At 47.3% G+C, this 263312-nt stretch overlaps 2 protein-coding genes across 5 annotated transcripts; one reads left to right on the top strand and one right to left on the bottom strand.

Moving 5' to 3' along the window:
- Nucleotides 1-23217: 23217 nt before the first annotated feature.
- Nucleotides 23218-242663, bottom strand: KIAA0586 (KIAA0586 ortholog). 4 transcript variants are annotated; one of them, XM_073638757.1, is made up of 32 exons: nucleotides 242140-242663; nucleotides 240047-240096; nucleotides 237985-238066; nucleotides 237771-237840; nucleotides 236114-236279; nucleotides 234667-234900; nucleotides 225138-225267; nucleotides 224580-224747; nucleotides 215992-216112; nucleotides 214470-214599; nucleotides 211314-211352; nucleotides 210662-210879; nucleotides 208756-208828; nucleotides 207200-207457; nucleotides 203297-203474; nucleotides 198050-198241; nucleotides 195529-195713; nucleotides 195154-195270; nucleotides 189460-189537; nucleotides 188844-189025; nucleotides 188315-188433; nucleotides 187427-187566; nucleotides 187051-187192; nucleotides 185243-185459; nucleotides 178879-179108; nucleotides 176777-176853; nucleotides 175153-175278; nucleotides 174730-174913; nucleotides 174013-174152; nucleotides 169458-169545; nucleotides 145741-145800; nucleotides 23219-23846 (listed from the first exon to the last, which is right to left on the bottom strand). In XM_073638757.1, exons 1-32 carry the CDS (start codon nucleotides 242507-242509, stop codon nucleotides 23728-23730), a joined length of 4683 nt encoding a protein of 1560 aa, XP_073494858.1. In that variant the 5' UTR covers nucleotides 242510-242663; the 3' UTR covers nucleotides 23219-23727. The 4 variants fall into 4 exon arrangements, with proteins under 4 accessions (XP_073494859.1, XP_073494858.1, XP_073494861.1 ...); XM_073638758.1 differs by lacking the exon at nucleotides 211314-211352 and having other exon boundaries at nucleotides 23218-23846; XM_073638760.1 differs by lacking the exon at nucleotides 145741-145800.
- Nucleotides 242664-249669: 7006 nt separating this feature from the next.
- On the top strand, nucleotides 249670-255850 carry TIMM9 (translocase of inner mitochondrial membrane 9). Its single transcript, XM_073637517.1, has 4 exons — nucleotides 249670-249804; nucleotides 251154-251220; nucleotides 251981-252076; nucleotides 255358-255850. The coding sequence occupies exons 2-4, from the start codon at nucleotides 251182-251184 to the stop codon at nucleotides 255490-255492; spliced, it is 270 nt and encodes an 89-aa protein (XP_073493618.1). The 5' UTR covers nucleotides 249670-249804; nucleotides 251154-251181; the 3' UTR covers nucleotides 255493-255850.
- The last annotated feature ends 7462 nt before the right edge of the window (nucleotides 255851-263312 follow it).

Consider the following 263312-nt stretch of genomic DNA (forward strand, 5'->3'; position numbering starts at 1 on the left):
CACATAGTCCCCCATACAGTATAATGGTCCCCACATAGTCCTCCATACAGTATAATGGGCCCCTCATAGTCCTCCATACAGTATAATGGGCCCCTCATAGTCCTCCATACAGTGTAATGGCCTCACATAGTCCTCCACACAGTATAATGGGCCTCACATAGTCCTCCATACAGTATAATGGGCCTCACATAGTCCTCCATACAGTATAATGGGCCTCACATAGTCCTCCATACAGTATAATGGGCCCCACATAGTCCTCCATACAGTATAATAGCCCCATATATACTCCTCCATACAGTATAATGGCCCAACAGAGTCCCTGGCTTTGCGGGCCAAATATAATCACTCTGAGAGCCAGATTTGGCCCACTGGCCGGAGTTTGACATGTGTGGTCTAATGTGTATAGGGTCTCCAAACCTTCCCCCGAACAGAGGATCCAGAGCATGTCTGGTTTAGGATTGTTGATCATTTCGTTCTTTAAGAGCTAGGCAGCAGCCAGAGGTGATAAATGGAAAACAAGTAAGTGAGAAGATGCACTGAACTGTTTGGCCATGGCAAGGGTGCACTGAGTGACTCTGTTTGGTTTGCACAGTCATTCTGTGCTGACAAACTCTCTTTCAACCCTTAGAAAGGCTTCACATTGGCAGCATGGTATATAACACGGTGACCCATTCAGAGCCATTCTCTCAATCCTATTATGATTCTTTAGATAAATAACTTCTTCTGTGACACAACTCATTATCGCCCCGCTGGCCTTATGCTGGAGAATAATCATCTGTCACCCAATCCAATTACATCCTACAGATCAGATTGAATATGCATGATCTCGTCACTTCTCTGCTATTGTAGATTGAGGTCTGTTTTTAGCTCCCAATGACAGAAGGATCACGTGGAGGTAAATTACCCTCACACTCTCATGAAGGCATTCTCCGCTTCAGACCAAAACTAATTCAATTTGATGTAGCCTGAAAATTGGGAACTTCCTGAAAGGAGAGCCTTGGGCTCAGATTGCTGATGGTCCTGCAAATGGTTTTCACATTGGTATAAGCTCTGAGCCGATCCCCTCTCATTATGGGCAAGACAAGAGATTAGAGGAATAAAAGGCTACACAATTTATTGTAAGTTGTACATGTATATTCCACAAATCTCCTGACCCCGGTAGTGTTAGGGTTCACCGGCTACTACTATAGCTCTAAACATTACAGTGTACTAAATAGGTTCCAAGCATTGAGATTTCCGTGGTGTTTAATGCATATTTATATGTGCGTAATCTATATATTTATACATATATCTCAATCTTCACACCATAGTTTATATATTAAAAGTGAGGTCTCTATATTATATTTGTTCAAACAAAACTAATGTAATGGTGAAATAAGAGTATATACCATTAAGGCCAATCATGTGGCTGCTATTTGGCCCCTGAAAAGTGGGGGTCCAGCCTAGGCTGACGTTGTTGACATTAGAATGGTTGTATGAACTTGCTAACTTTGCAGTGAAAACCTCACATCTCTTTAGGAACCAAGAAGAGGAAAAGTTACTTGAGACACGGAAAAAGGGACACCAAGGCTTCCCGCCTCAGTAGTTAAAGGGGTGATATGCTCTGCTTTTTAATTTAAGGCCACGGCCCCATTATCATTATTTGGTCAGTATTCGGTCAGTATATTTTCTCAGGAGTGGGTGATAAATGCAGAATTGGTGACTTGTTTCTATTATACCTTTTCTCTGATTGTTCCTCACCTAGTTTTGGCTCCCACTCCTGAGAAAAAATACTGACCAAATACTGATAGGTGGGCCGTGACCTAACAGTGAAAAGCCATCCAGATTAAAGAAAAAAAAAATCCATACTTACCTTGGGAATCCACCCCCTGTTCCAGTCCTGCCACTCCAACAATCTCTGCTGGACCAGAAGTGATGACATCCCAACCACCAGTGATCTGATTGCTGAGGCCACTGATTGACTTCAGGGTCAGGTGACTGGTGGTCCAATGGAGACCACTGTATCAGCGGTGCTGGAGCAGGATGGTCAGATTCTGATGGGATGAATGGCTTCTTTTTTTTTTCCTCTTTTTTTTTCTGGAGACTTCCCACTGTTAAAAAGGTTTTCTCAACATCTTCTGCAGGAGCTCATCATTCCCCTACCGCATGACTTCCTGCTTTCCGAAGAGGTGCACTCCTGCTTGATTGATAGGTTGGACTAGGGGGCCCTGTTGCATTGTTGACCCGAACTGTGCATTTTCCAGTGCTGCCAGCAGAGGCAGCATTAGCGGTATGCATTGTCCTCTAGCAAGGTCTCATCTCACAGGGAATAAAAGGATCGGCTAACGGAAATTCAGCGTACCAGATCCTTCACACCCCATGACATCATCTGTTGAGGGAGAGTCAGGAGGCCCCATTCACAACAAACTATCAGTTAATATCGGCTGACATTAGACAAATGTGTATGGGGGCCTTAAGGCACCAAACAATTTGTGCCTACAGGCTCCTGATAGGTCCATGTCGTATCCGTGTATGTAGTAAAACAGATTTTCTTTAAAGAACTGTGGGCCCAATTCATCAATTGCGATTTATTGAAGTCACATTACTTTCTTTGTCTGGTATTCGCTAATATTAGTTATTCAAAATGGCGCACACAGTTCATGTATTTGGCTCAAAATCAAAAATGTTCTTTATATTTGTCTTTGACTAGTTTTTGCGACTTTAGTACCAAAAGTTGTAAATCCTTTAAAAAGGTTACAAAAAATGCATCAAATTGAACCTTATTCCAGGTAATAACTGGAATGAATTGCGCCAAAAAATTTATAAAGAATAAGACGCAAATAATAAAGCCACTAAAACTGAGCAAATTACTCCAGAAAAGTAGAGAAACAGTAATGTTGAATGGGGGCCTGGGTGTCCTTTAATATGGTGCCGTCATAGGATGCCACATTCACTAGTCCTGAAGCAGATTCTTACGTTCACTGTATTGGTGTAAATTAGGCTCTGTTCACACTTCATTGTTGCCTTCCATCAAAAATGTATGACGCGCCCCCCTGGGCCGTGGGGTACTCGGCAGCCGGGCCTCTGGTTGCTGGGAGATATCACGGTGGCTGGCCCGGTCCGTGACCCAGGGCGGTCAGTGAAAAAGGGGGATAGATATGGGGGATTTGGACAGTTCGTGACGCCACCTGTGGAATGCGGCTAAGGGGTGCCGCCGCTGCGGAGCAGTCCTCTGGAGCTGGTGTTGCGGCAGCAGGGATGGTGTGGCTCTCCACAGGTAGAGCTAGCTCCAGGGCAGCGTGGGGTGTAGTGGATGGTGGTGCAGGGGAGAGACAGCAGGGCGGTCCCAGAGGAAAGACGGACACTCACACGGGGGTAAGCTTCAGTACCTTTACTGGTGATGCTGCAGGCACGGTCCAGGGTACTCCAGGTGAAGGGCGCACTTTTGGACTCTCCCCAGTGAGCGGGTATAGGGCCTCCTGATCCGTTGCTTTCTTCTCTAAGCTTCTGACCTGCCTGGAGCTAGGCCTAGCTTGGTTACTGTCTCTATTTGCACCTGCTGACCTGGTGGTAGGGCCTTCTCTTTGGAGATCACTCTCCCTGGATGCTGGGACCTCCGTGACTCCTAGCTCTGGTACTGTAATCAGCGTTTGGTGAACCTGTGACCTGTAGTCCTCCAGGGGTTCCGGTGGTTCCTACTGAGTATAAAGGGTCTCTGTAGACGCGGACCTGGTGTCCGGTATATATATCGGGGTGAGCCTGGTATGCTCCTCTGCCCCCTCACTATGTCTTCCTTCTCCTCTCTGCCTTCGGTCCACTCAAGGCCCTCACTAGGCTTTCACATGTGCTGTAGGCCTTGGCTCGCCTAAGCACAGCAGCCAGCTCGCTGCCTCCTCACTGCTGAGCGTCAGCACGCTCTCTTCTCACTCTGAGCTGTGTTCCTCTCTGTCTCTGAACACTAAACTGTCTGCACTCACTTCAAACTAAACACCAAACTGAGCTGCCTGGCTCCACCCTCCCTATATATATCCCTAGCGGGCTCCCTCTGCTGGTCTGAGGTGGTAGGGTGGAGGTGTGTGAATGTTTGAGGGCCTCTTGTGGAGAAGTCCATCCATGCACCCTTCTGGGTTCTGCGGCACCAATGCACAGCAGGGCGCCACATGTACAATGAGCATTTGTCAACATATATATCTCAGATGGAAGACTCCTATGTATGCCACTGTGTAGGCATAGATTGTACATTTATTGGACCGCATAGGGAACAAATATATACACCATGCCCTATACTTATTTACCTACTCCATGCGGAGGCATATATATAAGTGATCGCATTTGTCAGGTGATTGTGGCCACGAGGATTCAACAAGTGTAAATGGTCCCTTATGTGAAAATCCTAATCTCACTGGTGCCACTAGTGGTCAAAGCATGTAAGATACCCTTCAGACGACAAATCTAGAATAATTCATAAACATGGTTAGAATACTTACTAACTTGATGGGTTTTCTTTCACTATCGCTTCAGAATAATGTGTTTTTTTTTTCCAATTTTGGTAACTATGCAAGATATATATATTTTGCACAGCACAGGATGTTAATTTGCCGTTGATGTTTTACAAACATGTGCCAAATAAAATAAACAATAATATTAATTCAAAGCATATGCCGGGAATTCCTATATTTGGTGCGAAAATGAAGCGTCAAGGCAAGAACAATAACGAGCAATGCAGTCTAATATATATTTCTGAGAGATTTCCCAGAAATTCTGAAAAGCTATAAGATCTCATGCATAGCACAAAAAAATCTGCTAACCTATAGCAACTTATACTGTAACCTCTTGTGTACTTCCAATAGAAAAAAAAAAGTGCATCTTATTGCGGTGGTGATAAAGCGGCACTCAAAGTGCCTATGTGCCCCTAAGGTATCATAGCAGGTCACATCAGCCCCCCCCCTTATGTGTCCATCACAAATGTTGTATCTATATCACATATATACTATTATATCAATATAGAACATATGTACGTATAACTTAGGCAATAATGTTTGGAGCTGTGTGTATGGCGGGGGTGATTTAGGCAATGTAGCTGATTGGTTATTTGGGCAACGTATGACAGTACGGTAATTGGTCACCATTATTTTTTAAAGGTAATTGTGCACTGTATGACAGCACAACCTATAGGGGTACAAACAGTTTTGGACAAGAAACAACCCATCATAATACTAAACTTTTTAGTGAACTAACTCATTTTGGGTGGTGAAAGTTACAGGTTTACCACCACTGCCTGAACCACACCATATTGTACAAGATCATAGGTTAAACAGTAACCTTTTTTTAATTTAATTATCCTCCAGGCATTAGTTATCTATTTTTTTTCTAATATACTTCATTACCTTATTCAGTATCCTTCTACCCAAACACAATACTGCAATGTTGTTTTAGTTCTTTAGGAGATCCTTTCACCTGCTGCTCAGAAAAGATTGACACACTGTATTCAAACAGTCTGTGTATGGGAATTCCCCTGTCTAATTATGGGGTGTGCAGCAGAGAGACTTAGACAGGGAAAGTGCCATACATAGACTGTTTGAATATGGTGTATGAATCTTTGTGGAGCAGCAGTTGAAAGCAGCTGCTAAAAAAACATGAACTTGGCATTGAAACAACACTGCAGTATGGTATTTGAGAGAGAAGGAGGCTAAATTTAAAGTAATGAAGTATATTACAAAAAATATGTAATTTTGCAATGCTGGAAAAGTAATGAAATAAAAAATAAAAGTTTATTTACTCTTTCAGCAGTATAGTATGGGACCCAGCTGATGGGGGGAAAAAGACGCCATGCCTTTGACTGGACAATGGAGGAGGCATAAGTTTTCCAGCTGCACGCTGCCCTCATTTTTATTATACTGCTACCTCTATTAAATCCACATTCTTCTATCACGGATGCAGATTCGTGTCCACGGCGGATTATTCTGTGGATTTCGACATTGCATAGGATGAAATCGGTGATGTGACAGCAGCAATTTTGCACTTAAAAAGCAAAAAAAAAAGATGCAACATTCATTTTTTTTCCTATATACCGTAGCTCTATTCTGCATATGTACTGTACATGAGATTTTCAAAAGAATCATGTCACATTCCTCCAAATCTCCACCATATTTAAATTCACCATAATTTAGGGGAAGTCTATCCCAAACAATGAATATAATAGAAATGGCAGGGTGGCCATGTTGCTTTCCTGTGAAAAAAATCTGAGCTTATTTTTGTAAAAACCTAATTACAGGAAACATTACCACAAATTACAGGACGTGTTTGTCACTAATTAAATAAGCAATTCCTTTCAAACTCCTCAATCCCTTTCCTCTCAGGTATCTCTTCTGCCATCAGATGTATTAAATTACGTAAAAAAAAAAACTATTCCCTTTTCCTAGAGGAACCGATCAGATACATATGGTACATACATTCCATTTGTCATGTGCCATATGTCATCAGATATCAGGAAAAGAGGAGTTGGACATGTCTAACTTTTAACATGCCTGATCTTTTTGTTCGGAAGGTAGATAAGGCTCTAAAGTGTGTGGCCCCCCTTAGAGCTAAATTCATAATTAGGACTTTAAGGAGAACATCTTCTCTTGGGTGACCCTACCTTAAGGCCCTCATACATAGATGGGTATAGGCCAAATTATAATTCATGGACACCTCTCTCTACCGACTCCCTTATACACCGGAGCGTTCCACTCTGCCGAGAGTTCCTCTATGAGAGATAGACTCCACTTATCCCCTGCGAGAACAAAAGGATCAGCCGCTGAAATTCAACATGCCTGATCCTTTTCTCCACTGACATAATTTGTCAAGGAAGAGTCGGGCGGCCCACATACACATTAGACTGTTGAACGGTTGATCCAGGGGTGGACATATCATTGGTGCAGCCGCACAGGGGCCAAAGAGCTAAGGGGGCCCCTTTCTACCTCCAAAGAAATTTTGCATTTTTAGGAGCTCTTGGGCTGCAAAGGGCCCGTATATTGTTCTTCCACAGGGGCCCTTTTCTGTCTGTGTCCGCCAGTGGGTTGATCATGCTATTATTGTTGAGTTTGTGTATAATAATATAATAAATGTTAATAGACACAGTAAGCCTATGTGGTACGGGAACGAGCACACGTGAGTAGATAAAATCAATGTTCATTCCAAAATTGTGAAAAATATATTTAATTTGTGGATATTCCATAAAAAGATTAGGCAAGAGGTCTATAAGACAGGAGTTATTATGCAGAACCTTTGATCTCTCTGCTTCTTAGTCACACAGTAGGCCTATGTGTATAGATACGTAGTGTCGTTGGGCCTCATTCAGATGGGTGTATTGTGCCTGTACCACACATTGATGTACCATGCAGAAAATCCCAACCCCTGTGCTTTTACTAGGTTGAACTTGCATGGTTGGATCTATAGTGTCAAAACTTCCTTTCAATAGAACCACAGAGGATTCCAATTGTTCCATCCGGAAAATGGACGGGTGAAAGCAAGTAAAATATATCCATCTGAATGAGAATTGTCTGTTCTGAGATAAAATTGGGGCAAAGGAAAGTAATGCTGTAAAATAACAAAATAAGCATGATTTGCCTATTGAAGTCCCTACTGCTCCGGTGTGACTTCTCCGCCGCTCCCCGACAGTGCTAATTTACAGGGCTGCAGTTGTGCGTTCCCATCTACGATATGTTGTAGATGGGACGTCACCTCCACATCTTTATAAAAATGACTGCCGGAGAGAGGTGGTCCTAGGATAGCAGAGGAAGTAACTGGCGAGTAATACATATTTTGATATTTACAACATTGGCTACCTTCACCCCAATTTTTCATGAGAATGGGCCGCTCCTTTATGTTTTATGTGCACCTTACATATAGTGGTTGGTTGAATGATTGCTTACCCAAAGTCTATGAGGGGAATAAGCTGCGGTGGACTGAGTACTACCAAGCCTCTAACCTCAGACTCATAAGAAGTGAGCCAGACTGTCTTAAATGTCAGATGTTTGGCTTAAAGTTGGATTCGAATGGAGTAAGTGACATCACCAGCTTTGCTCACCTGGTAAATTTGCTTAAGGGGGACTTGTCACGTGGCACCTGCTGTCCAATCTGTGGACACCATGGTATAGAGACGAAGAAGCTAAGAAGAATGATGTGTAGGATTGATGGAAAAGATTCATCAGATATTCATTGAAATCCCTGGTGCTTGTGGTATACAAGTCCAGTGGGCGGTCCTAGTCTTATCAGTCCAGTGGGCGGTCCTACTAGTGATTGACAGCTATTTCTGCATATAGTTATACTGGGAAGACTGTCAATCACAGAATAGCACCGCCCACTGGCGCATATACTACAAACACCATGGATTTCTATTAAAAAAATATAATTTTTACTGAAACTTTTCCCACAAAAATGTATATTAATCTGATCAGCTCCTCCTGCCCTATAATATGCGGCCTGCAGATCAGATACCATTCTCAACTTGACATGTTCTCTTTAGTTTGACGTCTAGTGACAGGTGTGAACAATGTCCTGGACTGCTGCTTCCTCCATACTAGCATTAGAGATCAGCTGTCCATGATTGTGATGGCAGGTTTGGAAATGCCAAAGAGTAGTTCCCCTAGAGTATGCAAAATTACAAGTCCCAGCATGCAGGAGGGATGGTAGTTTCACACTGCCTGAGTATGGAGGAGACTGAAATTCATGTCTACTTAAAACCGATCCTTGCGGTCATTTTTGAATGATCTGAAACTGTCTGCCCATGTCACACACATGCCACTTAAAAGAAAATTTGTGAAGTGAATGGGGTGCTGGTGCGGCAGAGTGGACACTTGTGGTATTCATTACTACTGTGAATTAGCCTTTCACCTTCCAGACCAGAGATTAACTGCTTTCTTATGAGTCTGTGAACCTCTATCCTGCAAGTAATTTGTGGCATTCCTTCAATGGCCGCAGGATTGGACTGAGCTCTACTCTGTTAGCTAGGACCATGCCCAGGGGAACCGGCCGGTAGCTCAGGGCATGAATAAACAAGTAGACGGGTGCTCGGGAATTCCTTACACAAACCTTATTTTCTTGATATATTTTGGTGTTTTGATGCAGGAAATTGGTGTAATCAGGACAGTGAAGCCAGAAGAAGGACGCTGGAGGTGGAAGGTTAACCTATGAGGCATGGCCCCTGAAACTGCGATCTGCACAGTATTTTACTACATGAAGATGTTCATTGTTAAACATATTTCCAGGGAGATATATATATATATAGATAGAGAAAGAGAGAGATCTTCAATCAAATATCGTTCCTATTTGGAGTCCATCTGCTTGATTTATCTTTAATTTATCTTTAATTCTACACATTTTTTTTTAACTCCTTTCATCAAAAAAAAATCAGCTCTCTTGGGTGAAAAGAAAAATATCATATAAATGCGACCTGCCAAAATCAGCAAGATTCGTTTAGGGGTTGGACACCACTTACTTACTGGGTAGAGACGTCTTTCTCCTCCCATTAAGGAAAGTGCTAATTTGCATTATTTTGGTTACAATTTTTTCTTTTTTTCAGCTCTAGTAACTTGATCATATAGAGGCATAAAGCCACTGCAGGTTACCTTACCACAACAGAAGAGCTGTGCATGCACATGATGGAAAACAAGTGTTGTCATATCATATAGAGGAAGCTGACGAATTATCGTTTTTGCGTTTCCATTTTTCCCCTTCTTCCCAGAGCCAGAACTTTTCTTTTATTTTTCCATCGCTAGTCATATGCAGTCTATTTTTTTTTTTTCCGTAGAACGAGTTGTAGTTTTAAATGGCACCAATCATTTTACAATATAATGTTCCGAAAAATGGAAAAAAAAATATCGTGGGATAAAATGGTGAAAAAAATGCAATTCCGTCATTGTGTTAAGTTTTAGTTTTAGAACCTTCATTGTGCAGTATAATTGACCTGGAAACCTTTTTCTATAAGTCAGGGCAGCAATGGCAAACTTAGTTTGTTTTTTTTACTTTAGGCGTTTTTTTAGCTTTCCTATGGTGACTTCAACTTGTGATTTCAGTATTGCTGAATACAGGACAAATCGCTGCCTCCTCTGAAGCTTTACAGGAGTACCAACATTTAAGGATGGCAGCCCCTGGCCAGGTCAACCCATCCGCACTCTGTGATAATATGGCGTGGGGGTAGAGGCTTTCTATGGACGAAGGCCTCGCAGGATCGTGTGGGTTAAATGCTGCTGTCAGAGAGAGGTTAACAGCAGTGATCAGAGTTGGCTCCTTTGCCCGCTCCACACTCCCTCCTGACCAACTCTATGGTGTATATATTGTCATGGAGTGTGAAAAGGGTAAGCAGATACTAATTAACACACATAGGTGCACCAATAGTTTTTAAAAAGGTTTATCAACACTAAGCTGCTTGGGCACCAAGATCTTGTTGTGCAAAATAATGAATATTGTGTGTTCCTGCAGCCACCACTAGAGGGAGCCTATGAACTTGCAATGTACTCCTGAGCTCCCTCTAGTGGTGGCTGCAGGTAGACAATTTTTGATCAGTGGACTCTATGCTGTGCAGAGGATTTGGAGCTCCGTATCTGAAAAAGAATATATAAGCACAGAATGTTGGACGTTCATAGATTAAAAAATAAGCGAAGCATTCACGGTTATCATTTACTTACTTTGTGCATGATCTCCCATGCAGTTCTATGTTTGACAGACATTTCCGATTCACTATTTACTTTTCACATCTAAAGCAGGAACAAACCATCGGCCGTTTACATTATAAGCAATGCGAAGCGTACAAGATGTAGATGAAAGCGGCCGCGTCTGCCTGGCAGCATCTGTCAGATCCGCTTATTTGTAGAAGACACTGTCGTTTACGGTAAGCAGCGCAGCAGACACGTTAGCGAGGGAGGCAAAATTGGGGCTAAGTGTCTGCCATTTGGCGCATTTTACAAAGGAAGCAAATGTATTTGATGGAGAGCAGAAGAACTTAAAAAATGTGATACAGGGGTGAACAAAACAGTGGAGGTCAGTGCAGCCCAAACAGCTCTGCCTGCAAATTGTTTAGTCTAATCTAGTAATGTGTTTGTAGAGAAAGGAATGTGCCCAGGAATAACAAGGAAAGGCTTCATGTCCTGCATCGGCTGATGACCGCTACTGGCTGCAAAATGGAAACCACGTGAAGACTTCATCTAGTGGCCAACAGATCACTCACAGTTTATAGGCCCTGATTCATTACACCGTGCACCAGTCTTATTGATGGAAGTGATGGATTAAGATCCGCCAAATTCATTGAGACGTGCGCCTCTTTAATAAAATTGTTGCATCTTTCAACAGCCGTGTGCCACCACCAGAAATGGACGCCAGCCACCATTTCTGTTTTATGTTTACGTTTCTGTTGTAATTAATTTGTTGGACACGCTTGGTCCAGCCCTACCCACTGTTCAAAAAGTTGACCAAGACTGGTATAAAAACACCAAAAGTTCCAACAATTTTGCATAAATTTGAGTTGCACAAAAATTATTAAGACTTTTCAAACTGTTTTACACCAGAATTCTGTCAAAACTACTTGATGAGTCCGGGTCTTTGGTGTTTATTATCATAGATACCATTCCAAATGGACACATTTATAATCCTACTCCTCATAGGTAGAGTCAGACTACGCAGCATTGTTTTGTAGTCTGTTGCCATGGAGATACCCAAGTCTGCATATCAATTTTATACATAAAGCAGTGACAGATTATCAATCAGCACTACTTGCAAAGTTGCTTCATTTTTTTCTTTAACTTTGATGCCATGGATACAAAAGTGGATATGCTTTCAAAATGCAGCCCCTATTTGATTGCTCCTGAACTACTTTCTGGCAGCCCTGGGAAGCCGCTGTTTTATCCTGGTGAAGACACTACCAGCCAGTTATTTCTCTTGTAGTGATCACTGGTGAGGATACACAGCAGCCATTTGGGCAAACGTTCATCCATTTTCAAGAACATCTCAATTCCCTCCAATAGGACTTACTGAAAGGGTTATTATGTACCAGTGGGTGATACTTCAATGTCAGTATTATGTGGATATTACCGTTTTATTTGGTAATATTTATATCCTGTATATCATATTGGCTCGAACATGGGACTGCTACTCAATGCTCAAACAGCTACTCAAAGCTCGAACTCAACACAGAGAAAACGAAGATATTGACTACAGCCTGGTACGACTGGGACATATTTGAGATGGACGGCGATGAACTAGAAGTTGTAAAGGACTTCAGCCTACTCGGATCAATAATAACTCCAGATGCGGCAAAACCACCGGAAGTCAATAGGAGAATAACTGTGGGTAAATCAACAATGAAGTCACTGGACAAGTCTTCAAATCGAGGAACATTTCACTGGCGACGAAGACACGGCTCGTACATAGTCTGTTTTGTTTTTTTGTGGTAACATACGGATGCGAAACAAGACAGAAGAAGAATCAAAGCCTTTAAATGTGGTGTTGGAGAAGGATGTTATCAATACCATGGATGGCAAGAACAAATCAATTTTGGAACAAACCAGACATGTCACTGGAGGCAAAGATCACCAAGCTACGACTTGCCTCTTTTGGACACATCATGCGGAGAGAGCAATCACTGGAGAAGGACATCATGGTGGGAAGAATAGAAGGAACATGGCGAAGAGGAAAGTCAGAAACCAGATGGCTTGACACAATCAAGATAATGGTGGAGAAGACCCTGATGGACCTATCTAGGCTTGCACAAGATCGATCTTCCTAAAGAACGTTCTTCCATCAAGTTGCCATGGCTTGAGCTGAAGGCAACTAAACAATATCCTGTAACGCTATATGAAGCAATGATGTGCGCTGTGTATGGCAGCACTTTCTATACTATGTCTTTCAGTATGTCTTAGGCATTGTATGGTGGTATTTATTTTTATTTTGGTATGGAATCGTAGAATTATGTCAACATAGTATAAGAGTATTACTTGGCTTTGTATCTAGGTAGTCTTTATATACCTGTTGGCCAATCATTCAGACAGCAGCCATCTCTCCCGTCTCCCCCATACAGGAGCGCTCGTTCAGCTGGTCGCTTGCTCCTGTGTTCTCTATGAGAAAGCCGCTGGCAGACTCCGTTGCCGGTGGCTTATCTCTAGGAGAACAAAGTGTCCGGCAGTCCAAAATCAGCCATGCTTGATCAACATCTCCCCCGATGATCAGTTGTACAGGGTCATGTCCATATCAGTGGGTGCAGCCATCATTAGTCTAAAGTGTATGGGGGGGCCTAAAACTAAAATTAGATAAGTCTTGTAGTCTCTCCCAGGCAGGCTCCATCAACATAGTTGTATAACTTGTCCTGTAGATACTGTTTGCCCTAAACCATAATTTACATTAATTTGAAGGTTGCAGCCATACATTTCCATTGCACGTATTTGCATTTTTCAGTGTATAGGATGGATGCAGGTGCAGCTTCTGGCTTTTCTTTCATTATCCTTTCTGACATTCTTACAGCTCATAGTTTAATATATTGACCACAGAAGTTTCTGCGATTCTCCACGTATACAAAGGCATCAAACAGGTAGATACAACGTAGCATCAAATCCAGACGCTGTGACTTTGATGATACCATTGCAGGATCAGTGAGGCGCGGAGAGCAATTCCTCATTGTCAGACTGTGATGGAATACAGCACAGTGCGCTACCAGTAAATTGTCACACACTTTTGATTTTGGCTTTTTCTAGAACGTATCAAAATAGTTGACAATTTGACGGGAATTAATTTCCAATGCATCAAGTCTTGTGGCAGATTTAGAATTAAATCCAAGGTGTCCATACCCTGTACTGTAAAAGAAACAGAACCGTGTATGAGCATGAAATAACACAAAATATAGCAACAATATAAAAGTGTTAAATATTTATTTATTTATTTTACTCACTTATATAACACCATAAATTCAACAGCGCTTTACAGACATTATGGGCACTGTCCCCATTGGGGCTCACAATGTAGATTCCCTATCAGTATGTCTTTGGAGTATGGGAAGAAACCGGAGAACCCGGAGGAAACCCACGCAAACACGGGGAGAACATACAAACTCCTTGCAGATGTTGTCCTTGGTGGGATTTACTTTTATTTTATTTTAATAAGAATCTGTCAGTCAACCACGTTCAGCATGAATCAGAACCTGGCAGCACGATTGCAGCCAGGAATATTTCTCTCTGAAACACTATATAAATAGATTATTATTTAATTAAATAAGTAAAGAACAGTGCTGATTAATTCCATAATATATCTATGATTCCGATGTATGATTTATATAGCCATGGAGGTAAATGACAATATTCTGGCTGCCTGCGCATACCAGTAGGGGGAGCTTTGGAGCCTGCTGAAGACAAATTTATTATTCAACTCAATGGAAGCTGTAGAAATGAGTGAGCTCCTAGGTAGACAGATTATATCCAGGGCTTTCTAAAAGGAAGAAGGGGATTTTGAGATCTGTAACAGACTGTGACCAAGCAAAATTATAAAATTAATCGGCAAAGAATTTTGGACCTACTTAGATGATAGAAAAAAATCTAAATCTTAGGTATGCTTTAAATATTATCAAAGTAGCCGATCTTTAATGACTTGGGTGAGTTCACATGTCCAATAATCATCTGTTTAAGAAAGATCCAGTAAACTGGATCATCAAACTAATGAAAACTGATGGACTTTGAGGCTACATTCACACATCTGTGTGTCTGGTCCTGGGGCTGTAAGTTTTTTCAGGAAATAGACCCATAGAGTTTCATTAATCCATACACGCATCCATTTTAAAACCAGATCTGTGTCTCCGTTCCGTGAGACTCAGACCATGTCCTATTCTCATCAGTTTTGTAGGTCAGGCTTGGCCATTAAAGTCTATGGGGATCCATATAACACAGAAGACAGACTTTGTATTTTAGAGGTCCATCCATTTTGAACTGATACATTGCTAAGGGTCAATGGATAAAAAAAGTTCAGAAAGTCTCCCTGCTTCTGTGAAGAAAAAATGGAAGCAACTTGAATAGAACAAGGATGATACCTGAGAAAAATATAAGTGTGTTTCTCTCGAATGGTAACACTCAAACAGATGTGTGAATGTAACATATTTTCACATTTGACTAAAGTGATTTAACAAACAGATCCAGCAGCAATCAATTTTTTTTATAGTCTGTCTAAAAGGTTGTGTAGACAATTTTTTTTATCTGGGCAAAAAATAAAATACTGATTGCTGCTGGATCTTTTGTTAAATAATTGAAGTCAATGTAAAAGGATCAGTTTTGAAGTGCATCAGGGGCTGGAGTCTGATCCTGCAAGGAGCCAGCTATATGGATTGAGGCTGAACGGATTTAAGCAGTTTGCAGTGTACTGTAAAACATGCAAGCTGCAGAAGAAAAACATTTAAAAAATGGAATAGAGACCAATTGTAAAAATGTTTTAATTATATAACACATAGATAAGTTGTTTTTTTTTACAGTTTTCTATGTAGTGTATTTTTTGCAGATGCTCAGTACAATGCAGGAGATACTTTAGACCAGGGGTCCCCAACCTGTAGCTCGAGAGCCACATGGATGATTACTGGACATGTGAACTCAGCCTTAGGAAATTTACTCGGTTAAAAGGGTAGTCCGATCTACAAAAGTAATCACCTATCTGATGGTAAGATTTGTTAAACTTTATTCAAAGTCTATGGCGCTGCTGATAACCATGCAGAGCGGTGCACTTGACGATCTTCTTATGTTCACTCACATTGCGTTTTGTTACTTCTATCCAATTCCTCAAAAAACACGATTCAGACTGAACCTCCGACGGAGCCATGGTGTACAATAAAACGTAGCGGGTGCTTTTCTTTTGCCCATCTTAAAAGAAGGACACTGATGGAAAAAAAGCTTAAATGGTGTTCATTGAACCCAGATTGTGTATTCTTTGGCTCGGTTAGGAGGGGGCTCAATTTTTGGGGGGAATTTAGACAAACACCCAACAGAAGGGACAATATGCAATGTGAATGGCCTCTTAAAATTTTTACAACTGCTCTATACAACTCCTCATGGCTTTGTCTTGGGGGGAAAAAGAGGTGATACAAGTCCATCGTAAATAAGATCGATTAAATGTCCCAGTGGTGGGATCCACACCGATCTAACCTATTCAGTAGTTAGGCAATAATTTATGTAAAGTTTAAAATTGAGTTCCTCTTCCAATTACCACTATTCCACTGATTCTAGGTTTTTTTTCTTCTGTGCCCCTCTGTTTCATCATTATTCCCCCCGGAAGTAATGGAGCAAATTTTTCCCTTTACCCAACTGGGCGTATACCACAGAACTTCTCTATGGGCGCGTCCATGTTTTGATTGGCCAGCATCAGAGGTGAAAAGTCAAAGTTCTGTGGAATACGCCTGGTTGGTTGAAGGGAAACTTTGCACCATTATTAGCAGGGGGAATAACTTTGGAACGGAGGGACACAGAAGAAAAACTGTTCTAGAATCAGTGAAGCAGCAGCAATTGGAAGAGGTGCTCAACTTACATAGAAAAAAAATCAGTGAATGACCCTCTATAATAATATCCCTTCACCTACTGACTGTGCAGTTGTAATAAGTGATTATGCCTACCCACCATGAACACATAATATAAAGTCCCTTTTATACAGAATCGAGAACCCATGAGCTTTCAGTACTTGTGCTCCCCCCTATCCTAGGGGGATCCTTCACTAGGTGCACTAGGCATCATTTATGGTGCATGGATGGTCAGTCCCATGCTGAAGATTCATCTCCTTCTTGAGATCCTATGAGAGGGATCTCTTAGGTCCTGCAGATCATAACTTATGGGTCTGTACAGAGTGATATACTATGGTCAGGACAAATTAGGATGACTTTTATAACACTTAGTTTTCTTTCTGAATGTTTTTCAGGATAGATTCGATATTGTCAATTCCATTCCGGTAGTAAGCGTTTCATGATCCAGGGAAAGCCACTGAGATCTCTGCATCACGGGACACCCAGATGGGCAATGAGAGGTTGCACATGACTTTGACAAATACTACATTGTGTTTTATGCCTGGAGTAACACTCCTATCACTGTGCCATTACCAGACGTAGCAGCAATTATTGCCGTCATTGTGGCTGGCACAAAATAGTTTTGATCTCAGCGTCTCCATCTCCTAGACAAAATTACATCTAACACTATCTTTGATTTCTGATCTACTCAATACATATACAAATGCTCAGAACATTTATGGATTGCTCTGGCCAAATGTCAGCATGGTTTACTTTCATAATGCAAAATAGCATCCCCCGCCATCTATCCTATTACACTTAAATGACTTGCAGGTTGTGCGCTGAACACAGAACCTCCGGCAACTTCTCCGATTTTCACTTTTTCTTACCATAAGCAAAAAAGAGGCCTTGAAATCAGAGCCGCGTTTGACCACCATTAATCACGAAAAATGAGCGACAAGAAAAAATATGTCCCCTCATCCAAAATATCAGCTCGGGGTTTACTTTGGCTTTATTCAGTTCAGTGTCTGCAGATGACAAATTCCTATATGAACTTTTGCGTATTACCAAAAGTGGATCCCTCGAAATTTGCGCCAAAGAAAACGTAAAACTAGAGTCAATAAATCCTCCTCCTTCCACGGTGCAGGACGGGAAGTTCTGTGCAAACCTCAAGACTTGAAAGACCTGTTCTGTAGATTTCTGAAAACCTTGTTAATTTTTTATTATCTTGATTCCGGACATATTAGGATGAAAATTTGTACGACTGGGTTACATATTTGTTTTTCTAATATTTTGGCAGTTTTTGGTTCTTGCTGATTAAAGATCTTATTCAGGAGGCGGCATCCATTGCAGTTACAGATGCTTGACTGATGAGAATTTGCTCTGGGACTTTGCATCGTTACAGTCAATGGCCCCATCAGCACATATGCCCGAATCCCGTTCTCCAGGGGCTACAAATGTAAGCCCCTACGGAGCCACTGACTTGGGGATAAAATGCAGTGTGAACACGACCTAAGAAAAATGGAGTCGTTCTCACTGGGTGTCAAACAGAGCAGCTAAACAACAAGTAAGCACATGCACTTCTGTATAACGCTGGGGTCCCACGTAGTGTCAGAGTGCCTATGGAGGACATCTGAAGTGCAGCTCCTAAAGAGCCACTTTCTAAAAGAGTCTGGGACTCCGTTCTCAATATCTGGATCTACTTAACCCCAAGGTGGGATGTTTTTAGTTACCAGTGAAATACATTGGCACCTTCAGCCACACTTCTGCACCACAGATCTATACTGTTACTGTCATTGTATTTGGGGTTAAAATCATTTTTGCAATTGGGTTTCATTAAAATCTTTGCACAGACTCTGTTTTCTTGCACATTGAACTTGTCTGTGGTTATAAAATCCGCTTAGAAGAACCAAAAAAAAGACTGATAAGATATACAAAGTCTCCGGTCAAACTGTCAGAATGAGCTCACTGATGGATTCTCAGTTAAAATATACCGTAATCAACTCAAAATCATATATGAGCATATGGGAGGAGAGAAAGGGGGAGGAGAGAAAGGGGCAGGAGTCTGATCCTTCAAGGAAGCCAGCTATACCGATTGAGACTGAACAGAGTTAAGCAGTTTGCAGTGTACTGGAAAACATGCAAGCTGCAGAAAACAAACATTTAAAAAATGTAATGGGGACCAATTGCAAAAAGTGTCCATGTAATGTATTTTTTGCAGTTGTCCAGTGCAATGCAGGTGATACTTTAGACTCTGATATACTTTGTGATTTCTAGAATAGGTGAAACTTATTTAACCATTTCCCTTAAAAGTAATCCATGACATATCTGAAGTCTGTGACTAAGAATCACTGTTGCGTTGGAAACATGTTCATTATCTTTTTTTCTGTATCCTGCAAGCTGAAATTTTTTTGTGGTGCATCAATTGCACAGGAACTGTCAGCAGCGGATCTTGATGATTTTCCCAAGTGTATTCAGTGCGGCAGAACATTTCTCAGATGACCATTAATAAGTTCAGTGAGAGCAGCCAAGGCTGTAAGTGCAGGATTTCTGCACTCGGAGCTCATACTCCATACTGAATAAATCGAGATGTTTTGAAAATTTTGTTTCTATCATTTTCAGATCGTTAAAAGGAACCTGTCACAATTTTTTTCCCATATAAAGTACGACCACCACCATTAGGGTCTTTTTTGCAGCATACTGGAATGATGTTAAAAAAAAGTCCCCAAGCCAGTCTGCAGATCCCAAAATATACTGTAGCTTTTTATACTCTCAGACGGTGCACTCCAGTCCGATGGGCATCTCCGGTCAGGCACTTCCTCTATTCAAACGATCGCTGCCCTCCTTCCCTGCTTCTTGTGGATGACATATCCTACATCATCAACACAGTATCCTCCATCGAGCAGGACGGAGAGAAGTGCACCTGTGCAAGAGAGCAATGGAGGACCCCATGTGGATGACGTAGAACGATAAAGACCAGAGATGCCCATCGCCCAGTCTGTAAATATAACAGAAGCTCATTTTTGGGATCTACAGACTGGATTGGGGATTTTTTTTTTTTTTTTACAGCATTCCAGTATGCTGTAAAAAAAAAAAAAAGTCCTAATGGTGGTGGCCGTCCTTTATATAGGAAAAAGCTGGTGACAGGTTCCCTTTAACATGTCTATCCATCCTTTGAGTGATATCATTAGATTACTTTTCCTGCTTGGTGTTGTAACTTCAATATTGGAGTGTGTATTACTCCTGTACTAATATTTAGTTACAGCTTGTATTACAAACCATACTCCTCTACAGCTGCAATCGTAATTCTGCAGGCTGCTGCCAATCTAAATCTTTCAACATATGCTACTTGTTCACAGTCTGTACAGAGTCATCACTGTGAAAATCTGCATTGTAGGTAGACAATTGAGAAGGTGTGGTCTTATGAACGCTTGTGTAGCAATTCTTGCCCTAAAGCTGGCAACTGATTCTAGTGGCCACCAGAATAGTGAAGGAGATACTGTAGCCTAGGGCTACACTATGACACATGTTACATGGAGTAAAGGATCTTTTTATAGTACTGGGACACTGCATCTAAAAGCGGTCAATGGAGGCGCACACAACCCTTATAGACTTCAGTATAAGTAATGAGCAACTGCTACTTGCATGCAACATATCAGCAATTTGACTGCATTTTTTTTGCTGGCGTGCAGCATATGGTGCAATGTAGCCCTAGCCTAAGCCTTGAATTATATGCCAACATTAACCCCAAAGGTGGTTTGCACGTTAATGACCGGGCCAATTTTTACAATTCTGACCGCTGTCACTTTGAGGTAATAACTTTGGAACGCTTCAACGGATCCCGCTGATTCTGAGATTGTTTTTTCGTGACATATTGTACTTCATGATAGTGGTAAAATTTCTTTGATATCACTTGCGTTTATTTGTGAAAAAAATCGAAAATTTGGTGAAAATTTGGCAATTTTCAAAATTTTAATTTTCATGTCCTTAAATCAGAGAGATATGTCACACAAAATAGTTAATAACATTTCCCACATGTCTACTTTACATCAACACAATTTTGGAACCAAAAATTATTTTTAGTTAAGAAGTTAAAAGGGTTAAGAGTTGACCAGCGATTTCTCATTTTTCAAACAAAATTTACAAAACCATTTTTTTAGGGACCATATCACATGCGAAGTGACTTTGAGGAGCCTTTATGACAAAAAATACCCCAAATTACACCATTACGCACTCAAAACCACATTCAAGAAGTTTATTAACCCTTCAGGTTCTTCACAGGAATTTTTGAAATATGGAAGAAATAAAAGAACATTTAACTTTTTTTCAAAAAAATGTTACTTTAGACCCAATTTTTTTTTTTAATTTTTGCAACGGTAACAGGAAAAAAATGGACCCCAAAATTTGTGCAATTTCTCCTGAGCTCACTGATACCCCATATGTGGGGGAAAACCACTGTTTGGGTGCACAAACAGGGTTCGGAAGGCAAGGAGCGCCATTTGACATTTTGAATGTAAAATGCTTGAATAATTAGCGGACGCCATGTCGCGTTTAGAGAGCCCCTGATGTGCCTCAACAGTAGAAACAAGTGACACCATTTTGGAAACTAGACCCCTCAGGGAACTTCTCTAGATGTGTGGTGAGCACCCTGAACCCCAAGGTGCTTCACAAAATGTAGAGCCGTGAAAATAAAAAAAAAATCAAACTTTTTCCACAAAAATGATTTTTAAGCCCCAAATTTTTTATTTTCACAAGGGTAAGAGGAGAAAATGGACCCCAAAAACTGTTGTGCAATTTCTCCTGAGTAAGTCGATACCCCATATGTGGGGGAAAACCACTGTTTGGGCGCACGGCAGGGTTCAGAAGGCAAGGAGCACTGTGAGACTTTTTGAATGCAAAATTGGCTGGAATAGAGAACGGACGTCATGTCGCGTTTGGAGAGCCCCTGATGTGCCTAACAGTGGAAACCCCCCACAAGTGGCCTCACTTTGGAAACTACACCCCTCAAGGATTTTATCAAGGGGTATAGTGAACATTTTGAACCCAGAGGTATGACAATTTGATAACATTAGATCATCATATTGAATAAGTTGTCATTAGTCTTGAGCGCAAGTGTTCACTACTTGAGTTTGCATCGGGTACTCGGGTATGCACCATGTATCGAGTGACATGCTTGAGTCCCCCGCCCCACCTCACATGTTTCATGCTTGTTAGACACCCAAAAAAACATGCGGGAAGCTCGTGCATGGCAGGCAATCCCCGCGTTTTTTGGCAGCATAACAGCCGCAAAACATATGGGGAGGAGACTCGAGCATGCCATTCGAGCACCCGCGAGACTCGGTGCATACCCGAGTACCCGATGCAAACTCAAGTAGCGAGCACTTGCGCTAAACACTAGTCGCCATATCGTCGTCATTTTTAAAAAAATCCCAACCCTAACCCTAACCCTAGAGTTTTCTTTTTTACGCCGTTCCTTGTGCGGTATAAGTGATTAGACAAATTTATTTTTCAGGTCGGTGCGATTACAGCAATACCAGATTCATATTGGGTTTTTAGGTTTGGCAGCTGTCACACACTAAAAGACGCTTTTTTTTGCAAAGACTAGTTTTTGCAATCATTTTTCCATATTTTGGCTGACAGAGTCATGTGAGGGCTTTTTTTTTGCAAGACGAGTTGACGTTTTTATTGGTACCATTTTCGGGCAAATGACATTTTTTGATCGCTTTCTATTCCAATTTTTGGGAGGCAGAATAAACAAAAACCAACAATTCAGGAATTTTTTTTTTTTTTTTATTCTGTTCCGCGTGTGGTAAAATTGATAAGGCAGCTTTATTCTTTGGGTCAGTACTTTTACAGCGGTACCACATTCATATCTTTTTAAGGTTTTGGCACTTTTACACAATAAAAGTATTTTATAAAAAAATATATATATTTTTGCATCTCTATTCTGAGAGCTATAACTTTTTCACTTTACGGCTGATGGAGCTATATGGCAACTTTTTTTTTTGCGGGACAAGATGACGTTTTCAGCGGTACCATTTTTATTTACATTCGTCTTTTTGATTGCAATTTTTTTTGGCAGTATGAAGATAAAGCATAGTTTTTTACTTAGTTTTTTTTTTTTTACCGTGTTCACTAAAGGGGTTAACTAGTGGGACAGTTTTATAGATCATGTTGTTCTGGACGCGGCGATACCAAATATGTGTAATTTTATAGTTTTTTTTTCATATTTATTTATGGGTACAGTATATTTTTATTTTTTTTGGATTATTTATTTTTTATTTTTTAAAATTTTCTGACATTTTTTTTTTTTTTTTTTTACTTTTACACTTTGTCCCACTATAGGACTTTCACTTTTTGCAGGTTCATCGCTTGCATCTATGCTATGCAGGCTGTCAGCCCTGCACAGGCACAAATTACTTTGATCGTGCATTGCGCATAATCAAAGTAACTTTTTCTGATGCCTGGTGACCCAGATTTTGTCATGACGACATCGGGTCACCACGGCAACGACCGGGACCCAACAGACACAGCGCGGGAAACCCGGAAACAAGGTTTCGGGGGTTAATGTGCCAGGAGCGGTGCGGGACCGCTCCTTGCACATAGCACCGGGTGTCAGTTGTGAGAATCACCTGACGGCGATCGCCCCGCACAGCTTGTGTGCGGGCACGATCACATTGTGCGTAATAGTACGCACCTGGTCCATAAGGCCCAGGGCGCAGGGATGTACTATTACTGACAATGTCAGAAAGGGTTTAAAGGTGTCTGCAGGCATATGATATTGATCCTTAGAATAGGTTATCATTATTGGATCGGTGGTGGTCCGACACCAAGCACCCCCGCTGATCAACTCCGCCATGGCCAGATGTAAACACGGAATGGAGCAATAAAGTACATTCTGCACATTATGACCATTAAAAAAGTTATCTGCATAGATTTGGGGGCTAAAACTGCTTCAAACTATATTATTATTACAAAAACACAAAGAAACAAAAAACACCAAATAAAAATTGTAAAGTTTTAATATATAAATCACAACCAATTTTACAAAATCAAAATATAAAACCTCTAGGTATGTACACCTCATCCATCACTCTGCAATCACGCGACAATTTAAATTTCACCCACACAATCCCGATGATCTGTAGGTGCAGTCAGGTGATGGCGGCCGCGATGTCACTGTCCCTACGATGGTTCAGTCCCTGCACATCTACTCGTCTGGCATCGGGTCTCGGCCTGGTCGCGGTTCATTTTTTTTTTTAGAAAGTATCCGCTCCTGAAGAATCAGACTCCATAAAGTTTGTTTTAACATCTTCGTCATCTTCGATCATAGATGGGAGGGTCACAGACCTTTTTTTCGGAGACTCGGATGCTTCTCCTGCATGGGAAGAAACACCATATAGTAGGTTAACGGGAAGCTGCAAATACCCAATTTTTTAGGATTCACACCTCGGAACATAATATAAAAAATACAATTAATAATAAGTATATATTATACACATTGGATAAAACTCGTCTGAACCCGTAGATTTCGGCAATGTCGGCTGACCATCTGATGTGTATGGGCAGCTTAAGGGACCGGCACACTTCACTGTTTTCAGAACTCCTATGGAGAAAGCTGCACGTGTCTGGCCCCAGTGAGAACAAGAACATGGAGTCCCCTGTTCCCCATCCTATGTCCCAGTGGTGGGACCAATAACTATCAGACATTACAGCCTAGCCAGTGGCATTACCAGTATTTTCAGCTTATGTGGCAATATAGTTTCTGCTCCTATATCACTTTAAAACCAGACAAAATTGCTATGTAGAAGTCTCGGAAGCTGAGTGATGCCCCCTGCAGGATATGCAATGGCAGCCATATTGGTTTCCACCCAACATTCACAATGCAAATAAATTAATTTACAAATTATTTTGTGAAAAAAAAAATAGTTAAAATGAGAACCTAATCTTACGACGAACCCTGATGTTTGCCGTCCTGGGGTGGAGGAGGCGATCCATTGAGTGGTGTCCTTGGTAGTTTGTTACACTAATGTTACACAAGGGATAGACCAGCAATAAAGATAAAGCTCGAGGTGTGTCAATAATCCCACCAGCTATGAGGTCCGATCAGGAAACCCAAGCAAATGATTGTCAGAAAGTTTGGAGAACAGGTTACTGGAAGGTGAGAGCGGATAAGATAAGGAATAATAGGAAGGAGGCTTTGTGTTATTAAACCACACATGTGGAGATCTGCTAATCTGCGGGATTAAAATGCATCAACAGGAAGATTGTCCGCCCTACAATGGAGTAGTCATACTACATCTCATTGCCTGGATTGACAGAAAAAAGTCCTTAGGCCTCTTCTTAGATGTAATCTCGGAAAATCGACTCAAATTAAAGGGGCAAGGTGTTCACTAAAGGATTTAAGGGTCACTTACATTGCGAGATTATTGTGAACCAGATGTCAATTTTATTCGTACATTTCCAGGAGGAATAACAGAGGACAGGCACAATGTGGTGTTCCAAGAAAAATGCTCCAATATTGTCGTTTTATAAGGAAAATTATCTGCCAAAGCAGACGCCAGGAAAGCGGACAGGTCCTTCTTGGGCTAGTGTGATCCGATCATTGGATGGATATTGTGCATGCTGCGATTTTTTTTTTTTTCCTCCGACCACTCGATACAAGGAAAAAAAATCAGACCTGTGCACGGCCTCATTGAATAACATGTACGAGGATGTGCTGATAGATCGCACTCAAACCGAAACTACGGTCGTCATCAATAGCCCTTAAAGTGAACCCGTCATAAACTTTTACCCTCCTAAAACCATTAATATGATTGGGGGTCATCTTTTAAAGGGCTACACAAAATGCTGCTCCATCAGTGAGAAATCATGTTTTAAAGTTGTGTCTGGAAGTGCATTGGGGCGTAATGATGCACTTACAGCTTCTCGGACTCGCACTGTATCTCCTCCTACCAGGACCCTCCTCTGGCTGATTGACAGGTCGTCTGCTCTGGTACACGGCCACTGACCTGTCAATCAGCCAGGGGCGATGCTGCTAGTTAAAATACAACGTGAGGCTGAGAAGCTGTAAGTGCACCGTCATGCCCCAACGCACTTTCAGACAACTTCAAAACGCAAATTTCTCAGGGAGCAGCTCTTTGGGGTCAAAATGTGATTGATTGGCTTATCTTTTAAAGGGCTAGACAGTCCTATAAATGGTTTGTGAGGGTTAAAGTTTGTATGAAGCCGCCGGTAGTGTTTCTCGGTTGCAGAATACAGTATGAGGTACATATGCCCACTGCGCATCATGCCCTCTCCACACGGACCCTGTACTCATTGGCTTTAGAGGTGAAAATGACACTTTGCAGAGCATTGCATCCTTATGTGTCTGGCATGGATCATGAACAATGGCTCCAGTGCCAGACTCCTGTCTGCTGCTGCTTCTCACCCACTGCATTTTAGAAAAAATGTAAGAGGAGGAGGAGGCAGCAGCGCCGCGGGCTCCAGCCGTGTACGGATTCCCTCGCTTCTGCCAAGTAACATGAGAGGATTCTGAGCTGCGGCCGATTTCCTGCATTGTGTTTATAATTACAGCTGGTGCGCAGCGCAGAGAGTCTAATAAAAGGGGGGAAAAAAATCTGCGTTTTCTGGCCGCTTTGAAAGCTTTGTTTTCTTGCGAAAGGAAAAGTGTTTCTCCAAGTGAAGGATCCAGCGCAGCGTTAACCACATGGAAATCTTCCGCTCCATGTAAGGAAGAAGCGAGACGCGCTGGCGAACGTTACTAGATGGCAGACGATGTCCTAACCATCCGTCGTATATAGGATTACACACCCCGGCCGCCCTCCTCCTGATCCGCTCTATCACATGTATTGTGCAGGTCACAGGCGTAAATGGCTCCATCACTGAGCCGACAAGTGCGGGTTGGCTATGAAGAAATCAGCCATGTTCTTCCAGTTCTGTACAATTCCATGTAATGGCGTGAATGAAGTTATATGAACTTTCTTACATACTTTTTGTTTTAATTCTTCACCTTTTTGTTTTACAAATTCACGGTTTGTCATCAGTGGATCGAAACATTCTGGTTTACAAATAAAGACTAAAAACCTTGGGTCAATTTATACTAAGCAACTTGGAAAGGAAAGGAGATCTTTAAAATCTCGTCCGCTTAGCTGGTAAGTATTATGCTGAGGATTGGCCGCAGTAAATCCGCACGGAAAACTGCATCAAATCCGCAGCGTGCACACATAGCCTTAGAGGAGGCCGAATCCCTGCTCCTCTCCAGGCCCTGCACCAGGCAGAGAGTCATTGTGCGTCCACAAGGGACCGATTCACTGTGAAAATTCCTGACGAAAATCTGAACTAAAATTGTGCGGATTTAATGGCAGAAATGTTGCAAATTTAGATTAGATTTCACCCTTTGCATTGGATTAAATCCATAGGATGTCCACTGCATAAATTGATGTGCCATGGGCTGCGGTGGTGATGTCACGACTACAACAAATGACTGCTGCAGCCAATCACTTGGCTTAGCACTGATGTGGATGTAGCTGTCAAGAGACCATTGAGCCCAGTGAGTGGCTGCAGTGGTCACATGCTCTATAGTCATGACATCACCACTGCAGCCACTCACTGGGCTCAATGGTCTTATGCTAACTACATCAGCATCATTGCTAAACCCAGTGATTTGGCTGCAGCGGTGATGGCATCACCGCTGCAGCCTGTCTACAAAGGCCTGGAGCAGTGGCAGAGCGGGGTTGCCGGAGATGAAGGGTGAGCAATGCTGATTTTATTATTTTTACCAAGATCAAGCCTATTAAGATAAAAAAAAATTACACCCCATAATAAATCAGTAGAGGGCAAAGAGTGTTTTAAAGGGGTTGTCCATTTTAGATGAGGTCCCCCTTGGATGAATTGATCCACTATTAGAACCCTTAGAAACATCTGTCACAACTTTTCAATTCTCTTCATCAGGGATTGTCCAAATTAAATTACCAGTTAAGTAAAAAGATGGACATACTGCCCACGCTCCCCCTGAAGAACACGTGTATTGCTGTACTATATAATGTGAATTGTGATATGCGTTAATAGTGATCGTGTTGTGTTCTGCCCGACAGTAGGGAGAGTTGGGGTTAATAGCTGGGACTAGCCCAGAGTGGAAGGGGCTAAGGTGGAGGGACAGAGACGGTTTTCCTGTCAGGACGTTAGATAGGGCCCAGCATGCAGCAAAAGCAGACCTATGGCCTTACTATTGAATAGAGCCATGTAACATGGGTGTCCCCAACGTTCGTGGAGACCGAGGAGGTGGATAGCATGATCCTGAGTAGAGAGAGAGTGTGACTGAAGGACACAGTGATGCACTGGAGACGGGTTCTGGGACAGGATGCCTAGCAGTGCGTCCCCAAGTTTATAAGGGCTCTTTCACACGTCAGTATTTCCGGTACGTGTTGTGACAGTTTCCACACGTACCGGAGACATATACACACGTAGAGTGTGTTTCCACAGACCGTGTGAGCTACACGTAGATGTGTCCGTTTTTAGCTGGCAGCATGGATCAAACAGACCCATTCAAGTCAATGGGTCAGTGTAAACACGTACTGCACACAAATGCCATCCGTGTGACATGTACCGGCGCTTGGGAATCAGCGGTACAGTTAGCGCTGTTCCCAAGCGCTGGGTGCTGAATGCTGCCCTCATCATAGTTCCCTGCCGGTGCTGTGATCGGCACCAGCAAGGAATAATGATGAGTAGTAGTCTGCTCCCCGTGTCTCCACCTGTGAGGGTGCGTGCCCACGATGCGTTTTTCAAGCGTTTTTGCTGTGGAATTTGCGCAGCGTAAACGCTTGTAAAACGCTTGTAAATCCGTCCCCCATGGTCCCCAATGACGATCCGCACTGTCAATGCCCATGCTGTGGATTTTTCGAAAGCGTTTTTGATGTGCGGAAAAATCCACAGCATGTCCATTATTTGTGCGTTTACACATGCGGAATTGCCTTCTCAATGCATTAAAAAACGCAAGGCAATTCCGCATGTCAAAAACGCATGAAAAACACGTGTCAAATTCCGCACGCGTTTTTCCGGGCAAGGACATGCAGAAATTAAGCGGAAATTTTCCGCTTCATTTCTGCATTGTGGGCACATAGCCTAAAAATAAGAATAAAATAAAAAAATCCTTATACTCACCTGTCCTAAGTGTCCCCCACTGTAATCCTTTCGACCACTCAGCAGAGGAGCTGGGGAGAATGACTCCTGCAGAGAGCAGGCTCCAGCCCTCAGCTGCGCTCAGTGAGTGACAGGACACCGCTTGCTGAGCACAGTTCCGGGGGCCCGCTCGCTGCAGGAGTCATTCTCCCTGGCTCTTCTGCTAAGTGGATTACAGCGGGGGACACTTATGAAAGGTGAGTATATGGATTTTATTATTTAACTCTTATTTTTACAGGTGGAGACACGGGGAGTAGACACTACGACACTCATCATTATCCCCTGCTGGTGCTGATCACAGCGCCGGCAGGGGACTATGATGAGGGCAGCGTTCAGCAACCGCCGCTTGGGAACAGTGCTAACTGTACCGCTGATTCCCAAGCGCCAGTACATGTGATCCTGATGCGGCACATGAGTGGCATACAGGTGCACACGGACATTTCCAGTGCGGGTTTTTCCGTTACTGGAGATGTCGGGGACTTCCAAGGCGTCAGAAACAGAGAAGCTAAGTACCGGCCAAACTGGCAAACTAGTTCCCTTAATAGGGAAGACTATGTGGGTTGAAGTACGGGACTCTCACTTACTGGACTGTAGTATTGTTCTGGGTAGTGGTGAAGACATAGGACTGAGTGAGGCAAAACAGAGTCATTCTGAGAAGGAGAGGAAGAATGTATGCGAAGATGCTCTATGCATTAAAGGAAACGTTCGTGAAGTATTGCACCCGCTATCTACTGTACAGTTCCCACCCAGTTGTCGTTTAGTAAAAGACTGATTATTGTTGACTGGTGGTCTCCCTCATTGAACTTGACAACAATTGGTCCTGGCCAACAAAAGTCACCGGCATCATGCAGCCTGCAGGGGCATAACGCCCCCATAGCACAAGTCCACACACCCAGCCAGGACCCCCACCTTCATGTAACGTGCCGGGGCGTAAGAGACTAGTACCTCGCCCACTGCTACTGCCCCGCGCCACGTTAGTTATACCTCACCAAGACACAAGCCCCAATCTACAGTAATATGGCAGAAGCATAGCTTGGCATGGTCTTAAATACAGGACCACCTGTCTCACGATTACTGAATGGGCACCCACAATCCCACCCAGCACCAGGGGCACACATGCCATGCCGGATCCCCCCACTGAGCCTCACCTGTGGTACATATATCGATGATTGTAATACAGGAAGGATAAGCCGCTCGTTTCTCCATACACCACAAGCCTTTCCGTTTTTGATTTTTGACATGACTTTTAATTGGAATATTTTCCACAAAACAGAGAAGCAATCCATCCTCTGCCGCCAAGCAGAGATAGGAGCTGGCATCCATAACCACATGCTATAATGCCGCCAGATGTCTTTATATATAATTCAGCAGCCTCATCCTGTATAATACACCTGTAGACCGGAAGGTGCCAACCTGAAAGCTTCATAAAATCTTTTTGAGCAAATTGCTGACATTTCCAGCTTTGCCTCTGTGTAATTTCCTCATTTCTATCCGGTAAGCGCAGGTTATTCGCTCCCACTGGAGGCAGAAAGATTAATTTGCTGAAAATAGCGATTGGCGTCACATAAAACACTTAACTTCACAATAACTGTAATTTCTGCAAATCTTTCCGTAGTTGTGTTCTGGAAGTAAGAGATGAGATGTGTAATGGCCGGGCGGGCGGCTCACGGCAGGGGGAGCACAAATGGCAGCAGAGCGGTTATATAGCGCTGCGGGTGGCGGTAACATTCACTGAACTTCACCTTCTACAGAATGTTATTAAGAGTTTCTGAATGGTTAGAGAAAAGTTTACCAAGTTCTCATGGCCTACATATATATATATATATATATATATATATATATATATATATATATATATATATATATATATATATATATATATATATATATATATATACGTGTCCTGCTCCTCTCCCTCTCTAGCTGTGCACTAAACAGGCTACCCATTGATCTCAATGATAATGGTGTGTATAGGTGAGGGAGACATACTGTCAATGTATGAATATTAACACAGTGTCCTCCTTCACCCATAGGCTGCCCTGCTAAAGAAAACATATATGCATGTGGTATGTGTTTTTTTGGGGGGAACCTATAGCTACATTTAACATACATACCAAGAGCTGTCTAGGTGTATATGGTAAATGTACACTGCAAATGCTTTGCGAACACAGGCTAAAATTGTGTAATGCTTCACTTCTTCTGTGGTGATGTTGCAGGGGAATTTAATATTTTAAAGAGGACCTATCACTTGCGCAAAAAAAAGTGTGAAATAACTTGTAAAAATCCTTGAGTTCCCCGATTCTATCGCTCTTTTCCATTTTGCGCTGGGTGGCTCCATTGCAGAGATATTCACATTTGTTTCTTCTGGAGCGCAGTATGTGAAATCTTTGCTTGCAGCCCAACTGGCCGTTTCTTCAGAGTCTTCTCTGTGGGCGTGCGCTTTCATCCCTCCCTCCCAGATGCTGCCAATCACAGCTCAGTGGCTGATTTAACAGTTTATCAATCACAGAGGCTGCCAAGCTGTGATTGGCAGCATCTGGGAGGGAAGGCTGAAAGAGCACGCCCACAGAGAACACTCTGAAGAAACAACCAGTTGGTCTACAGGCAGAGATTTCACATACTGTGCTACAGAACAAACAAATGTGAATATCTCTGTAATGGAGCCAAGCAGCGAAAAACAGAAAAGAGTAGCAGCAGGGATTTTTATAAAGGTATTTAAGTCAATTATTTTGATCAAGTGATGGGTCCTGTTTTAGCAATACATTGGCTCTCTGCAGTTTACAGTGAGTCAATGTGAATCCGAGAAGTAGGATAGTCTGTAATTAGCTTATTGTCAGGAAATCAGTTTATAGGTAATCTGCCGAGTCCACTGACGCTATTAAACTGCCCCCATGACCTTTGGGCCATTTTTTCATTTGTTCCAGTAATTTATGACCATTCTGTTTTGGGACTTCACATATTAGAGTTAAATAAACTTGTATACAGCACCATGCTGTATGCTAATGAACCAGGACTGACACTGGTCCGGGTTCTGTAGCTGTAGTTACGTCCCCTATTGACATTACCTTGCCTCCTGGCACCACGGTTCCCCTATCACAGTTCTGCTTTGCCGTGGGCTATTAGGACACACGTGACATGGGAAAAGTGGTGCAAATGTGACGACCTGGGCAGTGTGGGGCCTGTCAATCACAGTGACTGCAGCTACGGATGCTAGACTGGTGTCCATGAGTTAAACGCCTTCCCTGTACTAGTCCTGGTTCTTTAGCATATGGAGAGGTGCTGAATATAAGTTTATTTTACTCAAATATGTGCAGTCCCAAAACACAAACATATTACCGAAATACATGAATAAACATCTAAGGGTCCTGACAGGTCCCCTTTAAAGGGGTAATCTGGCCCACTTGCTTAATCGGATGGTCAGCGGGGCCAGTAATGTCACATCTTCAAATATCCCCAAGCTCTTGGTCTTGGTCTGATACACCTGTCCTATTCATTATTAGAAAATGGCTATTGATGTGACGTGACCACCTGATGGGGAACCTAAAGGGGCCAAATAATTGCTTACAATTTTAAAGTTGCCCCTGATATGGCAACTATCACACAAACTATGGAAGTGAATGGATCCGTGACTAAAAATGTGTACATCTAATCCAGACCCAAAGCTAGTTTTGTTTGTAAAAAAAAAAAAAAAAAAAAGTTTTTTGTTTTTCTTTAAAGAAAAAAACAGATCAAAATGTAAACTTCATATCTTCAAAACTTTTTGTCACCTGCCTTAGGGCCATAATTTCTTCAGGGCATTATGAGGATTTGTGTAGAATGAGCTTCTACTGTATAAGATGATGTAAGTTAATATCCTGTACAGGGGCCGGTGTCATATGGACATTGGTGTGCCCTGCACAGTATTCTCTATGCTAAGGGTAAATTCACATGTGGCAGATTTATTACACACATTTCTGTGACTGTTATATTCATGTGATTTTCCAGCTGCAGATTTACCCTAAATAATTCTTGTTGCACCATGCGTTTCGCATGCAGCTTGTGGGTGCAGGCTGGAGAACCAAAAATAAAGGAAGTTCTTCAAGTAAATAAAACCTAAAAGTTGGGAAATAATTTATAGAAAATGCAGTTTTAGTTACAATTTTTATTTTGGATGGAGATTTCCTTCCAGTATGGGAAGGTAGAGGATGGCAGGATTGGTTGGTATCAGTAGAGGACTTTATTCCCCCCCTCGCCCAATATTGGCAGTCTGCGTACTGTAATTATTCAGTGGATTACAGATGTTGGTTCGGGGAGCTGGGGTCCTGATATGTCTGGGTAATCCAGCCTCTGTACTCTATGATCCCTCTGTGTGATGTGATTACCAAAGATCAATAATTGGCAGATCAGAGCCGGCAGCCTCCCCCCCCTCCTCTCTTTATTTGCTCGCACTACTTTATGAATGACTTGCCAGTTACAGATCTATACTGTGTACAGGGGAGATAAAGCCAACACCTTCCTGTGAAAATAATGGCTGATTCAATTAGATATGTAAACAGCCCCAGATCCTGTCTGCCCCCATGGCCCTGGCACCATCACTTGGTCTGGGCAAACAATTAAAGGTTCTCCTGTCATTTATCACTTTTCCCATATGCTCAAAATGAGGTGTAATCCGTAAAGCAAAGTTCTGCAACTTTCTTCTACCAAAGTGTTTAGGTCTTCAGCCTTAAGGCCCCGTCACACTTAGCGACGCTACAGCGATCCCGACAACGATACGACCTGGCAGGAATCGTTGCTGCGTCGCTGTGTGGTCGCTGGTGAGATGTCAAACAGGCAGATCTTCCCAAAGACACAGCAACGATGCGGCGACCCGTAGCGACCTGTATAACAATGCAACGCAAATGCACGCCTATGTGTCTCAGTTCTGAGTCGTTAACAAGGTCATTGGTAAGGTGTCAAACACACCGATGCATGCTACCCAGCGGGACCTCAACGATCAAAGAAAAGTCCAGGCCATTTCGACACGACCAGCGAGCTCACAGCAGGGGCCTGGTCGCTGCTAAGTGTCACACGTAGCGAGATCGCTGCTGAGGTCGCTGTTGCGTCACAAAACTTGTGACTCCGCACCGATCTCGCTTAGTGTGACGGGGGCTTTAGGCTTAAATATGGGTCACACCACTCAAATAGTCCTCCAGTTTTGAGAACCTCAATGCCCTTTAGTGCCTTCATTTTCAAAAATTGTGTTTCTTTTTGTTTCGTTAGAAAGACCATGCGCTCTTCAGCTCCATGCGTTCTTTATGGGGCTACAAAGTTCTGCGCTCAGCTTTTTCTGGCAGCACTATAGTGAATGAATGGAGACTTGGTCGGACGTCTGATCTTCTGCTCCATTTTTTCAACGGGGATACATTTCCTTGTTTTGCCAATCGGTGGTCGAACACTTATCGATCAGCACGTTATCACCCATCTTGTTTTTTTCACTGGATGACCCCTTTAAGCAATATTCCTTGCAGATGTAGGGTGAATGTGGATGAGTCGGGGTGATAACTTTCGAACATTGGATATACAGTGGGTACGGAAAGTATTCAGACCCCTTTGAATTTTTCACTCTTTGTTTCATTGCAGCCATTTGGTTAATTCTAAAAAGTACACTCTGCACCACATCTTGACTGAAAGAAAACAGAAATGTAGACATTTTTGCAAATTTATTAAAAAAGAAAAACTGAAATATGACAGTCATAAGTATTCAGACCCTTTGCTCAGACACTCATATTTAAGTCACATGCTGTCCATTTCCTTGTGATCCTCCTTGAGATGGTTCTACTCCTTCATTGGAGTCCAGCTGTGTTTAATTAAACTGATATGACTTGATTTGGAAAGGCACACACCTGTCTATATAAGACCTCACAGCTCACAGTGCATGTCAGACCAAATGAGAATCATGAGCTCAAAGGAACTGCCCAAGGAGCTCAGAGACAGAGTTGTGGTAAGGCACAGATCTGGCCATGGTTATAAAAGAATTTCTGCATTACTCAAGGTTCCTAAGAGCACAGTGGCCTCCATAATCCTTAAATGGAAGAAGTTTGGGACCACCAGAAGTCTTCCTAGACCTGGCCGTCCAACCAAACTGAGCAATCATGGGAGAAGAGCCTTCGTGAGAGAGGTAAAGAAGAACCCCAAGATCACTGTGGCTGTGCTCCAGAGATGCAGTAGGGAGATGGGAGAAAGTTCCACAAAGTCAACTATCACTGCAGCCCTTCCACCAGTCGGGCCTTTATGGCACAGTGGCCAGACGGAAGCCTCTCCTCAGTGCAAGGCATATGAAAGCCCGCATAGAGTTTGCTCAAAAACACGTGAAGGACTCCCAGACTATGAGAAATAAGATTCTCTGGTCGGATGAGATGAAGATACAACTTTTTGGTGATAATTCTAAGCAGTATGTGTGGAGAAAACCAGGCACTGCTCATCACCTGCCCAATACAATCCCAACAGTGAAACATGGTGGTGGCAGCATCATGCTATGGGGGTGGTTTTCAGCTGCAGGGACAGGACAACTGGTTGCAATTGAAGGAAACATGAATGCGCCAAGTACAGAGATGTCCTGGATGAAAACCTCTTCCAGAGTGCTCTGGACCTCAGACTGGGCCGGAGGTTCACCTTCCAACAAGACAATGACCCTAAGCACACAGCTAAAATAACAAAGGAGTGGCTTTAGAACAACTCTGTGACCATTCTTGACTGGCCCAGCCAGAGCCCTGACCTAAACCCAATTGAGCATCTCTGGAGAGACCTGAAAATGGCTGTCCACCAACGTTCACCATCCAACCTGACGGAACTGGAGAGGATTTGCAAGGAAGAATGGCAGAGGTTCCCCGAATTCAGATGTGAAAAACATGTTACATCATTCCCAAGAAGACTCATGGCTGTATTAGCTCAAAAGGGGGCTTCTACTCAATACTGAGCAAAGGGTCTGAATACTTATGACCATGTGATATTTCAGTTTTTCTTTTTTAATACATTTGCAAAAATTTCTACATTTCTGTTTTTTTTCAGTCAAGATGGGGTGCAGAGTGTACTTTAATGAGAAAGAAAATGAACTTTTTAGAATTTACCAAATGGCTGCAATGAAACAAAGAGTGAAATATTTAAAGGGGTCTGAATACTTTCTGTACCCACTGTATCTATGGCCAGCTTTAGACTTTTTATACCAGGCTTCCATCTAAAGAGATGACCATTTCCGCATCTTTACAAATCGATAGGATCATTAACGAGCGTAGGGTCACTTTGAGGACATCCATAACGGATTGCTGCAATAATTGCATTCTGGTGCTTGGTATAAGACGTGTGGAGGCTGCCGTGTTTATTAACCTCAGGCTTGTAAAAAATACTGCTAACCTCGCACATACAGCATGTGCTGGATATAACACCAGGACTTCCCCAATTACTTAGAAATTAAGTAAACAGGTCCAAGAAAGTACAAAGACCCTCAACACGGTGATGTGAAGAGACGTGCTAATTGGGGCTCCTAACACCAGTGAATTGGCAAACTGTATTCTGGAAGTGAAAGCATTGGGGCTAGTAATTTATATGAAAAGGGATAATTGTGCCATCACTGAACATTGAGGGCTCACCAACCCATAATGTTAGCCGGTCAGGATGATCAGAGTCCACATTGGTTTAAGTGGAAACTGGTGGAAAAAAAAAAAAAGCCAACCCAGTGCTGAGCGGGCTACTAATACAGTATATCCATGGGGATTTGGGTTATAAAACAAACAGCTCTACAGAGTTAATGTAAAAATCCTGCAGATGTAGGTGGAATGAGGACTCCATTATAAGCCATTGGGTCCATCTGGATTAATTGGTTGTCAAAAATGGAGCCCAAATTCCTGTTATGGCTGCTTTTAACAGAAACCTTTAAGGGGTTTTACCAATTTAGAGGTCATCCTCTACAAGTAGGATAAGGGATAACTTCGCTGGGACCTCCATTGATCACAAGAACCAGGGGTCTGAACTGCTGTGTGAATAAAGCGGGGGTCGATCACTGGCTCTCCATTCGTTCTTATTTGGAGTGCTGAGGATCAGCCGAGTGCTGAAAAAGGGCGGCAGTGATCGACCTCTGCTACATTTACACAGGGGTACTCAGGATCGATTTGGTCCCAGTCAAACCCTCAGAAATCAGGAAGTTATCCGCTATCCTATATGAATTTTTTTAATTTTTCATGTCACAATCTGTATTTAACAAAATTAGAAATCTTGCCATCTTCACACCGGCTACTGGAACTATTGTAGCCTCATCCATCCTGTTTCAGGAAACAACACATGTACATTGGCAGCAATAGATGGACTCTGCCCCTAGCTTTTGTATTGCTTTCTGATAAGTGTGTGCAAAGGTCATTGTGAAGGGAGAAGAGGTGAGCTGTGGCATCGCCTATTGTGATTGGTGGATCCTGTCTTATCACAGAGAGGTGTTCATTGTAATCCTGCCTCTGATGAAAAATCTTCTGTAAAGAGAGAAGTCTAAAATACAGTGTGAAAATTGTTTCTTTCTTTATTTTTTAAAGATTGTGATTAAAAAATATTTGGCAATTTCGAAAAAACAAGACTAATTTAAACGGTAGGTGATGTTCTGATGACAAGTTTCCTTTATATCAGTTCTGCAGTTACTTTCTTAAAGACCCATCATCGTTCTCTCTTTCTGGTTCCGAGCTTTAAAGAGAAGGGGAAATCAGACCATCTGAATGGCTGTTTTCTGAAGGTTGAACGCTCTGCCAATTCCTCGCAGCCAACACACAATGTATTTCTGAATTTAGAGGATTTTTAGGAAGGTGTTACAAAGATATAATTGTTCAATGAGGAGTGGGTTTCTTCCAGTAAGAACCATAGATCCATTTCTCAGGGAGCCTCCATGCTTGTCCAGCACCTTCGCATGAAGGGTCCCGGAGCCGTGCGGAGCTAATGCCGGCACATCACACTAGTAGTCTGTTCTGTCCTCATAAAACACAATTTGATGCTTTTTCGCAGTGATCTTTCCCACAAGCCGGAGCCCCCGGAATATGTCGTCACTGTTTCAACAGCTGCTTCTATGTTTCTGGAATAAAGAATATCCCAGTCCTGTGGGCTTTCTGGCTCGTCGGTGCCAAGTGTTTGAAGTCGGGGCGCTGAAAGCCAATTCATGCTGAACTCTCCCAAACGTAGCTGGTAATACGTTATGCAGACGGCATTATCTCGTACACACCGAGGGGGTGGACACAGAGTGTTGGGGGGGGCTTCAATAGGGCTTGTCAGCAGCAATGTCCTCAGACTACAACACAGATTACTGGTTTCAGCAGCTCGGTTTGTATTAGGTGAATGCATACAGCTTTACATTAATGTGGAAGATGAATAGAGCACAGATACTGTGCATACAGACGGGAACGACGTGTATCAAAATGACACGAGCGAGGATGGATTCGCCCCATGTTCGGACATTACATGCAGCAGGACCATGTGAAACAGTCCGCCCAACAAATGCCCAGTGGTATGCCGTTGTATGCGTGATCCGTAATAGATGTGCCCAGTGGTATGCCGCTGCATGTGTGATGCGTAATAGATGTGCCAAGTGGTATGTCGCTGCATGTGTGATGCGTAATAGATGTGCCCAGTGGTATGTCGCTGTATGCGTGATGCGTAATAGATGGGCCCAGTGGTATGCCGCTGTATGCGTGATCAGTGATAGACATGTGCCCAGTGGTATGCCGCTGTATGTGTGATAGACATGTGCCCAGTGGTATGCCGCTGTATGCGTAATGAGTGATGAGTGATATAAGTGTGCCCAGTGGTATGGCGCTGTATTCGTGATTAGTGATAGACGTATGCCCGGTGGTATGGCGCTGTATGCGTGAAAGGTAATAGACGTGCCCAGTGGTATGCCGCTGTATGCGTGATAGACGTGTGCCCAGTGGTATGGCGCTGTATGCGTGATCAATGATAGACGTGTGCCCAGTGGTATGGCGCTGTATGCGTGATGCGTAATAGATGTGCCAAGTGGTATGTCGCTGTATGCGTGATGCGTAATAGATGGGCCCAGTGGTATGCCGCTGTATGCGTGATCAGTGATAGACATGTGCCCAGTGGTATGCCGCTGTATACGTGATTAGTGATAGACGTGTGCCCAGTGGTATGGCGCTGTATGCGCGATCCGTAATACATGTGCCCAGTGGTATGCCGCTGTATACGTGATTAGTGATAGACGTGTGCCCAGTGGTATGGCGCTGTATGCGTGATCCGTAATACATGTGCCCAGTGGTATGCCGCTGTATGCGTGATAGACGTGTGCCCAGTGGTATGGCGCTGTATGCGTGATCAATGATAGACGTGTGCCCAGTGGTATGGCGCTGTATGCGTGATCAGTGATAGACATGTGCCCAGTGGTATGGCGCTGTATACGTGGTTAGTGATAGACGTATGCCCGGTGGTATGCCGCTGTATGCGTGATCAGTGATAGACATGTGCCCAGTGGTATGCCGCTGTATGCGTGATGCGTAATAGATGTGCCCAGTGGTATGCCGCTGTATGCGTGATAGACGTGTGCCCAGTGATATGGCGCTGTATACATGATTAGTGATAGACGTGTGCCCAGAGGTATGGCTCTGTATATGTGATTAGTGATAGATGTGACCAGTGGTATACCGCTGTATGTGTGATTGGTGATAGACGTGTGGCCAGTGGTATGCCGCTGTATGTGTGATCCGTAATAGATATGCCCAGTGGTATGCTGCTGTATGTGTGATGAGTGATATACGTGTGCCCAGTGGTATGGCGCTGTATGCGTGATCCGTAATAGATGTGCTCAGTGGTATGCCGCTGTATGCGTGATAGACGTGTGCCCAGTGTTATGTCGCTGTATGCGTGATCCGTAATAGATGTGCCCAGTGGTATGCCGCTGTACGCGTGATCCGTAATAGATGTGCCCAGTGGTATGCCGCTGTATACGTGGTTAGTGATAGACGTATGCCCGGTGGTATGCCGCTGTATGCGTGATCAGTGATAGACATGTGCCCAGTGGTATGCCGCTGTATGCGTGATCAGTGATAGACATGTGCCCAGTGGTATGCTGCTGTATGCGTGATAGGTAATAGACGTGCCCAGTGGTATGGCGCTGTATGCGTGATAGACGTGTGCCCAGTGATATGGCGCTGTATACATGATTAGTGATAGACGTGTGCCCAGAGGTATGGCTCTGTATATGTGATTAGTGATAGATGTGCCCAGTGGTATGCCGCTGTATGTGTGATCCGTAATAGATGTGCCCAGTGGTATGCTGCTGTATGCGTGATAGGTAATAGACGTGCCCAGTGGTATGCCGCTGTATGCGTGATCCGTAATAGATGTGCCCAGTGGTATGCCGCTGTATGTGTGATGAGTGATATACGTGTGCCCAGTGGTATGCCGCTGTATGCGTGATCCGTAATAGATGTGCTCAGTGGTATGCCGCTGTATGCGTGATAGACGTGTGCCCAGTGTTATGCCGCTGTATGCGTGATCAGTGATAGATGTGTGCCCAGTGGTATTCCGCCGTATGCGTGATCAGTGATAGACGTGTGCCCAGTGGTATGCCGCTGTATGCGTGATCAGTGATAGATGTGTGGCCAGTGGTATGCCGCTATATGCGTGATAAACGTGTGCCCAGTGGTATGCCGCTGTATGTGTGATCAGTGATAGATGTGTGGCCAGTGGTATGCCGCTATATGCGTGATAAACGTGTGCCCAGTGGTATGGCGCTGTATGCGTGATCAAGGATAGACGTGTGCCCAGTGGTATGGCGCTGTATGCGTGATCCGTAATAGATGTGTGCCCAGTGGTATGCCGCTGTATGCGTGATTGCTGATAGACGTGTGCCCAGTTGTATGCCGCTGTATGCATGTGTGATAGACGTGTGCCCAGTGGTATGGCGCTGTATACGTGATCCGTAATACATGTGCCCGGTGGTATGCCGCTGTATGCGTGATCAGTGATAGACATGTGCCCAGTGGTATGCCGCTGTATGTGTGATAGACATGTGCCCAGTGGTATGCCGCTGTGTGCGTAATGAGTGATATAAGTGTGCCCAGTGGTATGGCGCTGTATTCGTGATTAGTGATAGACGTATGCCCGGTGGTATGCCGCTGTATGCGTGATCAGTGATAGACGTGTGCCCAGTGGTATGGCGCTGTATGCGCGATCCGTAATACATGTGCCCAGTGGTATGCCGCTGTATACGTGATTAGTGATAGACGTGTGCCCAGTGGTATGGCGCTGTATGCGTGATCCGTAATACATGTGCCCAGTGGTATGGCGCTGTATGCGTGATCAATGATAGACGTGTGCCCAGTGGTATGGCGCTGTATGCGTGATCAGTGATAGACATGTGCCCAGTGGTATGGCGCTGTATACGTGGTTAGTGATAGACGTGTGCCCAGTGGTATGGCGCTGTATGCGTGATCTGTAATAGATGTGCCCAGTGGTATGCCGCTGTATACGTGATTAGTGATAGACGTGTGCCCAGTGGTATGGTGCTGTATGCGTGATCCGTAATACATGTGCCCAGTGGTATGCCGCTGTATGCGTGATAGACATGTGCCCAGTGGTATGGCGCTGTATGCGTGATCAGTGATAGACGTGTGCCCAGTGGTATGCTGCTGTATGCGTGATAGGTAATAGACGTGCCCAGTGGTATGGCGCTGTATGCGTGATAGACGTGTGCCCAGTGATATGGCGCTGTATACATGATTAGTGATAGACGTGTGCCCAGAGGTATGGCTCTGTATATGTGATTAGTGATAGATGTGACCAGTGGTATACCGCTGTATGCGTGATTGGTGATAGACGTGTGGCCAGTGGTATGCCGCTGTATGTGTGATCCGTAATAGATATGCCCAGTGGTATGCTGCTGTATGCGTGATAAACGTGTGGCCAGTGGTATGCCGCTGTATGTGTGATCCGTAATAGATGTGCCCAGTGGTATGCTGCTGTATGTGTGATCAGTGATAGACGTGTGCCCAGTGGTATGCCGCTGTATGCGTGATAAACGTGTGCCCAGTGGTATGCCGCTGTATGCGTGATCCGTAATAGATGTGCCCAGTGGTATGCCGCTGTATGTGTGATCCGTAATAGATATGCCCAGTGGTATGCTGCTGTATGCGTGATAAACGTGTGGCCAGTGGTATGCCGCTGTATGTGTGATCCGTAATAGATGTGCCCAGTGGTATGCTGCTGTATGTGTGATCAGTGATATACGTGTGCCCAGTGGTATGGCGCTGTATGCGTGATCCGTAATAGATGTGCTCAGTGGTATGCCGCTGTATGCGTGATAGACGTGTGCCCAGTGTTATGCCGCTGTATACGTGGTTAGTGATAGACGTATGCCCAGTGGTATGCCGCTGTATGCGTGATCAGTGATAGACGTGTGCCCAGTGGTATGCTGCTGTATGCGTGATAGGTAATAGACGTGCCCAGTGGTATGGCGCTGTATGCGTGATAGACGTGTGCCCAGTGATATGGCGCTGTATACATGATTAGTGATAGACGTGTGCCCAGAGGTATGGCTCTGTATATGTGATTAGTGATAGATGTGCCCAGTGGTATGCCGCTGTATGTGTGATCCGTAATAGATGTGCCCAGTGGTATGCTGCTGTATGCGTGATAGGTAATAGACGTGCCCAGTGGTATGCCGCTGTATGCGTGATAAACGTGTGCCCAGTGGTATGCCGCTGTATGCGTGATCCGTAATAGATGTGCCCAGTGGTATGCCGCTGTATGTGTGATGAGTGATATACGTGTGCCCAGTGGTATGGCGCTGTATGCGTGATCAGTGATAGACGTGCCCAGTGGTATGGCGCTGTATGCGTGATCAGTGATGGACGTGCCCAGTGGTATGCCGCTGTATGTGTGATCAGTGATAGACGTGTGCCCAGTGGTATGCTGCTGTATGCGTGATAGACGTGTGCCCAGTGGTATGGCGCTGTATTCGTGATCAGTGATAGACGTGTGCCCAGTGGTATGCCGCTGTATGCGTGATCCATAATAGATGTGCCCAGTGGTATGCCACTGTATGCGTGATTGGTGATAGACGTGTACCCAGTGGTATGCCGCTGTATGCGTGATCAGTGATAGACGTGCCCAGTGGTATGGCGCTATATGCGTGATGAGTGATAGACGTGTGCCCAGTGGTATGCCGCTGTATGTGTGATAAACGTGTGCCCAGTGGTATGCCGCTGTATGCGTGATAAACGTGTGCCCAGTGGTATGCCGCTGTAGGCGTCATCCGTAATAGACGTGTGCCCAGTGGTATGGCGCTGTATGCGTGATCAGTGATAGACATGTGCCCAGTGGTATGCCGCTGTATGCGTGATCCGTAATAGATGTGCCCAGTGGTATGCCGCTGTATGCGTGATGCGTAATAGATGTGCCCAGTGGTATGCCGCTGTATGTGTGATCAGTGATAGATGTGTGCCCAGTGGTATGCCGCTGTATGTGTGATCCGTAATAGATGTGCCCAGTGGTATGCTGCTGTATGCGTGATAGGTAATAGACATGCCCAGTGGTATGCCGCTGCATGCGTGATAAACGTGTGCCCAGTGGTATGGCGCTGTAGGCGTCATCCGTAATAGACGTGTGCCCAGTGGTATGCCGCTGTATGCGTGATCCATTAGATGTGCCCAGTGGTATGCCGCTGTATGCGTGATCCGTAATAGATGTGCCCAGTGGTATGCCGCTCTATGAGTGATAGACATGTGCCCAGTGGTATGCTGCTGTATGCGTGATAGACGTGTGCCCAGTGGTATGGCGCTGTATTCGTGATCAGTGATAGACGTGTGCCCAGTGGTATGCCGCTGTATGCGTGATCCATAATAGATGTGCCCAGTGGTATGCCACTGTATGCGTGATTGGTGATAGACGTGTGCCCAGTGGTATGCCGCTGTATGCGTAATCAGTGATAGACGTGTGCCCAGTGGTATGCCGCTGTATGCGCGATTCATAATAGATGTGACCAGTGGTATGCCGCTGTATGTGTGATCAGTGATAGACGTGTGCCCAGTGGTATGGCGCTGTATTCGTGATCAGTGATAGATGTGTGCCCAGTGGTATGCCGCTGTATGCGTGATGCGTAATAGATGTGCCCAGTGGTATGCCGCTGTATGCGCGATTCATAATAGATGTGACCAGTGGTATGCCGCTGTATGTGTGATCAGTGATAGATGTGTGCCCAGTGGTATGCCGCTGTATGCGTGATCCATTAGATGTGCCCAGTGGTATGCCGCTGTATGCGTGATCCGTAATAGATGTGCCCAGTGGTATGCCGCTGTATGTGTGATAAACGTGTGCCCAGTGGTATGCCGCTGTATGCGTGATCAGTGAGACGTGTGGCCAGTGGTATGCCGCTATATGCGTGATCAGTGAGACGTGTGGCCAGTGGTATGCCGCTGTATGTGTGATCAGTGATAGATGTGTGCCCAGTGGTATGCCGTTGTATGCGTGATGCGTAATAGATGTGCCCAGTGGTATGCCGCTGTATGTGTGATAAACGTGTGCCCAGTGGTATGCCGCTGTATGTGTGATCCATAATAGATGTGCCCAGTGGTATGCCGCTATATGCGTGATAAACGTGTGCCCAGTGGTATGCCGCTGTATGCGTGATCCATAATAGATGTGCCCAGTGGTATGCCGCTGTATGCGTGATCAGTGATAGATGTGTGCCCAGTGGTATGCCGCTGTATGTGTGATCCGTAATAGATGTGCCCAGTGGTATGCCGCTGTATGTGTGATCCGTAATAGATGTGCCCAGTGGTATGCTGCTGTATGTGTGATCAGTGATAGACGTGTGCCCAGTGGTATGCTGCTGTATGCGTGATAGCTAATAGACGTGCCCAGTGGTATGCCGCTGTATGCGTGATAAACGTGTGCCCAGTGGTATGGCGCTGTATGCGTGATCCGTAATAGATGTGCCCAGTGGTATGCCGCTGTATGCGTGATGCGTAATAGATGTGCCCAGTGGTATGCCGCTGTATGTGTGATCAGTGATAGATGTGTGCCCAGTGGTATGCCGCTGTATGTGTGATCCGTAATAGATGTGCCCAGTGGTATGCCGCTGCATGCGTGATAAACGTGTGCCCAGTGGTATGGCGCTGTATGTGTGATCCGTAATAGATGTGCCCAGTGGTATGCCGCTGTATGTGTGATGAGTGATATACGTTTGCCCAGTGGTATGGCGCTGTATACGTGATTAGTGATAGACGTGTGCCCAGTGGTATGCCGCTGTATGCGCGATTCATAATAGATGTGACCAGTGGTATGCCGCTGTATGTGTGATCAGTGATAGATGTGTGCCCAGTGGTATGCCGCTGTATGCGTGATGCGTAATAGATGTGCCCAGTGGTATGCCGCTGTATGTGTGATAAACATGTGCCCAGTGGTATGCCGCTGTATGCGTGATCAGTGATAGACGTGTGCCCAGTGGTATGCCGCTGTATGCGTGATCAGTGACAGACGTGCCCAGTGGTATGCCGCTGTATGCGTGATAAACGTGTGCCCAGTGGTATGCCGCTGTATGCGTGATAAACGTGTGCCCAGTGGTATGCCGCTGTAGGCGTCATCCGTAATAGACGTGTGCCCAGTGGTATGCCGCTGTATGCGTGATCCGTAATAGACGTGTGCCCAGTGGTATGCCGCTGTATGCGTGATGCGTAATAGATGGGCCCAGTGGTATGCCGCTGTATGCGTGATCAGTGATAGACATGTGCCCAGTGGTATGCCGCTGTATGCGTAATGAGTGATGAGTGATATAAGTGTGCCCAGTGGTATGGCGCTGTATTCGTGATTAGTGATAGACGTATGCCCGGTGGTATGGCGCTGTATGCGTGAAAGGTAATAGACGTGCCCAGTGGTATGCCGCTGTATGCGTAATCAGTGATAGACGTGTGCCCAGAGGTATGCCGCTGTATGCGTAATCAGTGATAGACGTGTGCCCAGAGGTATGCCGCTGTATGCGTAATCAGTGATAGACGTGTGCCCAGAGGTATGCCGCTGTATGCGTGATTCATAATAGATGGGCCCAGTGGTATGGCGCTGTATGCGTGATCCGTAATAGATGGGCCCAGTGGTATGGCGCTGTATGCGTGATCCGTAATACATGTGCCCAGTGGTATGCCGCTGTATGCGTGATAGACGTGTGCCCAGTGGTATGGCGCTGTATGCGTGATCAATGATAGACGTGTGCCCAGTGGTATGGCGCTGTATGCGTGATCCGTAATAGATGTGTGCCCAGTGGTATGCCGCTGTATGCGTGATTGCTGATAGACGTGTGCCCAGTTGTATGCCGCTGTATGCATGTGTGATAGACGTGTGCCCAGTGGTATGGCGCTGTATACGTGATCCGTAATACATGTGCCCGGTGGTATGCCGCTGTATGCGTGATCAGTGATAGACATGTGCCCAGTGGTATGCCGCTGTATGTGTGATAGACATGTGCCCAGTGGTATGCCGCTGTGTGCGTAATGAGTGATATAAGTGTGCCCAGTGGTATGGCGCTGTATTCGTGATTAGTGATAGACGTGTGCCCAGTGGTATGGCGCTGTATGCGTGATCTGTAATAGATGTGCCCAGTGGTATGCCGCTGTATACGTGATTAGTGATAGACGTGTGCCCAGTGGTATGGCGCTGTATGCGTGATCCGTAATACATGTGCCCAGTGGTATGCCGCTGTATGCGTGATAGACGTGTGCCCAGTGGTATGGCGCTGTATGCGTGATCAATGATAGACGTGTGCCAAGTGGTATGTCGCTGTATGCGTGATGCGTAATAGATGGGCCCAGTGGTATGCCGCTGTATGCGTGATCAGTGATAGACATGTGCCCAGTGGTATGGCGCTGTATACGTGGTTAGTGATAGACGTGTGCCCAGTGGTATGGCGCTGTATGCGCGATCCGTAATACATGTGCCCAGTGGTATGCCGCTGTATGCGTGATCAGTGATAGACATGTGCCCAGTGGTATGGCGCTGTATACGTGGTTAGTGATAGACGTGTGCCCAGTGGTATGGCGCTGTATGCGCGATCCGTAATACATGTGCCCAGTGGTATGCCGCTGTATACGTGATTAGTGATAGACGTGTGCCCAGTGGTATGGCGCTGTATGCGTGATCTGTAATAGATGTGCCCAGTGGTATGCCGCTGTATACGTGATTAGTGATCGACGTGTGCCCAGTGGTATGGCGCTGTATGCGCGATCCGTAATACATGTGCCCAGTGGTATGCCGCTGTATACGTGATTAGTGATAGACGTGTGCCCAGTGGTATGGCGCTGTATGCGTGATCCGTAATACATGTGCCCAGTGGTATGCCGCTGTATGCGTGATAGACGTGTGCCCAGTGGTATGGCGCTGTATGCGTGATCAATGATAGACGTGTGCCCAGTGGTATGGCGCTGTATGCGTGATCAGTGATAGACATGTGCCCAGTGGTATGGCGCTGTATACGTGGTTAGTGATAGACGTATGCCCGGTGGTATGCCGCTGTATGCGTGATCAGTGATAGACGTGTGCCCAGTGGTATGCTGCTGTATGCGTGATAGGTAATAGACGTGCCCAGTGGTATGGCGCTGTATGCGTGATAGACGTGTGCCCAGTGATATGGCGCTGTATACATGATTAGTGATAGACGTGTGCCCAGAGGTATGGCTCTGTATATGTGATTAGTGATAGATGTGACCAGTGGTATACCGCTGTATGCGTGATTGGTGATAGACCTGTGGCCAGTGGTATGCCGCTGTATGTGTGATCCGTAATAGATGTGCCCAGTGGTATGCTGCTGTATGCGTGATAAACGTGTGCCCAGTGGTATGCCGCTGTATGCGTGATCCGTAATAGATGTGCCCAGTGGTATGCCGCTGTATGTGTGATGAGTGATATACGTGTGCCCAGTGGTATGGCGCTGTATGCGTGATCCGTAATAGATGTGCTCAGTGGTATGCCGCTGTATGCGTGATAGACGTGTGCCCAGTGTTATGTCGCTGTATGCGTGATCAGTGCTAGACGTGTACCCAGTGGTATGCCGCTGTATGCGTGATTGGTGATAGACGTGTGCCCAGTGGTATTCCGCTGTATGCGCTATAGACATGTGCCCAGTGGTATGCCGCTGTACGCGTGATCCGTAATAGATGTGCCCAGTGGTATGCCGCTGTATACGTGGTTAGTGATAGACGTATGCCCGGTGGTATGCCGCTGTATGCGTGATCAGTGATAGACATGTGCCCAGTGGTATGCCGCTGTATGCGTGATCAGTGATAGACGTGTGCCCAGTGGTATGCTGCTGTATGCGTGATAGGTAATAGACGTGCCCAGTGGTATGGCGCTGTATGCGTGATAGACGTGTGCCCAGTGATATGGCGCTGTATACATGATTAGTGATAGACGTGTGCCCAGAGGTATGGCTCTGTATATGTGATTAGTGATAGATGTGCCCAGTGGTATGCCGCTGTATGTGTGATCCGTAATAGATGTGCCCAGTGGTATGCTGCTGTATGCGTGATAGGTAATAGACGTGCCCAGTGGTATGCCGCTGTATGCGTGATCCGTAATAGATGTGCCCAGTGGTATGCCGCTGTATGTGTGATGAGTGATATACGTGTGCCCAGTGGTATGGCGCTGTATTCGTGATCAGTGATAGACGTGTGCCCAGTGGTATGGCGCTGTATGCGTGATCCGTAATAGATGTGCTCAGTGGTATGCCGCTGTATGCGTGATAGACGTGTGCCCAGTGGTATGCCGCTGTATGCGTGATCAGTGATAGACGTGCCCAGTGGTATGGCGCTGTATGCGTGATCAGTGATGGACGTGCCCAGTGGTATGCCGCTGTATGTGTGATAAACGTGTACCCAGTGGTATGCCGCTGTATGCGTGATCAGTGATAGACGTGCCCAGTGGTATGGCGCTATATGCGTGATGAGTGATAAACGTGTGCCCAGTGGTATGCCGCTGTAGGCGTCATCCGTAATAGACGTGTGCCCAGTGGTATGGCGCTGTATGCGTGATCAGTGATAGACATGTGCCCAGTGGTATGCCGCTGTATGCGTGATCCGTAATAGATGTGCCCAGTGGTATTCCACTGTACGCGTGATCAGTGATAGACGTGTGCCCAGTGGTATGCCGCTGTATGCGTGATCCATAATAGATGTGCCCAGTGGTATGCCGCTGTATGCGTGATCAGTGATAGACGTGTGCCCAGTGGTATGCCGCTGTATGCGTGATCCATTAGATGTGCCCAGTGGTATGCCGCTGTATGCGTGATAGACATGTGCCCAGTGGTATGGCGCTGTATGCGTGATCCGTAATAGATGTGCCCAGTGGTATGCCGCTCTATGCGTGATAGACATGTGCCCAGTGGTATGCCGCTGTATGCGTGATAGACGTGTGCCCAGTGGTATGCCGCTGTATGCGTAATGAGTGATAGACGTGTGCCCAGTGGTATGCTGCTGTATACGTGATTAGTGATAGACGTGTGCCCAGTGGTATGCCGCTGTATGCGTGATGCGTAATAGATGTGCCCAGTGGTATGCCGCTGTATGTGTGATCAGTGATAGATGTGTGCCCAGTGGTATGCCGCTGTATGCGTGATGCGTAATAGATGTGCCCAGTGGTATGCCGCTGTATGTGTGATAAACGTGTGCCCAGTGGTATGCCGCTGTATGCGTGATCAGTGATAGACCTGTGGCCAGAGGTATGCCGCTATATGCGTGATCCGTAATAGATGTGCCCAGTGGTATGCCGCTGTATGCGTGATGCGTAATAGATGTGCCCAGTGGTATGCCGCTGTATGTGTGATCAGTGATAGATGTGTGGCCAGTGGTATGCCGCTATATGCGTGATAAACGTGTGCCCAGTGGTATGCCGCTGTATGCGTGATAAACGTGTGCCCAGTGGTATGCCGCTGTATGCGTGATCAGTGATAGACGTGTGCCCAGTGGTATGTCGCTGTATGCGTGATCCATAATAGATGTGCCCAGTGGTATGCCGCTGTATGCGTGATGAGTGATAGACATGTGCCCAGTGGTATACCACTGTATGCGTGATTGGTGATAGGCGAGTGCCCAGTGGTATGCCGCTGTATGCGTGATCCGTAATAGACGTGTGCCCAGTGGTATGCCGCTGTATGCGTGATCCGTAATAGATGTGCCCAGTGGTATGCCGCTGTATGCGTGATCCGTAATAGACGTGTGCCCAGTGGTATGCCGCTGTATGTGTGATAGACGTGTGCCCAGTGGTATGCCGCTGTATGCGTGATCCATTAGATTTGCCCAGTGGTATGCCGCTGTATGTGTGATAGACGTGTGCCCAGTGGTATGCCGCTGTATGCGTAATCAGTGATAGACGTGTGCACAGTGGTATGCCGCTGTATGCGTGATTGGTGATAGACGTGTGCCCAGTGGTATGGCGCTGTATGCTTAATGAGTGATATACGTGTGCCCAGTGGTATGGCGCTGTATGTGTGATAAACGTGTGCCCAGTGGTATGCCGCTGTATGCGTAATGAGTGATATACGTGTGCCCAGTGGTATGGCGCTGTATTCGTGATTAGTGATAGACGTGTGCCCAGTGGTATGCCGCTGTATTCGTGATTAGTGATAGACGTGTGCCCAGTGGTATGCCGCTGTATGCGTGATAGACGTGTGCCCAGTGGTATGCCGCTGTATGCGTGATCCATAATAGATGTGCCCAGTGGTATGCCGCTGTATGCGTGATTGGTGATATACGTGTGCCCAGTGGTATGGCGCTGTATGCGTGATCAATGATAGACGTGTGCCCAGTGGTATGGCGCTGTATGCGTGATCAATGATAGACGTGTGCCCAGTGGTATGGCGCTGTATTCGTGATTAGTGATAGACGTATGCCCGGTGGTATGCCGCTGTATGCGTGATCAGTGATAGACGTGTGCCCAGTGGTATTCCGCTGTATGCGCTATAGACATGTGCCCAGTGGTATGCCGCTGTACGCGTGATCCGTAATAGATGTGCCCAGTGGTATGCCGCTGTATACGTGGTTAGTGATAGACGTATGCCCGGTGGTATGCCGCTGTATGCGTGATCAGTGATAGACGTGTGCCCAGTGGTATGCCGCTGTATGCGTGATTCATAATAGATGTGCCCAGTGGTATGCCGCTGTATACGTGGTTAGTGATAGACGTATGCCCGGTGGTATGCCGCTGTATGCGTGATCAGTGATAGATGTGTGCCCGGTGGTATGCCGCTGTATGCGTGATCAGTGATAGACGTGTGCCCAGTGGTATGGCGCTGTATTCGTGATCAGTGATAGATGTGTGCCCAGTGGTATTCCGCTGTATGTGTGATAAACGTGTGCCCAGTTTTATGCCGCTGTATGCGTGATGAGTGATAGACGTGTGTCCAGTGGTATGCTGCGGTATGCGTGATAAACGTGTGCCCAGTGGTATGCCGCTGTATGCTTGATGCGTAATAGATGTGCCCAGTGGTATGCTGCTGTATGAGTGATAAACGTGTGCCCAGTGGTATGCCGCTGTATGCGTGATCAGTGATAGACGTGTGCCCAGTGGTATGCCGCTGCATGCGTGATCCGTAATAGATGTGCCCAGTGGTATGCCGCTGTATGCGTGATGCGTAATAGATGTGCCCAGTGGTATGCCGCTGCATGCGTGATCCGTAATAGATGTGCCCAGTGGTATGGCGCTGTATGCGTGATAGACGTGTGACCAGTGGTATGCCGCTGTATGCGTGATCCATTAGATGTGCCCAGTGGTATGCCACTGTATGCGTGATAGACGTGTGCCCTGTGGTATGGCGCTGTATGCGTGATCCATTAGATGTGCCCAGTGGTATGCCGCTGTATGCGTGATAGACGTGTGCCCAGTGGTATGGCGCTGTATGCTTAATGAGTGATATACGTGTGCCCAGTGGTATGCCGCTGTATGCGTGATAAACGTGTGCCCAGTGGTATGCCGCTGTATGCGTGATAAACGTGTGCCCAGTGGTATGCCGCTGTATGCGTGATCAGTGATAGACGTGTGCCCAGTGGTATGCCGCTGTATGCGTGATCCGTAATAGATGTGCCCAGTGGTATGTCGCTGTATGCGTGATCAGTGATAGAAGTGTGCCCAGTGGTATGCCGCTGTATGTGTGATAGACGTGTGCCCAGTGGTATGCCGCTGTATGCGTGATCAGTGATAGAAGTGTGCCCAGTGGTATGCCGCTGTATGTGTGATAGACGTGTGCCCTGTGGTATGGCGCTGTATGCGTGATCCATTAGATGTGCCCAGTGGTATGCCGCTGTATGCGTGATAAACGTGTGCCCAGTGGTATGCCGCTGTATGCGTGATAAACGTGTGCCCAGTGGTATGCCGCTGTATGCGTGATCAGTGATAGACGTGTGCCCAGTGGTATGCCGCTGTATGCGTGATGCGTAATAGATGTGCCCAGTGGTATGGCGCTGTATGCGTGATAGACGTGTGACCAGTGGTATGCCGCTGTATGCGTGATCCATTAGATGTGCCCAGTGGTATGCCACTGTATGCGTGATAGACGTGTGCCCTGTGGTATGGCGCTGTATGCGTGATCCATTAGATGTGCCCAGTGGTATGCCGCTGTATGCGTGATAGACGTGTGCCCAGTGGTATGGCGCTGTATGCTTAATGAGTGATATACGTGTGCCCAGTGGTATGCCGCTGTATGCGTGATAAACGTGTGCCCAGTGGTATGCCGCTGTATGCGTGATAAACGTGTGCCCAGTTGTATGCCGCTGTATGCGTGATCAGTGATAGACGTGTGCCCAGTGGTATGCCGCTGTATGCGTGATCCGTAATAGATGTGCCCAGTGGTATGCCGCTGTATGTGTGATCCGTAATAGATGTGCCCAGTGGTATGCCGCTGTATGCGTGATGCGTAATAGATTTGCCCAGTGGTATGCCGCTGTATGCGTGATAGACGTGTGCCCAGTGGTATGGCGCTATATGCGTGATCAGTGATAGACGTGTGCTCAGTGGTATGGCGCTGTATGCGTGATCCGTAATAGATGTGCCCAGTGGTATGCCGCTGTATGCGTGATAGACGTGTGCCCAGTGGTATGGCGCTGTATGCGTGATCAGTGATAGACGTGTGCCCAGTGGTATGGCGCTGTATGCGTGATCAGTGATAGACGTGTGCCCAGTGGTATGCCGCTGTATGCGTGATCAGTGATAGACGTGTGCCCAGTGGTATGGCGCTGTATGCGTGATCCGTAATAGATGTGCCCAGTGGTATGCCGCTGTATGCGTGATAGACATGTGCCCAGTGGTATGCCGCTGTATGCGTAATGAGTGATATACGTGTGCCCAGTGGTATGGCGCTGTATGCTTAATGAGCGATATACGTGTGCCCAGTGGTATGCCGCTGTATGCGTGATAGACGTGTGCCCAGTGGTATGGCGCTGTATTCGTGATCAGTGATAGACGTGTGCCCAGTGGTATGCTGCTGTATGCGTGATTGGTGATAGACGTGTGCCCAGTGGTATGGCGCTGTATGCGTCATAGACGTGTGCCCAGTGGTATGCCGCTGTATGCGTGATCTGTAATAGATGTGCCCAGTGGTATGCCGCTGTATGCTTGATGCGTAATAGATGTGCCCAGTGGTATGCCGCTGTATGCGTGATCAGTGATAGACGTGTGCCCAGTGGTATGCCGCTGTATGCGTGATCCATAATAGATGTGCCCAGTGGTATGCCGCTGTATGCGTGATGCGTAATAGATGTGCCCAGTGGTATGCCGCTGTATGCGTGATGCGTAATAGATGTGCCCAGTGGTATGTCGCTGTATGAGTGATCAGTGATAGACGTGTGCCCAGTGGTATGCTGCTGTATGCGTGATTGGTGATAGACGTGTGCCCAGTGGTATGGCGCTGTATGCGTGATAGACGTGTGCCCAGTGGTAGGCCGCTGTATGCGTGATCTGTAATAGATGTGCCCAGTGGTATGCCGCTGTATGCTTGATGCGTAATAGATGTGCCCAGTGGTATGCCGCTGTATGCGTGATCAGTGATAGACATGTGCCCAGTGGTATACCACTGTATGCGTGATCAGTGATAGACATGTGCCCAGTGGTATGCTGCTGTATGTGTGATCCGTAATAGATGTGCCCAGTGGTATGCCGCTGTATGCGTGATGCGTAATAGATTTGCCCAGTGGTATGCCGCTGTATGTGTGATAGACGTGTGCCCAGTGGTATGCCGCTGTATGTGTGATCAGTGATAGATGTGTGCCCAGTGGTATGCCGCTGTATGCGTGATAGACGTGTGCCCAGTGGTATGCCGCTGTATGCGTGATGAGTGATAGACATGTGCCCAGTGGTATGCCGCTGTATGCGTGATGAGTGATAGACATGTGCCCAGTGGTATGCCGCTGTATGCGTGATCCGTAATAGATGTGCCCAGTGGTATTCCTCTGTACGCGTGATCAGTGATAGACATGTGCCCAGTGGTATACCGCTGTATGCGTGATTGGTGATAGACGTGTGCCCAGTGGTATGCCGCTGTATGCGTGATCCGTAATAGATTTGCCCTGTGGTATGCCGCTGTATGTGTGGTAGACGTGTGCCCAGTGGTATGCCGCTGTATGTGTGATCAGTGATAGATGTGTGCCCAGTGGTATGCCGCTATATGCGTGATGAGTGATAGACGTGTGCCCAGTGGTATGCTGTTGTATGTGTGATCCGTAATAGATGTGCCCAGTGGTATGCCGCTGTATGCGTGATGCGTAATAGATTTGCCCAGTGGTATGCCGCTGTATGTGTGATAGACGTGTGCCCAGTGGTATGCCGCTGTATGTGTGATCAGTGATAGACGTGCCCAGTGGTATGCCGCTCTATGCGTGATCCATTAGATGTGCCCAGTGGTATGCCGCTGTATGCGTGATAGACATGTGCCCAGTGGTATGCCGCTGCATGCGTGATCCGTAATAGATGTGCCCAGTGGTATGGCGCTGTATGCGTGATCCGTAATAGATGTGCCCAGTGGTATGCCGCTGTATGCGTGATGCGTAATAGATTTGCCCAGTGGTATGCCGCTGTATGTGTGATAGACGTGTGCCCAGTGGTATGCCGCTGTATGCGTGATCAGTGATAGACGTGCCCAGTGGTATGCCGCTGTATGCGTGATCCATTAGATTTGCCCAGTGGTATGCCGCTGTATGAGTGATAGACGTGTGCCCAGTGGTATGGCGCTGTATGCGTGATCCGTAATAGATGTGCCCAGTGGTATGCCGCTGTATGCGTGATAGACATGTGCCCAGTGGTATGCCGCTGTATGCGTGATAGACGTGTGCCCAGTGGTATGGCGCTGTATGCTTAATGAGTGATAAACGTGTGCCCAGTGGTATGCCGCTGTATGCGTGATGCGTAATAGATGTGCCCAGTGGTATGCCGCTGTATGCGTGATGAGTGATAGACATGTGCCCAGTGGTATGCCGCTGTATGCGTGATAGACGTGTGCCCAGTGGTATGCCGCTGTATGCGTAATGAGTGATATACGTGTGCCCAGTGGTATGGCGCTGTATGCGTAATCAGTGATAGACGTGTGCCCAGTGGTATGCTGCTGTATACGTGATTAGTGATAGACGTGTGCCCAGTGGTATGCCGCTGTATGCGTGATGCGTAATAGATGTGCCCAGTGGTATGCCGCTGTATGTGTGATCAGTGATAGATGTGTGCCCAGTGGTATGCCGCTGTATGCGTGATGCGTAATAGATGTGCCCAGTGGTATGCCGCTGTATGTGTGATAAACGTGTGCCCAGTGGTATGCCGCTGTATGCGTGATCAGTGATAGACCTGTGGCCAGAGGTATGCCGCTATATGCGTGATCCGTAATAGATGTGCCCAGTGGTATGCCGCTGTATATGTGATAAACGTGTGCCCAGTGGTATGCCGCTGTATGTGTGATCAGTGATAGATGTGTGGCCAGTGGTATGCCGCTATATGCGTGATAAACGTGTGCCCAGTGGTATGCCGCTGTATGCGTGATAAACGTGTGCCCAGTGGTATGCCGCTGTATGCGTGATCAGTGATAGACGTGTGCCCAGTGGTATGTCGCTGTATGCGTGATCCATAATAGATGTGCCCAGTGGTATGCCGCTGTATGCGTGATGAGTGATAGACATGTGCCCAGTGGTATACCACTGTATGCGTGATTGGTGATAGGCGAGTGCCCAGTGGTATGCCGCTGTATGCGTGATCCGTAATAGATGTGCCCAGTGGTATGCCGCTGTATGCGTGATCCGTAATAGACGTGTGCCCAGTGGTATGCCGCTGTATGTGTGATAGACGTGTGCCCAGTGGTATGCCGCTGTATGCGTGATCCATTAGATTTGCCCAGTGGTATGCCGCTGTATGTGTGATAGACGTGTGCCCAGTGGTATGCCGCTGTATGCGTAATCAGTGATAGACGTGTGCACAGTGGTATGCCGCTGTATGCGTGATTGGTGATAGACGTGTGCCCAGTGGTATGGCGCTGTATGCTTAATGAGTGATATACGTGTGCCCAGTGGTATGGCGCTGTATGTGTGATAAACGTGTGCCCAGTGGTATGCCGCTGTATGCGTAATGAGTGATATACGTGTGCCCAGTGGTATGGCGCTGTATGCGTGATCAATGATAGACGTGTGCCCAGTGGTATGGCGCTGTATTCGTGATTAGTGATAGACGTGTGCCCAGTGGTATGCCGCTGTATTCGTGATTAGTGATAGACGTGTGCCCAGTGGTATGCCGCTGTATGCGTGATAGACGTGTGCCCAGTGGTATGCCGCTGTATGCGTGATCCATAATAGATGTGCCCAGTGGTATGCCGCTGTATGCGTGATTGGTGATATACGTGTGCCCAGTGGTATGGCGCTGTATGCGTGATCAATGATAGACGTGTGCCCAGTGGTATGGCGCTGTATGCGTGATCAATGATAGACGTGTGCCCAGTGGTATGGCGCTGTATTCGTGATTAGTGATAGACGTATGCCCGGTGGTATGCCGCTGTATGCGTGATCAGTGATAGACGTGTGCCCAGTGGTATTCCGCTGTATGCGCTATAGACATGTGCCCAGTGGTATGCCGCTGTACGCGTGATCCGTAATAGATGTGCCCAGTGGTATGCCGCTGTATACGTGGTTAGTGATAGACGTATGCCCGGTGGTATGCCGCTGTATGCGTGATCAGTGATAGACGTGTGCCCAGTGGTATGCCGCTGTATGCGTGATTCATAATAGATGTGCCCAGTGGTATGCCGCTGTATACGTGGTTAGTGATAGACGTATGCCCGGTGGTATGCCGCTGTATGCGTGATCAGTGATAGACGTGTGCCCAGTGGTATGCCGCTGTATGCGTGATTCATAATAGATGTGCCCGGTGGTATGCCGCTGTATGCGTGATCAGTGATAGATGTGTGCCCGGTGGTATGCCGCTGTATGCGTGATCAGTGATAGACGTGTGCCCAGTGGTATGGCGCTGTATTCGTGATCAGTGATAGATGTGTGCCCAGTGGTATTCCGCTGTATGTGTGATAAACGTGTGCCCAGTTTTATGCCGCTGTATGCGTGATGAGTGATAGACGTGTGTCCAGTGGTATGCTGCGGTATGCGTGATAAACGTGTGCCCAGTGGTATGCCGCTGTATGCTTGATGCGTAATAGATGTGCCCAGTGGTATGCTGCTGTATGAGTGATAAACGTGTGCCCAGTGGTATGCCGCTGTATGCGTGATCAGTGATAGACGTGTGCCCAGTGGTATGCCGCTGCATGCGTGATCCGTAATAGATGTGCCCAGTGGTATGCCGCTGTATGCGTGATGCGTAATAGATGTGCCCAGTGGTATGCCGCTGCATGCGTGATCCGTAATAGATGTGCCCAGTGGTATGGCGCTGTATGCGTGATAGACGTGTGACCAGTGGTATGCCGCTGTATGCGTGATCCATTAGATGTGCCCAGTGGTATGCCACTGTATGCGTGATAGACGTGTGCCCTGTGGTATGGCGCTGTATGCGTGATCCATTAGATGTGCCCAGTGGTATGCCGCTGTATGCGTGATAGACGTGTGCCCAGTGGTATGGCGCTGTATGCTTAATGAGTGATATACGTGTGCCCAGTGGTATGCCGCTGTATGCGTGATAAACGTGTGCCCAGTGGTATGCCGCTGTATGCGTGATAAACGTGTGCCCAGTGGTATGCCGCTGTATGCGTGATCAGTGATAGACGTGTGCCCAGTGGTATGCCGCTGTATGCGTGATCCGTAATAGATGTGCCCAGTGGTATGTCGCTGTATGCGTGATCAGTGATAGAAGTGTGCCCAGTGGTATGCCGCTGTATGTGTGATAGACGTGTGCCCAGTGGTATGGCGCTGTATGCTTAATGAGTGATATACGTGTGCCCAGTGGTATGCCGCTGTATGTGTGACAGACGTGTGCCCAGTGGTATGGCGCTGTATGCTTAATGAGTGATATACGTGTGCCCAGTGGTATGCCGCTGTATGTGTGATAGACGTGTGCCCAGTGGTATGCCGCTGTATGCGTGATCAGTGATAGACATGTGCCCAGTGGTATGCCGCTGTATGCGTGATCCATTAGATGTGCCCAGTGGTATGCCACTGTATGCGTGATAGACGTGTGCCCAGTGGTATGGCGCTGTATGCGTAATGAGTGATATACGTGTGCCCAGTGGTATGGCGCTGTATGCTTAATGAGCGATATACGTGTGCCCAGTGGTATGCCGCTGTATGCGTGATCCGTAATAGATGTGCCCAGTGGTATGGCGCTGTATGCGTGATCCGTAATAGATGTGCCCAGTGGTATGCCACTGTATGCGTGATAGACATGTGCCCAGTGGTATGCCGCTGTATGCGTAATGAGTGATATACGTGTGCCCAGTGGTATGGCGCTGTATGCTTAATGAGCGATATACGTGTGCCCAGTGGTATGCCGCTGTATGCGTGATAGACGTGTGCCCAGTGGTCTGGCGCTGTATTCGTGATCAGTGATAGACGTGTGCCCAGTGGTATGCTGCTGTATGCGTGATTGGTGATAGACGTGTGCCCAGTGGTATGGCGCTGTATGCGTGATAGACGTGTGCCCAGTGGTATGCCGCTGTATGCGTGATCTGTAATAGATGTGCCCAGTGGTATGCTGCTGTATGAGTGATAAACGTGTGCCCAGTGGTATGCCGCTGTATGCGTGATCAGTGATAGACGTGTGCCCAGTGGTATGCCGCTGTATGCGTGATCCGTAATAGATGTGCCCAGTGGTATGTCGCTGTATGCGTGATCAGTGATAGACGTGTGCCCAGTGGTATGTCGCTGTATGCGTGATCAGTGATAGACGTGTGTCCAGTGGTATGCCGCTGTATGCGTGATTGGTGATAGACGTGTGCCCAGTGGTATTCCGCTGCATGTGCTATAGACGCGTGCCCAGTGGTATGCCGCTGTATGCGTGATCCGTAATAGATGTGCCCAGTGGTATGGCTCTGTATACGCGATTAGTGATAGACGTGTGCCCAGAGGTATGCCGCTGTATGCGTGATCCGTAATAGATGTGCCCAGTGGTATGTCGCTGTAGGCGTGATCCGTAATAGATGTGCCCAGTGGTATGCCGCTGTATGCGTGATCCGTAAAAGATGTGCCCAGTGGTATGCCGCTGTAGGCGTGATCCGTAATAGATGTGCCCAGTGGTATGCAGCTGTATGCGTGATGCGTAATAGATGTGCCCAGTTGTATGCCGCTGTATGTGTGATCGGTGATAGACGTGTGCCCAGTGGTATGCCGCTGTATGTGTGATCAGTGATAGACGTGTGCCCAGTGGTATGCCGCTGTATGCGTGATCCGTAATAGATGTGCCCAGTGGTATGCCGCTGTATGCGTGATGCGTAATAGATGTGCCCAGTGGTATGCCGCTTTATGCGTGATCCATTAGATGTGCCCAGTGGTATACCACTGTATGCGTGATAGACGTGTGCCCAGTGGTATGCCGCTGTATGTGTGATCCGTAATAGATGTGCCCAGTGGTATGCTGATGTATGTGTGATCCGTAATAGATGTGCCCAGTGGTATGCCGCTGTATGCGTGATGCGTAATAGATTTGCCCAGTGGTATGCCGCTATATGTGTGATAGACGTGTGCCCAGTGGTATGCCGCTGTATGTGTGATCAGTGATAGATGTGTGCCCAGTGGTATGCCGCTATATGCGTGATGAGTGATAGACGTGTGCCCAGTGGTATGCTGTTGTATGTGTGATCCGTAATAGATGTGCCCAGTGGTATGCCGCTGTATGCGTGATGCGTAATAGATTTGCCCAGTGGTATGCCGCTGTATGTGTGATAGACGTGTGCCCAGTGGTATGGCGCTGTATGAGTGATAGACGTGTGCCCAGTGGTATGCCGCTGTATGCGTGATCTGTAATAGATGTGCCCAGTGGTATGCTGCTGTATGAGTGATAAACGTGTGCCCAGTGGTATGCCGCTGTATGCGTGATCAGTGATAGACGTGTGCCCAGTGGTATGCCGCTGTATGCGTGATCCGTAATAGATGTGCCCAGTGGTATGCCGCTGTATGCGTGATGCGTAATAGATGTGCCCAGTGGTATGTCGCTGTATGCGTGATCAGTGATAGACGTGTGCCCAGTGGTATGCTGCTGTATGCGTGATTGGGGATAGACGTGTGCCCAGTGGTATGGCGCTGTATGAGTGATAAACGTGTGCCCAGTGGTATGCCGCTGTATGCGTGATCAGTGATAGACGTGTTCCCAGTGGTATGCCGCTGTATGTGTGATCCGTAATAGATGTGCCCAGTGGTATGCCGCTGTATGCGTGATGCGTAATAGATTTGCCCAGTGGTATGCCGCTGTATGTGTGATAGACGTGTGCCCAGTGGTATGCCGCTGTATGTTTGATCAGTGATAGATGTGTGCCCAGTGGTATGCCGCTATATGCGTGATGAGTGATAGACGTGTGCCCAGTGGTATGCTGTTGTATGTGTGATCCGTAATAGATGTGCCCAGTGGTATGCCGCTGTATGCGTGATGCGTAATAGATTTGCCCAGTGGTATGCCGCTGTATGTGTGATAGACGTGTGCCCAGTGGTATGCCGCTGTATGTGTGATCAGTGATAGACGTGCCCAGTGGTATGCCGCTGTATGCGTGATAGACGTGTGCCCAGTGGTATGGCGCTGTATGCGTGATCCATAATAGATGTGCCCAGTGGTATGCCGCTGTATGCGTGATGCGTAATAGATTTGCCCAGTGGTATGCCGCTGTATGTGTGATAGACGTGTGCCCAGTGGTATGCCGCTGTATGTGTGATCAGTGATAGACGTGCCCAGTGGTATGCCGCTGTATGCGTGATAGACGTGTGCCCAGTGGTATGGCGCTGTATGCGTGATCCGTAATAGATGTGCCCAGTGGTATGCCGCTGTATGCGTGATGCGTAATAGATTTGCCCAGTGGTATGCCGCTGTATGTGTGATAGACGTGTGCCCAGTGGTATGCCGCTGTATGCGTGATCCATTAGATTTGCCCAGTGGTATGCCGCTGTATGTGTGATAGACGTGTGCCCAGTGGTATGGCATTGTATGCTTAATGAGTGATAAACGTGTGCCCAGTGGTATGCCGCTGTATGCGTGATCCGTAATAGATGTGCCCAGTGGTATGCCGCTGTATGCGTGATGCGTAATAGATGTGCCCAGTGGTATGTCGCTGTATGCGTGATCAGTGATAGACGTGTGCCCAGTGGTATGGCGCTGTATGCGTGATCAGTGATAGACGTGTGCCCAGTGGTATGGCGCTGTATGCGTGATCCGTAATAGTTGTGTCCAGTGGTATGCCGCTGTATGCGTGATTGGTGATAGACGTGTGCCCAGTGGTATTCCGCTGCATGTGCTATAGACGCGTGCCCAGTGGTATGCCGCTGTATGCGTGATCCGTAATAGATGTGCCCAGTGGTATGCCGCTGTATACGTGATTAGTGATAGACATGTGCCCAGTGGTATGCCGCTGTATGCGTGATCAGTGATAGATGTGTGCCCAGTGGTATGCCGCTGTATGCGTGATCAGTGATAGACGTGTGCCCAGAGGTATGGCTCTGTATACGTGATCAGTGATAGACGTGTGCCCAGTGGTATGCCGCTGTATGCGTGATCCGTAATAGATGTGCCCAGTGGTATGCCGCTGTATGCGTGATGCGTAATAGATGTGCCCAGTGGTATGCCGCTGTATGTGTGATCAGTGATAGACATGTGCCCAGTGGTATGCCGCTGTATGCGTGATAGACGTGTGCCCAGTGGTATGGCGCTGTATGCGTGATCCGTAATAGATGTGCCCAGTGGTATGCCGCTGTATGCGTTATCAGTGATAGACGTGTGCCCAGTGGTATGGCGCTGTATGCGTGATCCATAATAGATGTGCCCAGTGCTATGCCGCTGTATGCGTGATAGACATGTGCCCAGTGGTATGCTGATGTATGTGTGATCCGTAATAGATGTGCCCAGTGGTATGCCGCTGTATGCGTGATGCGTAATAGATTTGCCCAGTGGTATGCCGCTGTATGCGTGATAGACGTGTGCCCAGTGGTATGGCGCTATATGCGTGATCAGTGATAGACGTGTGCTCAGTGGTATGGCGCTGTATGCGTGATCCGTAATAGATGTGCCCAGTGGTATGCCGCTGTATGCGTGATAGACGTGTGCCCAGTGGTATGGCGCTATATGCGTGATCAGTGATAGACGTGTGCCCAGTGGTATGGCGCTGTATGCGTGATCCGTAATAGATGTGCCCAGTGGTATGCCGCTGTATGCGTGATAGACATGTGCCCAGTGGTATGCCGCTGTATGCGTAATGAGTGATATACGTGTGCCCAGTGGTTTGGCGCTGTATGCTTAATGAGCGATATACGTGTGCCCAGTGGTATGCCGCTGTATGCGTGATAGACGTGTGCCCAGTGGTATGGCGCTGTATTCGTGATCAGTGATAGACGTGTGCCCAGTGGTATGCTGCTGTATGCGTGATTGGTGATAGACGTGTGCCCAGTGGTATGGCGCTGTATGCGTCATAGACGTGTGCCCAGTGGTATGCCGCTGTATGCGTGATCTGTAATAGATGTGCCCAGTGGTATGCCGCTGTATGCTTGATGCGTAATAGATGTGCCCAGTGGTATGCCGCTGTATGCGTGATCAGTGATAGACGTGTGCCCAGTGGTATGCCGCTGTATGCGTGATCCGTAATAGATGTGCCCAGTGGTATGCCGCTGTATGCGTGATGCGTAATAGATGTGCCCAGTGGTATGCCGCTGTATGCGTGATGCGTAATAGATGTGCCCAGTGGTATGTCGCTGTATGAGTGATCAGTGATAGACGTGTGCCCAGTGGTATGCTGCTGTATGCGTGATTGGTGATAGACGTGTGCCCAGTGGTATGGCGCTGTATGCGTGATAGACGTGTGCCCAGTGGTATGCCGCTGTATGCGTGATCTGTAATAGATGTGCCCAGTGGTATGCCGCTGTATGCTTGATGCGTAATAGATGTGCCCAGTGGTATGCCGCTGTATGCGTGATCAGTGATAGACATGTGCCCAGTGGTATACCACTGTATGCGTGATCAGTGATAGACATGTGCCCAGTGGTATGCTGCTGTATGTGTGATCCGTAATAGATGTGCCCAGTGGTATGCCGCTGTATGCGTGATGCGTAATAGATTTGCCCAGTGGTATGCCGCTGTATGTGTGATAGACGTGTGCCCAGTGGTATGCCGCTGTATGTGTGATCAGTGATAGATGTGTGCCCAGTGGTATGCCGCTGTATGCGTGATAGACGTGTGCCCAGTGGTATGCCGCTGTATGCGTGATTCATAATAGATGTGCCCAGTGGTATGCCGCTGTATGCGTGATGAGTGATAGACATGTGCCCAGTGGTATGCCGCTGTATGCGTGATCCGTAATAGATGTGCCCAGTGGTATTCCTCTGTACGCGTGATCAGTGATAGACATGTGCCCAGTGGTATACCGCTGTATGCGTGATTGGTGATAGACGTGTGCCCAGTGGTATGCCGCTGTATGCGTGATCCGTAATAGATTTGCCCAGTGGTATGCCGCTGTATGTGTGGTAGACGTGTGCCCAGTGGTATGCCGCTGTATGTGTGATCAGTGATAGATGTGTGCCCAGTGGTATGCCGCTATATGCGTGATGAGTGATAGACGTGTGCCCAGTGGTATGCTGTTGTATGTGTGATCCGTAATAGATGTGCCCAGTGGTATGCCGCTGTATGCGTGATGCGTAATAGATTTGCCCAGTGGTATGCCGCTGTATGTGTGATAGACGTGTGCCCAGTGGTATGCCGCTGTATGTGTGATCAGTGATAGACGTGCCCAGTGGTATGCCGCTCTATGCGTGATCCATTAGATGTGCCCAGTGGTATGCCGCTGTATGCGTGATAGACGTGTGCCCAGTGGTATGGCGCTGTATGCGTGATCCGTAATAGATGTGCCCAGTGGTATGCCGCTGTATGCGTGATGCGTAATAGATTTGCCCAGTGGTATGCCGCTGTATGTGTGATAGACGTGTGCCCAGTGGTATGCCGCTGTATGCGTGATCAGTGATAGACGTGCCCAGTGGTATGCCGCTGTATGCGTGATCCATTAGATTTGCCCAGTGGTATGCCGCTGTATGAGTGATAGACGTGTGCCCAGTGGTATGGCGCTGTATGCGTGATCCGTAATAGATGTGCCCAGTGGTATGCCGCTGTATGCGTGATAGACATGTGCCCAGTGGTATGCCGCTGTATGCGTGATAGACGTGTGCCCAGTGGTATGGCGCTGTATGCTTAATGAGTGATAAACGTGTGCCCAGTGGTATGCCGCTGTATGCGTGATGCGTAATAGATGTGCCCAGTGGTATGCCGCTGTATGCGTGATGAGTGATAGACATGTGCCCAGTGGTATGCCGCTGTATGCGTGATCCGTAATAGATGTGCCCAGTGGTATGCCGCTGTATGCGTTATCAGTGATAGACGTGTGCCCAGTGGTATGGCGCTGTATGCGTGATCCATAATAGATGTGCCCAGTGCTATGCCGCTGTATGCGTGATTGGTGATAGACGTGTGCCCAGTGGTATTCCGCTGTATGTGCTATAGACGCGTGCCCAGAGGTATGCCGCTGTATACGTGATCCGTAATAGATGTGCCCAGTGGTATGCCGCTGTAGGCGTGATGCGTAATAGATGTGCCCAGTGGTATGTCGCTGTATGCGTGATCAGTGATAGACGTGTGCCCAGTGGTATGGCGCTGTATGCGTGATCAGTGATAGACGTGTGCCCAGTGGTATGGCGCTGTATGCGTGATCCATAATAGATGTGCCCAGTGCTATGCCGCTGTATGCGTGATTGGTGATAGACGTGTGCCCAGTGGTATTCCGCTGTATGTGCTATAGACGCGTGCCCAGAGGTATGCCGCTGTATACGTGATCCGTAATAGATGTGCCCAGTGGTATGCCGCTGTATGCGTGATGCGTAATAGATGTGCCCAGTGGTATGCAGGTGTATGCGTGATCAGTGATAGACGTGTGCCCAGTGGTATGGCGCTGTATGCGTGATCCGTAATAGATGTGCCCAGTGGTATGCCGCTGTATGCGTTATCAGTGATAGACGTGTGCCCAGTGGTATGGCGCTGTATGCGTGATCCATAATAGATGTGTCCAGTGGTATGCCGCTGTATGCGTGATTGGTGATAGACGTGTGCCCAGTGGTATTCCGCTGTATGTGCTATAGACGCGTGCCCAGAGGTATGCCGCTGTATGCGTGATCCGTAATAGATGTGCCCAGTGGTATGCCGCTGTAGGCGTGATCCGTAATAGATGTGCCCAGTGGTATGCAGCTGTATGCGTGATGCGTAATAGATGTGCCCAGTTGTATGCCGCTGTATGTGTGATCGGTGATAGACGTGTGCCCAGTGGTATGCCGCTGTATGTGTGATCAGTGATAGATGTGTGCCCAGTGGTATGCCGCTGTATGCGTGATAGACGTGTGCCCAGTGGTATGCCGCTGTATGCGTGATTCATAATAGATGTGCCCAGTGGTATGCCACTGTATGCGTGATGAGTGATAGACATGTGCCCAGTGGTATGCCGCTGTATGCGTGATCCGTAATAGATGTGCCCAGTGGTATTCCACTGTACGCGTGATCAGTGATAGACGTGTGCCCAGTGGTATGCCGCTGTATGCGTGATCCATAATAGATGTGCCCAGTGGTATGCCACTGTATGCGTGATGAGTGATAGACATGTGCCCAGTGGTATGCCGCTGTATGCGTGATCCGTAATAGATGTGCCCAGTGGTATTCCTCTGTACGCGTGATCAGTGATAGATGTGTGCCCAGTGGTGTACCGCTGTATGCGTGATTGGTGATAGACATGTGCCCAGTGGTATGCCGCTGTATGCGTGATCCGTAATAGATGTGCCCAGTGGTATTCCTCTGTACGCGTGAACAGTGATAGATGTGTGCCCAGTGGTATACCGCTGTATGCGTGATTGGTGATAGACGTGTGCCCAGTGGTATGCCGCTGTATGCGTGATCCGTAATATATGTGCCCAGTGGTATGCCGCTGTATGCGTGATAGACGTGTGCCCAGTGGTATGCCGCTGTATGCGTGATCAGTGATAGACGTGTGCCCAGTGGTATGGCGCTATATGCGTGATCAGTGATAGACGTGTGCCCAGTGGTATGCCGCTGTATGCGTGATCAGTGATAGACATGTGCCCAGTGGTATGCCGCTGTATGCATGATTGGTGATAGACGTGTGCCCAGTGGTATTCCGCTGTATGCGCTATAGACATGTGCCCAGTGGTATGCCGCTGTATGCGTGATCCGTAATAGATGTGCCCAGTGGTATGCCGCTGTATGCTTGATGCGTAATAGACATGTGCCCAGTGGTATGCCGCTGTATGCGTGATAAACGTGTGCCCAGTGGTATGCCGCTGTATGCGTGATCAGTGATAGACGTGTGCCCAGTGGTATGCCGCTGTATGTGTGATCAGTGATAGACGTGTGCCCAGTGGTATGCCGCTGTATGCGTGATGAGTGATAGACATGTGCCCAGTGGTATGCCGCTGTATGCGTGATCCGTAATAGATGTGCCCAGTGGTATGCAGCTGTATGCGTGATGCGTAATAGATGTGCCCAGTTGTATGCCGCTGTATGTGTGATCGGTGATAGACATGTGCCCAGTGGTATGCCGCTGTATGTGTGATCCGTAATAGATGTGCCCAGTGGTATGCCGCTGTATGTGTGATCCGTAATAGATGTGCCCAGTGGTATGCCGCTGTATGCGCGATTCATAATAGATGTGACCAGTGGTATGCCGCTGTATGTGTGATCAGTGATAGATGTGTGCCCAGTGGTATGCCGCTGTATGCGTGATGCGTAATAGATGTGCCCAGTGGTATGCCGCTGTATGTGTGATCAGTGATAGATGTGTGCCCAGTGGTATGTCGCTGTATGCGTGATCCATAATAGATGTGCCCAGTGGTATGCCGCTGTATGTGTGATCCGTAATAGATGTGCCCAGTGGTATGCTGCTGTATGTGTGATCAGTGATAGACGTGTGCCCAGTGGTATGCTGCTGTATGCGTGATAGGTAATAGACGTGCCCAGTGGTATGCCGCTGTATGCGTGATAAACGTGTGCCCAGTGGTATGGCGCTGTATGCGTGATCCGTAATAGATGTGCCCAGTGGTATGCCGCTGTATGCGTGATGCGTAATAGATGTGCCCAGTGGTATGCCGCTGTATGTGTGATCAGTGATAGATGTGTGCCCAGTGGTATGCCGCTGTATGCGTGATCCATTAGATGTGCCCAGTGGTATGCCGCTGTATGCGTGATCCGTAATAGATGTGCCCAGTGGTATGCCGCTGTATGTGTGATAAACGTGTGCCCAGTGGTATGCCGCTGTATGCGTGATCAGTGAGACGTGTGGCCAGTGGTATGCCGCTATATGCGTGATCCGTAATAGATGTGCCCAGTGGTATGCCGCTGTATGCGTGATGCGTAATAGATGTGCCCAGTGGTATGCCGCTGTATGTGTGATCAGTGATAGATGTGTGCCCAGTGGTATGCCGTTGTATGCGTGATGCGTAATAGATGTGCCCAGTGGTATGCCGCTGTATGTGTGATAAACGTGTGCCCAGTGGTATGCCGCTGTATGTGTGATCCATAATAGATGTGCCCAGTGGTATGCCGCTATATGCGTGATAAACGTGTGCCCAGTGGTATGCCGCTGTATGCGTGATCAGTGATAGACGTGTGCCCAGTGGTATGTCGCTGTATGCGTGATCCATAATAGATGTGCCCAGTGGTATGCCGCTGTATGCGTGATCAGTGATAGATGTGTGCCCAGTGGTATGCCGCTGTATGTGTGATCCGTAATAGATGTGCCCAGTGGTATGCCGCTGTATGTGTGATCCGTAATAGATGTGCCCAGTGGTATGCTGCTGTATGCGTGATAAACGTGTGCCCAGTGGTATGGCGCTGTATGTGTGATCCGTAATAGATGTGCCCAGTGGTATGCCGCTGTATGTGTGATGAGTGATATACGTTTGCCCAGTGGTATGGCGCTGTATACGTGATTAGTGATAGACGTGTGCCCAGTGGTATGCCGCTGTATGCGCGATTCATAATAGATGTGACCAGTGGTATGCCGCTGTATGTGTGATCAGTGATAGATGTGTGCCCAGTGGTATGCCGCTGTATGCGTGATGCGTAATAGATGTGCCCAGTGGTATGCCGCTGTATGTGTGATAAACATGTGCCCAGTGGTATGCCGCTGTATGCGTGATCAGTGATAGACGTGTGGCCAGTGGTATGCCGCTATATGCGTGATCAGTGATAGATGTGTACCCAGTGGTATGCCGCTGTATGCGTGATCAGTGACAGACGTGCCCAGTGGTATGCCGCTGTATGCGTGATAAACGTGTGCCCAGTGGTATGCCGCTGTATGCGTGATAAACGTGTGCCCAGTGGTATGCCGCTGTAGGCGTCATCCGTAATAGACGTGTGCCCAGTGGTATGCCGCTGTATGCGTGATCCGTAATAGACGTGTGCCCAGTGGTATGCCGCTGTATGCGTGATGCGTAATAGATGTGCCAAGTGGTATGTCGCTGTATGCGTGATGCGTAATAGATGGGCCCAGTGGTATGCCGCTGTATGCGTAATGAGTGATGAATGATATAAGTGTGCCCAGTGGTATGGCGCTGTATTCGTGATTAGTGATAGACGTATGCCCGGTGGTATGGCGCTGTATGCGTGAAAGGTAATAGACGTGCCCAGTGGTATGCCGCTGTATGCGTAATCAGTGATAGATGTGTACCCAGTGGTATGCCGCTGTATGCGTAATCAGTGATAGATGTGTGCCCAGAGGTATGCCGCTGTATGCGTAATCAGTGATAGACGTGTGCCCAGAGGTATGCCGCTGTATGCGTGATTCATAATAGATGGGCCCAGTGGTATGGCGCTGTATGCGTGATCCGTAATAGATGGGCCCAGTGGTATGCCGCTGTATGCGTGATTGCTGATAGACGTGTGCCCAGTGGTATGGCGCTGTATGCGTGATCCGTAATAGATGTGTGCCCAGTGGTATGCCGCTGTATGCGTGATTGCTGATAGACGTGTGCCCAGTGGTATGGCGCTGTATGCGCGATCCGTAATACATGTGCCCAGTGGTATGCCGCTGTATACGTGATTAGTGATAGACGTGTGCCCAGTGGTATGGCGCTGTATGCGTGATCCGTAATACATGTGCCCAGTGGTATGCCGCTGTATGCGTGATAGACGTGTGCCCAGTGGTATGGCGCTGTATGCGTGATCAATGATAGACGTGTGCCCAGTGGTATGGCGCTGTATGCGGGATCCGTAATAGATGTGTGCCCAGTGGTATGCCGCTGTATGCGTGATTGCTGATAGACGTGTGCCCAGTTGTATGCCGCTGTATGCATGTGTGATAGACGTGTGCCCAGTGGTATGCCGCTGTATGCGTGATCAGTGATAGACATGTGCCCAGTGGTATGCCGCTGTGTGCGTAATGAGTGATATAAGTGTGCCCAGTGGTATGGCGCTGTATTCGTGATTAGTGATAGACGTATGCCCGGTGGTATGCCGCTGTATGCGTGATCAGTGATAGACGTGTGCCCAGTGGTATGGCGCTGTATGCGTGATCTGTAATAGATGTGCCCAGTGGTATGCCGCTGTATACGTGATTAGTGATAGACGTGTGCCCAGTGGTATGGCGCTGTATGCGCGATCCGTAATACATGTGCCCAGTGGTATGCCGCTGTATACGTGATTAGTGATAGACGTGTGCCCAGTGGTATGGCGCTGTATGCGTGATCCGTAATACATGTGCCCAGTGGTATGCCGCTGTATGCGTGATAGACGTGTGCCCAGTGGTATGGCGCTGTATGCGTGATCAATGATAGACGTGTGCCCAGTGGTATGGCGCTGTATGCGTGATGCGTAATAGATGTGCCAAGTGGTATGTCGCTGTATGCGTGATGCGTAATAGATGGGCCCAGTGGTATGCCGCTGTATGCGTGATCAGTGATAGACATGTGCCCAGTGGTATGCCGCTGTATACGTGATTAGTGATAGACGTGTGCCCAGTGGTATGGCGCTGTATGCGCGATCCGTAATACATGTGCCCAGTGGTATGCCGCTGTATACGTGATTAGTGATAGACGTGTGCCCAGTGGTATGGCGCTGTATGCGTGATCCGTAATACATGTGCCCAGTGGTATGCCGCTGTATGCGTGATAGACGTGTGCCCAGTGGTATGGCGCTGTATGCGTGATCAGTGATAGACATGTGCCCAGTGGTATGGCGCTGTATACGTGGTTAGTGATAGACGTATGCCCGGTGGTATGCCGCTGTATGCGTGATTGCTGATAGACATGTGCCCAGTGGTATGCCGCTGTATGCGTGATCAGTGATAGACGTGTGCCCAGTGGTATGGCGCTGTATACGTGATCCGTAATACATGTGCCCGGTGGTATGCCGCTGTATGCGTGATCAGTGATAGACATGTGCCCAGTGGTATGCCGCTGTATGTGTGATAGACATGTGCCCAGTGGTATGCCGCTGTGTGCGTAATGAGTGATATAAGTGTGCCCAGTGGTATGGCGCTGTATTCGTGATTAGTGATAGACGTATGCCCGGTGGTATGCCGCTGTATGCGTGATCCGTAATAGATGTGCCCAGTGGTATGCCGCTGTATGCGTGATGCGTAATAGATGTGCCCAGTGGTATGCCGCTGTATGTGTGATCAGTGATAGATGTGTGCCCAGTGGTATGCCGCTGTATGTGTGATCCGTAATAGATGTGCCCAGTGGTATGCTGCTGTATGCCTGATAGGTAATAGACATGCCCAGTGGTATGCCGCTGCATGCGTGATAAACGTGTGCCCAGTGGTATGGCGCTGTAGGCGTCATCCGTAATAGACGTGTGCCCAGTGGTATGGCGCTATATGCATGATGAGTGATAGACGTGTGCCCAGTGGTATGCCGCTGTATGCGTGATCCATTAGATGTGCCCAGTGGTATGCCGCTGTATGCGTGATCCGTAATAGATGTGCCCAGTGGTATGCCGCTCTATGAGTGATAGACATGTGCCCAGTGGTATGCTGCTGTATGCGTGATAGACGTGTGCCCAGTGGTATGGCGCTGTATTCGTGATCAGTGATAGACGTGTGCCCAGTGGTATGCCGCTGTATGCGTGATCCGTAATAGATGTGCCCAGTGGTATGCCGCTCTATGAGTGATAGACATGTGCCCAGTGGTATGCTGCTGTATGCGTGATAGACGTGTGCCCAGTGGTATGGCGCTGTATTCGTGATCAGTGATAGACGTGTGCCCAGTGGTATGCCGCTGTATGCGTGATCCATAATAGATGTGCCCAGTGGTATGCCACTGTATGCGTGATTGGTGATAGACGTGTGCCCAGTGGTATGCCGCTGTATGCGTAATCAGTGATAGACGTGTGCCCAGTGGTATGCTGCTGTATACGTGATTAGTGATAGACGTGTGCCCAGTGGTATGCCGCTGTATGCGTGATGCGTAATAGATGTGCCCAGTGGTATGCCGCTGTATGTGTGATCAGTGATAGATGTGTGCCCAGTGGTATGCCGCTGTATGCGTGATCCATTATTTGTGCCCAGTGGTATGCCGCTGTATGCGTGATCCGTAATAGATGTGCCCAGTGGTATGCCGCTCTATGAGTGATAGACATGTGCCCAGTGGTATGCCGCTGTATGCGTGATCCGTAATAGATGTGCCCAGTGGTATGCTGCTGTATGCGTGATAGACGTGTGCCCAGTGGTATGGCGCTGTATTCGTGATCAGTGATAGACGTGTGCCCAGTGGTATGCCGCTGTATGCGTGATCCATAATAGATGTGCCCAGTGGTATGCCACTGTATGCGTGATTGGTGATAGACGTGTGCCCAGTGGTATGCCGCTGTATGCGTAATCAGTGATAGACGTGTGCCCAGTGGTATGCTGCTGTATACGTGATTAGTGATAGACGTGTGCCCAGTGGTATGCCGCTGTATGCGCGATTCATAATAGATGTGACCAGTGGTATGCCGCTGTATGTGTGATCAGTGATAGATGTGTGCCCAGTGGTATGCCGCTGTATGCGTGATGCGTAATAGATGTGCCCAGTGGTATGCCGCTGTATGTGTGATCAGTGATAGATGTGTGCCCAGTGGTATGTCGCTGTATGCGTGATCCATAATAGATGTGCCCAGTGGTATGCCGCTGTATGTGTGATCCGTAATAGATGTGCCCAGTGGTATGCTGCTGTATGTGTGATCAGTGATAGACGTGTGCCCAGTGGTATGCTGCTGTATGCGTGATAGGTAATAGACGTGCCCAGTGGTATGCCGCTGTATGCGTGATAAACGTGTGCCCAGTGGTATGGCGCTGTATGCGTGATCCGTAATAGATGTGCCCAGTGGTATGCCGCTGTATGCGTGATGCGTAATAGATGTGCCCAGTGGTATGCCGCTGTATGTGTGATCAGTGATAGATGTGTGCCCAGTGGTATGCCGCTGTATGCGTGATCCATTAGATGTGCCCAGTGGTATGCCGCTGTATGCGTGATCCGTAATAGATGTGCCCAGTGGTATGCCGCTGTATGTGTGATAAACGTGTGCCCAGTGGTATGCCGCTGTATGCGTGATCAGTGAGACGTGTGGCCAGTGGTATGCCGCTATATGCGTGATCCGTAATAGATGTGCCCAGTGGTATGCCGCTGTATGCGTGATGCGTAATAGATGTGCCCAGTGGTATGCCGCTGTATGTGTGATCAGTGATAGATGTGTGCCCAGTGGTATGCCGTTGTATGCGTGATGCGTAATAGATGTGCCCAGTGGTATGCCGCTGTATGTGTGATAAACGTGTGCCCAGTGGTATGCCGCTGTATGTGTGATCCATAATAGATGTGCCCAGTGGTATGCCGCTATATGCGTGATAAACGTGTGCCCAGTGGTATGCCGCTGTATGCGTGATCAGTGATAGACGTGTGCCCAGTGGTATGTCGCTGTATGCGTGATCCATAATAGATGTGCCCAGTGGTATGCCGCTGTATGCGTGATCAGTGATAGATGTGTGCCCAGTGGTATGCCGCTGTATGTGTGATCCGTAATAGATGTGCCCAGTGGTATGCCGCTGTATGTGTGATCCGTAATAGATGTGCCCAGTGGTATGCTGCTGTATGCGTGATAAACGTGTGCCCAGTGGTATGGCGCTGTATGTGTGATCCGTAATAGATGTGCCCAGTGGTATGCCGCTGTATGTGTGATGAGTGATATACGTTTGCCCAGTGGTATGGCGCTGTATACGTGATTAGTGATAGACGTGTGCCCAGTGGTATGCCGCTGTATGCGCGATTCATAATAGATGTGACCAGTGGTATGCCGCTGTATGTGTGATCAGTGATAGATGTGTGCCCAGTGGTATGCCGCTGTATGCGTGATGCGTAATAGATGTGCCCAGTGGTATGCCGCTGTATGTGTGATAAACATGTGCCCAGTGGTATGCCGCTGTATGCGTGATCAGTGATAGACGTGTGGCCAGTGGTATGCCGCTATATGCGTGATCAGTGATAGATGTGTACCCAGTGGTATGCCGCTGTATGCGTGATCAGTGACAGACGTGCCCAGTGGTATGCCGCTGTATGCGTGATAAACGTGTGCCCAGTGGTATGCCGCTGTATGCGTGATAAACGTGTGCCCAGTGGTATGCCGCTGTAGGCGTCATCCGTAATAGACGTGTGCCCAGTGGTATGCCGCTGTATGCGTGATCCGTAATAGACGTGTGCCCAGTGGTATGCCGCTGTATGCGTGATGCGTAATAGATGTGCCAAGTGGTATGTCGCTGTATGCGTGATGCGTAATAGATGGGCCCAGTGGTATGCCGCTGTATGCGTAATGAGTGATGAATGATATAAGTGTGCCCAGTGGTATGGCGCTGTATTCGTGATTAGTGATAGACGTATGCCCGGTGGTATGGCGCTGTATGCGTGAAAGGTAATAGACGTGCCCAGTGGTATGCCGCTGTATGCGTAATCAGTGATAGATGTGTACCCAGTGGTATGCCGCTGTATGCGTAATCAGTGATAGATGTGTGCCCAGAGGTATGCCGCTGTATGCGTAATCAGTGATAGACGTGTGCCCAGAGGTATGCCGCTGTATGCGTGATTCATAATAGATGGGCCCAGTGGTATGGCGCTGTATGCGTGATCCGTAATAGATGGGCCCAGTGGTATGCCGCTGTATGCGTGATTGCTGATAGACGTGTGCCCAGTGGTATGGCGCTGTATGCGTGATCCGTAATAGATGTGTGCCCAGTGGTATGCCGCTGTATGCGTGATTGCTGATAGACGTGTGCCCAGTGGTATGGCGCTGTATGCGCGATCCGTAATACATGTGCCCAGTGGTATGCCGCTGTATACGTGATTAGTGATAGACGTGTGCCCAGTGGTATGGCGCTGTATGCGTGATCCGTAATACATGTGCCCAGTGGTATGCCGCTGTATGCGTGATAGACGTGTGCCCAGTGGTATGGCGCTGTATGCGTGATCAATGATAGACGTGTGCCCAGTGGTATGGCGCTGTATGCGGGATCCGTAATAGATGTGTGCCCAGTGGTATGCCGCTGTATGCGTGATTGCTGATAGACGTGTGCCCAGTTGTATGCCGCTGTATGCATGTGTGATAGACGTGTGCCCAGTGGTATGCCGCTGTATGCGTGATCAGTGATAGACATGTGCCCAGTGGTATGCCGCTGTGTGCGTAATGAGTGATATAAGTGTGCCCAGTGGTATGGCGCTGTATTCGTGATTAGTGATAGACGTATGCCCGGTGGTATGCCGCTGTATGCGTGATCAGTGATAGACGTGTGCCCAGTGGTATGGCGCTGTATGCGTGATCTGTAATAGATGTGCCCAGTGGTATGCCGCTGTATACGTGATTAGTGATAGACGTGTGCCCAGTGGTATGGCGCTGTATGCGCGATCCGTAATACATGTGCCCAGTGGTATGCCGCTGTATACGTGATTAGTGATAGACGTGTGCCCAGTGGTATGGCGCTGTATGCGTGATCCGTAATACATGTGCCCAGTGGTATGCCGCTGTATGCGTGATAGACGTGTGCCCAGTGGTATGGCGCTGTATGCGTGATCAATGATAGACGTGTGCCCAGTGGTATGGCGCTGTATGCGTGATGCGTAATAGATGTGCCAAGTGGTATGTCGCTGTATGCGTGATGCGTAATAGATGGGCCCAGTGGTATGCCGCTGTATGCGTGATCAGTGATAGACATGTGCCCAGTGGTATGCCGCTGTATACGTGATTAGTGATAGACGTGTGCCCAGTGGTATGGCGCTGTATGCGCGATCCGTAATACATGTGCCCAGTGGTATGCCGCTGTATACGTGATTAGTGATAGACGTGTGCCCAGTGGTATGGCGCTGTATGCGTGATCCGTAATACATGTGCCCAGTGGTATGCCGCTGTATGCGTGATAGACGTGTGCCCAGTGGTATGGCGCTGTATGCGTGATCAGTGATAGACATGTGCCCAGTGGTATGGCGCTGTATACGTGGTTAGTGATAGACGTATGCCCGGTGGTATGCCGCTGTATGCGTGATTGCTGATAGACATGTGCCCAGTGGTATGCCGCTGTATGCGTGATCAGTGATAGACGTGTGCCCAGTGGTATGGCGCTGTATACGTGATCCGTAATACATGTGCCCGGTGGTATGCCGCTGTATGCGTGATAGACATGTGCCCAGTGGTATGCCGCTGTGTGCGTAATGAGTGATATAAGTGTGCCCAGTGGTATGGCGCTGTATTCGTGATTAGTGATAGACGTATGCCCGGTGGTATGCCGCTGTATGCGTGATCAGTGATAGACGTGTGCCCAGTGGTATGGCGCTGTATGCGCGATCCGTAATACATGTGCCCAGTGGTATGCCGCTGTATACGTGATTAGTGATAGACGTGTGCCCAGTGGTATGGCGCTGTATGCGTGATCCGTAATACATGTGCCCAGTGGTATGGCGCTGTATGCGTGATCAATGATAGACGTGTGCCCAGTGGTATGGCGCTGTATGCGTGATCAGTGATAGACATGTGCCCAGTGGTATGGCGCTGTATACGTGGTTAGTGATAGACGTGTGCCCAGTGGTATGGCGCTGTATGCGTGATCTGTAATAGATGTGCCCAGTGGTATGCCGCTGTATACGTGATTAGTGATAGACGTGTGCCCAGTGGTATGGTGCTGTATGCGTGATCCGTAATACATGTGCCCAGTGGTATGCCGCTGTATGCGTGATAGACATGTGCCCAGTGGTATGGCGCTGTATACGTGGTTAGTGATAGACGTATGCCCGGTGGTATGCCGCTGTATGCGTGATCAGTGATAGACGTGTGCCCAGTGGTATGCTGCTGTATGCGTGATAGGTAATAGACGTGCCCAGTGGTATGGCGCTGTATGCGTGATAGACGTGTGCCCAGTGATATGGCGCTGTATACATGATTAGTGATAGACGTGTGCCCAGAGGTATGGCTCTGTATATGTGATTAGTGATAGATGTGACCAGTGGTATACCGCTGTATGCGTGATTGGTGATAGACGTGTGGCCAGTGGTATGCCGCTGTATGTGTGATCCGTAATAGATATACCCAGTGGTATGCTGCTGTATGCGTGATAAACGTGTGGCCAGTGGTATGCCGCTGTATGTGTGATCCGTAATAGATGTGCCCAGTGGTATGCTGCTGTATGTGTGATCAGTGATAGACGTGTGCCCAGTGGTATGCTGCTGTATGCGTGATAGGTAATAGACGTGCCCAGTGGTATGCCGCTGTATGCGTGATAAACGTGTGCCCAGTGGTATGCCGCTGTACGCGTGATCCGTAATAGATGTGCCCAGTGGTATGCCGCTGTATACGTGGTTAGTGATAGACGTATGCCCAGTGGTATGCCGCTGTATGCGTGATCAGTGCTAGACGTGTACCCAGTGGTATGCCGCTGTATGCGTGATTGGTGATAGACATGTGCCCAGTGGTATGCCGCTGTACGCGTGATCCGTAATAGATGTGCCCAGTGGTATGCCGCTGTATACGTGGTTAGTGATAGACGTATGCCCAGTGGTATGCCGCTGTATGCGTGATCAGTGATAGACGTGTGCCCAGTGGTATGCTGCTGTATGCGTGATAGGTAATAGACGTGCCCAGTGGTATGGCGCTGTATGCGTGATAGACGTGTGCCCAGTGATATGGCGCTGTATACATGATTAGTGATAGACGTGTGCCCAGAGGTATGGCTCTGTATATGTGATTAGTGATAGATGTGCCCAGTGGTATGCCGCTGTATGTGTGATCCGTAATAGATGTGCCCAGTGGTATGCTGCTGTATGCGTGATAGGTAATAGACGTGCCCAGTGGTATGCCGCTGTATGCGTGATAAACGTGTGCCCAGTGGTATGCCGCTGTATGCGTGATCCGTAATAGATGTGCCCAGTGGTATGCCGCTGTATGTGTGATGAGTGATATACGTGTGCCCAGTGGTATGGCGCTGTATTCGTGATCAGTGATAGACGTGTGCCCAGTGGTATGCCGCTGTATGCGTGATCCGTAATAGATGTGCTCAGTGGTATGCCGCTGTATGCGTGATAGACGTGTGCCCAGTGTTATGCCGCTGTATGCGTGATCAGTGACAGACGTGCCCAGTGGTATGGCGCTGTATGCGTGATCAGTGATGGACGTGCCCAGTGGTATGCCGCTGTATGTGTGATAAACGTGTACCCAGTGGTATGCCGCTGTATGCGTGATCAGTGATAGACGTGCCCAGTGGTATGCCGCTGTATGTGTGATAAACGTGTGCCCAGTGGTATGCCGCTGTATGCGTGATAAACGTGTGCCCAGTGGTATGCCGCTGTATGTGTGATCAGTGATAGATGTGTGCCCAGTGGTATGTCGCTGTATGCGTGATCCATAATAGATGTGCCCAGTGGTATGCCGCTGTATGTGTGATCCGTAATAGATGTGCCCAGTGGTATGCTGCTGTATGTGTGATCAGTGATAGACGTGTGCCCAGTGGTATGCTGCTGTATGCGTGATAGGTAATAGACGTGCCCAGTGGTATGCCGCTGTATGCGTGATAAACGTGTGCCCAGTGGTATGGCGCTGTATGCGTGATCCGTAATAGATGTGCCCAGTGGTATGCCGCTGTATGCGTGATGCGTAATAGATGTGCCCAGTGGTATGCCGCTGTATGTGTGATCAGTGATAGATGTGTGCCCAGTGGTATGCCGCTGTATGCGTGATCCATTAGATGTGCCCAGTGGTATGCCGCTGTATGCGTGATCCGTAATAGATGTGCCCAGTGGTATGCCGCTGTATGTGTGATAAACGTGTGCCCAGTGGTATGCCGCTGTATGCGTGATCAGTGAGACGTGTGGCCAGTGGTATGCCGCTATATGCGTGATCCGTAATAGATGTGCCCAGTGGTATGCCGCTGTATGCGTGATGCGTAATAGATGTGCCCAGTGGTATGCCGCTGTATGTGTGATCAGTGATAGATGTGTGCCCAGTGGTATGCCGTTGTATGCGTGATGCGTAATAGATGTGCCCAGTGGTATGCCGCTGTATGTGTGATAAACGTGTGCCCAGTGGTATGCCGCTGTATGTGTGATCCATAATAGATGTGCCCAGTGGTATGCCGCTATATGCGTGATAAACGTGTGCCCAGTGGTATGCCGCTGTATGCGTGATCAGTGATAGACGTGTGCCCAGTGGTATGTCGCTGTATGCGTGATCCATAATAGATGTGCCCAGTGGTATGCCGCTGTATGCGTGATCAGTGATAGATGTGTGCCCAGTGGTATGCCGCTGTATGTGTGATCCGTAATAGATGTGCCCAGTGGTATGCCGCTGTATGTGTGATCCGTAATAGATGTGCCCAGTGGTATGCTGCTGTATGCGTGATAAACGTGTGCCCAGTGGTATGGCGCTGTATGTGTGATCCGTAATAGATGTGCCCAGTGGTATGCCGCTGTATGTGTGATGAGTGATATACGTTTGCCCAGTGGTATGGCGCTGTATACGTGATTAGTGATAGACGTGTGCCCAGTGGTATGCCGCTGTATGCGCGATTCATAATAGATGTGACCAGTGGTATGCCGCTGTATGTGTGATCAGTGATAGATGTGTGCCCAGTGGTATGCCGCTGTATGCGTGATGCGTAATAGATGTGCCCAGTGGTATGCCGCTGTATGTGTGATAAACATGTGCCCAGTGGTATGCCGCTGTATGCGTGATCAGTGATAGACGTGTGGCCAGTGGTATGCCGCTATATGCGTGATCAGTGATAGATGTGTACCCAGTGGTATGCCGCTGTATGCGTGATAAACGTGTGCCCAGTGGTATGCCGCTGTATGCGTGATAAACGTGTGCCCAGTGGTATGCCGCTGTAGGCGTCATCCGTAATAGACGTGTGCCCAGTGGTATGCCGCTGTATGCGTGATCCGTAATAGACGTGTGCCCAGTGGTATGCCGCTGTATGCGTGATGCGTAATAGATGTGCCAAGTGGTATGTCGCTGTATGCGTGATGCGTAATAGATGGGCCCAGTGGTATGCCGCTGTATGCGTAATGAGTGATGAATGATATAAGTGTGCCCAGTGGTATGGCGCTGTATTCGTGATTAGTGATAGACGTATGCCCGGTGGTATGGCGCTGTATGCGTGAAAGGTAATAGACGTGCCCAGTGGTATGCCGCTGTATGCGTAATCAGTGATAGATGTGTACCCAGTGGTATGCCGCTGTATGCGTAATCAGTGATAGATGTGTGCCCAGAGGTATGCCGCTGTATGCGTAATCAGTGATAGACGTGTGCCCAGAGGTATGCCGCTGTATGCGTGATTCATAATAGATGGGCCCAGTGGTATGGCGCTGTATGCGTGATCCGTAATAGATGGGCCCAGTGGTATGCCGCTGTATGCGTGATTGCTGATAGACGTGTGCCCAGTGGTATGGCGCTGTATGCGTGATCCGTAATAGATGTGTGCCCAGTGGTATGCCGCTGTATGCGTGATTGCTGATAGACGTGTGCCCAGTGGTATGGCGCTGTATGCGCGATCCGTAATACATGTGCCCAGTGGTATGCCGCTGTATACGTGATTAGTGATAGACGTGTGCCCAGTGGTATGGCGCTGTATGCGTGATCCGTAATACATGTGCCCAGTGGTATGCCGCTGTATGCGTGATAGACGTGTGCCCAGTGGTATGGCGCTGTATGCGTGATCAATGATAGACGTGTGCCCAGTGGTATGGCGCTGTATGCGGGATCCGTAATAGATGTGTGCCCAGTGGTATGCCGCTGTATGCGTGATTGCTGATAGACGTGTGCCCAGTTGTATGCCGCTGTATGCATGTGTGATAGACGTGTGCCCAGTGGTATGCCGCTGTATGCGTGATCAGTGATAGACATGTGCCCAGTGGTATGCCGCTGTGTGCGTAATGAGTGATATAAGTGTGCCCAGTGGTATGGCGCTGTATTCGTGATTAGTGATAGACGTATGCCCGGTGGTATGCCGCTGTATGCGTGATCAGTGATAGACGTGTGCCCAGTGGTATGGCGCTGTATGCGTGATCTGTAATAGATGTGCCCAGTGGTATGCCGCTGTATACGTGATTAGTGATAGACGTGTGCCCAGTGGTATGGCGCTGTATGCGCGATCCGTAATACATGTGCCCAGTGGTATGCCGCTGTATACGTGATTAGTGATAGACGTGTGCCCAGTGGTATGGCGCTGTATGCGTGATCCGTAATACATGTGCCCAGTGGTATGCCGCTGTATGCGTGATAGACGTGTGCCCAGTGGTATGGCGCTGTATGCGTGATCAATGATAGACGTGTGCCCAGTGGTATGGCGCTGTATGCGTGATGCGTAATAGATGTGCCAAGTGGTATGTCGCTGTATGCGTGATGCGTAATAGATGGGCCCAGTGGTATGCCGCTGTATGCGTGATCAGTGATAGACATGTGCCCAGTGGTATGCCGCTGTATACGTGATTAGTGATAGACGTGTGCCCAGTGGTATGGCGCTGTATGCGCGATCCGTAATACATGTGCCCAGTGGTATGCCGCTGTATACGTGATTAGTGATAGACGTGTGCCCAGTGGTATGGCGCTGTATGCGTGATCCGTAATACATGTGCCCAGTGGTATGCCGCTGTATGCGTGATAGACGTGTGCCCAGTGGTATGGCGCTGTATGCGTGATCAGTGATAGACATGTGCCCAGTGGTATGGCGCTGTATACGTGGTTAGTGATAGACGTATGCCCGGTGGTATGCCGCTGTATGCGTGATTGCTGATAGACATGTGCCCAGTGGTATGCCGCTGTATGCGTGATCAGTGATAGACGTGTGCCCAGTGGTATGGCGCTGTATACGTGATCCGTAATACATGTGCCCGGTGGTATGCCGCTGTATGCGTGATCAGTGATAGACATGTGCCCAGTGGTATGCCGCTGTATGTGTGATAGACATGTGCCCAGTGGTATGCCGCTGTGTGCGTAATGAGTGATATAAGTGTGCCCAGTGGTATGGCGCTGTATTCGTGATTAGTGATAGACGTATGCCCGGTGGTATGCCGCTGTATGCGTGATCAGTGATAGACGTGTGCCCAGTGGTATGGCGCTGTATGCGCGATCCGTAATACATGTGCCCAGTGGTATGCCGCTGTATACGTGATTAGTGATAGACGTGTGCCCAGTGGTATGGCGCTGTATGCGTGATCCGTAATACATGTGCCCAGTGGTATGGCGCTGTATGCGTGATCAATGATAGACGTGTGCCCAGTGGTATGGCGCTGTATGCGTGATCAGTGATAGACATGTGCCCAGTGGTATGGCGCTGTATACGTGGTTAGTGATAGACGTGTGCCCAGTGGTATGGCGCTGTATGCGTGATCTGTAATAGATGTGCCCAGTGGTATGCCGCTGTATACGTGATTAGTGATAGACGTGTGCCCAGTGGTATGGTGCTGTATGCGTGATCCGTAATACATGTGCCCAGTGGTATGCCGCTGTATGCGTGATAGACATGTGCCCAGTGGTATGGCGCTGTATACGTGGTTAGTGATAGACGTATGCCCGGTGGTATGCCGCTGTATGCGTGATCAGTGATAGACGTGTGCCCAGTGGTATGCTGCTGTATGCGTGATAGGTAATAGACGTGCCCAGTGGTATGGCGCTGTATGCGTGATAGACGTGTGCCCAGTGATATGGCGCTGTATACATGATTAGTGATAGACGTGTGCCCAGAGGTATGGCTCTGTATATGTGATTAGTGATAGATGTGACCAGTGGTATACCGCTGTATGCGTGATTGGTGATAGACGTGTGGCCAGTGGTATGCCGCTGTATGTGTGATCCGTAATAGATATACCCAGTGGTATGCTGCTGTATGCGTGATAAACGTGTGGCCAGTGGTATGCCGCTGTATGTGTGATCCGTAATAGATGTGCCCAGTGGTATGCTGCTGTATGTGTGATCAGTGATAGACGTGTGCCCAGTGGTATGCTGCTGTATGCGTGATAGGTAATAGACGTGCCCAGTGGTATGCCGCTGTATGCGTGATAAACGTGTGCCCAGTGGTATGCCGCTGTACGCGTGATCCGTAATAGATGTGCCCAGTGGTATGCCGCTGTATACGTGGTTAGTGATAGACGTATGCCCAGTGGTATGCCGCTGTATGCGTGATCAGTGCTAGACGTGTACCCAGTGGTATGCCGCTGTATGCGTGATTGGTGATAGACATGTGCCCAGTGGTATGCCGCTGTACGCGTGATCCGTAATAGATGTGCCCAGTGGTATGCCGCTGTATACGTGGTTAGTGATAGACGTATGCCCAGTGGTATGCCGCTGTATGCGTGATCAGTGATAGACGTGTGCCCAGTGGTATGCTGCTGTATGCGTGATAGGTAATAGACGTGCCCAGTGGTATGGCGCTGTATGCGTGATAGACGTGTGCCCAGTGATATGGCGCTGTATACATGATTAGTGATAGACGTGTGCCCAGAGGTATGGCTCTGTATATGTGATTAGTGATAGATGTGCCCAGTGGTATGCCGCTGTATGTGTGATCCGTAATAGATGTGCCCAGTGGTATGCTGCTGTATGCGTGATAGGTAATAGACGTGCCCAGTGGTATGCCGCTGTATGCGTGATAAACGTGTGCCCAGTGGTATGCCGCTGTATGCGTGATCCGTAATAGATGTGCCCAGTGGTATGCCGCTGTATGTGTGATGAGTGATATACGTGTGCCCAGTGGTATGGCGCTGTATTCGTGATCAGTGATAGACGTGTGCCCAGTGGTATGCCGCTGTATGCGTGATCCGTAATAGATGTGCTCAGTGGTATGCCGCTGTATGCGTGATAGACGTGTGCCCAGTGTTATGCCGCTGTATGCGTGATCAGTGACAGACGTGCCCAGTGGTATGGCGCTGTATGCGTGATCAGTGATGGACGTGCCCAGTGGTATGCCGCTGTATGTGTGATAAACGTGTACCCAGTGGTATGCCGCTGTATGCGTGATCAGTGATAGACGTGCCCAGTGGTATGGCGCTATATGCGTGATGAGTGATAGACGTGTGCCCAGTGGTATGCCGCTGTATGTGTGATAAACGTGTGCCCAGTGGTATGCCGCTGTATGCGTGATAAACGTGTGCCCAGTGGTATGCCGCTGTAGGCGTCATCCGTAATAGACGTGTGCCCAGTGGTATGGCGCTGTATGCGTGATCAGTGATAGACATGTGCCCAGTGGTATGCCGCTGTATGCGTGATCCGTAATAGATGTGCCCAGTGGTATGCCGCTGTATGCGTGATGCGTAATAGATGTGCCCAGTGGTATGCCGCTGTATGTGTGATCAGTGATAGATGTGTGCCCAGTGGTATGCCGCTGTATGTGTGATCCGTAATAGATGTGCCCAGTGGTATGCTGCTGTATGCGTGATAGGTAATAGACATGCCCAGTGGTATGCCGCTGCATGCGTGATAAACGTGTGCCCAGTGGTATGGCGCTGTAGGCGTCATCCGTAATAGACGTGTGCCCAGTGGTATGCCGCTGTATGCGTGATCCATTAGATGTGCCCAGTGGTATGCCGCTGTATGCGTGATCCGTAATAGATGTGCCCAGTGGTATGCCGCTCTATGAGTGATAGACATGTGCCCAGTGGTATGCTGCTGTATGCGTGATAGACGTGTGCCCAGTGGTATGGCGCTGTATTCGTGATCAGTGATAGACGTGTGCCCAGTGGTATGCCGCTGTATGCGTGATCCATAATAGATGTGCCCAGTGGTATGCCACTGTATGCGTGATTGGTGATAGACGTGTGCCCAGTGGTATGCCGCTGTATGCGTAATCAGTGATAGACGTGTGCCCAGTGGTATGCTGCTGTATACGTGATTAGTGATAGACGTGTGCCCAGTGGTATGCCGCTGTATGCGCGATTCATAATAGATGTGACCAGTGGTATGCCGCTGTATGTGTGATCAGTGATAGATGTGTGCCCAGTGGTATGCCGCTGTATGCGTGATGCGTAATAGATGTGCCCAGTGGTATGCCGCTGTATGTGTGATCAGTGATAGATGTGTGCCCAGTGGTATGCCGCTGTATGCGTGATCCATTAGATGTGCCCAGTGGTATGCCGCTGTATGCGTGATCCGTAATAGATGTGCCCAGTGGTATGCCGCTGTATGTGTGATAAACGTGTGCCCAGTGGTATGCCGCTGTATGCGTGATCAGTGAGACGTGTGGCCAGTGGTATGCCGCTATATGCGTGATCCGTAATAGATGTGCCCAGTGGTATGCCGCTGTATGCGTGATGCGTAATAGATGTGCCCAGTGGTATGCCGCTGTATGTGTGATCAGTGATAGATGTGTGCCCAGTGGTATGCCGTTGTATGCGTGATGCGTAATAGATGTGCCCAGTGGTATGCCGCTGTATGTGTGATAAACGTGTGCCCAGTGGTATGCCGCTGTATGTGTGATCCATAATAGATGTGCCCAGTGGTATGCCGCTATATGCGTGATAAACGTGTGCCCAGTGGTATGCCGCTGTATGCGTGATCCATAATAGATGTGCCCAGTGGTATGCCGCTGTATGCGTGATCAGTGATAGACGTGTGCCCAGTGGTATGTCGCTGTATGCGTGATCCATAATAGATGTGCCCAGTGGTATGCCGCTGTATGCGTGATCAGTGATAGATGTGTGCCCAGTGGTATGCCGCTGTATGTGTGATCCGTAATAGATGTGCCCAGTGGTATGCCGCTGTATGTGTGATCCGTAATAGATGTGCCCAGTGGTATGCTGCTGTATGTGTGATCAGTGATAGACGTGTGCCCAGTGGTATGCTGCTGTATGCGTGATAGCTAATAGACGTGCCCAGTGGTATGCCGCTGTATGCGTGATAAACGTGTGCCCAGTGGTATGGCGCTGTATGCGTGATGCGTAATAGATGTGCCCAGTGGTATGCCGCTGTATGTGTGATCCGTAATAGATGTGCCCAGTGGTATGCCGCTGCATGCGTGATAAACGTGTGCCCAGTGGTATGGCGCTGTATGTGTGATCCGTAATAGATGTGCCCAGTGGTATGCCGCTGTATGTGTGATGAGTGATATACGTTTGCCCAGTGGTATGGCGCTGTATACGTGATTAGTGATAGACGTGTGCCCAGTGGTATGCCGCTGTATGCGCGATTCATAATAGATGTGACCAGTGGTATGCCGCTGTATGTGTGATCAGTGATAGATGTGTGCCCAGTGGTATGCCGCTGTATGCGTGATGCGTAATAGATGTGCCCAGTGGTATGCCGCTGTATGTGTGATAAACATGTGCCCAGTGGTATGCCGCTGTATGCGTGATCAGTGATAGACGTGTGCCCAGTGGTATGCCGCTGTATGCGTGATCAGTGACAGACGTGCCCAGTGGTATGCCGCTGTATGCGTGATAAACGTGTGCCCAGTGGTATGCCGCTGTATGCGTGATAAACGTGTGCCCAGTGGTATGCCGCTGTAGGCGTCATCCGTAATAGACGTGTGCCCAGTGGTATGCCGCTGTATGCGTGATCCGTAATAGACGTGTGCCCAGTGGTATGCCGCTGTATGCGTGATGCGTAATAGATGTGCCAAGTGGTATGTCGCTGTATGCGTGATGCGTAATAGATGGGCCCAGTGGTATGCCGCTGTATGCGTGATCAGTGATAGACATGTGCCCAGTGGTATGCCGCTGTATGCGTAATGAGTGATGAGTGATATAAGTGTGCCCAGTGGTATGGCGCTGTATTCGTGATTAGTGATAGACGTATGCCCGGTGGTATGGCGCTGTATGCGTGAAAGGTAATAGACGTGCCCAGTGGTATGCCGCTGTATGCGTAATCAGTGATAGACGTGTGCCCAGAGGTATGCCGCTGTATGCGTAATCAGTGATAGACGTGTGCCCAGAGGTATGCCGCTGTATGCGTAATCAGTGATAGACGTGTGCCCAGAGGTATGCCGCTGTATGCGTGATTCATAATAGATGGGCCCAGTGGTATGGCGCTGTATGCGTGATCCGTAATAGATGGGCCCAGTGGTATGCCGCTGTATGCGTGATGAGTGATAGACGTGTGCCCAGTGGTATGGCGCTGTATGCGTGATCCGTAATAGATGTGTGCCCAGTGGTATGCCGCTGTATGCGTGATTGCTGATAGACGTGTGCCCAGTGGTATGGCGCTGTATGCGCGATCCGTAATACATGTGCCCAGTGGTATGCCGCTGTATACGTGATTAGTGATAGACGTGTGCCCAGTGGTATGGCGCTGTATGCGTGATCCGTAATACATGTGCCCAGTGGTATGGCGCTATATGCATGATGAGTGATAGACGTGTGCCCAGTGGTATGGCGCTGTATGCGTGATCCGTAATAGATGTGTGCCCAGTGGTATGCCGCTGTATGCGTGATTGCTGATAGACGTGTGCCCAGTTGTATGCCGCTGTATGCATGTGTGATAGACGTGTGCCCAGTGGTATGGCGCTGTATACGTGATCCGTAATACATGTGCCCGGTGGTATGCCGCTGTATGCGTGATCAGTGATAGACATGTGCCCAGTGGTATGCCGCTGTATGTGTGATAGACATGTGCCCAGTGGTATGCCGCTGTGTGCGTAATGAGTGATATAAGTGTGCCCAGTGGTATGGCGCTGTATTCGTGATTAGTGATAGACGTATGCCCGGTGGTATGCCGCTGTATGCGTGATCAGTGATAGACGTGTGCCCAGTGGTATGGCGCTGTATGCGTGATCTGTAATAGATGTGCCCAGTGGTATGCCGCTGTATACGTGATTAGTGATAGACGTGTGCCCAGTGGTATGGCGCTGTATGCGTGATCCGTAATACATGTGCCCAGTGGTATGCCGCTGTATGCGTGATAGACGTGTGCCCAGTGGTATGGCGCTGTATGCGTGATCAATGATAGACGTGTGCCAAGTGGTATGTCGCTGTATGCGTGATGCGTAATAGATGGGCCCAGTGGTATGCCGCTGTATGCGTGATCAGTGATAGACATGTGCCCAGTGGTATGGCGCTGTATACGTGGTTAGTGATAGACGTGTGCCCAGTGGTATGGCGCTGTATGCGCGATCCGTAATACATGTGCCCAGTGGTATGCCGCTGTATACGTGATTAGTGATAGACGTGTGCCCAGTGGTATGGCGCTGTATGCGTGATCTGTAATAGATGTGCCCAGTGGTATGCCGCTGTATACGTGATTAGTGATCGACGTGTGCCCAGTGGTATGGCGCTGTATGCGCGATTCGTAATACATGTGCCCAGTGGTATGCCGCTGTATACGTGATTAGTGATAGACGTGTGCCCAGTGGTATGGCGCTGTATGCGTGATCCGTAATACATGTGCCCAGTGGTATGCCGCTGTATGCGTGATAGACGTGTGCCCAGTGGTATGGCGCTGTATGCGTGATCAATGATAGACGTGTGCCCAGTGGTATGGCGCTGTATGCGTGATCAGTGATAGACATGTGCCCAGTGGTATGGCGCTGTATACGTGGTTAGTGATAGACGTGTGCCCAGTGGTATGCTGCTGTATGCGTGATAGGTAATAGACGTGCCCAGTGGTATGGCGCTGTATGCGTGATAGACGTGTGCCCAGTGATATGGCGCTGTATACATGATTAGTGATAGACGTGTGCCCAGAGGTATGGCTCTGTATATGTGATTAGTGATAGATGTGACCAGTGGTATACCGCTGTATGCGTGATTGGTGATAGACGTGTGGCCAGTGGTATGCCGCTGTATGTGTGATCCGTAATAGATGTGCCCAGTGGTATGCTGCTGTATGCGTGATAAACGTGTGCCCAGTGGTATGCCGCTGTATGCGTGATCCGTAATAGATGTGCCCAGTGGTATGCCGCTGTATGTGTGATGAGTGATATACGTGTGCTCAGTGGTATGCCGCTGTATGCGTGATAGACGTGTGCCCAGTGTTATGTCGCTGTATGCGTGATCAGTGCTAGACGTGTACCCAGTGGTATGCCGCTGTATGCGTGATTGGTGATAGACGTGTGCCCAGTGGTATTCCGCTGTATGCGCTATAGACATGTGCCCAGTGGTATGCCGCTGTACGCGTGATCCGTAATAGATGTGCCCAGTGGTATGCCGCTGTATACGTGGTTAGTGATAGACGTATGCCCGGTGGTATGCCGCTGTATGCGTGATCAGTGATAGACGTGTGCCCAGTGGTATGCTGCTGTATGCGTGATAGGTAATAGACGTGCCCAGTGGTATGGCGCTGTATGCGTGATAGACGTGTGCCCAGTGATATGGCGCTGTATACATGATTAGTGATAGACGTGTGCCCAGAGGTATGGCTCTGTATATGTGATTAGTGATAGATGTGCCCAGTGGTATGCCGCTGTATGTGTGATCCGTAATAGATGTGCCCAGTGGTATGCTGCTGTATGCGTGATAGGTAATAGACGTGCCCAGTGGTATGCCGCTGTATGCGTGATCCGTAATAGATGTGCCCAGTGGTATGCCGCTGTATGTGTGATGAGTGATATACGTGTGCCCAGTGGTATGGCGCTGTATTCGTGATCAGTGATAGACGTGTGCCCAGTGGTATGGCGCTGTATGCGTGATCCGTAATAGATGTGCTCAGTGGTATGCCGCTGTATGCGTGATAGACGTGTGCCCAGTTGTATGCCGCTGTATGCGTGATCAGTGATAGACGTGCCCAGTGGTATGGCGCTGTATGCGTGATCAGTGATGGACGTGCCCAGTGGTATGCCGCTGTATGTGTGATAAACGTGTACCCAGTGGTATGCCGCTGTATGCGTGATCAGTGATAGACGTGCCCAGTGGTATGGCGCTATATGCGTGATGAGTGATAAACGTGTGCCCAGTGGTATGCCGCTGTAGGCGTCATCCGTAATAGACGTGTGCCCAGTGGTATGGCGCTGTATGCGTGATCAGTGATAGACATGTGCCCAGTGGTATGCCGCTGTATGCGTGATCCGTAATAGATGTGCCCAGTGGTATGCCGCTGTATGCGTGATGCGTAATAGATGTGCCCAGTGGTATGCCGCTGTATGTGTGATCAGTGATAGATGTGTGCCCAGTGGTATGCCGCTGTATGTGTGATCCGTAATAGATGTGCCCAGTGGTATGCTGCTGTATGCGTGATAGGTAATAGACATGCCCAGTGGTATGCCGCTGCATGCGTGATAAACGTGTGCCCAGTGGTATGGCGCTGTAGGCGTCATCCGTAATAGACGTGTGCCCAGTGGTATGGCGCTATATGCATGATGAGTGATAGACGTGTGCCCAGTGGTATGCCGCTGTATGCGTGATCCATTAGATGTGCCCAGTGGTATGCCGCTGTATGCGTGATCCGTAATAGATGTGCCCAGTGGTATGCCGCTCTATGAGTGATAGACATGTGCCCATTGGTATGCTGCTGTATACGTGATAGACGTGTGCCCAGTGGTATGGCGCTGTATTCGTGATCAGTGATAGACGTGTGCCCAGTGGTATGCCGCTGTATGCGTGATAGGTAATAGACGTGCCCAGTGGTATGCCGCTGTATGAGTGATAGACGTGTGCCCAGTGGTATGGCGCTGTATTCGTGATCAGTGATAGACGTGTGCCCAGTGGTATGCCGCTGTATGCGTGATCCATAATAGATGTGCCCAGTGGTATGCTGCTGTATACGTGATTAGTGATAGACGTGTGCCCAGTGGTATGCCGCTGTATGCGCGATTCATAATAGATGTGACCAGTGGTATGCCGCTGTATGTGTGATCAGTGATAGATGTGTGCCCAGTGGTATGGCGCTGTATGCGTGATGCGTAATAGATGTGCCCAGTGGTATGCCGCTGTATGCGTGATAGGTAATAGACGTGCCCAGTGGTATGCCGCTGTATGAGTGATAGACGTGTGCCCAGTGGTATGGCGCTGTATTAGTGATCAGTGATAGACGTGTGCCCAGTGGTATGCCGCTGTATGCGTGATCCATAATAGATGTGCCCAGTGGTATGCCACTGTATGCGTGATTGGTGATAGACGTGTGCCCAGTGGTATGCCGCTGTATGCGTAATCAGTGATAGAAGTGTGCCCAGTGGTATGCCGCTGTATGCGCGATTCATAATAGATGTGACCAGTGGTATGCCGCTGTATGTGTGATCAGTGATAGATGTGTGCCCAGTGGTATGCCGCTGTATGCGTGATCCATTAGATGTGCCCAGTGGTATGCCGCTGTATGCGTGATCCGTAATAGATGTGCCCAGTGGTATGCCGCTGTATGTGTGATAAACGTGTGCCCAGTGGTATGCCGCTGTATGCGTGATCAGAGAGACGTGTGGCCAGTGGTATGCCGCTATATGCGTGATCCGTAATAGATGTGCCCAGTGGTATGCCGCTGTATGCGTGATGCGTAATAGATGTGCCCAGTGGTATGCCGCTGTATGTGTGATCAGTGATAGATGTGTGCCCAGTGGTATGCCGTTGTATGCGTGATGCGTAATAGATGTGCCCAATGGTATGCCGCTGTATGTGTGATAAACGTGTGCCCAGTGGTATGCCGCTGTATGTGTGATCAGTGATAGATGTGTGGCCAGTGGTATGCCGCTATATGCATGATAAACGTGTGCCCAGTGGTATGCCGCTGTATGTGTGATCAGTGATAGATGTGTGGCCAGTGGTATGCCGCTGTATGCGTGATAAACGTGTGCCCAGTGGTATGCCGCTGTATGTGTGATCACTGATAGATGTGTGGCCAGTGGTATGCCGCTGTATGCGTGATCCATAATAGATGTGCCCAGTGGTATGCCGCTGTATGTGTGATCCGTAATAGATGTGCCCAGTGGTATGCCGCTGCATGCGTGATAAACGTGTGCCCAGTGGTATGGCGCTGTATGTGTGATCCGTAATAGATGTGCCCAGTGGTATGCCGCTGTATGTGTGATGAGTGATATACGTTTGCCCAGTGGTATGGCGCTGTATACGTGATCAGTGATAGACGTGTGCCCAGTGGTATGGCGCTGTATGCGTGATCCGTAATAGATGTGCTCAGTGGTATGCCGCTGTATGCGTGATAGGTAATAGACATGCCCAGTGGTATGCCGCTGCATGCGTGATAAACGTGTGCCCAGTGGTATGGCGCTGTATGAGTGATAGACGTGTGCCCAGTGGTATGTCGCTGTATGCGTGATCCATAATAGATGTGCCCAGTGGTATGCCGCTGTATGCGCGATTCATAATAGATGTGACCAGTGGTATGCCGCTGTATGTGTGATCAGTGATAGATGTGTGCCCAGTGGTATGCCGCTGTATGCGTGATGCGTAATAGATGTGCCCAGTGGTATGCCGCTGTATGTGTGATAAACATGTGCCCAGTGGTATGCCGCTATATGCGTGATCAGTGATAGATGTGTACCCAGTGGTATGCCGCTGTATGCGTGATCCATTAGATGTGCCCAGTGGTATGCCGCTGTATGCGTGATAGACATGTGCCCAGTGGTATGGCGCTGTATGCGTGATCCGTAATAGATGTGCCCAGTGGTATGCCGCTCTATGCGTGATAGACATGTGCCCAGTGGTATGCCGCTGTATGCGTGATAGACGTGTGCCCAGTGGTATGCCGCTGTATGCGTAATGAGTGATATACGTGTGCCCAGTGGTATGGCGCTGTATGCGTAATCAGTGATAGACGTGTGCCCAGTGGTATGCTGCTGTATACGTGATTAGTGATAGACGTGTGCCCAGTGGTATGCCGCTGTATGCGTGATGCGTAATAGATGTGCCCAGTGGTATGCCGCTGTATGTGTGATCAGTGATAGATGTGTGCCCAGTGGTATGCCGCTGTATGCGTGATGCGTAATAGATGTGCCCAGTGGTATGCCGCTGTATGTGTGATAAACGTGTGCCCAGTGGTATGCCGCTGTATGCGTGATCAGTGATAGACCTGTGGCCAGAGGTATGCCGCTATATGCGTGATCCGTAATAGATGTGCCCAGTGGTATGCCGCTGTATGCGTGATGCGTAATAGATGTGCCCAGTGGTATGCTGCTGTATGTGTGATCCGTAATAGATGTGCCCAGTGGTATGCTGCTGTATGTGTGATCAGTGATAGACACGTGCCCAGTGGTATGCTGCTGTATGCGTGATAGGTAATAGACGTGCCCAGTGGTATGCCGCTGTATGCGTGATAAACGTGTGCCCAGTGGTATGGCGCTGTATGCGTGATCCGTAATAGATGTGCCCAGTGGTATGCCGCTGTATGCGTGATGCGTAATAGATGTGCCCAGTGGTATGCCGCTGTATGTGTGATCAGTGATAGATGTGTGCCCAGTGGTATGCCGCTGTATGTGTGATCCGTAATAGATGTGCCCAGTGGTATGCCGCTGCATGCGTGATAAACGTGTGCCCAGTGGTATGGCGCTGTATGTGTGATCCGTAATAGATGTGCCCAGGGGTATGCCGCTGTATGTGTGATGAGTGATATACGTTTGCCCAGTGGTATGGCGCTGTATACGTGATTAGTGATAGACGTGTGCCCAGTGGTATGCCGCTGTATGCGCGATTCATAATAGATGTGACCAGTGGTATGCCGCTGTATGTGTGATCAGTGATAGATGTGTGCCCAGTGGTATGCCGCTGTATGCGTGATGCGTAATAGATGTGCCCAGTGGTATGCCGCTGTATGTGTGATAAACATGTGCCCAGTGGTATGCCGCTATATGCGTGATCAGTGATAGATGTGTACCCAGTGGTATGCCGCTGTATGCGTGATCAGTGACAGACGTGCCCAGTGGTATGGCGCTATATGCATGATGAGTGATAGACGTGTGCCCAGTGGTATGCCGCTGTATGCGTGATCCATTAGATGTGCCCAGTGGTATGCCGCTGTATGCGTGATAGACATGTGCCCAGTGGTATGGCGCTGTATGCGTGATCCGTAATAGATGTGCCCAGTGGTATGCCGCTCTATGCGTGATAGACATGTGCCCAGTGGTATGCCGCTGTATGCGTGATAGACGTGTGCCCAGTGGTATGCCGCTGTATGCGTAATGAGTGATATACGTGTGCCCAGTGGTATGGCGCTGTATGCGTAATCAGTGATAGACGTGTGCCCAGTGGTATGCTGCTGTATACGTGATTAGTGATAGACGTGTGCCCAGTGGTATGCCGCTGTATGCGTGATGCGTAATAGATGTGCCCAGTGGTATGCCGCTGTATGTGTGATCAGTGATAGATGTGTGCCCAGTGGTATGCCGCTGTATGCGTGATGCGTAATAGATGTGCCCAGTGGTATGCCGCTGTATGTGTGATAAACGTGTGCCCAGTGGTATGCCGCTGTATGCGTGATCAGTGATAGACCTGTGGCCAGAGGTATGCCGCTATATGCGTGATCCGTAATAGATGTGCCCAGTGGTATGCCGCTGTATGCGTGATGCGTAATAGATGTGCCCAGTGGTATGCCGCTGTATATGTGATAAACGTGTGCCCAGTGGTATGCCGCTGTATGTGTGATCAGTGATAGATGTGTGGCCAGTGGTATGCCGCTATATGCGTGATAAACGTGTGCCCAGTGGTATGCCGCTGTATGCGTGATAAACGTGTGCCCAGTGGTATGCCGCTGTATGCGTGATCAGTGATAGACGTGTGCCCAGTGGTATGTCGCTGTATGCGTGATCCATAATAGATGTGCCCAGTGGTATGCCGCTGTATGCGTGATGAGTGATAGACATGTGCCCAGTGGTATACCACTGTATGCGTGATTGGTGATAGGCGAGTGCCCAGTGGTATGCCGCTGTATGCGTGATCCGTAATAGACGTGTGCCCAGTGGTATGCCGCTGTATGCGTGATCCGTAATAGATGTGCCCAGTGGTATGCCGCTGTATGCGTGATCCGTAATAGACGTGTGCCCAGTGGTATGCCGCTGTATGTGTGATAGACGTGTGCCCAGTGGTATGCCGCTGTATGCGTGATCCATTAGATTTGCCCAGTGGTATGCCGCTGTATGTGTGATAGACGTGTGCCCAGTGGTATGCCGCTGTATGCGTAATCAGTGATAGACGTGTGCACAGTGGTATGCCGCTGTATGCGTGATTGGTGATAGACGTGTGCCCAGTGGTATGGCGCTGTATGCTTAATGAGTGATATACGTGTGCCCAGTGGTATGGCGCTGTATGTGTGATAAACGTGTGCCCAGTGGTATGCCGCTGTATGCGTAATGAGTGATATACGTGTGCCCAGTGGTATGGCGCTGTATGCGTGATCAATGATAGACGTGTGCCCAGTGGTATGCCGCTGTATTCGTGATTAGTGATAGACGTGTGCCCAGTGGTATGCCGCTGTATGCGTGATCCATAATAGATGTGCCCAGTGGTATGCCGCTGTATGCGTGATTGGTGATATACGTGTGCCCAGTGGTATGGCGCTGTATGCGTGATCAATGATAGACGTGTGCCCAGTGGTATGGCGCTGTATGCGTGATCAATGATAGACGTGTGCCCAGTGGTATGGCGCTGTATTCGTGATTAGTGATAGACGTATGCCCGGTGGTATGCCGCTGTATGCGTGATCAGTGATAGACGTGTGCCCAGTGGTATTCCGCTGTATGCGCTATAGACATGTGCCCAGTGGTATGCCGCTGTACGCGTGATCCGTAATAGATGTGCCCAGTGGTATGCCGCTGTATACGTGGTTAGTGATAGACGTATGCCCGGTGGTATGCCGCTGTATGCGTGATCAGTGATAGACGTGTGCCCAGTGGTATGCCGCTGTATGCGTGATTCATAATAGATGTGCCCAGTGGTATGCCGCTGTATACGTGGTTAGTGATAGACGTATGCCCGGCGGTATGCCGCTGTATGCGTGATCAGTGATAGATGTGTGCCCGGTGGTATGCCGCTGTATGCGTGATCAGTGATAGACGTGTGCCCAGTGGTATGGCGCTGTATTCGTGATCAGTGATAGATGTGTGCCCAGTGGTATTCCGCTGTATGTGTGATAAACGTGTGCCCAGTTTTATGCCGCTGTATGCGTGATGAGTGATAGACGTGTGTCCAGTGGTATGCTGCGGTATGCGTGATAAACGTGTGCCCAGTGGTATGCCGCTGTATGCTTGATGCGTAATAGATGTGCCCAGTGGTATGCTGCTGTATGAGTGATAAACGTGTGCCCAGTGGTATGCCGCTGTATGCGTGATCAGTGATAGACGTGTGCCCAGTGGTATGCCGCTGCATGCGTGATCCGTAATAGATGTGCCCAGTGGTATGCCGCTGTATGCGTGATGCGTAATAGATGTGCCCAGTGGTATGCCGCTGCATGCGTGATCCGTAATAGATGTGCCCAGTGGTATGCCGCTGTATGCGTGATGCGTAATAGATGTGCCCAGTGGTATGGCGCTGTATGCGTGATAGACGTGTGACCAGTGGTATGCCGCTGTATGCGTGATCCATTAGATGTGCCCAGTGGTATGCCACTGTATGCGTGATAGACGTGTGCCCTGTGGTATGGCGCTGTATGCGCTATAGACATGTGCCCAGTGGTATGCCGCTGTACGCGTGATCCGTAATAGATGTGCCCAGTGGTATGCCGCTGTATACGTGGTTAGTGATAGACGTATGCCCGGTGGTATGCCGCTGTATGCGTGATCAGTGATAGACATGTGCCCAGTGGTATGCCGCTGTATGCGTGATCCATTAGATGTGCCCAGTGGTATGCCGCTGTATGCGTGATACACGTGTGCCCAGTGGTATGGCGCTGTATGCTTAATGAGTGATATACGTGTGCCCAGTGGTATGCCGCTGTATGCGTGATAAACGTGTGCCCAGTGGTATGCCGCTGTATGCGTGATAAACGTGTGCCCAGTGGTATGCCGCTGTATGCGTGATCAGTGATAGACGTGTGCCCAGTGGTATGCCGCTGTATGCGTGATCCGTAATAGATGTGCCCAGTGGTATGTCGCTGTATGCGTGATCAGTGATAGAAGTGTGCCCAGTGGTATGCCGCTGTATGTGTGATAGACGTGTGCCCAGTGGTATGGCGCTGTATGCTTAATGAGTGATATACGTGTGCCCAGTGGTATGCCGCTGTATGTGTGATAGACGTGTGCCCAGTGGTATGGCGCTGTATGCTTAATGAGTGATATACGTGTGCCCAGTGGTATGCCGCTGTATGTGTGATAGACGTGTGCCCAGTGGTATGCCGCTGTATGCGTGATCAGTGATAGACATGTGCCCAGTGGTATGCCGCTGTATGCGTGATCCATTAGATGTGCCCAGTGGTATGCCACTGTATGCGTGATAGACGTGTGCCCAGTGGTATGGCGCTGTATGCGTAATGAGTGATATACGTGTGCCCAGTGGTATGGCGCTGTATGCTTAATGAGCGATATACTTGTGCCCAGTGGTATGCCGCTGTATGCGTGATCCGTAATAGATGTGCCCAGTGGTATGGCGCTGTATGCGTGATCCGTAATAGATGTGCCCAGTGGTATGCCGCTGTATGCGTGATAGACATGTGCCCAGTGGTATGCCGCTGTATGCGTAATGAGTGATATACGTGTGCCCAGTGGTATGGCGCTGTATGCTTAATGAGCGATATACGTGTGCCCAGTGGTATGCCGCTGTATGCGTGATAGACGTGTGCCCAGTGGTCTGGCGCTGTATTCGTGATCAGTGATAGACGTGTGCCCAGTGGTATGCTGCTGTATGCGTGATTGGTGATAGACGTGTGCCCAGTGGTATGCCGCTGTATGCGTGATCTGTAATAGATGTGCCCAGTGGTATGCCGCTGTATGCGTGATCTGTAATAGATGTGCCCAGTGGTATGCTGCTGTATGAGTGATAAACGTGTGCCCAGTGGTATGCCGCTGTATGCGTGATCAGTGATAGACGTGTGCCCAGTGGTATGCCGCTGTATGCGTGATCCGTAATAGATGTGCCCAGTGGTATGTCGCTGTATGCGTGATCAGTGATAGACGTGTGCCCAGTGGTATGTCGCTGTATGCGTGATCAGTGATAGACGTGTGTCCAGTGGTATGCCGCTGTATGCGTGATTGGTGATAGACGTGTGCCCAGTGGTATTCCGCTGCATGTGCTATAGATGCGTGCCCAGTGGTATGCCGCTGTATGCGTGATCCGTAATAGATGTGCCCAGTGGTATGGCTCTGTATACGCGATTAGTGATAGACGTGTGCCCAGAGGTATGCCGCTGTATGCGTGATCCGTAATAGATGTGCCCAGTGGTATGCCGCTGTATGCGTGATCCGTAATAGATGTGCCCAGTGGTATGCCGCTGTAGGCGTGATCCGTAATAGATGTGCCCAGTGGTATGCAGCTGTATGCGTGATGCGTAATAGATGTGCCCAGTTGTATGCCGCTGTATGTGTGATCGGTGATAGACGTGTGCCCAGTGGTATGCCGCTGTATGTGTGATCAGTGATAGATGTGTGCCAAGTGGTATGGCGCTGTATGCGTGATCAGTGATAGATGTGTGCCCAGTGGTATGCCGCTGTATGCGTGATCAGTGATAGACGTGTGCCCAGAGGTATGGCTCTGTATACGTGATTAGTGATAGACGTGTGCCCAGTGGTATGCCGCTGTATGCGTGATCCGTAATAGATGTGCCCAGTGGTATGCCGCTGTATGCGTGATGCGTAATAGATGTGCCCAGTGGTATGCCGCTTTATGCGTGATCCATTAGATGTGCCCAGTGGTATACCACTGTATGCGTGATAGACGTGTGCCCAGTGGTATGCCGCTGTATGTGTGATCCCTAATAGATGTGCCCAGTGGTATGCTGATGTATGTGTGATCCGTAATAGATGTGCCCAGTGGTATGCCGCTGTATGCGTGATGCGTAATAGATTTGCCCAGTGGTATGCCGCTATATGTGTGATAGACGTGTGCCCAGTGGTATGCCGCTGTATGTGTGATCAGTGATAGATGTGTGCCCAGTGGTATGCCGCTATATGCGTGATTAGTGATAGACGTGTGCCCAGTGGTATGCCGCTGTATGCGTGATGCGTAATAGATTTGCCCAGTGGTATGCCGCTGTATGTGTGATAGACGTGTGCCCAGTGGTATGCCGCTGTATGTTTGATCAGTGATAGATGTGTGCCCAGTGGTATGCCGCTATATGCGTGATGAGTGATAGACGTGTGCCCAGTGGTATGCTGTTGTATGTGTGATCCGTAATAGATGTGCCCAGTGGTATGCCGCTGTATGCGTGATGCGTAATAGATTTGCCCAGTGGTATGCCGCTGTATGTGTGATAGACGTGTGCCCAGTGGTATGGCGCTGTATGAGTGATAGACGTGTGCCCAGTGGTATGCCGCTGTATGCGTGATCTGTAATAGATGTGCCCAGTGGTATGCTGCTGTATGAGTGATAAACGTGTGCCCAGTGGTATGCCGCTGTATGCGTGATCAGTGATAGACGTGTGCCCAGTGGTATGCCGCTGTATGCGTGATCCGTAATAGATGTGCCCAGTGGTATGCCGCTGTATGCGTGATGCGTAATAGATGTGCCCAGTGGTATGTCGCTGTATGCGTGATCAGTGATAGACGTGTGCCCAGTGGTATGCTGCTGTATGCGTGATTGGTGATAGACGTGTGCCCAGTGGTATGGCGCTGTATGAGTGATAAACGTGTGCCCAGTGGTATGCCGCTGTATGCGTGATCAGTGATAGACGTGTTCCCAGTGGTATGCCGCTGTATGTGTGATCCGTAATAGATGTGCCCAGTGGTATGCCGCTGTATGCGTGATGCGTAATAGATTTGCCCAGTGGTATGCCGCTGTATGTGTGATAGACGTGTGCCCAGTGGTATGCCGCTGTATGTTTGATCAGTGATAGATGTGTGCCCAGTGGTATGCCGCTATATGCGTGATGAGTGATAGACGTGTGCCCAGTGGTATGCTGTTGTATGTGTGATCCGTAATAGATGTGCCCAGTGGTATGCCGCTGTATGCGTGATGCGTAATAGATTTGCCCAGTGGTATGCCGCTGTATGTGTGATAGACGTGTGCCCAGTGGTATGCCGCTGTATGTGTGATCAGTGATAGACGTGCCCAGTGGTATGCCGCTGTATGCGTGATAGACGTGTGCCCAGTGGTATGGCGCTGTATGCGTGATCCGTAATAGATGTGCCCAGTGGTATGCCGCTGTATGCGTGATGCGTAATAGATTTGCCCAGTGGTATGCCGCTGTATGTGTGATAGACGTGTGCCCAGTGGTATGCCGCTGTATGTGTGATCAGTGATAGACGTGCCCAGTGGTATGCCGCTTTATGCGTGATAGACGTGTGCCCAGTGGTATGGCGCTGTATGCGTGATCCGTAATAGATGTGCCCAGTGGTATGCCGCTGTATGCGTGATGCGTAATAGATTTGCCCAGTGGTATGCCGCTGTATGTGTGATAGACGTGTGCCCAGTGGTATGCAGCTGTATGCGTGATCCATTAGATTTGCCCAGTGGTATGCCGCTGTATGTGTGATAGACGTGTGCCCAGTGGTATGGCATTGTATGCTTAATGAGTGATAAACGTGTGCCCAGTGGTATGCCGCTGTATGCGTGATCCGTAATAGATGTGCCCAGTGGTATGCCGCTGTATGCGTGATGCGTAATAGATGTGCCCAGTGGTATGTCGCTGTATGCGTGATCAGTGATAGACGTGTGCCCAGTGGTATGCCGCTGTATGCGTGATCAGTGATAGACATGTGCCCAGTGCTATGCCGCTGTATGCGTGATTCGTAATAGATGTGCCCAGTGGTATGCCGCTGTATGCGTGATCCGTAATAGATGTGCCCAGTGGTATGCCGCTGTATGCGTGATGCGTAATAGATGTGCCCAGTGGTATGTCGCTGTATGCGTGATCAGTGATAGACGTGTGCCCAGTGGTATGGCGCTGTATGCGTGATCAGTGATAGACGTGTGCCCAGTGGTATGGCGCTGTATGCGTGATCCGTAATAGTTGTGTCCAGTGGTATGCCGCTGTATGCGTGATTGGTGATAGACGTGTGCCCAGTGGTATTCCGCTGCATGTGCTATAGACGCGTGCCCAGTGGTATGCCGCTGTATGCGTGATCCGTAATAGATGTGCCCAGTGGTATGCCGCTGTATACGTGATTAGTGATAGACATGTGCCCAGTGGTATGCCGCTGTATGCGTGATCAGTGATAGACGTGTGCCCAGTGGTATGCCGCTGTATGCGTGATCCGTAATAGATGTGCCCAGTGGTATGCCGCTGTAGGCGTGATCCGTAATAGATGTGCCCAGTGGTATGCAGCTGTATGCGTGATGCGTAATAGATGTGCCCAGTGGTATGCCGCTGTATGCGTGATGCGTAATAGATGTGCCCAGTGGTATGCCGCTGTATGCGTGATCAGTGATAGATGTGTGCCCAGTGGTATGCCGCTGTATGCGTGATCAGTGATAGACGTGTGCCCAGAGGTATGGCTCTGTATACGTGATCAGTGATAGACGTGTGCCCAGTGGTATGCCGCTGTATGCGTGATCCGTAATAGATGTGCCCAGTGGTATGCCGCTGTATGCGTGATGCGTAATAGATGTGCCCAGTGGTATGCCGCTGTATGTGTGATCAGTGATAGACATGTGCCCAGTGGTATGCCGCTGTATGCGTGATCCATTAGATTTGCCCAGTGGTATGCCGCTGTATGCGTGATAGACGTGTGCCCAGTGGTATGGCGCTGTATGCGTGATCCGTAATAGATGTGCCCAGTGGTATGCCGCTGTATGCGTTATCAGTGATAGACGTGTGCCCAGTGGTATGGCGCTGTATGCGTGATCCATAATAGATGTGCCCAGTGCTATGCCGCTGTATGCGTGATAGACATGTGCCCAGTGGTATGCTGATGTATGTGTGATCCGTAATAGATGTGCCCAGTGGTATGCCGCTGTATGCGTGATGCGTAATAGATTTGCCCAGTGGTATGCCGCTGTATGCGTGATAGACGTGTGCCCAGTGGTATGGCGCTATATGCGTGATCAGTGATAGACGTGTGCTCAGTGGTATGGCGCTGTATGCGTGATCCGTAATAGATGTGCCCAGTGGTATGCCGCTGTATGCGTGATAGACGTGTGCCCAGTGGTATGGCGCTATATGCGTGATCAGTGATAGACGTGTGCCCAGTGGTATGGCGCTGTATGCGTGATCCGTAATAGATGTGCCCAGTGGTATGCCGCTGTATGCGTGATAGACATGTGCCCAGTGGTATGCCGCTGTATGCGTAATGAGTGATATACGTGTGCCCAGTGGTATGGCGCTGTATGCTTAATGAGCGATATACGTGTGCCCAGTGGTATGCCGCTGTATGCGTGATAGACGTGTGCCCAGTGGTATGGCGCTGTATTCGTGATCAGTGATAGACGTGTGCCCAGTGGTATGCTGCTGTATGCGTGATTGGTGATAGACGTGTGCCCAGTCGTATGGCGCTGTATGCGTGATCAGTGATAGACGTGTGCCCAGTGGTATGGCGCTGTATGCGTGATCCGTAATAGTTGTGTCCAGTGGTATGCCGCTGTATGCGTGATTGGTGATAGACGTGTGCCCAGTGGTATTCCGCTGCATGTGCTATAGACGCGTGCCCAGTGGTATGCCGCTGTATGCGTGATCCGTAATAGATGTGCCCAGTGGTATGCCGCTGTATACGTGATTAGTGATAGACATGTGCCCAGTGGTATGCCGCTGTATGCGTGATCAGTGATAGACGTGTGCCCAGTGGTATGCCGCTGTATGCGTGATCCGTAATAGATGTGCCCAGTGGTATGCCGCTGTAGGCGTGATCCGTAATAGATGTGCCCAGTGGTATGCAGCTGTATGCGTGATGCGTAATAGATGTGCCCAGTGGTATGCCGCTGTATGCGTGATGCGTAATAGATGTGCCCAGTGGTATGCCGCTGTATGCGTGATCAGTGATAGATGTGTGCCCAGTGGTATGCCGCTGTATGCGTGATCAGTGATAGACGTGTGCCCAGAGGTATGGCTCTGTATACGTGATCAGTGATAGACGTGTGCCCAGTGGTATGCCGCTGTATGCGTGATCCGTAATAGATGTGCCCAGTGGTATGCCGCTGTATGCGTGATGCGTAATAGATGTGCCCAGTGGTATGCCGCTGTATGTGTGATCAGTGATAGACATGTGCCCAGTGGTATGCCGCTGTATGCGTGATCCATTAGATTTGCCCAGTGGTATGCCGCTGTATGCGTGATAGACGTGTGCCCAGTGGTATGGCGCTGTATTCGTGATTAGTGATAGACGTATGCCCGGTGGTATGCCGCTGTATGCGTGATCAGTGATAGACGTGTGCCCAGTGGTATGGCGCTGTATGCGTGATCTGTAATAGATGTGCCCAGTGGTATGCCGCTGTATACGTGATTAGTGATAGACGTGTGCCCAGTGGTATGGCGCTGTATGCGCGATCCGTAATACATGTGCCCAGTGGTATGCCGCTGTATACGTGATTAGTGATAGACGTGTGCCCAGTGGTATGGCGCTGTATGCGTGATCCGTAATACATGTGCCCAGTGGTATGCCGCTGTATGCGTGATAGACGTGTGCCCAGTGGTATGGCGCTGTATGCGTGATCAATGATAGACGTGTGCCCAGTGGTATGGCGCTGTATGCGTGATGCGTAATAGATGTGCCAAGTGGTATGTCGCTGTATGCGTGATGCGCAATACATGTGCCCAGTGGTATGGCGCTGTATGCGTGATCAATGATAGACGTGTGCCCAGTGGTATGGCGCTGTATGCGTGATCAGTGATAGACATGTGCCCAGTGGTATGGCGCTGTATACGTGGTTAGTGATAGACGTATGCCCGGTGGTATGCCGCTGTAAGCGTGATCAGTGATAGACGTGTGCCCAGTGGTATGCTGCTGTATGCGTGATAGGTAATAGACGTGCCCAGTGGTATGGCGCTGTATGCGTGATAGACGTGTGCCCAGTGATATGGCGCTGTATACATGATTAGTGATAGACGTGTGCCCAGAGGTATGGCTCTGTATATGTGATTAGTGATAGATGTGACCAGTGGTATACCGCTGTATGTGTGATTGGTGATAGACGTGTGGCCAGTGGTATGCCGCTGTATGTGTGATCCGTAATAGATATGCCCAGTGGTATGCTGCTGTATGCGTGATAAACGTGTGCCCAGTGGTATGCCGCTGTATGCGTGATCCGTAATAGATGTGCCCAGTGGTATGCCGCTGTATGTGTGATGAGTGATATACGTGTGCCCAGTGGTATGGCGCTGTATGCGTGATCCGTAATAGATGTGCTCAGTGGTATGCCGCTGTATGCGTGATAGACGTGTGCCCAGTGTTATGTCGCTGTATGCGTGATCCGTAATAGATGTGCCCAGTGGTATGCCGCTGTACGCGTGATCCGTAATAGATGTGCCCAGTGGTATGCCGCTGTATACGTGGTTAGTGATAGACGTATGCCCGGTGGTATGCCGCTGTATGCGTGATCAGTGATAGACATGTGCCCAGTGGTATGCCGCTGTATGCGTGATCAGTGATAGACGTGTGCCCAGTGGTATGCTGCTGTATGCGTGATAGGTAATAGACGTGCCCAGTGGTATGGCGCTGTATGCGTGATAGACGTGTGCCCAGTGATATGGCGCTGTATACATGATTAGTGATAGACGTGTGCCCAGAGGTATGGCTCTGTATATGTGATTAGTGATAGATGTGCCCAGTGGTATGCCGCTGTATGTGTGATCCGTAATAGATGTGCCCAGTGGTATGCTGCTGTATGCGTGATAGGTAATAGACGTGCCCAGTGGTATGCCGCTGTATGCGTGATCCGTAATAGATGTGCCCAGTGGTATGCCGCTGTATGTGTGATGAGTGATATACGTGTGCCCAGTGGTATGGCGCTGTATTCGTGATCAGTGATAGACGTGTGCCCAGTGGTATGGCGCTGTATGCGTGATCCGTAATAGATGTGCTCAGTGGTATGCCGCTGTATGCGTGATAGACGTGTGCCCAGTGTTATGCCGCTGTATGCGTGATCAGTGATAGATGTGTGCCCAGTGGTATTCCGCCGTATGCGTGATCAGTGATAGACGTGTGCCCAGTGGTATGCCGCTGTATGCGTGATCAGTGATAGACGTGCCCAGTGGTATGGCGCTGTATGCGTGATCAGTGATGGACGTGCCCAGTGGTATGCCGCTGTATGTGTGCTAAACGTGTGCCCAGTGGTATGCCGCTGTATGTGTGATCAGTGATAGATGTGTGGCCAGTGGTATGCCGCTATATGCGTGATAAACGTGTGCCCAGTGGTATGGCGCTGTATGCGTGATCAAGGATAGACGTGTGCCCAGTGGTATGGCGCTGTATGCGTGATCCGTAATAGATGTGTGCCCAGTGGTATGCCGCTGTATGCGTGATGCGTAATAGATGTGCCAAGTGGTATGTCGCTGTATGCGTGATGCGCAATACATGTGCCCAGTGGTATGGCGCTGTATGCGTGATCAATGATAGACGTGTGCCCAGTGGTATGGCGCTGTATGCGTGATCAGTGATAGACATGTGCCCAGTGGTATGGCGCTGTATACGTGGTTAGTGATAGACGTATGCCCGGTGGTATGCCGCTGTAAGCGTGATCAGTGATAGACGTGTGCCCAGTGGTATGCTGCTGTATGCGTGATAGGTAATAGACGTGCCCAGTGGTATGGCGCTGTATGCGTGATAGACGTGTGCCCAGTGATATGGCGCTGTATACATGATTAGTGATAGACGTGTGCCCAGAGGTATGGCTCTGTATATGTGATTAGTGATAGATGTGACCAGTGGTATACCGCTGTATGTGTGATTGGTGATAGACGTGTGGCCAGTGGTATGCCGCTGTATGTGTGATCCGTAATAGATATGCCCAGTGGTATGCTGCTGTATGCGTGATAAACGTGTGCCCAGTGGTATGCCGCTGTATGCGTGATCCGTAATAGATGTGCCCAGTGGTATGCCGCTGTATGTGTGATGAGTGATATACGTGTGCCCAGTGGTATGGCGCTGTATGCGTGATCCGTAATAGATGTGCTCAGTGGTATGCCGCTGTATGCGTGATAGACGTGTGCCCAGTGTTATGTCGCTGTATGCGTGATCCGTAATAGATGTGCCCAGTGGTATGCCGCTGTACGCGTGATCCGTAATAGATGTGCCCAGTGGTATGCCGCTGTATACGTGGTTAGTGATAGACGTATGCCCGGTGGTATGCCGCTGTATGCGTGATCAGTGATAGACATGTGCCCAGTGGTATGCCGCTGTATGCGTGATCAGTGATAGACGTGTGCCCAGTGGTATGCTGCTGTATGCGTGATAGGTAATAGACGTGCCCAGTGGTATGGCGCTGTATGCGTGATAGACGTGTGCCCAGTGATATGGCGCTGTATACATGATTAGTGATAGACGTGTGCCCAGAGGTATGGCTCTGTATATGTGATTAGTGATAGATGTGCCCAGTGGTATGCCGCTGTATGTGTGATCCGTAATAGATGTGCCCAGTGGTATGCTGCTGTATGCGTGATAGGTAATAGACGTGCCCAGTGGTATGCCGCTGTATGCGTGATCCGTAATAGATGTGCCCAGTGGTATGCCGCTGTATGTGTGATGAGTGATATACGTGTGCCCAGTGGTATGGCGCTGTATTCGTGATCAGTGATAGACGTGTGCCCAGTGGTATGGCGCTGTATGCGTGATCCGTAATAGATGTGCTCAGTGGTATGCCGCTGTATGCGTGATAGACGTGTGCCCAGTGTTATGCCGCTGTATGCGTGATCAGTGATAGATGTGTGCCCAGTGGTATTCCGCCGTATGCGTGATCAGTGATAGACGTGTGCCCAGTGGTATGCCGCTGTATGCGTGATCAGTGATAGACGTGCCCAGTGGTATGGCGCTGTATGCGTGATCAGTGATGGACGTGCCCAGTGGTATGCCGCTGTATGTGTGCTAAACGTGTGCCCAGTGGTATGCCGCTGTATGTGTGATCAGTGATAGATGTGTGGCCAGTGGTATGCCGCTATATGCGTGATAAACGTGTGCCCAGTGGTATGGCGCTGTATGCGTGATCAAGGATAGACGTGTGCCCAGTGGTATGGCGCTGTATGCGTGATCCGTAATAGATGTGTGCCCAGTGGTATGCCGCTGTATGCGTGATTGCTGATAGACGTGTGCCCAGTTGTATGCCGCTGTATACGTGATCCGTAATACATGTGCCCGGTGGTATGCCGCTGTATGCGTGATCAGTGATAGACATGTGCCCAGTGGTATGCCGCTGTATGTGTGATAGACATGTGCCCAGTGGTATGCCGCTGTGTGCGTAATGAGTGATATAAGTGTGCCCAGTGGTATGGCGCTGTATTCGTGATTAGTGATAGACGTATGCCCGGTGGTATGCCGCTGTATGCGTGATCAGTGATAGACGTGTGCCCAGTGGTATGGCGCTGTATGCGCGATCCGTAATACATGTGCCCAGTGGTATGCCGCTGTATACGTGATTAGTGATAGACGTGTGCCCAGTGGTATGGCGCTGTATGCGTGATCCGTAATACATGTGCCCAGTGGTATGGCGCTGTATGCGTGATCAATGATAGACGTGTGCCCAGTGGTATGGCGCTGTATGCGTGATCAGTGATAGACATGTGCCCAGTGGTATGGCGCTGTATACGTGGTTAGTGATAGACGTGAGCCCAGTGGTATGGCGCTGTATGCGTGATCTGTAATAGATGTGCCCAGTGGTATGCCGCTGTATACGTGATTAGTGATAGACGTGTGCCCAGTGGTATGGTGCTGTATGCGTGATCCGTAATACATGTGCCCAGTGGTATGCCGCTGTATGCGTGATAGACATGTGCCCAGTGGTATGGCGCTGTATACGTGGTTAGTGATAGACGTATGCCCGGTGGTATGCCGCTGTAAGCGTGATCAGTGATAGACGTGTGCCCAGTGGTATGCTGCTGTATGCGTGATAGGTAATAGACGTGCCCAGTGGTATGGCGCTGTATGCGTGATAGACGTGTGCCCAGTGATATGGCGCTGTATACATGATTAGTGATAGACGTGTGCCCAGAGGTATGGCTCTGTATATGTGATTAGTGATAGATGTGACCAGTGGTATACCGCTGTATGTGTGATTGGTGATAGACGTGTGGCCAGTGGTATGCCGCTGTATGTGTGATCCGTAATAGATATGCCCAGTGGTATGCTGCTGTATGCGTGATAAACGTGTGCCCAGTGGTATGCCGCTGTATGCGTGATCCGTAATAGATGTGCCCAGTGGTATGCCGCTGTATGTGTGATGAGTGATATACGTGTGCCCAGTGGTATGGCGCTGTATGCGTGATCCGTAATAGATGTGCTCAGTGGTATGCCGCTGTATGCGTGATAGACGTGTGCCCAGTGTTATGTCGCTGTATGCGTGATCAGTGATAGACATGTGCCCAGTGGTATGCCGCTGTATGTGTGATAGACATGTGCCCAGTGGTATGCCGCTGTGTGCGTAATGAGTGATATAAGTGTGCCCAGTGGTATGGCGCTGTATTCGTGATTAGTGATAGACGTATGCCCGGTGGTATGCCGCTGTATGCGTGATCAGTGATAGACGTGTGCCCAGTGGTATGCCGCTGTATGCGTGATCAGTGATAGACGTGTGCCCAGTGGTATGCTGCTGTATGCGTGATAGGTAATAGACGTGCCCAGTGGTATGGCGCTGTATGCATGATAGACGTGTGCCCAGTGATATGGCGCTGTATACATGATTAGTGATAGACGTGTGCCCAGAGGTATGGCTCTGTATATGTGATTAGTGATAGATGTGCCCAGTGGTATGCCGCTGTATGTGTGATCCGTAATAGATGTGCCCAGTGGTATGCTGCTGTATGCGTGATAGGTAATAGACGTGCCCAGTGGTATGGCGCTGTATGCGTGATAGACGTGTGCCCAGTGATATGGCGCTGTATACATGATTAGTGATAGACGTGTGCCCAGAGGTATGGCTCTGTATATGTGATTAGTGATAGATGTGACCAGTGGTATACCGCTGTATGCGTGATTGGTGATAGACGTGTGGCCAGTGGTATGCCGCTGTATGTGTGATCCGTAATAGATATGCCCAGTGGTATGCTGCTGTATGCGTGATAAACGTGTGGCCAGTGGTATGCCGCTGTATGTGTGATCCGTAATAGATGTGCCCAGTGGTATGCTGCTGTATGTGTGATCAGTGATAGACGTGTGCCCAGTGGTATGCTGCTGTATGCGTGATAGGTAATAGACGTGCCCAGTGGTATGCCGCTGTATGCGTGATAAACGTGTGCCCAGTGGTATGCCGCTGTATGCGTGATCCGTAATAGATGTGCCCAGTGGTATGCCGCTGTATGTGTGATCCGTAATAGATATGCCCAGTGGTATGCTGCTGTATGCGTGATAAACGTGTGGCCAGTGGTATGCCGCTGTATGTGTGATCCGTAATAGATGTGCCCAGTGGTATGCTGCTGTATGTGTGATCAGTGATATACGTGTGCCCAGTGGTATGGCGCTGTATGCGTGATCCGTAATAGATGTGCTCAGTGGTATGCCGCTGTATGCGTGATAGACGTGTGCCCAGTGTTATGTCGCTGTATGCGTGATTGGTGATAGACATGTGCCCAGTGGTATGCCGCTGTACGCGTGATCCGTAATAGATGTGCCCAGTGGTATGCCGCTGTATACGTGGTTAGTGATAGACGTATGCCCAGTGGTATGCCGCTGTATGCGTGATCAGTGCTAGACGTGTACCCAGTGGTATGCCGCTGTATGCGTGATTGGTGATAGACATGTGCCCAGTGGTATGCCGCTGTACGCGTGATCCGTAATAGATGTGCCCAGTGGTATGCCGCTGTATACGTGGTTAGTGATAGACGTATGCCCAGTGGTATGCCGCTGTATGCGTGATCAGTGATAGACGTGTGCCCAGTGGTATGCTGCTGTATGCGTGATAGGTAATAGACGTGCCCAGTGGTATGGCGCTGTATGCGTGATAGACGTGTGCCCAGTGATATGGCGCTGTATACATGATTAGTGATAGACGTGTGCCCAGAGGTATGGCTCTGTATATGTGATTAGTGATAGATGTGCCCAGTGGTATGCCGCTGTATGTGTGATCCGTAATAGATGTGCCCAGTGGTATGCTGCTGTATGCGTGATAGGTAATAGACGTGCCCAGTGGTATGCCGCTGTATGCGTGATAAACGTGTGCCCAGTGGTATGCCGCTGTATGCGTGATAAACGTGTGCCCAGTGGTATGCCGCTGTATGCGTGATCCGTAATAGATGTGCCCAGTGGTATGCCGCTGTATGTGTGATGAGTGATATACGTGTGCCCAGTGGTATGGCGCTGTATTCGTGATCAGTGATAGACGTGTGCCCAGTGGTATGCCGCTGTATGCGTGATCCGTAATAGATGTGCTCAGTGGTATGCCGCTGTATGCGTGATAGACGTGTGCCCAGTGTTATGCCGCTGTATGCGTGATCAGTGATAGACGTGCCCAGTGGTATGGCGCTGTATGCGTGATCAGTGATGGACGTGCCCAGTGGTATGCCGCTGTATGTGTGATAAACGTGTACCCAGTGGTATGCCGCTGTATGCGTGATCAGTGATAGACGTGCCCAGTGGTATGGCGCTATATGCGTGATGAGTGATAGACGTGTGCCCAGTGGTATGCCGCTGTATGTGTGATAAACGTGTGCCCAGTGGTATGCCGCTGTATGCGTGATAAACGTGTGCCCAGTGGTATGCCGCTGTAGGCGTCATCCGTAATAGACGTGTGCCCAGTGGTATGGCGCTGTATGCGTGATCAGTGATAGACATGTGCCCAGTGGTATGCCGCTGTATGCGTGATCCGTAATAGATGTGCCCAGTGGTATGCCGCTGTATGCGTGATCCGTAATAGATGTGCCCAGTGGTATGCCGCTGTATGCGTGATGCGTAATAGATGTGCCCAGTGGTATGCCGCTGTATGTGTGATCAGTGATAGATGTGTGCCCAGTGGTATGGCGCTGTATGTGTGATCCGTAATAGATGTGCCCAGTGGTATGCCGCTGTATGTGTGATGAGTGATATACGTTTGCCCAGTGGTATGGCGCTGTATACGTGATTAGTGATAGACGTGTGCCCAGTGGTATGCCGCTGTATGCGCGATTCATAATAGATGTGACCAGTGGTATGCCGCTGTATGTGTGATCAGTGATAGATGTGTGCCCAGTGGTATGCCGCTGTATGCGTGATGCGTAATAGATGTGCCCAGTGGTATGCCGCTGTATGTGTGATAAACATGTGCCCAGTGGTATGCCGCTGTATGCGTGATCAGTGATAGACGTGTGCCCAGTGGTATGCCGCTGTATGCGTGATCAGTGACAGACGTGCCCAGTGGTATGCCGCTGTATGCGTGATAAACGTGTGCCCAGTGGTATGCCGCTGTATGCGTGATAAACGTGTGCCCAGTGGTATGCCGCTGTAGGCGTCATCCGTAATAGACGTGTGCCCAGTGGTATGCCGCTGTATGCGTGATCCGTAATAGACGTGTGCCCAGTGGTATGCCGCTGTATGCGTGATGCGTAATAGATGTGCCAAGTGGTATGTCGCTGTATGCGTGATGCGTAATAGATGGGCCCAGTGGTATGCCGCTGTATGCGTGATCAATGATAGACGTGTGCCCAGTGGTATGGCGCTGTATTCGTGATTAGTGATAGACGTATGCCCGGTGGTATGGCGCTGTATGCGTGAAAGGTAATAGACGTGCCCAGTGGTATGCCGCTGTATGCGTAATCAGTGATAGACGTGTGCCCAGAGGTATGCCGCTGTATGCGTAATCAGTGATAGACGTGTGCCCAGAGGTATGCCGCTGTATGCGTAATCAGTGATAGACGTGTGCCCAGAGGTATGCCGCTGTATGCGTGATTCATAATAGATGGGCCCAGTGGTATGGCGCTGTATGCGTGATCCGTAATAGATGGGCCCAGTGGTATGCCGCTGTATGCGTGATGAGTGATAGACGTGTGCCCAGTGGTATGGCGCTGTATGCGTGATCCGTAATAGATGTGTGCCCAGTGGTATGCCGCTGTATGCGTGATTGCTGATAGACGTGTGCCCAGTGGTATGGCGCTGTATACGTGATTAGTGATAGACGTGTGCCCAGTGGTATGGCGCTGTATGCGTGATCCGTAATACATGTGCCCAGTGGTATGCCGCTGTATGCGTGATAGACGTGTGCCCAGTGGTATGGCGCTGTATGCGTGATCAATGATAGACGTGTGCCCAGTGGTATGGCGCTGTATGCGTGATCCGTAATAGATGTGTGCCCAGTGGTATGCCGCTGTATGCGTGATTGCTGATAGACGTGTGCCCAGTTGTATGCCGCTGTATGCATGTGTGATAGACGTGTGCCCAGTGGTATGGCGCTGTATACGTGATCAGTAATACATGTGCCCGGTGGTATGCCGCTGTATGCGTGATCAGTGATAGACATGTGCCCAGTGGTATGCCGCTGTATGTGTGATAGACATGTGCCCAGTGGTATGCCGCTGTGTGCGTAATGAGTGATATAAGTGTGCCCAGTGGTATGGCGCTGTATTCGTGATTAGTGATAGACGTATGCCCGGTGGTATGCCGCTGTATGCGTGATCAGTGATAGACGTGTGCCCAGTGGTATGGCGCTGTATGCGTGATCTGTAATAGATGTGCCCAGTGGTATGCCGCTGTATACGTGATTAGTGATAGACGTGTGCCCAGTGGTATGGCGCTGTATGCGTGATCCGTAATACATGTGCCCAGTGGTATGCCGCTGTATGCGTGATAGACGTGTGCCCAGTGGTATGGCGCTGTATGCGTGATCAATGATAGACGTGTGCCCAGTGGTATGCCGCTGTATGCGTGATCAGTGATAGACATGTGCCCAGTGGTATGGCGCTGTATACGTGGTTAGTGATAGACGTGTGCCCAGTGGTATGGCGCTGTATGCGCGATCCGTAATACATGTGCCCAGTGGTATGCCGCTGTATACGTGATTAGTGATAGACGTGTGCCCAGTGGTATGGCGCTGTATGCATGATCTGTAATAGATGTGCCCAGTGGTATGCCGCTGTATACGTGATTAGTGATCGACGTGTGCCCAGTGGTATGGCGCTGTATGCGCGATCCGTAATACATGTGCCCAGTGGTATGCCGCTGTATACGTGATTAGTGATAGACGTGTGCCCAGTGGTATGGCGCTGTATGCGTGATCCGTAATACATGTGCCCAGTGGTATGCCGCTGTATGCGTGATAGACGTGTGCCCAGTGGTATGGCGCTGTATGCGTGATCAATGATAGACGTGTGCCCAGTGGTATGGCGCTGTATGCGTGATCAGTGATAGACATGTGCCCAGTGGTATGGCGCTGTATACGTGGTTAGTGATAGACGTATGCCCGGTGGTATGCCGCTGTATGCGTGATCAGTGATAGACGTGTGCCCAGTGGTATGCTGCTGTATGCGTGATAGGTAATAGACGTGCCCAGTGGTATGGCGCTGTATGCGTGATAGACGTGTGCCCAGTGATATGGCGCTGTATACATGATTAGTGATAGACGTGTGCCCAGAGGTATGGCTCTGTATATGTGATTAGTGATAGATGTGACCAGTGGTATACCGCTGTATGCGTGATTGGTGATAGACGTGTGGCCAGTGGTATGCCGCTGTATGTGTGATCCGTAATAGATGTGCCCAGTGGTATGCTGCTGTATGCGTGATAAACGTGTGCCCAGTGGTATGCCGCTGTATGCGTGATCCGTAATAGATGTGCCCAGTGGTATGCCGCTGTATGTGTGATGAGTGATATACGTGTGCCCAGTGGTATGGCGCTGTATGCGTGATCCGTAATAGATGTGCTCAGTGGTATGCCGCTGTATGCGTGATAGACGTGTGCCCAGTGTTATGTCGCTGTATGCGTGATCAGTGCTAGACGTGTACCCAGTGGTATGCCGCTGTATGCGTGATTGGTGATAGACGTGTGCCCAGTGGTATTCCGCTGTATGCGCTATAGACATGTGCCCAGTGGTATGCCGCTGTACGCGTGATCCGTAATAGATGTGCCCAGTGGTATGCCGCTGTATACGTGGTTAGTGATAGACGTATGCCCGGTGGTATGCCGCTGTATGCGTGATCAGTGATAGACATGTGCCCAGTGGTATGCCGCTGTATGCGTGATCAGTGATAGACGTGTGCCCAGTGGTATGCTGCTGTATGCGTGATAGGTAATAGACGTGCCCAGTGGTATGGCGCTGTATGCGTGATAGACGTGTGCCCAGTGATATGGCGCTGTATACATGATTAGTGATAGACGTGTGCCCAGAGGTATGGCTCTGTATATGTGATTAGTGATAGATGTGCCCAGTGGTATGCCGCTGTATGTGTGATCCGTAATAGATGTGCCCAGTGGTATGCTGCTGTATGCGTGATAGGTAATAGACGTGCCCAGTGGTATGCCGCTGTATGCGTGATCCGTAATAGATGTGCCCAGTGGTATGCCGCTGTATGTGTGATGAGTGATATACGTGTGCCCAGTGGTATGGCGCTGCATTCGTGATCAGTGATAGACGTGTGCCCAGTGGTATGGCGCTGTATGCGTGATCCGTAATAGATGTGCTCAGTGGTATGCCGCTGTATGCGTGATAGACGTGTGCCCAGTGGTATGCCGCTGTATGCGTGATCAGTGATAGACGTGCCCAGTGGTATGGCGCTGTATGCGTGATCAGTGATGGACGTGCCCAGTGGTATGCCGCTGTATGTGTGATAAACGTGTACCCAGTGGTATGCCGCTGTATGCGTGATCAGTGATAGACGTGCCCAGTGGTATGGCGCTATATGCGTGATGAGTGATAAACGTGTGCCCAGTGGTATGCCGCTGTAGGCGTCATCCGTAATAGACGTGTGCCCAGTGGTATGGCGCTGTATGCGTGATCAGTGATAGACATGTGCCCAGTGGTATGCCGCTGTATGCGTGATCCGTAATAGATGTGCCCAGTGGTATGCCGCTGTATGCGTGATGCGTAATAGATGTGCCCAGTGGTATGCCGCTGTATGTGTGATCCGTAATAGATGTGCCCAGTGGTATGCTGCTGTATGCGTGATAGGTAATAGACATGCCCAGTGGTATGCCGCTGCATGCGTGATGCGTAATAGATGTGCCCAGTGGTATGCCGCTGTATGCGTGATGCGTAATAGATGTGCCCAGTGGTATGCCGCTGTATGCGTGATCCGTAATAGATGTGCCCAGTGGTATGCCGCTCTATGAGTGATAGACATGTGCCCATTGGTATGCTGCTGTATGCGTGATAGACGTGTGCCCAGTGGTATGGCGCTGTATTCGTGATCAGTGATAGACGTGTGCCCAGTGGTATGCCGCTGTATGCGTGATAGGTAATAGACGTGCCCAGTGGTATGCCGCTGTATGAGTGATAGACGTGTGCCCAGTGGTATGGCGCTGTATTCGTGATCAGTGATAGACGTGTGCCCAGTGGTATGCCGCTGTATGCGTGATCCATAATAGATGTGCCCAGTGGTATGCCGCTGTATGCGTAATCAGTGATAGACGTGTGCCCAGTGGTATGCCGCTGTATGCGCGATTCATAATAGATGTGACCAGTGGTATGCCGCTGTATGTGTGATCAGTGATAGATGTGTGCCCAGTGGTATGGCGCTGTATGCGTGATGCGTAATAGATGTGCCCAGTGGTATGCCGCTGTATGCGTGATAGGTAATAGACGTGCCCAGTGGTATGCCGCTGTATGAGTGATAGACGTGTGCCCAGTGGTATGGCGCTGTATTAGTGATCAGTGATAGACGTGTGCCCAGTGGTATGCCGCTGTATGCGTGATCCATAATAGATGTGCCCAGTGGTATGCCACTGTATGCGTGATTGGTGATAGACGTGTGCCCAGTGGTATGCCGCTGTATGCGTAATCAGTGATAGACGTGTGCCCAGTGGTATGCCGCTGTATGCGCGATTCATAATAGATGTGACCAGTGGTATGCCGCTGTATGTGTGATCAGTGATAGATGTGTGCCCAGTGGTATGCCGCTGTATGCGTGATCCATTAGATGTGCCCAGTGGTATGCCGCTGTATGCGTGATCCGTAATAGATGTGCCCAGTGGTATGCCGCTGTATGTGTGATAAACGTGTGCCCAGTGGTATGCCGCTGTATGCGTGATCAGTGAGACGTGTGGCCAGTGGTATGCCGCTATATGCGTGATCCGTAATAGATGTGCCCAGTGGTATGCCGCTGTATGCGTGATGCGTAATAGATGTGCCCAGTGGTATGCCGCTGTATGTGTGATCAGTGATAGATGTGTGCCCAGTGGTATGCCGTTGTATGCGTGATGCGTAATAGATGTGCCCAGTGGTATGCCGCTGTATGTGTGATAAACGTGTGCCCAGTGGTATGCCGCTGTATGTGTGATCAGTGATAGATGTGTGGCCAGTGGTATGCCGCTATATGCGTGATAAACGTGTGCCCAGTGGTATGCCGCTGTATGTGTGATCAGTGATAGATGTGTGGCCAGTGGTATGCCGCTGTATGCGTGATAAACGTGTGCCCAGTGGTATGCCGCTGTATGTGTGATCACTGATAGATGTGCCCAGTGGTATGCCGCTGTATGCGTGATCCATAATAGATGTGCCCAGTGGTATGCCGCTGTATGCGTGATCCATAATAGATGTGCCCAGTGGTATGCCGCTGTATGCGTGATCAGTGATAGACGTGTGCCCAGTGGTATGTCGCTGTATGCGTGATCCATAATAGATGTGCCCAGTGGTATGCCGCTGTATGCGTGATCAGTGATAGATGTGTGCCCAGTGGTATGCCGCTGTATGTGTGATCCGTAATAGATGTGCCCAGTGGTATGCCGCTGTATGTGTGATCCGTAATAGATGTGCCCAGTGGTATGCTGCTGTATGTGTGATCAGTGATAGACACGTGCCCAGTGGTATGCTGCTGTATGCGTGATAGGTAATAGACGTGCCCAGTGGTATGCCGCTGTATGCGTGATAAACGTGTGCCCAGTGGTATGGCGCTGTCTGCGTGATCCGTAATAGATGTGCCCAGTGGTATGCCGCTGTATGCGTGATGCGTAATAGATGTGCCCAGTGGTATGCCACTGTATGTGTGATCAGTGATAGATGTGTGCCCAGTGGTATGCCGCTGTATGTGTGATCCGTAATAGATGTGCCCAGTGGTATGCCGCTGCATGCGTGATAAACGTGTGCCCAGTGGTATGGCGCTGTATGTGTGATCCGTAATAGATGTGCCCAGTGGTATGCCGCTGTATGTGTGATGAGTGATATACGTTTGCCCAGTGGTATGGCGCTGTATACGTGATTAGTGATAGACGTGTGCCCAGTGGTATGCCGCTGTATGCGCGATTCATAATAGATGTGACCAGTGGTATGCCGCTGTATGTGTGATCAGTGATAGATGTGTGCCCAGTGGTATGCCGCTGTATGCGTGATGCGTAATAGATGTGCCCAGTGGTATGCCGCTGTATGTGTGATAAACATGTGCCCAGTGGTATGCCGCTATATGCGTGATCAGTGATAGATGTGTACCCAGTGGTATGCCGCTGTATGCGTGATCAGTGACAGACGTGCCCAGTGGTATGGCGCTATATGCATGATGAGTGATAGACGTGTGCCCAGTGGTATGCCGCTGTATGCGTGATCCATTAGATGTGCCCAGTGGTATGCCGCTGTATGCGTGATAGACATGTGCCCAGTGGTATGGCGCTGTATGCGTGATCCGTAATAGATGTGCCCAGTGGTATGCCGCTCTATGCGTGATAGACATGTGCCCAGTGGTATGCCGCTGTATGCGTAATGAGTGATATACGTGTGCCCAGTGGTATGGCGCTGTATGCGTAATCAGTGATAGACGTGTGCCCAGTGGTATGCTGCTGTATGTGTGATCCGTAATAGATGTGCCCAGTGGTATGCTGCTGTATGTGTGATCAGTGATAGACACGTGCCCAGTGGTATGCTGCTGTATGCGTGATAGGTAATAGACGTGCCCAGTGGTATGCCGCTGTATGCGTGATAAACGTGTGCCCAGTGGTATGGCGCTGTATGCGTGATCCGTAATAGATGTGCCCAGTGGTATGCCGCTGTATGCGTGATGCGTAATAGATGTGCCCAGTGGTATGCCGCTGTATGTGTGATCAGTGATAGATGTGTGCCCAGTGGTATGCCGCTGTATGTGTGATCCGTAATAGATGTGCCCAGTGGTATGCCGCTGCATGCGTGATCCGTAATAGATGTGCCCAGTGGTATGCCGCTGCATGCGTGATAAACGTGTGCCCAGTGGTATGGCGCTGTATGTGTGATCCGTAATAGATGTGCCCAGTGGTATGCCGCTGTATGTGTGATGAGTGATATACGTTTGCCCAGTGGTATGGCGCTGTATACGTGATTAGTGATAGACGTGTGCCCAGTGGTATGCCGCTGTATGCGCGATTCATAATAGATGTGACCAGTGGTATGCCGCTGTATGTGTGATCAGTGATAGATGTGTGCCCAGTGGTATGCCGCTGTATGCGTGATGCGTAATAGATGTGCCCAGTGGTATGCCGCTGTATGTGTGATAAACATGTGCCCAGTGGTATGCCGCTATATGCGTGATCAGTGATAGATGTGTACCCAGTGGTATGCCGCTGTATGCGTGATCAGTGACAGACGTGCCCAGTGGTATGGCGCTATATGCATGATGAGTGATAGACGTGTGCCCAGTGGTATGCCGCTGTATGCGTGATCCATTAGATGTGCCCAGTGGTATGCCGCTGTATGCGTGATAGACATGTGCCCAGTGGTATGGCGCTGTATGCGTGATCCGTAATAGATGTGCCCAGTGGTATGCCGCTCTATGCGTGATAGACATGTGCCCAGTGGTATGCCGCTGTATGCGTGATAGACGTGTGCCCAGTGGTATGCCGCTGTATGCGTAATGAGTGATATACGTGTGCCCAGTGGTATGGCGCTGTATGCGTAATCAGTGATAGACGTGTGCCCAGTGGTATGCTGCTGTATACGTGATTAGTGATAGACGTGTGCCCAGTGGTATGCCGCTGTATGCGTGATGCGTAATAGATGTGCCCAGTGGTATGCCGCTGTATGTGTGATCAGTGATAGATGTGTGCCCAGTGGTATGCCGCTGTATGCGTGATGCGTAATAGATGTGCCCAGTGGTATGCCGCTGTATGTGTGATAAACGTGTGCCCAGTGGTATGCCGCTGTATGCGTGATCAGTGATAGACCTGTGGCCAGAGGTATGCCGCTATATGCGTGATCCGTAATAGATGTGCCCAGTGGTATGCCGCTGTATGCGTGATGCGTAATAGATGTGCCCAGTGGTATGCCGCTGTATATGTGATAAACGTGTGCCCAGTGGTATGCCGCTGTATGTGTGATCAGTGATAGATGTGTGGCCAGTGGTATGCCGCTATATGCGTGATAAACGTGTGCCCAGTGGTATGCCGCTGTATGCGTGATAAACGTGTGCCCAGTGGTATGCCGCTGTATGCGTGATCAGTGATAGACGTGTGCCCAGTGGTATGTCGCTGTATGCGTGATCCATAATAGATGTGCCCAGTGGTATGCCGCTGTATGCGTGATGAGTGATAGACATGTGCCCAGTGGTATACCACTGTATGCGTGATTGGTGATAGGCGAGTGCCCAGTGGTATGCCGCTGTATGCGTGATCCGTAATAGACGTGTGCCCAGTGGTATGCCGCTGTATGCGTGATCCGTAATAGATGTGCCCAGTGGTATGCCGCTGTATGCGTGATCCGTAATAGACGTGTGCCCAGTGGTATGCCGCTGTATGTGTGATAGACGTGTGCCCAGTGGTATGCCGCTGTATGCGTGATCCATTAGATTTGCCCAGTGGTATGCCGCTGTATGTGTGATAGACGTGTGCCCAGTGGTATGCCGCTGTATGCGTAATCAGTGATAGACGTGTGCACAGTGGTATGCCGCTGTATGCGTGATTGGTGATAGACGTGTGCCCAGTGGTATGGCGCTGTATGCTTAATGAGTGATATACGTGTGCCCAGTGGTATGGCGCTGTATGTGTGATAAACGTGTGCCCAGTGGTATGCCGCTGTATGCGTAATGAGTGATATACGTGTGCCCAGTGGTATGGCGCTGTATGCGTGATCAATGATAGACGTGTGCCCAGTGGTATGGCGCTGTATTCGTGATTAGTGATAGACGTGTGCCCAGTGGTATGCCGCTGTATGCGTGATAGACGTGTGCCCAGTGGTATGCCGCTGTATGCGTGATCCATAATAGATGTGCCCAGTGGTATGCCGCTGTATGCGTGATTGGTGATATACGTGTGCCCAGTGGTATGGCGCTGTATGCGTGATCAATGATAGACGTGTGCCCAGTGGTATGGCGCTGTATGCGTGATCAATGATAGACGTGTGCCCAGTGGTATGGCGCTGTATTCGTGATTAGTGATAGACGTATGCCCGGTGGTATGCCGCTGTATGCGTGATCAGTGATAGACGTGTGCCCAGTGGTATTCCGCTGTATGCGCTATAGACATGTGCCCAGTGGTATGCCGCTGTACGCGTGATCCGTAATAGATGTGCCCAGTGGTATGCCGCTGTATACGTGGTTAGTGATAGACGTATGCCCGGTGGTATGCCGCTGTATGCGTGATCAGTGATAGACGTGTGCCCAGTGGTATGCCGCTGTATGCGTGATTCATAATAGATGTGCCCAGTGGTATGCCGCTGTATACGTGGTTAGTGATAGACGTATGCCCGGTGGTATGCCGCTGTATGCGTGATCAGTGATAGATGTGTGCCCGGTGGTATGCCGCTGTATGCGTGATCAGTGATAGACGTGCCCAGTGGTATGCCGCTGTATGTGTGATAGACGTGTGCCCAGTGGTATGCCGCTGTATGTGTGATCAGTGATAGACGTGCCCAGTGGTATGCCGCTGTATGCGTGATAGACGTGTGCCCAGTGGTATGGCGCTGTATGCGTGATCCGTAATAGATGTGCCCAGTGGTATGCCGCTGTATGCGTGATGCGTAATAGATTTGCCCAGTGGTATGCCGCTGTATGTGTGATAGACGTGTGCCCAGTGGTATGCCGCTGTATGTGTGATCAGTGATAGACGTGCCCAGTGGTATGCCGCTGTATGCGTGATAGACGTGTGCCCAGTGGTATGGCGCTGTATGCGTGATCCGTAATAGATGTGCCCAGTGGTATGCCGCTGTATGCGTGATGCGTAATAGATTTGCCCAGTGGTATGCCGCTGTATGTGTGATAGACGTGTGCCCAGTGGTATGCCGCTGTATGCGTGATCCATTAGATTTGCCCAGTGGTATGCCGCTGTATGTGTGATAGACGTGTGCCCAGTGGTATGGCATTGTATGCTTAATGAGTGATAAACGTGTGCCCAGTGGTATGCCGCTGTATGCGTGATCCGTAATAGATGTGCCCAGTGGTATGCCGCTGTATGCGTGATGCGTAATAGATGTGCCCAGTGGTATGTCGCTGTATGCGTGATCAGTGATAGACGTGTGCCCAGTGGTATGCCGCTGTATGCGTGATCAGTGATAGACATGTGCCCAGTGCTATGCCGCTGTATGCGTGATTCGTAATAGATGTGCCCAGTGGTATGCCGCTGTATGCGTGATCCGTAATAGATGTGCCCAGTGGTATGCCGCTGTATGCGTGATGCGTAATAGATGTGCCCAGTGGTATGTCGCTGTATGCGTGATCAGTGATAGACGTGTGCCCAGTGGTATGGCGCTGTATGCGTGATCAGTGATAGACGTGTGCCCAGTGGTATGGCGCTGTATGCGTGATCCGTAATAGTTGTGTCCAGTGGTATGCCGCTGTATGCGTGATTGGTGATAGACGTGTGCCCAGTGGTATTCCGCTGCATGTGCTATAGACGCGTGCCCAGTGGTATGCCGCTGTATGCGTGATCCGTAATAGATGTGCCCAGTGGTATGCCGCTGTATACGTGATTAGTGATAGACATGTGCCCAGTGGTATGCCGCTGTATGCGTGATCAGTGATAGACGTGTGCCCAGTGGTATGCCGCTGTATGCGTGATCCGTAATAGATGTGCCCAGTGGTATGCCGCTGTAGGCGTGATCCGTAATAGATGTGCCCAGTGGTATGCAGCTGTATGCGTGATGCGTAATAGATGTGCCCAGTGGTATGCCGCTGTATGCGTGATCAGTGATAGATGTGTGCCCAGTGGTATGCCGCTGTATGCGTGATCAGTGATAGACGTGTGCCCAGAGGTATGGCTCTGTATACGTGATCCGTAATAGATGTGCCCAGTGGTATGCCGCTGTATGCGTGATGCGTAATAGATGTGCCCAGTGGTATGCCGCTGTATGTGTGATCAGTGATAGACATGTGCCCAGTGGTATGCCGCTGTATGCGTGATCCATTAGATTTGCCCAGTGGTATGCCGCTGTATGCGTGATAGACGTGTGCCCAGTGGTATGGCGCTGTATGGGTGATCCGTAATAGATGTGCCCAGTGGTATGCCGCTGTATGCGTTATCAGTGATAGACGTGTGCCCAGTGGTATGGCGCTGTATGCGTGATCCATAATAGATGTGCCCAGTGCTATGCCGCTGTATGCGTGATAGACATGTGCCCAGTGGTATGCTGATGTATGTGTGATCCGTAATAGATGTGCCCAGTGGTATGCCGCTGTATGCGTGATGCGTAATAGATTTGCCCAGTGGTATGCCGCTGTATGCGTGATAGACGTGTGCCCAGTGGTATGGCGCTATATGCGTGATCAGTGATAGACGTGTGCTCAGTGGTATGGCGCTGTATGCGTGATCCGTAATAGATGTGCCCAGTGGTATGCCGCTGTATGCGTGATAGACGTGTGCCCAGTGGTATGGCGCTATATGCGTGATCAGTGATAGACGTGTGCCCAGTGGTAGGGCGCTGTATGCGTGATCCGTAATAGATGTGCCCAGTGGTATGCCGCTGTATGCGTGATAGACATGTGCCCAGTGGTATGCCGCTGTATGCGTAATGAGTGATATACGTGTGCCCAGTGGTATGGCGCTGTATGCTTAATGAGCGATATACGTGTGCCCAGTGGTATGCCGCTGTATGCGTGATAGACGTGTGCCCAGTGGTATGGCGCTGTATTCGTGATCAGTGATAGACGTGTGCCCAGTGGTATGCTGCTGTATGCGTGATTGGTGATAGACGTGTGCCCAGTGGTATGGCGCTGTATGCGTCATAGACGTGTGCCCAGTGGTATGCCGCTGTATGCGTGATCTGTAATAGATGTGCCCAGTGGTATGCCGCTGTATGCTTGATGCGTAATAGATGTGCCCAGTGGTATGCCGCTGTATGCGTGATCAGTGATAGACGTGTGCCCAGTGGTATGCCGCTGTATGCGTGATCCGTAATAGATGTGCCCAGTGGTATGCCGCTGTATGCGTGATGCGTAATAGATGTGCCCAGTGGTATGCCGCTGTATGCGTGATGCGTAATAGATGTGCCCAGTGGTATGTCGCTGTATGAGTGATCAGTGATAGACGTGTGCCCAGTGGTATGCTGCTGTATGCGTGATTGGTGATAGACGTGTGCCCAGTGGTATGGCGCTGTATGCGTGATAGACGTGTGCCCAGTGGTATGCCGCTGTATGCGTGATCTGTAATAGATGTGCCCAGTGGTATGCCGCTGTATGCTTGATGCGTAATAGATGTGCCCAGTGGTATGCCGCTGTATGCGTGATCAGTGATAGACATGTGCCCAGTGGTATACCACTGTATGCGTGATCAGTGATAGACATGTGCCCAGTGGTATGCTGCTGTATGTGTGATCCGTAATAGATGTGCCCAGTGGTATGCCGCTGTATGCGTGATGCGTAATAGATTTGCCCAGTGGTATGCCGCTGTATGTGTGATAGACGTGTGCCCAGTGGTATGCCGCTGTATGTGTGATCAGTGATAGATGTGTGCCCAGTGGTATGCCGCTGTATGCGTGATAGACGTGTGCCCAGTGGTATGCCGCTGTATGCGTGATTCATAATAGATGTGCCCAGTGGTATGCCGCTGTATGCGTGATGAGTGATAGACATGTGCCCAGTGGTATGCCGCTGTATGCGTGATGAGTGATAGACATGTGCCCAGTGGTATGCCGCTGTATGCGTGATCCGTAATAGATGTGCCCAGTGGTATTCCTCTGTACGCGTGATCAGTGATAGACATGTGCCCAGTGGTATACCGCTGTATGCGTGATTGGTGATAGACGTGTGCCCAGTGGTATGCCGCTGTATGCGTGATCCGTAATAGATTTGCCCAGTGGTATGCCGCTGTATGTGTGGTAGACGTGTGCCCAGTGGTATGCCGCTGTATGTGTGATCAGTGATAGATGTGTGCCCAGTGGTATGCCGCTATATGCGTGATGAGTGATAGACGTGTGCCCAGTGGTATGCTGTTGTATGTGTGATCCGTAATAGATGTGCCCAGTGGTATGCCGCTGTATGCGTGATGCGTAATAGATTTGCCCAGTGGTATGCCGCTGTATGCGTGATCCATTAGATGTGCCCAGTGGTATGCCGCTGTATGCGTGATAGACGTGTGCCCAGTGGTATGGCGCTGTATGCGTGATCCGTAATAGATGTGCCCAGTGGTATGCCGCTGTATGCGTGATGCGTAATAGATTTGCCCAGTGGTATGCCGCTGTATGAGTGATAGACGTGTGCCCAGTGGTATGGCGCTGTATGCGTGATCCGTAATAGATGTGCCCAGTGGTATGCCGCTGTATGCGTGATAGACATGTGCCCAGTGGTATGCCGCTGTATGCGTGATAGACGTGTGCCCAGTGGTATGGCGCTGTATGCTTAATGAGTGATAAACGTGTGCCCAGTGGTATGCCGCTGTATGCGTGATGCGTAATAGATGTGCCCAGTGGTATGCCGCTGTATGCGTGATGAGTGATAGACATGTGCCCAGTGGTATGCCGCTGTATGCGTGATCCGTAAGAGATGTGCCCAGTGGTATGCCGCTGTATGCGTTATCAGTGATAGACGTGTGCCCAGTGGTATGGCGCTGTATGCGTGATCCATAATAGATGTGCCCAGTGCTATGCCGCTGTATGCGTGATTGGTGATAGACGTGTGCCCAGTGGTATTCCGCTGTATGTGCTATAGACGCGTGCCCAGAGGTATGCCGCTGTATACGTGATCCGTAATAGATGTGCCCAGTGGTATGCCGCTGTAGGCGTGATGCGTAATAGATGTGCCCAGTGGTATGGCGCTGTATGCGTGATCAGTGATAGACGTGTGCCCAGTGGTATGGCGCTGTATGCGTGATCCATAATAGATGTGCCCAGTGCTATGCCGCTGTATGCGTGATTGGTGATAGACGTGTGCCCAGTGGTATTCCGCTGTATGTGCTATAGACGCGTGCCCAGAGGTATGCCGCTGTATACGTGATCCGTAATAGATGTGCCCAGTGGTATGCCGCTGTATGCGTGATGCGTAATAGATGTGCCCAGTGGTATGCAGCTGTATGCGTGATCAGTGATAGACGTGTGCCCAGTGGTATGGCGCTGTATGCGTGATCCGTAATAGATGTGCCCAGTGGTATGCCGCTGTATGCGTTATCAGTGATAGACGTGTGCCCAGTGGTATGGCGCTGTATGCGTGATCCATAATAGATGTGTCCAGTGGTATGCCGCTGTATGCGTGATTGGTGATAGACGTGTGCCCAGTGGTATTCCGCTGTATGTGCTATAGACGCGTGCCCAGAGGTATGCCGCTGTATGCGTGATCCGTAATAGATGTGCCCAGTGGTATGCCGCTGTAGGCGTGATCCGTAATAGATGTGCCCAGTGGTATGCAGCTGTATGCGTGATGCGTAATAGATGTGCCCAGTTGTATGCCGCTGTATGTGTGATCGGTGATAGACGTGTGCCCAGTGGTATGCCGCTGTATGCGTGATCAGTGATAGACGTGTGCCCAGTGGTATGCCGCTGTATGCGTGATCCATAATAGATGTGCCCAGTGGTATGCCACTGTATGCGTGATGAGTGATAGACATGTGCCCAGTGGTATGCCGCTGTATGCGTGATCCGTAATAGATGTGCCCAGTGGTATTCCTCTGTACGCGTGATCAGTGATAGATGTGTGCCCAGTGGTGTACCGCTGTATGCGTGATTGGTGATAGACATGTGCCCAGTGGTATGCCGCTGTATGCGTGATGAGTGATAGACATGTGCCCAGTGGTATGTCGCTGTATGCGTGATCCGTAATAGATGTGCCCAGTGGTATTCCTCTGTACGCGTGAACAGTGATAGATGTGTGCCCAGTGGTATACCGCTGTATGCGTGATTGGTGATAGACGTGTGCCCAGTGGTATGCCGCTGTATGCGTGATCCGTAATAGATGTGCCCAGTGGTATGCCGCTGTATGCGTGATAGACGTGTGCCCAGTGGTATGCCGCTGTATGCGTGATCAGTGATAGACGTGTGCCCAGTGGTATGGCGCTATATGCGTGATCAGTGATAGACGTGTGCCCAGTGGTATGCCGCTGTATGCGTGATCAGTGATAGACATGTGCCCAGTGGTATGCCGCTGTATGCATGATTGGTGATAGACGTGTGCCCAGTGGTATTCCGCTGTATGCGCTATAGACATGTGCCCAGTGGTATGCCGCTGTATGCGTGATCCGTAATAGATGTGCCCAGTGGTATGCCGCTGTATGCTTGATGCGTAATAGACATGTGCCCAGTGGTATGCCGCTGTATGCGTGATAAACGTGTGCCCAGTGGTATGCCGCTGTATGCGTGATCAGTGATAGACGTGTGCCCAGTGGTATGCCGCTGTATGTGTGATCAGTGATAGACGTGTGCCCAGTGGTATGCCGCTGTATGCGTGATGAGTGATAGACATGTGCCCAGTGGTATGCCGCTGTATGCGTGATCCGTAATAGATGTGCCCAGTGGTATGCAGCTGTATGCGTGATGCGTAATAGATGTGCCCAGTGGTATGTCGCTGTATGTGTGATCAGTGATAGACATGTGCCCAGTGGTATGCCGCTGTATGTGTGATCCGTAATAGATGTGCCCAGTGGTATGCCGCTGTATGTGTGATCCGTAATAGATGTGCCCAGTGGTATGCCGCTGTATGCGTGATGCGTAATAGATTTGCCCAGTGGTATGCCGCTGTATGTGTGATAGACGTGTGCCCAGTGGTATGCCGCTGTATGTGTGATCAGTGATAGATGTGTGCCCAGTGGTATGCCGCTGTATGCGTGATAGACGTGTGCCCAGTGGTATGCCGCTGTATGCGTGATCCGTAATAGATGTGCCCAGTGGAATTCCACTGTACGCGTGATCAGTGATAGACGTGTGCCCAGTGGTATGCCGCTGTATGCATGATTGGTGATAGACGTGTGCCCAGTGGTATGCCGCTGTATGCGTGATCAGTGATAGACGTGTGCCCAGTGGTATGCCGCTGTATGCGTGATCAGTGATAGACGTGTGCCCAGTGGTATTCCGCTGTATGCGCTATAGACATGTGCCCAGTGGTATGCCGCTGTACGCGTGATCCGTAATAGATGTGCCCGGTGGTATGCCGCTGTATGCGTGATCCGTAATAGATGTGCCCAGTGGTATTCCGCTGTATGCGTGATAGACGTGTGCCCAGTGGTATGCCGCTGTATGCGTGATTCATAATAGATGTGCCCAGTGGTATGCCGCTGTATACGTGGTTAGTGATAGACGTATGCCCGGTGGTATGCCGCTGTATGCGTGATCAGTGATAGACGTGTGCCCAGTGGTATGCTGCTGTATGCGTGATAGACGTGTGCCCAGTGGTATGGCGCTGTATGCGTGATCCGTAATAGATGTGCCCAGTGGTATGCCGCTGTATGTGTGATGAGTGATATACGTGTGCCCAGTGGTATGGCGCTGTATTCGTGATCAGTGATAGATGTGTGCCCAGTGGTATTCCGCTGTATGCGTTATCAGTGATAGATGTGTGCCCAGTGGTATGCCGCTGTATGTGTGATAAACGTGTGCCCAGTGGTATGCCGCTGTACGCGTGATCCGTAATAGATGTGCCCAGTGGTATGCCGCTGTATGCGTGATCCATTAGATGTGCCCAGTGGTATGCCACTGTATGCGTGATAGACGTGTGCCCAGTGGTATGCCACTGTATGCGTGATAGACGTGTGCCCAGTGGTATGCCGCTGTATGCGTGATAGACGTGTGCCCAGTGGTATGTCGCTGTATGCGTAATGAGTGATATACGTGTGCCCAGTGGTATGGCGCTGTATGCTTAATGAGTGATATAAGTGTGCCCAGTGGTATGCCGCTGTATGCGTGACGAGTGATAGACATGTGCCCAGTGGTATGCCGCTGTATGCGTGATCCGTAATAGATGTGCCCAGTGGTATGCCGCTGTATGCGTGATGCGTAATAGATGTGCCCAGTGGTATGTCGCTGTATGCATGATCAGTGATAGACGTGTGCCCAGTGGTATGCCGCTGTATGCGTGATCAGTGATAGACATGTGCCCAGTGGTATACCACTGTATGCGTGATCAGTGATAGACGTGTTCCCAGTGGTATGCCGCTGTATGCGTAATGAGTGATATACGTGTGCCCAGTGGTATGCTGCTGTATGTGTGATCCGTAATAGATGTGCCCAGTGGTATGCCGCTGTATGCGTGATGCGTAATAGATTTGCCCAGTGGTATGCCGCTGTATGTGTGATAGACGTGTGCCCAGTGGTATGCCGCTGTATGTGTCATCAGTGATAGATGTGTGCCCAGTGGTATGCCGCTATATACGTGATGAGTGATAGACGTGTGTCCAGTGGTATGCCGCTGTATGTGTGATCAGTGATAGACGTGTGCCCAGTGGTATGCCGCTGTATGCGTGATCCGTAATAGATGTGCCCAGTGGTATGCCGCTGTATGCGTGATGCGTAATAGATTTGCCCAGTGGTATGCCGCTATATGCGTGATGAGTGATAGACGTGTGTCCAGTGGTATGCCGCTGTATGTGTGATCAGTGATAAATTTGTGCCCAGTGGTATGCTGCTGTATGTGTGATCCGTAATAGATGTGCCCAGTGGTATGCCGCTGTATGCGTGATGCGTAATAGATTTGCCCAGTGGTATGCCGCTGTATGTGTGATAGACGTGTGCCCAGTGGTATGGCGCTGTATGCGTGATCAGTGATAGACGTGTGCCCAGTGGTATGCCGCTGTATGCGTGATCCATTAGATGTGCCCAGTGGTATGCCACTGTATGCGTGATAGACGTGTGCCCAGTGGTATGGCGCTGTATGCGTGATCCGTAATAGATGTGCCCAGTGGTATGCCGCTGTATGCGTGATAGACATGTGCCCAGTGGTATGCCACTGTATGCGTGATAGACGTGTGCCCAGTGGTATGGCGCTGTATGCTTAATGAGTGATATACGTGTGCCCAGTGGTATGCCGCTGTATGCGTGATAGACGTGTGACCAGTGGTATGCCGCTGTATGCGTGATCCGTAATAGATGTGCCCAGTGGTATGCCGCTGTATGCGTGATAAACGTGTGCCCAGTGGTATGCCGCTGTATGCGTGATAGACGTGTGACCAGTGGTATGCCGCTGTATGCGTGATCCATTAGATGTGCCCAGTGGTATGCCGCTGTATGCGTGATGAGTGATAGACATGTGCCCAGTGGTATGCCGCTGTATGCGTGATCCGTAATAGATGTGCCCAGTGGTATGCCGCTGTATGCGTGATGCGTAATAGATGTGCCCAGTGGTATGTCGCTGTATGCGTGATCAGTGATAGACGTGTGCCCAGTGGTATGGCGCTGTATGCGTGATCCGTAATAGATGTGCCCAGTGGTATGCCGCTGTATGCGTGATCAGTGATAGACGTGTGCCCAGTGGTATGGCGCTGTATGCGTGATCCGTAATAGATGTGCCCAGTGGTATGCCGCTGTATGCGTGATCCGTAATAGATGTGCCTAGTGGTATGCCGCTGTATGCGTGATAAACGTGTGCCCAGTGGTATGCCGCTGTATGCGTGATCCGTAATAGATGTGCCTAGTGGTATGCCGCTGTATGCGTGATAAACGTGTGCCCAGTGGTATGCCGCTGTATGCGTGATCCGTAATAGATGTGCCCAGTGGTATGCCGCTGTATACGTGGTTAGTGATAGACGTATGCCCGGTGGTATGCCGCTGTATGCGTGATCAGTGATAGACGTGTGCCCAGTGGTATGCTGCTGTATGCGTGATAGACGTGTGCCCAGTGGTATGGCGCTGTATGCGTGATCCGTAATAGATGTGCCCAGTGGTATGCCGCTGTATGTGTGATGAGTGATATACGTGTGCCCAGTGGTATGGCGCTGTATTCGTGATCAGTGATAGATGTGTGCCCAGTGGTATTCCGCTGTATGCGTTATCAGTGATAGATGTGTGCCCAGTGGTATGCCGCTGTATGTGTGATAAACGTGTGCCCAGTGGTATGCCGCTGTACGCGTGATCCGTAATAGATGTGCCCAGTGGTATGCCGCTGTATGCGTGATCCATTAGATGTGCCCAGTGGTATGCCACTGTATGCGTGATAGACGTGTGCCCAGTGGTATGCCACTGTATGCGTGATAGACGTGTGCCCAGTGGTATGCCGCTGTATGCGTGATAGACGTGTGCCCAGTGGTATGTCGCTGTATGCGTAATGAGTGATATAAGTGTGCCCAGTGGTATGCCGCTGTATGCGTGACGAGTGATAGACATGTGCCCAGTGGTATGCCGCTGTATGCGTGATCCGTAATAGATGTGCCCAGTGGTATGCCGCTGTATGCGTGATGCGTAATAGATGTGCCCAGTGGTATGTCGCTGTATGCATGATCAGTGATAGACGTGTGCCCAGTGGTATGCCGCTGTATGCGTGATCAGTGATAGACATGTGCCCAGTGGTATACCACTGTATGCGTGATCAGTGATAGACGTGTTCCCAGTGGTATGCCGCTGTATGCGTAATGAGTGATATACGTGTGCCCAGTGGTATGCTGCTGTATGTGTGATCCGTAATAGATGTGCCCAGTGGTATGCCGCTGTATGTGTGATAGACGTGTGCCCAGTGGTATGCCGCTGTATGTGTCATCAGTGATAGATGTGTGCCCAGTGGTATGCCGCTATATACGTGATGAGTGATAGACGTGTGTCCAGTGGTATGCCGCTGTATGTGTGATCAGTGATAGACGTGTGCCCAGTGGTATGCCGCTGTATGCGTGATCCGTAATAGATGTGCCCAGTGGTATGCCGCTGTATGCGTGATGCGTAATAGATTTGCCCAGTGGTATGCCGCTATATGCGTGATGAGTGATAGACGTGTGTCCAGTGGTATGCCGCTGTATGTGTGATCAGTGATAAATTTGTGCCCAGTGGTATGCTGCTGTATGTGTGATCCGTAATAGATGTGCCCAGTGGTATGCCGCTGTATGCGTGATGCGTAATAGATTTGCCCAGTGGTATGCCGCTGTATGTGTGATAGACGTGTGCCCAGTGGTATGGCGCTGTATGCGTGATCAGTGATAGACGTGTGCCCAGTGGTATGCCGCTGTATGCGTGATCCATTAGATGTGCCCAGTGGTATGCCACTGTATGCGTGATAGACGTGTGCCCAGTGGTATGGCGCTGTATGCGTGATCCGTAATAGATGTGCCCAGTGGTATGCCGCTGTATGCGTGATAGACATGTGCCCAGTGGTATGCCACTGTATGCGTGATAGACGTGTGCCCAGTGGTATGGCGCTGTATGCTTAATGAGTGATATACGTGTGCCCAGTGGTATGCCGCTGTATGCGTGATAGACGTGTGACCAGTGGTATGCCGCTGTATGCGTGATCCGTAATAGATGTGCCCAGTGGTATGCCGCTGTATGCGTGATAAACGTGTGCCCAGTGGTATGCCGCTGTATGCGTGATAGACGTGTGACCAGTGGTATGCCGCTGTATGCGTGATCCATTAGATGTGCCCAGTGGTATGCCGCTGTATGCGTGATGAGTGATAGACATGTGCCCAGTGGTATGCCGCTGTATGCGTGATCCGTAATAGATGTGCCCAGTGGTATGCCGCTGTATGCGTGATGCGTAATAGATGTGCCCAGTGGTATGTCGCTGTATGCGTGATCAGTGATAGACGTGTGCCCAGTGGTATGGCGCTGTATGCGTGATCCGTAATAGATGTGCCCAGTGGTATGCCGCTGTATGCGTGATCAGTGATAGACGTGTGCCCAGTGGTATGGCGCTGTATGCGTGATCCGTAATAGATGTGCCCAGTGGTATGCCGCTGTATGCGTGATCCGTAATAGATGTGCCTAGTGGTATGCCGCTGTATGCGTGATAAACGTGTGCCCAGTGGTATGCCGCTGTATGCGTGATCCGTAATAGATGTGCCCAGTGGTATGCCGCTGTATGCGTGATAAACGTGTGCCCAGTGGTATGCCGCTGTATGCGTGATAGACGTGTGACCAGTGGTATGCCGCTGTATGCGTGATCCATTAGATGTGCCCAGTGGTATGCCGCTGTATGCGTGATGAGTGATAGACATGTGCCCAGTGGTATGGCGCTGTATGCGTGATCCGTAATAGATGTGCCCAGTGGTATGCCGCTGTATGCGTGATGCGTAATAGATGTGCCCAGTGGTATGCCGCTGTATGCGTGATGCGTAATAGATGTGCCCAGTGGTATGTCGCTGTATGCGTGATCAGTGATAGACGTGTGCCCAGTGGTATGGCGCTGTATGCGTGATCCGTAATAGATGTGCCCAGTGGTATGCCGCTGTATGCGTGATCAGTGATAGACGTGTGCCCAGTGGTATGCCGCTGTATGCGTGATCCGTAATAGATGTGCCCAGTGGTATTCCGCTGTATGCGTGATAGACGTGTGCCCAGTGGTATGGCGCTGTATGCGTGATCCGTAATAGATGTGCCCAGTGGTATGCCGCTGTATGCGTGATCCATTAGATGTGCCCAGTGGTATGCCACTGTATGCGTGATAGACGTGTGCCCAGTGGTATGCCGCTGTATGCGTGATCCATAATAGATGTGCCCAGTGGTATGCCGCTGTATGCGTGATCAGTGATAGACGTGTGCCCAGTGGTATGGCGCTGTATGCGTGATCCGTAATAGATGTGCCCAGTGGTATGCCGCTGTATGCGTGATCCGTAATAGATGTGCCTAATGATATGCCGCTGTATGCGTGATCCGTAATAGATGTGCCCAGTGGTATTCCGCTGTATGCGTGATAGACGTGTGCCCAGTGGTATGGCGCTGTATGCGTGATCCGTAATAGATGTGCCCAGTGGTATGGCGCTGTATGCGTGATAGACGTGTGACCAGTGGTATGCCGCTGTATGCGTGATCCATTAGATGTGCCCAGTGGTATGCCACTGTATGCGTGATAGACGTGTGCCCAGTGGTATGGCGCTGTATGCGTTATCCGTAATAGATGTGCCCAGTGGTATGCCGCTGTATGCGTGATAGACATGTGCCCAGTGGTATGCCGCTGTATGCGTGATAGACGTGTGCCCAGTGGTATGTCGCTGTATGCGTAATGAGTGATATACGTGTGCCCAGTGGTATGGAGCTGTATGCGTTATCCGTAATAGATGTGCCCAGTGGTATGCCGCTGTATGCGTGATAGACGTGTGCCCAGTGGTATGCCGCTGTATGCGTGATGCGTAATAGATGTGCCCAGTGGCATGCTGATTTATGTGCATTCGGTGATATACCCGTGCCATTGGAAAGAAAAAAAGATGCATAGAAACCTCTGGTTTGCATACACCTTAATAGAGAAGTGCTATTCTTTCTTCAAAGTTGGGGCTGTGATAAACCAAAACAAACCAGAAGGACACACTCTTGGCAAGTGTCTACATAAGAATAGTCTATAGGGATCTTTCTCCAGACAAAAATCTTGAAGTCAAGGTATTTATAAAAGCTCTCGTGTCTTCGCCATTCTTATCAAATGGACATTTTACACTGAAATAGAGGGGAAGCTAGCATTGTAAATGAGCTTTCACAACATCCCATCCACATGCTGAAAAAGTTCAGGAACACAGAGCGGTGTATGAATAAGGGTATAGCAATAGAGAACAAATGGAAGTCAGCTCACCCTCCACAGATTTCAGTGTGTCGAAAGCCAGGAACAACATGTCGTCACATGTGGATTCAATGCAAAAAAAGAACTAAAATATTCCAGCTCCAAAAAGTTATATAAAAAAAAATTCAAGTTTTTATTAAAACAATTTAAAATCTGATGAGGTTACAAGGTACATGGAAATTCACATAGCAACGCGTTTCCAACACCAACCAGCGTTCTTTGTCAAGCTGAATAAGGGTCTATGTACACCAGCCGATGGGCAGCACTAAGCGGTTGGCAGTTCGTGTACATACTGGTTGCACAGGCAGACCACACTTCCGGGGTGCACTGACTGATCAGTTAGATATCGTCTGCACAGGCTGCCATTGTTCTCGGCAGCACAGGCTGCCATTGTTCTCGGCAGCACAGGCTGCCATTGTTCTCGGCAGCACAGGCTCTGTTTACACAGGTAGATGCGCTGTTGAGAACAATGATCTTCTGTGCAGTAGAAATGATCATTTCATCTGACTAACGAGTGAAGACTATGGGGCCTATAATGAAACCTCGCAGGTCATTTTAACATGAAGGTCCTTTTTCTTGTGCATGAATCAATGAGAAAATGTGCCATACGTCATGGCATAACATCAGAGAGACGGCATGTAGAGCGCCTATGTGTCTGTAATATAGACCTGTAGTGACTCCATATGTCGTCACACGGGGTCTATGCTCTTGGCGATCTCCTTTGCAGAAGCCCCAAAAATAAAATGAGGGAATTAAATCATTCACGTAAGTGATTTCTGGGACAACATCTTCCATTATGTCGCCTTTATGATATGTGTCAGAGTCAAGTCAGGACCATGTGATTAATTAGGAAAAGAAAGCACCAACATGGACCAATAGGAAACAAAGGAACTACAGCTTGCTGGTTCATCATATGGAAGTTACGCTGTAAAGTTGCCCATACACTTTAGATCCCTGTCTGAACCGCATACAACTGCACATACACACTTGGCACAGTGTCCATATGTCCACAATAGGGCATGGCGGTGACTTACCTTCCTTAAAAACATCATATGCTAATATTGGCAGGTTTGGCCAAAAGTGATGGCTACTATAAACCTTCATTGAGAATCAGAGCCATCAGCATCTGCCCATGATCTCTCTGCTCAACAGCTTCAAGAACAGATTTTTCTTTTTAGGAACAATAATCATCCAAACACGCGGCTACTTCCTTCATAGGGAATTGTAATGCTTTATTACACCGGACCTTTCTCCGCCCGCGGCATCCACGCCTCAGTCCTGAATTTTTAACCTTTTCAAATATTTAATATATTAAATGTCCTCAAAGGATTGGGGAAGATTCTGTTTTCTTCAGCTCTAAAAAAAAATTTCAGGTCACACAGAGGTGAAAGCACAACGCCCAAATAAATCTGATGGAGAAATTTAATGAATCCATTTTTAGTTTCTGCTACCAAGAATTAAAGGGACCTTAAATGGAAATGACACATTGCCTTAAAGGGAACCTGTCAGGAGAATCTTGTAGTCCTAAACTTGAAACGGGGAGAGGTCCCTCATTATACACCGCTCACACTCTGCAGCATTGCAGATGTAGTGTAAAAATAAGCCTGAAACTGGGAGAGGAGTCTGGTGGGTGATTCCCGCAAGCTTCTCCCCACCCAGCTCAGATTGAGTGACAGGTCTCTCCCTATTCCTGTCATTTAATTTTCTTTGATTTCCCACTCAATCTGAATCTAATCCGGACGTAAGCTCAAAAAGATGCATCATAAACTCCATGTGTGACTCCTGCCCTAATAACGTGTATATGTTCTTAAGATGGGTAATGGTACTGGAGAACAGCTATGCATAGAAAAATCTGATCAATCTCTATTAGTGTTGAGCATTCCGATACTGAAATATCGGGTATCGGCCGATACTTAATTCCGATACTTTTAGAATACCGAATACCGGAATCGGAAGTTCCCATAATTCTCTGCAGTGTCTCTGAAGGATGACAAGCTGGATGGCAGCGCTCAGCTGCGATCCAGCCTGTCATCAGAATGCCATCGCAGCGTGAGAGAATTCTCCTGATTGTTTAAAAGCCGGCGGGCGGTAAAAAGCCGCCGGCTTATAAACAATCACACAGCCCCATACTGCTTCCCCACAGCATCCCACCCCGATCCTCCGCTCCCCTCGACACCTGCCATCCCGATCGTAAGTTAGGACCTGGCGGGGAGCACAGCACCAAGGAGCGGGGAGCAAAGGACCCGGGCGGGGAAGCCGGCAGTGAAAAGACTTCACCGCGGCTTTCCCGTTCTGTGCTGCGCTTTCCCGCCGGTTATTTCAAATGAACAGCTGAGGTATCAGGTGATGCCGATCAGCTGTTCATTTGAAGTAGCCGCGGTGCCCTCGGAGGGTTCATGTGAGTTCATGCTTGACTGCATTGCATGAACTCACATGAACTTTCCCACGGCTGCACAGGTCAGCCTCACCTCCCAGACGATCAGACCCATCATGATTGGTGTGTGTGGGTGTCTGTGCGATGTGTCTGTGCGATGTGTGTGCGATGTCTGCGGGTGTGCGCGTGCAGGCAAACATAGGCCGATGTGACACTACTACTCCCATCGGCCTATGTCTGTCCCCCGTCCACTCGTGCCAGCAGGATCAGCTCGATGGGAGCAGTAGTTCCCATCAGCCTGATCCTGCTATATAAATTGCCCTACTGTGTCCCCAATAAATGTTAAATACATGTCATTGGTGGCCAGTGGTTGCCTACAATAAATTAGTTCATACATTACCTGTCCCCGCCGATCGCCACCTAAAATAAAGTAAAAAATAAAAAAACTACACCTATACTCACCTAGACACCTAATTCCCCGAAGCCATCGATCTCCTGTAATAAAATGTAAAATAATAAACCACAACCTTATCCTTACCCCTCCGTAGTAGTCCACGAGTGTCCCGCGATGATCTCCAGTTTAGAGCAGCCACATAGAATGTGACCGCTCTGAACCGCTGCCGCCGCTAGAATGATGGGGCCGTAAAGCAGCCCCGTCATTGCATAAGCGGGTTCGCCGGAGTTCAGGCAGCGCTGCTCCGGTTAGCTGCTTTACGGCCCTGCTGTACCGTGAGAAATTCCCATGGTACAGCAGTGCCGTAAAGGAGGTCTCCGGAGCAGCGCTGCCTGAATGCACTCCGGTGACCTCAGTCAGTGGCTCCCGCTGCCGGGAGCGGACATGTTCCCGGCAGTGTGAGCTTACAGCAGCCATGCACAGCTGTCACCATCTCCAGATGTGACAGCTGTGCATGGGAGATCAGCGCAGGAACGTGGGACAGGTAACTATTTTTTTTAGTAAACTAAGAATTAAATAAAATGGTGTGTTTTATTTCAAATAAATTATTTTTTTCTGGGTGTAGTGTGTTTTTTATTTTTAACACTTTGTAGGTTAGTAATGGGGGTGTCTTATAGACACCCATCATTACTAACCTGGGCTTCATGGCAACTGGCGCTGACATGAACCCCAACCCTATTACCCCCTGCCACCGCACCAGGGCAGCGTGGAAGAGCGAGGCTAAGTGCCAGAATTGGCGCATCCTATGGATGCGCCATTTCTGGGGCAGCTGACGGCTGATGTTTCTAGCCTGGGAGGGGGCCAATATTCATGGCACCCTTCCTGGGCTATTAATATCAGCCCCCAGCTGTCTGCCTAGCTATTAAAATAGGGGGGACCCCACGTCATTTTTTGGGGGGGTCTCCCATTTTAATAGCTAGTAAAGGCTAGGTATTCAGCTGGGGGCTGATATTAGTAGCCTGGAAAGCTCCGTGGGTATTACCCCCTTCCCAGGCTTCAAACATCTGCCCCAGCCGTCTGCTTAATCTCCGCTAGAGACTAAAATTATGGGGGATCCCAAGCCAATTTTATTTTTAATAAATCCTTTATTTTAACACTAAATGACACTTGAGGGGTTAATAAAGATGCAGTCCCTAAATTATTATTTATTTTTTAATTAATTTTTCCAAAAAATTTTGACGTGGGCTTCGCCATATTTTTGTATGCCAGCCAGGTACAGCATCCAGGAACGGGCTGCCCCCAACTCCCAGCTGCCTATTTGTACCTGGCCGGACACAACAATATAGGGAAGCCCTTTTTTTTTTTTTTTTTTAATTATTTCATGAAATAATTAAAAAAAAAATTTAAGTGGGGCTTCGCACTATATTTGTGTCCAGCCAGGTACAGCAGGCAGGAACGGGCTGCCCCCAACCACCAGCTGCCTATTTGTACCTGGCCGGACACAACAATATAGGGAAGCCCTTTTTTTTTTAATTATTTCATGAAATAATAAAAAAAAAATTGACGTGGGGCTTCGCCCTGGTTTTGTGTCCAGCCAGGTACAACTAGGCAGCTGGGGGCTGGAATCTGCAGCGCAGGGAGGCCCAAGCTTTCTGGGTCCCCCCTGCTGCAAATTGCAGTCCGCAGCCACCCCGGAAAATGGCGCGTTCATAGAAGCGCCATCTTCTGGCGCTGTACCCAACTCATCCAGGGCCCTGGTGCGGTGGCTCACTGGGTAATAAAGGGGTTAGGGCCAGCTTGGCATTATCAGCTGGCCCTAAGCCCGAAATTCATGGGGTCACGCCAATATTAGACATGACCGCCATGAATTTCTAGTAAAGTATTTAAAAAAAACACAACACCCAGAAAAAAGTCCTTTAATTGAAATAAACACACAATTCTTTATTGTTCTAAATTAAACCATACTTACCATCACGCCCATTCCAGCTGAAGCCAACGATCTCCTGCAATAAAAGAAAAATAATAAAGCAACATCATCCTTACCTTTCCATGGTTCCCAGGACAGCTTCAGCTCTGCTACATCGAGATGACAGGCTGGACAGCAGCAGAAAGCTGCCATCCAGCCTGTCATCCCGCAGACACTGAGAAGCGCAGGCATGCTTGCGCTCCTCAGTGTCTGGCTGTGACTGCATAAAGATGAGCCGAGGTCATGTCCAATGAACTCGGCTCACCTCATGCACGTCACTGACAGCGTGGGAAAATTCTCCTGCACTCAGCGCTTCAGAGTGAGAATTCTCCCACGCTGTCAGTGACGTGCATGAGGTGAGCAGAGTTCATTGGACATGACCTCGGCTCATCTGGATGACGTCACAGAGAGACACTGAGGAGCGCAAGCATGCCTGCGCTTCTCAGTGTCTGCGGGATGACAGGCTGGATGGCAGCGTTCTGCTGCGGTCCAGCCTGTCATCTCGATGTAGCAGAGCTGAAGTTGTCCTGGGAACCATGGAGAGGTAAGGATGATGTTGCTTTATTATTTTTCTTTTATTGCAGGAGATCGTTGGCTTCAGCTGGAATGGGCGTGATGGTAAGTATGGTTTAATTTAGAACAATAAAGAATTGTGTGTTTATTTCAATTAAAGGATTTTATTCTGGGTGTTTGTGTTTTTTTTTTAACTTTCACTATGGGGTTAGTAATGGGGGTGTCTTATAGACGCCTCTCCATTACTAACCTGGGCTTGATGTCAACTGGCATTATAAGCTGACATCAACCCCAGCCCTATTACCCCCTGCCACCGCACCAGGGCAGTGGGAAGAGCGAGGCTAAGTGCCAGAGTTGGCACATCCTATGGATGCGCCATTTCTGGGGCGGCTGACGGCTGGTGTTTCTAGCCTGGGAGGGGGCCAATATTCATGGCACCCTTCCTGGGCTATTAATATCAGCCCCAGCTGTCTGCCTAGCCTTTGCTAGCTATTAAATTAGGGGGGACCCCACGTCATTTTTTTGGGGGGTCCCCCATTTTAATAGCTAGTAAAGGCTAGGTATTCAGCTGGGGGCTGATATTAGTAGCCTGGGAAGCTCCGTGGGTATTACCCCCTTCCCAGACTTCAAACATTTGCCCCAGCTGTCTGCTTAACCTCCGCTAGAGACTAAAATTACGGGGAACCCCACGCCAATTTTTTTTTAAATAAATCCTTCATTTTAACACTAAATGACAAGTACAGTAATCAACACTGTCACTGTACTTCTTATATATGTGACTGACATGTTTCTATCTATCTAATCTATGTATGATTCTCTATTCCTTCTATTCTAAATTGTCGGGTACAGATGCTGAATTGCCGGCCGGCTTTTTTAAAGAGACGGTGCACGAAAACACTATTATATTTTTTTTTAGAAATCCTTTACACTAAATGACAAGTACAGTAATCAACACGGTCACTGTACTTCATATATATGTGACTGACATGTTTCTATCTATCTAATCTATGTGTGAAGCTCTATTCTTTCTGTTGTAAATTGTCGGGTACCGGTGTATGCCGCTGATGAATTGCCGGCTTTTCGCGTAATACATTCTACATTATTCTTAGTTGTTTTCCTTCATGTAGAATTAACCTACAAGGAAAGAAAGGGTTTATTTTCATTCCGATATTTGTGTCCCATTGACTTGCATTGGTTTCCGGTATCGGAATCGGCGATATCCGATACTTTTTGGGTATCGGTCCGATCCAATCCGATATGATATTTCCTGATATCAGAAGGTATCGCTCAACACTAATCTCTATGTATCCTAAATACAACACCATGATTGTAGCCATAGGTTGGAGGGTCATATTTTTACATTCATGACCTTGCCCACTGGTGTGCTTAGATGCTGGTTGGATATACCATAACTAGCATCAGTAGGTATCGCCACCCAACCCTAGACAAGACTGGACTTCTTGTAGAAGACTAAAGGGCTGGTCATCTCCATAATTTTATCTCAGTCACTCATAGGAAAGGAGAGTTCAGGCCAAACTGAGCCTAATAAGCTGCAAGATGGACTTGGATTTCCTCCTCTCATGATGAAAGCAGTTTCCCACTTTGCTAAATTCTTAGAGCATGGACCATAGTTGGACACAGCTCATGGTCAACCTTCTAAGCTACACGTCATTGGATTGACAGCTGCAAAAACTGGCGACATAAGGAAAAGTTGTGTATAGTGGAGAACTGCCCTGATCACCACAACACTTCCATGGAGTTTACATCTACATTTTGTACTTTGCGATGCCTACTGGTCGTTAAATTATAGTAGTTTCTTAGCAGCTTGGAATTAATTACTTCACCACTAAAGAGACTGATCATTGCTTCTGGACTTCACTGATCGAATAAAAAAATTGATATATCCAAAAACGATGTGTGATCACTGAGGGAAACTGTGAAAGTCCGCAGAAGAGTAATGGAGCCCATACACTTTAGAACTGATGGTTAACCTTTAATCTGAAGATTTTTTTTAACATTAAAGAAACTGCAAAGTTCTGCCCATCAGTGAAGGTCTTGAGAGATCAGCGTGGACTATTACTACTGAGCCCATGTTCATGGGCTCATGCAGGAGCTTTGCACTTCAGAGTGGTAGTTTGGGTGATCGGTGAGGATCTCAGGACCTGGACCATCACAGATCGGCAGCACTTTGCAAAATGGACAATATCAACCCTAACAATTGTTGGATGGTCAGGAATGTTGGATTTTTTTCAGTCGATGATCTGCATCGGCTGATTATCATAGGCTGAAAAAAAATACAATATAGTTTGTGATGTATTTTGGACGATCCATGAATGATCGTGTGTGAACCCATTTTCACCTATTGTGTATGGAGACCTAAGACTGGTTTCACAAATTTATGGTCAGGTTATGTGATATCCGGACTGGCCACAGGTCTCTTGACCAGACTTCAACAGTCTCGTATATGCCTATGAAGCTATTGAGTTCAGCTTCGCAAATCTGTGGACGGTACGGACATTGAGGTCCATAATCAGATCATAAGTGTCACATGTAAAATTACATGATTTACATATAAATGAATGGGTGGCCTAGTGATACATGGTCATGTTAAGTCCTCAAGAGCAAGACCACAATGGTCACGTACTTTCTGGATTTTATGGCAAGTATTACCAGTGCCCGATGGTCCTGACTGACATTCAGATGTACAGTGATGGCCTTTTATTTTGAAGTTTCAAGTCTGCCGGGAATTTGCAAAACATTTGTAACTTGTTATTGTGCGACTATTTTAAACCTCTGATTTTGCTGTAAATAACAGCCACGTTGCACACAACTTGTATTGAAGTCTATGGGCATCATGTTCAGCTTGCAACCAGCAACAGAAAATACAACACATTTGGAAACCTATGCGACATTGTCGCAGTTTGCAACGTAACACTACACAAGATGCAATGTGTCACTGCGATTTGTCTCGCCCCAGCATTTATGTGCCCAAATTTATAAAACGTAGTATTTTCCAGTAAATGTACCATGGACTTGTGCCGTCTGGAAGAGGATGGATTTGTTGATTTGTTTGTTACACGTTCACATCACAAACGGCTGGAGATTTTTCGTCGACATTCCTGCACCTGCACCATTTTCCGCCCATGTATGTAAATCACAAAGCAATCATCGCACCGCGGGCTGAAGCGTTATGATTTATCACCATTTACAAAGTGAGAAAAACATCAAGCTCTTGCTATTGGCAGAACGACACAGGAGTGAAACAAGGCAGGAAATGTAATGAAGAACGCAGGTGTTACACTAAATTACACCTCAACCGGGCAAAATAACGAGGCTCCCAGCGGCACAGACGCAGCTATTCTAGCGCCATCAGCAAATGAATTTTTGCTGTGAGTTGTTGCTGCACGTTTGCTTAAAGAGAACGACCTAAAATATACAAGAATACCGTGCCTTTAATGCAGATTTCCCATAGATAAAAAGATGGGGTAGGGACGGGTAGTAGACATTGAAATTACAATATGGAAATGCTCTATAGAGTTGTCCTATCTCAGAACCTTTTTGTTTTGCTTGCATAACCTGTCAATCCAGGGTAGGTAAGATACAGTAAATGAAAAAGAGATGAAGATCTAATTTTTGGGATCCTAAAGGGCCCCCATACACATAACATAAAAACAGACGAACGATCAATCATCAATTGGACAAAAAGTCGTTCGTTGGCAGAAAAAAAAAATCTCAAACTGCTTTGGCCGTATTTGTTGGAGCTTTTTTTTGTAGAAGCATCACCGGCCGAAGAAATTCAACTTGCCTGATCAGTGTTGTGGACAATTATGATTATTCGTTGGTCGGGCGTCGGTCAAAACTAACATTCGAGACAGCTGACGATCATTATAGGTTGAATGTGCTGCTGAGAACGATCATTTTTAAGCAAGCTTAAAAAGAGTTTTGCTGGTTCTTCGGGTGATTCGCCTGTTTAGACATGCCAATAATCGGAAAATGAGCGTTCCTAGGCCAATGTGAACCTCTAGCCTCCCCCTTTTCTCAAAGACTATTACCATCAACTAATACTGGTAAATCGATTTCTCAGTTTTAAATGGAAATGCAGTGATGAGATAAAGAACAGAATGAATAAAAAAAGAGGGACAATAAATATTAGGAATTCCAAACGCTGCAATTTTTTATAAAAAAAATAGCATATTGGCAAAGAGTATTTTGTGGACTATCAAGAATGCAAACCACTGGTAGACAGTACTGCTATGTATACAGTATAAACCAGAGAGCAGAAATCCGTATCCTGAGTACATACAGCTTGCTATAAATCGGCAGGACAGATCATTATAGTATAAGAAGAATCCCGCTCGAGGCCTTTTACACTGAAATCGCAAATACAGGATACAACAAGGAAATTGCTTCTAGGTGAAAACCAGTACAAAAGAATAATCCCAGTAAAGAAATAACAAGCTCGGCATCTCTAACTAAGACATAATTGGTCGTAGTGATCCGGACTCTTGTACAATGCTGGTAATGATGTGTGATAATTAGTACGTCACTCGTCAGCCTCAGAAACATCTCCCGTCCTAATCTCCCCATTGCCACACCTCTTACCGGGATAGAGATTATGTTCTGAGAAAAACCGCAGCATTAAATGAAATCATCGTTAGCGTCTGGCACACAAAACAAAACTTTCAAGAGGCCATTAAGCATCAATCAGAATGTGATCCAATAAGAAAAGACAATTATATATGAAGGAAAGTCATAACTAGCTGGAAAGTAACAGATTCTGGATTTACATAAGCTTGTATAAGCATCCATCCAGACAAGGAGCAGCTGCGCTGTACTTTTATACATTTAAAGGGGGTATCTGGCCTTATACAGTGGGGGAAAAAAAGTATTTAGTCAGCCACCAATTGTGCAAGTTCTCCCACTTAAAAAGATGAGAGAGGCCTGTAATTGACATCATAGGTAGAACTCAACTATGAGAGACAAAATGAGAAAACAAATCCTGAAAATCGCATTGTCTGATTTGGAAAGAATTTTTTTTCAAATTTTGGTGGAAAATAAGTATTTGGTCAATTACAAACAAGCAAGATTTCTGGCTCTCACAGACCTGTAACTTCTTCTTTAAGAGGCTCCTCTGTCCTCCACTCATTACCTGTAGTACTGGCACCTGTTTGAACTTGTTATCAGTAAAAAAGACGCCTGTCCGCAACGTCAAACAGTCACAGTCCAAACTCCACTATGGTGAAGACCAAAGAGCTGTCGAAGGACACCAGAAACAAAATTCTAGCCCTGCACCAGGCTGGGAAGATTGAATCTGCAATAGGCGAGCAGCTTGGTGTGAAGAAATCAACTGTGGGAGCAATAATTAGAAAATGGAAGACATACAAGACCACTGATAATCTCCCTCGATCTGGGGCTCCACACAAGATCTCACCCCGTGGGGTCAAAATGATCTCAAGAACAGTGAGCAAAAATCCCAGAACTACACGGGGGGACCTAGTGAATGACCTGCAGAGAGCTGGGACCAACATTACACAGGCTACCATCAGTATCAAACTACACTGCCAGGGACTCAGATCCTGCAGTGCCAGACGTGTCCTCCTGCTTAAGCCATTACATGTCCGGGCCCGTCCGAAGTTTGCTAGCGAGCATTTGGATGATCCAGAAGAGTATTGGGAGAATATCATATGGTCAGATGAAACCAAAGTAGAACTGTTTGGTAGAAACACAACTCGTCGTGTTTAGAGGAGAAAAAATGCTGAGTTGCATCCAAAGAACACCATACCTACTGTGAAGCATAGGGGTGGCAACATCATGTTTTGGGCCTGTTTTTCTGCGAAGAGACCAGGACGACTGATCCGTGTACATGAAAGAATGAATGGGGCCAAGGAAGGAGGTTTGCACTCAAAATCTCACGATACATCAGCAAGGACATTGAAGATGAAATGTGGCTGGGTCTTTCAGCATGACAATGATCCCAAGCACACCGCAAGGGCAACAAAGGAGTGGCTTCGTAAGAAGCATTTCAAGGTCCTGGAGTGGCCTAGCCAGTCTCCAGATCTAAACCCTATAGAAAACCTTTGGAGGGAGTTGAAAGTCCGTGTTGCCCAGCGACAGCCCCTAAACATCACTGCTCTAGAGGAGATGGGCATGGAGGAATGGGCCAACATACCAGCAACAGTGTGGCCAACCTTGTGAAGAATTACAGAAAATATTTGACTTCTGTCATTGCCAACATAGGATATATAACAAAGTATTGAGATGAACTTTTGTAATTGACCAAATACTTATTTTCCACCAAAATTAAAAAAAAAAAAATTCTTTCCAAATCAGACAATGTGATTTTCAGGATTTGTTTTCTCATTTTGTCTCTCATAGTTGAGGTCTACCTATGATGTCAATTACAGGCCTTGCTCATCTTTTTAAGTTGCAGAACTTACACAATTGGTGGCTGACTAAATACTTTTTTTTCACCCACTGTAAATCGATTGCTTATCCTTAGGATCGGCCTTCCAGATCAGACTCCTGCCAATAAGACTGGGGCTTACCTGAATTGTTGAGGTACACACTGGGTTCTACTACAGTTCTGTCCGAGTCCTCTCGTATTTCTGCAATAACCATAAAAACAATTGCGAAATTATCTGGAAAAAACATTTAAAATGGGCTACAATGTTTGTATTACAATTTTATAGGTAGAAATAACATTTTACATTTATAATCATGTAAAAGAATCTGAGCCAAATTATAATTTAAAGGAAAACCTGTCGTTTAAATGCCATAAATATATCATTTTTTCTTATTGCCTGGTGCAAATGCCGCCATTCTCCCGAATCTGGTGTTACTTCTCTTTTGTTCCTGCGCCTCTCCGTTCCTGAGATATGGCCTTTTCTTCCATGTGTATAAATCTAGTCTTTTTAGTCAACATGGAGAAGTCCACAAGACCACGCCCACAAGGAAGAGTTGGTGACCACGCCCACTTATGTACAAAGACTAGATTTACATACAGGGAAGAGAGGGCCATATCTCCATAACAGAGAGGCGCAGGAACAAAAGAAAACCAATGCTGGATTCAGGAGAACAGCGACATTTACACAGAGAAACAAAATTACATATTTATGGCAAGTGATAAGTCCCCTTTTAAGAGCAGAATCTGCACACAACACAACATGATTTTGCTACAGATAGCAGATAGATACAGTGCATATATGGCCTGACATGTACACATGGTTTACAGACAGGAAAATGTCACTGTGCATGACCAGCTTTAGTAACCACATTTTAACTACATTAGTAGACAGGCGACCACAATCAGTTGGAGTGCACCATAAATAGGTTGCCACTTATGTGAGAGAGAGACTGCTGCCAGGGTAGCTTTCTCCCAGGACATCAGGCTGAAATCATCAGGCAAACACCTCCATGTCTGTGTGATATGAGGATAATGCTCTCCTTTCTAAAAGCAGCAGCTATCTGCAAATGACTGCTGCCTAATTTAGATTGAGCTGCGTTTTATCTGGTTTATGACAGCAAAGAGGATTTAACACCTGTATCAGAAGCCAGGACTCTCAGCTCCTAAGCGCTGGACCAGAAAAGTGACGTCTTCAGAGCCAGAGTAGCAGCTTGTAAGTCTTTTTATTCCAGATAGGTAATCCTATAGACTTTTTTTTTTTTTTTTTTTTTTTTTTAAGCGTCAGAGAAAATGGTATTTAGCCAAACTGGCCAAGAATTGTGGAAATCTGGCCAAAAATATTTCACCAAATAGGGCAAAAAAAACCCTTTTTATTTCAAACCGGGGGTTTGTGGGGCACATATGGCAAGAGCTGTACTTGATATATGATTGGTTCCCAGCCCAGTCACATGGTGAGGTAGGACAGCGGACAGTATTCACTAGCCCTACGGGGCTTTCAGTGCAGCGGACGCACGGTGTCAGAACGCTATTACCCTACAGATTAGCCCGATATCTGCAGGTTAATAGCATATTATTACATGACAGGTTCCCTTTAAATGCCTTGTAAAAAATCCCTAAGCTACCCTTATTCTGTTGCTCTTGTCCATTTTGCACTGTGTTGCTCCATTGCAGAGATTCACATTTGTTACTTTTGGAGAACAGTATGTGAAATCTCTGCTTGTAGTGCAACTGGGCGAGTCTTCTCTGTGGGTGTGCGTCTTCACCCCTCCCTCCCATTCGCTGCCAATCACCACAGCTCAGCATCTGATCTAGCAGTTTATCAGTCACAGAGGCTGCCGAGCTGTGATAGGCCGCTTCTAGGAGGAGAGTTGTGAAAGTGCAAGTCCCCAGAGAAGACTCAGAAGAAACACTGCACGAAGAGATTTCTCATACTATGCTCCAGAAGCAACAAATGTGAATATTTCTGTAATGGAGTGACACGGTGCAAAACAGAAAAAAGCGGCAGAATTGGGTGCTCAGGGATTTTTTTTGCAAGGTATTTAACTCAATGTTTTGAGCAAGTAACAGGCCCCCTTTAATTCGTTAACAACCTTGGACGTATAGGTACATCCAAGGTAGTCTCCCTGTGTTTGCTCAGCGCCCGCATCTTTCCCTGCACATGACAGCTGATCTGATCAGCTGTTATGTGCATCTAACAGCCTAATTTAACTGTTAAGTTAAATGCCGCTGTCAATCTCTGACAGCGGCATTTAACAGGCGCAGGGCGGAAGCGCGTCACAAGACACATCCATCGGCGCCCCTGTCAGGTGATCGTGGGGGGCCGATGGGTTGTCATGACAGCCGGGGATCTGCAGAAGACCCCCATGCCTGTCATTGTAAATCTCCTATGAACTCCTGCGCATGGACAGCATTCATACGAGATCATGATTTATGCTATGCATAGCAGGGCTGAAGCCCTGCTAGGTGTAGCACATGTGATCAGATGATCGCAACTTCAAGTCTGGATTTGAAGCCGTTAAAAAATAAATAAATATTTAAAAAAGTTCAAACCCCCCACTCTTTTGCCTCATTCAAACTAAAATAATTTAAAAAAATACAAGTTTGGTATCGCCGAGTTCAGAAATGTCCGATCTATCAAAATATAAAGTAAATTAATCCGATTGGTAAACGGAGTAACGAGGAGAGAGGAAAAAAAAAAAAAAAAAAAATCTAACCACCAGAATTAATTTTTTTTTGGCCGCTGCAACATTGCAATAAAATGTAATAACGGGAGATTAAACATCGTATCTACCCCAAAATGGTATCAATAAAAACGTCAGCTCGTTGCGCAAAAAAGTAAGCTCTCACCAAGCCTCAGAACCCAAAAAAAAATATATATATTCTTACAAATTTTGGATTTCTTTTCATCACTTAAATAAAAAAGTACCTGTACATGTTTGGTATCTGTATACTCATACTGACCTGGAGAATCATAATGGCAGGTCGGTTTTAGCATTTAGTGAACGCGGTAAAAAGAAAACACAAAAAACCATTGTGGAATTGTAATTTTTTTTGCATTTTCACATCACTTGGAATTTTTTTCTCATTTTCCAGTACATTATGTGGTTGAATCAATGGTGTCATTCAAAATTACAAACTTGTCCCACAAAAAACAAGCCCTCCTATGGCTATATTGACAGAAAAATAAAAAAAGTTATGGCTCTGGGAAGAACAGGAACAAAAAAAGGAAAATGCAAAAAAGGAAAATCGCAAGGTGGTGAAGGAGTTAAAGGGGTGTTGCAGCCTAAATAAGGTATGATTTATCTATCAGAGTAATATGGGTCCCACGGCTGGGCTCCCCATGGATCGCCAGAATAGGGAACTTGTGTCCTCGTTGAACTCTGGCAGCAAGACCATGGTGAGTAGAGTGACAGGGCGTACGTGGGACATGGCACACAGTTCCTCCTCGCTGTGGCCTTGCATTCTGGGGAGAACCAAGGTCATAAGACCCCCATTTTGGCAATTGGTGGCGGGTCACACTGATCTAACAGTTACCACTTATACAATGGACAGGTGATAGCTTGTTTATGCTGAAATACTCCACTAAACATAAACCAATAATGTAAAATTATAGTTAACCTTGCTGACTATGAATGTAACGAAGCGCAAGTTCACCATATAATACCAAATTGTACCCGGATATAAGATGATGTAGTAACCACTGTTCCGAGAAGTCATGTCCAGCCAGGATATAATGGCCATCTATCAGACATGCTTATTTATGGAGAGACGCATTGTGTAAGATTAATAATCCGGCGAGGTGACTGTCACATAAGTCCTGCTCTAGGGGTGACAGCCCTCATCATAGCCGGGACGTATGGATTATTTGTTAGGAATGAAGGAGACAGGTCAAGTTCTCGGTGAGTATTTCTGGTGTAATGGTTACAAGCTGCGGTGCACAGCTGTATGGGCCAGACACACACGCTATCACAGTAATGCTTTGATAGCAGGGGGCCCTTGAGTGTCAGGATATAGAAAAGGCAGCAGTTGTTGGCTGTGAAAACAGTCTGATACAAACCAGATGGAGGGCAGACTGGATGGGCAACACAAAGGAAAACAATTGGCTCATTCACCAAAGTCAGACCCCTGCCCCAGAGAATTAACACAAGACAATAAGTCAGGCAGGACCGAGGCAAACAAGGAACGGCTATGTGGCACGGCCGGAGAAAAATGCAATTCTCCTCTCGTCCCGGCTATAAATGATGATGTGAGAAGCCTTGCGGCACTCAAAACTTAATGGCATCTGTATGTTTAAGACTGGTCCAGTGTATATGCTATATCCAGAGAAGCGCTGGTTATACAAATCCATATCCATGTGTAGCACAACATGCACAGCCCATACATCTGCCCACCTGGCGCTGGTACCACAGAGCAGGCACATTCGGCCTTTGGACCACCGGATAGTGAAGCACCACGGCCACTCACCAAGGCAGATTTACTAATCCCGGCTAAGTTTTAGATTGTGCAAATTTACACTAGACTGAAGATGCACCAAATGTATTAATCAGCATGAGCCACTGATTAATTTAGCGCTTTTTCAAGCAGTCTACACATATAGAAAGAAAGACGAGAATGCACTTCCTAGAGCCGCACCTCCTAGAAAATTAGAATTATCGGGTGTATAACACCCATGAATGCCTCGTCCTAAACTAGATGGTGGATGGCTGCCAGACCTCCACTCTGATCGCCCTTTGGGACAGGTTCAGAAATTGCACAATCGATAAAGAAAAGAGGTATCTCCTGGCCGGAGCATTTTCCCAACGATGAAGAGCTTGGGTGTTTGCCATGAAGTAAGTGCTTTATTACAAGTAATTAGGATATGACTAGTGATGAGCGAGCACTAAAATGCTCGGGTCGAGCACATCGTGATACTCGAGTGCTCGACCCGAGCAACGAGCCCAATGTAAGTCTATGGGAAACTCTAGCAGTTTTCTGGCGGTCCCCCCCGGCGGTCTGCAGAAGGTCAATAATTGCCCAAATCGATGCGAACAGTACTCAATGAAACATGGCAGGCAGGCAGAATATATAGGCAGACAGGCAGGCAGGGTATATAGGAGGGTGCATGAAAAACATAGCAGGGCACTGGGAACACACTAGTGCCCTCTGACTTTCATGCACCCGTCTCTTTAAAAAAGCCGGCAATTCAGCAGCTGCACACAGTTATAACACCGGTACCCGACAATTTAGAATAGAAAGAATAGAGCATCACACATAGATTACATAGATAGAAACATGTCAGTCACATATATAATAAGTACAGTGACAGTGTTGGTTACTGTACTTGTCATTTAGTGGTAAAATAAAGGATTTATTAAAAAAAAAAATTAGCGTGGGGTTCCCCGTAATTTTAGTCTATAGCCGAGGTTAAGCAGACAGCTGGGGCAGATGTTTGAAGCCTGGGAAGGGGGTAATACCCATGGAGCTTCCCAGGCTACTAATATCAGCCCCCAGCTGAATACCTAGCCTTTACTGGCTATTAAAATGGGGGACCCCCCCAAAAAAAAATGACGTGGGGTCCCCCTATTTTAATAGCTAGCAAAGGCTAGGCAGACAGCTGGGGGCTGATATTAATAGCCCAGGAAGGGTGCCATGAATATTGGCCCCCTCCCAGGCTAGAAACACCAGCCGTCAGCCGCCCCAGAAATGGCGCATCCATAGGATGCGCCAATTCCGGCACTTAGCCTCGCTCTTCCCACTGCCCTGTAGCAGTGGCTAGTGGGGTAATAGGGCTGGGGTTGATGTCAGCTTATAATGCCAGCTGACATCAAGCCCAGGTTAGTAATGGAGAGGAGTCTATAAGACGCCCCCATTACTAACCCCATAGTGTAAGGCAAATCTAAAATAAAAACACCAACACCCAGAATAAAATCTTTTAATTGAAATAAGCACACAATACTTTAATATTCTAAATTAAACTCTACTTACCGTCACGTCCATTCCAGCTGAAGCCAACGATCTCCTGCAATAAAAGTAAAATAATGAACCAACCTCATCCTTACCTTTCCATGGTTCCCACGACGGCTCCAGCTCTGCTACATCAAGATGGCAGGCTGGATCGCAGCAGAACGCTGCCATCCAGCTTGCCATGCTGCAGAGACACTGAGGAGCGCAGGCATGCTTGCGCTCCTCAGTGGCTGTGATGGCATCCAGATGAACTCGGCTCACCTCATGCACGTCACTGACAGCGTGGGAGAATTCTCCTGCGCATGCAGTGCCGGCAAATGACGTCACCGCTTGAGCAGGAGAATTCTCCCATGCTGTCAGTGACGTGCATGAGGTGAGCAGAGTTCATTTGGATGCCGTCACAGCCAGACACTGAGGAGTGCAAGCATGTCTCTGCGGCATGGCAAGCTGGATGGCAGCGTTCTGCTGCGATCCAGCCTGCCATCTTGATGTAGCAGAGCTGGAGCCGTCGTGGGAACCATGGAAAGGTAAGGATGAGGTTGGTTCATTATTTTACTTTTATTGCAGGAGATCATTGGCTTCAGCTGGAATGGGCGTGACTGTAAGTAGAGTTTAATTTAGAATATTAAAGTATTGTGTGCTTATTTCAATTAAAAGATTTTTATTCTGGGTGTTGGTGTTTTTATTTTACATTTCACTTTGACTATGGGGTTAGTAATGGGGGTGTCTTATAGACGCCTCTCCATTACTAACCTGGGCTTGATGTCAGCTGGCATTATAAGCGGACATCAACCCCAACCCTATTACCCCCTGCCACCGCTACAGGGCAGTGGGAAGAGCGAGGCTAAGTGCCAGAATTGGCGCATCCTATAGATGCGCCATTTCTGGGGCGGCTGAGGGCTGGTGTTTCTAGCCTGGGAGGGGGCCAATATTCATGGCACCCTTCCTGGGCTATTAATATCAGCCCCCAGCTGTCTGCCTAGCCTTTGCTAGCTATTAAAATAGGGGGACCCCACGTCATTTTTTTGGGGGGGTCCCCCATTTTAATAGCCAGTAAAGGCTAGGTGTTCAGATGGGGGTTGATATTAGTAGCCTGGGAAGCTCCATGGGTATTACTCCCTTCCCAGGCTTCAAACATCTGCCCCAGCCGTCTGCTTAACCTCCACTAGAGACTAAAATTACGGGGAACCCCATGCAAAATTTTTTTTTTAATAAATCCTTTATTTTAACACTACATGACAAGTACAGTAATCAACACTGTCACTGTACTTATTATATATGTGACTGACATGTTTCTATCTATCTAATCTATGTGTGATGCTCTATTCTTTCTGTTCTAAATTGTCGGGTACTGGTGTTATAACTGTGTGCGGCTGCTGAATTGCCGGTTTTTCATGTTTCACTGACACTGTTCCCATCGATTTGGGCAATCACTGTAATGCCACAACCACCATGGCAGCGGCATTACAGTGAGTGGCAGGCAATCCCTGCATGTTGATTGGCTCTCTAAATAACACCAAACATGCAGGGAGAAGACCCGAGCATCGCGCAAGTACTCGGCGAGCTCCGAGCATCTCGAGCAGTGAGATGCTCGGGTGAGTACCGAGCAGTGGCGAGCATGCTCGCTCATCACTAGATATGACGCATTTCAAGGACAAACAGGTAAAATCAATGATCTTTCTGGTCTGCAGGGTTGACGTTCAATAGATCGCACAGTGTGATCGGAGCTGCTCTGCTACGAACGAAACCCCTGAGTCAGAAGCAGGCTGGCTAAAGTTGTGGTCTGGAAGAAAAGTGGGGGGCTTCCAGACGCTTTCCGGTCCACGGAGTGTGTGGCGCTACTCGACAAGGGCGTAGAAGCTCCCGGCTATCCTGGTCCAGATTGAGATACTCAATATTGTGGTATTGTGTCATTTATAGGGAATTCTGACTTAGAGGTGTGCAGTCATAGTGCCACAGATGGAAGATCGCGCACCAAGTGTCTGAGCCTGCGGATCCTCTGGTACGGAGCAGGATTGCTACTGAGACAACACATCTCAGGGAAAACAAACTGGTCAGGTAAAAACCATCATGAGACCAAAGAGGTGGTTTGTCTTCAAAACACTCTACATCCTAATTGACTGTCATAAAGATGTCACTACAAGGCAAACATCCAAGATCTTCCTCAGTGGGAAAGGTGCAGACCGAGAGATACCTCTCTTCTTCACTTCTCTTTGGACAGTCTAGTCTCACACCACATAATGGCTATGTGCAAGCAGAGTCTTTTTTTTTTAGTGGAAACCGAGAGAAAGCTCAGACTTCTCCTCAAAAACTCAGTGTCCTTGAAAAACTCTGTATGCACATAGCTTACTTTTTGCAATTTTGCACCAATTATGATATCATAATCCACCACCTGGTCAGAACGAATGCTTAAAATACACAATACAATTGATCAAGATAAGTGAGGCAGGATTTTGCGCAAAACTTGAGGCGCATGTAGAATAGTAAGTTTCCCCCAACGTATCCAGAAACAGGACGCACTGACAAATTTTTGATTTCTGTTTTTCACTTCTACAATGTGGTAAAAAACATATTTTAATAAAGACTAAAGTTTGTACACGCAAACTACCTACACTAATGAAAATCATAACTCATTCAAGGTTTAATTACTGTGCAGTCTAGAAAATAATTACAATAGGACAATTTCTAATAATGGTGCCAATTACTCCATGCCAAGTATGCCGAAGCGAACGCCAAGGCTGCAGTAAATCAGGATTTTCATCATTCCTGTATTGTCAGTTCCTCATACAACTTTTTTCATGCTGTGCAATATAGGAAAAAATGTACAGTGGGTACGGAAAGTATTCAGACCCCTTTCAATTTTTCACTCTGTTTCATTGCAGCCATTTGGTAAATTCTAAAAAGTTCATTTCTTTTCTTATTAAAGTACACTCTGCACCCCATCTTGACTGAAAAAAACAGAAATGTAGACATTTTTGCAAATTTATTAAAAACGAAAAACTGAAATATCACATGGTCATAAGTATTCAGACCCTTTGCTCAGACACTCATATTTCAGTCACATGCTGTCCATTTCCTTGTGATCCTCCTTGAGATGGTTCTACTCCTTCATTGGAGTCCAGCTGTGTTTAATTAAACCGATAGGACTTGATTTGGAAAGGCACACACCTGTCTATATAAGACCTCACAGCTCACAGTGCATGTCAGACCAAATGAGAATCATGAGCTCAAGGGGACTGCCAAAGGAGCTCAGAGACAGAATTGTGGCAAGGCACAGATCTGGCCAAGGTTATAAAAGAATTTCTGCATTACTCAAGGTTCCTAATGGCACAGTGGCCTCCATAATCCTTAAATGGAAGAAGTTTGGGACCACCAGAAGTCTTCCTAGACCTGGCCGTCCACCCAAACTGAGCAATTGTGGGAGAAGAGCCTTCGTGAGAGAGGTAAAGAAGAACCCCAAGATCTGTGTGGCTGAGCTCCAGAGATGCAGTAGGGAGATCGGAGAAAGTTCCACAAGGTCAACTATCACTGCAGCCCTCCACCAGTCGGCTTTTATGGCAGAGTGGCCCGATGGAAGCCTCTCCTCAGTGCACGACATATGAAAGCCCACATAGAGTTTGCTCAAAAACACATGAAGGACTCCCAGACTATGAGAAATAAGATTCTCTGGTCTGATGAGACGAAGATAGAACTTTTTGGTGATAATTCTAAGCGGTATGTGTGGAGAAAACCAGGCACTGCTCATCACCTGCCCAATACAATCCCAACAGTGAAACATGGTGGTGGCAGCAGCATCATGCCATTTGGGTGCTTTTCAGCTGCAGGGACAGGACGACTGGTTGCAATTGAAGGAAACATTAATGCGGCCAAGTACAGAGATATCCTGGATGAAAACCTCTTCCAGTGTGCTCTGGACCTCAGACTTGGCTGAAGGTTCACCTTACAACAAGACAATGACCCTAAGCACGCAGCTAAAATAACAAAGGAGTGGCTTTAGAACAACTCTGTGACCATTCTTGACTGGCCCAGCCAAAGCCCTGACCTAAATCCAATTGAGCATCTCTGGAGAGACCTGAAAATGGCTGTCCACCAACGTTCACCATCCAACCTGATGGAACTGGAGAGGATCTGCAAGGAAGAATGGCAGAGGATCCCCAAATCCTGGTGTGAAAAACTTGTTGAATCATTCCCAAGAAGACTCATGGCTGTACTAGCTCAAAAGGGTGCTTCTACTCAGTACTGAGCAAAGGGTCTGAATACTTATGACCATGTGATATTTTAGTTTTTCTTTTTCAATTAATTTGCAAAAATTTCTACATTTCTGTTTTTTTCAGTCAAGATGGGGTGCAGAGTGTATATTAATGAGAAAAAAAAATGAACTTTTTAGAATTTACCAAATGGCTGCAATGAAACAAAGAGTGAAAAATTGAAAGGGGTCTGAATACTTTCCGTACCCACTGTAAGGCATGGATGGGCTTAAAATAAAAACCAGTGGCATACTCACCTTCCATGGCACCAGCGGATTCAGCATAGGCAGCGCCGGGGCTCTGTGCCAGCTCCAAAACTGATGGTCACAGTACTGCTGCAATCTGTGATTGGCTACAGTGGAAAGGTGACTATAAGAGCACATTATCCATTGTTTTTGTGATGACATGCTCTTCTAGTCACTGGCGATTGGCTGCAGCGGTACTGAGACTTCTGGAGCTGGTGCAGATCTCTGGGTTCGCTGGGGTGCTGGAAGGTGAGTATGCCACAATTTTTTGATTGCTAACATTTTTTCCAACTTCTTTTTGTCTGCAACTTGCTGCTGCATTGAAGTCACACAACTATTTATGGAGACTGTTTGGGTTTGTGGATTAGCAACACCGATTATGCACTAAAAATTGCTGAAGGGGTCACAGTCACCCGCGACTCACATCAAATCTGTGCTAGAGAAGTCCCTGGCAATTTGGGAACAGCAGGTTTAGATATTTTGCAACTATTGTTTTGAAGGTGCAGCTACGAACGCACCCACATTTACAATTATGTCTTGCGGTACAGCGATGTGACTATTTACGCCCACATAGGACTGCCCCAATTTGCCCGAAAACATTTGTTTTGTGTTTTTGTAAACAACTCCCCTTTTTGTTCCAGGCCCCACATGTATTTTGTTGGGTGACCAAACTTGCTGCATAGCCCTAACCTATAGGGTAAAGTTGCTCAAGAGAAGAGCTGGAACAGCACTGTTTTTCCAACCCCTTTAAACTAAACATGAATATTCAGAGGTAGGCCTGACACCCACTGCTTTGTGGATAAAATATTCCTTGCCCTTTTGGGTTGTCCTGATTTGAGAAAAAAGTCTGCGGTCATTATGTGATGGCACGTGGTGTGCACAATTCCCTAGTATTGCTGGTGCAAGCGGACGGTCAAGTAACTGCATGTGTGCAATTGGCATACTTGCGGTCACATGCCGACCAGACTTGTTAGAGAAGCCAGACAAGTCTAGTCGGAAAATGACCGCAAATATGCAAATCGCATACATGCAGTTATGTGACCGGCCACTGGGAAGTCATAACAGTGGGTGTACAGCGCAATTCTGTCACAATTCAGCAGTCTGCAGTCACAAAGAAAATGTAGACTTGTCAGAAGCCTGGACAATCCCTTTAAACCAGCCTTTCTTCCCCCTTCTGAGAGAACGCCAAGTGCTTAGGACAGATCCAGAGGCCTGATCCCAGCATAGAGATATTGTAATTATACGCAGAAGTCATAAGAGCCTCAACCCGGAGAACAGCGAGGCCATGATGTTCTGTAAGGGAATACATCCCGATCATACAGGAGGACAGAACATCCTACCATCAGTGCTGACCTGCGGCGCTGTGCTACAATGTGACGGCTTTTATTTTCTAATATCAGCAGGAACAAAGCTGGGTGTGTGTGCAGCACGTCACCATGTAGTAAATAATTCAGGGTCTGGCGTGGGAGAGATGATGCTGCTTTGCAGGCTTTCTAGTAGGATCCTGAAGCAAACAACAATCACAATACTCATGGGCAGTTTCTTTAAAGCGCCGGTATCAAAAAACGTTCACGCAATTGCCCCCTGACATATCCTGGGGATATTATAGGGTGAATATGGACACCATAGAGGTCAGTCCACATCTATGACCAGGAGCACAGAGCGACTGTCACTCCGGTAATCACTTTAATAGCGGTCACGTCGTGCAATGTATAACAGCTGATTACTGGAGGATTTCCAAACTTTTTTTTCATTTATTTTTAGCAGTGGTAAAGGGAGTCTGTCAACACAGAATGACTGTTCAAACCAAGCACATGCAAACGCTTCTTTCCAATCTATCTTCACTCTTCTCTGACTCCTGTAATGCCAGAGCTATCAATCAAGGAAGAGAAGGGGGAAGATTGTTAAAAAACAAGTCTTTGGGAAGGTGCCACATAAATAAATCCAGATTCATAAAACCAGAGTACCAGTACCAGTACAAGAGTACGGGCCAGCTGATGGTCTCCAGATCTGAACTCAAGAGCCCCATATATGCCTAGGACACTCATTCAGTTTTGGTCAGGAGATCCTTGGCCGGTCTGTGCATCACTGATGTGTGAATGCAGCCTTAGAGTAAGATAATATACTACTCCACCTGGCGATACAGGTAAAGTCACAGGCGAAAACCAGAACATGATGCTTCCCATGTGTAATAATGGCTGCCGACTATACCGATCGGTTTTTACAGAAGCAGGGACATAATTGAATTCTGCAGGCAAATCTGACTGTGTACAACAGAGGCAATGTTAATGGATGGAGCTGTGAATTGAATTACTGTCACCGCTTTACATGTTATTGTTTAGTCTCTGGTAATTGTGCTATAAAAAAAACAAAAAAAACCCCTCATAATCTAATCAGTGGGTGCATGTGCGACGTGTTACAGCCAGACCGCTCCATGCCGATTTTAAGGCAGGAAATGAAGAACAGATCACTTAGACCTGGGTGATCTCAAGAGACCAGATCCCGTCACATACAAATCACCCAGACACAATGGAAGGATTGATCGCATCGTCAGCTGCACTGGGGGGCGTTCATCTAATATAGGGGCTTTGTGGAAATATTTCATATTATTTGCAGTAAACATGACAATAATTCAATTCTATAGAAGTTATTAACCTTCCGATTTGTGATCAGTCCAGAATTGGAAATTAACCTTTTCATAATGGACAATTTTCTATTTTTTTTTCCCCAGAGCCAGAACTTTTATCTTTTTTTCCCGCTGACATACCGTAACTGTGTGAGGGCTATATTTTTGCAGGAGTTGTAGTTTTTAATGGCATTGTTCACTTTGCTATATAATGTATTGAATAAAAAAAAATTTAAAAATCCAATTGCGGTGAAATGGTGAAAAAAAAAACCTCAGTTGCACCATTTGTTTTTTGGGGTTTTGTTTATACGGCCTCATTTTGCGGTAAAAATTTGATTTTTTAGTGCAGTGCGATTACGGCGGCACCAAACTTGTAAGGTTTTGTATTATATTATATTTTAATGGTTAAAAAATAAAAAATCTGAACCTCTCAGAAAAAAATCGCTACACAAGCCACATTTTTAAAAAAATTTTTTTTTTTTTTTTTTTTTTTTTTTTAAGACCAGTAACTTTTTATTTTTCCGTTGATGAACCTATGTGAGGGTTTATGGTTTCCACGATGAGCGGACGGTTTCATTGATACTAGTTTGGTGTACGTATGACGCTTTGATCGCTTTTTGTTCAACTTTTTGGGTCTCCACAATCTGATACTGCTAACCTTTTTTCTTTTTTTTTCGTCAATGGAGTTGTGTGTGGGTGCAATGTAATTTTTAGTGGTATTATTTTGATGTACATAAAACTTTGATTGCTTTTCATTCCTCTTTCATACATCTCCCGCAAAAAAAGGACATCCTTTTATTGTAAAGTGTTTAAAGCACACATGTCAAACTGTGGCGATATGGGGCCCATTATATTGTATTGTATGGAGGACAATGTGGGGCCCATTATATTGTATTGTATGGAGGACAATGTGGGGCCCATTATATTGTATTGTATGGAGGACAATGTGGGGCCCATTATATTGTATTGTATGGAGGACAATGTGGGGCCCATTATATTATATTGTATGGAGGACAATGTGGGGCCCATTATATTATATTGTATGGAGGACAATGTGGGGCCCATTATATTATATTGTATGGAGGACAATGTGGGGCCCATTATATTATATTGTATGGAGGACAATGTGGGGCCCATTATATTATATTGTATGGAGGACTATGTGGGGCCCATTATACTGTATGGAGGACTATGGGGCCCATTATACTGTATGGAGGACTATGTGGTGCCGATTATACTGTATGGAGGACTATGTGGTGCCGATTATATTGTATTGTATGGAGGACAATGTGGGGCCCATTATACTGTATGGAGGACTATGTGGGGCCCATTATTCTGTATGGAGGACTATGTGGGGCCCATTATATTGTATTGTATGGAGGACAATGTGGGGCCCATTATACTGTATGGAGGACTATGTGGGGCCCATTATATTGTATTGTATGGAGGACAATGTGGGGCCCATTATACTGTATGGAGGACTATGGGGCCCATTATACTGTATGGAGGACTATGTGGTGCCGATTATATTGTATTGTATGGAGGACAATGTGGGGCCCATTATACTGTATGGAGGACTATGTGGGGCCCATTATACTGTATGGAGGACTACGTGGAGCCCATTATTCTGTATGGAGGACTATGAGGGGCCCATTATACTGTATGGAGGACTATGAGGGGCCCATTATACTGTATGGAGGACTATGTGGGGCCCATTATACTGTATGGAGGACTATGTGGGGCCCATTATACAGTATGGGGGACTATGTGGGGCCATTATACTGTATGGAGGACTATGTGGATTACATCCAAATCCCATTGTCAGGCATTAAGCAGAACCCAACATGTAATGTAAACCCGGCCTAAAGCCTAAAAACTCAGCAAAGTCATAGGCAAACTGCAGCAAAATGTGCAAAAATTGTTCCTTTTTTGGGTCTGCGTTCTCTGCAAGATTTCTACAAGACTGTCAACTTGGATGATTGCATGTTCCCAAAACAAACCCTGTGGTTTTTTTTTACCCCTAGATTTATCGTTGTGTAAATTCTTTCCACACTTTCCCCTGAGAGAATATTAAAATAAAAATCTGCAGCTTCACCTTTTGCAGAGAAGATGATTTTAAGCCCACTCAGAAAGCTTAAATGTTAACTAAACATAAAAAAAAATGGATTGAACTGTAGGCAGAGATCTGCCGAGCGGGCCGACAACATGTTATTTTCCTTCATTAAGTGGGAATGTACGCAAAACGATTACGGAAATTGGTCACCGGTTCTTCGTTGCCATCTGCTCGCATTCAGGGATATGTTGCGGGAGCCCGGCCAGCAGAACCCACACTCTATCTCTTCCCAAAAAACACAGAATGCATGGAACAGATTAGTCAGTATAACGCACAAGCTGTGCAAAAGGCTCCAAAAAGTGCACACGGGATGTGCAGAAAAGGCCAAAACTAAGTTATTAATAGTCGGCTATTAACTTGTATCCAGCTCAGTCCATGCGTCTTAATAATCCTATATACCTGAGAGATCCCATTATCACATCTATGTAAATGTGGCTCTGCTCACATTGGAAACAAAGGATATGTTGGTGCCAAAACCTGTGCCGCCGAAAAACTGTGCCGCCCAGAAATAGTGTTCCATCATGTGCATATTCTGGAGGCATTCTTCCTTCCAAACAATCACTTATAGGGCTATTCCCAAGATCGTAAGTTACAACCACTGGGACCCTCCAGTGATCCTGAGGACAGGGCTCCACAGAGGTGCTCCATTCATTGTCTATGGGGTTGCCGGAAATAGCCGAGCACTGTGCAGGTGCCTGTGCATTGTGAAAAAAGTTACAAAAAGAGTTAAAAAAAACCATAATTTTTTACATCCCTGGTGGATGCTACATAAGCAGCTTTGACTTTTGTGCAACTCTTCTTTTCTTGACTGCTGCAGGAGACTTGGGCTTCATCAGCTTTTGTGGCTTTGTGCAGTACAAGCAATGATTTCCACTTGTCAGAGTCCACGGATGAAGGATGGTTGTGGCGCACAGACCAGCACACTCCACCTGTGCCGTGGCCTAAACCCCAGCCGGGCTCTTCAAGGGTTCCCACTTCCAAATGTCCTACACTAGACACAAAGTCCCAACAGAGCACAGTGGACTTTATTCCAGTAACGCTTAGTGGGAAATCATACTGTAGCTTTCAGGCAATAAGCTGCTGGAGCGAACAGCCAGGAAGAAGGTCTTATTTCAACCGCTCGGTCCAGACTGTGTAATACAGAGCCAGCTGCGTACAGAGAAGTGGACATCACAGTAATTGCCACTATGCACAAATAAGACATATCCATCTCGGTTCCACGTGGCCAGATATACATTTTTTATTTTAACAACCTTCGGCTCGATCTTGAGCTATGGCGACTTGATGGATGAATGTTCTGTAGAAAAATCGATCTTGTGCAAGCCTAGACAAGTCTACCAGGGTATTCTCCACCGTTATCTTAATCCATTATCTTTTCATTACTAACAAAATTTCCTTCCTCGGCATCACCAAAACCTGGCTTACCCCTCTGACACAGCCTCTCAAGCTGCACTTTCTTATGGTGGATTCCAGCTTTCTCACACACCTCGCCCCAGCAGCAAGCTTGGTGGAGGAGTTGGTTTTCTTTTGTCAGATAACTGTACCTTCACCCCAATTCCACTGCCACCCTACGTTACTCTTCTTTCTTTTGAAGTGCACTCTGTGTGCATCTACTCCCCCCTCCAACTGGTTGTCATTTACCACCCCCCAGGGCCAGCCTCCATGTTTCTGACCACTTCACCACCTGGCTACGTCACTTCCTTTTTGCTGACATCCCCACTATCATCATGGGTGACTTTAACATCTCCATGGACACTTCCCACTCAGCTGTCTCTAAGCTTATATCCCTCACTTCCTCCTTCGGCCTCGCTCAATGGTCTTCCGCGGCCACTCACAAAGGTGGCCATACACTGGACCTCCTCTTCACCCACCTCTCTTCCGCACCTCTCCCTCTGTCTGATCACAACTTACTCACACTCTCTTCTCTCTCCTCCCCAGGTGCACAATCCCCACTCTACAAACTTGCACACCCTTGCAGAAAAACACCTTGATTTACACTCACTTTCTGAATCCCTTCTCCCTCTTGCAGACATAAGTTCCTTACACAATGCAGATGCTGCTGCCGCTTTATATAGCACCACAACCGCTGCAGCTCTCGAATCGGTCGCCCCCTCACACATACCAAAGCTCGCACAATCAACAGGCAACCCTGGCACATCAGCCTGACTAAAGAACTGAGGCAGGCTTCCAGAGTTGCTGAGCAGAGATGGAAAAGATCCCACTCTAACGAGCACTTCATCACATTCAAACAGTCCCTCACTACTTTCAAGTCCACACTCACTGCAGCAAAACAAACCTATTTCTCATCTCTCATATCCTCCCTGTCGTACAACCCCAAACAGCTATTTAACACCTTCAAATCTCTCCTCTGTCCCCCAGCACCTCCTCCCTCTCCTCTCAGCGGAAGACTTTGCCTCATTCTTCAAGCAGAAGATTGATAACAGCAGAGAAAGCTTTGGCCTACAGTCCCCATGCCTCTCCTCATAACTACTCAGCCATCCTCCTCCAAAACCAGCTTCTCCGCCATTACGGAAGATCAACTTTCTTCTCTATTCTCCAGATCACCACCTGTGCAGTTGACCCGATCACGTCCCACCTCATCCCAACCCATCTCTTCAACCTATCACTAATAATTGGTGTTTTCCCCCCTTGCTTCAAACATGCACCGATCACTAACTAGAATCCCACAATGTTTGTCTGCCATTTCATCCTGCTTCTCTTCTGGATTTCTAAAACTTAACATGGATAAAACAGAATTCATCATCTTTCCACCATCTCACTCAACCCCTCCATCTGACCTATTGTCACAGGTGTGTCAGGTTTGACAGACAGTCATTCTGGATCCGGCTGTAGAAGGTCGATGCGCTTGGCCTTGCAGACACCTTCTTGATCCTTTCATCATTCCTCCCTCTCTAGGACTCTAGGACGCAGCGGTGATCTCCACCTTCTGATGCTAATTAACACACCCTTGCTGGATCTTTAAATACACTCAGTTGCTCCAGAGAATCGCTGGTGAGAGTAAAACTCCTCTGTTCAGGTCTGGTTGCTAGCAGTTGGCTAGATTAGTCTTGGAGTTCCTTTGAGGATAGTAATCGTGATCTCTCTGGTATCTTCTCAAAGCTAAGTGTTTCCCCTTGTAGGTTTCCCTTGTTTTGTCTTTAGTTGCAGTGGGGCTGACTAGTGCTCACCCCTCCCCCTCCCTACTTATGGCCCACTTCTAGGGACAGCCAGGGCTAAGGTATCCTGCTCGGCGATAGGTGAGGAACCCATTTAAGGCCCCGTCACACTTAGCGACGCTGCAACGATCCCGACAACGATACGACCTGTCAGGGATTGTTGCTGCGTCGCTATGTGGCCGCTGGTGAGCTGTCAAACGATCAGGGGAGCAGCGACATCGTGGAAAGAATCTTTCCACAAAGTCCTGCTCCTGGTTACCAGCCTGCTGAAGCAGGAGCAGGCTGGTAACCATGGTAAACATCGGGTTACTAGGGGCACACACGCACCTAGTAACCCGTTGTTTATCATGGTTACCACTCTGCTACGATGAGCGGAAGGTTACTGCTCACTTTAGCAGGCTCGTAACCATGATAAACATCGGGTTACTAGGGGCACACGCGCATCTAGTAACCCGTTGTTTGTCATGGTTACCACTCTGCTACGGTGAGCAGGAGGTTACCGCTCACTTTAGCGGGCTCGTAACCATGATAAACAACAGGTTACTAGGTGCGCGTGTGCCCCTAGTAACCCGATGTTTATCATGGTTACCAGCCTGATCGCTGCTCCCGCTGGTCACACACAGCGATGTGTGCTGACCAGCGGGAGGGCAACGACCAAAAAATGGTCCAGGACACTTTGCAGCGATCAGCGACCTCACAGCAGGGGTCTGATCGCTGCAAAGTGTCACACATAGAGACATCGCTGGTGAGGTCGCTGTTGCGTCACCAAAAAAGTGACACAGCAGCGATCTCGCTATGTGAGACGGGGGCTTTAGGGACGATAGGAGAGCCAGGGTGTTAGATCTTCCTAGGGGTCTCCACTCTCCCTTTCCCTAGTTGCTGGGCTTCCCCCCTTTTCCAGTAGTCGTTCACTAGGTCCTTCCCATACCTAGCATGACACCTATCCATCAAAGTCAATGGCTGCCCACTCTCCCCAGTCCTGCAAGCCCGCTGCCTCAGGGTAATCCTCGACTCTGATCTCTCCTTCAAACCACACATCCAAGCCCTTTCCACTTCCTGCCACTGCAACTCAAAAATATTTTCCGGAACCGCACATTCCTTAAATCCAAGAATCTGCAAAAACACTAGTGCACGAACCACATCATCAACCGCCTTGACTACTGCAACCTCCTGCTCTGTGGCCTCCCTTCTAACACTCTTGCACCCCTCCAATCTATCTTAAACGCTACTGCCTGACTGATCCACCTGTCCCCCCGCTATTCCCCGGCCTCTCCTCTCCGTTAATCCCTTCATTGGCTCCCCATTGCCCTGAGACTCCAGTTCAAAACCCTAACCATGGCATACAAAGCCACCCACAACCTGTCTCCTCCATTCATCTGTGACCTAGTCTCCTGGTACTTACCTGCACGCAACCTCCGCTTCTCACAAGATCTCTTTCTCTACTCCCTTCTTATCTCCTCTTCCCAAAATCGCAGACAAGATTTCTCCCTTACATCTCCCCTACTCTGGAACTCTCTACCCCAACACATCAGACTCTCGCCTACTGTGGAAACCTTCAAAAGGCACCTGAAGACCCACCTCTTCCGACAAGCCTACAACCAGCAGTAACCACCGCTCCACCATACCGCTGCATGACCAGCTCTACCCTCACCTACTGTATCCTCACCCATTCCTTGTAGACTGTGAACCCTCGCGGTTAGGGTCGTCTCTCCTCCTGTACCAGTCGGTGACTTATTTTGTTCAAGATTATTGCACCTGTTTTTTATTATGTATTCCCCTATCACATGTAAAGCGCCATGGAATGAATGGCACTATAATAATAAATAATAATAACAACAATATAAAGCCATAGGGTTGCTGGTCTTCCTCTTTGCCTTGTTCCTTCTATTCTTCCGGCAATGATGTCCTTCTCCAGTGACTGCTCTCTCCGTATGATGTGTCCAAAGTAGACAAGTCGTAGCTTGGTGATCCTTGCTTCGAGTGACATGTCTGGCTTGATTTGATCCAAAATTGATTTGTTTGTTCTTCTTGCCATCCATGGTATTTATAAAATCCTTCTCCAGCGCCAAATTTCGAAGGTGTTGATTCCTCTTCTGTCTTGTTTCTTTGGTAGGAAGCAGAGATTTCCAGTTTTCTGACCCTCTAGCGGTCGATCTCGGCAACTTAATGAGCGCTGATCGCATATATAGAAGGCTTCGTCTCCAATTTACTGGTCTAGTTATACGGGCCGATGGACACTGATGGGAACAGAACAAACGTTACTACAATGGTTCTGTCCCCAGCATGTTGTTGGCAGCACATTGTCCATTTATACAGGGGCGATGTGCTGCCGAGCGATGGGTTGCCTCTAACAATGATTTTGATCAATGGGTGAGTGAGATTTATTGCAAATACATCCGAGAAATCCCTGGCATTTTCCCGTGGGCTGACAGTTGGGAAGAAGCATTCTTATGACCCCTCGTTTGATGGTTATTGGCTCATGTAAATGTGCCCTAATGCCGCATTCACATATCTGAGGACGGATCGTAATACAATGACCGGCCGTGGGACTCCTCACCTGAACTTGACGGCCTCAGGCGTATATCAATAAGATCGTCAAGTTTGGGTCAGGAGACCCACGGCCGATCTGTGCATCAAGGCTCCATACTTGGGCTGTGACACGCAGATATGTGAAGGCGGTGACGTGTCACCTGGCCATGTGTTCATGAAATGATGGGAAACTCGTCGGTACGGTCCCTTAGTAATATTAAAAAAGTAATAAAAACTCTTATTTTCCTACTTCTGAGCGCATTTATAAGCTCAAAGTTTAGCTCAACTTTTAATGTGATCCTTAATCAGATTAGAGGAGCTCAGAAGAAGGAAGGTAAGGGTTATAGACACTACATTCTGAACAGGCTCACCAACAGACTCTCAGTTAACTCTTTCTGCAGACAGCAATTAACTATGCAACTCAGAGGCTATAGAAAGCAAATAGTGTAACATTTTTAGAGTAACCCAATTGCAAAAAAAGCAGTTTAAGCCAAAATAAGAGCATTTAAGTAAAATAAAAAATAAAAATTGTACCCAAAAGTGTATGTAATACAGGCGAGAGCCTCCAGTTCTGGAGACTGAAGTCCTATGCTAAATGTTTAAAGGGTTTGTTATGAATGGGTTACAGTTGTATATTCACATAATTACTACATACAAGTTTCTGGTGGACAACGATGGGAAAACACAATTCATTATGTCCTTATCCACATCGTCAATCACCAAAAATCTGTCCCCCTATAGAGCCTCACATGAACGAGAACTGGTCAGATATAGAAAAAAATGGAAAACTCTTATTATAGAGACAGTCTCTGTGGTTTCACCACCACATAAATAATAGGGCATTAAATCAGCAAAAAACAGCTGCAGAAACTGGGGAAGAGATTCCCGGGTGCCACAAAGCCCAAAATTAGACATAAATTGTCCCAAAGTCTCCAGCTTGTCTACAAAACACGAGAATATTTTTCTATTAATTATAAAGTAGATTTACAAATGTCATTTAAGGAATAATACAGATTAATAAATCATAATGATCTCCACATACACTTTCCATGGTGGCTGCAAGTGACGACTGTGTGGATTTCAGTTGCATTTTCCTTAAAGGGGCGGTATCCTATTCTAAAAATCCCTATTAAATTAAATAGGATCTTCCATAGAAATTAGGAGAGCACATATTTTTCTGTATTGTCTATGGACACATAATGGATGTGTTTCACAGATATGTATGAAACCATCCTAGAGTCACACCTCAAGGCTTTGAGACAGTTTTTTGAGCCGGATGTCGGATTCCAAATAAAACGGCGAGCCGCTAATGGATGCATAACATGCGGCTGCTGTGGAGCCCATAATGTGAAGACTGCTGACAAATTGGCATCTTGAAACCTCTTTAAATAGGTATTGCCACCTTGCACATTTCTGCCATATCCCCAGGGTATAGTAGATGCAAGAATGCATTCTTAAGAATGGCGCACTGACGTTTGCTGCTTTCAGTGTGAGGTGGTTACAATTCCCATTCATTTGTATGGGATTTCTGACCGCCTCTCCACTGACACAAGCAGAGCCTGTTATTATATCAGCATACCACACTGAACCAGGCCCAGGCTAGGACTAAAAAAATATATTCATGGTGCTATACACAAGTCACATAAATTCAGATTCATAGGTGGCCACGTCTTAGTCCACAAGGACATTACTTCCTTGCCCCTTTGGTTTTTTCTCCCTGGCAGTGCTCCACTCTATTTCCTCAGTAGGCCTGCCCCCTATTTCCTCGGCCTCTCGGCAGGGCTGCCCCCTATTTCCTCGGCCTCTCGGCAGGGCTGCCCCCTATTTCCTCGGCCTCTCGGCAGGGCTGCCCCCTATTTCCTCGGCCTCTCGGCAGGGCTGCCCCCTATTTCCTCGGCCTCTCGGCAGGGCTGCCCCCTATTTCCTCGGCCTCTCGGCAGGGCTGCCCCCTATTTCCTCGGCCTCTCGGCAGGGCTGCCCCCTATTTCCTCGGCCTCTCGGCAGGGCTGCCCCCTATTTCCTCGGCCTCTCGGCAGGGCTGCCCCCTATTTCCTCGGCCTCTCGGCAGGGCTGCCCCCTATTTCCTCGGCCTCTCGGCAGGGCTGCCCCCTATTTCCTCGGCCTCTCGGCAGGGCTGCACGCTATTTCCTCGGCCTCTCGGCAGGGCTGCACGCTATTTCCTCGGCCTCTCGGCAGGGCTGCACGCTATTTCCTCGGCCCCTCGGCAGGGCTGCACGCTATTTCCTCGGCCCCTCGGCAGGGCTGCACGCTATTTCCTCGGCCCCTCGGCAGGGCTGCACGCCATTTCCTCGGCCCCTCGGCAGGGCTGCACGCTATTTTCTCGGTCCCTCGGCAGGGCTGCACGCTATTTTCTCGGTCCCTCGGCAGGGCTGCACGCTATTTCATTAGTCCCTTGGCAGGGCTGCACGCTATTTCCATGGTCTTGTAGACAAATTGTTTTGACCATTGCAAAATTGTTGATAGCAAATCTGAGTGATTCTGCAGTCTAGGAATCCCTCTGTGTGTTGCCACAACGGTGTGAATTTATTACAACTCACTCTTAAGGCTGTCATATACATTGAACGAACCCACTGAAATCTGAGGGATCAACTGAAAAGTCTAATGTGTATGGGGCCTCATTCACCACCATAGACATTTTACATGTAAAAACGCGAATGATGTTAAAAAAAAAAGTTAAGGGCGCTCCTAACTTTTAGGAAAGAAAATTAAAGTTTGAACCAAGACTCTTAAAAACCCCGCACAGTATCCACCGACCATATTGTATGGCCTCAGTGTGCAGGAACAACAGTGCTGCCATCTTGTGGCGCTCTGCCACATTGACATCCACGTTCCTTCCATAGGGGAGTCTGACACCGCCCAGCAGAATTCGCTTTCACACCGGCCTCAGAATACTTAGCATGTGCATAGAAAAACATCCTCTGCCAAACCGCTGGCTGTTAAAACTCAGACAAACATTTACCTTGCTGTGGATCATCGCTTGACTTCACGCCAACTTGTATGAGGCGGGTGGGCGCTGGCTGGTGCTCTCTTTGAGGTTCTCCAGGACTCTGTGATAATTATAGAAAGTGTTAAAAAGCAACTGTGAATGGGATACTAAGAAAGAAAGAAAAACACCCCATGCTGCACTCCTGCAAACTGACAGCTGGGTACACCTTCCTTTCCAGAAATGATCATGGATCAAGGATCCGGCAGCAAATCGGTTAAAAACAGGCGTAAATGGATGATGGAGGCAGCCATAGCCCTGCTGTCACTCCAACCCGGGTTCACACTTCTTCTAGATAAACCATCTGGGGTCCGGGTGCCGAGCACTTAGCTCTGTGACTAATCTTAGTCTGGGAATCACATCCTGACCAATTTCATCCAGATCTACGGAGGGGTGCAAATCTCATAGTGCAAGGCCAGCAGCGATGCGCCATCATGGTGTGCAAGGCCAGCAGCGATGCGCCATCATGGTGTGCAAGGCCAGCAGCGATGCGCCATCATGGTGTGCAAGGCCAGCAGCGATGCGCCATCATGGTGTGCAAGGCCAGCAGCGATGCGCCATCATGGTGTGCAAGGCCAGCAGCGATGCGCCATCATGGTGTGCAAGCAGGAAATGCAACTGTAATTTTAAAAAATGCTTGGGCACAACACAGAGGTAATCGCACATTACAGTCATGCAAAAATGGCTGCCGTGGTTAGAGTAATTCCTTGTAAATTATGGGAAATACTACAGCTGCATACACCGAACACGGGCCCCCATACACCAGTCATCCCACCAGTATGTCCTTCAGGACCGGTATACATCAGTAAAGTTTTTTTCTTGTTCCTGAGCTTTCCTATACAGTTGCCCACCTTAAAGGAGTATTCTGGCTCTACTCACTTCCTCTGGAGGCGAGTGACGCCATTGATGTCTCGTCTACCTGCCTTATTACAATGCACGACCAGGCAGGTATCAGTAGTTGTGGCATCTCCTCCCTCATGCGTAAGTGAACAAAGCTGGAACAACCCTTTAAAAAGTACATTTCCATGTAGTGAAAACGCTCTGGTTTTTTTCCCCGCAGGTGTTTGCAACAAAATATACAACACTGTTTAGTGCAATTTTATTTATTTAATGCATTTTCCCTTTTTTCTTTTTCTTTAACAATTGCAATTTTACATGCACTTTTCAGGTTCCCTATGGAAGTTTATGGGGGAAAAAGCACCAAAAAACACAGAGTTCTGCAGCATCTCGTAGCATACAGCAGGCATGAGCCGACAGGGAATCGCATCCACGATGCCTGAACGACGTGGGGACGGACCCTAAACAGCTGCATTCATTGCTCTGAAGGTAAACCATAAAACAAAGGATTTTTCTGTTTCAGGTCCCATTAGTGGGATCCCCATTTAATATACAGCGGACTAAATAGGGGTATTAGTGAGAGGAGCTCTACCCCTGCCCCTCAGGACGGTGATTGAGAGGACGACCACCATGTAATTACAGCTTTCAATTTGGAACCCATTAACCGAAAGGGAACAATATTCATTTTGTACCATTTAGTCCATTAGGAGTTTGGAGCTGTAATACGCTGCCCTTACATAAATGAGTATATTCGGTGATTTTCAGGGAGTGTCCAGTTCTGGTCAGTACATGATGGCCCACTGTGACATTGTACTGTCGGGAAATTTACACCTTTGGTGTCTGTGACTATCTAAATATAACCTAGAAGGTCGCACGGGGCTGCTAATTAGTGCGGCTGCCAGCCAGTGTGTGCGACTAACATGGCACGCAAACACCGACGGATGGCTAAGAGCTGACCGTATAGTGATGCATGAAGGTTTGCTACAGAGTTTAGCCCTAAATCCAACTGTACGGTTGTAGTAGAAATAAGGTGCATGGAAAATGGAGTAAATTTAGAAATGACAAAACTTACCTGGTATCGATCCACGGAAAGCTGCATTCACAATTCTGCTCTGGTGATTTGTATCCTTGGGAATATACTGTTACTAGTAAAGGTACGTGCACATGACGTCCTCATTCAGATGGCGGACCGGCTGAGGTTTTTCTGGTGAAGCCACTGCAGGATAGAGCCGGCGGTCTTTTTCCTTAAGCAGCGTTGCTGGCATTTTTGGTGTCGTTTTAGCAACTTTTCCTAATGCTTTTGACCATTAAGACGAGTAATGTCACTTCTTTTAACTGCTTAAGTGTTTCCAAACCATGAAGCTGTTAAATGAAGTGACATTAGATGGAACATGTGCACAGTAATGTGGTTTTTACATTGCTGTCCACTATGTTCATTTTTTTTGCGCTGGTTTTTCAAGCGGATTCCAGGCAGAATATACATGAAAAAGACATGTGCTTAAACCCAGCAGGATAGCGAATGCAGCTCTGGAGTATAATACAGGCTGTGAATCATCAGGGTACACCAATGGCGCTGGTGGGAGGGCTTTTACTCTTTTTTTGATCAAAAACTGTGTTTACTAAGTACCCCATGTTATTTATACGCACTATTGCTTTTACTTACAGCAGGGGATATGTTCATTTTGTTCCTGTCTTGGGTTTTGTCTGTTTAATGACCAGTGTGAACATGCTCCTATTTTGCATGCATACCAACTTATACTCCGGTTCATTTTGTTTCGGTCTTGGGTTTTGTCTGGACTATAGCACATGCTGTGAATCATCAGGGTCACAAGATAAATTAAGCAATATATTTACCTACTTAGTTCACTTTTATGCATTTTATCTTTTTAGGGGTTGTCTCATCTTCTGGTGAAATCGCAAAGTACTAGTAAAAACAAGCAACTTTGCAGTTTACCACTAAGCGTAGTCTATCAGCAGAGACCAGTCTCTTGGGCAAGGTGTGCAGAGCTGGCAAGCTCTTTGCTATGGAGCTTGTCAGTGCTGGATTGCTGGACACAGCCGGCTTCTGTGCCCTGCGTTCCTCTGATGCCGCAGAGGCAAAGCTACTTTATGAGCGCCCATGCCACTGACCCGAACATCCCCGGAGGAATATGGGAGGCAGGGGAGCGGTTTGCTCCTGAAGACAAAACATGGGACAAACAATTTAAATTAAAATCTCTAACATTAAGATTTTTGGTTCATTCAACAAATGGCCAAAACTGTGAAAGCACCGAGGAAGGCACAGCACTTTTATACAAGGCTCCAAATTTGGCAATTTACTTGATTCCATCCAGGCCACCATCAATAACTCTGCATACTTTCTCATTTATCTTCTCAATAGCCACAGACGTTAAAGGGAATGTGCCATCAAAAAAAATAAGTATTCATGCTTTAATTTTTTTAAAAAATATTACCTTTTTTTTAATGGTATAAAATATGAAAAATAATTAAAAAGATGTTTGATATTTTCCACTTTAAAAACACTAGGGGGAGCAACTGCTGAAATTTGCCATGAAAACCTAGTGTACAGCTAGCTCGCTTTATGATCGCAGTAAATGGGGGTGGGATCTGTTTGTGTGTGTGTGATGTCACAACTCTCCACCCCTTCTGGGCATTTGCGAAAGGATAAGGAAAGATGACGTTTAGGATCACAGTGCGGAGCCATTTTGTTGGTGACTGCCAGTGATACTGACAAGTGCTGAGAACGGCCGGCAGCACCGATTCTGATAGTTGGTGCTGCTCGCTGTATCATAAACTGGGATTAGATACACGGACTGTATGACATGTTGGGATTAGATACAGGGCTCAGTGAGGTGTAGCACATATGATGGGATTAAATACAGGGTTCAGTGGAGTGCATCACACAGGATGGGATTAGATACACAGACAGTATCACAGGCTGGGATTAGATACAAGGAGTGTATAGCTTACTAACAAGCCGGGCAAGGACTGATGCGCTATTGTTAGAACGCTTCAAGTGCCCGAGGTACTGGGAGTCAAACTCCACTGATCTGATACTAATGACCTGTCCTAAGGAGAAGTTATCAATATTTTAATGCTGGAAAACCCCTTTAAGTTTTTCTCTACATGACGGGAACCAGAGGGCTGGACACTAATCCATGTTAAATTTTGGACCATAAAGCAAAGTCAAGTTCAAAGCAAAGTTGGAGTTGGACCTTAGAGAGTACCTCTACTCGTAGCCATCTTTGAAATGTCATTAAGAACAAGACATATGGAAACCTCCCCGCGATAAGCTGAAAACGCTCAGCAGGACCCTCGGCTGTAATTGGGACCCCGGCTCCACGAGCCGCAGCGATCCAGCTCCTGATATGCTGCACGCCTGCCTTTCATGTAGTAGCCTAATCTATAGGTATACGATTATTGGCCGTTTCATGTAACCAAACATTAAATATAAGACGGAATTGAGATCTTTCCCCACAAATACTCCACTTGTCGTTCCAGGAACAGACATTCCTTTTCATATTCCCGACTGAAGTCAAATAATTGGGGTTTCTCTTCTGGCGGAGGCGGCTATAAAACGTGAGGTACTGAGGGGCCCTTGTTTGTTCCAGGAGTAGAAATAGACCAAAATATAAAACACATGTGGGGAAAGAAAAAAAAATGGCAGTACAGAACAAAGCATTCATGTCTTCACCTGTGAGGTGTTTCTGGCCGCAGCTGGAATTTGGTGGAAATCTTCGGCATGTGGATAATAAGCAGGCAAAAGCTGAGATCCCAGATCACCGAGACTCATTGGCCCAGAACTAATATTATCGGCGTCTCCCTGGCTCTCTCCTGGGGAGGAAACGCTTTCTTTTAGTGTACGAATACATGTTTAAAATAAAATAAAAAAAATAATAATTACCAGCAAATGTAACATGTAAGCCCCCGACTCGGCCTCTTCTGTTATTGCCCAATGTAATTTAGCCGTTTCTTCGTTATATCCTTAAAGGGATTGGCCCCTTTACAGTAAAAATTCTAATATGCCATAAATGTGAGCGTATTGTGCTAAGAAACTCTAAAGTTACCCCAGATCTTGATTTCAAGCTTTACTACTTGCGAGAGGCTAGGACTTTAAATATTGGCCGCCGCCAATCAGGAACGCCACAATTAAGGGGGTTTTTTTGGCCCGTTTTTCCAGTACACTTTAAGTGGTAAAATGAATGGTGTCATTCAAGAGTACAACTTGTCCTGCAAAAAATAAGCCCTCATAGGGGCAGGAATATTAAAGCCACAGAAAGCTCTGTAGCCTAGCAATAAACAGATTAGATTTGGGACAGTAACTGGTGCAAATTGAGTCAGTTTCCTTACAAAATATGATGGCTGTATTGAAGTAGCTGCAAAAAAAAAAAAAAAAGTAAATGTATATAACCTGGTATATTCATTTGTGGTCCATGGGGTGATGGATGCCTCCTTAGATGTCCTGCAGTTTGACCTGTAGAGCCGCCTCGGTCCATAAAAGCAGAACGTCCCACTAGGATTTGCTCGGCTGCTGGTGTCAGACCTGGCCTCTGACCCTCGCTGATTTCCCCCATGCTGTTCTCATCCCCAGAGCTCTAGAGCAAAGACAATAAATAGCCAAGTAAATGAACGCGTCAAGAGGATCTGTAAATGTCCAGAATGATGTAATGAGGCCATACATGTGCAGTTATACCAAGCCGCCATCATAAATACTAAGAAAATAGACGTAAACAGGCAAAAACGTGACCGAAGAAAGCTACACATGAGTTCCCAAATCTCTGCACCGATAGACTTACATAACCCCATTAATGCCGCAGTGAAGAGGGCACGTTACCTCGGGATGGTAAAATACTTCTTGCCGTGCTACAGGATCCGGATTCAATTTGGCCAAGAGCGACCGGACGGGGTCATGACTTGCTCCTCTGTCCATTACTTGTCCTTCACTGGGAGGATCCAATTCCTGAAGGAAGAGTCTCGCTGTTACCGTCAGAAGTGATGGTCAATGAAAATCACATAAGAATGCTGGTATTTGGCCACAATGGGCTTGTGTGACAATTCTTGGCAGTTTACGGCAATACCTAGAGGTTGGTGGAGTTGAATCCTAATTGACAAACTAGTCAAGATGACTCCTGATAACTGTATAAACTATATATGGCTATCAGATTTGCAAAAGGGCAAAACTCAGAAGTGTCTTAGGTTCAGATGTGGCGGATATGTTGCCGAATTTTTGTGCATGATAGAAGTAGACAAAACGTTCCAAATGTCCTGGCTCTGTATAATCTGCACCCCCAGCCAACACAGGACTCTGTAATGAGCCATGGGTGGGGAAGCAGTGTCAGACGCCCCCTGATCGGATATCAGTGACCTATCCTAAGAATAGGTCATTGACATCTTAGTCTTGGTTAACCCATTTAATACCCATCTGTTTAATTAAAAAATAACTATAAAAGTTTAAAAATTTTAAATAAATTTTTTTGTCTTAAGAATTTTTTTTTTTGCAATGTTTTTTTCCCCATATCACAATTTTTATTAAAAAAGAAAAATTAGAAATCTTGCAATTTTCACACTGGTCACTGGGGCTATTTTTTTTTTTTAGCCTTAACCTGCTGTCGTTTCAGAAAATTCACACGTACATTAGCTGCAATGAACAGACTCTGACCCTATCTTTTGTATTGAAGCATCTAATGAGTGTGTGAAAAAGTCATTGTGAACGGAGGGGGAGCAGGCAAGCTGTGGCATAGACTACTGTGATTAATGGATCCTGTGTTATCACATGTGCATATGTGTTACCTGACACTGTAATCCTGCCTCTGAGGATAAGGAGTCTGCTGAAAACTCTTCCTGAAAGTCTAAAAAAAGAACCCAGTGGTCAGTGTAAAAACTGCAGGATTACCAATTTTGTTTTTAAATTAATTTCATATTGTGATCTTATATGGGAAAAAAAAAACTATTGCCAAAAATGTATTAAAACTCCATGCAACACAAAACTGGATTTAAATAATAAGTCATTTTCTGACAGCACATTCCCTTGAAGGAGCATCTTTCACCTTTATGTTTTGTACAAATAGTAAAAACTTTGGGAAAGATTTTCCCAAACTAGTGGAAGTAAAAACTGGAGCGATGCCCATGGCAAACAATAGGATTTCAGGCAATTTGGAACATGGCTGTTTGTTACAAGCCACTGCTTCACTAAATCAACACCAATTTTTTTTCTTTTTTTAAGAAAAGCTGTAACATGTAATAAAGCACATTTCTATGAATGTCTCTCTGCAGCAGAATAGTGGGAAGAACATTTTCACACATGTAGCTTCCCCCAGTACATACCGCCGGCCGCAGTAAGGGAACATTTATATTTATAAGCTCAGAATAGGAGATATTTCTGAATGTCATTATTTTTTTTGTATCAAATGTTTAGCTATCACTGAATGATGTATAGCTGTAATCACATGACTTGTTACCATGTCATTGGCGTCCTTAAGGGTGCTGGAAAAACTTTCCATCAAGTTTGGAAAGACCAATCCACCTGCTGCCAAGTCTGGAACGAAAAACATAAAATATGTAGCATAAGGTTTCAAGCTAAAAGTTTAAATAAAGATCGTTTAATTAAAATCAGACAGTTCTGGAAAACATTATGGCAACCGAGTATAATTGCACAATAATGAATGATTAATGAAATGTGTGACTCAGGACAAATAACTACGTAGCAGGACGGCTCTTGCTCTCTGGAAGAATCAAGACAGCCGTCTGCCAACAGGATCCCTCCCAACCACCCCATACACAACCATCTGATGTGTATGGGGGGCTCCAGACGCTACCCTGACAGATGATGTTCGGACAGTTGAAATTTCATCACCCCAATCCTTTTGTTTTCAGGCAAAGATACCTCTGGCAGCGGCTTTTTCACTCCCTGTTAAACACATGAACGCCTGGCCGAGGATATGTATGGGTGAGTGGAGAGATATTAGTCTGCCAAAAGAAAGCGTGTATGGCCACGATAATGCTATTAACCTGCAGATATGGGGTTAATAGCAATAAGAAGGTGCCTGACCGTAGTACTGAAAGTGCAGCAGCTGGGAGAAAATGAACTTTATTTCTCCCAGAGCCGCCAGCTTTCAGTCACGCAGGCGTGCCACAGCAATTACAGTCAGCGGTCACAGCACTGAACGCTGGATGTAAGCACAACCCGGAACTAACAGCCGGCTCTGCACTGATGCATTGCTGAGCGAGCTGTCAGTCAGTGCCAGGGTGTGCTTATACCCACTGCTCTCAGTGCTGTGAGCAGTGACTGTAAATGCTCTGGCATGACTGAAAGCCGGCGGCTCCCGAGAGAAATACAGTTCATTCTCTCCTGGATGTTGCACTTTCAGTGCTACAGCTGTGCACCGGTTAGACTGCAGACTAACCCTATATCTGCCGGTTATTAGCGTTATCGGACCTCACAGGTTTAGTTTAAAACTATGAAACTTAGAAACAAACTGCATGAATATTGCAAAATGTAGTCAACAAGCAGACCTTCCTCCCCACATTGTAGAAAGGAAACTGACTGGTCTCACTGGGGTAAATCTAGATATAGGTGGCTAGGAGTGCAGCAATACTGAAGAGTTCATTCTACATTGCTATCATCTACAACAGGGGTGGGAAATTGATTTTCCCAAGGGGCCACATGAGAGACCATGACTGCTGTGGAGGCCGAACCAATAGACTCAAATTATTTCTGCTCAACATTAATATTAACATATTAATTATAATTATTTTATATTAATTGTATGACTTAAGATTGATCAGAATGAAAGTATGCTGACATCCCCTTATATACCGCAAGAGCCTAATACAGCACCCCTATATGACAAATATAACATGAGCCCCAACATAGCCCCCTATAAACCGTAAGAGCCCCCATATAGCTTCCTATATACACCATTAGCCCCATAAATCCTCCCATGTACAGAATGTCCCCCACAGCATGAGCCCATGTAGCCCCCCTATATACAGCATGAGCACCCACATAGCCCCCTACATACAGTATGAGCCCCACATAGCCCCCTATCTACAGTATGAGCCCTACATAGCCCCCTACATACAGTATGAGCCCCACATAGCCCCCTATATACAGTATGACTCCCCTATATACAGTATGATCCCCACACAGTCCCCTATATACAAACAAATATTCCATACACGCAGGGAGGGGCACTGTTTCAGCCCTTCGGCTGTCTTGGTCCGGACTGGAACAGCCAGAGGGCCCGATGTGGCCCCTGGGCCGCATTTTGCCCAGGCCTGATCTACAAGACCAGTACCTACATTTAGGCCTGTCCTAGAGAGACCAGTTGGGTCACCATCAGCTGGAGAGGAAAAAGCCATTGATCAAAAAACCCTTGGATTAGATTTACATGTGACAGATTTGTTGTAGAAATGTCTATGACTGTCCCTTTTATCTGAATGCGGTTTGCAAGAATCTGTGCACCTGCTTCAGATGTAAGAGATGATGGGTGTAATCGCGTGTAAAATGCGTTTTATAACCACCCTGCATGTCAATCATTTTGTTTCTTGCAGCCTTCACCTCCCGGGATGATGATCTGTCCATCGCTGTACAGGACCTCTCCTTCTGAGAGCGGTCTGTCCGGGGTGTCGGACTCGGTGACCGTGCTGCTCTCCTCGGTGGATGTTGAGGAGCTGGATGAAGAATGAGGAGGAGTCACATCTCGTTTAGGAGAAGGAACAATTGGCTTCTGTGTTTCAGGAGAAGTAATTAGGCTCTTTGGTTCTTCTTCCTCAGCCACCGTCATTACACTAAGGAGCAAAATGTAAAGAAAACATGAATAAAAAGGAGTGTGTGTATTTGTTAGCTTGCATATTTGTGGTGAGTTCCCATCATTCTGCTCAGCTTCTCCTTCTCTATATCGCGGTATTCCCAATCAGACAGCACGTACAACGTGACAGGTGAACTTTAACCAGGGCCATCTAATACTTTTCACTTTCACATTTTGACAGAAGAGGAGCTGCTGATGTATCCTGCAAAGTGTGCACCTTTCCTAATTATTCCCCAAGATGTGCCAATATCTTAGCAGCTGATGGACGTCATGTAACCAAAGCCTCAATTCCTGATCCGCTAGTGCGAGGCGCTAGATTATCCCTTTACTGAAGACTTGTCAGCAGGTCAAAACTACCCAGTTTCTATTTTTTTATTGTATTCACATTGCTCTCCTAATTATGCGGTTTTTCTTTTTGTAAATCCTCTGTACGGTTGCAGAGATATGGGCGTTTTTATTTAGTGTTGCTTTTTATGGGCTTTACCAAGGGGGCGTGGTTCATAGGGTAATTATGCTGAACAGCCTGAAGACACGCCCCATAAGATCCTGTGCAACACACCCCTTAGTAAAGACCAGAAAAAGTAGTGCTAAATTAAAATGCCCGCATGGCGGATTCAAAGAGGCAAGAAAAAACACAAAAAAATACTGAGGGGAGAAGAAGGAACAAAATAAGGGTAGAAACTGGCCACTTTTTACCCGGTGATAGGTTGTCTTTAACCAGTTCAGGATCGGGCCTTTACCCCTGTTCCTGACCAGCCACATTTTCAGGTTTTTCTTACATGCAGTTTAACCCCTTTACAACCCAAGGTGGTTTGCACGTTAATGACCAGGCCAATTTTTACAATTCTGACCACTGTCACTTTACGAAGTAATTACTCTGGAACGCTTCAACGGATCCCCCTGATTCTGAGAATGTTTTATCGTGACATATTGTACTTCATGACTGGGGTAAAATTTCTTCGATATTACTTGTGTTTATTTGTGAAAAAAATGGAAATTTGGCAAAAATTTTGACAATTTTGCAATTTTCAAAATTTGAATTTTTATCCCCTTAAATCAGAGAGATATGTCACACAAAAGAGTTAATAAATAACATTTCCCACATGTCTACTTTACATCAGCACAATTGTGGAATCAACATTTTTTTTATTAGGGATCTATAAGGGTTAAAAGTTGACCAGCGATTTCTCATTTTTCCCACAAAATTTACAAAACCATTTTTTTTAGGGACCACATCACATTTAAAGTCACTTTGAGGGGTCTTTATGACAGAAAATACCCAAAAGTGACACCATTCTAAAAACTGCACCCCTCAAGGTGCTCAAAACCACATTCAAGAACTTTATTAACCCTTCAGGTGCTTCACAGGATTTTTTGGAATGTGGAAGAAAAAAAATTAACATTTCACTCTTTTCACAAAAATGTTACTTTAGACCCAATTTTTTTTATTTTCGCAGGGGTAACAAGAAAAAATGGACCCCAAAATTTGTTGTGCAATTTCCCCTGGGCACGCAGATACCCCATATGTGGGGAAAAACCACTGTTTGGGCGCAAGGCAGGGCTCGGAAGGGAAGGAGCGCCATTTGACTTTTTGATTGCAAAATTTGCTTGAATAATTAGCGGACGCCATGTTGCGTTTGGAGAGCCCCTGATTTGTCTAAACAGTGGAAACCCCCCACAAGTGACCCCATTTTGGAAACTAGACCCCCCAAGGCACCTATCTAGATGCATAGTGAGAACTTGAAACCCCTAGGTGCTTCACAAATTGATTTGTAAAAATGAAAAAGTATTTTTTTTTCCACTTTTTCATTTTTACGAATCAATTTGTGAAGCACCTGAGGGTTCCAAGTGCTCACTATACATCTAGATAGGTGCCTTGGGGGGTCTAGTTTCCAAAATGGGGTCACTTGTGGGGGAGCTCCAATGTTTAGGCACACAGGGGCTCTCCAAACGCAACATGGTGTCCGCTAACAATTTGAGAAGATTTTCCATTCAATTTGTTAGCGGACACCATGTTGCGTTTGGAGAGCCCCTGATGTGCCTAAACAGTAGTGACACCATTTTGGAAACTAGACCCCTCAGGGAACTTATCTAGATATGTGGTGAGCACCTTGAACCCCCCAGGTGCTTCACAGAAGTTTATAACATTGAGCCATAAAAATAAAATTTTCACATTTTCCCCACAAAAATGTTTTTCAGCCCCTACTTTTGCATTTTCATAAGGGTAACAGGAGAAATTGCACCATGCAGTTTGTTGTGCAATTTCTCCTGAGCACGCTGATACCCCATATGTGGGGGAAAACCACTGTTTGGGCGCACGGCAGGGTTCAGAAGGGAAGGAGCGCCATTTGACTTTTTGAATGTAAAATTTGCTTGAATAATTAGCCGACGCCATGTTGCATTTGGGGAACCCCTGATGTGCCTAAACAGTGAAAAAACCCCACAAGTGACACCATTTTGGAAACTAGACCCCTCAGGGAACTTCTCTAGATGTGTGGTGAGCACCCTGAACCCCCAAGTCCTTTACAGAAGTTTATAAAATGGAGCCGTGAAAATAAAAAAATCAAACTTTCCACAAAAATGACGTTTTAGCCCCAATTTTTTTATTTTTACAAGGGTAAGAGGAGAAAATGGACCCCAAAAACTTTTGTGCAATTTCTCCTGAGTACGCCAATACCCCATATGTGGGGAAAATACAGTGTTTGGGCGCACAGCAGAGTTCAGAAGGGAAGGAGCACTGTATGACTTTTTGAACGCAAAATCGTCTGGAATCGAGAGCGGACGCCATGTCGCGTTTGTAGAGCCCCTGATGTTCCTAAATAGTGGAGCTCCCCCACAAGTGACCCCATTTTGGAAACTACACCCCTCAAGGATTTTATCAAGGGGTATAGTGAACATTTTGAACCCAGAGGTACGACACAGAATTTGATAACATTAGGTCATCATATTGAATAAGTTGTCATTAGTCTTGAGCGCAAGTGCTCGCTACTTGAGTTTGCATCGGGTACTCGGGTATGCACCATGTATCAAGGGTGCTCGAGTGACATGCTAGAGTCCCCGCCCGCATGTTTCACGGTTATTAGACACCCAAAAAAAAAACATGCGGGGATCGCTCGTGCATGGCAGGCAATCCCCGCAAGGTTTTTTTGGCCGCGAAGCATATGGGGCAGGGACTCCAGCACGTCACTCGAGCACCCGCGATACTCAGTGCATACCCAAGCACCCGATGCAAACTCAAGTAGCGAGCACTTGCGCTCAACACTAGTTGCCATATCGTCATTTTTTTTTTTTTTTTTTTTTTTTTTTTTTTAGTTTTGAAAAAAAAAAAAAAAACAACCCCAGCCCCAGCCCCAGCATTTAGTATTTACGCCGTTCCTAGTGTGGTATAAGTGATTAGACGACTTTATTCTTCGGGTCGGTGCGACTACAGAGATACCAGAATCATATCGGGTTTTTATGACTGACAGCTGTCACACACTCAAAGACGCATATTTTGCAAAATCTAGTTTTTGCATTACCATATTTTGAGAGCTATAATTTTTCCATATTTTGGCCAACAGAGTCATGTGACGGCTTGTTTTTTGCGGGATGAGTTGACGTTTTTATTGGTGCAATTTTCAGGCACAAGACATTTTTTGATCGCTTTCTATTCCGTTTTTTGGGAGGCAGAACAAAAACCAACAATTCAGGAATTGTTTTTTTTTTTATTTTTTTATTCTGCTCCGCGTGTGGTAAAATTGATAAGGCAGCTTTATTCTTTGAGTCAGTACGTTTGAAGCGGTACCACATTTATATCATTTTAATGTTTTGGCGCTTTTACACAATAAAAGATATTTTATATAAAAAATTATTTTTTTTGCATCGCTTTATTCTGAGAGCTATAACTTTTTTATTTTTCGGCTGATGGAGCTTTATGGTGGCTTGTTTTTTGCGGAACGAGCTGACGTTTTCAGCGGTACCATTTTTATCACGTGTTATTCCATTTTTTGTTTGGCGGTATGATGATAAAGCATTGTTTTTTGCTTCGCTTTTTATTTTATTTTTTTACCGTGTTCACTGAAAGGGTTAACTAGTGGGACAATTTTATAGGGTACATCGTTCCGGACGTGGCGATACCAAATATGTGTACTTTTATTGTTTGTTTTTTTTTTCATAATAATATTTATTGATGGGTACATTATATTTTTATTTTTGGTAGATTATTTTTTTTTATTTTTACAATTTTTTTTTTAATCTTTTTTTTAACTTTCTGACAGTTTTTTTACTTTTATACTTTGTCCCACTATGGGACTTTCACTTATTTTTTATTCTGATAGCCTGCATGGCACAGGGATGGTGCTCCATCCCTATGCTATGCAGGCGGTCAGCACTGCACAGTGAGAAGATAGTTTGGAGATGCACTGCGCATAACCAAAAAATCTTCCTGCTGTCTGGTGACCCGGATGTTGTCATGACGACATCGGGTCGTCATGGTAACATCCGGGAAGCCGCGGCAGACAGCGCTGGAGGCCGGAAGAGGAGGTGAGTATACCGATCACCTCCCCTTAGCCACCGCAATGCTGCGATCGACTTCGATCGCAGCATTGCAGGGGTTAATGTGCCGGGAGCGGTGCGGGACCGCTCCCTGCACATAGTACCGGGTGTCAGCTGTGACAATCAGCTGACACCCGGCAGCGATCGCGCCCGCACAGCCTGTGTGCGCGCGCGATCGCGATGACGTACTAATACGGGTCAGGCTCTTAAAGCCCAGGGCACAGACATGTTTGGATATTCAAATACCGTATTTTTCAGACTATAAGAAGCACTTTTTTCTGAATGTACTATATTATACGTTGCTATTGGGGGGGGGGGGGAGCGGCAGCGGAGCGGGTCACAAGAGGCAGGAGCCGCCTGCTTCAGCCTACACTGTCCCCGCTGCTAAAGAAAATGACTATTCACTGCTCCCCACGCCCATGGGCTTGGGGAGCACTGAATATTCATTCTCCTTAATAGAGTGCACAGTGTCAGCAGCAGCCGTGGCTCCTGCAGCGGCTCGGCGGTCACGTGTGTCCGCTATTAAAGAGTAAGCATGAATATTCACTACTCCCCACTCCCATGGGCGTGGGGAGTAGCGAATATTCGTGTTCTTTAATAGTGGACACACGTGACAGCCGAGCCGCTGCAGGAGAAAACAATTTTTTTATTTTTTTTTTTTAAAGGACCACTAAAATACATTTTTTTTAATCTAATTTTCCCTGTAACTACGGCTGATATATTAGCCCCAGTTGCAGGGAAAATTCTCTTAGGACCAAGCAGCTCCTGCTCCCTCACAGCACCAGGTGATCAGATGACAACTGTATCTGGAGGAGGAAGTGCTGTCAGTGCCATCTATACTATATAAACAAGCACTTGTTCAGTATTTTGCATACAACAACCAGGAACGCAGAGATGGTACTAAACAGTCTCTGCCTTCTCCTTGGGGAGTCTGGCTGTGTCTGACAGCCGGCTCCTTGCACTTGCAGCTACTCTACTATGCAGTGACATTTTAGAACGTCACTGAAGATTACAATGTAAACTGCCCAGAGATTTAAAGTGTATTTGCAGTCCAGAAGTAGCTAAACAGGACTTTTCAGCGCTACTGCCATGTCTGTTTTAGCATATACTTATATAAATATATACATTTTCAAATCCTGCATGGTTATTCCTCTTGAAAATGTATTAAACTGACAACTACCATTTCCCTGGCCAATACAACATGACAATGACAACAAACATACGGCTGTGATCAGAAACAAAGTTAGAGGTCCTAAAGCGCAAATGCAAATCGAAAACTAAAACTAAATCCCGTGCAGGGCCAACGTTGTGCATGGAAATACTGTGCTTTGATAAGGGGTGGAAAGATACTACAAGTCATAGCCATACCTAATTGATGGCGGGTAAGCATTCGATAGCATGGCAGCTCTGCCCATGTAGAGGACGCGCTCCATTCTGAGACGCTGAGCTCACTGACTGGGTACCACGTGACAATAGTGTCGGAGCCAACGGCAGACATCGGGAGCAGCGGCGGAGACTTAACGGTGGACCTATTGCCCAAGATTTTCTGAAAGGGGACAGCCCCTTTAATATACTACTTACACAGCATCTTTGTATAGCACGGCCTCTTTTAGGGAGTGTGGGTTTTCTTCTTCTAATGGCAGCTCAGTATTGTTCCAAGCATCGGGACGAGGACTCTTTACGGAAGACAGTTCTTCATGGTCTTCTGATAGAAGAGATATGGGAGTATTTGCTCTGGTAGGAGAAGCTACTGGTGTCATTGTAGGTGTGACCACCTGGGTTAAAGGAACAATTTTCCCTAAAAGAAAAAACATAAAAATTATATTTTCTATATACAATGTAATTTATACCTGGATCAAGAAACTCTTCATACACAAGATCTTGAAATATCACAACGTTTTTCTTACAGGAACAAGTGCACATTTTCCAGCCATACAAATAAGATAAAAGTCGACAGATATGGACCATTTTAGCTGACCGTCATTTTCAAATTTTACGTGAATGGATTTTGGTGATGTCCAGGCTTGGTCTGGCCCACAGAACAGGAAAATCCTCCGGTGGGCCCCTGCGCAAGAGCGGACCACCATCCTCTTTTATGAGCAGTACTTGGCACTATATACTTGAATCACTATGTACAGACAGAGGCAGCATCTTAGTCATTTAACAATCTACCCAGTTCATTGTTATATAAATTTGTGAGGATAATGTTGCATTTGCAAGTAGCTGAAAAGTGGGGCTCTGGAGTTGGTTACTGGTGGGCTCTTGGCACCCCAGTCCGACACTGGTGATGATGGCAAACTTCTGTCTGTTCTGTTGAGAATGTAATCTGTTATGTTGGAAAATTTTGACCATGAACTGCTGTAACTAGATGTGTACGACATCATCAGCGAAATCTCAGTTTGCACAAACAGGTTACACATTAATTATAGATAAATATATCTATATCTAGCCCGCCGGTTTAATTTAACAGGTTGCAGCGGTAGATACATAAGAGGGTATTATACATAAGAATGATCCAATGCATCGGCCACATCCTGGTTAACTACAGTCTTATGTGTAAATGTAACGTCCGCTTCTCTGAATGTTCCAAATTCTTCCCCTTCTGTAAAGTGTCACTCTAATGATACTTTTAGATGCATCTACTGCCAAAATGTGTGGTCTATGTTGGCAGATACATCATCAGATGCTGCTACGGACACCATGATAAGTGTCACATATTAAAAGGTTTGTCTCATGTTTTAAAATGGGTAAAATTATAAAAACAAGCAATTTACTGGTTATTAAGATCCTCCCTGTTTTCAAGCATGGAGGGCTTTTTAATTTTATAGTTTACTGCTCATTGCCTAGGTTACTTGGCACCACTGCAGTCTATCAGTGGTGGACTGTATCCAGAGTGCTTACAAGCTCTTCACTATAGATCTTGTAAGTGCTGCTCTGAAGCTGACAGGGTAGCTAGAAATAGCCGGTTCAGTGCCCTGTGCTCCTCAGATATTGCAAGTTTAGTACACAGTTTGGGTCAGTGGTGCAACTAGGCCGCTGGTCCAAACGTCAACCATCAGGAGCCCACGGTGCCCTCCCAGCAAGCATGAAGCCGAGAGGCCGGGGAGCAATGCGCTCAGGAGACAACTCCTTTAAGTATACCGCTTTCTAGGAAGACCAATACATCTGTCCTTTAAATTAGATGTAATGATTAGTTTCCTAAGGCTACATTCACATTACTGTGCTTTGGGTCCGTGTTCTGCGACGGACTGCACAATGACTACTATATGAGCAATTTCGCACATAGAACAGTACAGCATGCACCAGACTGGTCCATTTTAGGAGCCACAATACTGCATGAAACTGGTCCAATAAAATGAGCGCTGGTCTGAATCTAACCAAAAACTAACCTGATTCTTGCTGAAGTTCAGGTTCATCCAGTGACGTCTGTGGAGAGAGTTCAGGTGTTTTCACCATCGTCTCTCTTGGAGGAGGAACAGGAGAGGATGGTGGGGTGCACTGAGGAGTGGGAACTGGAGTCATCTCGACAGGCTGCAGAAAGGAAAATATTACATCACATCACTGCCGACATGAGAATAACAAACACCTCTCCCCTGATCAACACACCAAATATGCTGGGGACTCGGCCCTCACAGTGGATGAACCTGACAACCCACGCAACCGCCCCATCATGAAACATGTGTGGGGTATCAGTGAGGAGTGAACAAATGGCACAAAATTTATTAAAAAATAAAAATGCTTCCTTTAAAGTCACATTTTATATACCTGGACAACGGTCTGCTCTGGTGGAGAAGCTGGAGCACGCTGAGTCTTTCTTTCAGCCAGTATCATGGCGACTTTCTCTGCCATGAACTCTTCAACATATTGCCGGATCAGACCGGGTTCTATAGGAGCACCAGGGGCATCTACGGCCAAAGAAAAGGGGATAACTGATTAGTCTTTGTGCATCCAGATACCACCGCACTGTGATCCAATGATAAGCAATTGTGCCAAATCTTTATAAAGTCTAAAACTGATCACGGTATTCAAGGAGTCTCAGAGTAGAATAGATGTAGTCTCAGGGATGGCCCTCCGTGTAGATGTACGTCAAAGTGAGCCTAATGCTGACCATATAGATTAGATGAGATCATCTGAGCCCATCATTATTGAGGAGACTGGATGGTCAACTAATCAATATGGAAGTCCCTATGCTCTTGGGGGCACGAACTTGCAGGCTGTGGGCTCCCAGAACGCTCCTCGGCCCTTCTCGCAGTGAAAGAGATCTCTCTGTACATGAATCCACCACTGCTGTGTACTTTACTAAGCGGTTACCGAACATTTTAGGAAGGTACGCAGCAACGCTGGATTAGTGCAAATTGCAAGATCTCATTTTTTTCACCGTGAAAACGGCCAAAAGGGTTATGGGATCCCGCACTGCATGCCAAGATCCCACAACACGGATGTCCTAGCAAGGTCAAGCCCTTTCAAGGGGCAGTAGGGTCACTTCTGACATTAACTTACATTTAGAAAGATCACCAGAACTGAGCAGTCCAAAGGCCACAAGAATCAATGACACCAGATGAAAAATATCCAGTTTATATGAACTTTAAGGACCAAAAAATTGAGCATATTTTCTCCACCATATAAAGCTGAAACGCACAACAACCAACCTACCGATTTCAGAAGACAAGCATTCACTGCTGTCGCTGATGGACGGGGTGACATGAGGCATGATGTCCTGTCTCTTTGATTGCATCTCACTGATGACTCTGTCAAAAACTTCCTGCTCCACCCTAAAAGATATGGAAAAAAAATTCCTGTAACTTGTAAAAGTTTTGGCGCAAAGTCCAAGGCTGTGCCCCCCTAGCCATGAGATAAGAGGACACTGCTTGGTAAAATCCACTTATGTCCCTGATTGTCCCAAGGGGACAGGTAATTTTTAATTATAGGACAAAAAGGAGGCAGCACAACACTAGAGGAGGCTTTATATTATCAAGCGCGCCAGTGTCACGAGTCATATTAATTAAATGGTGAGGGGTTTACACAACTCCAAGTAAGAACTAGTGTTTTCTTAAAAAAATAAATAAATAAATAAAAGTGGCAGAGAAACTGGATAAATTAATTAGTTCCCTGTCCATGTTTCCCAACACATTCAGACGTGTTCCAAAAAAAGTGAAAGAAGTGAGGTAAATGTAAATCTTACCTGCCGGCCAATCTGTTCACCATTGTCTCCCTCCTTAGAGTGATCCCATCCAGAACATCAGCGTCTGTCTGTAGAGCCGGAGCCGGAGGTGGGAAGGGAATTCCTCCATACTGAGGTGGGTTTGTATCCCCGAAGCCATCGAGCTCCAATAATGGCTCTGGGACTTCCTCCACCTGATCATCCTAGAGAAGAAAATCCATAATTATAATACAATGATCCCTACTGCTCAGCCAGTGAGAAGAGTAGATATTGGGGTAATTCTGGAGTGCGGGGTCTTATCAATTAAGGGGACATACACAGGGACACCGATACATATAGTCACTAAGGGATCTCCATCTACCCCATCATCAGCCTGACAAGCACAAGAGGACGATGAATGACAAGATGACCCAGGGGAACTCCTATTCTGGTGAAGTCCACATTAAAATGTAAAGAATAGGTTGTTTTTTTTGCCTAAAATTAGACTGTGTGCCTCCAACAGGCGGCAGGGATTGTCAGCGAGCTTTGATGTAAAGCAACACTGCAAAAGTCATATTATATCTCTAATAGAGCACATTATTCGGAGTGCTGTTATTACTTCCTCAGGGATCAGTACAAGCCACAACTGAACATTTACCGGGGTGACGTCAGCTTCTTGTAAGGAGCCACCCGGAAGAGCGAGGAGTTCTTCTTCCGTTTCAACATTTTCGGGCATCTAAAAAAAAACATTTATTATAATAATTGGCAACCATGATGTAAACTCTATAGGAATTTATTAACTATTTTTCCATCAAATCCTTTAGTTCCTCTGGAAAATAATTGCCACGGCCGCTGATCATGCCTGCTGTACTGATTTACCATACATCACCTGCCGGACCCCCTCTGCTCAGTGGTCTCTCCTCTCCCCATTCATCCCGACTGTAAACCCCATTAACCAAGCTATTACCTGCAGCCCGCATGGGTGCTGCATACAGGATCTGCTCCAGAATCAGCAGAGCAGAACAAATTGGAGGAATTAAATTAAAGTACAGGTAAAGGTCCTCCTTAAAGGGGTTGTAAGGTAAAAGTCATCACATGAGAGGTGATGACGTATAGATCGTGGGGGTCTGACTGTGGGGGTCACACTGTATTATTTATTCTCTATGGGGAAGGCTGGAAAAATCCGAGCATTGTGCTCAGTACTCCCGGCAATGGAGTGGGGATAGAATAAGCACACTGCAGCTCCAGTCTCATGGGGAGAGAAGTACCCCATTCTGCTGATGGTAGGGTTCCCAGAAGTCGAACCCCAAATCTATAAGTTATCAGTTATTCAATGGCTATGTGATAATTTAAAGGGATTGTCACGGGGTTACCGCGACAGGTTGGAGCCAGGAGTCTTCAGCGCCGGAGGGCTCCTGCACCAACTCCGAGAAGAAGCACTTCTCCGTCATTTTAAATGTATTTATTTCTTCCAGCAGAACAGGGGTTAAGCAGCCATGTTGGATTTCCCTGTGCACACAGCCGAGCTCAGTTAGCCACTCCCTTTTCCTTTATCACCTGGGCTCTGATACTAAGTCCTTGTCAGAGCCAGCATTTGCTGCATGGCTAAGGAGAATGAGCAGCTCTATGAGAAGGAGTTTAGGAGGAATAATTTGTGACTGTTGCCTGGTTTGTATGCGTGGTTATTCCTTATCCTTCTCTATTTTATTTTATTCCCCCTACCTACACACCCCGGTGCTTCCCTCTGTTATATGTGATAGAATATTTTGTGTGGCTGGAGTTTTCTGTTTATCCCTGTCCGTGTTGCCTTGTTTGTCGGGTGGGTGTACTTCACTGCACAGTAGTGCCCCTCTTCCCTGGGTGGGGAAGGAGAACAAGCGGAGGACTAACTCAGGAGTTAGGGCAAGGGCGGAGGCCTCAGCATCCTCACCTTCAGAGGTATCCTAGGGAATAGGGCGACCTAGGTCGCCCCCTAGTGTTAGGGTCAGGGTAGGAGCCCCTGATCACTGATCACCCGACAGCTGTGTCATGACAGGGATATTCTGGTCAAAGTTAACAAGCCTATCCCTTCCATTCCCTTCTGTCAGGAAGAGTTGGGAGGCCTCCTATACTTTATACACTGTCCATTCTTTATGGACAGGTTGATTTCACATTTCTGTGAAATCAACCTGCCCAGTTATGAAGCAACACCGATTGTGAATCAATTTTTCCTGCTGTTGTGAAAATGGAACAGACAAACGGTAGAAATGATCGGCAATTATCAAGACACCCCCTATATAGGAGAGGTTCTGCAGGTGGTGACCACAGACCATTTCTCTGTCCTCATCCTTTTTGGCTGTTTTGGTCACTTTTGCATTTTGTCATTGCTCTCACCCCTAAAGATACAGAAGCATGATGCGGTGACTAAAACCCACAGAAGTTGCTCAGGTAGTGCAGCTCATCCAGGATGGCGCATCAATGATAGCTGTGACAAGAAAGGTAGCTGTATCTGTCAGCACAATGTCCAGAGCATGGAGCAGACACCAGGAGACAGGCCAGTACACCAGGAGACATGGAGGGGGCCGTAGGAGGGCAACAACCCAGCAGCAGGACCGCTACCTACTCCTTTGTGCAAGGAGGAACAGGAGGAGCAGTGCCAGATCCCTGCAAAATGACCTCCAGCAGGCCACTAACATCCATGAGTCTGCTCACTGTCAGAAACAGACTCCATGAGGGTGGTATGAGGTTCCCGACGTCCACAACTGGGTGTTGTGCTCACAGCCCAACACCGTGCGGGGTGATTGGCATGTGCCAGAGAACACCAAGATTGGCAGATTCCAAATTAGTGACCTGTGCTCTTCATGGATGAGAGCAGGTTCACACTGAGCACATGTGATACACGTGACAGTCTGGAGATGCCATGGAGAACGTTCTGCTGTCTGCAACATCCTCCAGCATGACTGATTTGGCAGTGGGTCAGTTATGGTGTGGGGTGGCATTTCTTTGGAGGGCCGCACAGCCCTCCATGTGCTCACCAGAGGTAGCCTGACTGCCATTAGGTACCGAGATGAGATCCTCAGACCCCTTGTGAGACCATATGCTAGTGCGGTTGGCCCTGGGTTCCTCCTAATGCAGGACAATGCCAGACCTCATGTGGCTGGAGTGTGTCAGCAGTTCCTGCAAGATGAAGGCATTGAAGCTATGGACTGGCCCGCCCGTTACCCAGACCTGAATCCGATTGAGCACATCTGGGACATCATGTCTCGCTCCATCCACCAACATCACGTTGCACCACAGACTGTCCAGGAGTTGGCGGATAGTCCAGGTCTGGGAGGAGATCCCACAGGAGACCATCCGCAACCTCATCAGGAGCATGCCCAGGCGTTGTAGGGAGGTCATACAGGCACGTGGAAGCCACACACTACTGAGCATCAGTTCCTTATCTTGAGGCATTTCCACTGAAGTTGGATCAGCCTGTAAGTTGATTTTACACTCCAGACCTCCACAGGATATTAATTTAGATTTACATTGATCATTTTTAGATTTTATTGTTGTCAACTATTTCCACTGTGAAGTATTCCAGTTGCAAATCTTTATTCCTTTCATTCAGTGATATCTAGGATGTGGGATTTTAGTGTTACCTGTATTTTTTTTGAGCAGTGTATATATTTTATATATAGTTGGCCTGTCCTGCTGAAAAACATTTTCCTTAATTTGTATGTGGCCTTTATACCCATAGATATTAGATTATTATTGATCTACTGGATCAATCTAACCACAGATGGAAGTAAAAAAAATGATCCAACAGGGCTGGATTTTTTCTTTCCCCTTGCCTGAGCCTTTGCTTTCCCCGGAGATCAGTGGAATAGGAGGAATCTGGTAGCTGCTTATCCTCCCTTTATTGAAATCACGTGTTTTTTTGTTTTTTTTTGGCTGAGCAAGACATGAATGTGAACGAGTCGGGGCTGATAGCTGCCGGCCTAAGACAAAGGCAGTAATAGGACACTGAAGACAAAAACATCTGTAAACTCCAAGTTAACTACTGCAGAGAACACTATGGACCATGTATATTCCCGATCGCTCGGGCTCTTAAAACGGCACAAAAAAAGCGTCGGTGTAAACTGACTGTTAGTCAGAGGTACCGCAACGAAGAAGGAGGAGATACAGATGCGTCTCCCGCCTGCCGGGGGTTCAATCAGCGACAACCTCGCTCTGTAATTGAATGTGTTGTCTAATGTTATGGAAACAGCGCGTTTTAGCACAATCCGCACAGATGTTTTCCATTACGGACGCATGTACGGTTTGGCGACATTATTGAAAAGTTTCCAGAACCAAATGAAGAATGAATAAATTACCTCTTAAATCAGGGAGCGCTGCAGACGGGTGATAGTCAAGTACTATGAGTAATTAGAGTATGAATAATTCATCATTGCTGCTTGTAATGGGAGCCCTAATGGATTGCATCGCTATTAACCCATTAGTTTTCCAGAACGGCACACGTTACAGTCAGCAGATGTGTTATAGGTCACTTGATACAAGGCTGCGTTCAGACGTCTGAGTTTCTCATCCGTGCGCTGTAAGTGTATACCACGGACAACACACCGATGCGTTATAGTCTATGGGGCCACTTACAAGTCCGATCCGTTTTTCACAAACCAGTCGCTTGGCAAACCCCATTCTGATTGGCCGGGCTTTAAGCTCCTTCAGATTTTTGAGCACTTAGGAAAAAACGGATGACACAAGAAAGATAAAAAAAAAAAAAAAAAAAAAGGGTGAAAAATGAGCCATCGCACGGATTAAAAGGAAAATGCCCCAATGTTTAAATCACTATTCAATGTATTTTTCTTTCATTTTTGGAAATGTATATTTTTTTTCCCATATGAAGATCCGTATTAAAAATAAAAATTAGAAATCTTGCAATTTTCACACCGGCCAGTGGGGCTTTTTTTTTTAGACTCAAACTTAGTGTTTTGTTTTTTTTGTTTCTATACAGGAAATTCACATGTACCCTAGCCACAATGGACCCTGATCTTATCTTCTGTATTAAAGCATCTAATGAGCGTGTGCAATAGTCACTGTGAAGGAAGCAGGAGCTGTGACATGATTGGTGGATCCTGTGTGATCAGTGGTGAAACCTGTCATTGTAATCCTGCCTCTGATGATAATGAGCCTGCTGAAAACTCTTCACACGTATGGAGTCTAACAGACACAGTGGCCAGCACGAAAATTGTAATATTACGTAATCTATAGAGCGGCCGGTGTGAATATAGTATTATATCGCAATACTACCGATATTTCCCTAATGTCAGCAGTCATCCCAAGATCCCAATCAATCCCGTATGAGAGTCCCGCATTCATACGGGTATGTTCACAACCTTTTTTATCCACTTTCAAGCCCAAACGGAGCCACTGACGTCTGAAGCCCTGATTTAATTCTGCAGTTTACTGCTTGTTGTGAGGGGTAGAGCCACCTTGCAGTCTTAGAGTCGCTGGCTTTGTAACCTGCTCGTGATGCTCTTCAGCCGGCTGGATTACTGGATCCAACCTGCCTCAGGGTCCCCGTCCTGAAAAGACCAAGTTGCCTCTGTTTGCAGAATGGGAGTGCGCCCAGATCGGACCGGTGGTGCAACCATGCCGCTGGTAGGGAGAGGCGCTGTTTAGGCCAGCCATGCCGTTGGTCGGGAGTGGCCCAGTTCGGACCAGCGGTGCAGCCATGCCCTTGGTCAAGAGTGGTGCAGTTCGGACCAGCGGTGAAGCCATGCCTTTGGTCGGGAGTGGTGCAGTTCGGACCAGCGGTGCAGCCATGCCCTTGGTTGGGAGTGGCGCAGTTCGGACCAGCGGTGCAGCCATGCCCTTAGTCGGGAGTGGCGCAGTTCGGACCAGCGGTGCAGCCATGCCCTTGGTCGGGAGTGGCACAGTGCTGGCCAGCGGTGCAGCCATGCCCTTGGTCAAGAGTGGTGCAGTTCGGACCAGCGGTGAAGCCATGCCTTTGGTCGGGAGTGGTGCAGTTCGGACCAGCGGTGCAGCCATGCCCTTGGTTGGGAGTGGCGCAGTTCGGACCAGCGGTGCAGCCATGCCCTTAGTCGGGAGTGGCGCAGTTCGGACCAGCGGTGCAGCCATGCCCTTGGTCGGGAGTGGCACAGTGCTGGCCAGCGGTGCAGCCATGCTGTTGGTCTGAACTGTCAATCTACAGGAGCGCAGCAACCCCTAGAAAGAGGAAATCTGGGGAGGTAGTGGTGTGACGCAATCCCAAAGACAAAATATTAGAACAACCCTTTAACTAGAGGCCGGTTTCACACATCTGACATTCATGGTCTGTGTACCCGGACTATGAAGATGAGGGATAAGGACTGTAGGTTTCGGAGCGTCGTACCTGTATATCAGTTTTGACAGGACTGGGTGTACGAGGTGGTGGATCTGGACTTTGGGTCCTATGGGTTGTTCCTGGGCTGTCACTGGTAATGCTGTCTATATCAACGCAAGGTAACACCTGGAACAAAAAAAAAAAAAAAAGAAGGCGGCTATGAGAGGCATTATTTATGTTATATGGACCATTACCCCCGAGCGGATGGATCGTAATTATGGTCATCCAGATGATGGACACCACTACAGGACCTCTGACAGTAATGGCAGCCGTGATTCAGAGTGTTTATTTGACCACTGCTCACAATCATCACATGTATTTAGTCATCAGATTTATTACAAGACACATCAGAGATATTAAAGAAAACATGCCTGTGACCCATACCTGCACACTAAGCTGTGGGGGATCCTTCTTCTCAGACTTTATCTCAACCACAGCGATATTGGGCCTCACAACCTCCGCGGTAGGCTTCGGTGGCATTGGTGGAATGGAAACATTCACTATGGGCTGCGGATGGGCGAGGATGACAGCTGACGGTAATGGAGCAGCTCTCCCGAACCGCGGTCTCCCTGCAGTAAAGCAAAATAAATGATGAGCGCAGCTCTGAAGCTGATCTGGTTGCCTGTTCCTGCGCTCCTCTGAAGGTTCAGGGGCAAAGCCGTCGATGATGGCAGCATTAGAGAGTGCACAGTTCAGACTAACGATGTTGGTCCGGACAGTCATTCTACAAGAGTGCACCCCTTTATCCCCCAGGAAGCATAAGAGCGGTGCCCTCCTGAAGAAGGAAGATAAGACACCTCCTTCCTTTAACAGTTTTCGTTCTACAGCCTCTTGCTTCACTGAACATAGCAAACTGCAGAAAGAGCAAACTGTGTATCTGACAGAGAGCGCGATCTGACTGCAGGGTTTCTAACTCTTCTATGCTCATTCTAAAATACTCAAAAAATATGACCACATCAAAGTTGAGCTAAAATATGAGGAAATCCACTTAGATAAGGAGAAGTTTTGAAAAATAAAGATCAGAATTAAATCCTCAGAACAATCTCACTGGTAACTCTTCTGTGATCTGTTATGTACAGTGATACATAGAGGCTGTAGAAGCCAAACCGTTGTACATTTTTTATATAATCCTACTACAAAAGTGATTTGATTACAAAATGTATGCACTTTAAGAAACCAAAAATGCTTCAGAAGGTACAAATAGTGTTTAGTTATATATCCAAGAGGTGGATTTAGAGCCTTGATTAAATTTTTTTTTAAAAAAAAAAGGTTGCGACTGATGTAAAGATGCGCAGAAATGCACCTAATTATCAGTGTTCTGAGGGGGGGCAATCAATTTGAAGTACACGTCACTGACTTGTGAGCCAAACTTGGCCCGCAGGGTGATTATATTTGGCCCACAACGCTGGCACTGCCCGCACCCCGGGATTGCACTTTCAACTGTATCGGCATCATGGTTTTCATATCCACTGTGTTGAGTAGTGAAGAGCTGCAGAGACCGGAGCAGCGGGGGACGGGGGAAGGGGTATTTTATTTATTTTTTATTCCCTATGGAGGACCATGTGGGGCCCATTATTCCCTATGGAGGACCATGTGGGGCCCATTATTCCCTATGGAGGACCATGTGGGGCCCATTATTCCCTATGGAGGACCATGTGGGGCCCATTATTCCCTATGGAGGACCATGTGGGGCCCATTATTCCCTATGGAGGACTATGTTTGAGCCCATTATTCTGTAAAGAACGATAAGGAAACCTTCCTCTATTGTAGACATTTTTATTAATAAATAACAAGGCTGGCCCACGACTTTGTCCAAGTTTTTAATTTTGGCCCTCTGTGTATTTCAGTTTGACATCCCTGCTTGAAAGGGAGGCTTTACCTGCCGCTCTCTACCCCCAGGGAATGACAAACAGCAATCTACTAAAGAAGTGTTATTATAGAATGATCACCCTCTTTGCTTCGGATGTATCTTCAAGGATTAAAGGCGTTGTCCAGGACTAACATATTGATGACCTTCAGGGCTCCTAGAATCCATAGTCCTGGACAATCCCTTTAAGCTTGGTTAACACACTCCATAAATATCCCCAGCTGAAATGATATTAAATGCGCCCAATAACGCGCGGTAATTCCTCTCGGATTACTGCACACGGAGGAGAGCAGCTATATAAACAGTGAGGGATTTGTGGAGACATCAGCGAGGGTGGGGTGGATCTTGGAGATCCCAGGACTCTGTCTTCTGTCTGTCTGATGTCAGTGTTGCGGACCCATGGGGAGGGCTCGTACCAAGGTGCACGGCCATTTTCAAAACATTTCGCTCTTTGAAGATGGAAATATTCTATCGTTTGAAGATTAAAGAGCTGTCAAAATCCATATGGGGAAAAAGAAAAAAATACGGGAAAACTTGAAAGGGTCACCCAAGTTCAGAGCTATGTGAATGCGTCTATAGTTCTCGTACAATACGCCGCTTCTATAACCTCACAGGGAATCATTCTCTATCTTGCTGCACAGTCAGAGGTTTTAGCTTGAAATATCTACACCAGGCAATCAGGAATAACCATTTCAGAATAAATTACACTTATCCTGAAAAAAAAATCTGGGTGCTGGCCATAGTACTCAATCAAATAATAGCTGTCCGAGAACAATATGAAAGCCGTTGCCTGACTGCTGGCTGCTATACTCCTACATTTAAAGGGGTTGTCTTACGACAGACATTCCACATGTCTAATAGATGATGAGAATGGGGTATGGGATCCCCCCCCCCCCCATTCATGGTGACAGCAGATGTGGCAACTGACTATTCACGGCTATGGGGGCTCCAGATACTGATGAGCAAGCACGCATCGATCAGACATATATAACATCCTATGGACGACCCTTGTAGTAAAAGATACCACACAGATCTTACCCAGTGGAATAGCCATTTCGATGAGGTGCCCCTGCATTGGGGAGTCTGATGCCTGCGTCTCGCCTGATGGAATAAATGCATACTGAGGCTCGTAACTCTTTGGTACAGAATACTCAGGTGATCGGGATTTCCCAATGACTCTCTCCATATCAGGGGAAGCAGTCTGTATTTTAGCCGATTTGAGCTTGACACCTGCAAAATCCAAAAGTCATGTGTTTTGACGATGTACTGCAGACATGGGGCGCCATGCAAGCTACCAGCAGACACAGGCTGGATCTGTGCTACTGAAAGGCCTGCATGAAAGCTCAGAGAACATTAAAGGGTTGTCCAGCCTTGCGGATAAAGTCTACAGTCACCTTGGGATGCAGATATAGGTGAATACAATGCTGGAACAGAGATCAGACTGCGTGGGGGTGGACACTGTGGCCGGACACCATACTGCGTGGGGGTGGACACTGTGGCCGGACACCATACTGCGTGGGGGTGGACACTGTGGGGGGACACACCATACTGCGTGGGGGTGGACACTGTGGGGGGACACACCATACTGCGTGGGGGTGGACACTGTGGGGGGACACACCATACTGCGTGGGGGTGGACACTGTGGGGGGACACACCATACTGCGTGGGGGTGGACACTGTGGGGGGACACACCATACTGCGTGGGGGTGGACACTGTGGGGGGACACACCATACTGCGTGGGGGTGGACACTGTGGCCGGACACACCATACTGCGTGGGGGTGGACACTGTGGCCGGACACACCATACTGCGTGGGGGTGGACACACCATACTGCGTGGGGGAGGGGACCGTGGCCGGACACACCATACTGCGTGGGGGAGGGGACCGTGGCCGGACACACCATACTGCGTGGGGGAGGGGACCGTGGCCGGACACACCATACTGCGTGGGGGAGGGGACCGTGGCCGGACACACCATACTGCGTGGGGGAGGGGACCGTGGCCGGACACACCATACTGCGTGGGGGAGGGGACCGTGGCCGGACACACCATACTGCGTGGGGGAGGGGACCGTGGCCGGACACACCATACTGCGTGGGGGAGGGGACCGTGGCCGGACACACCATACTGCGTGGGGGAGGGGACCGTGGCCGGACACACCATACTGCGTGGGGGAGGGGACCGTGGCCGGACACACCATACTGCGTGGGGGAGGGGACCGTGGCCGGACACACCATACTGCGTGGGGGAGGGGACCGTGGCCGGACACACCATACTGCGTGGGGGAGGGGACCGTGGCCGGACACACCATACTGCGTGGGGGAGGGGACCGTGGCCGGACACACCATACTGCGTGGGGGAGGGGACCGTGGCCGGACACACCATACTGCGTGGGGGCGGGGACCGTGGCCGGACACACCATACTGCGTGGGGGCGGGGACCGTGGCCGGACACACCATACTGCGTGGGGGCGGGGACCGTGGCCGGACACACCATACTGCGTGGGGGCGGGGACCGTGGGGGGGACACACCATACTGCGTGGGGGCGGGGACCGTGGGGGGACACACCATACTGCGTGGGGGCGGGGACCGTGGGGGGACACACCATACTGCGTGGGGGCGGGGACCGTGAGGGGACACACCATACTGCGTGGGGGCGGGGACCGTGAGGGGACACACCATACTGCGTGGGGGCGGGGACCGTGAGGGGACACACCATACTGCGTGGGGGCGGGGACCGTGGGGGGACACACCATACTGCGTGGGGGCGGGGACCGTGAGGGGACACACCATACTGCGTGGGGGAGGGGACCGTGAGGGGACACACCATACTGCGTGGGGGAGGGGACCGTGAGGGGACACACCATACTGCGTGGGGGAGGGGACCGTGAGGGGACACACCATACTGCGTGGGGGAGGGGACCGTGAGGGGACACACCATACTGCGTGGGGGAGGGGACCGTGAGGGGACACACCATACTGCGTGGGGGAGGGGACCGTGAGGGGACACACCATACTGCGTGGGGGAGGGGACCGTGAGGGGACACACCATACTGCGTGGGGGAGGGGACCGTGAGGGGACACACCATACTGCGTGGGGGAGGGGACCGTGAGGGGACACACCATACTGCGTGGGGGAGGGGACCGTGAGGGGACACACCATACTGCGTGGGGGAGGGGACCGTGAGGGGACACACCATACTGCGTGGGGGAGGGGACCGTGAGGGGACACACCATACTGCGTGGGGGAGGGGACCGTGAGGGGACACACCATACTGCGTGGGGGAGGGGACCGTGAGGGGACACACCATACTGCGTGGGGGAGGGGACCGTGAGGGGACACACCATACTGCGTGGGGGAGGGGACCGTGAGGGGACACACCATACTGCGTGGGGGAGGGGACCGTGAGGGGACACACCATACTGCGTGGGGGAGGGGACCGTGAGGGGACACACCATACTGCGTGGGGGAGGGGACCGTGAGGGGACACACCATACTGCGTGGGGGAGGGGACCGTGAGGGGACACACCATACTGCGTGGGGGAGGGGACCGTGAGGGGACACACCATACTGCGTGGGGGAGGGGACCGTGAGGGGACACACCATACTGCGTGGGGGAGGGGACCGTGAGGGGACACACCATACTGCGTGGGGGAGGGGACCGTGAGGGGACACACCATACTGCGTGGGGGAGGGGACCGTGAGGGGACACACCATACTGCGTGGGGGAGGGGACCGTGAGGGGACACACCATACTGCGTGGGGGAGGGGACCGTGAGGGGACACACCATACTGCGTGGGGGAGGGGACCGTGAGGGGACACACCATACTGCGTGGGGGAGGGGACTGTGAGGGGACACACCATACTGCGTGGGGGAGGGGACTGTGAGGGGACACACCATACTGCGCGGAGGGGACTGTGAGGGGACACACCATACTGCGCGGAGGGGACTGTGAGGGGACACACCATACTGCGCGGAGGGGACTGTGGGGACACCATACTGCGCGGAGGGGACTGTGGGGACACCATACTGCGCGGAGGGGACTGTGGGGACACCATACTGCGTGGAGGGGACTGTGGGGACACCATACTGCGTGGAGGGGACTGTGGGGACACCATACTGCGTGGAGGGGACTGTGGGGACACCATACTGCGTGGAGGGGACTGTGGGGACACCATACTGCGTGGAGGGGACTGTGGGGACACCATACTGCGTGGAGGGGACTGTGGGGACACCATACTGCGTGGAGGGGACAGCATACTGCGTGGGGGGGGGGGGGCGACACCATACTGCATTGGGGGGGACGACACCATACTGCATTGGGGGGACGGGGGACGACACCATACTGCATTGGGGGGACTGTGGGGACACCATACTGCATGGGGGGGGACACCATACTGCGTTGGGGGGGGGGGGGGAAGACTGTGGGGACACCATACTGCGTGGGGGGGGGGGGGGGACGGACGACACCATACTGCGTTGGGGGGGGAGGGAGGGGGACGACACCATACTGCGTTGGGGGGGGAGGGAGGGGTACGACGACACACCATACTGCGTGGGGACGGCGACGACTGTGGGGACACCATACTGCGTGGGGGGAGGGCTGTGGGGACTCCATACTGCGTTGAGGGGACACCATACTGCGTCGGGGGGGCTGTGGGGACACCATACTGCGTCGGGGGGGGGGCGACGACTGTGGGGACACCATACTGCGTCGGGGGGACTGTGGGGACACCATACCGCGGTGAGGGACTGTGGAGACACCATACTGCGTTGGGGGGACACCATACTGCGTTGCGGGGGGGGGGGGGGGGGGGGACGACTGTGGGGACACCATACCGCGGTGAGAGACTGTGGGGACACCATACCGCGGTGAGAGACTGTGGGGACACCATACTGCGTTGGGGGGGGAGGGGGGGACTGTGGGGACACCATACCGCGGGGAAGGACTGTGGGTACACCATACTGTGTGGGGAGCTGTGTGGTGACATCATACTGTGTGGAGGAACTGTGGGGGGTGGGGACATCATATTTTGTTGGGAGCTGTTGATCAAGGTAATGTGTGGGGACACCATACTGTGTGGAGGGACCGTGGGGACACCATACTGTGTGGAGGGACCGTGGGGACACCATATTTTGTTGGGAGCTGTTGATCAACGTAATGTGTGGGGACATCATACTGTGGGGAGGGACTGTGGGGACACCATACTGTGTGGGGGAGGGGGGGGGGACTGGGGACACCATACCGCGGTGAGGGACTGTGGGGACACCATACCGCGGTGAGGGACTGTGGGGACACCATACTGTGTGGGGAGCTGTGGGGGGTGGGGACATCATATTTTGTTGGGAGCTGTTGATCAAGGTAATGTGTGGGGACATCATACTGTGTGGAGGGACCGTGGGGACACCATACTGTGTGGAGGGACACAATACTGTGTGGAGTGGGGACATTATATTTTGTTGGGAGCTGTTGATCAAGGTACAAGGGCTGAGTTACAGGAGTTGTATGATTTATGTAACAAAAGTTACGGTCTCTCATGTGGCCTTTGGGAAAATTAATAATTGCTCACACCTGGTCTTAGGGAATGTTCACATGGAACAAATATGCATGGAAAAATCCAAAGCGTATTTGATCCCAATAACTGCATCAGGGACCTCAGGTTTCTGCCATAGATATGCAGGTTACCCCTGCAGTTGGGTAGAGGTGACCGGTCTCCTAAGCAAGGAGCACAGCACTTATAAGCTCTTTGCACTTAGAAGCTGACCGGATCACTGGATCCAATCAGCTTCCCATGCCCATACACTCCTGCGATGCAGCAGAGACATAGCTACCCCTGCTTGCAGCATCAGGGAACACACAGCTTGGGTGGTCTAACTGTAAATCAACCAATCAGGAGAGCCCCACCACCAGGAAGCAGTAAACTGTGAGGCAGGGGAGCGGTGTGGTCCTGAAGAAGAGATATGAGAAAACCTCAGGGCTCATACAATGGGGCAAATTTGCACTGTTTTCAGATTGAATCTGCCCATAAACCGCCCCAGGATCAGCCACAGCCGTGTGAAGGGCAATGTGGTTTTCTTATTGAATAATGGAGCTAGTTTTGCTAGAGTTGCAGATCAAAACCTGTGAAAAATCGCTCAGTGAACACATCTCATCTTTGTGACATCAGTGCATTCATTAAATATTTTAATAGTTTACTATATTGGGATCAATATTTGTGAATTATTCCTTCCTAAAATTTTAATTTGTCTTCGAATTCCATTTCAAGGTTTAAAGTCACTTACCCCTCACAGTCTCCAGAACTTTAGGCCTCTGGGGTTTGGGCTTAGCAGGGGGAGAGCCAAACCGAAGATAAGGACCCTTTTTCAGAGTGCGGCGGTGTCCTTGATAGACAGGTGTCCCGTACACTCGGTCCAGCATGTCTTCATCCATCACAGATGACACGTCGACCTTCTCAGGCCCCTGGATAAGAAGGAGAACTCTAGTAGCAACATATCAAACAATGCTGGTAAGGTCATGGAAAGAGCAGCGTGGAGAAGCATGTCACAGATGTACAGACCTCAAAAGGTTGTCCACCTTTGGGGACAATTTTTTCTTCCTTAAATGTATGCATTTTGGTTAAAAATAAATGTAATAATTGGATTTCCTTAAAAATTTGGGACCGCTTGCCTCCTATAGCTACTCTCATGCGCTGTCTATTGCTGGCTGCAGAATGAGTTAACTGAGAATCCTTCAGTGAGTGTACAATGAGACAAAAGGTTTGCAAAGGCAAAACGGTGCAATATTTTTAATGGAACTGAAATGCAAAAAAGATTTTTCACCCCTAAAGACATGCATTTAAAGGGGTAAATACATTAACACTGGCTTTTTATATGCTCATAAGATCATTTGAGTAAATTGCACCAAATTTATTAAAGAGGTGAAAACCAGTTAGTAAATTTTGCACAGTTTTAGACTGACCTAAAGTTAGAAAATAATAACTACACGACAAATAAGCAGATACGTAGTTGAGCAAAAAAGTTTGTGAGGCTTAATCTGTCGGAATGTGGCTGTCCAGACCCCCTCCTGGAACTCCATATACACTTTTTCAACTTTTGTTTAAAAACATAAATTGATCATTTTGCACAATTTGTGTCCTTTTGTGAGTCGTTGCTTTTTAGGGTTTAGTTTAAGCCAAAAATTGGAGCAAATTGCTGGATACAATGTGATCCGGACTCTCCAATTGTGACACTGAGGTCCTGGGGCCCCTGAATATTCGCCAGGGTAAAACGTCTGACATTGATTTACTGGCTACCTGCTGTAGTTCTCCGACACGCTGGGGCTATGTAAACATTTTCGGCACGGAGGGGGGTCATCTGTATGGAAGTGTTGGATGGATTAGCGATGATGGATTACTTCTGTGTCACACTGGGGAAACATTTATGAATTTCTGATGTATTTCCCGGTCAAGACAGGATCCCTAAGTGGAGGAGACAATTCTAAACTGAAGTTAAAACCATTTTCCAAAGTCATCTCCTACTGGCGGCCGCTCTCGCTCAATCCCTCAATGCCGGTTACATTTTTTTCTACCCAATATAGCAGTTCTGCAGAAATGTTCACATACAAGCAGCCGACAAATACACTGTTCAAAAAAGTAAAGGGAACACTTAAACAACAGAATATAACTCCAAGTAAATCAAACTTCTGTAAAATCAAACTGTCCACTTATGAAGCAACACTGATTGACAATCAATTTCACATACTGTTGTGCAAATGGAATAGACAATAGATGGAAATTATTGGCAATTATCAAGACACCCTCAATAAAGGAGTGGTTCTGCAGGTGGGGACCACAGACCACATCTCAGTACCAATGCTTTCTGGCTGATGTTTTGGTCACTTTTGAATGTTGGTTGTGCTTTCACACTTGTGGTAGCATGAGACAGACTCTACAACCCACAGAAGTTGCTCAGGTAGTGCAGCTCATCCAGGATGGCACATCAATGCGAGCTGTGGCAAGAAGGTTTGCTGTGTCTGTCAGCGTAGTGTCCAGAGGCTGGAGGCGCTACGAGGAGACAGGCCAGTACACCAGGAGACGTGGAGGGGGCCGTAGGAGGACAACAACCTAGCAGCAAGACCGCTACCTCCGCCTTTGTGCAAGGAGGAACAGGAGGAGCACTGCCAGAGCCCTGCAAAATGACCTCCAGCAGGCCACAAATGTACATGTGTCTGCACAAAAGGTTAGAAACCAACTCCATGAGGGTGGTATGAGGGCCCGACGTCCACAGATGGGGGTTGTGCTCACAGCCCAACACCATGCAGGACGCTTGGCATTTGCCACAGAACAGCAGGATTGGCAAAGTCGCCACTGGCGCCTTGTGCTCTTCACAGATGAAAGCAGGTTCACACTGAGCACATGTGACAGAGTCTGGAGACACCGTGGAGAGCGATTTGCTGCTTGCAACATCCTTCAGCATGACCGGTTTGGCAGTGGGTCAGTAATGGTGTGGGGTGGCATTTCTTTGGAGGGCCGCACAGCCCTCCATGTGCTCGCCAGAGGTAGCCTGACTGCCATTAGGTACCGAGATGAGATCCTCAGACCCCTTGTGAGACCATATGCTGGTGCGGTTGGCCCTGGGTTCCTCCTAATGCAGGACAATGCCAGACCTCATGTGGCTGGAGTGTGTCAGCAGTTCCTGCAAGGTGAAGGCATTGAAGCTATGGACTGGCCCGCCCGTTCCCCAGACCTGAATCCGATTGAGCACATCTGGGACATCATGTCTCGCTCCATCCACCAACGTCACGTTGCACCACAGACTGTCCAGGAGTTGGCGGATGCGTTAGTCCAGGTCTGGGAGGAGATCCCACAGGAGACCATCCGCAACCTCATCAGGAGCATGCCCAGGCATTGTAGGGAGGTCATACAGGCACGTGGAGGCCACACACAATACTGAGCCTCATTCTGACTTGTTTTAAGGACATTACATCAAAGTTGGATCAGCCTGTAGTGTGTTTTTCCACTCTAATTTTGGGGGTGACTCCAAATCCAGGCCTCCATTGGTTAATAGATTTGATTTCCATTGATTATTTTTCTGTGATTTTGTTGTCAGCACATTCAACTTTGTACAGAACAAAGTATTCAATGAGAATATTTCATTCATTCAGATCTAGAATGTGTTATTTGAGTGTTCCCGTTATTTTTTTAAGCAGTGTAAATGTAAACAATATAAAGAAAATACATTTTGGCCAACACTAGATGTTTAAAGGGGTTGGCCGGGACGCAATATTGATGACTTATCCTTGGGAAAAATAATTAAAAATCATTAATGTCTGATTGGGGGTCATCAATACAAGATTCATGGAAGTCCAACATCCTTCGACCTCATCATCCCCAGATCCAATGCAGGGTCTCCACTTCTGCTCTCATGTCTGTTATTGATGTTATGTTATCCGCTCTGCAGCCAATAATTGAGCTCAGCGGCTCTGACCGAGTCGATGACACAACCTGCTGAGATCACTGACTAGCTGCAGCGCTGTTGATGTGACGTCAGTGCTGCAGACAATAACAGACACTGAGAGCAGTAGCGGAGACTCAAAGCTGGACCTGGGGAGAGGGAGTACAGAAAATGCTTTTGTTTTTTTCAAACAAGAAGAAGAGGGGTTTTCCAAAACCTGAAACAGTCTAACTTCAATAAGTGAATACGCACATGATCTGTGTAGGAATAGGAAAGTAAACTGTAGCTCAATGCCTTGGGAAGCAGCTTATCTCATGGCACGAAAAAAAAAAAGAAGGATTGGCCATTTTATCCAACCCGTCCTCCCATCATCTGCCATCAGGACAATCGGGAGGCCCCATTAGGTTTAACCCTGGTTGCACAGACATCAGCTGATTCTGATGATTTACATCTAGTGTGTTCTCAAATCTTTACCAGCGAGGATTTACTACTCGTCAATGACAATGTATCACATATTATATTCCATTAATGCTGACTTTTCAGCACAATTTGATACAAATTCATCTTTGCCTTTTACCTATGAGCTCACATTACTTTGGTCCAAATGTATGAAAAGTGCTGATCAATTTTCTATTATAAGAAAAGGATAAAGACTTGACTCTAAGAAGTATTGTGGGAAACAACCAAGAGCAGAGGTGAGGAGGACAGGGGTGTAGAGGAATCTCTGCATGGTCAGGTCTCGAAGGATCTAACCTTTGAACTTCCATCTTTCTTTGAAGAGACTCTTCCGCTCGGCCCTGCGAGCTTCTCTCCACTTTTCTTACACTGAGGTTTGGCAGGGACCCCAGATGAAGGCTTCGTACTCTTCATCTCGTGGCTTGCTGGAGCTTTGATGTCCCGACATCTACTGTCTTTTATGTTTTTGGTGTTTCCGGTGTTTTTCCTTCCGGCAGGCTGTTTACAGCTCTCATCTGCCTTCTTTTTTCTTGAGTCTTCTTTCGCCATTTCATCCTGGAAAAAATATAATCACATACTAAATACCAGGTAAATGATTCATATACAGATATAAAGTCTCTGGACAGGTGGGGTCTTCAGAAAAGATAGTGATTATGGTTCCTAGGGAAGTATACTGATCAGTAATGGGGCTAAAAAAAAATTTCCACTCCTCCTTCACCGATTGGTCAAAATACTGCTCGGAAGTGCGCAATCCCACATCAGCTATGTACATAGAGCGGTGTATGGGCTCAATAGTAAGTCTATGGTCCGTACATCCCCCATCACAGGGAGGTGTACAGACTCAATAGTAAGTCTATGGTCCGTACATCCCCCATCACAGGGAGGTGTACGGGCTCAATAGTAAGTCTATGGTCTGTACATCCCCCATCACAGGGAGGTGTACAGACTCAATAGTAAGTCTATGGTCCATACGTCCCCCATCACAGGGCAGTGTACAGACTCAATAGTAAGTCTATGGTCTGTACATCCCCCATCACAGGGAGGTGTACAGACTCAATAGTAAGTCTATGGGTCTGTACATCCCCCATCACAGGGAGGTGTACGGGCTCAATAGTAAGTCTATGGTCTGTACATCCCCCATCACAGGGAAGTGTACAGACTCAATAGTAAGTCTATGGTCCGTACATCCCCCCATCACAGGGAGGTGTACGGGCTCAATAGTAAGTCTATGGTGCGTACATCCCCCATCACAGGGAAGTGTACAGACTCAATAGTAAGTCTATGGTCTGTACATCCCCCATCACAGGGCAGTGTATGGGCTCAATAGTAAGTCTATGGTCTGTACATGCCCCATCACAGGGAAGTGTACAGACTCAATAGTAAGTCTATGGTGCGTACATCCCCCATCACAGGGAAGTGTACAGACTCAATAGTAAGTCTATGGTCCTTACATCCCCCATCACAGGGCGGTGTACGGGCTCAGTGGTAAGTCTATGGTCCATAAGTCCCCCATCAGACAGCGGTGTATGGGCTCAATAGTAAGACTATGATCCATACAGTCACTATCAGTAAAAGGGACATGGACTTCTTAATGACATTGTTAGGCCGATACCAGATTTAGATTCTTCCCAGATCTCCGTGTCCTAGCGCGACCATCACTGTACGATCATTCATCCCCTGCACATAACTAGTTGACTAAAGCAATTCGATGATGAAAGATACTTATCTTTTGTCAGGAATCTCTGCAAATCTAGTGGCTTACAGAAAAGAAGGGAATGGTCTTCAACCAAAATAGACTAATTGTGATTTCCCAACCAATAAACATGTCTCGGATATGCCGGCGTATGACTGACCTGAACTTCAGAAGTGATTTCAGTAATCATTGAATCCACAAGCTTCTGAAGTCGAATTTTCTCTGCTACATCACTGGGGAGAAAAAAAAGGAATAAGGGTATGTGCACACGACGCAGAAATGAAGCAGAAAATTTCTGCATCTCCCTGGCAGAAAAAACGCATGCAGATTGTGCATGCGTTTTTCCTGCAGAATACATGCGAATCCACATGCAGATTCACATGCGTTTCCGCATGCAGATTGACAAGCGCTTTCCAGGCGATTTTAGCATCACCTGGAAAGTGCTTGACAACTAGGTCACACTATATAAATCCATGCAAACAGCATGGATTTATATAGTGTGACCCGAGAGAGTGTATATACTTACCTCCGATGGCCCGCGCTGTCCTGCTTTACAAAGTTCCCGGCTGCCGGCAACTTTGAATTGAAAGACCTGCCGACGTCAGCGTCACGTGACCCGTCACATGACTGACGTCAGCGCAGGTCCTACAACTCACTGCAAGTGCCGGGAACCAAGCGGGAGCGCTGCGCGGGCCGACAGATGGTAAGAATACATTTATTTTTTATTTTATTTTTTTTACAGCTTTTTTTAATGGTACCTGGGTGTGGAGGAGAGTCTCCTGTCCTCCACACTCGGGTACCATCCGCATATTAGAACGCGCCAATAGCGCAAGTACAGATGCTGTCTTGCGGAATTGGCGCGTTCTAATGCAAGTCAATGGCGGCGAAATCGCCGCGTTTCCGCAAAATTAATTGACATGCTGCGGATTTTTGACCGCAGCGTTCACGCTGCGGAAAAATCCGCATCATGGGCACAGCACATGCGGATTTCCATTGGGTAACATTGCTGCCCTTCTACCATGCGTTTTTCATGCGGAAACGCATGAAATACGCATCGTGTGAACTCAGCCTCAATAAAATGAAAAAAATCCAAACTGTATAAGGCTATGTGCCCACGTTGCGGACCTGAAGCATATTTTTTACGCATCTCCCTGGCGGGAAAATCGCATGCGGATATTACATGCGGTTTTCCCGCCAGGTAGAAGCGTTTGTGAGGCGTCTTTGCATGCATTTCCGCATGCGGGTTATCAAGCACTTCTCCAAGTGATTTAAGCATCACTTGGAAAAGTGCTTTGACAACTTGTTCACACTATATAAATTGTTCACACTATATAAATCCATGCAACCGGCATGGATTTATATAGTGTGACCAAGTAATAGTTAAAAAAAAGAATCAGAATGGTAAAAAATAAAAAAATAAAAGTTTATACTCACCTTCCGATGCATTCTCTGCCCCGTCCGGAGTCTTGAGCGGCTCACGCTGTTGTGTGCAGGACCTGCGGTGACATCATTGAGTCATGTGATGGGTCACATGACTCAATGACGTGGCAGGTCCTTCAGACAACAGCGCGACGGAGGGAAAACATCAGAAGATAAGTATAAACTTTATTTTTTTTTTTTTTTTACAGGTTCTTTGGTACCCAAGTCTGGAGGAGAGTCTCCTCTCCTCCAGACCTGGGTACCATCCGCACATTGATTCCGCTGCGCTTCCGCAAAATTAATGAACATGCTGCGGATTTTTGACCGCAGCATATACGCTGCGGAAAAATCCGCAGCATGGGCATTGACATTGCGGAATGCCATTGGGGACCATGGGGTGCGGATACACATGCGTTTTACAAGCGTTTACGCTGCGGAAATTCCGCAGCATATACGCTTGAAAAACGCTACGTGGGCACACAGCCTCAAAGTAAGAAAGTAAATGTTACTCATTCACATACACTTTGGATGTGGAAAATAAAAAGGAGGTGTCAGTACAGCAAACCACTGATTCGGTCAATTGAGGCAAGGCACGATATTAGTACTGCCGAAAGACAGAATCAGCACAGATACAATCGGGATGTTACCTGTCTGTGGCCAAAGTGCTGATCAGGGTGTATCTGCGTGCCCAATCATTGGCACGGGCAACCGCCTCTAAATTGTCTTCAAGCACTTTCCTTTTATTCTGCACTTCTCTTAGGATGCACTCAGCGTCCTCACACATCGATTTGGGGGGATTTATGGCTTTTCTCCAGATGACGGGTGATTTAGATAGTGATGTTGAAAATGTAGGCTTCTCCCTGAGCTACAGGAAAAAAATTGTTATTCTAGAGGTGGATTATTACTATGATTTTCCAAAAATGAGTCTACAGACAGCCATACGTATGAGATTTAACTTGGCCAAAATTGCTAATTTTGCCAGGACCCAACACTCCACCCCCCACCATCCCCCCAAAGTTAGAATTCAGGGAAAATAAGTATTGGGTGGTTGGATCTCAATTGGTAGATCCTCTTGTTCTAAGTAGGAAAAGGAGGGTAAAAGATGGCAGACTTTTCTTCTTCCCGACTTCCAGGCTTTTTATCTTCCAGAGAACACAGGGAAAGCTCAGCCGAGCAGAGCGCTCTTGTGTATGGGCCAGGATGGAAGTCAGGAGAGATCGCTGTAGGTCGAACACTCCTGTACAGCCAAAAACCTTAGTTACCCCTATGAAATATACAGCACAAAAAAGGAGCACACACCTGCAGATCACGGTCTTGAGTTTTCCACTGCTTAGCATCCTTAAAGAAAAAGGGGACAGATGAAACACTTTGTAAAATTGTTTCATCATTGCAAATTTTTGGAACCGATGTCGATAAAGCAATTAGCTTTGAATGCAATGGATTACTTATCCCGTACTGGACCCCGTTACTACCTGTATTATTCTCCAGAGCTGCATTCACACTGCTGTCAATAGTCAACAAATTTGTTATCAGATATATCCCTAAGGCTATGTTCACACGTTGTGTTTTTGCCATGTTTTTTTCACCCATGCGTTTATGCAGCAGAAAAAAAAAGCTGCGTTCTACAGTATCAGTAAAGTGAATGAGATTTCTGAAATCTCATGCGGCTTATTTTCTTTCTAGCAGATCTGAAGTAGCTTCACATTTGCAGAATGTCAGTTCTTTCAATTTACTATTTATCAAAATTTTCAACACTTATTGAGATATTATCACTTATGTTTACAACTGGAAGCTTTGGAGACCGACCACCGCTGCCAGACAGGAGAACATTACAAGCGCTTTAATATTACACTTGTGAGCCCTGTTTTGAAGTCGGCCAGGATCAATGAAGGGCGCCGTTACCTCCTAATCGAAGCCAACTTTAGAGCAGTAGTTAAAAATTAGACAGCAGCGGTGGTCGGTCTCCTAGGCAATGAGCTGTAAACAAAACAAAAGAGTGTTAATATCTCAGGAACGGCTTAAAATATTAACAAGGAGCAAATTGCAAAAGTGTTTGTTTCTACATGCATGATCCAACAATATCCATCTGTTGTGTGATAATCTGTTGCTTCGTTGTACAGAAATTTGCTCTTTTATCCATGTGCTAATTAGACTGCAAGTGGACAGGTAGGTGTATGGTAAATCTGCAGTCCATGGCTCCTCTTCACTTCTACCCGCCCGGCGCTGCACTCATCTATTGGACTGACAGTGGAGAAAGTCTCTGCTGCAAGATGTCACTTTTGCTTCTGCATGAAATACTGTACACGCGCTGCACTTCTTCTGGCCGGCACATGCGCAGTACTCTACTGTATGAAGCACGAATCCTTGGTCTTGTACTGCACTTGAGCCAGCTGAAAGAAGAGCGGAGGATGTGCGAGATATTGGCAAGGAGCAGAGGCGAGACAGTGTTGCAGAGCGGGAAAAAGGAGCCATGGACTGTAGCAAAGGATCGAGACAAAATGGGTATTGTTCTAGTTGCTGCACAATGACCTCTGGCTGCCAACCAAAAATGTTGACCTGGACTCATCTATGGTTTCATACTTTTAAGGGAATCTGTCAGCAGGTTTTTGCTAATCTGAAAGCAGCATGACGTAGGGTCAGAGACCCGGATTCCAGAGATGTGTCACTTACTGGCCTACATGGTGCAATTTTGATAGAATCTCTTTTCTCAGCTGTAGATGTAGCAGTGCTATGAATGCTAAGCTGTGTATAATCCCGCCCACACCCCTGATTGGCAGCTTCCTGTGTACACTCTCAGCAAGCTGCCAATCAGTGGTGGGGGGCGGAGTTACACAGATTAGCCTGACTGGTCTGCATGTGACACCTAGTCCTGCAGTGACAATCTCCTGCTGATAAATCACTGATTGTATTGAAACTACAGCACACAGCCTAATAAGTGACATCGCTGGAATCAGGATCTCTTAGCCCTATATTATGCTGCTCTCAGATTAAGTAACAAAAAGCTGCTAACAGATTCCCTTTACTGCCAAATCCACCTTATACAGACTGACTGATTATCAGTACAAATATATTTGCTGGGCTGTTTAGGTAGATTAGTTCTATATGTAAAATGGGGTTCATATGTGTATGAAAGTCGCAAAATCAAGCTGGGACTACACGTGACTTTGGCCGTGATATCTGCCGTATGAACAAAATTTGCTAGGTGTCACTTTTTACAGAGCAATACAAGTGAACATTCACATTGTGACCTTGGGGGTACTGCGAAAGCGATAAGCTTATGGCAGTACTCTCAAGACTCTATTCACTTGTATTGCGCTGCTATCTAACAGCGACACCCAGTAAAGTCTGGTCGTGCGACATTTGCTTGTTAATTCAAAAGCTAATCAACTTTCTAAATAGTCCGGATTAAATAAATTCTACCATTTTGCTGCTGCAGGGTGCCCATAAATGGTTTATCTAGCTGTGTGCTTTTGCAACAATGTTACAAATCTCTCAGAGTTCCTGCTCCTGGTTATGACCACTCTCTCTGCTCTCACCCTCCCTTCTTTCAGTGTTAAAAACAGCAGCAGGGAGGGATTGTACACAGATCTTCGTACTGTGGACAGGAAAGAAAGCATATACAGTCTCATGGAAGGTGAGAAAACAGGATACAGAAAAGGACGAAAGCACGGGAAGAGGAAATAAGTAGAAAATAGGAGCTGTCCTGACACGAGCAAGACAGCAGCGACTAGGACACACACACACACACTTCATATCCAACCTATATTACTGGGATGGACACTCCCACAAGAGAAAAAAATCTGAAACTTTAATCAGGGTGCAAACTGCATATCAGAGGGTGTGAAAATGAATGAAAGAATGAAGTTTGCAGGAACTGTATGACCAGCATATGATTTTGCAGGCACTAACACTAGATTAGGAGATTCATAAACCCTGAGGACTGCTTCTATCTGTAAAGAAGTTGTCTTTCTGAAACAACCCCATACACGTTCAATCTCAAAATTTCCACATAATTAGAATTCACAGCATGTAAATATTAAAGGGCTATTCCCGTCTTATAAAGTGATGGCATATCGCTAGGCTACGTCATGATTATTTGACCTCTGTAATTCAACCAAAACAGAGACTGAAGGACACTTAGTTACAACCCTCTTTTAGTTTTCCCTCTGCAAAGCGGCACACCAGCAGTTCCCAATGTATGGAGCTACACAGAGTTCATGAGAAGTGGGTGGGCTACCTGGACAACCAGGTGGCTAAGAACAATGCTGTGCGGGGACAACTTAAATGAGAATGCAGGGATGTGTTTATTCTTCAGTGCTTCATTCCCTATGGGGGATTCGGACAGCCCGATCACTGTGTTGCAATCTAACCATAGAACGTCAGTTCATGATATGACAAAACCGCTTAAAAAAAAAATAGGTATGTGACAAAACCAAGTAAGCACCCAAGACTCACGTTCATCATACTTTGCATCTCCTGTTTTAAAGCGCCCAAATCCTGCAATACGTCATTGGCCTTCTGCACAGCAGTACTCGCTGTGAGAGCGGACATCCGAGCGGTGCAGGCGTGCTTATTCTGGAGGTAGCTGGAATAAAGCAAACACAAAGAGATATTGTGACTAGAGATGTGCAAACCCATTTGAAGACCCAATGGTCCATGATCGCCCTGCGAACCCTCTCCTACCTGTAGGAATTCCCGGCACCTTTTAGAAGGCCCAGAGCAACAACAGGCATGAATCAAGCCCCAAGCATGACAATGGGCCAGGTCTACCGAGCAGGTTACAATTAAAAAGTGTGCAGGACCCTGGTGCAGGAATCACATCGGTGGTCAGTGGATGCACGACACGAGCGATACAAATTGCCTCCATCCTGCAGGAATCCCCAGCACCTTTACAGATTTTTTTTTTTTAGGTCATGCTTGACATGTACCGACAAGCTTGGGGAGGGAGCAGCTGCTCCCTTCTCTCATTAGCGCGCTCAAGATGAATCAATAACACTACCGGTTGTCATGGGTGCTGCACTGACAGATGTAGCGGCGCAGACTTCTTCAGACCCTTTTTTTTCTTAATGAGATACATGTAGTTAATTGAGATTTATAAGAGGCAGCTGGAGGAGCGACCAGCTCAGAAATCAGGGATGACACCATGCTGCGGAATGATAATTTACTCCTGATATGTATTCATGTTCTCTAGAGAAATCTGTATGTTCACTGAGGATCCCAACAACGTGCAATTAGGTGGGTGTCACTATTTACAAGAAATAATTATTGGATGGGTTTACATGTGTCGTGTGCATGGTAATCCACAGATGGACAATGTTTCAACACTGTTCATAGTTCGTGAAAAAAAAATAGATAAAATTTCCCTGTAATAAGGGACCATTTTACCTTTAATTTTGAAATATCATAAGGGTCCCATAAATGTGCCCATCATGGTTAAAAGGGACCTATCTCTGTGGAGACACACTAAATAAGAGAGGTTTCTATTCTAGCTGGATGCCCTAGGTTAAAGGGGTTTCCCTTTCCATAGAATAGGGGATAAGTTCCTGATCACTGGGGTCTGATGGCTCGGACCTCAAGCGACCCAAGAGCAGAGCCCAGTCTTAGATGGAGCAGAGGTTCGCATGCTTGATCTCCGCTTCTGTCATTATCTAACGGACTATGGGAGGAAGCAGATTACTGCGCTCAACTACTTCCGGCACTCCCATTGACAATGAATGGAGCATAAGTCGAGCATGTGAACTTCTGATCCATTCACCACAGGGTTCTGTAAAGCTCAGTTCACAGAACGCCGGGGATCGCAGCCGTCGGACCTTCAGTGAAGAGCAAGTTATCCCCTATTCTATGGGAATGAGATAACTTGCGACTTGAGAAATTAAAAGAGGTGGAGATGCCATTATCAGCTGAGAACTAGAAGATAATTATGGGGAAATAATTTACAACAAGTGATGATGTGATAATGTTGTGCTCCTTGGATTACCTGTCACTGTAGGGCTGACTCTCAGAGGTGCTCAGGTTTAAGGGAGTGTGGGTTTTATATGAAGATCTGGATACTGGCGCACTGTCACGTCCAAGGATCTCATGTAAAAAATGCACTTTACCTAAAAAAAAAAATATATATATAGCAAGACCTTACAGTGAGATATTAGATAACATTCTTATGCCTACAAGGTAAAGTGATGGCATAACACTAGGACACACAATTTGTGTGGTGGGATTCTGACCCCTTTATAATTTTTTCCTGCCCAGTGGCCCCCAGCTATATAACGGTTGTAGCGCCGGCGTCCCTGCCCTCTGCTAGGCAGAGACGCTGTTCCCCTCACCCCTCTGCTCCGAGCCCGGCGTCCTCCTCCTGCTCTGCTGGCAGCGCGCGCTCCTTCCCGGCCACTGTGCTTAGGGCGCGCGCGCGCGCGCTCCCTCCCTCTTAAAGGGGCCGCGCGCGCCGTCCTAAGGAGTCCCCGGCCAATGGCCGGAGGACTTCACCATATATAAGGCACCTCCTCCAAAATGGAGGTGCCCGAGCAATGTTGTTGCACTGTTCACTACTCTGCTTCAGCCCTCAGGTCCCGTTGCCAGTTACCTGCCAGTTACCTGCCAGAATCCTGCCAGTTTGCTGTCTGTTTCCTGCCTGACATTCCTCCTACCTGCTTGCTAGCCAGAGGTCCGACGGTCTGCCTTCCTACTCCTGTCAGTCTGTCTATGGACCAGCTTGCCCGCTCACCTGGGAGCGCACATCTGCTACCTGCCTGCTAGCCTACCTGGAGGCTCCGCCGTCACGTGCTGTGACCACCTGCCATTCCAGAGACTCCTGCCCGCTCACCTGGGAGCGCACATCTGCTACCTGCCTGCTAGCCTACCTGGAGGCTCCGCCGTCACATGCTGTGACCACCCGTTTATCCAGAGACTCTCGCTTGCTCACCTGGGAGCACACATCTACCATCTGCCTGCTAGCCTACCTGGAGGCTCAGCCATCACAGGTCGTACCTACCCTTTACCCAGAGACTGCCCCGGTCACTTGCCGTGACCTCCTGCCCGTTCATCCAGAGACTACCCAGGTCACCTGCTGTGACTGCCTGCCCGTCTTCCCTGGTCACCACCAGCTCCCTTACAAGGACCGCCCCCTTGTATAGTAGCTCAGAGGTTCCGCCTCCCAGACCCGTTACAGTTTGCTCGGGCCATGGAACCCGGTGGCACCCAAGCTCCCTCACTCTCGGACCTGTGTCATGAACTGTCCCGTCAGAGGTCCCAACAGGAGTCCATCCTGGGTCACCTGCGGAATGTCAATTCTCGCCTGGACACTCTGCCTGCTCCACCAGCAACCACCGCCAGTGCCATGACTCGCAATCCGGCAGCTCCGCTGCCCACCAATACTATGGTATCCTACCCCGGACCCCGGCTTTCTGCACCTCCTCGCTTCGGAGGCGACTCCGCTCAGGCTCGGGGCTTTATAAATCAGTGCACCCTGCACTTTGAACTCCAGTCCCACCAGTTTAACTCCGACCGGGCCAAAATTGCCTTCATCATGTCCCATCTCACCGGGGAGGCCCTGGCCTGGCTAAATCCTCTATGGGAGAGAGGAGACCCCCTGGTGTCCGACTTGCCTGCCTTTCTCACGGCTTTCCGGAAAGTCTTCGACGAACCCGGACGGAAGACCTCATCCGCATCATCTCTGCTACGCCTCCGTCAGGGAAGTCTCAACGTGGGCCAATATGCCATACGGTTCCGTACCCTTGCCTCGGAGCTGGCCTGGGATAACGATGCTCTGGTATCTGTCTTCTGGGAGGGTCTGTCCGGCCGTATTAAAGATGAACTCGCCGGTCGAGACATTCCTACCACTCTCGATGACCTAATAACTCTTTCCACCCGGATTGACCTACGGTTCCAGGAGCGTGCCAAAGAAGTCACCCGTGAGAGGAGGTTTCCACGTCTAGCTCCTACTTTTCAGAAATCCGTCTCTCCCCAGGTACACTCTCCTGAGCCTATGCAGGTCGACCAGACCAAGATGGTCAAAACCCGTCAGGACTTACGCCGTGCCGAGGGGAGCTGCTTCTACTGTGGCAGTAAGGAGCACCGGATCCGTACCTGCCCAGAGAGGTCGGGAAACGCCTGTGTCTAGGTTCGCTCAGAGAGGTCGACCTAGACAAGAATAAATCCTCTCCATCTCTGCTGCTGTCAGTCTCAATTATCTGCGGGGAGAATCGTTATTTCGAACTAGCCCAACTTGACTCTGGAGCGGCCGGGAATCTTATTTCACAGGCCCTGGTAGAAAAATACCGCATTCCCACCAAACCTCTGGCTATACCATTATCTGTCGCTGCTGTGGATGGGGGCCTCTTACCACGTCCCATCCAACTCATCACCGAATCCATAACTCTGCAGGTGGGAATGCTGCATTCTGAGAGCATCTCTTTTCACGTTCTGCCTGGACTCTCTCACGCCCTCTTACTAGGTCTACCTTGGCTCCAGAGACATGCACCCGTGCTTGACTGGCAGACCGGAGAAGTCCTTCGCTGGGGACAGGACTGTCATAAGACTTGTTTGGTTCCTGTTCATCCCGCCCGTCCTTCTCCTACCCCAACTAATCTACCTGGACTTCCGATTCCCTATTGGTCATTTGCTGATGTCTTTAATAAAAAGGAGGCAGAGACATTACCCCCTCATAGACCATACGACTGTCCTATCGACCTGTTACCAGGTACTACGCCTCCCCGTGGGCGTATTTACCCATTGTCCGCTGCTGAGACCCGGTCGATGTCCGAATATATTGAGGAGAATTTGGCCAGGGGATTCATCCGGAAACCTACCTCCCCGGCGGGAGCAGGCTTCTTTTTCGCAAAAAAGAAGGACGGCTCTCTCCGTCCCTGTATAGACTATAGAGGCCTTAACCAGATCACGGTGAAGAATAAGTACCCCCTTCCGCTCATTCCAGAATTATTTGATCGTCTGAGGGGGGCTAGAATCTTCACCAAACTGGACCTCCGTGGGGCGTACAACCTGGTCCGTATCAGTCAAGGGGATGAATGGAAGACTGCATTCAACACCCGGGACGGCCACTATGAATATCTGGTAATGCCCTTTGGTCTCTGTAACGCTCCTGCCGTCTTTCAAGAGTTGGTCAATGACATCTTCCGGGACCTTCTCTACTCCTGCGTAGTGGTGTACCTGGACGACATCTTGGTCTTCTCTCCGGATCTCCAGACTCACCGGAGAGACGTTCGTCAGGTCCTGCTCAGGCTCAGGCAGAATCACCTCTTCGCTAAATATGAGAAGTGCATCTTTGAGCAGACCTCGCTTCCGTTTTTGGGCTACATTATTTCTCAGACCGGCCTACGAATGGATCCAGAGAAACTGTCTGCCATCGAGAAATGGCCTCGACCGGAGGGGTTGAAGGCCATTCAGCGATTCCTGGGCTTCGCTAACTACTACCGCCTCTTCATACCGCACTTCTCTTCCCGGACTGCCCCAATTTCCGCGCTCACCCGTAAGGGCACTAATCCCAGAGAGTGGCCGCCCGAAGCAGAGGAGGCCTTTCTTTCCTTAAAACAGGCCTTCTCTTCCGCCCCGGTGCTGCATCGCCCAGATGGCAACAAGCAGTTCTTCCTGGAGGTTGACGCCTCCTCCTCTGGAGCCGGAGCGGTACTTACCCAAAAATCATCTTCCGGGAGAATGGTAACTTGTGGCTTCTTCTCCAAACTCTTCTCCTCTTCTGAGCGCAACTATTCCATAGGAGATCGAGAGTTATTGGCCATCAAGCTGGCATTGGAGGAGTGGCGTTACCTGCTCGAAGGGGCTCTTCACCCGGTAATAATTTACACTGACCACAAGAACTTGGCTTACCTCCAGCATGCCCAGAGACTTAACCCGCGCCAAGCTCGGTGGTCCTTGTTTTTTGCTCGCTTTGATTTTATTCTTCATTTTCGCCCGGCTGACAAAAACCATCAAGGCGGACGCCTTGTCCCGATCCTTTCTGGTGTCTGATCTCGAGGAAGAACCGAAACACATCATCGATCCCGCCAGAGTAATGCAGGTGGCTCCCGTGAGTCTAAATCGTCTCCCTCCCGGTAAGACGTTCGTATCAGTACCTGATCGGGAGAAGATCCTACACTGGGGTCACTCGTCTAAACTAGCTGGCCACGCCGGTCAGAAAAAGACCTTCCAGCTTATTACTCGGCACTACTGGTGGCCTACCCTGCACAAGGACGTAATAGACTTTGTTTCTGCCTGTGTGTCCTGCGCCAGCAACAAGGTTCCGAGACACCTGCCAGCCGGTCGCCTCCTTCCGCTCCCAGTACCTGCTGCCCCCTGGCAGCATATAGCAATGGACTTTATAACTGATCTCCCCGTCTCTGCCGGTTGTACGGTCATTTGGGTGGTCGCTGACCGCTTTTCCAAGATGGCTCATTTCGTTCCCCTGCCAGGCCTCCCGTCTGCACCCGAGCTGGCTAAAGACTTTATCCGCCACATCTTCTGTCTTCATGGACTGCCCCTCCACATAGTGTCGGATCGTGGGGTACAGTTCACCTCACGCTTCTGGAGAGCCACTTGTAAACTGCTAGACGTCACCCTGGACTTCTCCTCCGCTTACCACCCACAGTCTAATGGTCAAGTGGAGCGGATCAATCAGAACCTGACCAGTTACCTCCGGCACTTCGTTAATGCCCACATTCAGACTGGGTGGATCTCCTGCCATGGGCCGAATTTTCTTACAACTATCACGAGAGCGAATCTTCCTCCAAATCCCCGTTTTTTGTTGTCTTCGGTCAGCATCCTCGGATCCCATTTCCCGTCTCCACCTCGGTGGACAATCCGGCTGCGGAATCTCTTGTTAACAAATTTTCCTCCATATGGGAGAGTACCCGGTCCGCACTCCTTCTGTCATCCGAGCGTATGAAAAGACATGCTGACAAAAAACGTCTGGATCCTCCTCAATTCTGTCCAGGGGATAAGGTCTGGCTCTCGTCCAAGTATGTCCGGCTCAAGATTCCTTCCTATAAGTTAGGGCCTCGGTTCATCGGTCCCCTGGAGGTCATCAGTCAGATCAACCCGGTGGCCTATAAATTGAAACTCCCGGCCAACTTGCGGATCCCTAACTCCTTCCATGTATCTCTCCTCAAACCTGTGATACTTAACTCTTTTTCCAAGTCTACAGGTACGCCTCCTGCTCCGGTTTCCGCTGAAAACGAATTTGAGGTAGAGAACATTCTGGCCACCAAAAGGGTAAGAGGGAAGACCTTTTTTCTAGTAGATTGGAAGGGGTTTGATCCTGAAGAGAGAACGTGGGAGCCCCGGGAGAACATCCATGCCCCTCTCATCCTAGCTAAATTTCTCTCTGGCCTAAAAAAGGGGGGGCCTAAAGGGGGGGGTACTGTAGCGCCGGCGTCCCTGCCCTCTGCTTGCTAGGCAGGGACGCTGTTCCCCTCACCCCTCTGCTCCGAGCCCGGCGTCCTCCTCCCGCTCTGCTGGCAGCGCGCGCTCCTTCCTGGCCACTGTGCTTAGGGCGCGCGCGCGCTCCCTCCCTCTTAAAGGGGCCGCGCGCGCCGTCCTAAGGAGTCCCCGGCCAATGGCCGGAGGACTTCACCATATATAAGGCACCTCCTCCAAAATGGAGGTGCCCGAGCAATGTTGTTGCACTGTTCACTACTCTGCTTCAGCCCTCAGGTCCCGTTGCCAGTTACCTGCCAGTTACCTGCCAGAATCCTGCCAGTTTGCTGTCTGTTTCCTGCCTGACATTCCTCCTACCTGCTTGCTAGCCAGAGGTCCAACGGTCTGCCTTCCTACTCCTGTCAGTCTGTCTATGGACCAGCTTGCCCGCTCACCTGGGAGCGCACATCTGCTACCTGCCTGCTAGCCTACCTGGAGGCTCCGCCGTCACGTGCTGTGACCACCTGCCATTCCAGAGACACCTACCCGCTCACCTGGGAGCGCTCATCTGCTGCCTGTCTGTTGGCCTACCTGGAGGCTCCGCCGTCACATGCTGTGACCACCCGTTTATCCAGAGACTCTCGCTTGCTCACCTGGGAGCACACATCTACCATCTGCCTGCTAGCCTACCTGGAGGCTCAGCCATCACAGGTCATACCTACCCTTTACCCAGAGACTGCCCCGGTCACTTGCCGTGACCTCCTGCCCGTTCATCCAGAGACTACCCCGGTCACTTGCCGTGACCTCCAGCCCGTTCACCCAGAGACTGTCCCGGTCACCTGCTGTGACTGCCTGCCCGTCTTCCCTGGTCGCCACCCGCTCCCTTACAAGGACCGCCCCCTTGTATAGTAGCTCAGAGGTTCCGCCTCCCAGACCCGTTACAACGGTGCACACCCAGGGAGCACTGAGCACCTTAATTAGGATATTGGATTAAACTTCAGTTTCTGTAGAACTAAGGCAGAATATCTGTGTTCACACAATGCTTTTTTGCCAAGAAAGTAGAAAAACTTGTATACACAGTATTTTTTGGAAAATCATGACAAAAAAAATGCATTGCAGCTGCACTGTGAGAACGCGCCCTCAAAGTGCAATTTGTATAAGGGCTGTAAGCTCAGTGTATACTGTCAGTTTGGGCGGACAGATTCCTTTTAAAATAAAACTGATTCCCAATTGCTTTAATGGGCCTACCCCAGTAGACAAACCATGTCCGTAAGTACAACTAAAGCTTCTAGACGTTAAGGAGGAGCAGTCACCCACTCGAGACTACTACAATGGTCATACTATTCGATCTTTAGGCTGTAGAGCAGGAGCTCAGCAGAATAATTTCTTGTCCCCATTGGGGGACACATCACCTTGGGTTACCACTAGGAGGGCACTCACTGAGTAGTAAAGTGTTGGCTCCTTGCACCAGTTATATCCCTCCTGCAAGCACTAAGCTACAGTAATTCGTTTTAGCTTTGTAGGATGAAGACATTTTTCAGGAACTTTTTTTTTTTTATATAGGCTGCAATACAGAGCTAAACAATCACTTGAGAAATTCCACACCCTCCAGCAACACGTCTCATCCCTTCAGGGCTTCAGCTTGACCCCAATTCAGCACTGTTCTTGATCTTATGGTTTCATAAATTAAAGCGATTTCATATGCCTAATTTCACACTCGCCCTCCTCATCGAGAAGCATCAAATTGGAAGATTCTCTGGAGCAGACAATCCTACTTCTCTTATCTGTCCTTCACGCTCTTTGGAGGTGGTTGCACTCTTCTTCTATTGGGGATGATCTTTCCTCCCGCTCTAATGGCGAGTCATCATGACAGATGCCAGTCTACACAGCTGGGGATGGGGTACCGCAAGATAGGACGGATCAAAGAGTCTGGTCCCTCAGGAGGCTTTGCTGTTTATCAAAGTTCTGAGGACTCCATGCCATGCTCCTCTCTCCGAGGCAGTAGACTCACATCTTGATAGATCACCCAGTCAGAGCCCAGAAGGACAACACAATGTCAGTCCTGAAGCCCAGCAGCTATGTCAGAACCAGTCAAAATCCTGCAGTGGGCCACAACACACGTTCCAGCCCTCTCAGCAGCCCACATTTCAGGAGTGGACTATTGGATGACCGGCTACTCAGAGATTCTACCCAGGATTCAGAGATGTTTGCCCTATGAATCTTCTAATTGAGATCTTCAGGTTGTCGACCTCATGGCCTTAGTTCCAATGGTTCATGTCCATATCGGAAAACCCACAACTCTAGAGGTGAAAGCTCTGGCCATCCCCTGGAACCAATTAGAGCTACCTTACATCTATCCCTCCACTTCCTCCACTTCCCGGAGTCCTCAACATGCTGAAAGCAGAAGGCGTCTCAATGATCCTCAATGCTCCACACTGTCCCACACAGTTGTTGAAAGCCGAACTAGAGCCTTCCTTTTCGACAAGATCTACTCTGTCAGGGTCCTCTATTCCACCTGAAATTAGTTAAGTTTCATTTGATGTCATGGCCATTGAAGTATTTCATGAGGTCTTGTGTTCCCCAATGCAACGGAATGAGAAAACTAGCTTTCTGCTACTTACCGGTAAAAGCCTTATTTCATACCATCGATTTATGGGCATAGCATCCACCCAATGGTATTCTATTTTCCCTACAGTTCTTAAAGAAAGTTTCCTTGATCCTCAAGTGGATGAATAATTATGGCGTGTAACACACGTGTCTTTAATTATTGCTTCTTGTAAACTGATTAGTGGAAGGGTGCTATAGTCGGTGAGAAAAGCAAATACTTCATGCCTCCTTATGGCAGCAGCTATGGCCCATGGTCTTCTGTCCTCGAAAAGACGGTACCAGTAACTAACAAAAAGCCATTTTTTGTGGGTCTATAGTTAGTAGAAGGCAGTGTTTCACGGTCCATGTGTGGACCACCATGCCAGTACTGAAGTGGGGCTCCTGATCCGAACTGAGAGCTCAATAGCATTCTGCAAATTGGTGAGAATTTTCAGATTTGACAAGTTTACACCGACTAAAACTTATGTCACTAAATCTTACCTCCCTACCAAAAAACAGACTACATGTATTCAACCAGCGGTAAGGAAAATCATCGGTTGTAATCCTTGTGTGTGGCTTTTTAGAAAGCGGTAAAAGAAAGACAAAGCTCAACTTTCTCACCAGAGGTTGATGCTCCGAGTTCCTCCACGTTTTCTTTTCCTAGGGAAGACTTTGGCGGCACTTGCACATCCATAGATATTGGTACAGGGGCAAATCTGCGAGGAGCTGGAGTTTCCAATGGAGATTTTCCTGCATCACTCTTACTTTCTGACACGGCTGGAGCAGAAACTAAAAGAGAAATGTTTTGGAGAACTTTAAATATGGAAACCCATGGGTACAAATGGCTTTTTCTAATATAACATGTCCTGAAAAGAAAGGGACAAATACATGAGTAAGGAACCACTACTTCTTGTATCAATCTAGGTCCAAATATTAGCAGTATGGGAATTCTCACGATCTGTGGCGTTAAACGACATGTTTGACAATCGGTGGTCATATAAAAAGTCTGTTAAGACACCCCGGCCACACTTACGATGTGCATAGAACAATCAGTAATGGATCTTTCTGTGCGTTTACACTATCATTGTTCTCGCCAGCACATGTCCTGTTTACACATTGCAACGTGCTGCCGAGAATGATGATTTTTAAGCAAACCGTTGTAAAAAAGGACTATCAAACCTTTCTCGTTGATAGTTGGAGGCGCAGTAGACTGGGGCAGAAGAAATGTCGTGGGCAAATGAGAACGGACTGTAGCGGCAGCTTCACGGTGACTTGCACTGGCCTTGATTGCAGAGGTCATAAACTGTGACTGAAAAGTACATGACATGACCCCAATTTGTTAGTGAGTGAGTATTAAAAATTATTAACCCTCATTAACAACAAAACAGAACTAGCGTTTACCACTGAGGTTGTGACACCAGCATTATGGTGTAAATATGGGGCAACAGAAAAACTTTTGACTTATTCCATGTCTTTCTCCTTAAAGAGAACCTGTCAGCAGGTTAACCCCTTAGTGACCAATAGACGTCTTTTTATTGACCTGCGATATAAGAGACTAGTGTTCCCCGACAGGTGACAATCCTGTAACTGTCAACTTTCTGCATCAGCCACGATCAGTGTTGGCACCGACCATGGATGTTTAACCCCTTGGATTCTGCTGTCAATGGTGACTACAGAATCTAAATAGTTAACAGTGTGTGCGGGCTCCCTCTTTAATCCCATCTGCACCCTGAGATCGTGATTGTGTGGTCCTGATGTTTGCCATGGCAAGTAATGGCCAAATAATGTCCTTCGAGTCTTCCGGCTATAGCGGCTTGTATAGAAGTTATCAAAATTTAGGTGGTAAAAATAAACTTTTTCATTCTTGTCATGCCATTTTCCATTACTTCCTGAAAAGAACCAGAAGGGTTAATGAACTACCTGAAAGCAGTTTTAAATACATTGAGGGGTGCGGTTTTAAAAATGGTATGACTTTTGGGTGGTTTCCAACATATAGGACCCCCAAAGTCACTTCAAGACTGAACAGGTCCCTATAAAAATATTTTTTTGTAAATTTCCTTGAAAAAAAAATGAAAAATTACTGCTACATTTTTAAACCTTCTAAAATGCTACCAAAATAACACAACACTTTACAAATGGTGCTGATGTAAAGCAGACACGAGGGAAATGTTATTTATTAATGTTTTTGTGTGGTAAGACTATTGGGATTATAGGGATAGTCATTCAAAGTTTGAAAATTGCAATTTTTATAACATTTTTGTCAAATTTCTGATATTTTTATAAACGCAAAACACATCATCTAAATTTACCATTATTATAAAGTATCACGTGTCACAAAAAAAAACAATTCTCAAGATCAATGGGATATGTTGAAGCGTTCCAGAGTTATTACTACATAAAGTGACACTGGTCCTATTGAAAAAAAATTGGTCCGGTCACTAAGGGGTTAAAAGTGGACAGTTTTAGCTTTTATTTTATTCCCGTTGTTCCCCTGAGTATTGCTGTTTGATTGTGTTTTGGAAATCAACCATACAACTCCAGAGATATGGTAAAGTTTTTATTCAGTGCTAATGACGCGCCTTAAATTTTGCTTGTGTCGCCCGGCCGCGTCATTACTAACAGACACAGACGCAAAGCGCCCGGCCATGTCTGGTAAAGGGACGCCCATCAAACAGCGCCAGCGGCCCTGCACAGCTGCTCAGGAGTGGCCCAGGCCCTGACGGCAAGTGGGCCCCCCAGATGGTCCAGGGCCATGTCTGTGAAAGTGACGGTCATCAAACATGCATCGGCGGCCCTGCATAGCCACATGCCAGAGGAGCTGGATGGGAGACAAGCCGGGGGTGGGTGAGCGAGGCTTGTTGCCAGCTTCCCCAATCCCCATCTGCGTAGTGTGCGCTTCCGGCACGAAAACCTGGAGCTGGCCCTGGTTAGGAGTGCTATAATACAATTTTTAATGATATATTGTACCAAAATACCATTTTCAAATAAGGGTACAGCAAAATAACAGCACTAACAATGGCTATAATTATTTTCTTGCTATAACATGAACTGGCCTTTTTTTATTGTTACCTTGCAGGTCTATTACTTGGCTATACGGCCATCACATATTCCAATCTTAGTTCTAAGCTCATATTTGTTTTAGATATACATGTTATTCTTCAAACATATACAGGTGCGTCTCACAAAATTAGAATATCATCAAAAAGTTAATTTATTTCAGTTCTTCAATACAAAAAGTGAAACTCATATTATATAGAGTCATTACAGAGTGATCTATTTCACGTGTTTATTTCTGTTAATGTTGATGATTATGGCTTACAGCCAATGAAAACACAAAAGTCATTATCTCAGTAAATTAGAATACTTTATAACAACAGCTTGAAAAATGTTTTGAAAATCTGAAATGTATGTTCAGTAAATGCACTCAATACTTTGTCGGGGCTCCTTTTGCATCAATTACTGCATCAATGCGGCGTGGCATGGAGGCGATCAGCCTGTGGCGCTGCTGAGGTGTTATGGAAGCCCAGGTTGCTTTGATAGCAGCGTTCAGCTCGTCTGCATTGTTGGGTCTGGGGTCTCTCATCTTCCTCTTGACATTATCCCATAGATTCTATATAATAGATTCTCTATGGGGTTAAGGTCAGGCGAGTTTGCTGCCAATCAAGCACAGTGATACTGTTGTGTGTAAACCAGGTATTGGTACTTTTGGCCGTGTGGACAGGGGCCAAGTCCTGCTGGAGAATGACATTTCCATCTCCAAAAAGCTTGTCGGCAGAGGGAAGCATGAAGTGCTCTAAAATGTCCTGGTAGACGGGTGCGCTGACTTTGGTCTTGATAAAACACAGTGGACCTACACCAGCAGATGACATGGCTCCCCAAACCATCACTGATTGTGGAAACTTCACACTAGACCTCCAGCAGCTTGGATTGTGGCCTCTCCACTCTTCCTCCAGACTCTGGGACCTTGATTTCCAAATGAAATACAAAATTTACTTTCATCTGAAAACAACACCTTGGACCACTGAGAACAGTCCAGCTCTTTTTCTCCTTGGCCCAGGTAAGACGCTTCTGGCGTTGTCTATTGGTCATGAGTGGCTTGACACAAGGAATGTGACACTTGTAGCCCACGTCCTGGATATGTCTGTGTGTGGTGGCTCTTGAAGCAATGACTCCAGCCGCCGTCCACTCCTTGTGAATCTCACCAAATGTTTGAATGGCCTTTTCTTAATCCTTTCAAGGCTGCGGTTATCCCAGTTGCTTGTGCACCTTTTTCTACCACACTTTTTCCTTTCACTCTTTCCATTAATATGCTTGGATACAGCACTCTGTGAACAGCCAGCTTCTTTAGCAATGACCTTTAGCTTACCCTCCTTGTGGAGTGTGTCAATGACTGCCTTCTGGACATCTGTGAAGTCGGCAGTCTTCCCCATGACTGTGGAGCCTACTGAAACAGACTAAGGGACCTTTTTAAACGCTTAGGAAGCCTTTGCAGGTGTTTTTTGTTAATTATTCTAATTTACTGAGATAATGACTTTTGTGTTTTCATTGGCTGTAAGCCACAATTTTCAACATTAACAGAAATAACACTTGAAATAGATCACTCAGTTTGTAATGACTCTATATAATATATGAGTTTCACTTTTTGTATTAAAGAACTGAAATAAATTAACTTTTTTATGATATTCTAATTTTGTGAGAAGCACTTATAATACAATCTGTAATATAATACAACACTTCAAACTTTCTCCCATAAGGCTATGTGCCCACGATGCAGAAATGAAGCAGAAAATTTCTGCAGCATTTCTGCATCTCCCTGGCAGAAAAAACGCATGCAGATTGTACATGCGTTTTTACTGCAGAATACATGCGGATTTGAAGCGTTATTCACATGCGTTTCCGCATGCGGATTGACAAGCACTTTCCAGGCGATTTTAGCATCACTTGGAAAGTGCTTGACAACTTGGTTACACTATATAAATCTATGCAAACAGCATGGATTTATATAGTGTGACCGAAAGATTGTTTAAAAATAATAAAATAAACCTATACTTACCTTCCGATGGCCCGGGGTGTGCTGCTGCGCTCCTGTGCTGGCTGCCGGGATATCGCGGGACACTGCACTGAAGGGCCTGCGGTCACATGACCGACGTCACTGAAGGTCCTTCAGTCCTGCCCGCAAGCACAGAGGAGGAGACCAGGGGCCGTTGGAAGGTGAATATAATCTTTATTTTTTATAGGTACAAGGGTACCCAGGTCTGGATGAGATCTTCTCTCCTCCAGAACTGGGTACCATCCGCACATTGAAACGCATATAATCCGTGAGTACAAATGTACTGACACGGATTATATGTGTCTCAATGCAAGTCAATGGCGGTGAGAACGCCGCGCTTCCGCAAAATTAATGGACATGCTGCGGATTTTTGAGCGCAGCATAAACGCTGCGGAAAAATCAGCAACATGGGCATTGACATTGCGGCTTGTCATTGGGGACCATGGGGGGGGCGGATTACCAAGCGTTTCCCAAGCGTTTATGCTGCGGAAATTCCGCAGCATAAACGCTTGTAAAACGCTACGTGGGCACATAGCCTAAAAGTTAATGATTTTGTGTGAAGTAGAACCTAGTTTAACCATTGCACACCATGTCAGCGTACTGCGCATGTCGGCGTACTGTGTGTGTGCGTGCATTTCTGCTGTGGTAGAGCTGTTCGATCTGCTGCACTCGGAGATAGATACAAGGACACTGTCTTTTTAAATGACTTGGTGGTTTATTATACGAAGCAGCATAAACCACAGCTAAGTGGATAACTTAAGTGGATAAAGATGGCCTTTCACTCTGTCCAGTAAAAACTCTCCAAACAGTTTTGTCTTAGCGTTTGATCTATTGATGGCCTGTATTACAGATCCCCCCAATGAATTTTGCGACAGCTTTTTGTCGTTTTCTTTAAAATAATATTCAAGACCAAATACAATCAGTTTAATATCTATAATTTGGAACCAGAAGGGATTCATGGCCCACAGTCAGATGTGTCTGCGGTCTGGGCAGACGACAGAGGGTGGTCAGCAGGGGCGGGTGGTCTGATATTACTCTAGGTAAATACTCCACCATTTTTACAAAGGGAGAAATATGTTCTGTGCCCAAAACTAAATCAATGCGTGATGGTGTATTATGCGTCTTAGAATAAGAAGAGAACTGCTTATGTTAGGGTATTTGAGACGCCATGTGTCTGCTAATGATAATTCAGACACCGTTTCGCCAAACTTAGTTACGGGTGTAGTTTTTGTAGCAGTGCCTGATTTGTATCTATCCCAATATGGATGGATAATATTATTAAAGTCTCCCGTGCATAAAACTGGAACTCCCAGCACCTTATTAATGTTGTAATATTTTTCATAATAGCATTGCTGTAGGGAGGAGGAATGTAAACTGTGCTAAGTAATATTTCTTTTGCAAATATTTTACAATGAATGCCTGAGTCTGCCTTCCCCAGCTATTTTGGAGGAGATCAACTCAAGAGGAAGATCCAGGAGCCATGCCTTCCTTAGTAAAAACCATAAACATTAGAACTAAATAAAAGATGTTCCACATCTCTGGAGCTGTATAGTGGGGAACAGCGGGAATAAAATAAGAGCTCATACTGCCCACTTTTGACTTGCCGACAGGTCCTCTTTAACGAGAAAGATGTGGCGCCCCTGATGGTTCGGTCGCCACAGGGGTACAGCATCTCTTTAATAAGGTGTGGTATCTCTCCTTCGCGGTAAGGATGGAGTAACTGTCAGGACCCCACCTCTGCATCCAACACTACACCTCTCCCACCTGAGAAGGGCTTATAGGCACCAGGGTGCTGCCCCAGCCGGGATAAGAGGAGATGGGGGGGGTTAACCAAAAGATAGGGGGAACCTAGTAGTGGGTGAGGGTGGAGGATGCACATTTAGGTTACACAACAAAAATTCATATTTAATAAACAGCCATCTTGGGCTTATGGTCTTTGATTGTGATCTTCATCACTGAACATGGCTTTCTGTGTGAACCTGCAGTTGATGGGGACATGGTCCTCATACTCTGGCCTTGAGACGAGGAGCGGGCAAGAGTTAACGGCTGTCTCTACCCGGTCAAGGTCCCTACCTAAGAAGGCCTGGAGAGGAGCAGAGGAGACAAGCTCCATAGGCAAAAGGATCCCAGGGGGATGCAGACGGAGCGGTGTACGCCACCTGTCCTCACTATTCTGGCCTAGTCAGAGGGATTCCAGCTGCAAAAGGGGTACCGGCCCCCCAATATCTCACTCTGTCACTTTAAGTCTTAGTCGGAGAAGCCCGGAGGCTCAGTGGATCCCACCGGGTAACGGACAGAGCGGAGTCGCCACCCGTACCCTTGTTCTGTGCATAGAACAGAGGGAGACCAGGCCTTAGTACACATACCACATACGGACAGGAGAGGACCTAGTGGGAAAAGTCTAGGAACACTCTGGTGCGGGGTCCTGACCAAAGCACCTGAACTACTCGGAGGTTGTCGACCCCCGGTCCTGGTGGCCGCAGCGCGCCGTGAGGAGCAGGGAGAAGCTTTGCAGCTGTGCATTCTACCGTGAGTAAAACTTGGAAGACTACCCCTATGGCCTCCAGTTTCTTATTGCAACGCGGCACCGCACGACACCGCACCACATCTCCTACTACAATTCCCATCCTCCTGTTTCCTCTGCCCTGAGGCCCTGCTCCGCCTGTGGGGAGTAGTACCATCTGCAGCTGCCACTACATCCCGCCTCAGAGGACTGAACGCACCGATGGTGGAGGATCACCAGAAACCACATGTGGCGTAGTCTTTCACACCACTCGAATCACTGTCACCATTCCTCCTAGCCCTTAACTTTTTAGTGTGACAACCCTGGGCACGGATCGGGCCTAGGCCGAAACTACATCCACCCTGCACAGTGGCCCGGCTTCTGAGTACCCCAACTCTCAGGGTGGGCTAGCGAGCGGGGAAGGAGAAGAGGCGGCGTCCCCTAGTCCAACCGACTCGGAAGTATTACAAGAACCCATCTCTCTCCTCCACCCGGGCGTCACAAAGACATGGAGTAAGTCAAAAGTTTTTCTATTAAACCATATTTACACTATAATGCTGGTGTCACAACCTGGATTTTCTACCTTTTACTGCCACTAAATAAAAAGACCCATATCTGTATCCTCACCCATCCCTTGTAGACTGAGCCAATACAGAATTTATTCTTTTAGCTTCTAGATCGCTGGTATCCGACAGGTGGGACCTACATCGATCTCAAGAACAGGCCCCGTCTTATTGAAGCAGAGATCAAGCCTGCGCTCCTTGGCTCCATACATTCTATATAGGACTGCCAGAGAGAGTGGAGCGCTGAACTGGGCTTCTTCTGTCAGTCCCATAGAAAATGAATAAAGCAGAGGTGCATATGCATTTATACAGGGCTCTTTAAATCCCTTAATCTCAGGATCAGACCCCTCCAGAATTCAGGAAGTTATTCCCCATCTAATCATCCGACAAGTGGTCAGCACCACTGGGAACTCCTTAAAGGCTGTTGGAAAGAATGCCAAGGGGGTGTAAAGCCGCCATCGGCATAAAAAATGGGTAATTTGAGCAATCTACGAATTAACACATATTCTGGATTTTTTCATGCGTGTTTCTTTACTCCTTGATTCCATATGTGTTCCTCTGTGATTGTGCTGCCTTAAGTCTAAATCTACAAAAAAAAGAAAAAAAGAACAAAGAAAACCATTGCATAAACCGGTGTGTGGAAAGTTTTGACTGGTAGGCTGTGTGCCCACGATGCGTTTTTTAAGCGTTTCCACAGAGGCAATTCCTCTGCAGAAACGCTTAAAAAACGCTCGGTAGAAGGTCTGCCATGTTCCCCAATGATAATCCGCATGTGCTGTGCACATGCTGCTGGAAATTTCCGCTGCGGATTATCATTGCAGAAAACAACGCAGCACTACCAATTACATGCGTTTCAATGTGCGGATGGTACCCGGGTATGGAGGACAGGAGACTCTCCTCCGGACCCAGGTACCATAGAAACTGTAAAAAAAAGAATAAAATAAAAAATAAATGTTATACTTACCTTCTGAGGGCCCGCGGTGCGCTTGTCTTTGCTTGCTGGCAGATCGCGGTGGACTGAAGGACCTGTGCTGACGTCATTTAGTCATGTGACGGCGGGTCCTTAAGTGTACAGTGAGCTGCCGGCAAGCCAGGACGGATCGAATAAAGACGCCGGAGGCCATCAGAAGGTAAGTATATATTTATTTTTTACCATTCTTTACGGTCACACTATATAAATCCATGCCGGTTACATGGATTTATATAGTGGGACCAAGTTGACAAGCACTTTCCAAGTGATGTTAAAATCGCTTGGAAAGCGCTTGTCAACCCGCATGCGGAAATGCAAGTGAAGAACGCTTCACATCCGCATGTCCCTGGCAGGAAAACGCATGTACAATCCGCATGCGTTTTTTCTGCCAGGGAGATGCAGAAACGCTCAGGAAAAAATCCGGAGAATTTCAGCATCGTGGGCACATAGCCGTACTGTACAGCGCCTCTTATCTCTATAGGTAACAAAAGGATCCAAAAGATTAAAATCTCCCCTGACTATGGGTGCATTTATCTGAACTGATTTTGGGGTGTGAAACCACTGATGATCGGCGGTCATTTAATAGCCTGTTTACAAAGGTTGACCGCAGATTTGCACAGCACAATTAGTAATAAGCCGTGTGCATAAGCTACCATCGTTTTCAGCAGCACAAGTCCTGTTCACACAGGTCAATGTGCTGCCGAGGATGATGATCTTTTGAGCCATGTTACAAAGTCGTACTGGAGGGGAGATATGTTTCACTGAAGATATTAGCTTTAGTGACCTGAAACCCAAAAGTTTGTCCAGCACACTATGTGTCTAGCGGTTAATCGGCCATTTTTAATGGGCTAGGATTTTATGTGAACAGCTGTAGAGCGGGTGGGAGGCTGTTAACCATATCTCCACCCCAGGGTGTGGCCTGGGTTATAAATAGCTGGCCTTTTGAATCAGTGTTCAGTAGGGCTGGAGAGATTAACTCCTGTGCTTTGTGTCCTGACAAGGAAAAACTAAATTGTTTGTTTGCTAAACAAGGACTGTGCTTTGTGCTACCATTTTGTTTTGTTTTTCTGTTTTTACCAAAAGGGCAGTGTTTATTTTTAATTCACCACGGTTTATGCTGCCTGTCTAATAAACCTGGGAAGAAATTAAAGAGACAGTGTTCCCGTGTCTACCGCCGTGTGCTGTTGAGTGAGCCTATCTACCACAGCCACCAAAAGATTATTTTCCCTGGCGAATGAGTGTTTTGCTCGTTTGTCGGGTGATTGGTGGTCTGCTTATCGATCATGATGATTGTGCAGTGTTAATGCATCTTTAGCCTTCATTCCCTACATAAGAGAGGCAGGGGATTGTCAGACCGCTCCTAGACATTAGAGTTTTGTTTTTTTATAAACTTTAATGCATCCTCTCCGATAAAATATTTTAAACCCTACAAGTCACCATAATGCTCTACGTATAAAATAACCAACCATGAAAACTCAGGAGCAATTGTGCTACAAATTACATATAGTTATCAATGATCAAATCTTAGGAAATACATGAAAGCTTTCCTAGCAGAGTGCAGAATACGGAAAGCCACAGGACACTCATTACTTGTACATTTCCGATGGAAAGCGAGTCTATACCTGCATCTCGAGTTGCTGCTGCTGGAGCTTTTCCAGATGCTGGAGCCTCTGCTCTGTCAGTAGGCTGAGCTGCCTCTCCAGCTCGCTGACTCGCCCCTGATACAAGCTTTCCACCGGCCGACTTTGGATCTTGCTGTGCTGTTCGGTCAGCGTTTGCAGCTGCTTATCGGCCTCCTGGAGTTTGTTAAGCAGCTGAGACACAGAGTTCACTTGGGCCTCAAGATTACTCTGAACCTAGGGGAACAAAAGACAAATTACGTCAACCCTTAGATCATGATGGAGAAGTGTCTGCAGCTTTAGTAGCCGCCACCCTTCTGTGCTCACGACGCACATTCTTCAGTGGTCAACGCCACTGTCCCCATTTCTGACACCCCTGAAACGTGATGTCACCCGATGACTATTCATTTGAGGATGGTGACAGAACCTGTGGGGCAGTGCTGCAGTCACTTACCCTGCTTCTATCTCCACCCCCTGATGAGGTCTCATTTAAAAAAAAAAAAAAGGAGATGTGGCAGCAGAAGCAGGGACAGTGGTGGCGGTGACTGCAACTATGAGTGGCAATGACAAAAGCAGGGACTGTGGAGACGGCCACTGAAGATGTAGGCGACGGCCACAGAAGAAATGTGGCTTAGATCACTTCGTCACCCCTCCTAAACCAGGACATTGTCAGGGAATGAAAGTGACAGAAGCTGTGCTAAATGACTGCAGAGCCAACCCCTGATGACATCCTGTTTAAGGGGGATGGTTAAAGTTGCAGAGAAGTGATGCAGGACCATCCTCCTGTGACGTCCCATTCGAGATTCCCCGCAAACAAAACGTCATAAAAGTGACAGATATAGGGAGTAGCTGTATACAGAGAATGGTGGGAAATTTTTATAAAAAAGCAAAAATTACAAAAGCAGTTAGGGCTTACAGATCGATATTTATAAAAAACATTATAGGTATTGGACAACCCCTTTAAGGCCCACATACACAATAGATAATTGTCTGACAATCTACCCGAGACTTCTCTGGCAGTGGCTTATAACTAGGGAGAGTAAAGGAATTGGTCAATGAAATTCAACATTTCAAATCCAATTAGCCAGCGCAAGAAGTGAACGCAGTCAGCCAGCGCAAGAAGTGAACGCAGTCAGCCAGCACTTTTGTGTGGCTCCATCTATGACTATGGCCATACTGAGCATTGCATTCCGTGCTCATACAGTGTTGCACGAACGTCTCCATGAGCCCTTACAATTACAAGTGGCCCATTGAAGGGAACCATAATGTGGATGTAGCCCTTGGGGAAAATGAGTTTAACACCCCTGCATTGGACCATCGGCGGCTTCGGACGACTTTAGCATATTGTGTATGGAGGCCTTTATTGGTCAACCCAAATATAATAACATTTCGCACACTTATATGAAAGTTCAGACATTTGCATAGAGACAATCACTGAAACATCCCTCACCTTTAGCACAGGAGCAGTGGCAGCGATGGCGGCAGCCGTAGCAGCAGCAATGGAGGCGGTCTGGATGTCACTAGTCTCCCGATTCGTCTCAGTCTTTTGGCTTTTACCAGCAATATCGTGAAGCAACTGGACGGGAACTTGTTTGGTCACTGGGCCACTCTGTGCTCTGCGGAAGTGACAACAGCTGCTTTACACCCCAAGGTAACAGTGCAAAAGCTTCAGTAACTAATGGGCACCGGATCACTTATCAACACAGCAAGAAATACACGAGGGAGATGAAATATCTAGTAATTGTCTTTCAGGACTACAAGTTTCTTTATGGACAATCAGGATTTATAAAGCAAAGGCAATTGTAAAGAGGTTTTTGATCTGGAGGACGCCATGCTTCACATCAGCTGATCTGGGGGGATTGTCAGCCACGCCATGCTTCACATCAGCTGATCTGGGGGGGGGAGGGTCAGCCACACCATGCTTCACAACCTCTTCTCTGGGGGGGTTGTCAGCCACGCCATGCTTCACATCAGCTGATCTGGGGGGAGTGGGAATCAACCGCTTGTCCGATGGTGAGGACTGATCATCAGCAAATAAGCGTCCTGATGGGCCAATACCTTTAAAAAGGTTATTCCGAACATTAAAAATGTATCACCTATTCACACGATGGGTGACAACTTTGTGATCAGTGGGGGCCACAGTAGTCAGCTGACCCCCATAAGAAGGACCTGTAATGATCTATGGTAGCACTATCAGCTACTGCTCCATTCTGACAAGGCATTTTAAAGGGAATCTGTCAATAGGATTAACCCTCGTAAGTTGTCTATATGGGCATGTAGGTCATAGAAAGCAGAATAAAATGATACCTTGATACTTGCGATCTGATGTCTTATTCCAGAGAAATCCACATTTTTCTGGATATGTAAATGAGCTGTTAAGATCTATAGGCCGGACATAGATCTCCCTGAGATTCCGCCTCCAGAGATTATTGGCATTACCAGCGTGAGACATGTAGATCAGGACAGCAGACTGTCAGTCATTACATGTCTCACGCTGGTAACGCCAATAATCTCTGGAGGCAGATTCTCAGGGAGATCTATGTTCGGCCCATAGATCTTAACAGCTCATTTACATATTTTAAAAAAATGTGGATTTCTCTGGAATAAGACATCGGATCACAGATATCAACAAGGTGAGTCTTTATTCAGTTTCCTATGACCTGCATGCCCATATAGATGGCTTAGAAGGGTTGATCCTAAGAACAGATTACCTTTAAAGTCTCATTCCGGGGATCGCCGAGGGTCCCAGTGATCACTTATCCTATTGATTTTTCTTAACTTTTAATGTTGTGAATAACAGTTAAGAAACAATTGCAAAAATCAAGCACAAAGTCCTTCTCTTCACCCCCAAAACACTAAAACAGCTAACAAAAAAGAAATATGGAAGTCATGGTAAATCTCACATACGTATACTACCCCGACAGAGGGGTGTCAGCACTGCAAACCCAAGGACCGCCAGTCACTGCACTAGTGAGAAGCCAGATCTCAGGGGTCAATGCTGCAGAAAGCGTGTGCTGCCCGGGAGAATAGGAGGAACAGAACATACAGTAAGAGAAGTCACCTGCGCACTGCCCGGGCTCTGCACACACACCGCACTCATCACCTACCTTTTATTTAATGCTGCCAATAAATTCTCTTTTTGACCGGTAGCGAAGTGTAAAATCTGCACGTCCTTAGCTGCAATGCAAAGAAAGATACATAGGTTAGCAGCATAGCACCAAAAAGAAGGGTCAGCCAGGACACCTATATAAACGACCATCTCATATCACACACATGTACAAGCTGTACAGGAACCAGCAGTGGTCACAGCCGGGCACTTACTTATCTGTGTGCTGCCCTCTAGTGGCTTCTTCATTACTTGCTTCTCTTCGGTAGGGTCCTGAAAATGTTTCGTCACCAGAACCTTTTTTAGCAATAAAAATTTTTAAAAAAAGCATCACAAGGGGTTGGTACCATAAATAAGAAATATATTCTATCACATATGGCACTGTGCAAAAGTATTAGGCAGGTGTGGGGGAAAAAAACTGCAGGATTTCCCAAATAGAAGTGTTAATAGCTTATTTGTATCAATTAACAAAATGCAAAATGAATGAACAAAAGAGAAATCTAAGTCGAATTAATATTTTCTGGGAGAGCCCTATAACTTCAGCATCAGATCTTTTCTAAAGGTAAGCTTGTGCAAAACCAGGGATTTTACAGGATTACAGTCAGGTGTATGAGTAACTAATTATACCAAACAGGTTATAATGATCAACATTTTACATACGTAGGTTGAAAGACGGTCGTTAACTGAAACAGAAACAGCTGTGTGGGAGGCTTACAACTGGGTGTGGAAGAGCCAAACTCTGCTTTAAAGTTCAGGCTGTGGAAAACAGTTTTATGTCACAGACTGAGCACAGCAACAAGACACAGGGTAGTTATGCTGCATCAGCGAGGTCTCTCCCAGGCAATGATTGTAAAGCAGACCGGGGATTTAATATGTGCTGTTCAGGATTTTTTGAAGAAGCACTAAGAAATGGACAAAGTTAAGGACTGTAGATGCAGTGGTCGACCAAGGAAACAGTGCAGCAGATAACGGACACATCATGCTTACTTCCCTTAAAATATCAGAAGATGTTCAGCAGTGCCATCAGCTCAGAAATGGCAGCAACAAGTAGCACCCAGCTACATCCATCTACTGTTCAGAGAAGTGTGGCCAGAAGTGGTCTTCTTGGACAAATTGTGGCCAAAATGCTATATTTTGAACATGGAAACTACGCCAAGTGAAGCAACTATGTGCGAAAACACAAACTGGGGTGCAGAAAAATGACAGCTGGTGTTCTGGATTGATGAGTAAAACTGTGAAATATTTGGCTGTAACAGAATGAAGTTTGGTCTCCAATGGGCTGCAGGCAGCAGTGAAGTACTACTATGGGGGGGTCCTACAAGTTTGGGGCTGCTTTTCACCATGCCCAAATGTGCAGTTTGGGTGGTTGATCTTACAGACAGTTTATCTTTAATAACTAAGCCGGTGCATAGGGAGAAGACGGCTGGCTTAGCTACTAAAATTAATCAATTTTACAACAGTTTCTCCCTTATTGATTCAGAAGGCTAAAATTAACCAAATCTGTCCTTAAGTGAGTTGTCCATCCCCAGAGTAAAATTCCAGCAAGATGTGCAGCTTGCCAAATCCTTTTGTTATGCAATGTTGGGATTGGGCTTCACGTTAAGGTTCTAACAGTTGTCACAAGGTCTAAGGCTGCATTTACACTGGACGATTATGGGGAATCGCAGAGCCAATCACCAGATGAATAAGTATAATAATATATATATAGATCATCATTTTCTGCAGCACATTGTTTGGATTAAAACAGAAGAAGATGTGCTGCCAATAACATGATATTTTATGTGCACAGAACGATTTCTAACCGATTGTAATGGGCACATGTATGTGCCATCGGCCGAACTATGAAACGACCACTGATCAACAAACATGCAGCAATTGATCGGTGGTTTAACGAGTAATAAAAATGCACTCTAAGGGTGCAGTCAGACGGCAGTTTTAATCGCACTAGGATCGCATCGCAATCCTCGGACTGGCCGGTGGCTCTCCTGACCTAAGAGTGAGTGCTGCATAGAAATACATGCTGTCACACTCAGGTCAAGAGAGCCGCCGGCCAGTCCGAGGATTGCGATGCGACACTTGTACACGTAATACGTCTGTCAGGCTGCGCTCTAAGACAACGTTACTGAGCGATATGAGAGCTGTTAGCACACATCTATCACCTGAGAGATGGATCCGTTATTAAAAGTAATAATAAATATGATCAATATGAAAAAAAAAAAGCATGAAAAACTGAATGCATTTTCATCCATAACGATACAAGTAACTGATCCTTCTTACCTTCTGTGCCGTAGAATCAGTTTTCTGTACTGTAGAGCTATTAATCGCATCTAGAAAGTGAAGACAGTGAAAGGGTTAATAAACATAGCATCTTGTCAATATGTGGGACCTCTTACCACTTCTAATAACGGGTGAAAATAACTGCGGTGATTAATCAGATTTCTGCCACAAGAGGATTACTATGGGTAACATTAGACACTTTTTCCTTGAAGATATTTTTTATTTAAGCAATCAGATGAGTTCATTCCTTTTACTATCACAGCTAAATCTTCTGATAATTGTGATGGGTTCTTTTAATTTTTGACAAATCAGGCATGAAAGCCTTTATCTTCTCTACGTGGATCCTTTCCCATGCACACACTGTATACACATAAGCAGTGTGTAACTTATGTCATTCACAATTTATCCACAAGGTGGCACTGTGATTCTGCCATAAAGAGACCAGGTATAGATTCCGTTGTTGAAAAGTCCCCCCATAAAAAAAAACAATAATCACAAAACTGCTCAACACCGCGGTCAGGGGGCTTCTCAAAGGAGTCGCCTAATAGAGAGAAGCTCATGGGTACATCTATTTCCAAGATGGAGTTGAAGAGATGAGACCCCCCCAAACACCAAATTGGTGGATATTACATTGATAAGTGACTGTGTAGTTTTATACATCACCAAAAGGAGGGATGTCAAACTCAAATACACAGAGGGCCGAAATTAAAAACTTGGACAAAGTCGCTGCCAACCTTGATATTTATTGGAAGAAAAAAAAAGTCTACAATTGAGGAAGTTTTTCCTTATCATAAAATGTAATGATAAAACTTTTCATATGGAAACAAAATTAAAGGGGTTGTCCCACAAACAAAGTATATTTTAATTAACAGATCTAAGAATAAAACACAGTACTCCACACAGTATAATGGGCCCCACACAGCCCTCCGCACAGAATAATGGGCCCCACACAGCCCTCCACATAGTATAATTGACCCCGGCCCAGCATTAAAAAAAAAAAAAAAAAAAGTAAAAAATCTCTCCATGTTCCTCCGCTGCTCCAGTCTTGGCAGTGAGAACTCTAAAGCTCTTCACTGTTCGGCTCAGCGGGCGCATTGTAATGACGTCATCGCGCCCGTTGTGCTGAGAAGTCAGACAAAGGGGGATAATGATGGCAGAGGGAGCGTCAGCTGATGCTCCCTCCTCCTTCATTGCTTTCAACTGTATCAGCATCCAGGATACCGATACAGTTGAAAGTGTGATGCCGTGCGGGGGGCGTTGCCACCAGGCACAGCTGGAACAAATATATTCACCCTATGGGCCAGAGTATGACATATGTGCTTTAAACGGCACCTGACAGCTGATATGTGCAGCCCATGGATCGTGCAGCACGAATCAGGCACGGCATGTATGATCTCAGCCAGGTATGTCTGACTCTGAGCCACACTAGAGACTAGTCGGACAGGTCGGTCCCCAGCAGCTTCTCCCGGTTTGCTGCCCTGGACTGACAGGTATCTGCCTATGTGCACGTACAGGCCACAATCAGTCCATGTGCAGACTCCGGTGCTCTCCTTGATCAGGTCAACATGAACCCAGCCCCAGACTGGCGCACGCTAGTTGCCTTTATTATTGGCCAACTGTCTGTCATAGGGGCACTGTGGTTGGCTGTGAAACAAGAAAACTACGGCTGCCCTATAATGGGGACACCAAGAACAGCAGCGAGGTGGTGCGACTGGCACCGTTATATATGCACACTCCGGACGGCACTGCAATGCAAGACGTGCGCTGGGCTCTGTTAATGGGAAACAGCCATCTATGCTTGTATGGGACCAGTATGGATCCAGTATGGATCCGGTATGGAGGCCCGGTGACATTACATGATTTAAAGGGGTTTTCCACTTTAAGAAATGTGAAAAAAAAAAAAAAAAAATGACAAAATCAGATAGTACTCACCCTCCCGGGTCCTGAGAGTGCACATCACCACTGCAGCCAATCACTGAACGCTGCTAATGTAGACACCCAATGATTTCTACACGGACCCATGCTAGTATGGCGGCGGTGGCTCTAGGTGACAACCCGTGCATTAGTGTTGCCTGTGCCAGGTGCCAACTTACCATCCATCAGGGTGAAGGTGACAGTGGGGTACTTGTTAGCAGGCAGAGCCGGGGGGACACGGGCATGGTCTCGCTTCTTAAAGGCAAAGTCTGGGAGGACAAGCGCCGGCACCTCTCGTACCCTCCTGCCATTGCTGTTCTGGCATACACTGGCATTACCAGATGCCACCTGACTGTGCTCCGTCCTAGATACCCCTGAATAATGGCAGCCTGGGTGCAAAGGGCTGATGTCAGCTGCTGCCGGTCTGCTGCTGCCCACCTTCCTCTGTGAGGAGGACATATGGAGGCTGGTGGAGCGAATGAGGACATCACTGGCAGTGCTGCTCGCCACAGAATCCAGGCTGATATTATCCGAGGCTTCTTCCCCCATTCCTCTCAGGCTGTTACCCGGTCACTAGGCTGCAAGAAGCATAACAGGGCGAATCAAATGAGAGCGGGCAAAGTCCACTGCTTTATTACGGAAAGTGTCGCCATTGCCGTAAGGAACACTACGGTCGGCGGCCATCTTTTCAAAGGCCGCTTTATAATTTGAAATGCGTAACATATCACCGACAAAATGGCTTCCACTAAAAGAGACAACAGGGGTTTGTAGAGCGGCCTCTAGCTGGTTGCTAGGTTCCTGTGACTAGTAACGGTTGGGCTGTCCGCGCAATACAGTGTCCCGTGCGGAAGCTGGAGCACTCTGCTTATAGTTCCGGAGTAATGATAAAGGTTTCATATACTGTATTACTTACAGCAGATTTAACAGTCACCCAAGTTTTTAAAGGGTTATTCTCATTTTTATAAATGGATATTGTTGGACAGAGCTTATAAATGCAAACAATTTTACAATTTAATGCTTGTTAAAATTTTGAGACGTTCTTGAGAAATTGAATTGTTTGTCCACGCAATCAATTCAAGTTTTCAGCTAAAATAAAAACAAAGTATTCTCATATCGCTCACTGATATCAGCGGTGTTGTTCCCGGAGGGTGACAAGAATCCAGCCAAATCGTTGGGGGCACACGTCACGTCGTCCTCCAGGAACAGTGGCGCCGGCATCATTGCAGGAGGGGAGTATACACTGCTTTTATTTTAGTTGCCCTCCTGTATTGATTGAGCAGGGTTTTTCCAATAATGCATTTAAAAACTAGTATAACCTTGGACATTATAACACAAAACTCCTAGGTACATAGGTGGATCCTATTAACAAATAAGGAACCGCAGGACCTAATGGTACTGATTTATCAAGTATAAGTTCCACTATTCGCTTATATAATCAATCAGCACCAAACAGAACAAACAGAAAAAAGTGTCATAGTGTAAATAAGTTTCTAAAAAAGTCTTGATCTCACCAATTCCAGCTGTAGAAGGTAACCATATCCAACCTGTTTCTATGGATGTCCAGGAGCAGCTGATGGAACGTATTTGCCCTGTCGTGCCCTCTGCATTTGCTCCTGCCCTAACAAGTGCAGTAGCCAAGTATGGCCTTAATTAAATAGCCCATAAGCCTGCCGACACGTTTCACCTCTTACATAGTAGGAAAACTATATCTATATCATAACACCTCTTAAAGAGGCAAACATTATCATCACTATCCCCGTTGAGGCTCACAATCTACATTCCCTATCAGTATGTCTTTGGAGTGTGGGAGGAAACCCATGCAAACACAGGGAGAACATACAAACTCCTTGCAGTTGTTGTCCTTGGTGGGATTTGAACCCAGGACCCCAGTGCTGCAAGGCTGCAGTGCTAACCACTGAGCCACCATGCTGCCCCTAAGAGAAGACCCACTACTGTGGGCTTCTCTGTTCATTTTTTTTTTTTTCATTTTTTTGCTCTATTCTTTGGCACAAAGCACTTTGAGGCACTGAGGCACCTTTCTGCTCCAGGAAATAGGAAGCAATGTAGACCTCATGTCCTTTTTGTGCAAAATTCTTTCCCTAACAAGTACATTCCCCTGATGACATCTCGAAACTGAGAAAAGAAACGCGTCGGGAGGCTTATGGGCTATTTATTTAAGGCCATACTTGGGTACTGCCCTTGTTAGTGCAGGAGCAAATGCAGAGGGCACAACAGTGCAAATAGGTTCCATCAGCGGCTCCTGGACATCCATAGAAACTGGTCGGATATGGTTACCCTCTACAGCTGGAATGGGTGAGATTGAGACTTTTTGTAAACTTATTTGCACTATGACAATTTTTTCTATTTGTTCTAATCAGGTGTGGTGTAGATTGTCAAGCTGATTATATAATCGAATAATGGAACTTATACTTGATAAATCAGTACCATTAGGTCCTGTGGTTCCTTATTTGTTAAAAGGATCCACCTATGTACCTAGGAGTTTTGTGTCATTATGTCCAAGGTTATACTAGTTTTTAAATGCATAATTAAAAGTTTATGTTTTAATGAGCCTGTCGATGCTTTAATACTTAATTATTACTCTGGAAGATAGGACCTGCAATATTGAGCAGATTACTCAGCTATATTGTTTTCCAATAATGGACAAATCCTTTAACACTTTTCAGCTTGTAACCTTGGAGACCGACAAGCACTATTTGACGATACCCATCTAGAATGATGGGAATAACCCTTTAAGAGAGTTTCCCCTCCACATTCCTGGCTCTTCTTCAGCCCCGGGCACTGTTGCACAAAATATTGATAATGTCCAGATGGGAATGGGGAGGGTAGTCACAGAGTTTGGGGACTGCCTCAGAACTGAATGTCTTAGGTGCAAAATTCTAAGGGGAATTGAACATCAAAAGTAAAAACTGTGGCTGTGAAGTTACTAGCACAGAAGATCTGATCTGAAGCATGGCACATGCCCTTGGATTTCTGGCTGATCTCTGGACGAGTGTCATTTTGAGCCGTATCGCCATCAGCATGATGCCAATACAGTTTGATCCTGTGGTGGAGCACCGAGCCATAGGTTCCTCCACTCTCCATCCTGTAGTACTACAAGACTTCAGCGTCTGGGCGCAGAAAGGGGCAATGACGTCTCTACATTGCACCACTTGTACTGACCCGCTATGTGTGCTGGGGAGGACTCATTCGCTCAGATTAGGTGAGCATAATCTTTACTTTATTTTGCAGGAGGTGGCCTCATTACTTTTTAAAGGGGCAGTCAAGAGTCATTATTAATTGGTTAGGGGGTGCAATACTTGCAGGGTGTTGGCAATCCAAGCTACACTAATGAGGGAGAGTAAGTATATATAATATGGTCTGTATAGCTGCCTACAGTACCAAATTTCTGGAAACAATCTCTGAAATTCAGGCATCTTCTGGGTCAAAAATGGTGGAACATGCAGTGATGAGAGTCATATACGTGGGTCGCTACATGTCCTGCAGGATGTCATACTGAACCCGCTGGAGAGCGTTGTAATTACAGCCACAGCTGTGGTTACAACGTAAAATACAAGTTAGTGTGGACTGGGTCAAGTTATTTGACCAAGTCAGATTTAGGAAAACCTTATATGGGCTTTTACTTTTGGAGAGATCTGTAGGAAGGTAGTGGGACAGATATTTTCCATCTGTCCAGGTTTTGCAAGTGGCCCATGGTCACGATTCACATTTAAACCTGCAGGTAAGGGTTTGGTTTGTCAGTGTTGATTTTATGTGCAGCAGAGCTGGAGGTACTGTGTGTGTTTGTCAGTGTTGGTTTCATGTGGTGTGTGTGCACGCATGAGGCTGAACACAGACCAGAGACTTGGGCAAAGCCATTACGGCACCCGAGATTCCTACAGTGGTGCAGGCGCCCACGGCATCGAACTGGATATGGACGTTCTGGCTGCGAACTGGATGATAACACTTTGAGTTTATTTTGTAAGTTGCCAAATAAAGACTTTTTATGTTGAACCTACTTGGGTCACTGGCTCATTATCATGCTGGTGTGAAAGGCGCTGCCTTACAATACATACACCCTGCCAAAATATTGGACTCTCTATATTAAAAAAACCCTATCAACTGGTTTTCCCTATGTAAAGCAGTGTTACCATGTTAAAAAAAAAGTTTTTCACTTCCCTCCAACCCTCTTACTGCTTCACATACCTGAAAAAAAAGAAAAGATTACTGTCTTGTATGGTTTAATAATGAGCACCATGTGGTTTCTCTGGATCCCTTGAGGCCACCTCTGAACCCCTATTGCCATTTTTCCGCCTTTGATGTGGTTGATATCTCTTACATCACCCACTGAGCCAGACAAATCTCATGCCTGTGTGGCGCCCTGCTGCGCATTGGTGCCACAGATCCTAGAGGGGTGCATGGACGGATTCCTCCACAAGAGGCCCTCACAGCATACACACACCTCCACCTTCCACCTCAGACCACCAGAGGGAGCCCGGATAGGGATATAAAAAGGGAAGGTGGAGCTAGGCAGTTCAGTCTGGGAGAGAGTCAGTCTGGAGTCCACAGAGAGTGAAGTCTGTGAGAAAGTCAGTCCAGCCCAGACTCAGGGAGCTCAGGTTAGTGAGCCTAAGGCGTGCCGACGCCGTAAGAGCGGTGAAGAGTAGCGAGGCCTACTGCCAGTGTGAAGCCTAGCGAGGGCCCCAAGCGTGGCCGAAGGCAAGTGAAGTAAGTGAGCTACATAGGGGCAGAGGAGCTTAGCCAGCTCACCCCAAGACCATATACCGGACACCGGGTTCGTGTCTGCAGGGATCCCTAAGGCCCAGCAGAAACTACCGGAACCCCTGGCGAACTATATGTCCCAGGAACACCAAAAGCTGACTGTCATACCAGGGTCAGGAGTCACTGAGGCCCAAGAGACCGGGGAGTGTGATCTCCAACAGAAAGCCCTACTACCAGGTCAGCCATTGCAAGACAGAGACCAAGTTAGGCCTAGCTCCAGGCAGGTCATAAACTTATCAGGAAAAGGCAAGAAACAGGAGGCCCCACACCCGCTCACTGGGGAGAGTCCTGAAATGCACCCTTCACCCTACGTTGCCCTGGATCGTGCCTGAAACACCACCAGTAAAGGTACTGAAGTGAACTGTCGTGTGTGTGCCTATTCTTCTTCTGACCCGGCTGGGTCCCCTCTGTCCTGCATCCCTTCTCCTACACTGCCCTGAGGCCCCGCTCCACCTGTGGGGAGCCGCACCAACTAAGCTGCCTGATCACCGACCTCAGAGGATTGCAGCAGCGCTGGTGATCCTCACCAGACACCACGGGTGGCGTCACAAACTTTCCCTTTCCCATACACCTTTTCCCCCAATTCCTTCCTTTTTAAGAGTGACCCCAGGGTACGGGCCCGGGAGCCGGCCACCGCGACATCCCCCCAAAACTACCAGCAAGGCCCGGGCGCCGAGTAGTCGTCCCCATCCCCTGGGCGCGTCACCTGCGGCATTGTCCAGAGGATCAATATTGCACACATGTGCAACCACTAGTTCTTCAAAGTGCATTGGTTCTTCAAAGTACTTCAAAAGCACTTCCATCCTGATTTGCATATGTCTTCTACACCAGATTTGGGGGATAAGCTTCTATACAGTGATACCACTACTTGTAAAAATGTGATGACAGGTTCACATGAAGGGTGCCAGATTGCCAAGAACGTTTGCATTGACTACCAGGAGAGATAAAAGTAGTATGTTAAACTGCCTAGCAGTGTTAGTTGTTAGAGGGATTGTCTGGCGTCTCTCTCTACCACCTGATCCAATGTTGGGCGTAGGAAGACGTTGCTGTGAGCGAGTGGGACAGTTCTAAAGCATTCATCTGACAACCAATTGGTCTTATCTAATTAATAGGTGGTCCCATTAGTAAGATGAGACCAGCTGGGCAGTGGATGGTTTCTTCACAAGTCATCTCACCTTTTTACAACAACATCTCTCCATACCAGATGTTAGAATGCTGTCTGCCCTTTAAGGGATTTTCCATTTTCAGAATATAACTCTTCCCCCGCAGTTTGTTTTAAAAACAAATTGTGCTTACTCACCCTCCTGTGGTCCAGCGCTGAGTCTCCACTACTGCTCCCAATGTATGTTATTGTCTGCAGCGCTGCAGCCAATCAGTGAGCTCAGAGGCTCATACCACGAACTCGGGCAGAGCTGCTGAACTCACTGATTGGCTGCAGTGCCAGTGCTGTTGGCAGGATATCAGCAGTGCAGACAACAACAGACACCGAAAGCAGTGTGAAGAATCAGTACTGGACCCGGGGAGGGTGAGTGCAATTGGGAGAAAGTGTTTTTCTCAAACTGAAAAACTTCTTTAATCCCTAAGTACCTTGAATGCCCTAAAGAAACACCCCTTTTTGTGTATTTATTTTACGACACCAGCATCTTTTCTGATAGAAAAGGTAGCAATGCACAAAAAATGTGTGACAGTGTAATACATAGCAGTACTGGACTGACCCTAAATGAATGGATACAAACACTTCATTATCCATAGGCGTAACCATTCTCCAATCAGTTTCTATGAATGTTGCTACCGTTTTATGCGCACATGCAAAACTGATGCCAGCGCCGGATGAACCTAGGTAAGTACCGGGGTCTACTAAGCCCAGGTTTCAATTGGCGACATACGCTGTACATGAACGTTCAATGTGCGCTGTATGTGTAGGGAGCGGGCACCTGAGTCTAAGGCCACGTTCACATGTTCAGTATTTGGTCAGTATTTTACATCAGTATCTGTAACCAAAACCAGGAGAGGAACAATCAGAGGAAAAGTATAATAGAAACAAATCGCCACTTCTGTATTTATCACCCACTCCTAGTTTTGGCTACAAATACTGATGTAAAATACTGACCATATACTGAATGTGTGAACATGGCCTAACTGCAGTGATCAGAGCTAGCGCAGAATGCAGCAATTTAACCTCTTAGGTGCCAATGTCACATATGACCGCAGCACTTATAATGTTGGGAATTGGGGAAGGTGTCGCCTGCAATGCTCATCGGCCTCAACCCTCCGCAAACATGATTGTAGGGTGCCAAAGGCAATGTCATGGTGCCGGGGGACCCCCTAAAGACCCCTATATCTGTTATAGTTAATTAGTACAACTATTACATCTAGCTGGTGGCTGGAGATTATAGGAGATAGGTAATTATACAATACACCACAGTATCATAGCATTGTACTGTACAAGTGATCACACTTTTAGGTCCCTTAGGGGTATTAATAAAAAAAATGTATACTTTTAAAAAAGAAAAAAAAAAGTTTATATCACCCCCCTTCCCTTTTCTCTGAACATAGAATCTAAAACATTTTAAAAAATTTAACATATTTGATATTGCCTTCCAAAAAATGGAATAAAAAGATGAGAACGTCATATGGACCCCAAAATTGTAATGATACAAATTACAGCTGGTACCACAACAAAACAAGTCCTGGTACAGCTGCAAGTTATAGCTTATGGAAGAGAAGAACATATATCACTAGGAACTTAAAGAACAAAGGTTTTGTTCCTGCCGGAAGGTTAATGGTGATGCACTGAAGCGTCCTGGGTACCGGTTGTAAATCTATCTGACGTTTAATGTTTGAACATTTTACAGAAAAATAAATGTATTGACGAATTATCAAGGTAACGGGATCGTGATAGGGGTGATAGCACGAGTGACGTTACATGGAGACTGGCTGTTATATCCCGCGTAATACTGAGCCGGCGTCCTCATATGTGACGAATCTGCTGTGGAAAAATCACTGTCGCCCCGCCCACGTGTTCCTCCTGCAAGAAGCGGAGAGGCGATCACTGCAGGGAGGAGGTCAGTGACTGCCGGGGTGCGGGGCAGAGGCGAGGAGGCCCGGGCGTGGGACTGCTCGGAAATATTGGGGGGGGGGGTGCAGGCAGCACTCTGATGCCCCCATAGCCTTGGTGCTGTGTCCTTGCCGCATGTGGCTTATAGGTCACGTGGTCCCTGGATCTATCAGCCTGTGCACTGCAGGACCATTCATAGTGTGACCTCTGCTCCATGGGCTCCTTACCTGCAGCATTGATGAGCTGCAGTACCAGTAACGGCCACCAGTGTGTGTGGCGCTGTGTATTGGTCAGTAGTGAGGGGGATCAAGGCGGCCACCTTTTTAGCTGATCTGCAGGAGTCGGACCCCACTGAACAATAGCCCAACCATAAGGAGAACCTGTCTGCCAGTTCCTTGATAAAGGGCTATTCCATAGCTTGTAGATAACTTACTGATCGCTGGGGGGTCACTGAGAAAGCGGCTCGGTATCCTGGGATCTGTTGAATGCTGTGGAGGTACTCATACTTTATCTCTGCAAGCGCAGCTCCACTGCATTCAAGACCGGATCTGACAGATCCCAGCAGTGGGACCCCCAGCGATCAGTAGGTTACCCCTACCTTGCAGATAGGGGATAAAATTAGTATCTTAAAGCCCCCACTAACTGATTGATGGCGGCTCGGCGCCCCTGCCGATCATCTGAATGCAGTGGCTGCACCTCTCTAGGAAGCGCCTCATTGATTACCGAGACACGTCCCTGGATAGCACTTCACAATGATCTTTTCAGGGGCAAATCCTGCTGACAGGTCCCTTTAAAGTTTTGCTGAACCTCTTTTATACTGATCTGTTGGATCCACTCATGTTTTAAGCAAAAATGAATAAAAGCTGTTAAGTTATTTCCCAAATAATAAGTTATTCCCTATCCAAAAGATATGGGATAACTTATCACTGGGGGGGGTCTGACCGCTGGGACCACAAGCAATCTCAAGATGAGGGCTCTGGGATCCTGCAGATATCCTGTAAATCTCTGGGATGGGGTATGGGAACACCCCTTTAATACAGGTTTGGGTGGCCTTGTAGTAAGATGCAGACATTGTATAACTCCGTGGCCCTATTAACCCCTCCAAGTTTTACCAAAGGGTCACTGTGTCCCTTCATTGTTGTGGGGGTTTGACCTTGCTGTCATACTCAAGGTCACCCATGTAAATGGACAGCGTTAGAGACATGCCCTTTAACCACACGTCCGTGTCGATCCGGTGACATTTATCCATCCATGACGGTTTTCTAACCTCCCTCATATTTTGCATTTAACTCTTGGATGCATTTTTGTTGTTTGCAAAATTAATCTGTTATCTTATTTCTTGTCTTGTATTTCCAGGCGACTGATTTCTAAAGTCTAAAGAGACATGGCGGCGCAAATCTCAGAATCGGATCAAATCAAACAGGTAAATCAGCTCATTAAACACCTTCCATCTGATTAAAGGGGATGTCCACTATTGTATATTGATGACTTTAGGGTAGGTCATCAGTATCAGACCCGTGAGGGTACAACACCCGGCACCTTCATCGATCAGCTGTTACAAGCTCTGGCAGTAGCAGGATGTAAAGCGTGAGGATTAGATCTCCACTGCTCCACCACCCTGCGTATTGGCCATTGCTGGGTACAGCTGATCAGCTCTGCTGTTTTTTGACATTTTTTAGGCCAGTCCTGCCTCTTGTCCAAGAGAAGATGAGATTTCACTGGAGGAGTCTGGAACATTCATCTCATAATTCATGGTCGTTGTGTAAATTCTCACAGAAATGCTCTCCTGATTATAACTAGAGTACGTTTCTGATTCTGGTGCATGGACAGCTTGAAAGATGTGCCAAATTTATTAAGACATGTGTGCCTCTTAGTTTGGTGCATCGTACTCCTGTGGACTTTTGATGAAGGTGGCTATATAAAACGCCAATCTTGATGAATTCAAGAAAGGGGAAATTAAGGATTACACTGTGCCTATATAATTTCATACATGTGCTGGGCCCGCCCAGAGGAGCTGTACGCTGGTCACTTCTTTTACTGTACTACTTGGGAATGACCATAAGAAAGCCCCCAATGTTACTATCGCCTCAATAACACTTGGGCAAGGTTCTTTATTTCACTTGTATGTGCATATATCAGAATTCAAGTCTGACGTTCAGATGCTTTTTCCTTTTTCTTCGCAGTTTAAAGAATTTCTTGGAACTTATAATAAACTGACAGAAAACTGCTTCCTGGACTGTGTGAAGGATTTTACTACACGGGAGGTTAAGCCTGAAGAGGTCGGTCTGCGTCCTCCACATTGATTATGTAGGCTGTTGAGTACTTATGTCATAGAAGCAATAGACTGCATCTTTCGGAGCATCTATAGTGACTTGCGTCCTGCAGTTTATCCTCTTTAATCATCAGTTGCCCCTGAGCTGGTGGAGACTAGTTGCTGTGATGTTTCCCATACACTGTGCACACAGACATGTGGGATTCCTGCCCTCCTTCCTCTAGGTAGCACATATTTAGCAAGCAGTGTAGCTGTGCATTCAGCACTGGAGTGAGATAAAACACTTACTAGAAAGCATCTACATGGGTCTGCTATAGATATTGTAATGAGGCTCTGTCAGTGGTCACCTGGCAGCTCTAAGAATGTCTACCACGGAATAGTCTTACCGGATCCCGAGAGTAGTCCTGGCCTTCACCCTTTTACCTCTGTACAGATATCTTGACTTACATGGGGGCAACGCTGTGGGTTGTTTGGTGGTGCAGGAGGGGGTCAGGTTGTTGGGTCAGAACCAGGTGGGCAGACAAGGTACAAAATCAGAGAAACTAGGAGTTTCTTGTACAAAAATATAACAAAATCTTTATTAAAGACACATGTATACATATTAGCAAAAAGACAATCTGGATAAAAGCAGTGTGCATAAGAAGCAGTGTCAAGAACCCCCCCCCCACCCCTTGAACAAAAGGACTAGTCAGAGGTTATCTGTAATTGTATACTAGGTATGGGCCGGGAAAAGCGGAATATTTAAGGTTGATCATAACAGGTTAATCTAGGTAGTGTATATAAAGCAAGTAATAGGAGTATAAGCACACAGTGTGCCTGCTAAAATACAAACTCCCGGGGCCACCATAAACACATATATAGGTACCAGAGTACTGGGGGGAAACGTTTTGACTTAGGTAAAATGTGCTGAGGGAACCTACCTTGATGGTTTGATGTTTGTTCATTGAATAACTCCTCTAATACCTGTATTGCCTCCTTCTCGGCAGGACTCACCAGGGCTGGATTATTATGGTTCTTGTCATGTAATTTTTTAAAATCAACTTTCGAGAAAACAGCTGAAGATGTTTCAAAGCTGTGAAAAAATGGAAACCATTAGTAGGCGAAAATGACAAACCCTTGCTTAGTACATCAAGCTCATGTTTAGAGAGGACACGGGTAGACAAATGAATCACCTGAAGATTCCCAGCATTATCCGTCGCTGTTTGACCACTAACTGGTCCCTGGTGTTTTCTTGCATTTTCACACGATATGTGGGATGAGAGGTTGCCTGCGTCAAAGGGGTAGAGCCTTTAGTACTAGATTGTATATTATCCTGAGAGGATGTAGATCTAAGGGAAGAGGATCTTGATCTAGAGGAAAAGTCCTCTCTAAAACGTGGGCGGGATATGTCTAGTGGATTCCGCCATTTATAGACTCGGTTAGTTTTAAAGTCATTAATATCTCTTTGAAGCTTCATTTTGGTTTTTTGTAGGTCCTCAACCCATTTCTGTGTTTCCTGCTCGATTTCATCATTGAGCCTTTTAAGAGTACTAACTGGAGCCTCTTTTTTAATAGAAATTGAGGAACTTCTCTCTACTATCTCCATACTTGTCAGTGAGGCACGATTTCTTTCCTTCAAGAGCTCTGTAAAGCCACTTGAGCAAGTATTAGCCAGACTTTCCCACTCCCATTTAAATTTCTCATCCTCAATGGGAAATGAGGGAAAAATCTGGATGCGTAGCCCTCTGGGGATCAACCCCCTTTGGAGGTATTTTTCTAAAAACGCGTGAGTCCACCGTGTATGTGTTTTTAATTAAATCTTTTAATTGAATAGTCATCGCGTTAGTACTTATGCTAGTTCCTTCAGTGCTGCCCACGGCACTGTCCTTGCTCACATCATCAAGTAAAGAGAGCCATGTATCATCACGAGCTCGGAAATCCATGGTAGGATTGGGAAAAACTGTGAGGAACACAGAAGCAACTGTTATATAAAAGTTTCCCAAGATCATATTAAACTAGGGCACATCAGCATGCATAAGTAAGAGTGTGCCCATGTAACTCCAAAAACATGAAAGAAACCAGAGAAACTAGGAGTTTCTTGAACAAAAAACACTGCTTTTATCCATATTGTCTTTTTGCTAATATGTTATTAAATACACATGTATACATATTAGCAAAAAGACAATATGGATAAAAGCAGTGTGCATAAGGAGCAGTGTCAGGAAAAAAGTGTACATGTGTATTTAATAAAGATTTTGTTATATTTTTGTAGAAGAAACTTCTAGTTTCTCTGGTTTCTTTCATGTTTTTGGAGTTACATGGGCACACTCTTACTTATGCATGCAGATGTGCCCTAGTTTAGTATGATCTTGGGAAACTTTTATATAAAAAGGTACAAAATCAGAAGACACGAGTAGACAGTAAACAGATCGAGGTCAGAACAGGAATCCAAAAAAGACAAAAGAGGATCTGAGAAGCTGCAGCAAATCAGAGAGAACAATGCTCTACCTGGCAGCTCACAGCAGTAAGCTGGTAGCTTTAGTAGGGTGTGGTGCTGTCCAATTAGCCAAAGCAGGGAGCTGTTCATTCCATACTTGCCAGACTGGACGGCACTACAGGTCCCAACCACCCTAATCTTAGTGGCTGGATAGAGCCTGCGCTGCCCCGAGCTTCCGCCCACGACGTCTCCTCCGTCACCAACTCCACCTGCAGAGTGAATATGGTGACACGTGGTGACAGACACAGATGTCCCAAAGGAGATGTGACAAATATTACAAATTTTCTTGTATTCGCTGCTACTTTCAATTGTTAAAACAGCAACCATTTTACGCATGGCCTCTCCATGTTTGTGCATCTCCCCTTATAAAAAGAATACCCTATTTTGCAGAAAGTAGCCCTTGCCCTTAAGGCTGTGTGACCACAATGCGTTTTTGGTGCATTTTTTTTGTGCGGATTTGCAGCGCGGAAACGCTCCAGAAACGCATTGCATACCTTATCCCATGACTTCCTATGACACTCTGCAAGTTCTGTGCACATTGTGCAGCTTTTACTCGCAGAAAAAATCCGGACATGACCAGTTCTTGTGCGTTTCTGCATGCAGATTTGCCTATACAATGCATTGGAAAAACGCATGGCAAATACGCATGCAAAAACCGCATGCGTTTTTCTGCCAAGGAGATGCAGAAATGCTCAGGAGAATTTCTGCTTCATTTCTGCATTCTGGGCACTAAGCCTAAAGTTTCGCAAAGATTGCTGCTTCACAATTTGGATTGCGCCATTACTAACTTGCACTCCTCTTTCTACTGTTAGGTTACTTGCTCAGAGCACTGTCTACAGAAGTATCTGAAAATGACACAGAGGATATCCATGAGATTTCAGGAGTATCACATACAACAGAACGAGGCCTTGGCCGCCAAAGCAGGACTCATTGGTCAGCCACGATAAGAGTTGAGATTGCTGATAGGATCTCTATCAGTCCAGCGAACAACATGCTGTGCTGTCCAGAAAAAAAGGCTCTGAAGACGGGTTGTGCCAGTCTACTAGCAGAGCCCCAGGTGCTGAAGAATGGCTGACATCAGAAGAAGACTGGTCAAGGGAGGCAATCCTAGATTGTTCTTCCTAACAGGTGTCCTCTATTAGATATTCTGAACACTTTTCTAATAAGATTCAGCTAACATTATGATGGAAAAACAGATTACTTGTATTTTTCTTGAAGATATGACCGAAGATAATGTTACATATTCTACAAGCTGAAGTTCCAATGTTCCAGTGAAATAAACTTGATTGTAAGGATGAATTGTTGAATGCCTTTGTATTTTACTACTAATTTTTTTTTTTTATAAGGAATTCAGAAATATCATTGGTTGGGTGTAGTATTCCAACTCTATTCACTTCATCGGGCTGAGTTGTAATACCAGATTCATAACTGGACGAGTTATCTATCTAAATGCAAACACCGCTACTACATTGTCTGTGGCACTTCCAGGGATAGCCAAGCATATGGGGGCCTCATTATCAGTATCTATGGGTGATCCATAACCTTAGTTATGTGTAAAACCACTGAGAAAAATCTCAGTCCTCATAATCGCATTTATTTCCATATACACAAAGGCGCTGGGAGCTGCACATACAATTCCAAACTAAAATATTAATTTTTTAACCTGAAAAAGAAAAGGGAATAATCGGCTGCTCAAAAACTAGCTGTGTCTGCATTTTCATTTACAAACCCAAATATTTACTGTATAAACTGAAATTTGTTTCCAGACTTCGCTTTTCTGTTAATCTCTGAACTAATATTTAGTTATATGACCGTTATTTCTGATAACGGCTTTACGTCTGTGCGGAGAGATATTCCTGCCCTACAGTCCACAGGTCTTTTACATTCTTAGGTTTTGTATCAATAACCGCACCGGGTTGAGGTCTGGGATTGGGCGGACACTCAATAACATCAGTCTTATTGTTCTGGAACCAGGATGTTGCTCGCTTGCTGTTGTGTTTGGGGTCGTTGTCCTGCTGAAACACCTATTTCAAGGGCATTTCTTCTTCAGCATAAGGCAACATGACCTCTTCCAGTATTTTGATATTCAATCTGCTCCATGGTGCCTGGTATGCGATAAATGGGCCCAACTCCACAGTATGAGAAACATCCCCAAACCATTCTGCTTGTACCTCCATGTTTTATAGTCTTCACAGTGTAATGTGGCCTGAATTCAGTGTTTACGGGTCGTCTCACAAATGGTTAGACCCTATAAGAACAATCTTGCTCTCATCTGTCCATAGAACGTTCCCCCACTTCTCTTTAGGCCGGTCAGTCTGTTCTTTGGCAAACTGTAACCTTTTCAACAAATGTCTTTTTTCCAGTATTGGAACTTTCCGAGGGTTTGTGGCAAATAGTTTGGCTTCACGTAGGCATCTTCGGATGGTTGTAAGACTCAGGTAACTGAAGATCTTTGATCTCACTGGAGATGATCATTGGATGCTTCTTTGCCATTCTATGATTTATACGGATGGTAGAATTTATTTTCCTACCACGTGTTTTGGGTTTTGTCTTCTATCTTAAGCATTGGAAATCTTTTTAGCTGAGCAGCCAATTATTTTCTGCACTACTTTATATGTTTCCCCCTCTCCAACTTCTTGATCAAAGTTCTTTCGCCTTCGGCACAATGTGTGGAACGACCCATTTTATTCACTGAGCAAGGGCTAAATCCAGCAGGTTTGCTGCCCTCCTTCTTTAAATAAGGTCCGTAATTGACAACTAATTCTTCACAGAAGGAATAATCTCACTAATTGAACTCTGCACTGCTATTAATTAGAACACCCCCCCCCCTTTCATTAAGTCAATTACATTCAATTAGCCACGTGAATGTCATGACTGTTGGTTGCCCATTACCTACACCTAGTCATTAATTTTTTGTTTTGGTTGGGGATACACAGCCCCCGCCAACACATTCGGCTAATATTGTCTATACCGACCAATATTGATGAGTTCAGCCAACACACTAATATGTATGGGGTCGCCAGCCAATTGATAGTTGGGGGAGATGTCGATTGGGTATGTCTGCTTTCTGATCGCTTTGTTCTCCCGGAGATAAGCCGCCAGTAGAGAGTTCAGTCGGTGGCTTTCTCAGAGAACACATAGGAGAATAAGTGAATGGCAGAGGCTGTCAGCGATCTAATGTGTAAGGCAGCGTTTGGATGTCTACACAAAATGACTGACCAAACCAAGCAGAAGTGCTTGGTGCACTGCACCTTCCAAACTTCTTGTTTGCTCCTTCTATATCTGCTCTCCTCTTGTAAAGCCAGAGTTGTTAATCAAGGAAAAGAGGGGTCAGAGACAGCTGGTGGGTGAAATGCTGCACTGAACTGCTCGACCGTACCAAGGGTGCACTGGGCGCCTATGCTTTGTTTGAACAGTCATTTTGTGCTGACATACTCCCTTTAAGTCGTGCTGGATCAGGTTTACGCCTTTGCTCTGGTTTTCTATTGGAAGGATTTCTGTTCACTTTCTTAGCTTTGAAGATATACCGTAGACCAAAATAGGCGCAAGAGTCAGGGGGTCACAAATGTGTCTAACAATGGGGAAAAGAATAATTTGGCAGCTAAAAATGTGAAAATTGAAGACTTCAATTTCCATTGATGTGACTAGAAGATGTTTTGCTTCATGGAGGTTTGGGATACGTATATATTTACATTGCCAGATAGAGGAGGAAAAAAAAGTTTGTTTTTTTTTAAAGTTTTTATAAATTACATTTCATACTGAATAACTTGATAAATTTGCTTTATGTTACTATAGTCAAGTAGACGCCTAATATTTTTATTTCCTCTAGAATTTAAAACCACCTTAATGCTGAACACATTACACTGTGTATGAAGCAGACAGTCAGTTTAGCACTTCTACCTGGGACCCAAGCTGTACAGAAGAAAAATAAAATAAAAAAATCTGCATTTTTCCATTGCAATTTTGCTGGGGATTTTATCACATGCGCCGCAAACAGTGACCTGGGAAAACCCGTAGCATGAACTGAATGCAGCTGGATCAACTAGTCTCTGATCGGGTCACCAGAAAACCTGTTGGTTCGGTCAAAGGGCAAGCACCCTAGGCAAACTGGAGTCACGAGCACTTGCGCTCATCACTATCCCTAACACCTAAACCGCCTGCCTGTATATATGGGAAACGATAGACCTTAGGGTTCCATCACACATCAGCTTTTTTTGGGAACGTGTTTTATACATTAGGTCTGTAATGTAACCACAAAATTACTACAATGAATGTGAATGTGCCTTTTCACCCGTCTTATTTTTTTCCTCTCACCCCCTCCCAAAAAAAAAAAGTGATCTGTGTTGTGGATCAACCTTGCCAATGCAAGTCAATGGCCCTGTGAAAAGAAACGGATAGTATGTGTATTTTACGGTTAAATGGGTAGGAGAATAGAAACAACAAAAAAAAAAAAAATGCAACAAAGGATTGTAAAAATCTGGGCTGTGGAGTCGGTATAAAATGGACCAACTCCTAAAATATAAAATATATTGGGTACAGTAGTACGATGCAGGATGTGCTGTAAATGTTTTCATAAGAATTTGGGAAAGTTATGAAGTGTCCTATAAATGTCTGTTCTGTTCCTGAGGATCTCGGCTTTTAGTTGAATCTGTGCAGCACTTTATGTACATGCTCAGTAGTGAGGCAGGGCTGTGGAGTCATCAGTCAGGGAAAATGAGGAGTCAGTCGGTGGTTTGGTTTACCGACTCCACAGCCCTGATAAAAACGGACACGTGGACCCAAAAATGGATCCAAACTAAACAAAAAAAAACCCACGTGTGCCCACGTTCAGGATTTGCAGTAGAACATACTGCTGCAAATCCTGATCTGTTGGCAGAAAAAAAACTTTGCGGAAAATATGCACGTGTTTTTTGTAGATTTTTCCCCACTTATTAGTATGGGTGAAATTTGCAGCAATAACACTGAAAGAATTGCCAATCTGCATGGAAAAAATGAGCAATGTGTGCAGGAGTCTTCAGGATTCTCATTCACGTTGCTGGTAAAAGGAAATCCTTCAGGATTTGTGACAAAACCGCAACGTATGCACGACCCTTATGGTCGATTTTTACCGCATGAGAGGGGGGAGAGGGAGGGACTTGTATGTGAAACTGGTTGTTTTTGCAAATAAATATAAGGGTATGTGCATGTTTGTTTTTTTGGGGCAGTCAAAAATGAAGATTTTTCTGGTGGGAAACTTAAAAAAAAAAAAAAAAACGCTTTTTTTGTTTCTTGAAGCAGTTTTGAAGAGTTTTTCAAACTTTTTTTTGCAGCCTTTTGATTGGACGGAACCTAGTTTGGATGAATTTCCACCAGGAGTAACTTCAAAAGAAGGGACATGTGCTTTTTAATTTTCTTCTAATTCAGGTTTTGAAAAATGTCTGGTGGGAGAAAAAGGCTGAAATATATGAAGAGTCTTTTAAGCAGATTTTCAGGAGCAGATCTGCTCCAAAAGACTGTGTGAAATGGATACAGAACGTCCCTTTAATTTTTACTCCCAAGTGTCTCTGTAATAAAATGCCGGAATGATTGCACGTATGAAATTTGGTTAAAAGAGGAATTCAATAAATAAAAAAATAAAAATAGGGGGGAAAAAAAAACTAAGTTTAAATCATGGCCTTTATTGATGTTCTTCATGGAGCGCCGTTTACATACACAACTCTGCGTTGCTTAAGAAAAACAGAAAAAAGTGCATATTACAAGGGTATTTTCTGTATGACCCCCTCTGGTAACTGAGAAGGTAAATTATCTGTGCTGAAAAGAAACAGATAAAAGTTCACAATGCAGCAGAATGAAAAAAAAAAAAAAAGTTAGGATAAATTCTTTATTTTAGCAATGACCCATTTTTAGTGTTTCGCTCAGGTTATCAGCTAGTGTGAACAGGTCTCTGATAAGCCATCTAAAACCATTCCTAACCTCTCTTCTCCACATAACCCAGCCATAGTCTGAGCCTCCATCACAATCAAAAGGCTCTGATCTCCTGAACGCGGAGGTGGGAAAAAAATAAAAATAAATTAAGAAAAAAAATATATATAATATTATATATATATATATATATATATATATATATATATATATATATATATATATATATATATATATATATATATATATATATATATATATATATATATATATATAAAAATCATTGATGATATACCAGTCATATATACATCGATATTCAGACTGCTTGTATAGTGGGGTTATGCTCGGATGGTTGAAAAAGATTGCTCTAGAGAAATCTACATTATTCTACACATAGTAAACACAGAAGAAGGGGTTAAAAAAAAACCTTTTTTTAATGTACAAACATGAATAAAAAAATTGATAAAAAAAATCACTTTTGTACATAATGTATATGCAGAAAACTCTTAAATACAGGTTTCAGGAAGAAATATTTACATAATGTACTAGCCTATGGAATGAACCACAGTCCTGGCGTCGGTACGCTTCTTTACTGTAATGCTGCAATCTCAACTATTGGAGAGAAATTCTTCAATGGTTGGATAAAAACAAAAAAAAAACAACTTAGTTTGGCAGTATATTAAATATACAAAAAAAAAAAAAGAAGGGCTACCTGAAAATCAGAAAGAGCAAGAAAGGGAGAAACAAACTGGCATTGTAGAGAATGCCCAAAAAATTATCATCTTCAGTGCCGTAAAGCAAAACGCAGTAAATTATGTTAAAAGGATTGAAAGGATCGTCCGCCTTTGGAGACAAGTTTTTTTTTCAATTTTAACTTATGTATTTGGGGCTAAAAATATTTTTTACAATTGGGTTTTGTTAAAAATTTTGCACAGTTTGACTTTTACAGGGTCTTTGTATCCCTGTACATTAAACTTTGATGTGGTCTATGGTAATAAATTAGTTGAGAGATAAAAAAAAAAAAAAAAAATACATAAAAATTCCCCATCTCAGTTAAAAGGGGTTGTCCAAGCTTGGGGACTACAGACTTGTGAATCCTCACTGTGCGCTTTCAGGATTCTCCGATGCCGGGAGCGGGCTGACACGTGACTGCAAGTATGTTATTTGCATACATGCCGACAAGGCGTGCTCAGCTTCACTCAATACAAGTGAATAGAGCAAGGTTGGTCAAGTCTAGTCGGAATGTGGCGAGAAGTGTGCAGCTTGCATACTTGCGGTCCCGCTTGCAGCGCCGTCCTGACAGCGTGCACTTTGCACACTGTGCTGATTCATAAGTCTGCAGCCACATTGAGTGACGGCAAACTTGAACAGCAAGCTTGGACAACACATTTAACTCTTTTTGCAACCAGCACTAGACAGTGCAACACAAACGGTGCAAAGTTTTTAATGAAACCGAATTGTAACAATTTTTTTTAGCCCAAATTACCTGAATTCAAGAAAAAAAAAAATGTATCCCCCAAAGGTGGGCAACTCCTTTAAGCCAAGATTTACACAATGTAGCTTTATTTTTATATAGCCAAAACTGACCTTTGACCCTCCCCTCCGAAACAAAAAAAGGATGTATATACAGTACAGACCAAAAGTTTGGACACGCCTTCTCATTTAAAGATTTTTCTGTATTTTCATGACTATGAAAATTGTATATTCACACTGAAGGCATCAAAACTATGAATTAACACATGTGGAATTATATACTTAACAAAAAAGTGTGAAACAACTGAAAATATGTCTTATATTCTAGGTTCTTCAAAGTAGCCACCTTTTGCTTTGATGACTGCTTTGCACACTCTTGGCATTCTCTTGATGAGCTTCAAGAGGTAGTCACCGGAAATGGTCTTCCAACAATCTTGAAGGAGTTCCCAGAGATGCTTAGCACTTGTTGGCCCTTTTGCCTTCACTCTGCGGTCCAGCTCACCCCAAACCATCTCGATTGGGTTCAGGTCTGGTGACTGTGGAGGCCAGGTCATCTGGCGTAGCACCCCATCACTCTCCTTCTTGGTCAAATAGCCCTTACACAGCCTGGAGGTGTGTTTGGAGTCATTGTCATGTTGAAAAATAAATGATGGTCCAACTAAACGCAAACCGGATGGAATAGCATGCCACTTCAAGATGCTGTGGTAGCCATGCTGGTTCAGTATGTCTTCAATTTTGAATAAATCCCCAACAGTGTCACCAGCAAAGCACCCCCACACCATCACACCTCCTCCTCCATGCTTCACGGTGGGAACCAGGCATGTAGAGTCCATCCGTTCACCTTTTCTGCGTCGCACAAAGACACGGTGGTTGGAACCAAAGATCTCAAATTTGGACTCCTCAGACCAAAGCACAGATTTCCACTGGTCTAATGTCCATTCCTTGTGTTCTTTAGCCCAAACAAGTCTCTTCTGCTTGTTGCCTGTCCTTAGCAGTGGTTTCCTAGCAGCTATTTTACCATGAAGGCCTGCTGCAAAGTCTCCTCTTAACAGTTGTTGTAGAGATGTGTCTGCTGCTAGAACTCTGTGTGGCATTGACCTGGTCTCTAATCTGAGCTGCTGTTAACCTGCGGTTTCTGAGGCTGGTGACTCGGATAAACTTATCCTCAGAAGCAGAGGTGACTCTTGGTCTTCCTTTCCTGGGGCGGTCCTCATGTGAGCCAGTTTCTTTGTAGCGCTTGATGGCTTTTGCAACTGCACTTGGGGACACTTTCAAAGTTTGCCCAATTTTTCGGACTGACTGACCTTCATTTCTTAAAGTAATGATGGCCACTCGTTTTTCTTTACTTAGAATTTGTATTATGTCAAGAAAAAAGCAGCTAACAATCTATTCA

Source organism: Phyllobates terribilis, unplaced genomic scaffold (genome assembly GCF_046119375.1).
Source record: "Phyllobates terribilis strain yellow unplaced genomic scaffold, ASM4611937v1 Scaffold_7__3_contigs__length_470593459, whole genome shotgun sequence".
NCBI lineage: Eukaryota > Metazoa > Chordata > Amphibia > Anura > Dendrobatidae > Phyllobates > Phyllobates terribilis.

What these genes read in the sequence shown, in the direction of transcription:
- KIAA0586 (XM_073638757.1), bottom strand. Translation starts at nt 242,509, where the DNA reads ATGGGGGAAGAAGCCTCGGATAATATCAGCCTGGATTCTGTGGCGAGC. An exon ending in AGCACTTTGGCCACAGACAG is followed by an intron (nt 208,829 to 210,661) that starts GTAACATCCCGA and finishes TTTTCTCCCCAG; the next exon opens with TGATGTAGCAGAGAAAATTC. An exon ending in AAATCACTTCTGAAGTTCAG is followed by an intron (nt 207,458 to 208,755) that starts GTCAGTCATACG and finishes TATTTTTTCCAG; the next exon opens with GATGAAATGGCGAAAGAAGA.
- TIMM9 (XM_073637517.1), top strand. Translation starts at nt 251,182, where the DNA reads ATGGCGGCGCAAATCTCAGAATCGGATCAAATCAAACAG. An exon ending in AATCGGATCAAATCAAACAG is followed by an intron (nt 251,221 to 251,980) that starts GTAAATCAGCTC and finishes TTTTCTTCGCAG; the next exon opens with TTTAAAGAATTTCTTGGAAC. An exon ending in GGGAGGTTAAGCCTGAAGAG is followed by an intron (nt 252,077 to 255,357) that starts GTCGGTCTGCGT and finishes TTCTACTGTTAG; the next exon opens with GTTACTTGCTCAGAGCACTG.